Source organism: Macaca mulatta, chromosome X, assembly GCF_049350105.2.
Source record: "Macaca mulatta isolate MMU2019108-1 chromosome X, T2T-MMU8v2.0, whole genome shotgun sequence".
NCBI classification, from domain to species: Eukaryota; Metazoa; Chordata; class Mammalia; order Primates; family Cercopithecidae; genus Macaca; species Macaca mulatta.
Window position 1 is genome coordinate 119,910,705 of NC_133426.1, and position 288,358 is coordinate 120,199,062.

Here is a 288,358-nt window from a genome sequence, read left to right on the forward strand (position 1 = left end):
TTTGATTTTCATTTCTCTAATGATGAGTGATGTTGAGATTTTTTTCATATGTTTGCTGGCCACATAAATGTCTTCTTCTGAGAAGTGTCTGTTCATGATTTTTGCCCACTTTTTAATGGGGTCATTTGATTTTTTCTTGTAAAATTGTTTAAGTTCCTTATAATTTCTGGATATTAGGCCTTCATCAGATGGGTAGATTGCAAAATTTTTCTCCTGTTTTGTAGATTGTCTGTTAACTGTGATGATAGTTTATTTTGCTGTACAGAAGCTCTTTAGTTTAATTAGATCCAATTTCTCAATTTTTGCTTTTGTTGCAATTGCTTTTGATGTTTTTGTCATGAAATCTTGCCCATGCCTATGTCCTGAATGGTACTGCCTAGATTTTCTTCTAGGATGTTTTCTTCTAGGGTGTTTACAGTTTTGGGTTTTACATTTAAGTCTTTAAACCATCTTTAGTTAATTTTTGTATAAGGTGTAATGAAGGGATCCAGTTTCATATTTCTTGGAGGCTTTTTACTATGTTTTCTCTAACCTTGTCTTCTCACTTTATTTCATTAATTTGATCTTCAATCACTGACACCCTTTCTTCCACTTGATCCAATTGGCTACTGAAGCTTGCGCATGTGTTACGTAGTTCTCGTACCATGGTTTTCAGCTTCATCAGGCCATTTAATGTTTTCTCTGCACCATTTGTTCTAGTTAGCCATTTGTCTAATCTTTTTTCAAGGTTTTCAGCTTCTTTTCGATGGGTTCAAACATCCTCCATTAGCTCAGAGAAGTTTGTTATTACCAACTTTCTGAAGCCTACTTCTGTGAACTCATCAAAGCCATTCTCCATCCATCTTTGTTTCATTGCTGGTGAGGAGCTGCGATCTTTTGGTGGAGAAGAGGCACTCTGGTTTTTAGAATTTTCAGCTTTTCTGCTCTGGTTTCTCCCCATCTTTGTGGTTTTATCGACCTTTGGTCTTTGATGTTGGTGACCTACAGGTTTTGGTGTGGATGTCTTTTGTGTTGATGTTGATGCTATCCATTTCTCTTTGTTACTTTTCCTTCTAACAGTCAGGTTCCTCAGGTGCAGGTCTGTTGGAGTTTGCTGGAAGTCCACTCCAGACCCTGTTTGCCTCAGTATCACCAGCAGAGGCTGCAGAACAGCAAATATTGCAGAACAGCAAATATTGCTGCCTGATCCTTCCTCTGGAAGCTTTATCCCAGAGGGGCACCTGTCTGTATAAGGTGTCAGTCGGCCCCTACTGGAAGGTGTCTCCCAGTCAGGCTACACAGGGGTCAGGGACCCACTTGAGGAGGTAATCTGTCCATTCTCAGAGCTCAAATGCCATGCTGGGAGAACTACTGCTCTCTTCAGAGCTTTGAGTCAGGGACTTTTACGTCTGCAGAAGTTTTTGTTGTCTTTTGTTTGACTATGCCCTGCCCACAAAGGTGGAGTCAACAGAAGCAACAGGCCTTGCTGAGCTGTGGTGGGCTCCACCCAGTTCGAGCTTCCCCAGCTGCTTTTTTTACCTACTGAAGCTTCAGCAATGGTGGACACTCCTCGCCCTGCCAGGCTGCTGCCTCACAGGTTGATCTCAGACTGCTACGCTAGCAGTGAGCAAGGCTCTGTGGGCATGGGACCAGCCAAACCAGCTGTGGGATATAATCTCCTGGAGTGCTGTTTGCTAAGACCATTGGAAAAGCACAGTATTTAGGCAGGAGTGTCCTGTTTTTCCAGGTACAGTCTGTCACAGCTTCCCTTGGCTAGGAAAGGGAAATACCCCAATCCCTTGTGCTTCCTGGGTGAGGTGACGCCCTGCGTGCTTTGGCTTGCCCTCTGTGGGCTGCACCCACTGTCCAACCAGTCCCAGTGAGATGAACCAGGTACCTCAGTTAGAAATGCAGAAGTCACCTGTCTTCTGTGTCAATCATGCTGGAAGTTGCAGACCTGAACTCCTCCTAATTGGCCATCTTGACTATTTTCTGGTATTCAGAAGTTTTTAAAAAATCCTTCTAGTTTCTTCTTTCCACAGTTTATGTCTCCTTCTATATGCCTCCTCCTGATTGTTAAGGATAAAAGTAGTTATGTTAGTTAACAAAGTTAGCATCTGTTTTTCTTCTTTCCTTAAAAGTACTTGTCAAATTCCAGAAATTATTCAATTTAGTTCCACTTGTGCCCTCAGCTCACTGATGAATTTTTGCAATTATGATTTCACAGTGTATTTGGATTATTCTCATTGTTAGTATAAAAGTAATGGCTTTTGCAACTTTCTACATTGTAAGTATAAATCTAATATATTTAATAAAATAATTAGACTTGCTTCTCTAAATTGTGACATCTATGGCATCTATTAAAACTCATGTATGGAGCAAACCCAGAGATTACACTAAGGTAGACCTACTTTTGAGACCAGCCCTGTACATTGTAACTTATTTCTTAAATCCTGGATAAAGAAAGTGCAGTGTGCTAAGTGAATTATTCATGATCTTAGCATAGCTCCCAAATTATGATTAAATGAAATGAAAAGTTTATGTTAAACTTCTAATTTTTTAATTTGGTGTCAGAACTTTGCCATTAAAATTAATTTTGGATATGATTCAGCTCATAATTACTCTCAAGAATAAAGTCACAGATACCAGCTGTGTCCTCTAAGGCCAGGATTTTGTGATGTGAGTTGAAGCACTTTTCTCACTAGGTGAAGCATCAAAATGTCAGGGCTTCAATTAGACACCCTTAAAAAGAGAAAAACAATGAAAAAGATTGCTTTTTGTTGGTGGTGGTGCCTCAAAGGACCCTTACAGCTATGAGAAGTGTCTGTGAAACAAATCTGTTAATCTTTTCAATTTAACATTTTAAAATGAGTACACACCTGTCTTTTGGTTTTAGTTCCATTTGATTGTTTGCAAATGTTAGGAAATCACTAGCCCAGATACATTATTGTCCACTGAACATACAGTGCTTATGTCTGCCTCTCTTCTTATGCAGATCTTACTTGTCCCTCAGGATTCAGTTGACCCTAGTACACTTGGATTTCTGTATCACTAGTGTGATACTCAGATATATATCACTGACTCTTTCATGTGGGCATATTTTCGTACTCAAAAATTGTTTCTTTTTTGAAAGTGGAGACCTTGTCTTCTTTTGATCTGGCCCAGCCACACATCTTTCTACACACGTACACATGTGCATATGCATGTACACACACAAAAACACATAACTAAAATACTTAACTTATTATACCTGTCAGAGTCACATATTTAATGTATAAGAATTTACGGGAGTTCATGCATTTATGATGTATTCATTACAGTTATTATAATATGAGATTCTTTAAATCTATCATTTGCATTAACTGGGCATAAACTTAATAGTAAAATATCAAGCTTAGGCTAAACATTTTATCTGTTTTCTCTATAAAGTTTTCAAAGCTACAATTTTTATTGTTTAAATACCATCATATAGATTCTCAGTAAAAATATTTAAAATTGGTTTGTCTTTTATTAACTTGAACATAAAAATAAGTTTCTATGTTGCATTTTTAAGATTTTAAAGAAACAAAGACAAATAAAATATGTGGCTATAGTTTTCTTTTAGTCATTTTCAGAATTAATATTTGCTTTCTCATGTCCTTTATACATTTTCCTTATCTTGACATTACGATTTTATATGGCTTGTGTTTTTCTAGGTTGCTATGGAAATAAAATTTACTCAAATTCATGTTCATTTTTGCATTTGGTTTGATAGAAAAGGGCAGAAAACAGATCTTCTGGATATGTTAGGACAAGACACTGGTTTGTACATTACTTGACAAGAGTGGATTGCTGCTTGCCAGTTCAACTCAACCATTCGTCTAGAGTCATCGGGGCCAGGAACAAGTCCCAGTGCATGGTAGCCCCATGTAGCATTCCCAGCTTCCTCCTCCATCAGTCAAGCTTCTGTGTTCTTCCCTCTGTCCACACTCAGTGCCGTCTTTCTGAAGATCTGTTAGGAGTGCACTAATCATCCTTATCACTCAGTGGCAGCTGTTCCACTTGGCTGCATCTAGTCAGCCAACCTGCGTGGCTGACCTGGGTGGCTCCCCAGCAATCTTTTTCTGTAAAAGTCCAAATAGCTAATATTAAAATATTAATATTCTCAAGACATACAGCCCATGTCTCCACTACTCAAGTCTCCTATTGTGGCATGGAAGCAGCCATAGACAATACATAAACAAATGGATGTGGTTGTGTTCCAATTAAACTTTATTTACAAAAACAAGCTGCAGTGAGATTTGGCCGAGGCTGCAGCCAGCTGACTTCTACCATAAAACCAAAGGCCTGGGAAAAACATGCTCTAAACAGGAAAGGGCAAATTCAGTATATAACCCTGTTTTGCCTTTTTACATAAGCAAATAAGCCCTTCTTTAGTTAGCTCTCTCTTCTTCCTTCACTCCAGTTCTTGCTTCATAGTTTAAAGGCAGTTTTAGAAAGTTCCATGTAGAGTGTTGAACTCTAGTGGGAATTCTACAGTTCTAAAAAAATGGCATATTAGTCAGGGTTCTCTAGAGGGACAGGTCTAATGGGAAAGATGTATATATGAAAGGAAGTTTATTAAGGAGTATTGACTCACACGATCACAATATGAAGTCCCATGATACGCTGTCTGCAAGCTGAGGAACAAGGAAGCCAGTCTGAGTCCCCAAACCTATAGGGGTCAGGTATGGTGGCTCATGCCTGTAATTCCAGCACTTTGGGAGGCCAAGGTGGGCAGATCACTTGAGGTCAGGAGTTCGAGACCAGCCTGACCAACATGGTGAAACCTCGTCTCTGCTAAAAATACAAAAATTAGATGGGCATGGTGGTACATACTTATAATCCCAACTAGTTGGGAGGTTGAGGCAGGAGGATTGCGTGAACTCGGGAGGCAGAGGTTGCAGTGAGATGAGATACTATTGCATGCCAATGTGGGTGACAGAGTGAGACTCTTTCTCAAAAAAAAAAAAAAAAAAAAAAAAGGAAAGCTGACAATGCAACCTTCAGTCTGTGGCTGAAGGCCTTAGAGTCCCTGGCAAATCACTGGCGTAGGTCCAAGAGTACAAAAGCTGAAGAACCTGGAGTCTGATGTTCGAGGGCAGGAAACATCCAGCACAGGAGAAAGATTGTATTAGTCTGTTTTCACGCTGCTGATACATACCTGAGACTGGGCAATTTACGAAAGAAAGACATTTAGTGGATTTACAGTTCCACATGGCTGGGGAGGCCTCACAATTATGGCAGAAGGCAAGGAGGAGCAAGTCACATCTTACATGGATGGCAGCAGGCACAGAGAGAGCTTGTGCAGGGAAACTCTCGTTTTTAAAACCATCAGATCTCATGAGACTCATTCACTATTATGAGAACAGTGTAGGAAATACCCACCCCCATAATTCAATTGCCTCCCACCAGGTTCCTCCTATGACACGTGGGAATTGTGGGAGTTACAATTCAAGATAAGATTTGGGTGGTCACACAGCAAAATTGTATCAAAGATGAAGGCTGGAAGACAACCAGTCTAGTCCTTCCATGTTCCTCTGCCTGCTTTTATCCTAGCCACACAGGCAGCTGATTAGATAGTGCTCACCCAGATTGAGAGTGGGTCTGCCTCTCCCATTCCACTGACTCAAATGTTAATCTCCTTTGGCAACACCCTCATAGACACACCCAGGAACAATACTTTGCATCCTTCAATTCAATCAAGTTGACAATATTAACTGTCACAAATTGTGTCACCTTAAAGTCTTTTCTAGGGTAACCCAATTAAATTAGCAATTAAGGATACACTAAGTGCCTGCTGGAAAAACAAATTTAAGCCTACATAGGTGACTCAGAGTGGCAGTCTATCCAACACCAGCTGAGCTTCAGGGCCCTCATGAGGTTCTACAAGGATGATGGATGCAAAGAGACTTCTGAATGCCATTATTTCAACTTGATCTGTCCTGATTTTCCTACTCCGGGCTCAACTGACCTTGAGATGTGGTATAGCAAGAAAAGCATGAGTATGCATTTCAGCTCTAAAATGTAGTAAATGTATGACTTGGTTACTTATCCTGTAAGGTGTCTGTGCCCCTAGTTCCATCATTTGTAAAGTAGGAATGATCAAAGCCATTTCACAAGATTGTTGTGAGAATTAAATGGTATAAAACATATGAAGTGCATAGAGCTCAGTGTTTGGAAATTGCACATATATAATTTACAATACCACATACATTTTATTATATTTTAACTAGATATAGTATAGCTATATATATTTCCAGGCATATATATATATATATATGTATAACTCTAATATATTAATTAACTCAAAAGTCTGTTTTATTCAATTCTTACTTATCTCTGATTTCTGTGACCATGGCAATGACTTAAAGAACTAAACTCCTGAAATACAGTTGACCCTTGAACAACATGGGTTTGAACTGGGTGGAACCACTTATATGCAAATTTTTAAAATAAAATTTACACCAAGTGTGCCTGTCTCTCTTGCCTCTCCTTCCACCTCCTCCATCTCTTCCATCTCTGCCACTCCTGAGACAGCAAAATTAGCCCCTTCTCTCCTCCTCCACCTCAGCTTATTCAACATGAAGATGACAAAGAGGATGAAGTCGTCTATGATAATCCACTTCCACTTAATGAATAGTCAATATATTTTATCTTCCTTATGATTTTATAAATAATATTTTATTTTATGTAGCTTACTTTACTGGTAGAATATACAGTGTATAATAAATATATAAAATATATGTTAATCAACTGCTTTTATTATTGGGAAGGCTTCTGTGCCCCTTTGCTGGAGTGCAGTGGCCGGATCTCAGCTCACTGCAAGCTCCGCCTCCCGGGTTCAGGCCATTCTCCTGCCTCAGCCTCCCGAGTAGCTGGGACTACAGGCGCCCGCCACCTCGCCCGGCTAGTTTTTTTGTATTTTTTAGTAGAGACGGGGTTTCACTGTGTTAGCCAAGATGGTCTCGATCTCCTGACCTCGTGATCCACCCGTCTCGGCCTCCCAAAGTGCTGGGATTACAGGCTTGAGCCACCGCGCCCGGCCTAGTAATTAAGTTTTTAGGGAACCAAAAGTTATACACAGGTTTTCGACTGTATTGGGGGTGGTACCCAAATCCCTGCATTGTTTAAGGGTCAACTGTATTCACCAAGTTACTAGGTAATGATGTTATTCTATACTCCTGAATCAGTATATCAAGATAAACTAGTTTGTCAGTATGTTTAAAATAAACGTGAAGATTTAGAAAGTGCACTTGGTTTGGAGTTCAGTTTATGCCTGGCCACATGGAAGGTATGTGCCTACATGAATAGCTTCCTTTAAGAACTATGAATTATAAGACTCAAGTGACCTTTCCTGGTCAAGGATACCTCTCAATTATCCCTGAAGTTCACAGCTGGAGAGAAAAAAAGCACCCATGAAATCCTAACAGAGGGAAGATAAGAAAGTTTGTTTTTAACTTTACCTTTTGCCTATGGATATCTTTTTCTTGATGTTCTTACACTGTATCCTTTGCTGCAATAAATCTTAGCCATGAGTATAGCTTTATATCGAACTGTGTGAAGTCCTTCTAGTAAATCACTGACCTCATGGGTGGTCGTGGAACCCTTTGGATGTGAGCTCTACCTATCTGTTTAGTCTATCTAGATATATTACATCTATCTATCAATCAACCAATTAATCATATATCCACTCATCTATACATTTATTTATCTGGTAATACATACTATGGAATGCCTTGTAGCCATCAAAAACAATGAAGTCTATCTATTTATTCATATATATGTATATTTTTCCTTTTTTTCAGCTAAGAAAGCCTATAATGTGGCAATATAGTCACCAGTTTGCTTCCAGGACCTACATTGATTGAAAGTCCAGAGGGTGTTCAGGCAACTATTACTCTGCTTTGCCTAGTGCATTAGAGTGATAATAGTAATGGACTAGGAGCTTGGACACGTGAACTCTAATATTGTGTAAATCATAGATAGAAATTGGGTAAAAGGATCAAATCAACAAGCAAAAGAGATGTAGGTCATGTTCAGATACTGCCCTACACTCCATGAAAGTGCTTTTCAGAAAGGTTAGAGAAGATACAGGTATAATCTCATGTTCAGAAACTTTGAAAGTATGACGCCTCAAAAGGAATAGCAAATTCTGAAAATTATAAATTATGCAAATACAAGAGAAAGAAGGAGAGAAAATAATGGTTGAGTTTAGATTAACAGAACATGAAAGAAACAGATGGCCTGAGGTTGTTGGTGATGACACATAATCAAGGATGTGTTCAATGAATGCATGGCTTTTCCATGAGAATTAAAATCTAGAATAAGCTCAAGTTTAAGGTGACAAAGACAAGAAAAGCAGCTTTTTCACCTATGGTCATAGATGCAAGATGAAAAGGGCAAGGCACTTCATAGGGCATATGATACGATGTTAGCAGTTAATAGAGAAGGGATCTCTGTTATGCCAGCTCTCATTTTCACCTTGATTAAGGCAAATGTTCTTCAAACTTAAAGCACATAGCAGATATCAGAGACAGAGAGTGATTAATTGGTGAGGAAAAACTGATATAAGAGAATATGGAGCTGGAATTGCTGGCAATATTAGCTATGCCAGGGAATATACATTAGGGAAGTGTTGTCAACAGATTATATGTTGCTGTACGGAAAGCAATGACAAGGTGCTCCACTTGTCCTCAGCTGAAGACTGACTTCTCTTCAAGTAATACCTGTGTCACCCTCCTAACTCCAAACCTATATATGGCCATCCTAACTTCCATTTCTTCTGTCTCAGATGGCAAGATATTTTTCTTCTTAGTCTATTGATGATATATTCTTGATTTTCTCAAATGCCTTGTTTTATTTACTTATTCATTCATTCACTGATTCATTTAATAGATGTATTCTTCAGACATTGTTCTAGGTGCTGAGAACACAGTGGCAAATAAGACAAAGATGTGTTTCTCATGGAACTTGCCTTCTAAAGGAGGGAAAAAGACAACAAATTAGAAAACAAATAAATATACAATATAATTTCAGATCTGGGAGGTATCATGAAGGACTAAAATAATATCAAGAACATGATATGGGGCTGATAACCTATTTTAGAAATGCTGGTCTCAAAAGGTCTGTCTGAGGAGATAACATTTGAGCTGAGGCCCAAGGAGGTAATTATGTAAAGGACTGAGAGAATTACAAATGCACTGATGAGGGGTAGAAATGAGGTTGACATCAGAAGAACAGAAAGAAGACCAGTGCATTCAAGTCTAGTGGGCACTTGGAAGAGTGATGTAAGGTGAAGTTGAGAGGTCCATAGACACCATATCAGATAGGGACCTGCAGAATATAGAATATGGATTTTATTGTAATGCTTTAGAAAGGCATTCGAGTTATAATATTTTTAAAATACACTTTTAGTTCCTACATGGAGAATGAATTATGGAAGAGTGCAAAAGTAAAAACAGGTAGAAAAATTAGAAGGTTTTTCCAGTCTAGGTCTGAGATGTAGGTAGCCTGGATGAGAGTGAATTACTATATAAAGTGGTTGGTTTTGGATTTTACTTGGAGATGGAGTGACAGGACTTTTTAATGAATTGCATGTCTTCTAGATTTTTTGACGTGAGCAACTGGAGGGGTGATATTTTATGATATGGGAAAGACAATAGCTTGAGAATGATGTGAAGAAAGAAGAACAGGTTTGGAAGGATAAAGTAAGTGTACAGTCAGATGTCATTCATTTTTTTCTCTCTTTTGTACTTATAGCTTCTCTTCCTCTGCTATCTCCTTTTACTAGTAGCCTGCAAACATGCTTATGTCTTTCTCACCCTAATTCTCCTGATATTACTTTAACTCTACTTATCTCTTGAGGTATTGCCCACTTATTTTCCTTCCTTTCAGCAATAAGTTTCTTGAAAGAGTAATTAACAGTCACTCTTACTAATTTTTCTCTCAACATTTCCTCACCTACCATTTGCAGTCTGAAATGTAATACAAAAATATAAATAATTGACTTGCCTTTTTTTTTCTTTTTTACTATTGTGATTACTATAGAACTCTATATGTAAGCACAAGATGCTGATAAGGCCAAGTTTACAGATGTGCTCCACTTAGTCAGCTTTTTCTTGTGCTACTGCTATAGATAACACTCTAGACTCCAGCCACAGCTGCCTTGGAGACATCTGCGACTTTCCCACAGGAGGCTGAACATAATTGTATGGCTGGAACACCACAGACAAACTTTGTAAAAGACATCTACATGCTCAAAGAATTAAAAGTGACTATCAGCAGGGTTCATTGACTATTTGTGTCCCCCTCTACTCTCAGTAGTTCAGTCCTGTTAAACATTTTGGATGGATTAGCATTGCTTTTGCTCAAGGTCACTCCCTTCTGTTTTTTAAAAAAATATTACATCTCACCCTCCTTTCTACGTACCAAGATAATTCTTAAGGATGACATTACAGTCACTTGCTATTGCTTTGCTCACAGCCGAGATGTGTGTCTCTTCAAATGTAAAACTAAAGTTGATTAGAGATGTTTATCATGGTGCAAGAAATTTCATCAGCTAGAACTAGGAAAGTTAGGTTTTTAAAAAGTTAGAAGCTACACAGGTAAGTCAGTTCATCAAAAGTTGTACAAAAGAAGTAGAAGTAGTAAATTGCTGTGTTAAAATTGCCCATCCATAAGTTTTAAGTGGTTTTCATACCTTTTTTCTATAAACTATCAATGCATCTTTGTTCAGTGGCAATATCACACTTCATGAAGTTTTCCTGAGGCACAATTATTGCTGATTGAAATTTTTAGAGTAATGATTTTTCCTGCATACTGTTAATTATTTCTGTAATATAATTATGCATTTTGATTTAAGGATTTTAATGAATATTTGAAAAAGAGATGTGGCTGGGAGTTCATTTGTTATCTAGTTTCAAGGTCCTGTTCAGGGGAGGCAGAGTCAGAACACATAGTTGAAAAAATATTGGTCTGGGGACAGGACATGTGGGCTTTATAACCTAGGGTTTATTTTTCCTAGGCTTCCTCCATTCAATCTTTCTAGGCATCCATTTTTTCATCCAACAAATGGAGAAAATAGTACCTGTTCTATATTCCTCACGGAATTGAATTTTCAGAGACAGTTACAATTTCAAATATTCGAACTCCTTGACAGGACATTTGTCTCAATTTCTGGCTCACAAAGCCCCGTTACATCAAGTGTATGTTTCATGACGAAGGTCGTAGAGAACTAGGAGCTACAATTCAGCCTAGCTTTTACGTCTCTCATTTTATGTGCAATTATCGTTCTCTTTGTCTTTATGGTTTTTATGCTCAGGATAAGAAGCTAGACGGCAGGAGAATGGAAAGAGCAGCCATTCACATCCCCTAGTAACCTTCATTTTGTCATTCCTTTTGCAGTTTTTTTCTTTTTGAGAAGTATGACAGTTTTCAATTCTTACAGAGACTGAAGGGATGGTAGGAAAATCACAGACTTATGGATCAATTTTAGAGTTGGAAAGACCAATCCCTTGCTTTCAATTGAGTGAAACAACATCCAGATGCAATTCGTTCACAGCCATCTATCCTGTATCTTTTGTAGAGGAGGAAGAGTAAGCAGAAGAAAATAGAGTAGGGGATTATTGAAAGAGAGTTCCAAAGGATAGGAAAAGTGGGCAGCTGGTCAGTGTTAGAGTCACAGGTGCAGTGAGAAAAACGGAAAAGTTGTGTCTCTCACGGATACATAGAGTCTGGAAGCAGAAACCAAGCAAAGAAAGTGGGGTTCCCATGAAAAAGTAAGGGGAACACTGTCAAGGCCTGTTTGGAGAAGCAATAATGCCACTATGACCTACTAATTTAAGAAGAAAGTTCCTATGAAATATAATACAACAGGATTGATTTCTAGGAATGCATTCCTGAAACAAAACCTGACATCACGATAGTGCTTATCCCAGTGAAATTTCAGTGGCTGCAAAACTTTGAAGGCTTCTATAGCTACAGGATAACAAACTGTTAGGTGACAGTGAACTGAAGGAGGACAATAAAAAGTACGAAATGAATGACTTGAGTGAGGGCTGAGAGAACTATATTAAGGGTCATTGAGGACGAGTTTTAACTGGTGCTATACGGAGGTTAAGTAGAAGTTTCTCATTTGAACAAAGATCCTCCTGACTAGGAAAAGTTGTTGGTGGTGATAAAAACACCATATATTGTTTTAATATTCTTCAGGATGCCTAGGGTAGATTTGGACATGGCAGAAGTTCACTAATGATTAGAGTTTTGTTTTTTAACAGCAGCACGATCATTTATCTATTCGACAAACATTGCATTTATTGAATTGTATGTTCGATATCATATAAAAATAAAGATGAAAATGACACAGTTGCTTGCCCTTGACCTTTTCAGATAGAAGCATGCATAAAATTGTAATTCACTTGCAAAAACTTTTATCATTTGAAACAGACAACACCAAAACAAACAAACAAAAAAGATAACTAAGTTTAAAATAATCAGAAAGTTGTCTTTGACACCTTTTTCAGATAATTATCTCAGAAATTTTATATAGTGTACTTTCAAAACCATATTATTTTTTTCATAGCTGTAGAATATACAGCGCTTTATGTTTTTCCTACAAATTTAAAGCTTACTCTTGCTGTTTTGCTGCATGAATCTCTTAGGTACAAATACTTTGCTCTTTGTAATAATGCTTGTTTACCTTGTTGTAAGCAGGAGATCTGCTTGAATGTTTTTTCATTGATTTTGTCTTTCCGCATACCTTCAATTGGTGATGAGAAATGAATTACAATGCTTATGTTGCACCAAAATGGACAGCGTTGGCAATCTGATTTATATACACAAGACTCTTCCCATTGACAAAACAAATAGGGTAATATAACCAGAAGGCTAGAAGGAAAATCAGAATGTTATCAATTCACTCTAGCTATGGTCTATAACTATTCAAAAGATGGATGAATCTCTAACCATTTTAAGGTTATTCAATGACGAATTTCCAATTCCCTTTTGTTATCTGTGCCTAACATTTGCTTCTGACTTCATCAATTATATAGCTAAGTGAAACAGTCAAACTCAAATTTTTTCCTCATATTGCAACAATATGTGTTTATATAAATGTAATAAAATAGACTACTAATAGACAGCAATTTCCCATTGTTAAAGATGGTTTTAGAATTTGCAGCCCTAAAGAGAACCAACTCTCCCCCTAACCAAGCTTGGGTGAATGTACCTTTTACTTTAATAATCATCAATTAGCTTCAGTGGATCATGATGAAATAACAGCTGCTTAGATGAAGATTATTCTGTTGCGCCATGTATTAGGCTCTTGTTGTGTTGCTATAAAGAATTATCTGAGACTGGATAATTTATAAAGAAAAGCAGTGTAATTGGCGCATGGTTCTGCAGACTGTACAGGGAACATGGCACCAGCATCTGCTCAGCTTCTGGGGAGGCCTCAGGGAGATTTTACTCATGGTAGAAGGCAAAGTAAGAGCAGGTATGATGAAAGTGGGAGCAAGAGAGAGCAAGGGGAGAGGTGTTGCACACTTTTAAAAAACTTTTATTTTAAGTTCAAGGGTATGAGTGCAGGTTTATTACATAGGTAAACTTGTGTCGTTAGGGTGTGTTGTACAGATTATTTTATTACCCAGCTATTAAGCTTAGTACTCATTAGTAATTTTTCCTCATTCTCTTCCTCCTCCCATCCTCCATACTCTGAAAGGCCCCAGTGTATGATGTTTCCCTCTGTGTGTCCATGTGTTCTCATAAGTTAGCTCCCCATTATAAGTGAGAACATGTTATATTTGGTTTTCTCTTCCTGCGTTAGTTTGCTAAGGGTAATGCCTTTAGCTCCATCCATGTCTCTGCAAAGAACATGATCTTAATAATTTTTATGGCTGCATAGTACTCCCATGGTGTATATGCACCACATTTTCTTTATCCAGTCTATCACTGATGGGCATTTAGGTTGATTCCATGTCTTTGCTATTGTGAGTAGTGCTGCAATGAATGCATGTGTGCATGTATCTTTATAATGGAATGATTTATATTCCTTTGGATATACACCCAATAGTGGCATTTCTGTGTGGAATGGTATTTCTGCCTCTAGGTCTTTGAGGAATCCCCATGCTGTCTTCCACATGGCTGAAGCAATTTGTACTCCTTTCAACGGTATAAAAGCATCCCTTTTTCTTCACAACCTCACCAGCATCTGCTATTTTTGACTTTTTAATAATAGCCATTCTGACTGGTGTGAGATGGTATCTCATTGTGGTTTTGATTTGCATTTCTCTAATGATGAGTGATGTTGAGCATTTTTAAAATATGTTTGTTGGCCACATGCATGTCTTCTTTTGAAAAGTGTCTGTTCATGTCCTTTGCCCACTTTTTAAAGGGGTTGTTTGTTTTTTTTGTAAATTTGTTTAAGTTCCTTACAGATGTGGGATATTAGACCTTTGTAGGATGCATAGTTTGCAAATATTTTCTGCTGTTATATAGATTGTTTGTTTACTCTTTTCGTAGTTTCTTTTGCTTTGCAGAGCTATTTTGTTTAATTAGATCCCATTTGGAAATTTTTGCTTTTGTTGCAGTTTATTTTGGTGTCTTTGTCATGAAATATTTGCCCTTGCCTATGTCCTGAATGGTATTGCCTAGGTTGTCTTCCAGTGTTTTTATAGTTTTGGGTTTTACATTTAAGTCTTTGATCCATCTTCGGTTAATTTTTGTGTATGGCACAAAGAAGGGGTCCAGTCGCAATCTGCATATGACTAGCCAGTTATCCTAGCACCATTTATTGAATAAGAAATCCTTTCCCCATTGCTTGTTTTTGTCAGGTTTGTGGAAGATCAGATTGTTATAGGTGTGCTGTCTTATTTCTAGGTTCACACACAATTAAACAACCAGATCTCATGAGAATTCACTTACTATTGTGGGGACAGCACTAAGCCATGAAGGATGCACCCCCATGACCCAAACATCTCCCACCAGGCCCCACCTCCAACATTAGAGATTACATTTCAACGTGAGATTTGGGTGGAACAAATATCCAAACCATATCAAGCAACTATGACAAAGACATTATTATCACACCATATAGTTCAGAATTAAGAACATGAAAATCATATCATGATGCAAAATTATGATCAGGAAATGGGTCAAAATACCAGGTTATTGGGAAGAGAAGTTAGAAATCAAGGAATAGTAAGCAGTATGTAGAGTATTAGAGGCACATCCCTAAATTGAAGTTAAGACAGGTAGGAATCCTAAACTGGAAAAAGAGAGAACTAGAGAAGCAAATCACCAACAAAGAAAATAAGGTTTATGAAGGTGCTAGTGTTTATAGTGGTGGTTTTGATGGATGTGGCAGTAAGTCATTTCCTCTATCTTGACCTTGCATGTTAGATTAACCTCAGCATACTCAAGCATCTTTAACTAGCTTTTCTCTCTGCGGAGTTCAGGCAGAGTCAGAGATGGCACAATCTCTGATTTTTGACTTATCAAAGAATGAGGAAGCTTATTCATGGGACACATATGCATTTATTACCAACTCATTGTGGTGAAATATGAGGTCTAGTGCAATTGGGCAATGGTCTCTAAACCTAATCAATGCTAATTCTAAACTATGTCAAACCAAAGGACAATAAGTATTTAAATGAATTAGTCTCTGGCAGTTCCTCTAACTATCCAGATTTTTGGTATTCTGTATTCCGAACATATGAACTGTATCCTGAAGTCTATTATAACAAATACAATTTAGTATAAGACAGTAATGACAATTTAAAGTGTTTTCTATCAGCCATCAGAAAGGTGATATTTAGGCCATTTCTAAATTTATATCAGAAATGTTAAATGGAAAATGCAGTTAATCAGTGGATTAAATACTCAAACCCAAAGGATGCATGACAAATGGATCTTAAGAACACACAATTTTTTGTTAAATATTGACTTTTTCCTTTAAAAAATATTTTGGTGGATTCACTTCCAAACCATGATTAAAATGCTCATGACATTTTTGTTTCTAGTGTTTCTAAAGGTTTAAAACAAATTTCTCCTTTCTTCTTATCACATGAATTTCATTATATACAGAAATAACAGAAAACATATTTGTCTTCTATTGAGGGACAAACCAATGTTTTATGAACATAACATTTGAGATACACATGAACCTTGTTTTTTACAAGTTGTGGAGAAGGTAGGTTAGATTTGAGCAGCTTGACATTATGTGAATTAGAATCAATCCTCTTATTTATTCATCTGCAAAAGTGTCTTATCTAGTGAAACAGTTTAGTGTACTATAAAATGGAACTCTAAGTCAGATCATCTGTGTTTTGTTTTTATATGGCCTGCTTATGAAGTTTGTGACTCTGGATAAGTCATCTAATCATTCAGAGCTTTAGTTTACTCACTCATTAAATGAGAATAATAATAATAAAATATCTGTCAATTTGTGTGCCAAATGGAGATAATAATAATAAGTGAAAGCTTTGTGCAAAATTTAAGTGGTAATATTACTGCTATTTCATTGTTATGTGTCATTCCTCCCTTATTTTTTACTGGTTGTGCTGATAATTATGGCAACTGTTTCTTGGGAGAGGGGAATTAATTACTGGAGACTAGTGCAAGATATCAGTTACTGTAAAATTCACATAACACAAACAAGTGAACCTAATATGGCAAACTGTTAGTTGAACTACCTTGATAGCCTTTTGGATAGAATGGAGATACTGTAGTTAAATGAAAATACAAGTAGGTGGGTCTATAAATGCTTGAATGACTAGTCTTAATAAATCATTGAAGAGTTGATATTAACCTAGTGAGAGAGATTTCTTTTTTCAAAATTGAATTTCAAAAATACCAATATTTTACTTTTGTAATTGGGAAAATGAAACATTTCAGAAATTCTAGATAAAACGTTGAAAATAAATATAGTACAATGTAAGCAATAGTAAATGACAATATGTTATGTTAAAATATAAAGTTTCAAATTTCATATAAATGTTCTAAAGCAAATAAAAAATCATTTTCAATATTTCATTTTCCTCAGTTTTATAACAATTTATCATAAGAAGACAACATAAAATACACTTATGACATTTTAAATTGTGCAATACAGTATTGTTGACCATAGGTACAATGCTGAACAGCGTATATCTAGAACTTATACATCTTGCTTACTTGAAACTTTATGTCTGTGGATTACTAACTCCCTAGTTGCCTCTTCTTTAGCTGCTGGCAGCGATCATTACATTCTTTAATTTTATGAATTTGACCATTTTGGATAAACCATATAAGTGAAATCATGCAGTATATTTCTTTTTGTTGCTGGCTTATTTCACTTAGCATAATGTTCTCAAAGCATATCCATGTTTTTACATATTACACAATTTCCTTCTTTTTAAGGGCAGAAGAGCTTTCAAGTATCTGTATATCTTACATTATCTATTCATCTGTTGATGGACATTTAGGTTGTCTCTACATTTTGGCTATTGTGAATAGTGCTGCAGTGAACACGAGAGTGCTAATGTTTCTTCAACATCTTGATTTCTTTCTGAAAAATTTTTATTTTAAGTTCAGGGGTACATGTGCAGGATGTGCAGGTTTGTTACACAGGTAAATGTGTGTCATGGGAGGTTGTAGTACAGATTATTTCATCACCCAGGTATTAAGCCTAGTGTCCTCTAGTAATTTTTCCTGATCCTCTCTCTCCTCCCACCCTCCATCCTCTGGTAGGTCCAGTATGTGTTGTTTCCCTTTATGAGTCCACGTATTCTTATCAGTTAGCTTCCACTTATAAGTGAGAACATGTGGTATTTGGTTTTCTATTCCTGTGTTGGTTTGCTAAGGATAATGGCCTTCGGCTCCATCTATGTCTTTGCAAGGGACATGATCTCATTCATTTTTATGGCTGCATCGTATTTCACAGTGTATATGTACCACATTTTCTTTATCCAATTATCATTGATGGGCATTTAGGTTGATTCCATGACATTGCTGTTGTGAATAGGGCTGCAATGAACATATGTGTTCATGTGACTTTATATTCCTTTGGGTTTACACCCAATAATGGGATTGCTGGGTCAAATGATATTTCTGTCTCTAGGCCTTTGAGGAATCTCCACACAGTTTTCCACAATGGCTGAAGTAATTTACACTTCTTCCAACAGTGTAAAAGTGTTCGTTTTTCTCCACAGCCTCACCAACATGTGTTATTTTTTGACTTTTTAGTAGTAGCCATTCTGACTGCTGTTGGATAGTATCTTATGGTGGTTTTGATTTGCATTTCTGTAATTATCAGTGATGTTGATCTTTATTTCATATGCTTGTTGGCCTCATGCATGTCGTCTTTTGAGAAGTGCAAGATCTTGATTTCAAATTTTTTGGACAGGTACCCCAAAATGGAGTTGTCAGATCATATAGTAATTGTGTTTTTAATTTTGGGGGGGAGACCTTAACACTGTTTTCCATAGGTGTTGCACAATTTTGCATTTCCAGCAACAACATATCAGGGTTCTAATTTCTTCACATTCTCTCCGTCATTTGCTGTCCTTTTTTTTTTTTTTTTTTTTTTTTCCTTTTCTTTTGTTTTTGATAATAGCCAGCTTATATGTGTAAGGTGTTATCTCATTGTGGTTTTGATTTGCGGGGGATTTCTTTTAAGATTACTCTATTTTTGGTGCTGTCCAATGCAGTTTTTATCAGTCATTTGGGTGAAGATATTAATGAGATGATAATCAAATATGTGGAGAAATAGCTCAAATTCAGAATCTCAAAAGATCATGAGAATCCAGAATGTTGGGCTGAAACTATCAAAATGAAATTTAATGGAGATAAATGTAAAGATCTACAATTTATTTCTCAAACACAACCCTTCAAGTAAAAGTAGCAGTTATAAAAATGTTCTGAGTATTTGAATTGACTATAGACAGTAGTGATGATGTAGTTAAGTGACGCGAATATGAAGAACTCAAGAACATCAGAGTTACTTGAAGCCCAGAACAACATGGGGAAAGTGTCGTAGGGTTACCATTTTGCTTTATAATATTACAAATGGATGTAGTTTAACTTTACTTCTTCCTGCTGGTCTTGCTGTCTCTGTATTTCCATATTAGAGTTGAGTGGGAAACTGGCATAAGAATCAGGAGAAGTGAGGAAACTGCATCTAAGCTCAAGAAAAGAGTGAGAAAACATGGCTACTTTTATTATGTAGGGAATATATGCCATATATTAATAACATTTGTGTTCTTTGATTTGGACCTTAAATTTCATGATTATTAGAATGTGTAGCATTATGTAAACAAATGATGTTCGTTTTTATAATCAAGATTTTGACTTAATCTGTGTTGTATTCACAGTTCTGGTTTGAAGGATTAAAAAAAATGTACTAAAAGTTTACAAAATCTAACATTTTGTATAAAATGTAAATTTAAATAAAAATATTTTTTAAAGTTATTTTTAATTCTAAAATATTAAAGTTAATACAACTAAAAAGCAAAATTAATGCCACCATTTCAACCAAAATTATGTAACATTTAAATGTGTTATATTTAATTTTAGTTTTTAATTTTTAATTTTTGTGGGTACATAGTAGGTGTATATATTTATGGAGTATATGAGATGTTTTGATGCAGGCATGCAATATGAAATAAGCACCTCATGGAGAATGGGGTCCTCATGCTCTGAAGTATTTATTCTTTGTGTTACAAACACTCCAATTACACTTTTAGATATTTTTAAATAAATTATTATTGACTACAGTCGCCTGTTGTGCTATCAAACAGTAGGTCTTACCCATTCTTTCTTACTTTTTTGTTCCCATTAACCACCCTCATCTCTCCCCCAACCCCCCAATACTATTCCAAGCTTCTGGTAGCCATCCTTCTACTCTCTATGACCATGAGTTCATTTGTTTCAAGTTTTTTTTGTTGTTTGTTTGTTTCAATCACTATTATCAAAATGTATCTTTTAAAATTTTTTATTTTTTATTTCAATAGGTTTCTGGGGAAGAGCTGGTGTTTGGTTACATGAATAAATTCTTTAGTAGTGATTTCTGAGATTTTGGTGCACCTATCACCTGAGCAGTGTACACTGTACTCAATGTGTAGTCGTTTATCTCTCACCGTCCCCCCACCCTTTCTCCCAAGTCCTCAAAGTCCAATGTATCATTCTTATCCCTTTATGTCCTCATAGCTTAGCTCCCAAATATGAGTGAGAACATACGATGTTTGATTTTCCAGTCCTGAGTTACTTCACTTAGAATAATGGTATCCAATTCCATCTGGGGTGCTGCAAATGCCTTTATTTTGTTCCTTTTTATGGCTGAGTAGTATTCCATGGTATATATATATTTGAGGTTTTTTTTTTTTCTCTTTTTTTTTTTTTTGTAGACTCTGGATATTAATCCTTTGTCAGATGTATGGATTGTGAAGATTCTCTCACTCTGTGAGTTCTGTTAAGTATGCTGATTATTTTGCTGTGCAGAAGCATTTTAGTTTAAGTTCCATCTATTTATCTTTGTTTTAATTGCATTTGCTTTTGGGTTCTTGGTTATGAAGTCTTTGCCTAAGCCAACGTCTAGAAGGAGTTTTCTGATGTTATCTTCTAGAATTTTTATGGTCTCAGGTCTTAGATTTAAGACTTTGATACAGCTTGAGTTAATTTTTGTGTAAAATGAGAGATGAGAATTCAGTTTCATTCTTCTACATGTGGCTTGCCAATTATCCCAGAACCATTTGTTGAATAGAGTGTCCTTTCCCTACTTTAAGTTTTTGTTTGCTTTGTCGAAGATCAGTTGGCTGTAAGTACTTGGGTTTATTTCTGGGTTCTTTATTCTGTTCCATTGGTCTGTGTGCCTATTTTTATATGAGTCCCATGCTGTTTTGGTGACTATTGCCTTAGAATATAGTTTGTGTCAGAAAATGTGATGCTTCCAGATTTGTTCTTTTTGTTTAGTCTTGCTTTGGCTATGTGGGCTGTTTTTTGGTTCCACTGACCTTCTCCAGTGGAGATAGCAGGGGAGTGAAGTAGACTCTGTGAGGGTCTTTGGTTGTGTTTTTGTTTAGTGGGCTGGTTTTATGTTGGTTTGCCTCCAGCCAAGAGGTAGGCACTTTCAAGGGTTCATCATCTGTGGTCCTATAAGGAGGATGCAAACTTGCCCTAGGGACATCTGGTTAAGTATTCAGGTTTCTCAGGTAGTGGGAAGGGCAATAGAGGTCCCAAGAGAGTATGTCCTTTGGCTGTGCCTACTAGGGAGAGTAGAGAAAGACCACCAGTTAGGGAAGGGCAGGGATGGGCATGTCTGAGCTCAGCCTCTTCTTGGGCAGGGCTTGCTGTAGCTGCTGTGGGTGATGGGGGTGTAATTCCCAGTCCAATGCTGTTATATTCCCAGGAGGATTATGGCGGCCTCTGCTGAGTCATACAGGCTGCCAGAAAAGTGGGGGAGACCTGACAGTCACAGGCCACACTCCGCTCCCATGCAGCTCACAATCCTAAAGGCCAGTCTCACTCCCACCATGCCCCACCCAACAGCACCAAGTCTATTTCCAGGCAGCCAGTGATCAGGGCTGAGAACTTGCCCCAGACCATGAGCCTCCCCACTGAAAAAGCAAGTGACTCACAGGTTTTCTGCATCTCAGGGAGCCTGCAGCAGTGATCCAGTTCCTTCAAAAGGTCTGTGGATTCTCCTGACTTTCCTCATATGTTCCTGTGGTAGTTCTTGGAACTACAGTTTATGATGTGAGTATCCACATGCTACTCTGTCCATCCGAGTGGAAGCTGCTAGCTAGTCCTGCCTCAAAATATATCTTGATTACCTGTTTTGAGTTTTAGGTGCCACAAATAAGTGACAATTTGTGATGTTTGTCTTTCTGTGCCTGGCTTATTTCACTTGGCATAATGATCTCCAGTTCCATCTATGTTTTTGCAAATTACAGGATCCCATTCTCTTTTGTGGATGAATAATACTCCGTTGTGTAGAAATACTACATTTTCCTAACACAGTGAAACCCCATCTCTACTAAAAATACAAAAAATTAGCCAGGCATGGTGGTGGGCGCCTGTAATCCCAGCTACTCTGGAGACTGAGGCAGGAGAATCCCTTAAACCTGGGAGGCAGAGGTTGCAGTGAGCCGAGATTGCACCATTGCACTCCAGCCTGGGTGACAGAGTGAGACTTCGTCAAAAAAAAAAAGAAAGAGAGAGAGAGAGAGAGAGAGGAGAGAGAGAGAGAGGGAGAGAGAGAGAGAGAGAGAGAGAGAGAGAGAGAGAAAGAAAGAAAGAAAGAAAGAAAGAAGAAAAGAAAAGAAATATCACATTTTCCGTATTCATTCACATGTTGGATGGATGCTTAGGTTGATTCCAAATCTTAGCTGTTGTGAACAGTGCTGCAACAATCCTCTCTCTCTGTCTGTCTCTGACTTCCTTTCTTTTTGGTATATATTCAACAGTGGAATTGCTGGATCCTCTGGTAGCTCTATTTTTAGGTTTTTTTTGTTTTGTTTTGTTTTAGAAACCTCCAAACTGTACTTCATAGTGCTTGTACTGGCTTACATTTCCACCAACAGTGAACAAGAGTTCCCTTGCCATCATTTGGTAATGCCTGTCTTTTGGATGTAAGCCATTTTAACTGGGGTGAGATGATATCTCACTGTAGTTTTGATTTGCATTTCTCTGATAGTCAACAATATTGAGCACATTTTCATATGCCTGTTTCCCATTTGTATATTTTCTTTGAGAAATGCCTACTAAAATTTTTTGCCCATTTGTGGTTCAGATTATTAGATTTTATCCTATAGAGTTCTTTGAGCTCCTTATATATTCTGCTTATTAAATCCTTGTCAGATGGGTAGTTTGCAAATATTTTCTCCCATTCTGTGGGTTGTCTCTTGACTTCGTTGATTGTATCCTCTCTGGCTGGGGCTGTTTTAAATGCTCCCTCTCTCAGCGGGCATCAGTTGAGTTTGCCCCGTTTTCATTTTTGCTCCAACAAAACAGCACTGAGTTTAGTGCCTCATGATTACTGTGCTCTTCCTCTCTCAAGGCCCAGAGATGCTCTCCATACCACACTGCTGCTGCTGGCATGGGGTGAGAGGGTGGAAGGGTTGCTGGGGGATGGAGGGTTGGCATCAGTGATTCAAGACTGTTTTTCTTCTATCTCTTAAGTGCCTCTTTCAATGATATGAAGATAAAACCAGGTACTATGAGCACTCACCTGAGTTTTGGTTCTTATGAAGGTATTTTTTCTGTATAGATAGTTCTTAACTTGATGTCTTTGTAAAGGGGATGATTGGTGAAGCTTTCTATTCTGCCATCTTGCCTTGCCTCCAGTCTTTATTTTATTAAGGACTTCAAATGATTGGATCAGGTCCACCCACATTATGGAAGGTAATATGTTTTACTCAAAGTCCACTGATTTGAATGTTAATCCCATATGAAAAACACCTTCACAGAAACATCTAGAATTATGTTTGACCAAATATCTGGGAACCATGATCCAGCAAAGCTGTCATACAAAATTAACCATCACATCTACTTTGTTTTAAAGTTCTGAAGTTCTTCATACTTAAATCTCTGAGTTTGCTACTTAAATAAGAGGCATAAACTACTTGATAGAATTAACTAGAATTAAAAATATAGCATAGAAACATTAATGAAACTCCCTTTAAGACATGCTTTATAACCTCACATTAGAACAGCAATGTTTCAATTCATTCAACAAAATATTTTCAACCATCTAAAACCTGCCAATGCAACATCATGCTGTACACTGAAGATGATATGGAGAGCATAAACAAGCATGGCACCTGCCCTCATGGTATTATAGTTTGGTGAGCTGATGTAAGCAGATATCAACCAAAGGTTCACATAAATAAATGTAAAGTTACAACTGGAATGAATGCTAAGATGTATATAGTACTTTGGAATCTTTTTATGAGACTTCAGTCTGAATGATTCAAAAGCAACATTTGTGCTGAGATATGATGGCTGATGAGACATTAACTAGGCAAAAAGTTTGAGGAAACTAGTGTGTGCTACCACCTGTATTGGGAGGAAACATGGTGAATATGAGTGTCTGAGAGAAGGCTAGTGTAGTTAGAAAGAGAATAAGCGAGACATGGTTCAAATAATGTAGATGTGTTTACGGACAGAACCATCAGAAGTCTTGATGAGCATATTAAGGAATCTTGCCTTAACCCTAAGCATTAAAGGAAAACACTAAAGATTTTTAAGCAAGGGGTAAACATCAGCAGATTTTCTTTCAAACACTCCATTCCGACTGTGGAGAACAGATGGAAGGGAGTGCAAAAAGGATGGAAATTAAACCAATTAATAAGTTATTAATTTTTAGAGCAAAAGAAAATGAAAGCTAAGATTAAGGAGGTGGTCGTAGAGATGGAAAGAAGTAGATGTATTGAAGAGATGTTCAAGTTGATTCAATGATGAACTATAATATGGAGTGAAGGAGACAGAACATTTGAATATGTGGTCTTAAAGCTCAGAGGAGAGGTTTGTTCTGGAAATATGCAATTTTGAGTAATTTTCCTATAAGTGGAAAATATTTCCGCAGTTTTTGCCCTCTTCATTTTCTTAATCAGAAAAACCAAGAAATAGGTGGATTGATTTTTCCAAAGTTATGTAGCTTAAAGTAAACTGCCTACATTGAGACTCTAGGTATTTTAATCCATAGATTGCAATTAAGCGCACACACACACACACACACAAACACATGCACTCCATATGGTTGCACTTTAGGAATCTGGATCATACTGCAGGTGTGAATAAATTTAAAATAATTTTTCACTAGGAATGAATTATAACATTAAGAGTATAATGCTTATTTTTATAAGGTAACATACTAATTCTATACTGAGTATCCTGAGCTGTATAGTAGACAGAAACCTCCTAATGTAAAAACTGTATGGTCTTTTTAAAATGCCACTCAAATAACCATGTGACTGACTTTGGAATTAGAATGTTTAAATGAAAACAAGTCATTTCACATATTCTGACGTAAATTAGTCCCAGGGGAAATCTCTTCAAATGGAATTTTTAAGGTTTCTTTGAACTGACTCCTATAATTTCCCAGAGGAGAAAAAATGAATAGCAAATAATTTACCTATGAAAGAGTTACTTAATTATAACCCCATATGCCCAATATCTTGATTTACATAATTTATTTTGAGATGCAATGCCTGTTCTTTTCCTTAGCCTGAAAATATAATCACATTTTAAATTCCACTCTTTTAATATCCATAAAAGTGTTGGCTATTTGCTGAGTACCAAGTATTGTGTTAGGTATTGTGGATAATTACAACTGCAAAACAAAACAAAAGCTTATGTCATGATTCTTGCACTTAATATATATTCAAACTTATTGAGACTAGACTTTGATTAAAACTTAACAACAATATGTAAGTATATATTCTAAAACTTAATAAATGATATTGACTATCAATTATATTGAAATTCCCAGAAGGGAGATTAACCTCTCTCATCTACTAATTTGGATAGCTTCATGAAGAAAGAGGGACTTGAGCTAGGAAGTAAAAGAGAGAGAATTGGACATTTTTGTCCCATTGTCTCCCTGCCCTTATATTTTGAACAGAACCTAGCTCATCCATAATCCCTGCCATCACGTTTTGCTCTACATGTTTCCTATGCCCCTCACCCTACCAGCTCATGGTTGCCTATCTGACCCATGAAAAATCAATACAATGACTGTTCAGTGACCCATACTGTGGGCTGGTACAAAGAAATCAGCGGGGCCAACCAGATTCCTGGTCTCTAAATTTTCACTTAAGAGTACTGACAGATTGAAATGTTAGCAGAGGAAATCTTGATATATGGGATAGTTAGACAGGCTATGATAACCATTTCCAAGACTGTCTTATAAGGAAGTAGGAAATGTGAGGTGGCAGAAAATTTGAAGAAGCAGAAAAGTCTATTTGGTAGAGAGAAGAAAGAAAAAAAAAGTAAATGCACAGAGTGAGATTTAAAGTAGGAAATCAGAAGTGGAAAGACCATTATGGCCCATGAGAGATAAACAGAGGATAGCCAATTTTCAGAGCTTCCTCAGTTACTAGTGACTTCCAAGTTAAAATTTTAGTTTTAGTACACACATTTTCTTACAATAAATTTCCTCACTACCTTATTGATATTACTTAGACTAGCTGCATTTATTGCACTATAAAGAACCAAATTAAAATAGAAAATTTCTATTCAGATAAGTATAGAAGATGGGTGTGTTTCAAGTAGGAGGGTATAATATAAACTAATGTATGCAGGAATAGGAATATAGTATGTTAGGGGGACTGGTAACATGATAACGTTGGCAAATGTTGAAAGTGTGCATTGAAGGAGTGATAAGATTAGCTATATAGGATGGGCTGAAATTCTAGTACCCTTGCAAAATAAGTTGAATAATTTGGTTGAAATCTTGGATGTTGTGATAGTCAACATCCAAGTGATACAGTAAATGCAGTGCTGGAAGAAGGGCAATTTAAAAGATAAATTAGTTGGAGCAATGGCACTAGGTTGGAAACTACTGCAGGAATTCAGGCATGAGGTAAGGCACGGGCCATAAGTGACAAACATACAGCAGGCATTCCACTATCCCTCATTCCTATGCCCATTCTGTACATTGTTTGTTGATTATGGCACTCTAATCCTTTGAACATGGTTTAACTGTAATGTAAACTTAAGAGTAAAAACAGTTTAATAATGCTGAAAAGAAAATAACATCGTTTTTATTACCTTTCCAAAAATACTATTGTCAATATAAGCCTTATAAAACCTCCAAATTTGCTTTTACTAGAAAATTTTTAGTAATTTTAGTAAATAAGATTTTAATTAAATAATTTTATGGAGAAATGCTTGGCTGAGTTGCTTCAGAATTCTTCCTAAATTTCAAGTTTATGCATTGCATAGTAACTGATTGTGGTAAACAAAGCTCAGACCAATTTTTTAGCATAGGGATGCTGCAAGTGTATTCCTAAGACAAGAGGCCTTAATTTTCTTGGCACTTGTTACTATGTAGTGAGCTTTTCAGAATAAAGTCTGGAGCTATGTGGACACTTTGGAGCTCTGATGAAACATAGATAGCGATAGCTTTACAAAATTCTTCTTTATTACATTCACCAGGATGGGAATATCATGGAATTGTTGCACTCTGTAATATACTGCTCACTGTCTTTTGTCAATAAGAGAATCTTTAATCCAAGCACTCTTTAAAAATGTGCTGTATTTTCCCAAGAAGAGGTATGCAAATGAAATGTCACTAAATCTAAAGCATAATATTTGTCCGCTTATTACTACTTTGTTGCATCCCATTTTTTTTTTTTTGCTTTTTAATTTTTAATTTGTTTGGGTACATAATAGCTGTATATATGGAGTACATCATATGTCTTGATACAGGAATACAATGCATAATAATTACATCAGGGTAAATGGGATATCCATCACCTTAAGCACTTATCATTTCTTTTTGTTACAAACATTCTAAATATACCCTTTTAGTTATATTGAAATGTACAATAAATTATTGATGACTATAATCACCCTGTTGTGCTATCAAATACTACATCTTATTCATTCTATGTAACAATATTTTTGTGCCCATTAACCATCTCCACTTCTTCCTATCCCACTACCCTTCTCAACAGCTGGTAATGATCATTCTACTCTGTATCTCCATGAGTTCAATTGCTTTAATTTGAAGCCCCCACAAATGAGTGAGAACATGCAAAGTTTGTCTCTTTGTGCTTGGCTTATTGCAGTTAACATAATGTCCTCCAGTTCCATTCGTGTTGTTATAAATGCCAGAATTTCATTTTTATGAAGCATTTCATTTTTACTAGCTGAATAGTACTCCATTGTGTGTATGTTCCACATTTTCTTTGTTCATTCATCTGTCGACGGACATTTATGTTGCTTTCAAATCTTGGCAATTGTGAATAATGCTGCAATAAAGAAGGGAGAGCAGATGTCTCCTCAATATACTGATTTCCTTTGTTTTGAGTACACACCTAGCAGTGGGATTGCTGGATTATATGGCAGTTCTATATTTAGTTTATTGTGAAACCTCCACAATGTTCTCCAAGTGGCTGTGTGAATTTGCATTCCCACGAACGGTGTACAAGGATTCCCTTTCTTATTTCCTCACCAGCACTTGTTATTGCTGGTCTTTTGAATGAAAACCATTTTAATTGGGCTGAGATGATATCTCACTATAGTTTTAATTTGTATTTCTTTCATGATCAGTGACGTTGGGCAACTTCTCATATACCTGTTTGCTATTTTTATTTCTATGCTTTTATTTATTCATCTCATTTATATATTTATTTTCATTACTTGTTATTGGTCTGTTCAGGATTTAGATTTCTTCCAGGTTCAATCTCAGTAGATTGTACATGTCTAGGAATTTGCCCATTTCTTCAAGATTTTTCAATTTATTGGCATATAGTTGCTCATAATAGCCCACTAATGATCATTTGAATTTCTGCATTATCAGTTGTAATGTCAACTTTTTCATTTCTGATATTTTTCATTTAGATTTTTTTCTTTGTCAGTCTGGTTAAAGATTTGTCAATTTTGTTCAACTTTTAACAAAACCAACTTTGTGTTGCACTAATCTTTTGTATTGCTTTCTTCATCTCAATTTTGTTTATTTCTGTTCTGATCTTGATTATTTCTATTCTTCTACTAATTTTGGGTTTGGTTTGTTCTTGATTTTCTAGTCCTTTAAGATGCATCATTAGATTATTTAAAGTTTTTCATCTTTTTAGATGTAGGCACTTATAGCTATAAACTTCCCTCTTACCACTGCTTTTGCTGAATCCCATAGGGCTTGCTATGTTTTGTTTCCATTATCATTTATTTCAAGAAAGTTCTCAATTTCTTTCTTCATTTTTTTATGACCCACTAGTTATTCAGAAGCATATTGTTTAATTTCCATGTGTTTCTACTGTTTCCCAAATTCCTCTTGTTATTGATCTGTAGTTTTATTCCATTGTGGTCAGAGAAGATGCTTGATATTATCTCAGTTTTTTGAACATTTTAAGACTTGTTTTGTGACTTAATATATGGTCTATTTTTGAGAATGATCTATGTGCTGAGGAAAAGAATGTGTATTCTTCAGCCATTGGATTAAGTGTTCTGTAAATATATGTTAGGTCCATTTAGTCTATAGTGCAGATCAAGTCTGATGTCTCTTTGTCGATTTTATACCTGAAAGATGTATCCAATGCTGAAAGCGGGGTGTTAAAGTCTCCAGGTATTCTTACTCTGTGGTCTTCTCTTTATTTTTTCTTTTTCTCTTGCCTTCCTTTTCATGAAGATAATTTTCTCTGTTGATATGGTTTAGTTTCTTGTTTTTCAATTTTTGTGTATTCATGGTATGCTTTTTGGTTTTAGGTTACTGTGAGGCTGGCAAATACTCTTATAACCCATTATTTTAAGATGATAACAGTTTAATATTGGTTGTGTAAACAAACAAGCAAGAATAAAACTAATAAAGACTGTATGCCTTAACCTCATACACCTACTTTTAAAGATTTTGTTATTTCTATTTATATCTCATTGAATGTCTATATATTGAAAACTTGGACAGATGTGGTGGCTCACGCCTGTAATCCCAGCACTTTGGGAGGCTGAGGTGGGTTGATCACCTGAGGTCAGGAGTTCAAGACCAGCCTGGCCAGCATGGTGAAACCCCATCTCTATAAAAAATACAAAAATTAGCCGGGCGTGGTGGTGCCTGCCTGTTATCCCAGCTACTTGGGAGGCTGAGGCAGGAGAATCACTTGAACTCAGGAGGCAGAGTTTGCAGTGAGCCGAGATTGCACCACTGCACTCCAGTCCGGGCAACAGAGTGAGACTTCCTCTCAAAAACAAAAACAGAAAAACCTTATTGTAATTTTATTTTGTGATTAGTTCATCATTTAGTCTTTCTACTAAGATAACAGTAGTTTACACACCACAGTTATAGTGTTATAATATTCTGTGTTTTTCTGTGTACTTACTATTACCAGTGTGTTTTGTTTCATTGCACAATTTCTTATTGCTCATTAACATCCTTTTCTTTCTCATTGAATTACTCCCTTTAGCATTTTTTATAGGACAGCTCTGGAGTTGATTAAATCCCTCATCTTTTGTTTGTCTGGGAAAGGCTTTATTTCTCCCTCATGTTTGAAGTATCTTTTCACCGGATATACAATTCTATGGTAAACGTTTTTTTGTTTGTTTTGTTTTGTTTTTGTTTGTTTTTTTCGTTCAGCACATTAAATATGTCATGCTACTCTCTCCTGATCTATAAGGTTTCCACTGAAAAGTCTGCTACCAGACATATTGAAGCTCTATTGTATGTTGTTTCTTTTCTCTTGCTGCTTTTAGAATCCTTTCTTTATTCTTGACCTTTGGGAATTTTCTTATTAAATGTCTTGAATGTCTTGAGGTAGTCTTCTTTGGCTTAAATATGCTTGGTGTTTTATATTTATAACTTTCTTGTATTTGAATCTTAATATCTTTCTCTAGGTTTGGAAAGCTCTTTGTTATTATCCCTTCGAGTAAACTTTCTACCCACATCTCTTTCTCTACCTTCTCTTTAAGGCCAATAACTCATAGACTTGCCCTTTTTAGGCTATTTTCTAGACCCATAGGTGTGCCTCACTATTATTAATTGTTTCTTCTCTTGTCTCCTCTGACTGTATTTTAAAATAGCCTGTATTCAAGCTCATTAATTTCTTCTTCTGCATAATCAATTCTGCCATTAAAAGACTCTGATACATTCTTTTTTTCTTTCTTTTTTATTAGATTTTAGGTTCTAGGGTACACATGCACAACGTGCAGGTTTGTTACATATGTATACATGTGCCATGTTGGTTTGCTGCACCCATTAACTCGTCATTTACATTAGGTATTTCTCCTGAAGCTATCCCTTCTTTACTATGTCAGTTGCATTTTTCAGCTCCAGAATTTCCACTTGATTCTTTTTAATTATTTTAATCTATTTTTTAAATTTATCTGAAAGAATTCAGAATTCTTTCTCTGTGTTATGTTGAATTTTTTTTCTCAATACGGCTATTTTGAATTCTGTGCTTGAAAGGTCACATATCTCTATTTCTCCAAGATTGGTCCCTGGTACCTTATTTAGTTCTTTTGGTGAGGTCATGTTTTCCTGGATGGTGTTGATGCTTGTCAATGTTCTTTATTGTCTGGACATTGAAAAGTTAGGTATCTCTTGTAGTCTTCTCAGTCTGGGTTTTTTGTACCCATTCTTCTTGGGAATGCTTTCCAGATAGTCAAAAAGACCTGAGTGTTGTGATCTAAGCTGTATTTTCTTTAGGGGGCACCCAAGTCCAGTAACACTGTAGTTCTTGCCTACTCACAGAGGTATTCCCTTGATGATCTTGGATAAGATCTCAAAGAATTCTCTAGATTATCAGGCAAAAACTCTTGTTATCTTCCCTTACTTTCTCCCAAAAAATTGAAATATCTTTCCCTCTGTTACGAGCCACGTGGAGCTGGGTATGGTATGGCACAAGCATCCCTATGGCCATCAGCACTCAGACTGTGCTGGGTCAAACCTGATGCCTGCACAGTACTGGGTCTCACCCAAGGCCTGCTGTAACCTCTCCCTGGCTGTGACCTATATTTGTTCCAGGCCCTGTGACTCTACAATCAGTCAGTGGCAAATCCATCCAGGCCTGTGTGTTTCCTTCAGGGCAGCAAGTTACCACAGTTCCGGGTGTGTCCAGAGGTGCTGTCTGGGAGCCAGGGTCTAGAGTCAAAAACGTTAGAAGTGTACTTGGTGTTCTTTTGTACTGTTGCCGATCTGGAACTCAAATAACAAGACACTTTCCTTTCCACTCTTTTCTTTCCTTACCAAAGGCAAATGAGCCTCACCCAATGGCTATAGCCACCACAGCCTCATGAAGAGTACGGCCAGACTACCACTGATGTTCCTTTAAGGCTCAAGGGCTTTTAAGGGAGCTTGTGGTGAATGCTGCCTGGCCAGGGCCTCACCCTTTAAGGCAGTAGGCTCTCCTCTGTCATGGGGCAGCTCCAGAAATGCCATTCAAGGCTCAAGTCCTAGAATCATGGACCCCAAGAGGCTGGTTGGCATTGTACCCTCCTGTGGCGGAACTGTTACCTAAGGTGGAAGATAAGTCCCTTTTTTTTTTTTCCTCCACTTTTTACAAATGGAAGGAGTTTCGCCCCACAGATACCACAACTCGGAGTGTGCTGAGTCTCCCCTGAACCCGGCAAGTCTGAGGGTCTCACCTAAGACCCTCAATGTAGTACTCGTAGTACCTGGGTATCACTGCTTTTCTTTCAGGGCCCAAGGGCTCTTCAGTTAGCAGGTAATGAATGCTGACAGGACTGAATCAGCAGGTTCTCTTTTGGCCCAGGGTGTGTCTAGAAATGTCATAGGTGAAGTAGGTCGCGGAAAGACATGACTCTGACATGTGCCCTATCCTGCTGTGGCTTAAGTGGTATCCAAGAGGCCAGAAACAGTTTTCCCCACTCTTCCCTCTCCTCTCCTCTCCTCTCCTCTCCTCTCCTCAAGTAGTGGAAAATGATCTCTTTCAGAGCCATGAGCTTTGCAGTGTGGGATTAGGGGAGGGATGATGCCAGTACTCTCTTATTCACTGCAGACAATCCCTCCCCCAGGACACTGTCTCTGGGCCAAGTTAGGCACAAGGGCTCACCTAGGATTTTCAGTCCTTGTTGCCTATACTGCCTTTCAAGTATATTTAATGCTCCAGAGCAATTTAGTCCATGGTGGTAGGCTTGCCTGAACTTAATTTTGTATATTTTTTGGTTTGAAGTCACCATGAGGCTTGCAAATACTATCTCATAAACTTTTATTTTATGCTGATAACAACTTACCACTGTTTGCAAAAACAAACAAGCAAGCAAGCAAAGCAAAACTTAAAAAAAGACTGTACCTTAACTTCATCCGCCCTCTTTTTAACTTTTTGTTGTTTCTATTTATGTTTTATTGTCCTAAGTCTTGAAAAGTTGTTGTAGTTATTATTTTTGATTGGTTCATCATTTAGTCTTTCTACTTAAGATAACAGTAGTTTATACACCACAGTGTGCAAACTCTTCCAGTGTTATACTATTCTGTGTACTTACTATTACCAGTGAGTTTTGTACCTTCAGATGATCTCTTATTGCTCACTAATATCCTTTTCTTTCTGACTGAAGAATTCCTTTAGCATTTTTCATAGAATAGGGCTGGTGTTGATGAAATCTCTTAGTTTTTATTTGTCTGCTAAAGGTTTTAATTCTTCATATTTGAAGGATATTTTCACTGGATAAACTGTTCTAGAACAAACATTTTTTCCTACAGAACTTTAAATATGTCTTGTTGCTCTCTCATGGTCTCTAAGGTCTCCACTGAGAAGTCTGCTGCCAGACATATTAAGGATCTGTTGCATGTTAGTTGTTTCTTTACTCTTGCTGCTTTTAGAATCCTTTCTTTATCTGTGACCTTTGGGAGTTTGCTTGTTAAATGTCTAGAGGTAATCTTCTTTGGCTTAAATATGCTTGGTGTTCCATAACCTTCTTGTACTTAAATATTGATATCTTTCTCTAGGTTTGGGAATTGCTCTGTTATTATCCCGTGAGTAATCTTTCTACCCCTATCTCTTTCTCTGCCTCCTCTTTAAGACCAATAACGGTTAGATTCGTCATTTGCTTTCTGTTTGATTTTTAGAAGTTATTTTATCTCTTTGTTAAATTTTCTGATTAGTTTTTGAATTCCTTCTCTGTGTTATCTTGAATTTCTTTGTTTCCTCAAAACAGCTATTTTGAATTATCTGTCTGAAAGGTTACATATATCTGTCACTCCACCCTTGGTCCCTGATGGTTGATGTAGTTCACTTGATGAGGTCTTGTATTCCTGGATGGTCTTGATGCTTGTGGATATTCATCTGTTTCTGAACACTGAAGAGTTAGGAATTTATTGTAGTCTTCACAGTTTGGGCTAGTTGTACTCATCTTTCTTGGGAAGGCTTTTCAAGTATTCAAAAGTAATTGAGTGTTGTGATCTAAGTCTTTGGTCACTGAATCTGTATGTGTATTGCATCTGTGTGGGTATTGGGGAGCTCCTCAGTGTCACTAAAGCTGTAACCCTTGCAGACTTGTAGAGGAAATGCCTTAATGTCTTCACTAAGACCCAAGAGTTTTGCTTGAATTAACAGGGAGATACTCTCGTTCTCTTTCTACACTTTTCCACAAACAAATGGAGTATCACCATGCTGAGCTTCCTGGAGGTGCAGAGGGGTGCCACTAGCACTCTCGTGGCTACCAACACTGAGGATGCACTGGGTCAGACATGAAGCCAGCAGAGAACTCAGTCTTGCTTAAGGCCTGCGACAACCACTGCCTGCCTGGCTACTACCAATGTTCAGTCAAGGCCCAAGGGCTCTTCAGTTGGCAAGTGGTGAATCCAGCAAGGCTTGTGTCATTTTTTTCAGGTTAGTGAGTGCCTCCCCAATTCCAGCCCAGGCTGGTCCAGAAATGTCACCCAGAATCCAGGGCCTACAGATGGGAACCTGCTTGGTGCTCTATCCTACTGTGGCTGAGATGGCACAGCTCACCAACAGTGTATAAACGTTCCTTTTCTCTGCAACCTTGCCAGTATCTGTTACTTTTTGACTTTTAATAATACCAATTCTGACTGGTGTGAGATGGTGTCTCCTTGTAGTTTTGATTTACATTCCTCTAATAATTAGTGATGCTGAACATTTTTCCCTGTTTCTTGACCATATGTATGTCTTCTTTTGAAAACTATCTGTCCTTTACCCACATTTTAATGGGGTTGTTTTTTATTTTCTTGTACGTTTGTTTAAGTTCCTTATAGATTCTGAATATTAGATCTTTGTTGGATGCAGCAAGTAAATATTTTCTACCATCCTATAGATAGTTTGTTTATTCTGCTGATGGTTTATTTTTGTTGTGCAGACGCTCGTTAATTAGATCCCATTTGTCAATTTTTGCTTTTGTTGCAATTGCTTTTGGTGTCTTCTTCATGACATTTTTGCCCATGCCTATGTCTTGAATGGTATTGCCTAGGTTATTTTCCAGGTTTTTTATAGTTTTGGGTTTTATATTTAAGTCCTTAATCCATCTTGAGTTGTTTTTTGTATATGGTGTAAGGAAGGGGTCCCATTTCAGTCTTCTGCATATCCCAGGTATCCCAGCACCATTTATTAAAGAGGGCATCCTTTTCCCATTGCTTGTTTTTGTCAGCTTTGTCAAAGATCAGATGGTTGTAGGTGTGTGGCTTTATTTCTCACATCCCCATTCAGTTCCATTATTCTATGTGTTCTGTTTTTGTACCAGTACCATGCCGTTTTGGTTACTCTAACCCTGTAGTATAGTTTGAAGACAGATAATGTGATGCCTACAGTGCTGTTTTTGTTGCTTAGGAATGCCTTGGCCATTTGGGCTTTTTGTTGTTGTTTCATATGAATTTTAGAATACTTTTTTCTAGTCTGTGAAGAATGTCATTGGTGGTTTGGCAGGAATAACATTAATTCTGTAAGTTGCTTTGGCCATTATGGCCATTTTAAAAATATTGATTCTTCCAGCCTAGAATGTTCTTCCATTGGTTGTGTCATTTCTGATTTATTTGAGCAGTGTTTTGTAAGTCTCACTGTAGAGATCTCTCACCTCCCTGGTTAGCGGTATTCCTAGGTATTTTATTCTTTTTGTGGCAATTATAAATGGGATTGCATTCCTGATTTTGGTTTTATCTTGGATGTTGCTGGTACATAGGAATGCTACTTTTTATACATTAATTTTATTCCCTGAAATTTTACTCAAGTTGTTTATCAGTTCAAGGAGCTTTTGGGCAGAGATGATGGGGTTTTCTAGTTATAGAATCATGTCACTTACAAACAGAGATAGCTTGACTCCTTTCCTCCTGTTTGGATGCTTTTTATTTCTTTTTGTTTCCTAACTGCTCTGGCCAGGACTTTCCACGGTATGCTGAATAGGAGTGGTCAAAGAGGGTATCCTTATCTTGTACCATTTTTCAATTGGAATACTTCTAGCTTTTACTCATTCAATATGATTTTGGCTGTGGGTTTGTCATAGGCAGCTCTTATTATTTTGAGGTATGTTCCTTCAATGCCTAGTTTATTGAGGGTTTTTAGCATGAAGCAATGTTGAATTTTATCGAAAGTCTTTTCTGCATCTATTGAAATAATCATATGGCTTTTGTCTTTAGGACTCCTTACATGCTGAATCACATTTATTGATTTGCATATCTTGAACCAAACCTGCATCCCAGGGATAAGCCTACTTGATCAGGGCAAATTAGTTTTTTGATGTGCTTCTGGATTTGGTTTGCTAGTATTTTGCTGAGAATTTTTACATCAGTGTTCATCAAGGATATTGGCCTGAAATTTTCTTTCTTTGTTGTGTCTCTGTCAGATTTTGGTATTGGGATAATGCTGGCCTCATAGAATGAGTTGGGAAGGATTCCCTCTTTCTCCGTTTTTTGGAATAGTTTCAGTAGGAAAGATACTAGCTCTTCTTCATTCATTTGAATGTGAATGTATTTGGTCCGGGGCTTTTTTGGGTTGATATGCATTTTATTATTGATTCATTTTTGCAGCTCATTATTGCTCTATTCAGGGATTCAATTTTTTTCTGTTTCAGTTATGGGAGGTTGTATGTGTTTAGTAATTCACCCATTTCTTCTAGATTTTCTAGTTTGTGTGCATAGCAGTGTTCATAGTAGTCTCTGATGATGTTTTGTATTTCTGTGGGGTCATTGGTGATGTCCTCTTTGTCATTTCTGATTGTGTTTATTTGGATCATCTTTCTTTTTTTCTTTATTAGTCTAGCTAGTGGTCTATCTTATTCATCTTTTTCAAACAGAAAACTCCTGGATTTGTTTATCTTTTGCATGGTTTTTCTTATCTCAAGCTCCTTCAGTTTAGCTCTGATTTTGGTTGTTTATTGTCTTCTACTAGATTTGGGGTTGGTTTGTTCTTGCTTCTGTAGTTCTTCTAGTTGCGATGTTGGGTTATTAATTTGAGATCTTTCCGAATTTTTGTATGTGGATTTAGTACTGTAAATTTCCCTCTTAACGCTGCCTAAACTCTGTCCATAACATTCTGAAATGTTGTATCTTCGTTCTCTTTACTTTCAAAGAACTACTTGATTTCTGCCTTAATTTCATTATTTACTCAAAAGTCATTCAGAAACAGATTATTTGATTTCCATGTAATTGTATGGTTTTGACTGATTTTCTTACTATTAATTTCTATTATTGCTATGCTGTGGTCCAAGAGCATGATCGGTATGGTTTCAGTTGGTTTTTTTTTTTTTTTTCTTTTTTTTTGCATTTTCTAAAGGTTATTTTATGTCAAATTATGCGGTTGATTTTAGAGTGTGTGCCATGTGCAAATGAGAAGAATGCATATTCTGTGTTTTTGTGTAGAGAGTTCTGTAGATATCTATTATGTCTATTTGGTGAAGTATTGAGTTCAGGTTCAGGTCCTGAATATATTTGTTTAATTCTCTGCCCTGATGATCTGTCTAATATTGTCAGTGGGATGTTGAAGTCTCCCACTATTATTGTGTGAAAATCTAAGTGTCTTCATAGGTCTCTAAGAACTTGCTTTAATGAACCTTGGTACTCCTTTCTTGGGTGCACAAATATTTAGGATAGCTAGATCTTCTTGTTCAATCAAACCCTTTACTACTATGTAATACCCTTCTTTGTCTTTTCTGATCTTTGTTGGTTGAAAATATGTTTTGTCTGAAATTAGGATTGCAATCCCTGCTTTTTTTCCTGTTTTCTACTTGCTTGATAGATTTTTTCTTCATCCATTTATTTTGAACCTATAAATGCCATTGCATGTGAGAAGGATGTGTCTCATGAAAATGGCATACCACTGGGTCTTGCTTCTTTCTCCAGCTTGTCACTCTACGCCTTATAGTTGGGGCAATTAGCCCATTTACATTCGAGGTTAATATTGATATGCGTGGATTTGATGTTGTCATTATGTTCTTAGCTGGTTATTATGCAGACTTGTTTCTGTAGTTACTTTATAGTGTCAACGGTCTATGTACTTAAGTTTTGTTTGTTCTTTTTTCTTGGTTTTTGTCTGATTTTTGTTTCAGAGAACCAGTCTTTGAGCTCTGGTATTCTTTTCTCAGTTTGGTCTAGTCTGCTATTAATACTTGTGGTTGCTTTATGCAATTCTTGTAGTGTGGTTTTCAGCTCTAACAGATCAGTTTGGTTCTGTTTTATTTTGGAGATTTCATCTATCAGCTCTGGTATTATTTTACTGTGGTTCTTAGATTCCTTGGATTGGATTTGATGTTCTCCTGAATCTCTATGATCATCATTCCTATTCCTATTCCATATTCTATGTCCATCATTTCACTTATTTTAGCCTGGTTAGGAACCCTTGCTGGGAAACTGCTGCATTCATTTCAGTGAAAGAAGATACTCTGGCGTTTTTAGTTGCCAGCATTCTTGCACTGGTTCTTTCTTATCTGTGGATTTGTATTTCTTTAATTGCAGTGTAAATTGAGTGTAGACAGTAGACTTATTTTCTGGATGTTTTCACAGAACCAAAGCTTTGTGCAGGGTCTTTATATGTAGTTGAATTCTTGTCCTTGGTTTTTCAGGGGGGCATGCTAGCAAAAATATTTTTGGTGTTGAAGTTTTGGGCTGTAATCCAGTAGGTGACACTTAAGGGTAATGTCCAGTAGGTGGTCTCTTGCTCAGTCATGTGGCTGACTGTATACAGAAATCCTCTGTATTTCCTCACAATTGCAGCTATGCTACCTCTGAGTGCCCTGAAAGTGTTGGCTCCTCTTTCTGCAGATTGCTGGTTGCAGATCTTGCCTTGGCACTCACGGGCAATCTCAGGCTTTATGTTTCTTCCCAGTTTGGAGGCAGTAGAGAATGAGACCTTAGCAGTAGTTTTGGCAGACAGTCTTTCAGTTGTTCCTTGGGGTTCCACCCTAGAGATAGGCAAAGCTGCTCTTAATCAGCGTTATTAGCTCAGGATGGGGCCGCTGTGCTCTGGGCCCAAAATGGAGGGGCCCTGCCTGGTGACAAATGGGGTGCAGGGTGAGTGGGACACTGGGGAGATGGATTGGCCTACTCTCCTTAGGATGACTGCAGCTTGCTGGAGGTGTGGATAAAGCACTCATGGTTTTTGCTCATTCTCCAATCTGAGAGCAGCAAGGGTAGTACCATTGCGGTGGCAGTGGCAGAGGGGCTTTTGGTTGCCTCTGCGAGCTCCACCTTTGAGAAACATGGAGCCACTGCTACTGGGAATGTTCGGTCAGTGGGTGGGACAGCTGTACTAGTGGCCTGAGCTGGGGACTCCCCTAGTTGGGGAGTGGGGGTTCAAAGGTTCACAGTGAAGAGAGACTTGGCTCACCTCTGTATGGTGGCTGTGGTGTGCTATAAGCCTAGGTGAAGCCCTCAAGATCTTTGTTTCTTCCCCAGACCAGGGCAGCAGGGGTAAACCACTACTGTGGCAGTGGCAGAAGGGCTGTTGGTTCCCTCTGGGAGCCCCTCCCCAGGTAAACTCAGAGACACTACCAGTGGGTGTGCTCAGCCATTGGTGGGGCGGCTGATCTGCAGTCCTGAGCTAGGGGCCCTCCCTGGTGAAGAGTGGGGATTGGGAACTCACAGGGAAGACAGACTGGACTCTTTTCCATATGGTGGCTGCCATGTCCTGGAGGTGCCAGTAGCGAGTAGGTCCTTTGCTCCTTCCCTATTCTGTGGGCAGTTAGGACAGTACCACTGCAGCTGCAATGGAGAAAGGGTTGTGGGTTGACTCTGGGATTTCCTCAGATAAATGCAGCGCTGCCACCGACTGAAGTGTTCAGGTTGGGACAGGGTAGTTGTGCTGGAGTCAGGAGGCGTTACCCAGTGAGGAAAAATGTAAATGGGGACCGATTTAAAAAACAGTCTGGCAGCTTTTCTGTGGGGTGACTGCACTGTGCTGAGGTTCTGCACCAGTTCCTAGTCGAGGTACTTTCCAGAGCTTTAAGGCAACAATGGCAAGGGCTGAGAGACAGCAAAGATGGCGGCCCACCCCTACTTCTAAGAGCTCCATCCCAGGGAAGTACAGGGCTGCTGCGGGACCAAGAGCCCTGGCAGGGGATGGCTGCAGTCCCAGGCCAGTAGGTCTTATCTTGCCAGATGCAGTGGAAGCAAGGCCTGCAGACTATCAATGCTCAGCCTCCTGGATTTGGTTCCTTTCCTAGGGACATGTGAGGGAGCTTAACCACTCTCTTTGCCAGAGCTGCAGCCAGTAATGCTGGGATCCCCAGGGATCCAAGGCTTCTGGGACTCTGTGTGTGCTTGAGCAACGGCTCTTCTCAGACTACATGTAGCTCTTCACATTTGTCTGAAACCCCAGTGGGGTAGGCTTACAAGGGGATTTCCTGAGCCCAGGGTTGCAAAGATCCATAGAAGAAGTGTGGATTCCCAAGGTCTCTCACTCACTCACTGTTTCCCTGTGGTGAGGAAGCCTCCCCTGGCTTCATGCCACTCCCACGTGAGTGGTTGTCCTCTCTTGCCCCTCCCTGTTCTCCATGGGCCATATTTTCTCTTTGATGAATCCCTGCATGATGTTTCAGTTGAAGATGTAGTATTTATTCACCACTTTTTCTTTTCTCTGTGAGAGTGGCATATACTAGCTGCTTCTAGTCAGTCATCTTGACACTTTTCTTCATGTTTATTCAGTGTCCAAACATTCTTTAGTCAGCACGTGTTGAATTCTGCCAGGACTGGGTCTTTTCCTTCAAGGCAGTGGATTCCTGTGTCTGGAAATGTTGTCTGGGGGCCAGGGCATCAGGACTCTGCATGGTGCTCTGTTCTACTGTGACTGAGTTTGTATCCAAGTTGCAAGACAAATTCCTCTTTTTTTTTTTTTTTTTTGAGATGGAGTCTCACTCTGCTGCCCAGACTGGCAGACTGTAGTGCAGTGACTTGATCTCAGCTCACTACAACCTCCACCTCTCAGGTTCAAGTGATTCTCCTGCCTCTGCCTCCCGAGTAGCTGGGACTACAGGTGTGCACCACCACGCCCAGCTAATTTTTGTATTTTTAGTAGAGACAAGTTTTCACCATGTTGGCCAGGCTGGTCTCGAACTCTTGACCTCAAGTGATCCACCAGCCTCAGCCTCCCAAAGTGCTGGGATTACAGGCGTTAGCCACCGTGCCCGGTCAACAAAGTCCTCTTTACTCTTGTTTCTCCACTCCTCAAGCAGAAAGAAGGAGTCTGTCCTGGAGCTGTGAGCTGGGCTGCCTGGGTTTGGGGGAGGGATGATGCAGGCACTCCCTTGGCCACTCCCACTGGTACCTCACTATGTCACATATGCAACAAGTCCACTGGCTCTAAGCCCAGCACAGCACCAGGACCTCCCTAGGAATTGCAGTCTTTGTGGCCTAGACTACCTTTTGAGTTATTTTTGGACCCCAAAGCACTTTAGCCTGTGGTGGTGGGACTAGCCAGACCTCGGGTTCTACCTGCTCTAATGGACAATTCCCCTCTGGCTAAAGCAAGTTTAAATGTTCCCCCGTAGGTGCTGGTTGAATTCTGCCCAGTGTTGCTTTCTGCTATGACAGGACAGCACAGAGTTCCAATGCAAAATTCCATAATCACTGTGCTTTTCTTCCCTCTAGCACACAGATTTTCTCTCTGCACCACCTGGCAGCTGCTGGGGGATGGGGAAGGAGTGGTACAGGCAAATCAGACTGTCTTTCCTACCCTCTTTAGTGTCTCTTTCCTTGATGTGATGTTAAAACCAAGTATTGTAATTACTCACTTGATTTTTGGTTATTTTAAAGACACTTTCTTGTGTAGACAGTTGCTCAATTTGATGTTCCTATGGGGAGGAAGATCACTGGTGGTTTCTATTAAAACAAGTTTTTCTGCCTCCTCCCCATATCCCATAAGTTTTAGTATGTTATGTTTTTAGTTTTGTGTGTCTCAAGATATTTTCTCATTTCTCTTGTAATTTCTTCTTTGACCCATTGGTTATATAATAGTATGTTGTTTAATTTCCACATTTTTGTGAGTTTCCAGTTTTTCAATGGCTGTTGATTTCTAGTTTAATTCTCTTGTGGTTAGAAAAGATACTTGGTAGGATTTCAATCTTTTAAAATTTGTTAAGACTTCATTTGTAACCTAGCATGTGATCTCTAGAGAATGTTCTGTGTGCTCTAGAGAAGAATGTATGTTTCTCTCCTGCTGGAAAGAGAGTTCTGTATATGTCTGTCAGGTACCATTGGTCTATAGAGTTGTTCGAGTCCTGTGTTTCCTTATTGATCTTCTATCCACGTTTCTATCCATTTTTGAAAGTGATGTATTAAAGTCTCCTATTTCTGTTACTGTTCATTTCTTCCTTCAATTCTGCCAAAGTTTTCTAGATCCTATTTATTCTATCAAACTGTATTTTTGTACCCATTAACCATCCCTACTTTATCCCCCCATCCACTACCCTTTCCAGTCTCTGATAACCATCATTTTATGCTCCTATTTTTATGAATTCAATTGTTTTAGATCCTTCATGTAAGTGAGAACCTGTGGTATTTGTCTTTCTGACCCTGGCTTATTTCACTTTACATAATGTTGTCCAGTTTGATTCACATAGCTGCAAATGACAAGATCTCATTATTTTTAATATGAATAATTTCTGAATTTTATTCCATTGTGAATAATATTCCATTGTGTATATGTACCACATTTTTTTTACCCATTAATCTGTTGATGGACACTTAGGTGGATTCGAAATCTTGGTTATTGTGTATAGTGCTGCAATAAACATGGAGCACAGATATCTCTTTGTTATACTGATTTCCTTTCTTTTGGGTACAGTAGTAGATGCTAAAACCAAGCACCAGTAAGATCGCTGGGTCATATGGTAGTTCTATTTTTAGTTCTCTGATAAATCTCCATACTGTTTTCCACAGAGGTTGTACTAATATGCATTCCCACTGACATTGTACGAGTGTTTTCTTTTCTCTACACCCTCCCCAGCATTTGTTTTTGTTATTTTTGTCTTTCTGATAATAGCCACGCAAACGGGGATGAGATAATGTCTCATAGTAGTTTTAACTTGCAGTTCTTGATGATTAGTGATGTTGAGCATTTTTTTATATGTATCTGTTTGTCATTTGTATTTCTTCTTTTGAGAAATGTCCATTTAGGTCTCCATTTCTTAATTGGATTTTGTGCGGTTTTTTAGCTATTAAGTTGTTTGAGCTCCTTATAAATTCTAGTTATTAATTTTTTGTTAGATCACTAGTTCACCAACATTTTCTCCCATCCTATGAGTTGTCTCTTCATTTTGTTGATTGTTTCCTTTGCTCCGCAGGTTTTTATCTTGATGTAATCCCATTTGTTCATTTTTGCTTTGGTTGCCTGTGCTTTTGTCATCCTACTCCAGAAACATTTGCTTAGACCAATGGAAAAATCAGTATTGTTAACATGTTCACACTACCCAAAGCAATATACAGATCCAATCCAATCCCTATCAAAATATCAATGATATGCTTCACAGAAATATTAAAAAATTACTAAAATTTCCATGGAACCAAAGCTATCCTGAGCAAAAATAACACATCTGGAGGAATCACATTACCTGACTTCAAATAATACTACAAAGTTATAAGCAAAATTGCATGATACTGGCAGAAAAATAGATGCTAGACCAATGGAACAGTGTAGAGTACCCAGAAATAAATTGATATATCCACAGTGAACTCATTTTTTCATGAAGGCATCAAGAGCAGACACAGTGGAAGAGACAGTCTCTTCGGTAAATGATGTAGGGAAAAGTGGATATCCATATGCAGAAGAATGAAACTAGACCCCTATCTCTTACCATATACAAAAATCAAATCAAAATGAATCAAAGACTTAAAATATAAGACCTGAGATATGAACATACTAGAAGAAAACATTGGAGAAACACTGTATGCTTTGTCTTTTAAATTCTATTCCAAAATTAAAAGTGCTATATCATGATTACGGTATTCTATTGAGATCACCATGGAATTTTTTTCAAAAAAGTATCTCTGAGAAAGGGTTACTATACAATCTTTAGTTCAGATTAAAGGTGTTTCTTCATTTTGCCAAAGCCATCACATGAAAAGTAAACATTTCAAACCATTATCAACTGGTTTTCTTCTAATTACTAAAACTCCTCTGTTAGGCCATTTCAGACTTACCTATACCTTTTAAATGAGAACAGGTAACTAAGATGTTCCCTCTCTGCTATTTACTCTACTCTTCTCATTACCTCTACCATCAAGCTTTTTTCTCCACATATCTTTTATAGCCCTTTCACTACTGTGTATCTCCTACAACACGTATCTCTCTATGCTTCCTCAGTAGCTTCCAACGTAGCTGAAGGTAGCTGAAGAGAAAAAGAAAAACATAGTGAAGTTAAAGTCTCTTTAGCCAGGCTTCCCAAGGCCCAATTTATTGTCCACCTCATTACTGCAACCAAGGCCTAGTTCTGCTGCTCACTCCAGGCTAATGTGGGTGTCATAGTGTTCAGAAGGATCAAAGGCACTGAAAACACTTGCTCTCTAAAACTTGGTTAACTTCACTCAGATCTCTATATGCTTCCAAGTTTCCCTTTATGTCCAACTTGGAAAACTTAAGAAAGACTTAAAAATTTCTGAATGCTTACTATATGCCAAGTTCTTTTTTCAAATATTGCACATGCAACATGGTACTTAATTTGTATGAAAACTTATAAGTTAAGTGTTTTTAGTGTTCCTTTTTTGATTAAAAAATTGAAATTAGGAGAGGGTGTGCTTTGCCAAAGGACACACTACTCCTATGGAACACAGTCAAAATTAGTAAAAAGAAGATTATCTATGGACCAAGGAACCAAAAATTCATTAGACATGAAGCAAGGAATGTGATTAATCTGATTCTGTTTATGTAAGGTTGAAAAATGCCTGACGTCGGCCATTTCTTCAAGGACTCCTGTTTGTTTTTAAGTATAGTATTAGAAACAAATATGTGGGCAATAGGTGTAATCATTGCTACTGGGGTGCTGTTGCTTCCAAGTCATCTCAGCTGACAAGAAATGCAAGTGTATATGCTAATCCCTGTGTATACACATATTTACAAGTATTTCTATTTGTAACTATCTGTATCTATATTAAGCCCAACACACATTCGTGTTGCTATCTCCTACTATAAAGCCTCCTACCCTTGCTTATTGTAAACTCCCACCCTAACAGTGAGAAACATGGTTCCAACCAACTGCCATCCATTTACTTAATTTTTCAATTCTAGTACATATGTAGAGTAGTATTGATATAGTTAACTTATGCCTCCATGAGGGAAAAATATCAACTAAAGCTTATTGCTTATGAATACTTTCTTTTACTTTTAATTTTATAGTCTCTATTCAAAGATTTTAGGTCTACACCTTTGTCCTTTACCCCCTTTAGTAAGATTGTTTCACACACTTATAATACAGTTAGATTGATTCGTCACATTCTTCATTCCATGCCAGAATTCCTTTTCTCCTAGATAATGTTTTAAAATTTAGATACTTTATGTTTTACTCCTTGTTTTATATAAGTCTATGGGCTTTGATAAATGCATACTGTCATGTATTCACCATTACATTTCCATACAGAATAGCTTCATCATCATAAAAACAAAACCAGTGCTTCATCTATTTTGTCCTTCCTTTCTCTTCTTGAACCACTGGCAACCTCTGACATTTTTACCATCACTATAGTTTTTCTTGTTTTAGAATGTCATGCCATTGTTATCATAAAGTATACAGCCTTTTCAGACTGACTTGTTTCACTTAGTAATATGCATTTAAAATTTAGTCATGCCATTTCATGACTTAATATTTTATTTCTTTTATTGCTGAATAATATTTCATTATGTCAACATACCACAATTTGTTTATCCTTTGCTCTACTGAAGGACATCTTGGCTGCTTTCAATTTTTGTTAATTAGCAATAACGGTGCTATAAACATTTGCAGGTAGATTTTGTGTTGACCTAACTTTTCACATCGGTTAGATAAATACATAGGACTGGAGCATGGAAAAAGGAAAGTGAGCCTCAAGCAACTTGTCATACCAGAAAGTAAGGAAGTGCTCAGAAAATGAAACAAACCCCACAATAGTGGATGATATGTCAAAGGGACACAGGAACTGAAAGTGCGCTAAATGGCAAAAGCTGGAATAATTTGAGTAATAAAATAAATAAATTAGCACTGTATTATAACCCAAAGTAAAAAATAAATATTCGTGAGTCCATGTTACCATAAAGAAATGACTGGATAAATAAATAATTAAATGAAGAAGAGGAATCAAATTTTTGTGCAGAGAAATTTAAAATAATTTATGTAGATACTACTTCCTCAATGAGGAGGAGCATGACTCTATGCTCCTTGAGTGGGACATGAACATACTCATTTCTTTCCAAAGAGTACAGTATGGAAAGAGGAAAAAAGAATCACTGCACAGTAAAGAAACCTGACAATTGCTACCTCGGCCAGGTCAACATCAACAGTGACAGTGATGTTTATATCACGTACCCTTGATATGATGTGATAAAAAAGGCACTTTACCTCTGTGTTTTTCTTCCCATTCCCACAATTCCAGACTAATTATTTAAAAATTATCATATGTATTCCAATTAAGGGACATTCTACAAAATACCCAACTGGTAATTCTCAAAACTGTCTAGGTCATCAAAACAGCAAAATTTGAGAAACAATTATAACCAGAGGAGCCCACAGAGCTATGATGACTAAATGTAATGCCTTAGCATGGATGGGATTCTGAAACAGAAAAAGGACATGGGATAGAAACCAAGAAAATCCAAATAAAATATGAACTTTAGTTAATAATAATTTGTCAGCATTGTTTCCTTAATTGTAACAAATGTACCATACTAATGTAAGATGCTAATAAGGGAAACTAGGTGTGGGGTACACAGGAATTATCTATAATATGTTTACAATTGTTCTGTAAATCTAAAGCTGTTCTAGAGTTTCATTTGTTTGTTTTTTAGATGCCTCAGTTTGGAGGCACCATATACTGATCCTTGAAAGGAAGTGGTCAAGTCTCTCAGAAGGAGAGAAGACAGTGACTGGATAGTTGACCTGGCATTTCTATTATTGGGAGGCACTGACCCTATCTAATGTTGGATTTCTGGGTTTCCAGTATGCTGTTTTCCTTTTACTCTCCTGTTCTCAATCAATATTTTAGCCCACTCTCCCCAGAAAAAGGCTTTTGGTGACTTGGAATTTAATAAGTTTCATTCCTCCTGCCTGAATTATAGATTTAACTGTAAAAGGGATACTATCTTATTTTATTACCAGTACCCTCAAAGCATAACCCTAGTTTGTGGAAAGGTCTGATCTTTATGTGGTTTGAGTAGTAGAATAGAACCACCAATTTGTTTCTGGTATTGCTAAATGAACTAGACTTACACTTTTGTTGTTGTTATACTACATATAATTGCTGTTTTGTTGCATTAAAAACTCAAATATTTGTAATTTTATCTGGTTTGACCAAATAATAATGCCAAGAATAAAAAAGAATAAACATTTATTTGAGCATCGTGTTAAGGGTTTCCATGGATTATATGATTCAATACTAATAGTAATCCTATAAGATAGGTACTATTAATGTCTCTGTTTCATAGATTAGTCAAATAAGACACAAATTAGCTACCCAATGTCAGATATATTGAAGGAACACAGGATTCAGATTCACTTCTGATGTCCAAACTAGCTTTCTCTTCACAATAGCATACTAAAGGGTGAAAGCCATCTATATCTGTTACATATACATCTAAAAGTCTGTTACATTAAGGGGCTATCTGTTGGCAATAGGTATACTAGGCTTTTTAAAAAAAATTTACTGGCTCTGGACTAGCCTATATGGGTATAGGAAATTATTGGTGTTGAAAGCCATGCTTTTTCTTTATGGGCATTATCTGGGTGGAGACATGAACTATAGTTTTGTAAAAGCTCTTCATAGTGATATATGAGGCACCTATTTCTCTAATGGTAGAGGGGTAAAGAAAAGGGTGTTAGGCTAACAATTTCTTGCAACGTTTTATCTGGCCCATTGGCTTGAAGTTACATGAGAAGAATAGGTGAACATACTTTTAAGGGTGTTGAAAAAGCCTGAACTCCAAACTCCTATATGCAACTGACTGCGTGGCTTCTTCATTAGAATGTTGAATAAGCATCTCAAACTTAACATGGCCAAATATAATTCCATTTCCTCACTCCCTTTCCCACCTCCTGCAAAATTGCCATCTCTTTCTCAATCTTCCCCAAGAAACTGAATGGAATTAAATTTTCTCAAGTTAATTTACTTACTCAATTTAATATTCCTACTCAATTAAAAAATCTTGATTTCTCTTTCTGGCTTATTCCTTATATCTAATCCAAGAACAAATTTTATCAGCTCTATTTTGAAAATACTCTTCCAATACAACTACGTCTTACCAATTCCACAACTATCTATCCTACTTCTAGGCCTCAATAATCTCTCATCTGTATTTTCTTCTTACTGCTTTACTTGCTTTCACTGTTGTCCTCTTACAGCCTATTCCTCAGACAAAATGTAAAATAGTTTTCACTTTTTAGTGTGAATTAAATCATTACACTTCTTTGCTTAAAGTCTTCTAATGGTTTTCATTACAGTATAAAATCTAATCACTGTCTCCTGGTTTACAGGTCACTGTTAGATGTGTCTTCATCTTTATCAATCCCTTCCATATTCACTTAGTCCCCAGAGAGTGATCTTGTTGCTGGTCCTCAAACAGAGCGAGCCTGCCCTTCCTCAAAATATTTTCTTTTGTGTTCCCCTAGATCGTCATTTATCTGAATTCCTTTGCTTGTTTTAGCTCAAATGTTACTTCCTCAGGGAGGTTGCCCTTATTTGATGTCTTTCATCTCTCTCCTGCAATAGCTCTTTATGGCAGCATTCTGTTTCATTTTCTTCACAGAATTTGTTACTATCTAAAATTACAGTATTTATTTATAATGCTCCTAATGAGACTAGGAGTTAGCAACAGTTGGTACAAAATACCTCCGAACTTCCCCTGAGAGCAAAATAGCATAATAAAAAAATCTACATGATTTGAAATGAGACAGACAACTTTAAATCCCAGTTTTGTTGCCATCTGTCTGTGTGACTTTGGGCCAGTTGGTTAATTTTCTGGCTTTTGGTTTTCTCATCTATAAAACAGAAATAAAAATGAGACATCAAAAGGTTAGTGTGAAGATTAAAGAAGATGAGGCTAGTGCCTCAGTGTAGTGAATGGTGTGTAGTAGATGCTCAACTTTTTTCCCCCAAGGTTCTGGTATCTTTCATCTAAAAATATCTGCTCTTTTCTCATCTTCTGGCCTAATCTCACTTCCTCATGCTCAGATCAAAAGCCACTGGAAAATTTTCTGGTGGTAGTGATATCTCTTGAAATGCCCTCCAGATTCCTGTCTATAAAATGAAGGCAATATTAGTTCTTACTTAATAGGGTGGTTTTGAAAATTAAATACAGTGATACATATTGAACTCATAAAATAGTGCCACCAGGAATTATTAGTGCCATAAGAAGTATTAGTGCAAGAGGAAGCCCTCAGCAAGTTTTAACTTTACCATTAAACACATTCCTTTCCCAAGTGGGGATAGAGAGAAACTATGAGTTTTCTACATCACATGGTGGTTTCTTCAAAGGGTCTCATATAGTGATTTTCAGACTTTAGTGCACAAAATTGATATGGGGGAGATTTGTGAATTGTGGACTCCATGGCCTCACCTCTAGGCTATCTGATTCCTTAAGTATAAGATATGGTCTATTTACAAAGCACTTGAGTTTATTCTCCAAAAATCACACTTAGAAAAAGTGATAAAAATGGACATACCTGATTTTAGTCGACATTAATAATTTACAAAATTTTAAGTGTTTTGTCACCAGTAAAGGATGAGAGAGGTATTTTAGATCTTTTTTATGTTCCATGAGGTCATAGAATGTCTTTATTTTCTCCTCCGTGAATCTGAAACAGCCAGTGCTACTACCATCATGTATCACCAGTAAAGGAATAGCTACTGATGTAGAATTAAAAGGCAAAAAGGACATGTGAAAATAGGTAGTTATAAACTTTCCAGGATCAAACTGAGGCCTTTATATGAAAGAATTTTAGCAATATGAGTGATGTCATGGATTTTCTGTGTATTGTGTGTATATATATATATATATATGATGTTTTCTTGGCAAATAAAAAGCAACAGTGACTCCTAATGCATCATATACATTTTGAGTCTAATAATTGCTTTTAAGGTATCTCATTCAAACATTTGAAGGTAATAGGAGATGCTGGTTGAAAAGTTAAGCATTAGTCATATTGGTAAAAGGACAATGGTATTCTAAGTTGCCCTTTTGATTTCTGTGGCTTTAAAATTTATTCATTCCACATTTTCCCTCTCAAACAGACCTGACAGATGAAAATACCACTTTCAGCTTTGTTGTATTTATTCTCACCACAGGCTCCCAAGCAGCCTATCTTATGGGCTCCCTGGTGGTCTGCCTTATTGACAAATATTGTCTATTTGAAAGCTGGCTTCCATGTTTGCTTAACTTGATTTTGTTTCTGCTATTGTTGGGGAAGTTAATGTTAAGTTAAGCGCTAAGAAATAATAGCTGCTCTCTTGAATAGTCTTGTCCTCTAACAGCTCTCATCACCAAGAACATGTTAAGTAGATAGCTCTATCATGATTTATAGCTATCTATTGTCTATCTAACACCTATCTATCTGTCATCTATCTATCATCTGTCATCTATATACATTTTGTGTATCTATATACACAAAAGTGTGAAGTATTTTGTCAACCTTCTGTTCATCCGCTAGGAAAAAAAATGAATAAGTGAATGGAAAAAGGAAGGAACTTACCATATATTTTCGTGTATATAGTGGTTACAATTATGAATTTTCTCAAGTCTGGTAGACCCAGATTTAAATCTTGGCTCTAAACACTGTATGACTTTGGGCAATTGTACAAATTATTTTAGGCCCAGTTTCCCTCCGTCTGTTAAAACGGACAATAATAAAACCTTGTATAAGCGACTTGGAGGGAGCGTGGGGCGAAGCTGGCTGCGGGGACCTGGTGACAGCATGAGAGCTCCAGATCCACTGCAAAAACCAACCACCAATCCCAAGAGGACCCACAGACCCTCTGAAGAAAGCGGACTGCCCCTGTAGGACCCAGGAGACACCCCGAATACTGTGAGTGCCCCAACTGCGGAAGTAGGAAAGGGAGACCTTACTCTCCCTCACATACACTCTAGGGAATCCGGCATGCAGACTTCACAGGTGGGGGAAGAACTAAAGCCCTTTTCTTTGGCATTTGGGAGGCAGGTAGCCTCTGGCAAGTTTTCAAGCCCCTCTCAGCCTCCTCCTGGAAACAGACTTGGGGCTGTTGCAGGGGGCATGATGGGAGTGAGACTAGCCCTTCGATTTGCGCGGGTGTGGCCTGTGACTGCCGGATTTCCCCCACTTCCCTGACAACCTGCATAACTCAGCAGAAGCAGCCATAATCCTCCTAGGTACACAACTCCAGTGACCTGGTAATCTCACCCCCATCCCCCATAGTAGCTGCAGCAAGACCCGCCCAAGGAGAGTCTGAGCTCAGACATGATGAGTGCACCAAAATCTCACAAATCACCACTAAAGAACTTATGTAACCAAACACCACCTGTTCCCCAATAACCTACTGAATTAAAAAAAAAAAAATAAAGTCAAGCACCTGATCAAATATAGGGCTTATTATATTTTTCTCTGTTAACTCACATATTTCAAAATGTGAAGGGAGTGTCCATTTTTCTCTGTTAATTCACATATTTCAAAATGTGAGGGGAGTGTACAAAGGGTGATGGAGATAAATTCTGACTTCAGGAGCTCTTTCTGTAGTAGAATGATTTGAATAAAATCTCTAAAGGAAATGTGTGAGCAAAAGAAACCATGAGGCATTATGGGTAAAAGAGATTCTGAGTAAAAACACAAAGTTAGGAGAGCGAGTGGTATGTTTGGGTAACAGCTGCTTGTGTTGGGTGGCTGAGATTGATGGGGGAGATCAGTATTAGATAAAACTGAGGGTGTTTACTGGGATTATTTTATAGAATAATAAGAAATATCAATTTTATATCATAAACGGTGAAGATCTTGTTAAGGGTTCCTGAGGAGAGATGGGATATGAGAAAGTTGGTACTTTAGAAGGTAATTGTGATGATACGTAGGGTGGGATTGATGACAGAAAGTAAGATAGGAGTCTAATGCAATAGTCTAAGTGTGAGATGGCATAGACTTGAACTTAAACCATGAGAGAAGAAAAAACAAGGTTAAGAAAATTTACATAGAAGAGGTGTGTGGAGAAATCGATCCAGTGCTAAGAGTGTGGGCATATCAAGCAGTCGTGATCCGACTGGTAGGAATAAAACAAGAAGAATGGATAATGACGAGAAGACAAAGACAGACAGTCTTGAAAATAAAAGTGGCAGGCAATGTTAACAGGAGGACCAAGGAAGTACTACGAAACGTGGGGATCTGGAGTTCCAAAATGACTTTTGCAAGAGTTTCAAGAAGAGCTAGGGGCAATCAAAGTGAAATTCTACAGACATCCGTAAAAATGATTTGAAAACTGATTTATATATCCCACTTCTTTTGCTAGTGAAGACTTCACGCTTACGCAGATTCTTGTCAAACTGTTACAGAGAAATAATTGCAATCTAAATTACCTGCTTTCAAAAAGCATTTTAATTAGATATGATAAGACATTGATTGTGTTTTAATTAAACAATATGTGATTTGAGGGAAGCATTGTTGAGGTACATTCAGTTTAGAAGAGTTAAATATTATTGCTTTTTAATTATGTCAAAATTACTGAAGCAGTGAATCAAAGTAGACAAAAAGCCCTGAGGAAAGTGTGAAGTGCTGAAGGGCGTACTATCAACACTTGCAGTAACATCAACACTAGCTAGAGGACTCTGTTGATTCTATTTCTGGGCAGAGCAACTGACAACAGTGTGTATAGCAGATGTATTGTATCTCCAGTGTTAAGTCAAAAGCTTTAACGGGCCCCAGTCTTCTTCCAACTCAGTCCTATATTGCTTTTACATCACTCTCTTACTCAGATGGCAGGACGATAAGGCAGTAGGCAGTCTTGCCCCTAAGCACACTCAATTTCTGTATTGCCGCCATCTGCTGAGCATTTAGCCACAGGTCTGAAAACACTCAAAAAAAGGGAGCTGACCGGGCGCGGTGGCTCACACCTGTAATCCCAGCACTTTAGGAGGCCAAGGCAGATGGATCACTTGAGGTCAGGAGTTCAAGACCAGCCTGGCCAACATGGTAAAACCCATCTCTACTAAAAATACAAAAAATTAGCCAGGTGTGGTGGTGCACACCTGTAGTTCCAGCTACTGGGGAGGCTGAGGCAGGAGAATTGCTGGAACCCAGAAGGCGGAGGCTGCAGTGAGCTGAGATCGTACCATTGCACTCCAGCCTGGGCAACAAGAGCGAAACTTGGTCTCAAAAAACAAACAAAAAACTGGGGGATGGGAAACTGTTAAGTACTTGGAGGACTGGATGTATTTTCCGACTGTTCCTAGGACTCTGCATATTCAGGGAAATTGAGCTCTTGAGAATGATAATAAGACAAGAGGAATCTCAGGCTGTTGTTTAAGCACATGCTACCTGCTTAGTAATTAGTATAACTATTTCTTATAGAGAGTATTTGTGAATAAATTTTCTTATTATTCCTAGTATTATTTTCCTATTATTTCCTAACACTTTCCATCCCACTGGAAGAAAAAAAAGGGGGGCTATATATAGTTCTTTATCTGATCCTGCTGCAGACCTTAGAAAATGCTTTTGAGCTTTGGGGTGAAGGCTAAGGTACAGTTGTGATCCAATAACACGGTAGAGATAATTGATCCTTACCAAGATTTTTAACTCACAACTTTGCTATTAGCACCAGCTGAGCTCACACAATAATTGACAAATTCATTTCAGAATGGTAGTGAGGCATAAAATAATTTTGTCTGCAGTCTATCCTTGATCTATCAAGAAAGTCAATGCCAACTTCTAGTTAAACATGGTAGAATGAACATGCATTAATCTCTGCTCCCTTCCAAAACCCACTAATATGATAAAATGACATAAATCCACAGGGAAATAGAGAACAGCAGAACAGACGAGATGCTAACACAATTTTGGAAGCTGGAAAGTAGATAAACAAATGGCAAGCCATGGCAGAAAGGAGAAATGTGAAACCTAAGCTTGAGAGGGCAGGACAGAGATTGTGGTGGAAGATAAAGTTAAGAAGTCAAAAAAGAAAGCTAATAGGTACTTTAGAGTTTAGGAAAGAGGTAGAAACTGAGGTACCTTGTAGCTCTGTAAGGCAAATGTTAACAGGATCATGTTGAAGGTCTGTTTAAGAAGGACAACTGCCAAATCCTCTCCCAGACCATGTAGTTTCATCCACACCCACACATACCTCTGGACAGAAAGCTAGAGGTTTATTCTCCAAGAAGTTTAAGTAGCAGTACCTGGACTTAGAGAAACCAGACACAGCTGAGGGTAGTGGTCCGATACTGAAAACAGAAGGATTAAGAGGGAATCAACATACTACACAATGACATCTCCAGACCTTTCTGTAATTTAACTCTGGGAAAACTAGCAGTCTAGTTTAAAGTTCTCATGCAGAAATTAGAAAGAGTCCTCTTTAGAGAAATTTTCCAGGCTGATAACAAAGGTCTACAGAGAGTAACAATTTAGAGATCCCAATGAAACAGCTGTGTACTTATTAAATCAGTGTACAGTGAAGTACATCATTTGATAGGCCCTGCTCAAACACATGAAACTATTAATAAACATTTTTTGTCTCAATCTTAAATTAAAAATGAATAATCAAGGGATGACATTTGAGGAAAAGCTCCAACATGAAAAGCAGAAATCAAAACAGAAAAGTAACTAAGAAATAGAGTGACACATGCAACAGAAAAAGAAAAAAAAAAAACAAGCCTTAGTATTTTCATAAAATAATTTAAAAAGGCTATTGAATAGCAGTATATCATAATGATTAAAAAGATAAGGATATAGGCTTTTGAGTTAAACTCCCTAAGTTTGAATCCCAGCTCTAACATTTAGCTAGTTCCATGACCAGGGACATGTTACATAAACTCCCTTTTTCTCAGTTTCTTCACACGTAGAGTGAATATAATAAAAGCACCTCATACGATTATTGTAAGGATATAATAAATTAATTCGTGTGAAGAAGTGTTTACATGAGTTCGTGGTACATAAAAACTTCTCAATAATTATTCTTAGTTGTTAGGAGTAACAAAATGTGGATTCCATCTGATTCCTCTCTTTGGAAGATTGTGATTTCATTAGAGAGGTAGTAATTATTAAACTGCATTCGAGAAACAAGAAGCAGATTCTAGCAACATAGAAAAAGAGATTTCAAGAAAGACAGGCTGAGTGTGGTGGCTCATGCCTGTAATCCCAGCACTTTGGGAGGCCAAGGCACATGGATCACTTGAGGCCAGGAGTTCAAGACCGGCCTGGCCAACATGGCAAAATCCCATCTTTACTAAAAAGACAAAGTAGCCATGCATGGTGGTGCACACCTGTAATTCCAGGTACTTGGGAGGCTTTGAGGCACTAGAGTCACTTGAAACTGGGAAGCAGAGGTTGCGCTGAGTTGAGATGGCACCACTGCACTCCAGCCTGGGCTACAGAGTGAGAAAAGAAAAGAAAAAGGAAAAAGAAAAGAAAAGAAAAGAGAGAAAGCAAGCAAGCTAGCTCTTGGATGTTAACCAAAGCATGGTGTAAATGTTTACAAAGTAGTTGGAAAATAAAGTTTAATAACAACATTTTGATTTTGCATTAATTTCCAACCTAAAAGTCTACACTCACATTGTTAAATACATGCATTAGAATGAGGATATTTTCAGATATTTGATGTCTTAAGAATTTACCTCTCATGTATCCCTTTCTAGGAAACTCTAGATGATGTACTCCATTAAAATTAGTTGGGAAACCAAGTTAGAAAAGAATATGGGATCCAGGAAACACTGGATTCAACAGAACAGAAAAGAGAACGGAATTCCCTTGATGTTGTGAGGGAAGCTTTGGGATGAGCACTTCATAGCAAGTCCAGACATCTACAGTTCAGAACACAGCAGGAGGGCAGAGAGCTCCCAAAAGAATGACAACCAGAATAAAGAAAGGAAGGAAGGAAGGAACAGTATGACTATTTGACATGGCTGAGAGGATTTTCATGTCTCTGATAGAGCACTTAGCACTAAGTTGGTGAGTTATATTGATGATAAAGGGAATGGAATGGAAAACTAAAATCATGTTTAATTCCAGGTAAAATAAAAAATTGTGAAAAAAGGAGGTAGTCATGGCACCTGCATCCCTTGGCAGTGAATAGTAGTTATATAGTCCTAACGATGTAAGTAATGAATACTAATTTAACCTGAATTGATTATATAAAGCTATGGTGTGGATGGGGCAAGGGGAATATGTGTGTGTGTGTGTGTGTGTGTGTGTGTGTGTGTGTGTGTGTGTGTGTGTGTTGTGTATAAGACAGTATGTAAAAGTGATGAGTTTTTATCTTCCACAGCAGGAAGATAGATCATGGAAAATATACAAAACTAGAAATTTAGGAAAAAACACTATAAGCATGTTATTAATATTTACAATCACAGAGGTAAAAACAAAAAGAAACAGCTCAAATAGATGAATATTTCCTATGGAGAGAAATCTAGGATGTGGTGGAGAGGGGGCAGGGGACCTGTTTCCTGTTATAAGCCTTACGGAATGATTGGATTTTTAAGCAATGCAAATATACTAATTTAATTAAAAGCGCAGTTTTTTAAAAAGCAAAAACAAGATACAGAACAAAATGAATGCCACATTTCTATTGTTTCTCTGATAGAGGCATAGAAAATAAATATTGGTTTATATTTTGCATCTTTGAATGTTTTTCTTCCCTATACTGCATGGAACTTTTCTTTGTGTGAAGGTGACTTTGAAATTAGTGGGAAATTCTTACTTAAATGTACTGCACGGGGGTGTTGCCCGACCTTCACAATCTGACTCATGAATGGAAAGCAATCAGATGTCAAATGTGCATGCTGTTTCTTCAGAAAACGAGCACTTTTTGAAGTTGCTGTGGTAAGTAATGGACCATTAGCCAGAAGTTTCATTTATAGAACATCTTAATGTTCAACTGGTCATGTTAGCAAATGCCTCTTGATCATGTTGATGGTGCCATTATATTTTTGTTATTGACATTAAGGACCCATCATAAACTTATCTTCTGGCATAAAGGAAGCCTGCTCCCTCCAAGGAAAACTATTTTCTATGTCATTGTTTGGAAAAATTATAGTTGTTTATACCTAAATTCAAACCTATTTCCTAGGGAATTTATTCATTTATTATTGAGTGTGTGCTTCTACTTCCAAAACTTTACTGTTAATAAGGTTTTGAAGAATTGCTCTTATATATAAAATACAAATTTTCTTTAAGATTATTTGAATTACTTATTTATGCCTGACATTTGTTTAGCCACTGTGTCCAATTGTATTTAGACTCAGAAAAATATTTTTTTGTTATTTATATGAAAATTATTAAATACACTCAGAGAAATATAGACTAAATCAGAAATAGGATGAGTGTTATGAAATATGTATAACCAGTGACCGTCTCATAACTGCAAAAACTATATAGATTTTTAAACTGCATTTTTTGTTTTTAATTTGCAATAGATGTGAAAATCAAACTTTTCAAATTTTGGTGCATTGCTTTTAATTATTTATTGAAAAATATTTATTTGGCTGCAATGTGTGGTACTCACAGTAGTAAAATGGTGGAGATGTGATAAAAAAATGAGAACTGTAGGATCCCTTTTTCATTAAGCTTACATTCAAGTCAGGGAGAAAGAAAAAAGAGTAAGATGACAACATAAATAAAAGAATTGCAAATTGCATTCGCTGCAGTGAAGGAGACAAACAAGGAGCTAAGCTAAAAGAATAAGGAAAGAATACTTTTAGACAAAGTTTTAGGAAAGGTCTTTTTGAGGAAGTGACATTTAAACTTCGACCTAAAAATTGAGGGGTTGGCCATGTGAAGATGTGTGTAGTGGTAGTGGAAAGATAATTTCTGACAGAGGAAGTAAAACCTATGAAGAACCTCAGGTGGGAAAAGTGCTTGGTGCTTTACAAGAAGAGAGTCGAGCCCTCATCTTTTATAAGAGAAAGTTGATAGATAACACCTAAAAGTCAATAATCAATTAACAGTACTACAAGCGTGTTTATGTCTAAATATGTGGCTAAATACTAGAGCAAGTGTCACAAAAGTGGTTGGAATAGAGTGATCAAGGGAAGGACAGGAAATTAGATGGGAAAGTTGGCAGGGGTCACTTACTGCAGGGAATTCTAAGCCCTAGTAAAGAGCTTGACTTCTACTCTAAATACGATGGGAAGCCACTGCTAGATTAAATCAAGGGAGTGACATGAATTGATTTACATTTTAAGAAGATCATTTTTGTTTCTGTGAGAAGAATGGATTGGGGAAAAAACAAGACTGGAAACAGGGAGACAGGTAGGGACATTGTCTGTGACACAGAAATGATAGTGACTTGGATGAGAGCAGTGTCAATGCAGATGGAGAGAAACTGATGGCTCAAGATATGATGGTAGAATAACAGGTTTTCTTAATTGATTTGATGTAGAGGTGGGAGACAAGGTAGATTTGATGATAACTCTTAGGTTTCTAGTTTGGAGGAGGAATATGATGCCATTTACATAGATGAAGAGGACTAGGATAATAGGGAACAATCAAGACATTTATATAAAGGATGTTAAGGTTTTGATGTCTGTGAACCATCCAAGTTGAAATGTCAAGGAGACATTTTATTTTAAAAGACTAAGGCTGTTTCTGATGCTCTATTTCTGGGGAACAATGAACACACTTAACTTTTTAAATTTAGCTCCATACAAGGGTAAATGAAGTACACATACCAGTTGCTAACCTTTCAATACTTATTATTCAACCATCTATGTTAGGCACTGTAAGAATTGACTATTTACTTGTCTATCACATCTATCTATCAATGTATGTAGGTATCTATCTATGTATCTATATCTATGTATGTATGTATCTATCTATGTATCTATTTATCTATCTCTATCTACTGTCTATTCTATCATCTATCTCTAACTATCTTATGTCTCTCTATCTAGTTATCATTGAATATAGTTGTATATCCACCTGCTACTAAAATTAATTTGAAATGGCTTATGTTAAAAGACACAAATACAATAGAATTGTTAAACTAACTCATCAGGGTTCCATGGAGAAGTGGGGAAGAAGTTGACAGGGTAACAATTAAGTATGATCCCTGTAATGATTGTATTTTCGGAACTGAAAATCGTTACTTGACACATAATTTGACAAAGGCATTTCTTCTCCATAAATTTGCAAATGTATTTATAGAATAAGTTTTGCAAAGGTGGAAAAAAGTATATGTGTATGTATATGTGTATGTATGCATATATCTATATATATATGAGTCAACAACTTGTTTTGAAAAACAAACCTACACGAAGTCAAGATTTCATATATTGTCTGTGAATTAAGTTTCATACTTTTTGACCAAATAGGAAAAAAAGAATAGTGCTTTATAAGATGGCTCTACCTAATATTTATCTCCCTTTTCCTAGCTCATCAAGGTGACAAGTGGTATACCAACAAAACTTTCACTTACCTGAGGGAGAACTTGATGTCCTTGAGTTCACACATTTCTTTATTCAATCATATATTTAGTCAACATTAATTGATCACTTATTATGTGCCCACTACTTGGCTAGAAAATGGAAATATAGCCATAAATTTATAGTTAAATTCTGTAAAGTTAACTTCAAGGACTTTACAGTTTAGTAAAAATGTAATAAGTATAACGGTTGACATTTATTGAGCTCATAATTTGCACTAAGTACTTTCCTATATTGTATCATTTTACCTACATAACAGCCCCATTAGACAGTAAGTTTATTTTTTAAATACCAGGAAATAAAGGCACAAGAAGGCCTGGTTCAAGGTCAGATGGTCAGTGATGGAGCTGGAATTCAAATCCAGGCAATGGATTCCCAGAGCTATGGTCTTCATTACTGTGTTCTTCCTCTTGGATCACTAACCTGAGCTTGTGATATCTAGCTGCTCAGGAAAATGCCTGATAGGACCCAAAGAGCCTGAAGAAGGAGAAGGATGTTGACTAGATTTTGTTAAGAAACTCTTTAAACTATATTGTTTCCCATCCTTTCGTTCTCTCCCATGTCCCAAGATCTCATCCCAAACTGAAAACTTGTACACACACATGCATATATACACACAAATCTACCAGTTTCAGGAAATAGAGTCTTATTGACAAAATTGCGCAACAGAGCAAACACTTGGGACTTGGGTTGTAAATGCTTGTGGTCTCTTAAGAACAAAACCCAGAACACATTTATGTTGAAGTGATTTCAAAAACTAAAATAATTATTATGTTCCTACAACATAAATCTTGGGTTATCACAGATTGGAAAAATAGTCTATAATTAGTTGGAGTGTTCTTTTGTCTGGACAATTAGGAAGGTAACAGGAAAGCCTCACATCTTACTCCAAATCACTTTTCCCACCTTTTATCAAGTTGCCTGAAATTACATTTTTAGTAATCATTCCTTTGGAAAAAGTATTGCCATTTCCAAACATTAAGCAAGTACTTTGTCAGCATTTTGGAGTGTGTGAAGCTGTTGGATGACTATCATTTCAGAGAACAAGAATCAGAGGGAATGACTGCTGTCGTAGTAGCAGATGTAGAGTAGTAAGTTATCTTCAGAGCTTGCATATTTTGCCTACTTTCAAATGTCTCCTAGGACTGATTTATGCAAAACATACAAGGGTCATCAAAAAATAGCCTAAAGTTCTCTCATAAATGTATGTACAAGATTAACCATTGCAGCTTTATTTGTAATAATAGAAAAAGATGAAACCAATTCATATCCTCTTCATAAAGGGATTGTTACATAAATTATGGCACATGTACACAGCAGCTGAAAAAAATGAGGAATATATATTCTATATAATATATAGAAAGAGAAATATATATATTCTATATACTGGTACTGAAAGATCTCTAACATACCTTGTTATGTGAAAAAGGCAAGAGTCAGTACAGCCTTTATAATATTCCATCTTTTTTTATAAGAAAGTGGTAAAATGAGACTATATATTCCTCCTTTCTCATATCTGCATAAAGAAATACTGCAGTGATAAATCATCAATGGATAGGGGCAGCAGCAGGAAACGAGTGAACTAGGGTAGGGGTGGGAGACAAACTTCTCCAATTTATTTTGAACCACATGAAAGAACCACCCATTCAAACTATAAAAATATCAAAACATCAATTTCCTCATGAAAATTCTACCTAAGGAACGCTTTTACACTGTTGGTGGGAGTGTAAATTAGTTCAACCATGGTGGAAGACAGTGTGGTGATTCCTCAAGGATCTAGAGCAGGAAATACCATTTGACCCAGCAATCCCATTACTGGGTGTATATCCAAAGGATTATAAACCATTCTACTATAAAGACACATGCACATCTATATTTATTGCTGCATTATTTACAATAGCAAAGACTTTGAACCAACCCAAATGTCCATCAATGATAGACTGGATAAAGAAAATGTGGCACATATACACCATGGAATACTATGCAGCCATAAAAAGGAATGAGTTCATGTCCTTTGCAGGGGCATGGATGAAGCTGGAAACCATCATTCTCAGCAAACTAACACAGGAACAGAAAACCAAACACTGCATGTTCTCACTCATAAGTGGGAGTTGAACAATGAGAACACATGGACACAGGGGGAGCCTTAGGACAAATACCTAATGCATGCGGGGCTTTAAACCTAGTTGACAGGTGGATAGGTGCAGCATACCACCATGGCACATGTATACCTATGTAGCAAAACCATACGTTCTGCACATGTATCCCAGAACTTAAAGTAAAATAAAAAAAGAGAAAATTCTACCTAAGAAAAAATATATATATTTTAGATAAGGCAATGCAGTTTGGGGGTAAGAGTACTGAACTTTGTATCAGAATATCTGTGAAGAGATGAATTAATTTTGAGAGAAGTTACTAAGAGGCACTGTCATGTAGTAATGTTTAGCATGGGCTGTGGAGATGGACTGCCTGGGATGAAATTCTGGCTATCCAATTCTTAACCAGGGATTAAACGAGATGATGTATGGAAAGAATCACCTGGCTTAGATTAATTGCTCATTATAAAATATAAGATGTCCTTCTGTTTTAAAAAGCATAATGGGGATATTTTAGACCTTATGGTAGAGCATAAGAATAATAATTCTGGAAAGAGTTGACTTAAGACCAGGCAATATAATTTGGATTTCAAGAAGTGAGTCCCAAACATGGGACTAATGCTGAGGTCAGAAGCTACTTGTACCTGGCCTACAATCATCTTCTACCTGAGTTCCTACTATAATTCCAGTTGAATGTTTTTTACTACAACCGTACAGGTTGCCAAATTATCTGCAAACCAACAGGGAAAACCATTTCCATAGGCTCATGTCTGTCTAACAAGTATAGTCCTACCTTGTTGCAGCCAGAATAAATCTGATGTCCCATGGTGACTGGAGTCTCCGTAGCCTGTGCTGACAACAACTAATGGGATGAGTGTGCATTTTTGATGCTGAGCAAACATATGAGGGGTGCATGGAAGCTCTCTGTACGATTTTTGCAAAACATTTGTAAATCAAAAATTATTTCAGAATAAAAATTTAAAAATATATGTAGCTTCACAAAATCGGGTTACACAAATGCTACAAAAACATAATAAAACATGCTCAAGCTCATGAATAAGCATGGAAACGTATATGGAAACAAAACTGCTTATAAGAAATTTACTGGCATTTTTGAGATGGATACCATAGACACAATATTTCTAACCAACAAAATTACACTGAGACTTTGGTCTCACCCTGGTATTCTAAAGGGAGAAATGATAAAGCTGGGATATCAGTTTCTTGCTTCTCAGACTGAAGAAATCAGGACTTGCCTCTCTCTTTTTCTTTTTTTAATTTTTTCTTTTCTTTCTTTTTTTTTTTTTGCAAAAAGCACGTCTCCTTCAGTCCGACTAGAATGATTTTTGTCTGAAAGTGCTTTTGTTAATTTGACATACTTTAAAATTTTATTTTGCTTTATTTTCCAAAAAGGCAGTAACAATGTAATTGAGATCAGTTAATCAGTGGTAAGAAAGATAATTGCTATAGTTTTCCAATAATAGTCTCCCTATTGTAAGTAAAGTGTTATTTCAACTGTACCAGAACTAATCTAAATATTGCCATTTACATCAGTAGATATGGACAAAACCATGATTTAAACAAATGGAAATCACTGGTATGGAAAAGAAAACTTATTAAAGTAAAATAATATCTACCAATCGTATGAACTTTTCCAAGTACTCTCAAAGAGTTTCTTTCAGAAGGTATTTTCAAGTTAACAACAGTCGTAACAACAAAATAAAGCCATATTTGGCAGTAATGTGCCTGGGTTTAAGCTTAACATAAATGTAAACCTTGAAAAGCTTTACCTCTCTGGACTCCAAGATATCATCGTATGTAAAGGAACCTATTATTTCTTTGGAGGGAAAAAAGAGTTTGGATGAGGAGGCTATAGTGAGAAGGACCCACTAGTTCATGTTGTCCGCTTGATGTTAATCTCCTTTCTCTCAGGGATTCTCAACCAAGGTCTTCCCCACTCACCTCTCTGTATTTCCCTTGCCCTTTAGGTAGCACCCCAGATACCTCACAGGTGTTAGGTTGATAAGTGGCACTTATGACATGGCCTGATACATTTTATAATAAAAATTCCCTCTTTGGTGGCACTTTTAAGTGCTAGTTAGGATTCAAAGCCAATCAGTTGACTGATGACTCATTAGAAATGTATAGCCTCTCTAATTAGCACATAAATACTTTCCGTCCATAATACTGTCACTTATCTGATTACTCTTTCATTACCAACCTCTGGCTGGTGAAGCTCCTAGTCTTCTGGAAGTCTTAAAAGGTGAATTATGTATTAATATTAATATATTTCTACCTTTAATGTTTGGTGGTGGTCATAGCCTTATCACAGCCATCCAGTAACTTCCTGTGTGAGGAATCACAGGGGAGGAGGTGCTTTGGGGAAGTCTCTTTAGGGTCCATAAAACAAGAACCTTCTTGTTTACTTCCTAAGTTGAATAGCTCTCCTTTACCCTAGAGAGGTAATGGTAATTAGTGGACTCTGGAGCAGACTGCCCCTGCCAGCCTGCTGGCCATCAAATCCTGGATTTACCAATTAGCAGCATTTTATTAATGCTCTTGTGTTTTTTACTTATCTATTAAATAAGGATGCTGATATTAGAGTTTTGTGATGATTAAATGAGTTAATATGTGTTCAGGACTTAGAACAATGTCTGGCAGATAGCTAATACTATACAAGTGCTGGTTGTCACTGTCATTGCAATTATCATCTACATTTAGGGCTTCCTTTTTAAACGATATTTGAGGAAAGAATTTCTTTGTTAGAAAATCCTTAGATTAAGTGATGGCTCAAGGCTCTTCTTGAACTAACATTCTAATATGCCTTAACTTACTTTAGGTCACATTTTTCTTACATGGTGAGCTGGTAATTATATTAAGATGATGTGATTTGATGTGAGCAGCTTTCAGGCACAAGAGTGGTAATACGAAAGGATTAGTACTAAAGGTTTGTTGCCTTTTAATTAAATTATATAAACCAAATCAAAAATGGAATTGCCCCAATAGTGCATTTTAAACTACTTTCAGTTGAAGAGCATATCCTGCTTTAACTGCTCCTTCTCCATGACTGATTTTAGTCCAATGCAATGAAAGTTAGCTAAAGGATATCTGTAGCCTCCCAGATTAAGTTTGTTTGATCCTTATTTAAATTTGTTACTTCAAAACACCCTTCATCATATTGAAGGCAAAGTGATACCAGAGCTAAAACGTTAATGACAAACCTAATTAACTTGGCTAGGTAGCGTCCTGCTGTCAATTTTACTAGGGCAAATAACTTACAGAGCATCAGATAATGAAAATGCTGATTTGGACAGCAACATACACTTAGCCAGAGGAGCATCAAGAAATGTCATAAAATTGATGCCTCAGAAATCCCCTCGAAAAGTCATCTATGTCAGCCTCCTACTTCCCAGCTCTCTGAATGCCACTGTTGAGCATGACCTCTACCCCCAATGTGCTTTCTGTAATTTTAATGCTAGAGATACAATTATAAAGAGTAAAACAAAACAATCTATGTTTTAAAAAGTAAGTCTGTGGATACAAATGTAAATCTGTGTGTGTGTGTGTGTGTGTGCATTTGGACAAAAGCGGAGGATAAGCTTAGAGAAAGTACTGGCTGTGTCTTACTCAAAATCAATTTAGTAGATGATATGATATAACCAGACATTCAACTTTGTAAGGGTTTCATTGAGAATGATTCCCTCTGATCTTTATTGGATTATTTACAAGCTGTACATGCTAGAAAGGCAAAGACATTTAGGTTGACGGCTTACCAACAAAGCCCTCATAAGTTGCCCTTATGTGAATGTAAAATGGTCATGGTCTGTATGGAAATTAAAATATTCAAATAATACCTTCTAACTGTTGAAATGAAAATATATCTTCATACTCATATAATATTTTATGTGTGGGAAATCATTACACACAGTGGTACATATTCAAGAAACCCGTAGATGTTAATATGTATCAAGTTGTTGCTGCTTACTTTACTTATTGAATCATTTAACCAATATTTATTGAATGCCTACCATGTGCCAGGCACTATGGTAGTGCTACAGATATAGTGGTGAATAAAACAGTTATAATTCTTATTCTTGTAGAGATTACATTGTGGTGTAAGAAAGTAGCAAGAAATAAGGTGTAAGAAAGCAGCAACAAAGTGCATATATAGATCAGTGTGCAGGTGCTGTACCAGTAATAGAAACACCTACTTTAGATACGGGGTCATGGTAGGTCATCCTGAAGAAGTGTGCTGAAACCAGATGAAGAATGGGTTGACAATGTTTCAGGCAGAGACACAGTGTGTGCAGGGGCCTTAAGGGTGCAAAGGGTTTGGCATATCCAGAGAATGAAGACAAGTGTGGCTGATGCCAAATAAGTGATGGAATAGAAGCCTGGGATGAGGCTGGACTGCAGACAAAGGCTAGATCACTCAGAGGCTTGCAAATCCACATTAAAAAGTCTGGATTTTATTCAAAATGAATTAGAAGCAAGTAGAGTTTTAGAAAGAGTTACATAATGTAATTTTATATTCAGGGTCACTCGTTACTCTATGTATAATAGAATAGATAGTCCAGAGAGGAAGTAGGGAGACCAATTTGTAGGCTTTTGCTGCATTCCAAGTGGTGACAGTGTCAGTGGGAATGAAGAAGCAAGTTGAAGACATATTTTGGAAGTGGAATAAACTGCATTTGGTAGTGGAATGAGTGTGGGGTGGGCAGGAGGAGAAAGAGGGAGGTGTCCCTGTCTTGAGCAACTGGGCAGCTGGTGGTATTATTTACTGTGATGTGGAACATTTGCATAAGGATTGTGTTTAGGAGAAATGTTAAAGAATTTGCTTAGGACATGTTAAGTTTAAGATGCCTGTGAGACATCCAACCCACTTGAAATTCCTCCTTTCTGGACGAGACTTGACTACTAAAGCAATTATTCAAGCTAGGCCATAGTTGCAGTTCTATAACAAAAATCCCTTACCCAGAAGACGTGTTTTTCACAGTCATCTTTGCAAATGGCAGTTTTATTAGTAATAGAAAAACTACACTTAACATCACATGCTTGTTGTAAACATAAAGGGCTAAGTACTCCAAACACTTACTATGTATATACTATTAGGCAGCTTAGAAACATTAGGCTGCAATTGAGCTTCAAACTGTATGGGGCTGGCAGTGCAATGTGATCCCAATCTAACAAATGATAAAGATGAATTTCAAAGAAAGAAGTAGTTTTCCTACGTTTATACATCTACTATGTGACAGTGACATGTTTGAAATGGATAAAAGTATTAGAGTGTTATTATATACAGTCTGTCTGCCTTACTTATTTTTTAGTTTTTTATTGTGAAAGAATATATATAATATAAAATTCTAATTTTAACAATTATTAACGATTCGACTCAGTGCCATCAGACGCATTAACAATGATGTAAAACCATCACCACTATCCATTTTCAGAACTTTGTCATCATCCCAAACAAAAATTCCATACCCATTAAGCAATAACTCCCATTCTCTCTTCTCCCTGTCCCAGGTAACCTCTAATCTACTTTCTGTCTTTATGAGTTTGCCTAATTTAGATATTTTATATTAATGAATTTATATAATTTCATATTAATGGATTTATTCTTCTGTGTCTTCTGACTTATTTCACCTAGCATAATGTTTTCAAACTTTATCCATGTTGTAGCATGTATTAGAACCATTCTTTTATATGGCTGAGTAATATTTTATTATTTTTATATACCACATGTTGTTTATCCATTTGTTTGTTGATAGATGGGTTGTTTGTGCCTTTTAGCTATTGTGAATAGTGCTGCTGTGGACGTTGATGTACAAGTATCTGTTTGAGTCCATCCTTTCAATTCTTTTGGGTATGTTCCTAGGAGTGCCATTGCTGGATCACACGGTAATTCTATATTTAACTTTTTGAGGAATCATCAAAGTGTTTTCCACAGCGGCTGTGCCATTTTGCATTCCAACCAGCAATGGACAAGGGTTACAATTTTTCGACATCCTCACCAACACTTGTTATTTTAGATTTTTTAAATAAAGCCATTCTCATGGCTGTGAAATCGTATCTCATTATGGTTTTGATTTGCATTTCTGTAATGACTAATGGTGCTGAGCATTTTGTCATACGCTCCTTGTCTATTTGTATGTCTTCTTTGGAGAAATATCTGTTCAATGTCTTCATTTTCATTGGAGAAATGCCTGCCCAATTTTGAATTGAATTATTTTTGTTGATTTGTAGGTGTTTGTTATATATATTCTGGATATTAACCTCTTGTTATGTATATACCTGCAGATATTTTCCCTAGGTCTTTACCTGTTTTTGAAAGGGGAATCCGTGCTTTTATAGCCATTGGGCCTTTACTGTATGTATCCAAGAAATGGATGGAGAAGAGAATTGAAGAATATAACTTATTTATTGGAAAAGCCAAACTGTATAAATTATAAACCTTAAACAATTGTATTATTTCTCCCTGTTGAAGTTATGAGGTGACCTGAATTTTCCCCATCTGAATTTTGAATTTATTAAAATATTTACAAATACAAATAAGATACAAATAAACACATCATATCTATAATTAGTAAAGCTGATATTAGATATTGTGGCTTGTATGTGTGGGTAAGAAGCCTTTCTTTTATAATACTCCAACATTAGAAAAATGTATCCTCCCAGCCACAGGAAGCATTGGAAAACCTTAGACTACCCCATATGGGGGATGTGACCATGCTTAAAGCTCATTGCATAAAGGAGTTGACCAGGATATGTACTTCATACTGGGTGCAGGATCCCAAGTGGAAAAGGAGAGGCAGAGGTTGAGTGTACATGTCTGGTTCCTTATTCCAAATTCACCAGTCACATAAGTCACAACTCCTATCCCCAAGAGTAGACTGAATGATGTACAATCATTATGTGTCAACTAGAAAAAATAAAACAATAAAAGAGAGGTAAATAAGAGTATCCGATTGGGGTTGCAAAATTCAGTTACATTCTGCATAAAAGAGAGACCCAAATCACAGTTTAACTTTGGGAAATGGAGATATTAGAAGAGGTATATAAAACTGTCATTACTTACACTTGACATGATTACCTACATTAAAAAACTGAAAAAAAAAACCTACAGAATTAATAGAATGAATAGACAGTTTGACAAGTTTGTTGGATATAAAATTCATAAAGTACATTTATATTCACTACAATATATAAAAAGATACCATGATTAGTAGGATAAAGTATTTTAATATATTTTAATATTACAAAAGTTTCTGAATTACATGAAAGGGCAAAGGCCAAGGAGAGTCAAAGACACTGCTAAAGAAAGAGGTCATGTTGCAATGCCTCGCCTTACCAGATGTCAATAATTATTATGAAACTATACTAATTAAGACAGTGTGGTATTTGTGGTATTTGCACAGGGATAGATAACCTGACTATAGGAACCAAATAGAGTGCCCAGAAAAAAAGTCATGCATATGTTGTAGTAAATGGTATTATTCCTCCCTCAAATTCCTTCTTTTGCTATAAGATTATATATTTCCATTCGTGGCCATATCACTTGCTGTGCCTCCCTGGGAAAGGAGTGAACTCCTCCCTACCCCTCCCATACCCTGCCATTGATGTTGGGCTTCGCCTACCTTGCTTTGGCCAATAAAATGCTAGCAGAGGTGACATATACCACACCTGACAGAAACTTTAATCATGGTGAGTATATAACTATAATGACAGAAATCTCATTGCAAGGTTTGACAATTCTTTTCCTTCTGCCAAAAAAATGTCATATGCCAAATAAGGACTGCTCTTTCCGTTTTAATCCTGAAATAAAGAAAAAAGAACTGTAGATGGAACCCAGTGCTGACATGCTGTCAGTATATAATGTGAGCAAGAAATAAGCTGCATAAGCCACCATGATTTGGGGATTGTTTGTTATTGCAACATAATTTAGTGAGAACTTAATATGTGACAGAATCAGCATTCCAGTTCAATGGGGAAAAGGATGAACTTTGCAATAGAAAAATATGATATTATATTCCCATATCACCTTGTATATAAAAATAGATACTAGGTGTATGAAAAACTTAAGGCTAATATTACAAAAACTTTTAAGTGACAATCTAAGGGAAAAGAAGTAGATGTAATAGAGAAAAGGTAGATGGACTACATCAAGATTAAAGGTTTCTATTCAGCAAACAAGACAAAAACTGTGAAGATATGTGCAACACATATCACTCAGAAGGGACTAATATACAGGTCATAAGAAAAAGCAATCCACTTGAAAAATGAGCAGAAGTCTTCAATAGTCATTGCACAGAAGAGGAAACCCAAGTGGCCAATAAACATACAAAATGATGTTCAGCCTCATTAAATTAAAATCACAATGAGATACCATTTTACGTTCCTCATTTGGCAAAAATCTAAAAGTGTGAAAGCTATTTCATTCCTGGCTGTTTTCTCTGCAGGGGTTGGTACTTGGGTCATGCGCAAATATGTCCTATGACCTGTTTTGGTAAGGTCCCACACACTAAGAATGATTTTTAAATTTTTAAAGCATTGTAGGAAAAGAGAGAATATGTGACTGACATCGTATGTGGTCTAAAAGGCCTGAATTATTTATTGTTAGACCCTTTAAAGGAAAAGTTTGCCAACCCCTGAGAGAAACTCTAGTGTGTGTGTGTGTGTGTGTGTGTCTGTGTGCATATGTATATATATACACACACAGAGAAAGAGAGAGATTTATAAAAATATTCCTACAAGCACTATTTGTTAATGCCCTCAATCTGGAAACAATACAAATGTTTATCCATAGTAGAACATACAAATTGTTGCATATTCATATAAGTAGCTATATTCAGCAATGAAAATGAATGTACTGCGTTGCTCACCAACATGAGTGAATCTCCTAGTACTAATGTTGAGTGAGTCACAAAAGAAAATTACACAAGAATATATACAATATAAGTTCACTTATCTAACATTAAAAATACAAAGGATTAAATAATATATTATTTTAGGATTCAAATATAACTAAACAAGTTAAAACACAAAATTCAGGACTGGGGCTACTTACATGAGGAGAGAGGAGGGATGGATAAGGCTTCTTTTGATAGAATTTAAAGCACAAAGCATTAACTGAAACAAGTGATATCACCTTATAATAATAGGAAAAAGTCACCAAAAAGATATAACTGGCATAAGCTTTTATGCACTGAAAAAACATAGCTTCAAACACATACATAGTATTAACAGATTTAAAGTAGAAATTGGTAAAATTGTATTACGGTGAAAGATTTTCACACATATCTATGTGAAATCAGTAAATCGAGCAGACAAAAAACTAGTATTTAGAAAACTAAAAAAAAGACAATTAGCAAGCTTAATTAACATATATATACATTCCTTTAGAGAAGAAATGCATAATATGATACATTTTGTGAGGTTGATTTTCAAGTTTGCATATAAAATTTACAAAAATATATTATGTTTCAGATCCTGCAGAAAATCTAAACAAATTTTTAAAGAGCCAATATCATGCAGGCAGCTTTCTCTGAATGCATTTCAGTTAAAAGATAGAATATATATATATATGTGTGTGTGTATATATATATGATTAAGAACCACGTGCTTGGAGATTAAAAATATGAATTACTAAATAACTTTAGGAATAAGAAACAAATCAGAGAGGAAATCATACATATTTAATAGTAGATAATAAAAATAAAAATTCCAGCATGATATGCATAGGAAAATACCATTTATGTAAATTAAAAATATAAAACATTAGCACATATTTTAGAGATGAATACATATGTAGCCAATATATGAAAACAAATTAGAATTGTATTTATCATCCTTAGTATTGAAATGGGGGAAAGGAAAGTAATGGGATTTGAGAGATACACCCAAGAGACTGTAATTCTGTGTTTTTTAAGATACAAAAGACGTGAAAGACTTAAGATTTATTTAAGCTGGGTAGTGATTAAACATTCTATTATTATCTCTACCCTTCTGCATGTTTGAAATATTTCATGATAAAAAGAAACATAAAAATAAAATAAGAGAAGGAAGATGCACTGTGCATAAAATAGTACATATCATTTTTGTTTCTAGTGGGATAAGAGATAATAAATGTAATTTTTAGAACTTTTTGTCTCTGGGAACAAGAGATTGCCTTTGAAAACAAAAAGGACTTTAAACTGATACATGCTGTAAAGAGATAGCAAATGTGATACGTTTTATGTTTTCTTGAAGTGTTTGTTGCTTTTTATCTGGTGGATGTTTTATAATCCCTCTCTGGTGAACTAGGTTGGACAATCTACCTGGATATAGCTGAATATAGCAAATATAATGGAGATACCTATTTGGCTTAGTTTGTGGATAGCTTTGGGTTAAGCCTGGTTACACTAAAATCCTGGTCAGAGTGAGTCCTACTGGAAAGCGGGCAGTAAGCTGTGGACACCGAGAGAAAGCTCTATGTGGGTTTACTTTCTTATGCCTCCTCTTAGTATGCTTTTAGAGGGATGGTGCCAAGGACAGGGCACTTGACTTGCTTCTACGTCATTCCTGAGCCAAAGATCAAAAGGGGTTTGTTTAGCTTCTGCTGGTTCAGCCCAACTCAGTGGATAGGTGGATCACTATGTGGTACTGGATAAGGTCTTAGTTAATCATAAAAAGTGTGAATTTTCTTGGTTTCTTGGTACTTTGTAGCTTGTGAATATACTGTGGCAATAGACAGCTAGTTGAGAATTCAGGGATGTGGGATATGATCAGACATCTGTTTCATCTCAAAGCATGATGGAGGGAATCCACTATCCCTTTCTGGTTGAATTGTCTCTCCTGTCTTGGCTAGGGATCTACTTACCTTTTCAGAATGTCCTGCACTCTCACAGTTCCATTTCATTCTCTCCCTCTGATTCTTCATCTTCTAATCCCTCACTAAATATTTATGTCCTCTAGGGTTTTTCAGCCCTCCCCTCCCCTCCCCTCTCCCCCCTTCCCTCCTGTCCCCTCTCCCCCCTTCCCTCCTGTCCCCTCTCCCCCCTTCCCTCCTGTCCCCTCTCCCCCCTTCCCTCCTGTCCCCTCTCCCCCCTTCCCTCCTGTCCCCTCTGCCCACTCCCCTCCCCTCCCAACCCCTCCCCTCCTCCTCTCTCTGTACATTTTCTGTGGGTGGTTTCACTTCCCTTCTGCTTTGACGCCTAAATGCTCTATCTTTAGGCATAGCTGCAGACCTGCATTCCCAGCAGGGTGTTGCACAAATTGTCCCAAACTCAATTAATTACTGCTGCAAACCTGACTTCATACTTTTTAAATTTATATTCATTTTCCTGGTGAAAGACACAGCTATCTATTAAGTAAATCAGGTTAGTAACCGAGGAGTTATAGTTGCTTGATTCCTTTCCCTTACTCAATATGAAGTCATTCTCTGGGTTTTGTTGTTATTTCTTCAGATTCTTTCGTGTTGCTTATTTTCCATCTCTACTCCTTCTTCCCTAGTTCAGATTCCTAGCCTTTCCTACCAGCTTTCTAACTGGTCTCTACATCTCCACTGTTTTCTATAACAAATCCATTCCTTACATTTATGCCAAAGTAATCATTCTGAAGCATGTCTTAACACATAATTCATTTGATTAAACATTTTTAGGGCCTCTTTATTGTCTACAATATAAACTCTTTCTTCCTTTGCCTGACATTGAAGACTGTCATCACGTGACCCTGGCCCACCCTTGATTCCTGACATTTAATTTACTCCTGTTTCCTTATCATGCAAACTCTGTTTCAGCTCTACTACACTAATTGCTGTTCTCTGAATCTGTAGTATACTTAGATGCCCCTTGGCATTTGCTCATGCTATTTCATCTGCCTGAAATTCCCTTGTGATTCCACCCATTATACAATTTTGCCTTATGAAAACCTACTCGTCCTTCAAGATTCTGCTCCAATGTTACTTTTTCTATGACACGGATCTGTTCTTGATCAACATGCTTGTAATTAATTGTTTATGGCATTTTTGGGTTTTGGAATTGGATTTGCTTTCTTTTGGATGCACTGCCATGCTTAGCCCAACCTCCACAAAACTTGGTTTTATTTGAGTAAGATACTAATGTATCTTATTTCTAATTGCATCTTTTAGCTAGGAAAAATGTCTTTCTGGTTTTTTGAAATGCACTTTTAGCACTCAAAAAAGTGTACACAAGATATTATATATCATTATTCTCATTTAATGAAGAAGTGAATTTGTGCTAAGTAAATATGTGTAAGCAGACTCTGTAGCCTACTCTTAAAGTAGCTAAATAGCTCTCATTTTGTTAATTAAGAGCACTATCTGAATTCCAAACCAATTTTTAAAGCTGATCACTAAAATGTAGAAGTACATTAAGTATCCAAAAATTGAATCTAAAATATAGCACAATAAAGACTGAAAACGTTAATCTTAAGCCCCATGTAAACAAAATAAACTTTTCTTTTGCCTTTAATCAGTATTAGCTGAACAGAACTTCAAACTGTAATGACTGAAGGAACATCACCGTGCCCTGGTAAGGCAGAAAAGAAGCAAAAAAAAAAAAAAAAAAAAAAAAAAAAAAAAGAAAGAAAGAAAAAGGAGCAACCAAAGAGAGTGCTTCAAAAATGGGAAACACAGATGAAAAATCTGAGAGAAGATTCAGAGACTCTTGCTCTACCTAATTCTCTGGATTCAATAACATTGAGCAGTCTGGTCCATATCTTGGTTACCCTGGAACTTCATTAAGCCCCTCTAGGTGCTTGATGAAATTTCATCTTTTCTTTTCCTCTTAGTTTATATGTTCTGTCTGAAGCCTCTGGAATTTAAGAGATTCAGATAGTCTAGTAAATAGCTTTCAAATTTTGGAGCTATTGCCAATAGTTAGAGCATCTATACATTTCTGTACCAACACAAAAGACAGGTGTCTCCTTGGATTTTGTGTAGAACATCATAGCAATAACAGTGCAGTAATTTCCTAATATAGAATTTATTTTTAGAGATGGTGCTGTTTAACGAAATCTAAGCAGATGGAAAAGAAAGTTACTCTATGCTACAAAGTTTCAATAGGCTGACTTTATCCTCTTTTGTTTGGAATATGCATTTCTATTAAAATGTTAACTTTCCTGAGTTCATTAATTTATACTAAAGAGATTTCCCATAATTTCCAGTTTGTACTTTGTTTGGCAGGACTTGGATTTTGTTAGGTAATATTCAGGCAATAATGTTTCAATATGCTATATTCTCACAAGAAAATAATCTAATTTTCACACACGCATAGAATCTTAATCAAAATTTGTGAGAACAGGTCAAATAAATTTCTGGTGATATAAAGGGTGTGTTTTAATATGATTTTCATGAGGCAATGTTAAATGAGAAAAATAAAGCAAAAAGAATGTTTTAAAAATTTTATAGTCAGATCACTCAGAAATGGAGAATTCTGTAAATTTTCTGAAAGTAGAGTACTCAATATTCTTTTACTTTAGTAATTGCCAAAAATATTGGAGATAACACATTCTCCATTTATCCCAACATGAATATTCTGCTCCAGCTATTATCCCCTAAACATATATTAGTGATTTTCATCTTTGAATGTTTTTTTCATTGTGTTATTAATTCACCTTGCCTTACATATCTAGTTGCCTGAATTTTCCCATACTCAAAGCTTTCTTATCCTCATTGGTCCACATCAACTTATTCATAAAACTTTTGTCATGACCTGTTTCTCAAATACTAGATACCATTTTTACCTGGTTATGGGACACCTAATTATGACGTAGCTTCAAGAAAGGACTGGCACTGCTCAAATAATGAGACTACTTTCATTATAATGAGATGAAATGATGGAGTCTATGAATTGATCTACTCTCATTGTTTTCTGGAGTAAATTCACCTTCCCTGACCTTCACTAAACTTAGTCAGAGTTTTGGATCTCGGTATCGGTGCACTAGCATAGAAATCTGGGTCTACTAAAAGTTCCCATCTCTAGCTCACTACAGTAATTTAGCAAGTCACAGCTCCTCACCTGTATGTTTCTCCTTGTCTCTGCCAAAAAAATGGTGTAGTTGAGGCCATGACCCCTCTTTTTAAAAGAAAATTATTTCTTAAATTTTTGTGGGTACCTAATAGGTGTATGTATTCATAGGGTACATGAGATGTTCTGATACAGGCATGCAATGTGAAATAAGCGTATTGTGAAGAATGGGGTATCCATTCCCTCAAGCATTTAACCCTTTGAGTCACAAAGAATTCAATTACACTCTTTACCTATGCTACTAGCTGAGTCTCCCAACTAGTCTATTTGCTTCCAAAGTTTCCCTCATCCAATCGGCCCTTCATACTTTAGTCACAGTTATTGCTCTAAAATACACTTGATCATACCACAATTCTGCCCCTCTTAAAAGCCCTCTGTGGCTTCCTGTGGTCCTTAGAATAAAGCCTAGAGCTCTTTTGTTAAGAACATGTAAGTTTATGAACTATTGGTTATTCTATTTTTTTTTAAAAAGGATATGTATTTATTTTTTATTTATTTTTTTTTTAATTTATTTATTATTATACTTTAAGTTGTAGGGTACATGTGCATAACGTGCAGGTTTGTTACATATGTATACTTGTGCCATGTTGCTGTGCTGCACCCATCAACTCGTCATTTACATCAGGTATAACTCCCAATGCAATCCCTCCCCCCTCCCCCCTCCCCATGATAGGCCCCGGTGTGTGATGTTCCCCTTCCTGAGTCCGAGTGATCTCATTGTTCAGTTCCCACCTATGAGTGAGAACATGCGGTGTTTGGTTTTCTGTTCTTGTGATAGTTTGCTAAGAATGATGGATTCCAGCTGCATCCAAGTCCCTACAAAGGACTCAAACTCATCCTTTTTTATGGCTGCATAGTATTCCATGGTGTATATGTCCCACATTTTCTTAATCCAATCTGTCACTGATGGACATTTGGGTGGATTCCAAGTCTTTGCTATTGTGAATAGTGCCGCAATAAACATATGTGTGCATGTGTCTTTATAGCAGCATAATTTATAATCCTTTGGGTATATACCCAGTAATGGGATGGCTGGGTCATATGGTACATCTAGTTCTAGATCCTTGAGGAATCGCCATACTGTTTTCCATAATGGTTGAACTAGTTTACAATCCCACCAACAGTGTAAAAGTGTTCCTATTTCTCCACATCCTCTCCAGCACCTGTTGTTTCCTGACTTTTTAATGATTGCCATTCTAACTGGTGTGAGATGGTATCTCATTGTGGTTTTGATTTGCATTTCTCTGATGGCCAGTGATGATGAGCATTTTTTCATGTGTCTGTTGGCTGTATGAATGTCTTCTTTTGAGAAATGTCTGTTCATATCTTTTGCCCACTTTTTGATGGGGTTGTTTGTTTTTTTCTTGTAAATTTGTTTGAGTTCTTTGTAGGTTCTGGATATTAGCCCTTTGTCAGATGAGTAGATTGCAAAAATTTTCTCCCATTCTGTAGGTTGCCTGTTCACTCTGATGGTAGTTTCTTTTGCTGTGCAGAAGCTCTTTAGTTTAATGAGATCCCATTTGTCAATTTTGGCTTTTGCTGCCGTTGCTTTTGGTGTTTTAGACATGAAGTCTTTGCCCATGCCTCTGTCCTGACTGGTACTACCTAGGTTTTCCTCTAGGATTTTTATGGTATTAGGTCTAACATTTAAGTCTCTAATCCATCTTGAATTAATTTTCGTATAAGGAGTAAGGAAAGGATCCAGTTTCAGCTTTCTACTTATGGCTAGCCAATTTTCCCAGCACCATTTATTAAATAGGGAATCCTTTCCCCATTTCTTGTTTCTCTCAGGTTTGTCAAAGATCAAATGGCTGTAGATGTGTGGTATTATTTCTGAGGACTCTGTTCTGTTCCATTGGTCTATATCTCTGTTTTGGTACCAGTACCATGCTGTTTTGGTTACTGTAGCCTTATAGTATAGTTTGAAGTCAGGTAGCGTGATGCCTCCAGCTTTGTTCTTTTGACTTAGGATTGTCTTGGAGATGCGGGCTCTTTTTTGGTTCCATATGAACTTTAAAGCAGTTTTTTCCAATTCTGTGAAGAAACTCATTGGTAGCTTGATGGGGATGGCATTGAATCTATAAATTACCTTGGGCAGTATGGCCATTTTCACGATATTGATTCTTCCTATCCATGAGCATGGTATGTTCTTCCATTTGTTTGTGTCCTCTTTTATTTCACTGAGCAGTGGTTTGTAGTTCTCCTTGAAGAGGTCCTTTACATCCCTAGTAAGTTGGATTCCTAGGTATTTGATTCTCTTTGAAGCAATTGTGAATGGAAGTTCATTCCTGATTTGGCTCTCTGTTTGTCTGTTACTGGTGTATAAGAATGCTTGTGATTTTTGCACATTAATTTTGTATCCTGAGACTTTGCTGAAGTTGCTTATCAGCTTAAGGAGATTTTGGGCTGAGACAATGGGGTTTTCTAAATATACAATCATGTCATCTGCAAACAGGGACAATTTGACTTCTTCTTTTCCTAACTGAATACCCTTGATTTCTTTCTCTTGCCTGATTGCCCTAGCCAGAACTTCCAACACTATGTTGAATAGGAGTGGTGAGAGAGGGCATCCCTGTCTTGTGCCAGTTTTCAAAGGGAATTTTTCCAGTTTTTGCCCATTCAGTATGATATTGGCTGTGGGTTTGTCATAAATAGCTCTTATTATTTTGAGGTACGTTCCATCAATACCGAATTTATTGAGTGTTTTTAGCATGAAGGGCTGTTGAATTTTGTCAAAAGCCTTTTCTGCATCAATTGAGATAATCATGTGGTTCTTGTCTTTGGTTCTGTTTATATGCTGGATTATGTTTATTGATTTGCAAATGTTGAACCAGCCTTGCATCCCAGGGATGAAGCCCACTTGATCATGGTGGATAAGCTTTTTGATGTGTTGCTGAATCCGGTTTGCCAGTATTTTATTGAGGATTTTTGCATCGATGTTCATCAGGGATATTGGTCTAAAATTCTCTTTTTTTGTTGTGTCTCTGCCAGGCTTTGGTATCAGGATGATATTGGCCTCATAAAATGAGTTAGGGAGGATTCCCTCTTTTTCTATTGATTGGAATAGTTTCAGAAGGAATGGTACCAACTCCTCCTTGTACCTCTGGTAGAATTCAGCTGTGAATCCATCTGGTCCTGGACTTTTTTTGGTTGGTAGGCTATTAATTGTTGCCTCAATTTCAGAGCCTGCTATTGGTCTATTCAGGGATTCAACTTCTTCCTGGTTTAGTCTTGGAAGAGTGTAAGTGTCCAGGAAATTATCCATTTCTTCTAGATTTTCCAGTTTATTTGCGTAGAGGTGTTTATAGTATTCTCTGATGGTAGTTTGTATTTCTGTGGGGTTGGTGGTGATAACCCCTTTATCATTTTTAATTGCGTCGATTTGATTCTTCTCTCTTTTCTTCTTTATTAGTCTTGCTAGTGGTCTGTCAATTTTGTTGATCTTTTCAAAAAACCAACTCCTGGATTCATTGATTTTTTGGAGGGTTTTTTGTGTCTCTATCTCCTTCAGTTCTGCTCTGATCTTGGTTATTTCTTGCCTTCTGCTAGCTTTCGAATGTGTTTGCTCTTGCTTCTCTAGTTCTTTTAATTGCGATGTTAGAGTGTCAATTTTAGATCTTTCCTGCTTTCTCTTGTGGGCATTTAGTGCTATAAATTTCCCTCTACACACTGCTTTAAACGTGTCCCAGAGATTCTGGTATGTTGTATCTTTGTTCTCATTGGTTTCAAAGAACATCTTTATTTCTGCCTTCATTTCGTTATGTACCCAGTAGTCATTCAGGAGCAGGTTGTTCAGTTTCCATGTAGTTGAGCGGTTTTGATTGAGTTTCTTAGTCCTGAGTTCTAGTTTGATTGCACTGTGGTCTGAGAGACAGTTTGTTATAATTTCTGTTCTTATACATTTACTGAGGAGTGCTTTACTTCCAATTACGTGGTCAATTTTGGAGTAAGTATGATGTGGTGCTGAGAAGAATGTATATTCTGTTGATTTGGGGTGGAGAGTTCTATAGATGTCTATTAGGTCTGCTTGCTGCAGAGATGAGTTCAATTCCTGGATATCCTTGTTAACTTTCTGTCTCGTTGATCTGTCTAATGTTGACAGTGGAGTGTTGAAGTCTCCCATTATTATTGTATGGGAGTCTAAGTCTCTTTGTAAGTCTCTAAGGACTTGCTTTATGAATCTGGGTGCTTCTGTATTGGGTGCATATATATTTAGGATAGTTAGCTCTTCCTGTTGAATTGATCCCTTTACCATTATGTAATGGCCTTCTTTGTCTCTTTTGATCTTTGATGGTTTAAAGTCTGTTTTATCAGAGACTAGTATTGCAACCCCTGCTTTTTTTTGTTCTCCATTTGCTTGGTAAATCTTCCTCCATCCCTTTATTTTGAGCCTATGTATGTCTCTGCGTGTGAGATGTGTCTCCTGAATACAGCAGACTGATGGGTCTTGACTCTTTATCCAGTTTGCCAGTCTATGTCTTTTAATTGGAGCATTTAGTCCATTTACATTTAAGGTTAAGATTGTTATGTGTGAACTTGATCCTGCCATTATGATATTAAGTGGTTATTTTGCTCGTTAGTTGATGCAGTTTCTTCCTAGCCTCGATGGTCTTTACATTTTGGCATGTTTTTGCAATGGCTGGTACCGGTTGTTCCTTTCCATGTTGAGTGCTTCCTTCAGGGTCTCTTGTAAGGCAGGCCTAGTGGTGACAAAATCTCTAAGCATTTGCTTATCTGTAAAGGATTTTATTTCTCCTTCACTTATGAAACTTAGTTTGGCTGGATATGAAATTCTGGGTTGAAAATTCTTTTCTTTAAGAATGTTGAATATTGGCCCCCATTCTCTTCTGGCTTGGAGAGTTTCTGCCGAGAGATCTGCTGTTAGTCTGATGGGCTTCCCTGTGTGGGTAACCCGACCTTTCTCTCTGGCTGCCCTTAAGATTTTTTCCTTCATTTCAACTTTGGTGAATCTGGCAATTATGTGTCTTGGAGTTGCTCTTCTCGAGGAGTATCTTTGTGGCGTTCTCTGTATTTCCTGGATTTGAATGTTGGCCTGCCCTACTAGGTTGGGGAAGTTCTCCTGGATGATATCCTGAAGAGTGTTTTCCAACTTGGTTCCATTTTCCCCCTCACTTTCAGGCACCCCAATCAGACATAGATTTGGTCTTTTTACATAATCCCATACTTCTTGCAGGCTTTGTTCATTTCTTTTTCTTCTTTGTTCTTTTGGTTTCTCTTCTCGCTTCATTTCATTCATTTGATCCTCAATCGCTGATACTCTTTCTTCCAGTTGATCGAGTCGTTTACTGAAGCTTGTGCATTTGTCACGTATTTCTCGTGTCATGGTTTTCATCTCTTTCATTTCGTTTATGACCTTCTCTGCATTAATTACTCTAGCCATCAATTCTTCCACTTTTTTTTCAAGATTTTTAGTTTCTTTGCGCTGGGTACGTAATTCCTCCTTTAGCTCTGAGAAATTTGATGGACTGAAGCCTTCTTCTCTCATCTCGTCAAAGTCATTCTCCGTCCAGCTTTGATCGGTTGCTGGCGATGAGCTGCGCTCCTTTGCCGGGGGAGATGCGCTCTTATTTTTTGAATTTCCAGCTTTTCTGCCCTGCTTTTTCCCCATCTTTGTGGTTTTATCTGCCTCTGGTCTTTGATGATGGTGATGTACTGATGGGGTTTTGGTGTAGGTGTCCTTCCTGTTTGATAGTTTTCCTTCTAACAGTCAGGACCCTCAGCTGTAGGTCTGTTGGAGATTGCTTGAGGTCCACTCCAGACCCTGTTTGCCTGGGTATCAGCAGCAGAGGCTGCAGAAGATAGAATATTTCTGAACAGCGAGTGTACCTGTCTGATTCTTGCTTTGGAAGCTTCCTCTCAGGGGTGTACTCCTCCCTGTGAGGTGTGGGGTGTCAGACTGCCCCTAGTGGGGGATGTCTCCCAGTTAGGCTACTCAGGGGTCAGGGACCCACTTGAGCAGGGAGTCTGTCCCTTCTCAGATCTCAACCTCCGTGTTGGGAGATCCACTGCTCTCTTCAAAGCTGTCAGACAGAGTCGTTTGCGTCTGCAGAGGTGTCTGCTGTGTTTGTTTAGTTTACTGTGCCCTGTCCCCAGAGGTGGAGACTACAGAGACAGGCAGGTTTCCTTGAGCTGCTGTGAGTTCCACCCAGTTCGAGCTTCCCAGCAGCTTTGTTTACCTACTTAAGCCTCAGCAATGGCGGGCGCCCCTCCCCCAGCCTCGCTGTTGCCTTGCCGGTAGATCACAGACTGCTGCGCTAGCAAGGAGGGAGGCTCCGTGGGTGTGGGACCCTCCCGGCCAGGTGTGGGATATGATCTCCTGGTGTGCCTGTTTGCTTAAAGTGCAGTATTGGGGTGGGAGTTACCCGATTTTCCAGGTGTTGTGTGTCTCAGTTCCCCTGGCTAGGAAAAGGGACTCCCTTCCCCCTTGCGCTTCCCAGGTGAGGCAATGCCTCGCCCTGCTTCAGCTCTCGCTGGTCGGGCTGCAGCAGCTGACCAGCACTGATCGTCCGGCACTCCCCAGTGAGATGAACCCAGTACCTCAGTTGAAAATGCAGAAATCACCGGTCTTTTGTGTGGCTCGCGCTGGGAGTTGGAGACTGGAGCTGCTCCTATTCGGCCATTTTGCTCCGAGAAGCTTGGTTATTCTAAATCATCTTATGGACAGCCAGCTTTCTGGTTGGTTTCCATCATAACGCTTTAAAAGGCCAAACTTCTGTCATGGCACTCATCTGGTTAATTTTGGAGCTTTTTTGTAATTTGTAAAAAAAATTGTAATTTTTTTTTAATCTGACTCAATTCTTCAGAATGCAAGTTTCACTGGGGTGGGGTTCTCTCTGCCGTGTTCTCTGTTGTATTCTCCACGCCTAAATCACTATCTTTAAGCTCCCATAGAATGCATATGTGAATTTATGTATATATGAATGTATACCTACTCTTCCAGCCTCCTCTTTTTTTTTTTAATTATTATTATTATACTTTAAGTTCTAGGGTACATGTGCATAACATGCAAGTTTGTTACATATGTATACTTGTGCCATGTTGGCGTGCTGCACCCATCAACTCGTCAGCACCCATCAACTTAACCACTTCCCCTGAATACTTCCTTTGCTCCAGTCATAGGGAGAAAACTTACACTTCTCTGAAGAGTCATGATGTTTCCAATTCTCTGCTTAAATAAATGCAGTTCCTTTACTTTGATTGTCTTTTCTCCCTCCCCTCTATTTTTTCACAGTGACTCCTAATTGTCATTCATAACAGCTTCTCCTGAACCCTAGTTTTATATACTCTCTCACAATACTCTATGCTTATTTTGATTACATTGTGTTTTTCTTTTTTTCACATTTAATCGTGTTTATTTTCTTGTCTTTTTGCCTTACTAGACTGAGCAACTTGAGAGCAGGGATCATGTCTTACATGTTTTTGTCTTGTTGTTGCTTTGAGAGACATGGTAAGTTCCCAATAAGTATGTGTTGTAGGAAGAGATAGTCTTTCATGGTCTTATATGGTGCTTCATCCCATACTAGCTTCTTGGTATTGATCAGCTAAATTATTGAATTCAGTACTTCTTTTACAGCATTTTCCTGAATTGTGATCTCACCTCATATTATTAATGTGCTCCCCAATCCAATCTCCATCTGGTATATGTCCAGGTGGATGGTCTCCAACTGGCTAGTTGGAGGAAGTTTTTCTCTTTTTCTGTTCTTAGTCCCTAAAAAAGAAGTTACAAATACAATTTTTTCACAGAATCTTGGCAAGTAGCATAACTGAGTACAGCAGGCATTAAAATACAATAGGGATTGGAGAGGATTGTGGTGAAGGAGAGAGTATAGAGCTAATTGATTTAGATGAGGCAGTTCTGCTTAGTTATACTTGATTTTTGTCATGCAGAAATGTGGGGGCCAGGGTGTCTACTTACTCCACTTTTAAAAAAAGAAAAATGCAAATCTGGATATTTAGTAGAATGTCCTGATGTTTTTGGCCTTTGTGTAGGATAAACAAAGCACATCTGCATGTTAAATGCAACCCAAGGGTTTGTCTGTTTGCAACTTCTTTAATTTAACCCTTTCAAAGCTCTGTAAATCCACAGTGGCCAAACCAATTCACATCATATCTATAATTGAGCCCTTGTGTGCTAGACTTATTTGGTCAGCATTCTGGGACTCCCACAGTCTACAATGATGTCATCCATTTCTGAAATCCTGTGACAGTGGTATGTGTTGGAGATGTGGTTGGGTGTAATATAACATTGAAGGACCATGGACTTTGAAGACAGACGGACATATATTTGAAGCCCTTCTCTGCAGGTTATTTAGTTATGTGATTTTTTAAGAATCACTTAAAGTCTCTGAATCTCAGTTACTGATTCATAAAATGAAAATGAGTAGACCATTATCATGGTTGTAGTAAGGCTTTTTGTGACAATGGGTATAAAATGCCTCGCGCAAATTGTGCTGCCTTGTTTTGTTGTTCACCAATCCTGATGGGCTCAAAATTATTTCCCCCCGAGATACTTATAATAGATTGTTCTGTACTCTGTGCATTCTGTATTTTCAAAAGATAGTAAGTCTCACAGAAAACAGTGAACACATACTTCTTTTTCTGTTCCCAAAGGTCATTTTTAAATTTCGTCAAATCAATATTTTTTTTTAATTTAAAGGAAATCCAATGAGGAATCTTACTATATCAAAGGATAAATGGGGAGCTACTCTGGTTTAAGCAGAGGTAGGGATGGCAGGCAAGCCATGCATAGTCAATCTTACTTCATAAGATACTGCCACAGGCCATTTGCTATGGCTCATGCCTCTAATTCCAGCACTTTGTGAGGCCAAGGTGGGTGGATCACCTGAGACCAGGAGTTTGAGACTAGCCTGGCCAACATTGCAAAACCCAGTCTCTACTAAAATAAATAGATAAGTATTGCCAAAGGCTCCCAAGGTCACTAAGTGGAATGTTAGCTTTCTATAGATCAGGGTTTGAGAAACCATGGGCTAGGGAATAATACTTTACATTCAGGGCCTCAATAGAAGTCTATAATTTGACTCATCTATTGACAAAGTGAAGTTTCTCCAGAATTAGAGTATTGCGTCTCCAGTAGCAGCTCTAAACTTCTGCCGTATATGTACCCATATTTCTTAAGTGCAGTCATGCTGATGAAGGCTAAAGACATTTTGCTTCACAAAGCTATGTCTTTGAATAGCTGTGCACTGATGACTCACTGATGATATTTTAGTATTGTTTTGGTTAATTGTTAAATTTTAAAAGGAATATGCCCATGCCAAAATTGTATTCTGTACAGAAGTCAAATTAGTTTTGAAGCAAGAGATTGGTCATAACTGAAGTATTGAAAAATTATATCTTCCCATTTGAATGCTGTAATACCCATCAGGTGAAATAACTGCTGTAACACAATTATTGCTTCAGTGGGCTGAGTCTCTGAAAACCTTTAAAGAATATTTTAATGCACCATGTCAAGACTAGGGAAGCTTCATTCACGTGGTGACAGCTCTTCCTTGTCTGCTGTGTATAAATTACTTGCTATGTAAGAGAAAATACTTAAGGCAAGTTCACTAAATCTGGCCGGAAAGGGCAAAGATTTTTTTGTGTAACAGCTCAAAAGCACAGGCAACCAAAACAAAAATAGACAAATGTGATTACATCAAGCTTAGAAGCTCTACACAGCAAAGGAAACAATCAACAAAGTGAAAAGACAAGCTGCAGAATGGGAGAAAATATTTGCAAGCTGTCCGATTAGTAACCAGAATACATAAGGAGCTTAAACAACTCAATAGCAATAAAGCAAATAATCCAGTTAAAAATGGGCAAATGATTTGAATAGACATTTCTCAAAATAAGATATACAAATGGCCAACAGGTATATGAAAAAATGCTCAACATCACTAATCATTAGATTAATTCAAATTGAAATCACAATGAGATACCATCTCATACCAGTTAAAATGGCTGCTGAGGAAAAACAACAACAACAACAACAACAACAAAACAGGAAATAATGGATGCTGGCAAGGATGTGGAGAAAGGAGAACTCTCAGACATGGTTGGTGGACATTTAAATTAGTACAGCCACAATAGAAAACTGTATGGAGGTTCCTCAAGAAAACAAAAATAGAACTACCATATGATCCAGCAATTCCACTACTGGGTATACATCCAAAAGAAAGAAAAATCAACCTTTCAAAGAGATACTTGCACTTCCATGTTTATTGTAGCACTATTCACAATTGCCAAAGTATGGAATCAATCTAAATGTCCATCAATGAATAAATGAATTAAGAGAATGTGGTATATATACACAATGAAATATTATTCAGCTATAAAAGGAATGAAATTATGTCATTTTCAGCAGCATGGATGGAACTGGAGGTCATTATGTTAGGTGAAGTAAGCCAAGCACAGAAGGATAATTTTTGCATGTTCTTACTAATATGTGGAAGTTAACATATTGGATCTCATAAAGATAGAGAATAGCTTGTTGTTATTAGAGGACAGGGAGGATAGCAGGGAGGAGAGAGAAAGGGAGGTTGATTAATGGGTACAAATAACTGTTTGATAGAAAAAAATAACACCTAGCATTTGCTGGATCAATAGGGTGATTATAGTTTACAATAATCTATATTTTAAAATAGGTAAAAGAGAATAATTTGAATGTTTCTAGCATGAAGAAAAGACAAATATTTAAGGTGGTGGTATCCTAAGTATACTGCTTTGATCTTTACAAATTATATGAATGTATTAAATTATCACCTGTACCCCCCAAATACATGGTACATAATAGATATGTATATCTATTATGTATCATTAAAAAATAAAACAAAAATAATTGGCCAGCAAAAAGGAAGGCCTTCTAATAAAGGAAGGAGGTAGCTGCCAGTGATGTTTCAGATCCTGGAAAGACTTCCTTTCCCCCCAAACACAACCCCAAACCATTTGTTGAAGCCTCGAGTCCCTTTAACAAGGGAAAAAGCTTCTCAATTTTTAGAGAGGATATTTCTCATCTCCTGTAGAAGGAATTATAGAAATAGAAATTCAACTGCATCCCAAGACGCAGTGTAATATGGTTGCCAAGTACGTGGTTTCTGGAGACAGACACTATGGGTTTGAAACCCTGCTCTGCAGCTAAACTAGTTGTGTGGCCCTAGGCAAGTCACTTTGCCCAGTTTTCTCTTCTGTAAAATGGCGATGATAGTGTTACAGTTGGACCTCCATACCGGTGGGTCCTGGATCTGTGGATTGAACTAACAGTGGATTAAAAATACAGTCATGCACCACATAGTCAATCAATGATGGACCATATATATGGCAGTGATCCCATAAGATTATATTACTGTATTTTATTGTACCTTTTCTATGTTTAGATATATAAATACTTACCATTGTGTTACAATTGCCTACAATATTCAGTATAGTAACATGCTGTACAGGTTTGTAGCCTAGAAGTTTTAGGCTATACCACATAGCCTAGGTGTGTAGTAGGCCATACCATCTAGATTTGTGTAAGTACACTCTAGGATGTTTATACAATGATGAAATCACCTAATGTTGCATTTCTTATAACATATCTCTTTTGTTAAGAAGCACATGACTGTACTAAAAAAAAAAAAGTCAATACTAAAAAATAATACAGATAAAATACAGTATAACAACTATTTACATAGCATTTACTTTGTATTATATGTCATCTAGAGATGTTTTAAAGTATACAAGAGGCTGTGCATAGGTTATATGCAAATACTATGCCATTTTATATCAGCGACTTCAGCTTTCGCAGATTTTGATATACATCAAGGATCCTGGAACCAATCCCTAAGCAGACCAAGGGATGACTGCACTTATCTCAAATGGTAGATGAGGATTCATGTGTGATTGCTTAGGTAAATATTATCTAATTTGCCCATATTTTTGAATACTTACTTTTGAATACTTGCCAAAAACTGTGTTGAGAATTTTGTGTGCATTTCCATGTTTAATTCTCACTACAGTTCTGCGTGATGGCTACTATTAGTATCTCCTTTTGACAGATGAAGGAATTGAGGCACAGAAATGGTTATGAACTGTCTCTAGTAAGTGGGGAAGGCAAAATACAAAATCACATCTGTCTCCATGGCCCATGTCAGTGGCCACTATATTGTACTCTCCCTCATCATATTTCATCTGGAAATGGCTTAGCATTACTGAAGGAGATGCTACTTTTTCCAAAGCCCTGCATTATATGTTTATTTATTCACTTTTCATTATGAAAAACTCAAAATTCTGGGTAAGCTTTATCAGAGTATTTCAGAATAACAAGGGTATAATCCTCCTGCTTCAAGTAACTTCTGCCTATCTGTGGTGATGAGGCTCAGGTGCACATAAAAATTAGGGAGTAAACAAAAAAGACTTACAACATGAGATAACCAGTAATTTCCACTTTTTATTTTATTAAGCAGCAAGACATTAAAAAAATTATCTAGACATAGTTGCAACTTATATGTCTTTTCTCCTGATCCCCTCTTCCTCAAGCCTAAGGTTGCAATATAGAGAAAATAAATTGTTAGTTACTTGTCCACAGTAACGTTTGAGTCAAGAAACACTGGTAAGAGTTGGACAGCATATGTATGAATGCCTGTTCAACAAGGAGATTAGACTCAATCAGCAATAAGATTTTACTGGATGTACTTCAATTTTCATTTTTAGAAAGTCTGCTTTTCACGTCATATCTCCATGAGAGACAATGTAACATAGGGAAGCCTAAATTTAAACTGGCTGGATCCAAATTCTGGTCCTGCACTTGGTATCTGTATAACCCCAGACAAGTTATTTACACCGTCTGTACCTCAGTTTCTTAAGTTGTAAAACAGGGATGATAAAAAGTATTTGTGCCACAATATAATTGTGAGGATTAAAAAAACTAAAGCAATTAAGCTAGTGTCAAGACCATAGCAACTTCTTGAATAACATTAATTACCTATGATGGTGGTAATGACAATGACAATGGCAATTGCGTTCATGAAAGACTTCATTTGCAAAAGCTTTCATGGCTGTGATTATTAATTATAAGTGTCAATTTAGAGGACGTATTTAGATAAAATTCATATTTACATTGGTGTCCTATTCAACATCCTATTGGAAGTTCTGGCCGAAGCAATCTGGCAAGTGAAAGAAATAAAAGGTATCCAAATAGGAAAAGAGAAAGTGAAACTATCCCTGTTTGCAGATGACATGATTGTATATCTAGAAATTCCCATAGTCTTGTCCCAAAAGCTCTTTGATCTGATAGACAACTTCAGCAAAGTTTCGGAATACAAAATCAAGGTAAAAAAAATCAATAGCATTCCTATACACTAACAGCATCCAAACTGAGAGCCAACTCAGGAACACAATTCCATTCACAATTGCCACAAAAAGAATAAAATACTTAGGAATATAGCTAACCAGGGAGGTTAAAGATCTCTACAACCTCTACAATGAGAATTACAAAACACCGCTCAAAGAAATCAGAGATGATACAAACAAATGGAAGAACATTCCATGCTCTTGGAAAAGAAGAATAAATATTGTTAAAATGGCCATACTATCCTAAGCAATTTACAGATTCAATGTTATTCCTGTCAGACTACGAATGGCATCTTCACAGAACTAGAAAAAACTATTCTAAAGTTCTTATGAAACCAGAAAAGAACTCGAATAGCCAGGGCAATTTTAAGTAAACAGAACAAAGCTGGTGGAATCACATTGCTGGACTTTAAACTGTACTAAAAGGCTACAGTAACCCAAACAGCATGGTACTGTACAAAAACAAACACATAGAACAATGAAACAGAATAGACAGCCCAGAAGTAAAGCCACACACCTGCAACCATCTGATCTTTGACAGAGTCGACAAAAACAAGCAATAGGGAAAGGACTCCCTATTCAATACATGATGGGATAACTGGCTAGCTATCTGCAGAAGACTGAAACTGGACCGCTTTCTTACACCATGTACAAAAATCAACTAAAGATGTATTAAAGACTTAAATGTAAAACCTAAAACTATAAAAACTCTGAAATATAACCTAGGAAATACCATTTTGGACATAGGAACTGGCAAAGATTTCATGCCAAAATTCCAAAAGTAATTGCAACAAAGGCAAAAATGGACGAACTGGACCTAATTAAACCAAAGAGCTCCTGCACAGCTTCTGCACACTATTTTAACAGAGTAAACAGACAACCTATGGAATTGAAGAAAATATTTGCAAACTACACATCTGACAAAGATCTAATATCTAGAATCTACCAGGAACTTAGACATATAAGCAAAAAACAATCCCATCAAAAAGTGGACAAAAGACGTGAACAGAAACTTTTCAAAAGAAGACATACATGCAGCCAAGGAGCATATGAAAAAATGCTCAGTATCACTGATCATTAGAGAAATGCAAATCAAAACCACAATGAGATACCATCTCACACCAGTCAGAATGGCTACTATGAAGAAATCAAAAAATAATAGATGCTGGTAAAGTTGTGGAGAAAATGGAACACTTACACATTGCTGCTGGGAGTGTAAATTAGTTCAACCAGTGTGGAAAGCAGTGTGGTGATTCCTCAAATAACTAAAAACGGAATTTCCCTTCAACCCAGAAATCTCACTACCTGGATTTATATTCCCAAAAGAATATAAATCATTCTACCCTAAAGACACATGAACATGTATGTTAATTGCAGCACTGTTCACAATAGCAAAGATACGGAATCAACCTGAATCTCCATCAATACTAAATTGGATAAAGAAAATGTGGCACATATACATCATGGAATACCATGTAGCCAAAAAAAGAATTAGATCATGTTCTTTGCAGGGACATGGATGAAGCTGGAGGCCATTATCCTTAGCAAACTAATGCAGAAACAGAAAAGCAAATACTGCATGTTCTCACCTATAAGTGGGACCTAAATAATGAGAACACATGAACAGAGAGAGGGAGAACAGACACTGGGGCCTACCCATCTGTACACCAAATCCCCGAGTCATGAGTTTACCAATATAACAAACCTGCACCTACACCCCTAAACCTAAAATAAAAGTTAAAATATTTTAAAACACTGTGCAGATTTTGACTGTCCAGCTTCCATAATCACATGAGCCAATTCCTTGTAATAAAGCTCTTCATGTATATATACACATCCTATTGATTCTGTTTCTCTGGAAAACCCTGACTAATACAATGGCTAATATAAATGTTAAAGCCACCGGACTACATTTTTCCTAAGCAATCTTCCTATGTTTGCTACTCTACGAATATAATTAATTTTATTATAAATCCTGGATGCATATAAAGGGATACAATTTATGCTTACTATAGGTTAGCTTAAGGCAGATTTCTTGAGAAAAGAGGATTGTGAAGGAAATAGTGCATAGAAATTGGAGGAAAGGAGGAAAAAATGTTCTCCAGGTAAGAGAAAACATGGAATTATGCATGGGAAAAAATATGTGAAATGCATATATTTGTATGATGTGTAATTGTAGAATTGGTCGGACTGAAGTCAATAACCTTGTTAAATTTTTTATATCTGTTATCTATCTACCTATCTATCTTGTTGATCCTCTCTATTCATAGGTTCTGCGTGTGTGGATTTAACCAATCATGTATCAAAATTTTTTTTCAATTGCGTTTGTACTGAACATGTATAGGCTTTTTTTGGCCATTATTCCCTAAACAGTACACTATAACAATCTGCTTATATAGGACTTCCAGTGCATTAGGTATTATAAGTAATCTAGAGATTATTTAAACTATACAGAAGGATGTGCAAATACTACATCATTTATATCGGGGGCATTTGCAGATTTTTGGCATCCATGAGAGGTCCTGAAGTTAATCCCACACATACAGAGGAACTATGGTATATATATATGCACATGTATATTTAGATAGAACAGGTTCTTAGAAGAATTGTAGGGTCAAAGTTACGCAATTTAAAATTTTTATAGATGTTGCCAAGTTGCCATCTCAATAAGCTATACAAATATATAGTCATCAATTGTATATGAAAGAACCCATAATATTCTATTAAATAACAATATAATATTATACACCTTTTTCAATGGTGCCAAACATGGGGTAAAATCTTATTTTTATTTTAATGTATATTTGTTGTATTATTTGTGAGATTTAACATCTTATGCTTATTGATCCTTTGTTATAATTCTTTGAATTTCCTGTTCATATTTTTTTACCAAATTTTATATCTTATTGATTTGTAGTAATTTTGTTTTGAATGATGATCCTTTGCTTATTATTTATGCAACAGATCTGTTCTCCAAACTTATTTTTTCTTTACTTTTATTGTGTAAAATATTTTAATTTTATGCAGAAAAAAATCTGCCAACCTTCACTTGTGAATCTTTGTTTTTGTGCCTTTTCCTCTTCTAAGATTTTTTTTTTCTAAAAATGCAGTTTTGTAATTATATATTTAACTCTTTTATCTATCTGGAGTTTTTTTGCATATGGGATAAAATAAAGACCTACATTATCTTTTTCTAAGTGGATATCTAATTGTACCATATTTATGTGTTGAATACTCTGTTCTCATGCCAGTAAGACAATATATTAAATACCATGTAGCTTTAAAGGGTTTTGAAGTTTAGTATGACAAGTTTTGCCTCATTATTCTTGGTTTAACAAATGTTATTGACTATTTGGAAGGATTTTTCTCTTCCATATGAATTTATAGTTATCTTATCATGCTGGTATTTCAAGAGTAAATTCATAGGTTAGTTGTTCCCCAAGTTTGTTTGCCATATAGGCAGTGCAAAAAAGTGGTATTAGATATGTGTAACTAAATGCACTTCCAACAGTTACCTGCAACAGCCAGATAGATCGGTATTTTTTCTTTGGATTGACCAAATATTTGAATAAACTAATAGGCTGTCTTATGCACAGTGGTAGAGGGGCCACATCAAGTAATATCAGGCATGCTGTCTGCAACCTAATACCTATCCTGTCCAGTATGGTAGCTACTAGTCACATGTGGCTAGTAAGCAGCTGAAATGAGTCTAGTGTGATTGAAAAACTGAATTTTTAAATGTCATTTTATTTTAATTCATTAAAATTTAGATTTAACAACTGAAGCAGTACAAAATGTTTTCTATTAAACACAACTTTATTATTTTGGTAGGACAACATTTTATTTTGCCTTTGATTCACATACAAGAAAGATACTATTCTTGCATTAGTTTTTATGTCATATTCATGTGTCGTTTTTAGTGTTACACATAATTACATCATCAATCTAGTTAGTATCAAGACATTGTTTCAGTTAAATGATTTATTCTAAGCACTGACATAAAATAGTAATATGTTTATTTTCACATTTTATACAGACAGTATGTTTTAGAGTCATACTATATAAATCATAATTGGTTATTAAATTTAAACACTTACTTTAAAAATACAATATAGTTAAATTATTGTTCTAGTTTAAAAAAAGGCGTGAGAAGATTTGAAATTTAAAATGAAGCATACTGTAGGTACAGAGTTGAGTGGAGATGCGGAAGCTAAAAGCACAACCAGAGCAATAAAAAAAAAAAAAAAGACTGGAAGAAGATATGTTAAAAATTTCTCAATGAATGGTAATTGCAGGTTGCTGTGACAGAGCAAAATGAAAGAGGAAAAAAAAACTATTTGCAGTTTAAAACATAACAAAACAGAAAATATTCAGTCACATTTTTCGGCAAAAACATAATGAATTTGATGTTCCTTCTCAATGGTCAAGTGCAATCAGTAAAATGTGTACCTTGAAATAAGATGCCCCAAAGTATATATAAATAATTTTTATTAGGTTGGTGCAAAAGTAATTGTGTTTTTTTGCAAGTGAAAGTAATGGCAAAAACCGCAATTACTTTTGCACCAACGTAATAATAGGGCCTGAGCTTGTGATTTTAGCCAGCTATAAAGCTACTTGAATTTTTGCAAAGAAAGAAAACCATATTTAGGTAGAGAAGTGATAAGGTAAATTATTATTTCAACATTATGTATTTTGTTAGAAATTCATCAGGAAATGAATTTAAAAAGATACATATTTTTAAAAAGTTAAGATATTTAATTGAGAGATCAAACCAATTCCTATAGAACACAAGACACTTCTAACTGTATTATAGCTCACAATTTCAAAAATGAACTGAATGATGTCAGGAAGATGGTGGAATTGGTACACACTGATTCAACAACAAAACATGAGAAAATTCTCTTTGTGGGAAATTCAGTAACCAGATGACAGGCTACTATACCCTGGGCAAGAGTGAAACCAGCCACATCAAAGCCAGAAGGGAAATTTGATATATTCACTATACCTACCCCCACCCATCACAATGCCATACAATCAGGAGAAAACCTGTTAACTCCCATCTTCTCCCTAAGTAGGAAAAGAGTTGGACTACGTGTTCAATACCCCAACTTCTCTGAGGACTTTCTAGAAAACTGACTTCTGTCTTGCCTGTTTTGGAACGGTGATGGAACCTGATATACTCTAGCTGCCTGGGAACCAGTGAAATCAGAGATGGTGATTTAGGCTATTAGTCATTATGGCCCTTCCCCCCAGTTCAGCACAAAGAAAGTGGACAAAAACTCCAAGATCTTAGCTTCTCTCAAGGAAGGGAAGGAGTTGAACTGTCCATCCAATGCCCCAACCTCTCTGGTGGTTGCACAAAGAACTGGCTTCTGTTCTGCTTGTCTTGGAGCACTGACAGAACCTGGCATACACTTGATTCCTGGAGGCCACTGAGAACAAATAAAGTGTTTCGATTTTTAGCTTCCACAAATAAGTGAGAGCATATGAGGTTTGTCTTTCTGCGCCTGGCTTATTTCACTTAACATAATGACATCCAGTTCCATCCATGTTGTTGCAAATGACAGGATCCCATTCTTTTTTATGGCTGAATGGTACTCCACTGTGTATATGTACCTCATTTTGTTTATCCATTCATCCATTGATGGGTGCTTACGTTGCTTCCAGATCTTGCCTATTGTGAATAGTGCTGCAATAAACATGAGAGTGCAGATATCTCTTCAATATTCTGATTTCCTTTCTTTGAGGTATATACCTAAAAGTGGGATTGCTGGATCATATGGTAACTCTATTTTTAGTATTTTTTAGGAACCAGAAAAGTGACTCACCACATGCAAAGAAACCTCCATAAAACTATCAGTGGATTTTTCAAGAAAAACCATGCAAGACAGAAGTGAACAGGATCACATGTATATTCAACGTGCTGAATGTGTTTCTGGTGAGGGCTCAGAAAGAAAGAAAGAATCACAACATTCTCAACTTCTAGCATACACTTCAAAGCTCTTCTAGACTCTTACCTTTACCCAGTTCTTAAACCACTTACACATTTTTAGTTTTTTGCTTTTTTTTTTTTTTTTTTTTTTTACAGTAGCACCCACTTCTTGGCACCAGTTTCTTTCTTAGTCAGCTCTGACTATTATAACAGCTTACCATAAACAGAGTGAGGCGAACAACATTTATTTCTCATAGTTTTGAAGGTTGAAAGTCCAAGATCAGAGTGCCAGCATGGATGGATTCTGGTGAAGATCTTATTCTAGGTTGCAGGCAGCTGACTTCTCCTTGTATCTTCACATGGCAGAAATAGAGTGACAGGTATCTGGGGTCTCATTTTTAAGGGTACTAATCCCATTCATGAAGTCTCCACTCTTATGATGTTCCAAAGGCCCCACCTCCTATCATCATGTTGGGATTAGGATTTCAGCATATCAATTTTGAGGGTACAAAAATATTTAGACCACAACATGTATGAAAATATAAAACCTACTGGAAATATAAATTTATAGACAAATAATGTACTACTATAACAGTGTCTGGTAAATTATTTTTAATTCTAGTATAAAAGTTAAAGAATATTAAAAATAGCAACAAATAAAACATGTTACTGGATACACAATATAAAAAGTTGTAAATAGTGATATCAATAACATAAAATGAGGAGGAAGTAGTAAAGAAAAAAAATTTGGTATGCAATTGAAGTTAAACAATAAACTTAAAATATACTACTATAAGAAATTTTATGTAAGTCCCGTGATAAGCACGAACAAAATACCTATAAAGACACACACACAAACACAGAGAAAGAAAAAGGAATCAATATAAATACAAAAAAATCAATAAAACACGAAGAAAAGCAGCAAGAGAGGAAAAGAGGGACAAAATTTCAGGACAAAGAATAATAAATAAAATGGCAATAGTAAGTCTTATGAATAATTACATTATATAAAAATGGGTTGAACTGGCAAATTAAAAGGTAAAGAGTGGCTAAATCAATAAAAAGAAAAACAAGGTCTAAGTATATACTGTCTATGGAGATTCACTTTATATTTAAGGACACACATAGGGTGACGTTGAAAGGATGGAAAAAACAGTATTTCATGCAAATGGTAAACAATGAGAGCAGTGGTGGCTAGATTTATGTCAGACAAAATAGACTTAAGTCAAAAACTTCCACAAGAGAAGAAGAAGGACATTATATAAGGATAAAACGGATAAATGGATAAAAAGGGTAATTCACCAGGAAGATATATAAATTACAATTAGATATGAGCCCAACACCAGAGCATCTAAATATATAACACCTTGTCATGGGTGAGGGGAAGAATAGATAGCAATACCACAGTAGTAGGACATTTCAATATTCCATTTCCAATAATGAACAGAACACTGAGACAGAAAATCAATAAGGAAATAGTGGGATTGAAAAGTACTGTGTCTCAAATGAACTGAACAGATATATACAGAACATTCTTTCAAACAGCAGCAGAATATACATTTTTCTCAATGGAACAGTCCTATGAATAGATAACATGTTATGGCACAAATCAAGTCTTAACAAATTTAAGATGATTAAAATCATACCAAGTATGTTCTATGACCACAGTGGAATGAAACTAGAAATCAATAGCAGAAGGAAAACTGGAAAAATTACAACTCTGTGAAAATTAAAGAACATGATCCTGAATAATCTAGGGGCCAAAGAAGAAATCAAAATTGAAATTAGAAAATATCTTTAGAAAAATGCAAAGTAATACATAACATACCAAAAACTATGAGATACAGCAAAAGCAGTACTAAGAGGGAATTTTATAGTGATAAATGCTTATATTAAAAAATAAGAAAGATTTTTAAGCAACTGAATTTTACATTCAAGGAACTAGAAAAAAGAATAAACTAAGCCCAAAATTAGCAGAAGGAAGAAAATTATAAGGATTAGAGAAAAAATAATTAAAGTAGAGAATAGAAAAATAATAGAAACAATGAGCATAACTAAGAGTTGGATTTTTGAAAAGATAAACAGAGTTGAAAAAAATTTAGCTAGACTAAATTTAAAAAGGGAAAACACTCAAATAAGTATAAACAGGAATTAAAGAGGAGATATTTTAACTGCTACAACAGAAATAAAAAGGATCATAAGTGACTACTATGAGCAACTCTATAGCTCCATATTAGATAATCTAGAAGAAATGGATAAATTTCTAGAAACATACAGCCTACCAGACTGAATCATGAGGAAATAAAATATCTGAACAGATCAAAAAAAAAAAAAAAAAAGTAGATTTAATCAGTAATCATAAATCTCCCAAGAAGAAAAGTCCAGGAACAGATGGCTTCACTGGGGAATTCTACCAAGCATTTAAAGATGATTTAAAGATGAAGTAACACTACTCTTTCTCAAACTCCTTCAAAAAATTGAAGAGGAAGGAAGACACAAAGACACTACAAGGAAAAAAAAAAAAAAAAACCACGTACAGGCCAATATCACTGATAAATATTGATGTTAAAATTCTGAACAAAATACTAACAAACCAAATCCAAGAGTACATTAAAACAACATCCACTGGTGCCTATCAGAGAGTGGAAGGTGGGAGGAGGGAGAGGATCAGGAAAAATAACTAATGGATACTAAACTTAATATCTGGGTGATGAAATCATCTGTACAACAAACCCATGATACATGTTTAACAAAGCTGCCCATCCTGAACGTGTATTCCTGAACTTAAAAGTTTCCAGTCACTTTTTTTTTAAAAAGTATTATACACTCTGATCAAGGGGGGTTTATCCCTGGGTGGCAAGAACGGTTCAACATTAAAATCAGTTAATGAGACATACCACATCAACAGAATGAAGGATAAAAATCACATGATCATTTCAATAGATACAGAAAAACATTTGCAAAAATGCAACACACTTTCATGATAAAAACTCTCAACAAACTAGGAATAGAAGGGAATTTCCTCACCATAGCCATTCATGAAAATCCTACAGCTAGCATCATACTCAATAGTAACAGAGAGAAAGATTTACCTTTAAGATCAGGAACAAGGCAAGGATGCCCGTGCTTGCTACCTCTACTCACCACAGTACTGGAAGTCCTAGCCAGAGCAATTAGGTAAGAAAAAGAAATAAAAAACATGTTAACTAGAAAAGAAGAAAAATTATTTGTTTGCATATGAAGCGATCTTACATGTAGAAAGCCCTAAAGACTCCAAAGAAAGAAAAAAGAGACAGAACTAATAAACTGATTCAGCTAAGTTGCAGGATACAAAATCAACATGTAAAAATCAGTTGCATTGTGTTTGCATACATTATTTATGCATAATGTTTCTAAAGAGTAACAACGAAGAATCTGGAAAGGAAATTAAGAAAAGTTAATTTGCATTAGTATCAAAAATAATAAAATACTTAAAAGAAGATGAAAGACATACAATCAAAACTATTAAACACTGATAAAAAAATTAAAACACAAATAAATGGAAAGATATCCTGTGTTCATGGATAGGAAGAGTTGATATTGTTAAAATGTCCATAGTATCCGAAGCTATCTACAAGTTCAATGCAATTTCTATCAAAATTTTGATAGCATTTTTTTTATAGAAATAGAAAAAAGCAAATCTAAAATTCATATGGAACCACAGATGACTCTCAGAAGAAAACAGAAGAGCTTCATGACATTGGTCTCAGGAATGATTTCTTTGATATGGCACCCAAAGTGCAGGTAACAAAAGCAAAATAAACAAGGTAAACTACATTGAACTAAAAAACTTCTGCAGAGTGAAGGAAACAACAGAGTGAAAAGGCAACTTACAAAATGGGAGAAAATATTTGCTAACCATACACCAGATAAATGGTTAATATTCAAAATATAGAAAGATCTTCTGCAACTCAACATGAAAAAAAAATTTAAAAATAGGCAGAGAGCTTGAATAAACATTTATTCAAAGAATACATACATATGCCCAAGTCCTATGAAAAGATGTGCAAAATTGCTAATCATCAGGGAAATACAAATCAAAACCACAATGAGATATTATCTCACATCTGTTAAGATGGCTATTATAAAAACAAGCAAATAAACAAAAGATAGCGCATGCTGTTGGGGATGTGCAGAAAAGGGAACCCTTGTACAACCATAGGTACAAATATAAAATTATTCAACAACTATGAAAGAAACATATGGAAGGTCCTCAAAAAATTAAAAATAGACCTCCCATATGATCTAGCAATCCCACTTCTGGGAATATATATTCCAAAGAATTGAAATCTGGATTTTGAAGAGATAATTACAATTTATGTTCACTGCAGTATTACATTAGCAAAGATGCAGAAACAACCTAAATGTCCATTGATGATGAACAGATAATAAAAATGAGGTATATACATAAAATATGAGAGTATGGCAAAAAAGTCATATAAAAATTGAATTAAAAGATAAAAATAAGAAGTATAAGCTTTATTATCCAACATAAGCTCCATCAAGTTTAACACACTTTTGTAATAATGATACCAGACATTTAGTCCATCCCTAAAGAACTTAGGGTCCTCGGAATTTAACCATACTATGCAGTCTTTTTTACATTATTAATTAAAGAAAAATGTGTGCCATTTAAATACTTTTTAAGATTAGGGAAACCAAAAAAAGTCAGAACAGCCAAATCAGGACTGCAAAATGGAGGATTAATCATTTCCCATCCAAACACTTGCAAAATTTCCCTTGTTTGATGACAAGAATGAGCAAAAGCATTGTGATGGTGGAGAAGGACTCTCTGGTGGAGCTTGCTTGGGTGTTTTTCTGCTAAACACTCTTACATTAAGCAGATGCCATCATTCATTGGTCCTCCAGAAAGTGAACAAGCAAATTGCCTTAAGCATCCCAAAAAGCTATTACCATGACCTTTGCTCTTGACTGGTCTGCTTTTGCTTTGACTGGATCACTTTCACCTCTTGGTAGACATTGCTTTAATTATGATTTGTCTTCAGGGTCATACTAGTAAAGCCATGTTTCATCTCTCGTTCCAAATCTTTGAAGAAATGCTTCAGGGTCTTAATCCCACTTGTGTAAAATTTCCATTGAAAGCTCTGCTCTTGTCTGCAGCTGATGTGGGTGCAATGGTTTTGGTATTTACTGAGTGGAAAGTTTGTTCAACTTTTAATTTTTCAGTCAGAATTGTGTAAGCTAAAGCAAGTGAGATGTCTATGATGTTGGCTATTGTTTCTTCTGTTAATTGTTGGTCCTCTTCAAGTAGGAAAGGAACAAGCCTTTTTTTTCCCCTTGCAAATAGATGTGGATGGTCTGCCGCTGTGGGCTTTATCTTCATTGTCTCGTCCTTTTTTAACATGCATTATCTATTTGCAAACTGCTAATTTACTTGAAGCATTGCCCCATAAACTTTTTGTAAACATAAATGAATTCACCATTTCCCACCCAAGCTTCAACATAAATTTCATGTTTGCACTTGCTTTAATTTTAGCAGAATTTATGTCGCTCTCAGAGGGGCTCTTTGCAAACTGATGTCTTATGCTACTTAGTGCCTCCAGCTAGATCCTGTTTAGATGTGTTGTAACAAGTTAATATGAATTTATTTCGGTGTAAAAATGTTTCTAAATCCATGCATCTTTTTTCCATAAAATGTATTTTCCATGAACTTTTTTGAAGATCCCTCAGAATCTTATTCAGCATTAAAAAGGGAGGGAAATTTTACCATTTGCAACAACATGGATGAACCTTGAGAATATTATGCTAAGCAAAATTCACCAATTATAGATGGACAAATCCTGTATGATTCCACTAATATGAAGTATCAAAAATTGCTGAACTCATAGAAGTAGAGAATGAATGGTGGTCGCCAGGGCTGAGGAGACGGGGTAATCGAGAGTTGCTATTTAGCAGGTACAAGTTTCAGTTAGGCAAGATGAGTAAGTTCTGGAAACGTACTGTAAAACATTGTGCCTATAATTAAAAATTTTTAAGAATTACACACTTAAAAGTCTGTTAAAAGGATAGATCTCATGTTAAATATCTTACAACAATCAAAATAAAAGATTCATTTTTACTAACACTTTTGAGAAATTACAAGTATTTTTCTTTAATTGTATATGTTGTTCTATACCTATTAAAATATCTTTAAAAATGAAGGTAAAATGAAGACATTTTTAGGCACAAATCTGAAAGAATTAATCAGCAGCAGATCTGGACAATAACAAATGTTAATTGAAATTTTTTTTGGTAGAAGGAAGATAGTAACAAATGGATATATAAATCCACACATCTCCCAGCATAGTAAGGATTAAATGAGATAAAACATGTAAGCTACATGGACATTGCTTGGCACATTGGCAGTCCTTAATGAATATTATCCATACTTATAACATCAATTATTATTATTTAAGGGAATACAAACTAACCAGAGAGAAAGGCCAAGGAATAAAACTGGTCATGTAAGGAGGTGAAGTGCTCCTAGTAAAAATCTCATGGATAGTGCAGATGGAAACTTATGAAGAAAGATAGTGGCAATAATCCAGTTGTCTTTCTGTTTGGTCCTAAGTCTGAGGAGGGACAATAGTGGGGAATTAGACATGATCCTAAAAAATGATTTGGTTATCTATAACAATGAAAAAGAGGCCCAGTTCATATAGTGAAAAAATAGACATATTGCAACTGGCACAGTGAAGCACAGAATTCTTTATATTTGTTATATAGCATATGAAGCCGATCGTATTTCACTATATATTCAAATAGAAGGAAAGCATTTTAAGGAGAAGAACACTTCAAAATTATGGGACTTCAAAAGATATAGTAAGTGTTATATTAACACTGGTTATTAAATGTTCCAAGTATATGTCCAAAATAAAATCATAGGCTGATTGTTTAATATTTCAGTATTTTAATACAAAGCATTTCAAACATACAAAAATATCAAAAGACTTGTAGAGTGAACACTCATGTTTCCACCACTCAGAATCTATAATTTATATTTTACTATCAGGTTTTATCACACATCTTTCCTTCTATTTATCCTTCTGTATACCCATACTTAATCTTATAATTTGAATCCTTTCAAGGTATGTGGCAGACATTGGTCCATTCTCCCCTGAACACTTCAGTCTGCATATATTTAATTAGATTTCAATGCTTTACTTTTTGTTATTTTTTTTTTTTCCTTTTTAAGGTGAAGTGCTATTCTATAGCATGCACTGGCAAATGCATACAACTATGTATTAAAATTTTTTTCTGGATATAGAGCATTACTATAATCCCTCAAATTTTTCTCTTGCACTTTTCCATTCTAACCATGCCCTGAACCCTACAAGAGGCAGTATTGTACTGATTTTTTTTTTGTTGTTCACTCTATATTGAATTTACCTTACTTCGGTTATCACTTAAATTATACATTTCAATTTTTTTCTATGGCTTCTTTCATTTAGCATAATGTTTTTGGAAATTAACTCTATTTTTGCACACATTCATTTTTTTGTCCCTTTTCATTGCTGAGTAGTATTTCTTTGTGCAGATATACCATACTCTGCTTATTCACTCTCATGTTGACAGCAACATGACTTACAATTGCGAATTGTTTAGGGAGCACTCTATAAAGTATTTTTCACCTCCATATTTTTTTTGTTTCCATCATATAGAAAAATTGGCCATGCAATGGTCAATTTAGATTTGCTGTTTTCTCACCATGATAGGGAAGGAAGTATGGGAGTTTTTGAGTTGCCAGTTAAAATATGTAGGATAGCCAACCTCCACAATGGCTTATCTAGTCAAAAAATATGTTCTTTCAAGTTTTTCTTTCAGCAGAAAAATGTTTGTGTTGTGGGAAAATGTCTCTGTACAATTTGAATAGTATTATTCTATTATTGAATTTATCATTACAAATGAAGTTTTTCTAGCTTAGTTGAACAAAAAATAGGACACCACTAAAACAGAATGAAGGAGAAAGAGCATATTTGAATATAAAGATAATGTATCAGAAGTTAAGGGGTGTTATGTTTGAAATGTCTGTGGAATCTAAAAGTAAGTCCTAAACATAAGTATGATATAGATTGATACTATTGCGCTTAGATCATTGGTGACATTAAGACATTGTTTTTTTGTAGAGTTTGGGGGTTCAGGAATTGTGGACCACTTTCTGAAGACATTTACGGTGATGAAACAAGGAGAGAAATAGTAGTAGCTTGAGGGATACCTTCGGTTAAAAGAGAATTTTACAAAAATAAAATGGGGTCCTCGATCATGATTGTAGACTAAGGAGAAGGATCCCTTGGGGGCTACAAGGAATTTAATCACGAGAACAATGTGAATATTTAGCCTCTGAAAGAAAGATGGGCTTCTTTTTTTTTTTTTTTTTTTTGAAAAAGGAAAGAATGTGGCCATTTGCTTTTCACCTTATGTTTGTGTGAGATGGTGATATTTGTTGTTGTTTATCAACCATTGACAATTACCCTTCACTTTTGCTATTTTATGTAGACAAACCAGCCCTCTATGTGTCCCATCAAATTAACTAAACTAGAAAAAAAAATCAACACACAAAATACACAGACAAATACAGAAGATGGAAGAGAAGGAGTAGAGTTAAAAGTATATTTGTGAGGCTTCCTTTATTTTACTGGTTCTAGAGCACTTATATTAAACAAAACTATATGCTAATATGCTAGGTGCTAAGGATATATTGATGAATCAAATATGGTACCACATAATAACTATTGTTATATGAGTGCACAGGAAGATTTTTGGGATTGTATTAATCATGGTTCTGCAGAAAAACAGAACTAGTAGATCTATCTATCTATCTATGCTAATAATCAGAGGAGCCAATATCTTATAATAAATACCTTTATATATATGCTATTTTTAAATAAAGATAGTTATGCTAAAGTATTTATATAGTATATCTTAATACAGGTACTATACATATGAAAATAGTTATAACTATATATAAAGTTAGTATATATATATAAAGATAGTATATATAAAGTTCATAAACTATCTTTATATATGTATACTAACTTTATATAGTTTATAAACTTTATATGTACTATCTTTATATATATATATATATGAAGATAGCCGTAACTTTATATATATAATATAAAGATAATTATTATAAGGTATTGGCTCATCTGATTATGGAGCCTGAAATGTCCCCCAATCTGCAATGTGTTGTCTGCAAGCTGGAGACCCAGGAAACCAGTGGTGTAATTTGAAGGCCTGAGAGCTGGACTGCCAATGGTATAGATTCCAGTCCAGGTCTAAAGGCCTGAGAATCAGGAGTGCTGAGGGCAGGAAAGCAATGTTGCACCTGCAGTCATCAGGCAGAGTTAATTTAACCTTCCTCTGCCTTTTTGTTCGATTCTGGACCTCAATAGATTGGATGAAGCCTACCCACACTGGGAAGGGCATTCTGCTTAACTCTGTCCACCAATTCAAATGCTGATCTCTCCCAGAAATATCCCCACAGCCACACCCCAAAATAATCTTTAATCAGCTATCTAGGCATTCCATGGCCCAGTCAAGTTGACACATAAAATTAACCATTACAAGAAGCACAGCTAATAAATACTGAATTATATGGGGCAGGTCAGTAAGGGCTTTATAAGGGAGGTGAAGTGCATCTCTGTGTTTTTGTTTGTTCGTTTGTTTTTGTTGTTGTTGTTGTTTTGAGTCAGGTACGCCCTGGCTTCCAATGAAGCAGCAAGATTTTGCTAAACTGAAAACACATAATTGCTTCCTGATCTCCACAAAGCTCATTATAAAAGTTTTCCATCTCTAATTGTTTATTGCTTTAAATGTACTTAATTTTTCCTCCTTTGACACAAGAAGTTAACATACAATTTTCCCTAAGGTGTAAGAGATTGATAGTAACTACTGAGCTATTATTACAGACATTGTTCTTTAAAACATTCTCTCAAATAATGAAATTTAGGAGGTTTATGTCCTGTTACTCTTAATTTTTATCAGTTCTCTAACGTTTGCGTCTTTCATTTCTATACTGATGCACATCAGTTTAGTGTCATTGCAATGGAATCATTGAAAGAAGCCTCTTAGATTAAAGTGGACAATATGTTTAAGGTTGTCATTGGCTTCATAATAAATAATGTCTGTCTTAAAACGAGAAAATTATTATGCCCTAGCTGTTGCTAACATAGTCAGATTTTAGTCATTTAAATAGCATGAATGTGCTTTGGGGGAATTATTGATGCCTCACTACATTGTGCAACATGTTATAGCCCATTGAAGGTTATAACATGTTCTTGAATTGAACAAGCTATTTATTATGTTTATTCAATCAAAAATATTCCAATTCTAGAGGATCAATGCAACATAAAGGCTTCTGGAAATTTTGTGTTTTTAACTTTTATTTTAAGTTTGGGGCGTAAAAGTGCATGTTTGTTACATAGGTAAATTTGTGACATGGGGTTTGTGGCATGGATTATTTTATCACACAGGTATTAAGCCTAATACCCATTAGTTATTTTTCCTGATCCTGTCCCTCCTCCCCCCTCCACCCTCCACCCTCTGAAAGGTCCCAGTGAGTGTTGTTCCCCTCTATGTGTCTATGTGTTCTCATCAGTTCGCTCCCACTTATAAGTGAGAACATGCATTATTTGGTTTTCTGTTCCTGTGTTAGTTTGCTAAGGATAATGACCTATGGAGAAAAAGGCACACTTATACACTGTTGGTGGTCTTGTAAATTAGTTCAGTCATTATGGGAGGCAGTGTGGCAATTCCTCAAAGACCTAAAGATGGAAATTATTGAATCACAGTTTGAGGATCAACTGGAAAAATGTCAAGAGGAGAAAATAGGAAGGAAAAGGCAATAAAGATAGATAGTAATGGGGATGATACTGTTCTTTTAAAAATGTAAATCCCTATTCTTTTGATTTTGTTTTCAGTTTTGGGGAGAGGTCATGTAACCTGACATAGAACACCTAGGCTAAGACAGAAGAGACCATATTGTCAAGAAAACTCTTGATACTTTCATGAAATGCAAAAATTTACTTTTGGAAGTAGCTTGTTAGACATTTCCTTTTAACTTCTTTACGATATTTCAGCAATTTGCAAAGGTCAAAATATGTTGCTCTCTCCTGACCTCATATTTATACTCATCATCAACCATTATGATAAATATATAAGAAAAATGTCTTCCTTGTTGTTAAAGCCTCAAAGTCTCAAACTGTTTTCTGATTACATCAATGCTTTTGAAAAAAATAGCCACCGGTTGTTCATTATGGTGTTGAATTCCATGTGAATCTGCTAACTTGGGCATACCTAATTGAAAGAAGGCCTGAGGCTATCTAGCATTATATTAGTGGCCCAGGAAAGAAAACTCTGTCCATTAAGGATACCTTATATTGGACAGTGACCAACTGACATAAACAGAGCCTTTCTTGCAAAGAGTTTGAATGTGAACCATATGGTCAAATACAGTAGAAGCAAAAATAGTAAACAGGGATAGGTGCTGTGTTCCAAAATCATTCAAGTGCTAAAGATTTTCTTGGATGACAATGATTGTGGAATTCTGAACAATGCTTCAAGCCTCCATGATGCTATTAGATTGTTAAGACTATTTCCTGTGCTTCCCTATGTCTTTATGTAGCCTTACAGTAAACCTTCATCACCTAACTTTATACATCAATACCTTTCTTATTTATGACATAAAAATTCTGAATGAAGACATTCTTTCTTTTCTTCTGTCATGTCCAGTGATTCTCGTTTTCAGAGCTAACCCATTATAATGCATCTATTTATTTTTCGGATTAGGAGTGTTCTAATGTCACAATCTATTTGATAATCTTATTGGATCATGGAGAGAGAGGCTGCAGTTCTGGTCCCAATGTCCCATTCCCTGGGTTAACTATGGTGCATCCCTCTGTTTCATTCTTAGGTCTACCTGGGAGACCTAAGAATTGTTTGGGCAGGGAGATTTATTACATGTAAGTGATTTTGCTGGTTGTATGTTTTCAAATTTTATTCAGTGACTCTGAATTTATGATCATATGCTTATTCCTTGAATTGAGAAAAGACTGATTTTTCCTTCTCCGTTCCTCAGAAGGAAAGTCCATTGGTTTTCAACGAAGCCTGAGATTAACAGAAAATTCTTGTTCAAAAATTCACATTGCCTTTTCAGATCACAAGTGTCTAAGACAAAGAATATATAAGAATTTGATTTTCTGCTAAGAAGGCATAGATGTGTTTAAAAAAAAAAGAATTCGACTTTCAATAACTCAATTAAAAGGATATATATAAAACCTTAACTAATCAAAATGATGGAGGAAAGTGGCTATAAAAATATTTATTTGCTGGGTGCGGTGGCTCATGCCGAGGCCAAGTCAGGTAGATCTCTTGAACTCAGGATGTTCGAAACAAGCCTGAGTAACATGGTGAAACCCCATTCCTAAAAAAAATACACAAATTAGCTGGGGATGGTGGCATGTGCCTGTAGTCCCAGCTACTTAGGGAGCTGACATGAAAGGATCACTGGAGCAGGGGATGTTGAGGTTTCAGTAAGCCGAGATCAGGCCACTGCACTCCAGCCTGGGTGACAGAGCCAGACCCTATCTCACATAAATAAATAAACCCACCAGCAAAAACTGTTTACTTTTTTTGCCCCAACATATGATATTCCTTAATTTTCCCTTAGTCTACAAGCTTTTTAGAAAATCTCCTGAAATGCATGAAATCAAGTTTGTTTCTTAATTTAAAGTTTCTAAAAGTTGATATTTAAGAGTGGCACATATTTTGGGGGTACATGTTTTATTTTGATACACGTATACAATGTGTAATGATCAAGTCAGGGTAATTGAAATATCCATTACCTCAAATATTTATCTTTATTTTTTGTTGGGAACATGACAATACTTCTCTTCTAGTTATTTAAAAATATACAATAAATTATTGTTAGCTATAATTTTCCTACTGTACTATCAAATACTAGAATGTATTCCTTCTATCTAACTGTATTTTTGTACCCATTAACCAACTTCTCTTCATCCCTCTTTTTTCTTCCCTTTACAGCCTGTGTGGTAATTATCATTCTACTCTATACCTCCATGAGATCCAATTTTTTTTTTTTAGTTCTACCTATGAGTTAGCACATGCAATATTTCTCTTTCTCTGCCTGGCTGATTTCCCTTAATATAATGACCTCCAGTTCCATCCTCATTGCTGCAAATGACATAATTTCATTATTTTTATGGCCAAATAGCATTCCATGGTGTGTGTGTGTGTGTGTGTATAGATATATGTGTGTGTGTTTGTGTGTGTGTATATATGTGTATATATGTATATATATATGTATATGTATGTGTATATATATTTGTGTATATATATGTATATTGCATTATCTTTATCCATTTATTCATTGATGGGCACTTAGGTTGATTACATATTTTGGCTATTGTGAGCAGTGCTGCAATAAACATGGGAGTGCAGATATCTCATTTATATACCTATGTCCTTTCTTTTGGATATATACTCAATAGTGGAATTGCTGGATCACATAGTAGTACTATTTTTAGTTCTTGGAGGAACCTTTATATTGTTTTTCATAATCGTTGTACTAATTTACATTCCCACCAACAGTGCATAAGAGTTCCCCTTTCTCCACATCCTTGCCAGCACTTGTTACTTTCTGTCTTTTTGATAATAGCTATTTTAGCTGGGGTGATTGATATTTCAACGTTGCTTTGATATGCATTGCCCTAATGATTAATGATGATGAGCATTTTTTCATGTACTTCTTGGCCATTTGTATATCTTCTTTTGAAAAATAACCGTTTGGTTTTTTTGCCCATTTTCTAATTGGCTTACTTGAGGGTTTTTATTTTGCTATTGAGTTGTTTGAGTTCCTTATATATTACAGTTATTAATCTCTTACCAAATGGATAGTTTGCAAAATTTTTCTCACATTCTATAGGTTGTTTCTCTACTTTGTTGATTGTTTCATGTGCTGTGCAGAAGCTTTTTAGCTTGATGTAATCCCATTTGTCTATTTTTGCCTTTATTGCATTTAGACTGCATTTCAGTTAGATAATATGTTGAAAGTACAGACTTTTGAGGTCTTGGCCAAAAAATTTTTGCCCAGACCCACGTTATGTAACATTTCCTAGGTGTTTTCTTCTAATAGTTTTATAATTTTAGGCCTTACATTTAAGTCTTTAATCCACTTTGAGTTGACTTTTATATATGGTAAAAGATGGGGATCTAGCTTCATTCTTATATATATGAATATCCAATTTTCCCAGCATCATGTATTAAAGGGACTCTTCTTTCCTCATTGTATGTTCTTGGCACCTTCGTAAAAAACGAGTTGGCTGTAACTGATTAGATTTATTTCAGGGTTCCCTATTCTGTTCCACAGGTCTGAAATCATTTTTCCTGGGATCAATATTATTTATTTGATCCTGAGGATACTGTACCATTCTGATAGTCTATGGTTATTGACTAGGACAGAAAACTAGAAAAGTGGTAGGTGTAGGATATGCCTAATACATAGTCTTAAAAATGTGCTTTTTGTAAATGATCAATGCAATTTTGAATATGAAACTGTCTTTTGATCTATGACATCTGCCTAAATGTGGAGCCAGGAAAACAAAAGCTGATCAGTAAGTTTAACAGTTGTGGTGCTGAACATCTTTTTCAAAATAATTACATGATTTCTCTCGCTTTCCACTTCACAAACATCTCAACATTACCATTGCAACATAACATTCTGTTTGACCAGAAAGGGGGAAATCTTAACTGTCAGAAAGAAAATAGAAATTAATTATGTACATAGGTCCCTGTTCAATTTATTCTGCCATAGATTAAAAGAAAAAAATCCATTAGAATAAAATACTAAACCCAAATACAAACTATGACACATTCTGCCACCTATTTTATATCCACTTAATGCTCTCTATTCCTGGTTGATGGAGAAATTTGGTGTTCTAATGAAGTAAGGGTTGTTTATGAATACAATTAAATCATGGAGGAGACATGAATGTGCATTCTATTTTTTATATATATATATATATATACACACACACACACACACACACACACACACACACACACACACATATCATGCTGGATGGCTTTACCATAATGTTACAGCTACCGAGAATTAATTCCAAGAGAAATAAAAGTTCTACAGCGCTCACTAGTGTCTGAACTTAAGCTTCTCCATTCATGTTGCTACCACATCTGCTTCCTGACTTCACAGAGAATCATGACATTGAGCCACTCAGCTGAGTGGAGATGTCCTGGAAGGACTTTAAAAAGTTGATATCCCTAAGGTGTATTATATTGAGTGCTTTGTGACTCAGATATGACATTAAGGAAATCTCATTGTTTTTGTTCCCTCATCTGTAAAATGAGGAGAGAATTGGCTGGCCTGAAAAACATTTTAGGGAAATTAATTCATTAACTAAGGTGACGGAAAAAAGAAGAATTACACAGAAGTTAAATTTAGCACCGAAAATGGTACATTAACAGTGGTCCATAACCAGGTCTACTGATATGAGTTACATGCAGAAAGAAGTGTTATAAGGTTTGATTATTTTCTCAATCACCAGAACATAGTATGATTCTTGCTGACATGTTAGACTGCATTTCAGTCAGATATCATATTGAAAGAGAGGTAGAAGAGAGAGGGAGACATATTGCTTTCTTTATATCAGCTAAGTAGATTGACTCTGCAAGCTTTCAGATGAGAAGATTCAGTGAAATAACGTATAGCAAGTGCCAAGCATAGAGCCTGACACAGAGTAATTGCTTAATAACTGCAAATTCCTTTTCTGGATCACAAAAGCAGTATCTTTTCTTCTCTGACAGCACCATTCTAAAAGGATCATACTCACCCAGACTGGCATATCCCCATTTATCACACCACCTCCACAAGCACGCTGCATCTCTTAATGTATTAGTAAGCTAATTTTACTTGTCTTCTTCCACGTCTACCTTTTACAGATGAAGAAACTGCAGCACAGAGAGGTTAAGTAATCTGTCCAAGGTCACACGAGCCAGTTAGGGTGTTCACTGCAGTCATCAACTCTGTGCCAGGTAGTGTGCTGGGATCTGAGGATAAAATGGTAAGTAAAATTGATACAGCTTTTGCCTTTATGAAACTTTACAATCTGGTAGTGGAGAGAAAGAGGAATCAATCATCAAACACACAAAGAAATGTAAAGTCAAGTCTCTGGTAGGTGCTATGAAGAAAAGGTACATGTGCTATGAGAACATATAAGAAAATATATAACTGGCATGGTCTGAGGGGTCAGACAGGGCTTATCTGAGGAAATTATATTTGAGATAATAAAAAGTGCTAAAGAGTTAACTTAAAATAAGGGTGAAGGTGCCACAGAGGAGTGATTTAGTCAGCAGAATATGGAAAAAATCTTTATTGTAGGGATGTTAGCCTAGAAAATCCACACATACATACACACAAGGTTAGTGTGATTGGAGCACAGAAACTGCAGGGGAGCTCAGTGAAAAGATGATATTACAGGTGTGGGCATGAAGGAGCCTAAGCTGTGCCTACAGGCTATGTTAAGAATATTTATTTTTGTGCTAGAGCAATGAGAGGTAAATGAAAGATGTTAAGTATGGCAGAGGCTGGGAAAGGGTAGAGGCATGACATTACATAATTTCTGTTTTAAAAGGCCAATCTTGTGGAAGTATAGAGAATAGATAGGAAGGGAGTGGAGTGGAGATCAGGAAGTAAACTTAGAGGCCATGGCACTAGTCTAGACAAGAGGTGGTGTTGGCTCAGACAAAGGTCATGGCAGTGGAGATGCTGAGAAGTAAATTGTCTTAAGACATGCAAAGGGGGTAAAATAAATAGAACATGATGACTGATGGAATATAGAAGTGAATAAAGGAGATGAGTGAACTTTGGCAGCCAATGAAAAAAGTAATTCCTTGACAAAATGGTTTGCATTGATGCTATAAACTTGGCTGGCATAAAAATGAGATTTGTGAATTTCTTTTTCCCTTAGCTCCAACCCTTTCTTTGCCACCTTCCTGCTATATGTAAGGTGATGCAATCAGCCTCTAGCTTCCAGCTATTGAATTCAAGGTTCTTGGCCAGAGTGTAGCTCTGTACTTGTTTAGAAATGAATGCCTCAGGATGAGAAGTTAGGTTAAACAAGCTTCTTGGCATAAAACCTGAAGATAACAGATGGAACACTGCACCCTACCCCAATATAGGGTTCCAGAATCTTAGACCAAAGTGGTCTGAAAAGGAAATGAATCTCTATTCAGAGCCTACTAAAGATAAAAGATGCCAACACCTATGAAAGCAGTTAGACAACTCCAAATGTTGCCCAGATAAAAGCTTTTAAAATTTATCCATTTTTGCTTGATTAAGGCAAGAGCTCTCTGCCACTGTTTTAGAGGGATTGTTTTTTATCAAGATGATGCGAACATGGAAGAAAACAGAATTCACTTGAAATACAATGAATGGTATATTTATGGGATGAATCATGTTTATTGATTTGTGTCTGTTTAACTAACCTTGCATCCTGGGGATGAAGCCTACTTTATAGTGGTAGTTTAGCTTTTTGATGTGCGGCTGGGTTTGGGTTGCAAGTATTTTCTTGAGGATTTTTTCATCAATGCTCATCAGGGATATTGGCCTGAAGATTTTTTTTTTCTGGTTGTGTCTCTGCCAGGTTTTGTTATAGGGATGATGCTGGACTCTTAGAACGAGTTATTTTGGAATAGTTTCAGTAGGAATTATAACAGCTCTTCTTTGTACATTTGATAGAATTGCGCTGTGAATCCATCTTGTCCTGGACTTTTCTTTTTGGTTGGTAGGCTATTCATTACTGATTCAATTTTGAAGCTCATTATTGGTCTGTTCAGGGCATCCATTTCTTCCTGGTTCAGTCTTAGGAGGGTATATGTGTCCTGGATTTATTGATTGTTTGCATGTTTTTTTGTGTGTGTCTCAATTTCCTTCAATTCAGCTCTGATTTTGGTTATTTCTTGTCTTCTGCTAGCTTTGGGGTTCATTTGTTCTTGTTTCTGTAGTGCTTTCAGTTGTGATGTTAGGTTGTTAATTTGAGATCTAACTTTTTGATGTAGATATTTAGTGCTATGAATTTCCCTCTTAACATTCCCTTAGCTGTGTCCCATAAATTCTGGTATGTTGTATGTTTGTTCTCATTACTTTCAAAGCACTTCTTGATTTTTGTCTTAATTTCACTGTTTTCCCAAAAGTCATGTAGGAATATGTTTAATTTCCAGGTAATTACATGGTTTTGAGTGATTTTCTTAGTCTTGACTTTTATTTTCTGTCTTTCTTCTATGATATTGTGGTTTGAGTGTGTGTTTGGTATGATTTTGGTTATTTTGTATTTGTTGAGGATTGTTGTATGCCCAATTATGTGGCTGATTTTAGAGTATGTGCCCTGTGGACATGAAAAGATTTATATTCTGCTGTTTTTGGATGGAGAGTTCTTGTAGAGGTCTATGAAATTCATTTGTTCCAATGTTGAGTTTGGGGCATGAATATCATGTTAATTTTCTGCATTGATAATCTGTCTAATACTGTCAGTGGAGTGTTGAAGTCTCCCACCATTTTTGTGTGGGAGTCTATGTATCTTTTGTGGGTCTCTAAGAACTTGCTTTGTGAATCTGGGTGCTCCCGTGTTGGGTGCATATGTGTTTAGGATAGTTGGGTCTTTCTGTTGAACCAAACCATTTACCATTATGTAATACTCTTTTTTGTCTGGTTTGATTTTTGTTGGTTTGGAGTCTGTTTTGTCTGAAATTAGGATTACAATGCCACCTTTTTTCTGTTTTTCATTTGCTTGGTAGATTTTCCTCCATCCCTTTATTTTGAGCCTATGGGCGTCTTTACGTGCAAGATGGGACTCTTGAAGACAGCGTACTATTGGGTCTTACTTCTTTATCCAGCTTGCCATTGTGTGCCTTTTAAGTGGGGCATTTAACCCATTTACATTCAAGGTTAGTGTGGATATGTGTGGATTTCATCCTGTCATTGTCTTGATAGCTGGGTATTATGCTGGTTTATTTGTGTAGTTGCCTAATAGTGTCCGTGATCTGCATATTTAAGCATATTTTTGTGTTAGCTAGTAGTGATCTTTCTTTTCTATATCTAGTGTTCTTTTCAATATCTCTTGTAAGGCAGGTCTGGTGGTAACAAAGTCCCTCAACATTTGTTTATCTGGAAAGGATCTTATTTCTCTTTACCTTAAGAAGCTTAGTTTGGCTGGATATGAAATCCTTGGTTGAAGGTTTTTTTCTTTAAGAATGTTGAATATAGGTCTCCAATCCCTCTGGCTTGCAGGGTTTCACCTGAGAGGTCCAATGTTAACCTGATGGAGTTCTCGTTGCATGTGACCTGCCCTTTCTCTGTACCTACCTTAACATTCTTTCTTTCATTTCTACCTTAGAAGATCTGACCATTATGTGTTTTGGGGATGATCTTCTTGTGTAGAATCTTGCAGGAATTCTCTGTATTTCCTACATTTGACTGTTGGTCTCTCTAGCAAGGTTGGGGAAGTTTTCATGGACAATATCCTGAAATACGTTTTCCAAGTTGTTTGCTTTCTGCCCATCCCTTTCAAGGATAATGATTCATAGATTTGGCCTTTTCACATAATCCCATGCTTCTTGGAGGTTTCTCTTTTTAAATTATTTTTCTTTGTTTTTTGTCTGACTGTCTTATTTCAGAGAGCCAGTCTTCAAGTTCTGACATGTTTTCCTCAGTAGTCTGGCCAGTCTGTTGTTAACACTGGTGATTCTATTGTGAAATTCTTGTATTGTGTTATTCAGCTCTGTTAGATCCATTGGCTTCTCCTTATACTATCTATTTTGTTCTTCAGCTCCTGTATCATTTTACTGTGGTTGCTAGTTTCCTTGGATTGGGTGTTTTTATTCTCCTTAATCTCAATGAGCTTCACTCCTGTTCCTATTCTGAATTCTATTTCTGTCAGTTCAACCAGCTCTGCGTGGTGAAAACTTCTTTTTGGAGAATTGGTGTGGTAGTTTGGAGAATATATGACACTTTGGCCATTTGAGTTACTGGAGTTCTTGTGTTAGTTCTTTCTTATCTCTGTGTGTGGGTGTTCTTTTAACTGCAGTGGAGATTGTGTAGAGTCAATAGACTTCTTTTCTGGATGTTTTCACCAGGTTGAGGCTTTGTGCAGGGTCTTAATTTGAAGCTGACTCCTTGTCTTTGGTTTCAGAGGGGGGTATGTTAGTGAGGTATTTTTGGTGTTGAAGCTTTGAGGTGTGATCCAATAGGTGGCACTTAGGCATATTGGTCAGTTGGTAGACTCTTGCTTGGTTGTGTGGCTCCCCTATGCTTTCTTACAGTTGCAGCTGTGTTCCCTCTCAATGTTCTGAAAACATGAGTTCTCCCCGTTGAGTGCTGGGTGTGGGTCGTGACTTGGCACTCCTGGGTTGCCCACAGCAGTTATCAGGTGATCTCTGTGTTTATGTTTCTTCCTCAATCTGGAGGCAGCAGGGGAAAGGATCTTAGTAGTGGTTGTGGCCAAGGGTCTTTTACTTGTCTTCTGGGGGCTCCAACCTGAAGAGATTCAGATCAGCAATTGCTCAGTGCAAACAGCCTAGGATGGTGGGTCTGTGCTGTAGACCCAAATTGGGGGTTCCCTGTCTGGTGATGAGCAGGGGGTCATGGGTTGGACCCATGGCAGATGAAGCAGCCTCCTGTTTTTGGGTTGACTGCAGCTTGTTGGAGGTGTAGATAAGGCACTTAGAGTCTTTGCTCCTTTGTTAGTCCGAGGGTATCAAAAGCAGTTCCACTGCAGATGTAGTGGCAGAAATTCCTTCAGTTGCCCCTGGGGCCTCTGTCCAGGGAGTTGCAGAGCTGCTACTAGCTCAATAGCTCTGGTGAGGGGTGGTTGGAGACCCACACCTGGAGGACCTGCCCAGTGAGGAGACATGGGAATAGGCACCCACATAACAGTCTGGCCAGTTTTCCATAGGGCTGCTGCAGTATGCTAGGGGTCTGCTCCAGTCCCCAGTCACTTATAATTTTTCTGTTCCTGTAGGTATCAACAATGAAGGCTGCAAGACAGCAAAGAGGGGCCTGCCTCTCTCTCTGGGCGCTCTGTCTCAGGGAGGTTTTAAATCTCTATTAGCCAGAAAACACTGGTGGGGGTGGCTGGACACCCTAGCAAGGAAGTCCCACCCTGTGAGAAGGAATGGGATCTTAGACCTATTTTCAAAAGCAATCTGGCCACATTTTCCTACAGCTGCTGTGCTTTGTTCGGGGACTGCTTCTGCCCCCAGTCAGCCTGAACTCTCCAAAGCCTGAAGTTCGGAATGGCTATGTTGCACAAACAGAAAAGAGGGCAGCCCACTCCTCCTCTGGGAGCTGCATCCCAGGTAGGTTCCAAATCTCCGTCGGCCAGAAAACATTGGTGGGGGTTGCTGGAGACCCTGGTTGGGACGTTCTACTCACTAAATAGGAACAAGATCAGGGATCTGTTTTAAAAAGCAGCCTGGCCATGTTTTTGTAGAGCAGCTGTGCTGTGCTGGGGAACCACTTCTGCCCACAGTTGGCTTGGACTCTCCAAAGCCCGAAGGCTGGAACAGCTAAGTTGGCCAAATAGCAAAGATGGCAGCCTGCCTCTCCCTCTGGGAGCTCCTTCTTAGGGAGGTGCAATGCTGCTACCAGTAGCTGGCTGGAATTCTAAACCAGTGGGTCTTATCTTGTGAGGTGTCGTTAAAATGGGGCCTGCAGAAAGTCAATATTCAGGCCCCTGGATTCATCCACTTTCTTAGTGGTGTGCGTGGGTTCTAACCTCTCGCTTTGCCAGAGTTGCAGCTACTTTTGCTGGGAAGCCTAGAAAGTCTGAGTATCCAAGGCTCGCAAGTCTCCACGTGTGACTGAGTGGATGCTCTGCCAAGACTCCACATAGCTGTGTGTGTTAGACTGAAGGCCCTGGTGGAGTGGGCTCATAAGGGGATCTCCTGATGTGAGGGTTGCAAAGATCCATGGGAAAAGTATGGGTTCCGGGGGTCATATATTCACTCACTGCTTTCCTAAGTGTGGGAGATACCCCTGGCTCTATGTTGCTCCTGGGTGGGCCATCATCCTGCCTTACTTTTCTTCATTCTCCGTGGGTATAATTGTTTCCTTGGTTAGCTCTAATGTAAGTACCTGGATGTTTTAGTTAAAGATGCTGTATTTACTCACCCCTTCTGTGCTCACTAGCTGCTTCTAGTTTGCCATCTTTTTATTATGTATTTCTTTATTCAGGTTTTCCTCTAGCAAAGTTGGGATAACTGAAATTTCCTTCTGTTTTACAGGTGCATTAATCCCAAAGTAATGCTAAGCTATTGGTGAATTATTTTGTCTTTTGCGAGTGTTCATTAATTCTTCCAGCATTTCAATGGCCCTATTGATGGTAATGAAAGTGAACATTTTTCTCATTTGCAAACCATGAAGTAATGGTCAAAAAAGAAATTGCCTATGGGATTTTCCAGCTTTCCAAATAGATTTTAATAACAGCTTTTAAGATTTCCTTACTAGTGACTTGGGTTGAGGATAATGTGGTGGGTGGAAGAAATAGCCAGATGGCACACCCTCTTCTAGCCACCTTTCCTATGGCATATTGTTTCTCCCTCTCTCTATTTTTTTTATATTTTCGAATTGTGGTGTTCTTGCTCTACTTTTTAACATTTTATCAAAATGTTAAATGTAAAGAATATGTGTTAGATTTATGATCATATGGATATTTACCATGTAGATAAACATAAAGAAAAGTTCTAATCATGTAACTTTAAACAGAAATCTATGACTGTATTTATTTATTTATTTTCTGATCAGGAAAAGTTGCCTTGATAATGAATGTACTATTCCCTTCCAACCAATCTGAATGGCTTTGGTGTTTAACTTATTTAGAATAGACTGTCTTTTGTGTACATGTGGCTTAATTTTATCTACAAAGCTAGCAAATTTTATCAACTCAAAATCCATTTTTATTAGTTCTTAAAATTCTACTCTACCTATAAAAATGACTAACACACAAATTACTCTCTGTAATAGCTTATTCTACAATTATTTTAATATAGAACATGTACATTGCTATACTCTGTTTTGCACTTCTTTTGTTCTCATCTACCCATTTAGGAAAAGGAACTTGGGTCCATCTTACTGAGTCACTAGGACTAGGCTGATTATATCTTAGAAATAAACAAAGATTAGGAGCTCAAAGAAAATCATTAAACCAAATGAATAATTATGATTTTGAAATCAGATTACTAAATTGGGTTCAAGTAGATGTAGATCAGGGTCAGAGATAAAGCATCCATCCATTTCTTGATCACTTATTATGTATTACATACTATACAAAGCACTGGGGATACAAAGATAAATAGCACCTAACCTCAAGTAGTTCACAGTTCGATCAGGAAGTTTGGTTGTCAAGGCAAAGTCATAAAGGTTGGAGATCAGATAAGCTGTGTTTTAATATATTTTAATTAGGTACATCCTATGTGCTCAGCACATAGTGTATGTGCTAAGGGCTGTAATGATGTTTGTGTTGAATGAATCTATGTATATAATGCACTGGATTCACTAGTTATTTGGATATTTTCAAAACCTGGCCAGAGAGAGAAGTGAGGGGTTAGATACACCAAACTCCCCTGGACATTGCTGGCCTCTGTTAGATGAGCATGGCTTCAATTAAGCTACATGTACACAAAAGTCAACTGGACAAGTTGAACTTAGAAAGGTTGTCATTTACAGTGTGACTTTCTCACCAGGCATGGCGGTTCACACCTGTAATCCTAGCACATTGGGAGGCCGAGGCAGGTGGATCACCTGAAGTCAAGAGTTTCAGACCAGCCTGGCCAACATGGCAAAACCCCATCTCTACTAAAATATATATATATATATAAATAAGCCAGGCCTGGTGGTAGATGCCTATAATCCCAGCTACTCTGGAAGCTGAGGCAGGAGAATTGCTTGAACCCAGTGAGGGGTAAGTGGGGGAGCATAGGTTGCAGTGAGCCCAGATGGCGCCACTTCACTCCAGTCTGGATGAAAGAGTGAAATTCCATCTCAAAATAAATAAATAAGTAAAGTATGATATTCTCTATTAAGTGATCTCTATATCCCATAAATATAGGAGTTTACCAAAAAATTCACTAAATCCATGTTAAAAATCCATTTTACTGAAACATGTCTCCCTTTATATTAGCTGGTCGTTCAGGTTTTGCGAACCCCTGTGTTTCCATGTGAGTAGTACAACATTCATTTGTTGTATAATGTAATTGAGCACTCACACTCATTTTCAAATAGAAACTGGATGATTTTTTAAGAGAAATCTGTGTTCATGTCCCATAAAACCCAAATGCAGCTTCTCTGTAGTCTCAGTAAATTAGCATGTAAACAATGTTGTTAAACTGTAATTCATGCGTTTTATAATCTACCAGATATACTGCTTTTTTGTTGAAATTATTATTTTCATTTTGCAAATGTAGGGGTATTTTTGGTCTTACAACTGAGCAGCTGTAAAAGGCTCTTTGTTTTAAGAACACACTGCCACACTTTATTTTTTTTTGTTGTTCCCAGGAAAATCATACACATAGATTGTATTGAAGACACTAGCAGGCTGTGTGAGATGACTTTTGTCCAGGTTCTGAATTCAGAATTCAGATGATCGTCAATCACTTGAAAACTGTCACCACAGCCCAGTAAATGAGGGAAGGAAAGTTCTTCACTATATGACTTGAAAATATTGAGTTCAACTGTTCATAAAAAATGTAAAAGTTTCGGTTTTACAGATATCAAAATCAAAATTCCAGTGTTCTTTTCTAAATTAGATACAATTTGCATTGTTCTTTCATAAACTTTCAAGTACTCAAAATATTTTTCCCTGAGATGCAGCTATCTTGTTTTTCTAAATGCAAGATGCCTTTAGAAATCCATGATTGAGCTTAATGAGAAATTTGTCTGGTGAATCAGCCACAAAAAACAGCTGCAGAAATCCATATAGTATGGGGCTGATGGAGAGAATTAAAACATATTTTTAAAGCTGAAAAACAATTATATAAAGTAACTAAAGGCATTTAAAGTCTATAATGTACGCTATGATGAAAAACACTTGTCTCTAGTTGGTATTAGAAGATATCTAGGAATGGTAATTAGGTCAAGACACAGACAGGGCACCACTAATTAGAGTGCAGTTTTATATAAATAATCAAATCTAAGGTATCTTTCTAATGCTTTATTGATGGAGCCATTTGATAGGATCTCAACAGAAGAATGGGAGGAACTGTGATTGTTTTTGCTACTGAAACTTGTGGCTTTAATACAATAGGAACAATAAAAATTTCTGAAGAGCTCTTTTCATTATCATGGTTGACAGAGATCCTGCCTCAGGCAATTGGCCTTGATGTCTTTTTCTTTGCCAGGTATAAATATATTTGTGGTATGCTTCTTGAATGATTATCTTGAATACTAGTTCAAAAATGTCCTGCCAAACCTCCATTTCTGAGGTCTCAGTATTAGCTAATGTGTGATATAAGGACACAGGAAGTCAGTGGGGTTAAATAATCATAGTGTGGCCAAAGTATACTGCTAGGCTTTCTGGGTGGTTTATTGATTTTCTTCTGGGAAAACCAGAGATGACTTGGTGGTCAAGCCAGTGTCTACATAAGGGCAGAGTCATGAGAACAGATTCAGGAACTTAGACACAGAGAAAAGTCAGATCACTGTGGGCTGCCATACCTGTTCTTGGCAACAACCTCAACACTACTTCTTCTGTGAGGCAAGACTAAGGGTCCAAAGACAGTGATGTAATTTTATTTATCACTTGTGTGCTTAGTTCATTCACAAGTGCAGTACTAAGTGCCATATAATAATGATCGTGCATAGACTGAGTTTCTGTCTTCTGGTTGCATTCAACTGCATCTAGAAAGTATTTCCTATTGGCTCAAGTCCTAGCTCTTCCATGTAGCCTTCTATAAATACTTCAGTCTCTTAATCAAATTACTGTAATTCCCACAAATTATACCACTCACTGCTTTTTTTCTTTTCTTGGATATTCACTCTTGTGTAGTTCTCTGTCTCACAAGAATATATTTGTCTAATGAGACTGTTAACTTCTTGAAAGTAGGGATCTTATAGTTATTTTGTACCTTTAGCTTTCATAGTGCACAAAATAACAATGACCTGATTTAGATCCACTGTTCCAAGCACGTAGCACATTCAGTATTTGTCCCAAATTTTCATTTTCAATGAAATGTCATCATTAACGATTGTATGAAAATTAGTAATGATGGGTTTGGTACCTCCACTTTGTATCTCCAGCTTCTACCATGGCTTCATCAAGTAGTGTGCGAGGTACATGTACGATATGCAGAGTTCTCACTTTTTTTTTTTTTTTTTTAAAGACAGGATCTCGCTCTCTCCCCCAGGCTAGAGTGCAGTGGCACCATCACTGCTCACTGCCACCTCGATCCTCCAGGCTCAAGTGATCCTCTTACCTCAGCCTCCTGAGTAGTTAGGACTATAGGCACACGCCACCATGCCTGGCTAAATTTAAAAAAAAAGAATTGTACAAACAAGGTCTTTCTATGTTGCCCAGGCTGGTTGCGAACTCCTGACCTCAAGCCATCCTCCCACCTCAGCATCCAAAAAATGCTGGGATTACAGGCATGAGCCACCATTCCCAGCCAGAGTTCTCACTTTAATGTCTAGTTACATTGGCAAGATGGCCCAGGTAAAGACTAGCTTTGTTCATTCCAACCCTTTCCATATCCACCATGGCTGATGCCTCCCTTTCAAAAACAACATGCAAAGGCCCTCACTGGAAAAGCAAAATGTGCTCAGAAAGGAGCAGCTATGGACAGATAAATTGTTCCAATCTTCAATGGTGATGAGAGAATAATTCACTGTTTCTTTCTCTATTAGTCATTTTAGGTACCTGGGAGTTGCTCTACGGCCAGGATCCCAAACTCAAAAGATGGATGGAGCCATCACATTGCCAGTCAGTGAGATTCATAGAAATAATAGCTTAGATATATGTGAAATATTTACAGGAAATAAAAGCTAAACAGTCCTGCTATGGAGAATATAGAAAGGAGTCTGGTTATCTTTCCTACAATGGGTTTGTTAATTCCTGTATACTGAAAGCCTACAAATGATACAAAAGGGAAATGCTGGGTAGAGGAGGGCATGGTCCCTTTAAATGATATGGAAGGGGGGAAGGGAAGTGCTTGGTGGAGGAGGGCGTGGTCCCTGGTTAGGGCTCCACCTCCCTGGGCCTGTGCCCATGCACCTGAGGACAGGCATTTTTGTTTTCCTGTCCAAATGTTGCATTTCCCAAGACCTCCCGTGGCCTGCCATGGCCCCATCCTGTGCCTATAAAAACCTCCAGACCCTAGCAGGCATACACACAAGCTGCTGGACCTGGAAAGGAGAAGATTGGCGGAAGATACAGGCGGCTGGACATCCAGAGGAGCACATCAGTGGAGGAACACACAGTGGCCAGACGTGGAGAAGAGCACATTAGCCGGCCCTGACAGGCCAGCAGGCCACCTACAGGCAGAACAACGTGGAATCTGGCTGTGGCAGTCGGAGGAGAGCCCAGGCCACTGAGTGGCCCGACTCCAGGGGAAAACCATCCCCCTTCCGGCTCCCCCAACTGCTAAGAGCTCCCTCCACTCAATAAAACCTTGCACTCATTCTCCAAGCCCAGATGTGATCTGATTCTTCCAATACACCAAGGCAAGAACGTCGGGATACAGAAAGCCTTCTGTCATTGTGATAAGGAAGGGAGTCTAATTGAGCTGACTAACACAAGCCACCTGTGGACGGCTAAACTAAAAGAGCATCCTGTAACACATGCCCACTGGGGCTTCAGGAGCTGTAAACACTCACACCAAGACATTGTGGTGGAGTTGGAGCCCCACAGCCTGCCCATCTGTATGCTTGCCTAGAGGTTTGAGCAGCGAGCATCGGGGCACTGAAGAAGCGAGCCACAACCCCATCTCACACCCTGCAAGGAGTACGGAGTACTAGAAAACTTTTCCCATTTCACAAATATGTATACAATTTATCATTTGCAACAGTTGTTATACACGGAAGAGGTATAAATTCTGCCCATTTTAGCAGCAGCCTTATGCATTCCAGAGGTATGTGGTATATGCTCTATTAACACCGAGGAAGGAAAGAATAATTGCACCAGGAATGGCAGGGTATTTCAATTTGAAAAAGACTTCACAGAGAGGATGCTGTTGATCCAATTCTTGAAGGACAAATACTAGTTTAAGAAGTGGACTAGAGGGGTAGATACATGTAGACATGAAATAAAATGATGTGTTATGAGAATTGAGTTATTTCATAATCTTGCAGCATGGGATGTTTGTAGAAAACTTCAGGAGATGAGGCTTGAAAGGTCAAGCAGTGATTAAACAGCAGAGACCTGCGTACGTCAACTTCAGGAGTTTGGCTCCATTGAAATACTTCGTGCAAGGGAATAATATGATCATATTTTAGATAGATCTCTGGCAACAGTATAGAAAACATATTCAAATGAGAGTCTGAAGTTATAGATGGCAATGAAAGGTTTGTACAATTCCAAGTAATGTTGAAGGCCTGAATTAGAATTGTAACAATAGGTACGAAGAGGAGTGAATAAATCTGAGAGACAGTTAGGAAGTGAAATCTACCAAAATAGATGATCTACTCATTTTAGGGTAAAGCAAGGAGAAAAATAAAAAATGACACTGGAGTTGATAGCCTGAATAACAGGGCAGGTGGTAAAGTTTTCAAGTGAAACACAGAGCTCAAGCAAGGGAGCAGTTTAGGAGCGAGATGGAGAAATTTTGTGAAATTTTTTTCCTGGACTTTTGAGATTTAGGTGTCAGTGGGCCATCTAGCAGAGCTGTGTTGTCATTGAAAATGTCAGTTCAGTGTACTAGAAGATACCCTGGGAGGTGACAGAATAAGAAGAAATGTGTACTACGTATGGATTCCTGAGGACTACTAACATTTAAGGGCATGGTGGAAGAGAAAATGTTATTATCATATTCTGAGAAGGAAAAAAATATATAATTCCTTCTTGTCTCGCCTGATCTGCTGAAGTATAGGTGTTTCAGTGAGCGATAGTCTGGTTAGTGACCAGATAGTCCCTACATTTAGACAAAATTTAGCTATTTCTAGTACACACAATCTTCAATTAAGGCTTTTAATGGAAATTTCAAACTAAAAGAGAATTGAGATTAATTTGAGCAAGCCATGAATAAATTATAAACATATTTACTAAGTAGATGTGAGTTTATCATTTCAACTATTATACTCATAAAGGTGTTTTCTTAAATCACTATGGGAATTAGTTCTTTGGGTGAGGTTGACTAGATAAGGATCATAGATCTACTCTGGTCTCATCTTCTGTCTTCACTTCCCTTTTCTTTATATACACATTTGTGTGTGTGTGTTTCAGTGGCTTTTAAATTCCACTTGCAATTTAATTAATATCACCTTCTGTTATTAGCATTATTACATAATGACATCTTGTTGGCCTTTATGTAAAGCTTAATAAAGATAATTTTATTTTTTTTGACACTCTTGCACTGCCATATATTTTTCTATCTCTTCTTTTTTAGAGAGATGGAGTTTTCCTCTGTCTCCCAGGCTGGAGTGCAATGACATGACCATAGCTCACTGTAGCCTTGAACTCCTGGGCTGAAGCAGTCCTTCTGCCTCAGCCTCCCATGAAGCTAGGATTACAGGCATGTACCAATATGCCTGGCTATTGAAAAAAAAATTATAAATACTGGTTCTCACTTTGTTGCCCAGGCTGGAGTGCAGTGGTGGATCATAGCTCACTGTAACCTTGAATCCCTGGACTGGTGTGATCCTCCTGCTTCAACCTCTCAGGTAGTTGGGGCTACAGGCACATACCACTATACCTGGCCACTGATATATATTTCTGTGTACTTTTCCCTTCCAGCAGAACACAGGTATTGCTCTGCAGTAAAATCATGTTGTTTTTCATTTACCACAGCCATCTGCCACTTTTCTTTGGTCTGCAATTGCTAGTACCTCATCTCTTGTGCTGTTCTTGCTATACTCTGAGCTTACCCTATCCCTCCGTGTTTGGTCACCCTCAATTTATGCTGCCAGTATCCTTACGAAATGCTACTGAGCAGTTCTACTCTCGGTGGTTTTTTCTTGAATAATTCTGCATTGCTTGTTTAGACAAAGAACTGGCTTCTTTGTAGATAACCATAGAATGACCACTTTTCAAGTGAAAAATTCACATGCATACGTATAAACATGCTACACATATGCACACACACATACATACACATAACAATTTATGGCACTTTATGATATCCTCACATACCCAACCTGCAAAAATTTCATCTTGGTGCTTTGTAAGAGTTATCTTTATACTGCCTCTTACATGTGAGTTGAATGGGCATTTTTGGTGTGATACTGAGTATACAAATAAACTAAGGAAGGTTTAAAATTAGGACTATAAATCAAAATGCTTATACTTTTAAATATGTAGTAGAATAAATCTCATTTCACGAATCAGAATCATCAATGACATCTCATGCACTTAGAAATATGAACAAAGGAATGCTTTTAGAACAGGTACCAGAAGTCTTAAAATTAGAAATATGAAAGAAGCATAAAAATGTAAATTTCCCTTTACTTTGTCAACATAGTGTGTCTGCTTTGCAAGAATTAATCATTCCTGTAATCCTATTTCAGTGCCCTGATATCCATGTGTCATTGAGTCTGAAAGGCTTTCATTTAGAAGGACATATAAATTTTGGTACGTAATGTTATGTGTATAAAGTTGTGATCTATATCTCTATATAATGCCAAACAACTGGTCACTTTATTGGGAAATCAATCAATATGACTCTTTGAGTGTAGGTAAAAAATAGCATTAATAACAATGGCTTACATATTTTATATGTAGCACTTCATTCTCTTTAAAGCCTTTTCAAAAATAATATTCGATTTGCTTCCAATCAATCCTATGAAGGGGCAGGATAGGTAATAGTATTATCAATTCAAAGATAAGAAAACAATTATGTCCATAGGTAACTTAACTGGATTTACACCAAGTTCAAAGTCAATGTTTTCTGACTTGTAACCTGATGGTTATTATTTCAGATCCAGAGCCATAAACTGGAGCATGGAAGAATTCTGTTATATAACATTATTTTATAAATGAATTACATAAAGATATATGTAAAGCTCAGAATTTTAACTAATAAAATTGCAGAATTAGGAAGCAAAGAGGGGTAGAATCTAAGAGGCTGATGTTTTCCAGGGAAAAAAATGAAAAGTTTTATACTGAAATCGTGAAACTAAACAAAATACAACTTTACCAGTATAGAACTTAAAAAAAAAAAAAAAGCTAAAATACATGCACCCTTCTCCCCACCAAAAAAACAAAAAACAGAAAAACAAAAAAACCTTCCAATCACATTTACTAGTTTTAATCAAATGTAAGTTCCATATGAGTCAAAAGAAAAATTAAGGTGATCGGAAAACCTAATGTGATACAAAACTTCATCTGCAGAATTAAAAAACCTTAGGATGGGCAACATTGTGTATTCATTCCATTCTGTCCTGATGGACATATATGGAAAATTCTTCATTTCTGGGCTCTATTCTTGAAGAGAAGGCACACCAATATGTGTTCAGACAAAAAGCAACGAGGATCTGAAATATTCATAGTATATTAAAGTAGTTGAAGTAACTAGAAAGTTCTTTACATATTTACAGATATGTAATGTGCAAGATGAATTAAAATTGTTCTGTTTTTCCCAGATAATATAATTAGGTTCAACGACAGAAAAACTAAAATAGAAATCGATTTCAGCTCAACAAAGGAAACATTTTCAAAAAATTAAAGGTCTTCACAAATAGAATGAGTTGCATGTTGGAGTGTTCATGCAGAGGTAGAGTAACCACTAGGCAGGAATACACAAGGGATATCAAACTATTTGTGGATTGGACTAGGAAAACTGGTTCCTTCAATCCGCAAAACGTCATTCTCTCAGAGAATCTAAAGTATTTTACTTATTATTCTTAGAATGTGTCAAATTTTGTATCAAAGCAACCTCCAGTATAGGGCCCATTCATAAAAATCTATGCCAGCTCCTTGAGGTCAGCTCCCTTAGGTCATTAAATATTTTGTTAGACAGCCTATGGTGTGGAAAACTGTAAGTAATCCACGAAAAATTTGGAGGTCTGTTTTCTAAGATTTGTGACAGTGGAGCACCATTTCGCCCCACAAATCTGTATGAGACATTTCTCCCTGTGTTGAGTGTAATGAACCCACTTTCTATCCTGACTAGGAGGCTGGGAGAATCGAGCTAATGGAGTAAATTTTTGTGTTGTGTTGTTTTTCAATTTTAATAATACATTTTTCTCCAGGGCTGTGATTCATCATCAACACAAAAAACCAACAAGGAAGTCTTTGAATAGAGCTAGATAATGATATTTAATTTTCACTTGCTTCGTTACATATTCATAACTTTAAAACAATGGCTGAGAAAATAAAGATTTTTTATTTTAATGGTTTTTTAAAAACTCATTGGAGCAAGCCACTATATGATTATTATAGAGCACTTCCAGTGCTTTCAAAATATATTTCATTGTAATAATCTATTTACTTCTACTAGATTTAAATCAATGTCGATGAATCTTTCTACAGATTGCTTCATGATTAAAGATACTATGAGGATCAGTAATGATAATCTTTTACACTTCATTTCTGTTCATTCAAAGAAATGATCTCATGCCAGAAAATGAAGTCATTGGCTCTGTGTTTTGGGCTAAAAAATGAATAGCCTGATTATACCGTTAGTAGTATATATGCAATTTACATCAGACTGAATATTTTATATAACATTTCAAAGCATTGAATATAGCCTTTAAAATTGTTTATTTGATTTTACTAGCTTTTAATACTCACTTCCTTCATCAATATTTACTTATATGTAAAATAACACATAAGATACTAGGAAACTTCTAAAAGCCAGAGAAATACTGACAATTTCCATGCATACAAATTAGCTTAACAAAATTGGCTGAATTCCAAAAATCTAATGAAAACAATTTATTAATGTCAACTCACTAGTTATAAAAATTCTCTCTACCACTATACATATTCCTAAACATATAAAAGAAATGCAAATTTATATAAATGTATATGCATATGCATGTGATATATATATAACACAAAAATCCCTAAATCTGTTTCTTCAATTTTATTGCTTATACTGTATGTAGACCATTGTGTGTCAGCTGTAGCTCAACTCCACGTACCATCTCATTCTGAAATTTAGGCTAAGGGAGATTACCCTGTGAGATATGCTATTCTTGTAGCAGATTGCAAATTGTACAAGTCTTGATGCTTTTTTGTTCTAAAATGAACAGATACGATTTTTGTAACCTAACAATGAAAACAAATGGTTTTTTTAAGAGAAGGCTAATTTTTTTTTTTCCCAAGAGAATATGGCTAGAATGGAATGATGTAAAGATACTGTAATCTTAATGTGTGACAATCTAGGATTCAAATACAAGTAGGATTTGGAATGGAATCATTTACAAAAGGTGATAAAAGTGCCAAAATTAATCAGGAACCCTTTGGATATTTTAGTGAATATGGCACACTGACTAGCCCCCAGGATTATTTCAGTCTCTTTTGCAAGAGTATCAATATAGTGAGGAGAGGTTTCCATAGCTTGTCCAATTCTCCCATGTTACAGATTGTCCAATTCTCCCATGTTAAAAAAAAAAAACTAATAATACCTTGACTTTATATGCTATTTTTAATAGATTTTCCATTCAAGTGTAGTGTACAAGAAGAAAATTATACAAATTCTAAGTGTACAGCTTGTTAGATTATCACCAAATGAGCACACTTGTATAACCAATACCTTGTATAACCAATACTCAGATGAAAAAATAGAACATCACAAACATCTCAAAAGCTCCTTTTCTGCTGCCTATCAAGAATTAAACATTTTCTTCTTCCCCAGAGGAAACCACAATCCATACTTTGTTGTCATAAATTAATTTTATCTGTTTTTGAACTGTATAGAAATGAAATCATATAGTAAGTAGTAACTTTCATCTGGATTCCATAGCTCAACATTATGGTTGTGAGATTCACTCATGTTGTTTCATGTAGTGGTGATTTGTCTATTTACATTGCTGTATAGTATTCTATTATATGGATATGCCATAATTTATCTGTTCTGCTATTGACAGATAGTGGATTGTTTCCAATTTTGGCTATCATGAATAACGCTATTATGATCATAGGCTATTATGAATAACGTTATCATGAATAACGCTATTATGAATAATGTTATGAATAATGCTATTATGAATAACATGAATAACGCTATTATGATCAACGCTATTATGATCATATCATGAAGATAATGAAGATTAAGCTTCAGGTCTCCTCACTTGTACACACCTCCTTAAGGGCTAGTGTTGCTACAATGTGAACAATATTCTGTATAGAAAGGAGAAATCATAATCTATGAAACTTGTCTATGAGAGCAGTTCTTTTTGGGGCTACATAGGTGTATATATTTAGAGGGTACATGAACTATTTTAATATAGAAATGCAATGTGTAATAGTCATATTATGGAAAGTGGTCTATCCAACACCACAAACATTTTATGCTTTATGTTACAAACAATTCAGTTGTACTCTTCTGGTTATTTAAAAATGTACAATCAAATTATTATTGACTGTAGTCACCCTGTTGTGGTGTCAAATACTGTCTTATTCATTCCATCTTTATTTTATTTTATTTTTATTTTACTTTAAGTTCCAGGGTACATGTGCAGAATGTGCAGGTCTGTTGCATAGGTATATGTGTGCCATGGTGGTTTGCTGCACCTATTGTCCCATCCTCTAGGTTCCCTCACCATGCGCCTCACTTGTGAACAGGCCCTGGTGTGTGTTGTTCCCCTCCCTTTGTCCATGTGTTCTCACTGTTCAACTCCCACTTATAACTGAGAACATACAGTGCTTGGTTTTCTGTTCCTGTGTTAGTTTGCTGAGGATGATGGCTTCCATCTTCATCCATGTCCCTGCAAAGGACATGATCTCATTCCTTTTTATGGTTGCATAGTATTCCATGGTGCATGATGTGCCACATTTTCTTTATCCAGTCTATCATTGATGGGCATTTGGGTTGGTTCCATGTTTTGCTATTGTAAGTAGTGCTGCAATAAGCATACATGTGCATGTGTCTTTATAGTAGAATAATTTATATTCCTTTGGGTAAATACCCAATAAAGGGTCAAATGGTATTTCTGGTTCTAGATCCTTGAGGGGTTACCATGCTGTCTTCCACAGTGGTTGAAATAACTTACAATCCCACCAACAGTGTAAAAGCATTTCTATTTATCCACAGCCTCACCAGCATCTGTTGTTTCTTGACTTTTTAATAATCACTATTCTGACTGTCATGCCATGGTATCTCACTGTGGTTTTGATTTGCATTTCTCTGATGATCAGTGATGTTGTGCTTTATTTCATATGTTTGTTGTCCACATAAATGTCTTCTTTTGAGAAGTGTCTGTTCATATCCTTTGCCCACTTTTTAATGGAGTTGTTTATTTTTTTCTTGTAAATTTAAGTTCCTTGTAGATTCCAGATATTATACCTTTGTCAGATGGGTAGATTGCAAAAATTTTCTCCATTCTGTAGGTTGTCTGTTCACTCTGACGATAGTTTCTTTTGCTGTGCAGAAGCTCTTTAGTTTAATTAGATCTCATTTGTCAATTTTGGCTTTTGTTGCAATTGCTTTTGGCATTTTCATCATGAAGTCTTTGCCTAGGACTATGTCTTAAATGGTATTGCCTAGGTTTTCTTCTAGGGTTTTTATGGTTTGGGGTTTTACATTTAAGTCTTTAATTCATCTTGAGTTAATTTTTGTATAAGGTGTAAGAAAGGGGTCCAGTTTCCATTTTCTGCATATAGCTAGCCAGTTTTCCCAGCACCATTTATTGAAAAGGAAATCCTATCCTTATTGCTTGTTTTTGTCAGGTTTGTCAGAGATCAGATGGTTGTAGATGTGTGGTGTTATTTGTGAGGTCTCTGTTCTGTTTCATTGGTCTATATGTCTGTTTTTTTACCAGTACCATGCTGTTTTGTTTACTGGAGCCTTGTAGTATAGTTTGATGTCAGGTAGTCTGATGCCTGCAGCTTTGTTCTTTTGGCTTAGGATTGTCTTGGCAATGCAGGCTCTTTTTTGGTTCCATATGAACTTTAAAGTAGTTTTTTCCAATTCTGTAATGAAAGTCATTGGTAGCTCGATGGGGATGGCATTGAATCTATAAATTACTTTGGGCAGTATGGCCATTTTTACAATATTGATTCTTCCTATCCATGAGCATGGAATGTTTTTCCATTTGTTTGTCTCTTCTCTTATTTCCTTTAGCAGTGGTTTGTAGTTCTCTTTGAAGAGGTACTTTCCATCCCTTGTTAGCTGTATTCCTAGGTATTTTATTCTCTTTGTAGCAATTGTGAATGCGAGTTAATTCATGATTTGGCTCTCTGCTTGTCTATTGTTGGTGTATAGGAATGCTTGTGATTTTTACACATTGATTTTGTATCTTGAGATGTTGCTGAAGTTGCTTATCAGCTTAATGAGTTTTTGGGCTGAGATGGTGGGGTTTTCTAAATATACAGTCATATCATCTGCAAATGGAAACAATTTAACTTCCTCTCTTCTTATTTAAAGTCACTTTATGTCTTTTTCTTGCCCGATTGCCATGGTCAGAACTTCTAATACTACGTTGAATAGGAGTGGTGAGAGAGGTCATCCTTGCCTTATACCAGTTTTCAAAGGGAACGCTTCCAGCTTTTCCCCATTCAATATGATATGGGCTGTGGGTTTGCTATAAATAGCTCTTACATAACTCTCCACCCCAAATCAACAGAATGTACATTCTTCTCAGTGCAACATGGTATTTATTCTAAAATTGACTGCATAATTGGAAGAAAACACTCCTCAGCAAATGCAAAAGAACTGAAATCATAACAACAGTCTCACAGACCACAGTGCAATCAAATTAGAACTCAAGATTAAGAAACTCAGTCAAAAACCACAAAATTACATGGAAATTTGAACAAACTGCTCCTGAACGACTCTTAGGTAAATAATGAAATTAAGGCAGAAATCAAGAATTTCTTTGAAACCAATGAGAACAAAGAGACAATGTACCACAATCTCTAGGACACAGCTAAAGCAGTGTTAAGAGGCAAATTTATAGCACCAAATGTCCACATATAAAGTCAGAAAGATCTCAGATTGACACCCTAACATCAAAATTAAAAGAGCTAGAGAAGCAAGTGCAACAAATTCAAAAACTAGCAGAAGACAAGAAATAACTAAGATCAGAGCAGAATTGAAGGTGATAGAGACAGAAAAAACCCTAATAGATATAAATATTTCTATTAGGTCCATTTGGTCTACAGTGAAGATTAAGTCTGATCTTTGTTGATTTTCTGTGTGGAAGATGTGTCCAATGCTGAACGTGGGGTGTTGAAATCTCCAGCTATTACTGTATCCGGATCTACCTCTCACTATAGCTCTAATAATATTTGCTTCATATATCTTCGTGCTCCAGTATTGGGTGCATATTTATTTACAGTTGCTATATCCTCTTGCTTATGTGACCCTTTTATCATTATATAATGACCTTCTTTGTCTCTTCTTAAAGTTTTTGTCTTGAAATCTATTTTGTCTGATACAGAAATAGCTACTCTTGCTCTTTTTTTGGTTTTCATTGGCATGGAATATCTTTTCCCATCCCTATATTTACAGTCTATGTGTATCTTTATAAGTAAAATGTGTTTCTTGTGGGCAACAGGTCATTGATTCTTGCTTTTTTATCCATTCAGCTACTCTACATCCTTTTATTGGAGAGTTTTCTCCATGTACATGTATTGTTATTAGAAAAAGTAAGAACATACTTATGCCATTTTATATTTGTTTTTCTTGTTGTTTTCTGGTCTTCTCTTCCATCTTTTCTTGTTTCTTGTCTTCCTTTTAGTAAAGGTGATTTTTATCTGGTGGTATTGTTAATTTCTTGCTTTTTATTTTTATGTATTTGTTGTATGATTTTTGATTTGAGGTTACCATGAGGCTTACAAATACTATTTCATATCCCATTATTTTAAACTGATGACAATTTAACACTCATTGTATAACCACACAAACAAGCAAAAAGAAAACTTACAAAACACTTTATGTTGGTCACCCTGCTTTTTAACTTTTTGTTGTTTCTCCTTATGTCTTACTATACTAATTATGTCTTGAAAAGTTGTTGTAGTTTTTATTTTTGATGGCTTCGTTCTTTGGTTTAACTACTTAAGATGAAAGTAGTTTATACACCACACTTACAAAGTGATAATGTTCTGTGTTTTTCTCTTTGCTATTACCAGTGAATTTTCTACCTTAAGTGGATTTTTTATTGCTCATTATGCACATTAACATGTTCTTCTTTCAGACTGAAGAATTCCCTTTAGCATTTCTTGTAGGACAGGCCTCATGTTCATAAAATCCCTCAGATTTTGTTTGTCTGGGAAGACGTGTTTCTCCTTCATGCTTGAAGGACATTTTTTTTCTGGATGTACTATTCTGGCATGAACATTTTTTTCCTTCAGCACTTGAAATACACCATGCCACTCTCTCCTGGCCCATAAGATTTCCACTGAAAAGTCGGTTGCTGGATGTATTGGAACTCCATTGTATGTTATTTGTTTCTTTTCTCTTGCTGCTTTTAAGATCCTTTTCTTATCTGTGACCTCCGAGAGTTTGTTTATTAAATGCCTTGAAGTAGTCTTCTTTGGGTTAAATCTGTTTGGTGTTTTATAACCTTCTTGTACTTGAATATTGATATCTTTCTCTAGGTTTGGAATTCCTCTGTTATTACTCCTTTGGATAAACTTTCTAATTCTCTTTCTCTCTACCTCCTCTTTGAGGCCAAAAATTCTTAAATTGCCCTTTTGAGGCTATTTCTAGATCTTGTAGGTGTGCTCCCTTACTTTTTCTCCTCTGACTGTGCAATTTCAGAAAGCTTTTTTTGAAGCTCACTAATTCTTTCTTTTACTTAATCAATTCTGCTATTAGTGAACTATGACGCATTCTTCAGTATGCCTATTGCATTTTTCAGCTCCTGAATTTCTGCTTGATTCCTTTCAATTATTTCATTCTCCTTGTTAAATTTATCTAAGGGAATTCTGAATACGTTCCCTGTGTTTTCTTGAATTTCTTTTAGTTTCCTCAACACAGCTATTTTGAATTCTGTGACTGAAAGGTCACATATCTCTCTTTCTCCAAGATTGGTCCCTGGTACCTTATTTAGTTCATTTGGTAGTGTCATGCTTTCCTGAATGATTTTGATACTTTTAGATGTGTTTCAGTATCTGGGTATTGAATAGTTAGATGTTTATTTCAGTCTTTGCAGTGTGGGCTTATTTGTGCCTATCCTTTCTGGGAAGGCTTTCCAGGTATTCAAAGTTTGAATTTGGGCCCCAAACTCAATAAGACTTTGGTTATTGCATGCTCATAGAGGTACTTCCACGTTGGTCTTGAATAAGATCTAGAAGAATTCTCTGGATTACCAGGAAGAGACTCTTGTTCTTCTCCCTTATCATCTCCCAAACAAATGGAGTCTCTGTCTCTGCCCTTAGCCATCTGCAACTGGGAACACAAACACCTCTGTGATCACATAAATACCACTGAAACTGCACTGATTTAGACCTGAAGCCAACACAGCACTGGGTCTTGTCCAAGGCCCATTTATTACCTGGCTACTACTTATGTTCACTCATGGTCCTAGGGCTTTACAATCAGCAGGTGGTGAAGCCAGCCAGTTTGAGTCCCTCTGTTAGAGGTGGTGACTTTTCCCAGGTGCTGGGTGTGTCCAGAGATGCTGTCTCAGAGCCAGGGATTGGAGTAAAAAAATATTAGAAGTTTACTCTATGTCCTATTCTACTGTGACTAAGGTGGCGCTCAACAGTAAGACAAAGTCTTTCCCACACTTCCCTCCCCTTTCCACAGGTAGATAAGCCTTTTCCTGTGGCCACCACAACCAGTGGCCCATAGGGAGTTCTGCCAGGACACAGCTGATGTTCTCTTAAGGCCCGAGGGCTCTTCAATCAGCTTTTGCTGCCAGGCCTGAGACTCACCTTTCAGGTCAGGGGCCTCCCCTCTGGCCTAAGGCAGGTTCATAGATTCTGACCAAGAGTGTACACATGGACTCAGGGACTCCAAGAACCTGCTTGGTGCTCTACTCCACCGTTGCCAAGGTGGTACCTAAAGTGCAAGACAAAGTCCCCTTTACTTTTCCCCCTGCTTTTCTGAAACAGAAGGAGTCTTTCACCATAGCCAACACAGCTGGGAATATGCTGGGTCACACCTGAAGCAAGCACATTTCAGAACCCAAGGCCCATGGCATATTACCTGCATATAACTATTGGTTATTTAGCACCCAAGAATTCTTTAGTCAGCACTGATACATGCTGTCAGGACTGGGTATTTCCCTTTTGGGCAGCAGGTTCCCTTTTGGCCAAGGCTGTGTCTAGAAATGTCATCCATGAGCTATGGCCTCAAATGGGAGCCTCATTACTCCGCCCAGTGCCCTATCCTACTGTGGCTGAGCTGGTATCACAGATGTAAGACAAAGTCCTCTTTGCTCTCCTCTCTTCAAGCAGAAGGTTAAGAGTCACTTTTGTTGCTTCCAGTTGCACTGACTAGGGTTGGAGGAGAGGTGATGCAAGCATTCCCTTAGCAATGCCAACTGATGTCTCCCTAGGTCATGTGCCATCCTAGTCCACTGGTACTAAGCACAGCCCAGCACTAGGTATTGCTTAGGAATTGCAATCCCTGTGCCTTAGACTGCCTTTCAAGTTTAACTAGTACCCTGGAACACTTTGGCCTGTCATGGCAAAGCCTGCTGACAAACTCAAGGTCCAAACACTGGGATAGGCAATTCCCCTCTGTCTAGCTGTGGTGCAAATGCTCCTCCATGAATGGGCACTGGCTGAGCCTATCACAGCTTTTCTCTCTACTGCAACAGGACAGCACTGAGTTCATTGGAAAGTCTTACAGTTGCTGTGCTCTCCATCTCCCAAGCATACCCATTTCTCTGGTGCTCTTCCTCTCCCAAGCATACAGATTTTTCTGCACCATGTGGGTGCTGCCAGGGGAAGGGGAGAGGTGGCACAATCACTCCCTTAGCCACCACAGCTGATGTCTTAGTAGGTCACATGCCCCACTAGTCCACTGGATCTGAGCCCAACTTGGCATTAGGACTTGCCTAAGACTTGCTGTCTGTGTGGCCTAGACTGCCCATCTAGTTCACTTAGTGCCCCAGAGCACTTTAGCCCTTGGTGATGAGGCTTACTGAAACTCAGGCTCTGACTACCACGGTAGGCAATTCCCCTCTGGCTAGGGCCAAAGTGCCTCAGTGGGCAGGCATCATCTGGATATAGTCCAATTCCGCTCTCTGCTGTGATAGGGCAGCACTAAGTTCAATGTAAAATCTCCCTATCAGTGCACTTTCCCTACTGTGCATGGTGCACAGATTCTCTGCACCATGCACCTACTTCAGGGGAATGGGGGAGGGGAGGTATCAGCAATTGAAGACTGTCTCTCCTACCCACTTACAGTGCCACTTTCAGTGATATAAAGTCAACACCAGGTCATGTGATTGCTCACCTAATTTTTTAGTTCTTGTGATGGTGCTTTTTGTGTGTAGTTAGTTGTTAACTTTTACTGTTCCAACAGGGGGACTGAATAGGGTAGGCTTCCATTCAGCCATCTTGTTCTGCCCCAGAAAAACATTTCTGGTCAAATGCCTAAAGAAGTTGCAGAAGAAACAGGCCTGAATCCCAAAGCCTCCTGCAATTTTGGTGATTTTAAAAAATTATCCTGGTTACATACTTATTATTTCTGTATCTAATCTTACATTCAAAATTTTGTGTTTGTTTCTTAATCAGAGCCCACCACCCCCAAATTATATAAGCTTCCCATTCCATGTAACATGTATTCACCTCTGAGTATGGGAATTTTTGTACATGTTTTTAATATGTATTCTGTAGAGAACACACTTAGGAGTGTTGTAGCTGGATTATATGGTATACTTATTTCAGCTTTAGTAGATACTACCAAATAGAGTTCCAAATTGGTTGCACTCCTTTACAACCTCATGGGCCATGTTTGAGAGTTCTTTTTGCTTACATGCTGGCCGATAATTGGTATTTTGGTGAGCTTCAGTGTTATCACATCATGGTTTTAATTTCTATCTCCTTGATAAAGGAGTTGGTTGAGCACTTTTTCAATGTGCTTATTACCCATTTGGATATAATCCTTTGTGAAATGTCTGTGCATGTCTTTTCATTGAGTTGTCCTTTTCTTATTGATTATTAGGGGTTCTTATATACTCTGGTTACAAGATCTGAATTGATTACAAACATATTTTTCTACTTGGTGCCTTACCTTTTTACATTTTTAATAGGCCCTTTAATTCATACAATTGTCTAATTTTAATGTAGTCTGACTTATCAATCTTTCCTTAATGTACTTCTTGTACATTAAGTACTCTAAATAGTACTTCTTGTATTCCATTGAAGAAATCTTTGTCTGCCTCAAAGTTATGAGGATATTCTCTTATGTAATCATCAATAAGTTTTATTGCTGTATCCTTAACATTTAGATCTATAATCGAGATAAGTTTTTTTTGTAAATGGCATAAATTAGAGGTCAAGTTACAAATTTTTTTTCCTAGGGGCCTTGCACATTTCTTGCTAGATTTATCACAAGGTATTTAATATTTTTAGTGACAATTGTATATTTTATAAATTGTATTTTCTAAATATTTATAGAATACAATTCATTTCTGCATACTGACTTTAATAGCAGCAACCTTGCTATATTCATTATTTATTCTAGGAATATTTCTGAGATTTCTTTTAATTTTCTACATTAAGGATAATTGGTATATGAATAAAAATACATTTCTTTTTTCCCAATATTTATAATTTTATTTATTTTTATATTGTCATAGTGACTAGGAACTCCAGTATAATGGTGCACAAAAGAGATAAGATGAGAATCATTGTCTTGATTCCAATCTCAGCATTAAATCTTTCAGTGTTTTACCATTGTCATGACTCAAATGTCATCTTGTCTAAGAGTACTTCCCTAATCATACTGGTCACTCTCCTACCTCACTCTGTTAAATTCTTATTCATAGAAACTTTCATTCTTTGAAATTATTTTCTAAATTGTTTATGTGTTTATTGTCAGGTCTCACTAGAAAGTAAGCTCTGTTAAAATAGTGCATTTAGTGATATAGCCCTAGAATTTTTAATAGTGAGTGGAGAAAAGCAGATGCTAAATAAACATTTATTGAATAAATAAATGTTTTTTTTCAATTTTTCTGTACAATGAATGTACAGAATTGGACTGTACATTGTAATGCTCATGACATTCCTGCGAGGTAAAAAAGTAGGACAGGTGATGGCCTAATTATCCCCATCTTCTCATTTTATGAACAAAGAAACTGAGGTTGGAATGAATAAGTGATTTGCTCAAAGTCAAGCAGCTTGTAAGTGATGGAGTTTTAGCAGAATCAAATCCTTTGGATTTTCCTTGTTTGTTCATTTGTTTGTTTTTCTAATCCCTGTAGCAGCTGAACACAAAAGGAAGGCTTAGCCTTGCAGATAGGAAGAAAGGAGCAGCAAGATGAAGACAGTGATTTTAAAGGAGGCAAATTGAGGGAATTATTTATTTATTTATTTATTTGTATTATTGTTTTTTTTTTTTTTTTTTTTTTTTTTTTTTTTTTTTTTTTTTTTGAGACGGAGTCTCGCTCTGTCACCCAGGACTGGAGTTGCAGTGGTGCGATCTCCACTCGGCTCACTGCGAGCTCTGAAACTGAGGGAATTCTTATCAAGGAGGAAGAGAATTTATGTGAGGAGCCTAGAAAGCAAAATCATGGGAATAATTTTGAAAAAATGAGAAATGTGAACAATAGGACAAGGCCCAGCTATAAAAACTAAAGCTGGGGAGGAGTTGTAATTTGAGTAGCTTAAATATATGTTGTTAAAAATGGAGAAATGACTACTCAATGAGGGAGGAACCATCTATGATTTGGAGCATAGAGAGAATGATGGTCTTGCCATCGGAAGACAACTTCATGCATTTGGGCATGAAGTGAGGTGGTAGTAGTTCTAGAAACAGAAGTTAAGTAAAGAAATAATGCTAAAGATGAATAAGAATTTGGGGACTGATAGAATATCCAGAGGGAATGAATACCAGTTCTGAGCCTGGGGGTCCAAGAATAATAAATTGTTTATTCTTTGAAGGCAGGGAAGTCAAAAGTAGCTACTGAAAGGTGAAAGTTCCCTTATCCCCCTCACAGGACGTGTGACACAGGTGTGCCTCACTGTTCTAGTGCGAGCATGCAGATGGGCAGGTGCAGAGGTGGTGGGAAGTGCTTTTGGACTCTAGTCCCAAGGCAGGGTCTAGGGGTGGGTGTCTATAGCTCCTGAAGCCCAAGTGGGCGTGTGTTACAGTGTGCTGTTTCAGCTTTGTCATCTGCAAGCAGCTTGTGTTAATCAGCTCAATAGACCCTCTGCCTTATCGCAAGGGCAGGGGGCCAGTGTGACAGCCTGAGTTCTTGCCCAGTGTACTGGAATAATCAGGTCGCACGAGAGCTGGAAGGAATGCAAGGTTTTATTGAGTGGTGAAGGTGGTTCTCAAGTGAGATGGATGGGGAGCCAAAAGTAGGGGATGGAAGGTGGTCGTTTCCTTTTCCTTTTCCTTTTCCGACCAGTCCTGCCTGAACTCCCCTTGGTATTCCTCTTCGCTCTTTCTCTGCCATGCTGCCCTGCCACTCTCTGCTACTCTCTGCAACTCTTTTCCTCTGCTCCTTTCATTGTGATGTTCAGCTGCTTGTGTCTGTGCCTGCTAAAGTCTTGGGTTTACATGGAGGCCAGATGGAGGGGCGTGGTGGGCCAAAAGGCAACTTTTGGGTGCGAAAACAGAAATGCCTGTCCTCATTTAGGGCCAAGGGTACAGGCCCAAGTGTGGAGCCTTCACCAGGGACCCCACACTTCTCTAACCAACATTTCCCTGCCCACCTCCTGTATCACTACTATATAAATGCATTTATTCTTTATTATACTTCTGGGAAGAATAGTGTGCTGAATACTAAGTGCAATCATTAGAAAATATTCTTAATTTTATACCACATACCATACAAACACCAAGTTGAAGAGCATTAGGTATGGATATACTTTTTGGACCATTACATCAGACTAATTTTGTGTCTTCACTTTGTTTAGAAGGAAGTGTTAGAGTTATTAATTTCAGTTCCATTAACTCAACTTGATTCCTAGCACAGTGAATTTCAAACAGAAAACAAGATAGCAATTCATACTTTATATTCACTAATGAACTTAAATTCACCTAATTAAAAGATAACAAAATATTTGACAATGAGAAATTATCTTTCAAGCAAAGACTTTATCTCTTTTTCTGACAATAGTTAATAGCAAACAGACTCATGCACACACAAATCCTGATAAAATTATATATATTTTAGAGCAATATAATAAGCCTTCAGAAAAAATTATTTGCATTTCTATAATTTAAAATGCCTTATTGTGAATTTTTTCCAAAGTAGTCTGCAAATGGAGGAGTTTATATATTTGATATTTGTATTAATAAATAAAAGAATGGTGACTACACATTGTGTCTTGGGGCTTATTTATACTTAACTGCTGGGTCTTACTATTTATAGCATTCACTACAGGAAGGAGAAGTGACATATTCTGGGAAAAGGAGGAAAGTAACCAATATATTCAGTCAAAAATGCTTAAACCCATCAGGGATGTCGCATTTTGTTAAAACCAAAATGCAGGCAGGATTTTAAAATTTGCAAGAAACTGAGCTAGAGCTAACAAGTGAGCAGCTATAGAAGAAAAGTGAGTCTTTTCTATATGCCAAGGCAGCTGAGCAAACTAAGTGGGAGGTGACTGTATATTTGGCACTGGATAGAACAAAAAACTGGCTGAAAGCATTATTGGCATGTGACACGGGAGTTGCAGATAAAATCTGAAGCAAGTGAGGTGTCTCTTCTTTCATCTTTATATTAGGGTCTAATCAACATACAGAATTGGAAATTTCACAAAATGGACACATCTGAGTAATCAGTACCCAGATCAACACACTGAACATTACCAGGACTACAGAAGCCCTCTTCATAATCCCTTCTCATCACAACCCCCGTGCCCCTACAAATGGTAAACTCCACACTGACTTTTAAAATCTCACAGGTTTTTGTACTTTATTTACTTGGAATTATATATCATGAACTATTTTTCTAGATTTTTTCACTCAAATTGTTGTATATGAGATTCATACAGATTGTTATATATAGTTTTAGGTAGTTCATTCACATTGCTGTATAGCATTCATCAACTCTCCATATAGCATTCATTGCATGACTATACAACATTCTACTACTGATGGGCATTTAGGCTGTTTACAGGTTATTATGAGTAGAGTAACTATGAACATTTTAGTACATGTCTTTTGGTGAATATATGTGCTTTTTCCGTTGGGTGTATACCAGGAAGTGTAATTGCTACTTGGAGTATGCAACATCATTCAACTTTAGGAGTTACTGACAAAGAGTTTCCTAAAGTGGTTTTATCAGTTTTACTACTGCCAGTAGTATGAGCATCCTAATTCCACATTCTGATACTTGGTGTTAACATTCTTTGTCAAGTTTATGATTCTGGTGAATACTTATTGATAGTTCATTGACTAATGTAGTTGAGTTTCCTTTTATATGTTTATCATTAACTTGCATGTCTTCTTTGGTAAATTGCCAATTCTAGTCTTTCTTCTCTTGGCTTCTCTGTCTTTTTTGTTATTGATATCTTACAAATATTTTGGATGGTAGTCTTTTATTGGGTATAAGTATTGTGAATATTTCCCTTACTCTAAGAATTCTTTTTTACTCCTTTAAGGGTGGTTTTTTAAATAGGACACCACACGTCTACAACCATCTAATCTTTGACAAACCTGACAAAAATTAGCAATGGGAAAAAGATTCCCTATTTAATAAATGGTGTTGGGAAAACTGGCTAGCCATATGTAGAAAACTGAAACCGGATCCCTTCCTTACACCTTATATAAAAATTAACCCAAGATGGATTAAAAACTTAAATGTAAGACCTAAAACCATAAAAACCTTAGAAGAAAACCTAGGCAGTACCATTCAGGACATAGGCATGAGCAAAGACTTCATGACTAAAACACCCAAAGCAATGGCAACAAAAATCAAAATTGATAAATGGGATCTAATTAAACTAAAGAGCTTCTGCACAGCAAAAGAAACTATCATCGGAGTGAACAGGCAACCTACAGAATGGAAGATAATTTTTGCAATCTATCCATCTGACACAGGGCTAATATCCAGAATCTACCAAAAAAAAAAAAAAAAAAAAAACTAAATAAATTTACAAGAAAAAAGCAAACAACCCCATCAAAAAGTGGGCAAAGGATATGAACAGATACTTCTCAAAAGAAGACATTTATGCGGCCAACAAACATGAAAAAAAGCTCATCATCACTGGTCATTAGAGAATTTCAAATCAAAACCACAATGAGATACCATCTCATGCCAGTTAGAATGGCGATTATTAAAAAGTCAAGAAACAATAGATGCTGGAGAGGATGTGGAGAAATAGGAATGCTTTTACACTGTTGGTGGAAGTGTAAATTAGTTCAACCATTGTGGAAGACAGTGTGGTGATTCCTCAAGGATTTAGAAACAGAAACACCATTTGACCCAGCAATCCCATTACTGAGTATATACCCAAAGGATTATAAGTCATTCTACTATAAAGACACATGCACACGTATGCTTACTGCAGCACTATTCACAATAGCAAAGACTTGGAACCAACCCAAATGCTCATCAGTGATAAACTCAATAAAGAAAATGTGGCATATAGATACCATGGAATACTATGCAGCCATAAAAAAGGAATGAGTTCATGTCCTTTGCATGAACTTATTGAAAAGTTCTTCATTTGCTCACTGTGCTGTAGTGTAATTTTTGCATAAATCAGATGACTATAGGTGTGGAACTGTTGCTGGACTCTATTTTCCTTTTTTCTTTTTGAGATGGAGTTTCGCTCTTGTTGCCCAGGTTGGAGTGCAATGGCGCGATCTCGGCTCATTGCAACCTCCGCCTCCTAGATTCAAGAGATTCTCCTGCCTCAGCCTCCTGGTAGCTGGGATTCCTCCCTGGCTAATTTTTTTTTGTATTTTTAGTAGAGAGGGGGTTTCTCCATGTTGGTCAGGCTGGTCTCAAACCCTCAACCTCAGGTGATCCACCCGCCTCGGCCTCCCAAAGTGCTGGGATTACAGGCATGAGTCACCATGCCTGGACTCTATTTTCCTCAATTGGTTAGCTTATATATTCTTTTGCCAATATCACATTATCTTATAGCTTTATAATTGACCTTGATATCTGAAAATGTAAGTCCTCCAACTTTGCTCTGTTTTTTTGTTTATGATCATCAACAGAGACTACAGGAGTGATCTTTACCTGTCAGACACATCATAACGTGTCTTCTCCAAACTATTACTATTGTACATTCAAATGCTGTGATGATTTTGACTAAAAATGCTCAAATTTGAAGGTTGGCTTTGAGCTATCAACTTCAAATAAAATTTAACTTCTTTTTAATGCAGAGTAGAATGTACAGAATACTATTAGAAGAAATGAAAAATATCAGGCAACACCAAACAAATATACCTGTCAAGCTTACTAAAAATATTTTGGGGAAAAAAAGTCTATTCTCCTTGAATGGTAATAGTTGGGCCAAAGGAGGAGGCTAGGGGTCCAGTATCCAAGACTAATACACTCAGATTCTATATGGTGTTCTTCCATTGGTTCAATCTTCTCCAATTCTTTTGCAGAAAGTGAGCAGTTTTTCTTAAGTGTGGACAATGGAGTACTTGCATCAGAAACATATACTGAATTAGAATTGCTGGGTGTGGGCCTTGAGAATATGCATTAAACAGGCCTTTTAATTGATTCTGATGCACATGATACTTTGAAAAATATTCATGTAGAGCAGTGGTTCTCAACCACTGGTAATGTCCCTGAAGGGATATTAGGTATTTTGGTTGTTAAACTGACATAGAAGACATGCTGCCGGCATCATGTTACAATTCACTGTACAGTCTTCTACAACAAAGAATTATCAATTTCAAAATTTCAATAGTGCCACTGTTGAGAAACCCTGATCTAGAGATAATGAGGGAACTAAAGGAACCTGATTGAAACCAGCAAGCATTTTTATACTAGAAGAAATAGCTACACAAAATGACTTAAATCACTGCCCAGCCTCCAAAAACAGCAGAAGCCTTCAGTCATTTTTCAGCATTAACTTTTGCCAAGACATGTCCTGGCTGCTATGACCATTAGTTCCAAGGAACTTTGCTGCCATTAAGCTTCAGCCTTGACTCCTTACAATGTAGATTCTTTAGGACCTGCCTCAGTCATTCAGAGTAACAAGAAAAAAATTCCATTCAAATGTTAACTCCATTGAAGGGAACATTTCAGGCATTTTTCATATTTTCATGATTCCAAGTTATTTTCACAACAACATTGTGAAACAGATAGTATCATATATTTTTAAATGTTAGGACATTTTAGATAAGTGAAATGGAACTCAGAGGAAAGAATTAATTTCCTTTGAATATAGGTTATGACTGAAACTTCTGTCATAAATAGCTCACAGCTCACAGTGTATTTGTAAGTAGTATTTGTATTAGCTTGTTTTCATGCTGGTGATAAAATATACCTGAGACTGGGCAATTTACAAAAGAAAGAGGTTTAATTGGACTTACAGTTCCATGTGGGAACTCATATGGAAGTTCCCACATGAGGAACTTGGGAAGCCTCATAATCATGGCGGAAGGCAAGGAAGAGCAAGTCACATCTTACATGGATGGCAGCAGGCAGAAAGAGAGAGCTTGTGCAGGGAAACTCCCCTTTATAAAACCAACAGATCATATGAGACTTATTCACTATCATGAGAATAGCATGGGAAAGACCTGCCCTCATGATTCAATTACCTCCCACCGGGTCCTTCCCACAACACATGGGAATTCAAGATGAGATTTGTGTGGGGACATAACCAAACCATATCAGTATCATATATAATGTATGGAGTATAATGAAAGTAATTAATATTTATAAGCTTTGCACTTAACACACATCATAATATTTTGTTACATTTTAATGTTATATCATATACATAAAACAAAGGTCAGAGAGGTGAAATTAGTTGTACAAGGACACACAACTAGTAAGTGATGTTCTGTTAGATTCCTAAGTGCTGTAACCACTACACTGCTATATTAACTGATATATGCATGTTAATGTAACTTATAAACCAGGAAGAGATACAAATATTAAATGCTATTCCAAAATTCAAACTGGATGCAATTTAAAGAAATTATGTTCTTGGCATTATAGATAATAGGAAGAGAAAAATATTTTAGTATTCAATATTTTGTTTCTTACAGGCAAAAACTATATAAACATCTGTGGGATTTGCTTTTTGATAATGTAAAGTTTTAAAAGCAATCCACTAGTCTGAAGTTCTGAAATCTATTTGACTGAAAGCTTTCATTGTCATAATTACTTTTATTAGCTAATCAACTTGAATTGTGCAAAATTACTTGAAATAACATTTAAGTAATTTTTCCCAGTTATTTAACTTTATTTCTCAAAATAGAATCAGTAAGGAACAACCTGTCTTTGGAGATTAGAACTGTCAATATCTTCTCCAGGCTTGAACTGTTTAGAGCAACAGCTTTCAAGGGTGGATTACTTGCATTTGACAGTAATTGTTCCTGTTTGAGCTAAATTCTTTGGAGATTTTTGGAAATTGCTTCTCTGATCTATAGGTAAGTCAAAATTTTCTTTTAGCAGTATTTTTGAGACATACAAGTTCTGTGCACAATTTTAAAAGGAAGAAAAATGTCAAATTTTACAAAGGTTTCATGCACTATATTGTAAGAGGATTATCTATTGTAGAGTATGAAAATTATCATTCTTTGCATTTTAACATAGCATTGATTTATGTTGCATACTGAACACAGGACAACAGATTTTCATACTTGCTTTAAAAAGGATTATAATATTCCATATTACAAATACAAATCTTATTTATATACAAACATTTTACTGTATTTTTGCATATATATACAATTTTATTTTAAAGTCTGATTTACCCACTATAAACTTCATACATTGTAAATACTCCATTCAATGATTTTGAAAAAATTTACAAAGTTGCTCAACTAGATCTGTGCCAAGATGGCCAAATAGGAACAGCTACAGCCTCCAGCTCCCAGCGTGTGCAACACAGAAGACGCATTGCCAAGACAATCCTAAGCCAAAAGAACAAAGCTGGAGGCATCACACTACCTGACTTCACACTATACTACAAGGCTACAGTAACCAACAGCATGGTACTGGTACCAAAACAGGGATATAGACCAATGGAACAGAACAGAGTCCTCAGAAATAATACCACACATCTACAACCATCTGATCTTTGACAAACCTGACAAAAACCGGAAATGGGGAAAGGATTCGCTATTTAATAAATGGTGCTGGGAAAACTGGCTAGCCATAAGTAGAAAGCTGAAACTGGATCACTTCCTTACACCTTATACAAAGATTAATTTAAGATGGATTAGAGACTTAAATATTAGACCTAAAACTATAAAAACCCTAGAAGAAAACCTAGGCAATACCATTCAGGGCATAGGTATGGGCAAGGACTTCATGTCTAAAACACCAAAAGCAATGGCAACAAAAGCCAAAATTGACAAATGGGATCTAACTAAACTAAAGAGCTCTACCCAGCAAATGAAACTACCATCAGAGTGAACAGGGAACCTACAGAATGGGAGAAAATTTTTGCAATCTACTCATCTGACAAAGGGCTAATATCCAGAACCTACAAAGAACTCAAACAAATTTACAAGAAATAACAACCCCATCAAAAAGTGGGCAAAGGATACGAACAGACACTTCTCAAAAGAGGACATTTATGCAGCCAACAGACACATGAAAAAATGCTCTTCATCGCTAGCCATCAGAGAAATGCAAATCAAAACCACAATGAGATACCATCTCACACCAGTTAGAATGGCAATCATTAAAAAGTCAGGGAAAAAACGGGTGCTGGAGAGGATGTGGAGAAATAGGAACACTTTTACACTGTTGGTGGGACTGTAAACTACTTCAACCATTGTGGAAGACAGTGTGGCGATTCCTCAAGGATCTAGAACTAGAAATATCATTTGACCCAGCCATCCCATTACTGGGGATATACGCAAAGGATTATAAATCATGCTGCTATAAAGACACATGCACACATGTTTATTGCGGCACTATTCACAATAGCAAAGACTTGGAACCAACCCAAATGTCCATCAATGACAGACTGGATGAAGAAAATGTGGCACATATATACCATTGAATACTATGCAGCCATAAAAAAGGATGAGTTCATGTCCTTTGTAGGGACATGTATGCAGCTGGAAACCATCATTCTCAGCAAACTATTGGAAGAACAAAAAGCCAAACACCGCATGTTCTCACTCATAGGTGGGAATTGAACAATGAGATCACTTGGACACAGGAAGGGAAACATCACACACTGGGGCCTGTTGTGGGGAGGTGGGAGAGGGGAGGGGGAGAGATAGCATTAGGAGATATACCTAATGTAATTGATGAGTTAATGGGTGCAGCACACCAACATGGCACATGTATACATATGTACCAAACCTGCATGTTGTGCACATGTACCCTAGAACTTGAAGTATATATATATATTTTTAAAAAGTTGCTCAGCTCTCACTACAATTCATTTTAAAATACGTCTACCACCCCACTTAATAGTCAATTCCCTCTGCCACTACCAGAAAACTACCACTGATCTTGTTCCTGCCTCTATATTTATTCTCTCTGGACATTTCATACAAATAAAATCATGTAACATGTGCTTTTTGTGTCTGAATTATTGCACTTACATGTTTTTAAGGTTCATTCGTGTTGTAGCATGTATCAGTACTTTGTCACTTTTTATTGATAGATAATATTCCACTGTACAGACATAGAACAATTTATTCATCCTCAGTTGATGGACACTTAGATTTTTCCCCATGTTTTGGCTATAAATAATGATGCTATGAAAATTCATGTATAAGTCTTGATACAGATACATATTTTCATTCCTTTTGGGTAAATACCTAAAAGAAATAGAAGTGGTATATACTCAAAGTATTATAAATCATTCTACTATAAAAACACATGTACATGTATGTTTACTACAGCAGTATTTATAATAGGAAAGACTTCGAACCAACCTAAATGCCCATCAATGATAGACTGGATAAAAAAAAAAATGTGGCACATATACACCATGGAATACTATGCACCCTTTAAAAAGAATGAGTTTGTGTCCTTTGTAGGGACATGGATGAAGCTGAAAACCATTATTCTCAGCAAACTTAACACAGGAATAGAAAACCAAACACCACATGTTCTCAGTCATAAGTGGGAGTTGAACAAAGAGAACACATGGACACAGGGAGGGGAACATCACATACCAGGGCCTGTCAGGGGGTTGGGGACGAGGGGAGGAGAGCATAACAATAAATACCTAATACATGCAGCGCTTAAAAGCTAGATGACAGGTTGATGGGTGCAGCAAACCACCTTGGCCCATGTATACCTACCTAACAAATGTGCACATTCTACATATGTATCCCAGAACTTAAAGTATAATTTTTAAAAATGCAAAAAAAAAAAAAAAAAGAAAGAAATGGAAGTGGAAGTAGAATGCCTAGGTCATATGGTAAATCAATGTTTAATATTTTTGAGGAACTGTCAGACTGTTTTTCAAGACACAGGCATCGTTTTACATTTCTCCAGTGATATGTGAGGGTTCTGGTTCCTCCACATTCTTACCAACACTTGTTATCATCAGTCTTTTAAAATTATAGTCATCCTTATGGGCGTTAAGTGGTATCTTATTGGTAGTTGGATTGCATTTCCCTAATGGCTAATGATGTTGGTTATCTTTTCATGTGCCACTTGTCTATAAACACATCAGTTTTGGAGAAATGGCTATTCAGGTAAGTTTTCCATTTTTTGAATTGAGTTGTTTGAATTCTTATTATTGAATTGTAAGAGATTTTTTATATATTCTTGATACATGTCCCTTATTAGAAATATGATTTGCAAATATTTTCTAACCTCAGGTTGTGTGTAAAATGGGGAAATGGGTGACCTATGCTCTGTGGGCTTGACCTGCCATTTTGTCATTAGCCATTTTGGATCCCTATGTCCACATCTGAAAAGGAAGTGCTCAAAATTCATGCTACATGGTGGTATCCTATGGGTACCTGTGGCAAAAAGTTAAATATAGCACATATCTGGAGGCAGCCATTTTACTAAAATAATTCAGGCAGATAACATTCTGTCTATCAAAATAATATGTTGGTTTTACAAATTAGCATTGATCCTCACACCTTTTCCCTAAAAATTTTTTGCATTTATTTGTGTATGTGCATGTGTCTATCTAAATGTGCTTTTAATGTGCTTTTAAACATGCTTTGGTTGAACAGTTTATGAATCATCGGAAGTTTTTAATAACATTTGATGTTCTATGACATATAATAGGGATATGACAAATATCTCCTACTCTTTCACCCTCAAATATCTCTAACTTCTAAGCAAGCTCTGATGGAAGCCCTTATATTCTGCCCTCTATGATGTATAAATTATGTGTAAATATTGAACTGTACCACAGGAGATCATTTTTAAGTTAACCCAGAAATAAACTTGTGTTAATGTGAAAATTTTACATAAACAATGTCTCCCTAATTTATCTCTTTCATAAATTTAATTTGTATCTTCTTATGCTTTCTTAAAGCAGGATAAACTGTCTTACTTTTTTTGTTTTTAATGTTCTTGAAATCATGGAAACATTGTGGTTAGAGAAACTCAGAATCAGAAAGTCTGTATTATTCAAAGTCACTCAGTTAGTTAATAACTAATTCATGATAAAGAAAGTCCATATAGCTGGTTACTATTGATTGCTATTATTCTTTTACATTATTGACAACTGAAGGCAGAGATAACATTACATTAGTATGAATAAGCCTGCTTGAAATTTATTTCCTATAAATGACATTTGAATTTGATTTTATATAAAACATAGTACCCTAGATAAATCCTGAATTTTTATTTCCTTTCTATAGAAACCTTTGGTAATTCATGGGGCATTTACAGTCTGAATATTATAAATGACAGTAGATCGGAATGTTTACCTTGAATACCTGAATTGGCATGTCTTCTTTCAAAATCTAGTCCATTTTTTATTTCTTTGCCAAATATATATGGTGTATGCTTTTGGAAAAATTTATGAGTGAGAATAAAAGGTAAGAGCATATAAAGAAATATAAATGAAACTATAAATAAATATGTTTTTTCTCCATTTAATTATTATTAGCAGAACATTATGGTTTGAGTTTTTTCACATTTGCAGATTATTTATAAATAAACTTCAATATGACTTTTTAAAAATATGCATATAATTTTTAAATCCAGTATAATAAAATGGCTGAAATTGAAAAATAAATCTAACCATATATAAAACTTATAGAACACTTTACTTATAGCTAAACACATAAAATAATGCACTTTTCAATTCCATGAACAATTAATTCCTTCAAAAAATTCCATCATTTGTAAGATAATATGGGAATATTGCTTTAAAATTCTTTGAAATTGAAAAATTAAACACGGTGTTCAAACGCCATACCTATCATTAAAGGGACGATGGATTTTATGAAATGCTTTTTCTGCATCTATTAAGATGGTCAAATGGTTTTTGTTTTTAAGTTTGTTTATGTGATGAATCAAATTTATTGACTTGTATATGTTGAACCATCCCCGCATCCCTGGAATGAAACCCATTTGATCATGGTGACATTTTTTGGATGTGCTGATGTATTCAGTTTGCAAGTATTTTGTTGAGGTTTTTTGCATCTATATTCATCAAGGATAGTGGTCTGTAGTTTTCTTAGGGTGATACTGGCTTTGTAGAATGAGTTAGAGACGATTCCCTCCTTCTCAATCTTTTGGAATAGTTTCAGTAAAATTGGTGCTAATTCTCCTTTGAATGTTTGATAGAATTCAGCTGTGAAACCGACTGACCTGTGCTTTTTTTGGTTGGCAGTTTTTGTGTTACTAATCCAATCTCACGGCTTGTTTTTGGTCTGTTCAGGATTTCTACTTTTTCCTCATTCAAGCTGTTGTGGGGGTGGTTGCATTTTTCCAAAAACTTATCCAATTCTTCTAGATTTCTAGTTTGTGTTCATAGAGGTGTTCATAGTAGTCTCAAAAGATCTTTTGTATTTCTGTGGTGTCAGTTGTAATGGCTCCATTTCCATCTCTAATTGAGATTAATTGAATTGTCTCTCTTCTTTTCTTGACTAGCAAGTGGTTTATGAATTTTGCTTATCTTTTCAAAAAAATCTTCAACAAACTAGGCATAAAATGAACATACCTCAAAATTTAAAAAGTCATATGCAACAAACCCACAGCCAACATCATACTGAATGGGAAAAAGTTGAAAGTACTCCCCCTAAGAACTAGAACAAGACACGGATGTCTACTTTCATCACTTCTACTCAACATAGAGCTGGAATTCCTAGCCAGAGCAATCAGGCAAAAGAAAGAAAGAAAGAGCATCCAAATCAGAAAGAGAAAGTCAAACTATCTCTTTTTGCCAATAATATAATCTTACACCTAGAAAACACTAACAACTCCTCCAAAAGACTCTTAGATCTGGCAAATGAATTCAGCAAAGTCTCAGGTTACAAAATCAATATACACAAATTAGTAGCACTGCTATACACCACAATGACCAGGCTGAGAATCAAATTAAGAACTCAGTCACTTTTATAATAGCTACAAAATAACATACCTACGAACATACTGAACCTATAAAGTGAAAAGTCTCTACAAGGAGAACTACAAAGCACTGCTGAATGAAGCCATAGATGACATGAACAAATGGAAATACATCCCATGTGCATGGATTGGAATAATCAATATTGTGAAAATGACCATACTCCCCAAAGCAATCTACAGATTCAATGCAATTTCAATCCAAATACTAACATCATGTTTTACAGAATTAAAAAGAAAATAATCTTAAAATACACATGGAATTCAAAAAGAGCCTGAATAGCTGAAGCAATTCTAAGGAAAAATAATAAATTTGGAGGCATCATATTACCCCACTTCCAATTATACTACAAGGCTATAGTTACCCAAACCACATGGAACTGCTATAAAAGTAGATACATAGACCAATGGAAAAGAATACAGAGCCCAGAAATAAAGCCAAATACTTACAACCAGCTGATTTTTGACAAAGCATACAAAAACAAATTGGAGAAAGGATGCCCTATTTAATAAATGGTGCTGGGAAAATTGGATAGCCTCATGTAGAAGAATAAAACTGAATCACAATCTTTCACCACATAGAAAAATTAACTCAAGATGGATTAAAGACTTAAATCTAAGACCTAAAACCATACAGATTGTAGAAGAAAACATAGAAACAACTCTTCTACACATTGGCCTAAGAAAAGAATTTATGACAAAGACACCAAAAGCAATTGCAACAAAAACAAAAATAAATACATAGGACCTAATTAAACTAAAAAGCTTCTGCACAGCAAAAGACATAATCCAGAGTAAACAGGCAACCTACAAATGGGAGAAAATATTTGCAAATTATACATCTAAAAAAGGACTAATTTCTAGAATCTACAAGGAACTGAAAAAAATCAGCAAGAAAAAAACAAATAATTCATTAAAAAGTGGGAAAAGGACATGAATAGACATTTCTCAAAAGAAGATATACAAATGGCCAACACACATATTTAAAAATGCTTAACATCACTAATCATCAGGGAAATGCAAATTAAAACCACAATGAGTTATGCCAGCCAGAATGGCCATTATTAAAAAGTCAAAAACCAATACATGTTATTGTAGATGTGGTAAAAATGTAATGCTTATACACTGCTGGTGGACATGTAAATTAGTAGAACCTCTATGGAAAACAGTATGGAGATGTCGCAAAGAACTAAATTGCAGCACAATTGACAACTGCAAAGATATGAAATCAACTTAAGTGTCCATCAGCCAATGAGTGGATACAGAAAACGTGGCACATATACAGCAGGGAATACTACTCAGCCATAAAAAGGAATGAAATAATGTCTCGCAGCAACTTGGCTGGACCTGGAGGCAATTATTCTAAGTGAAGTAACTTAGGAATGGAAAACTGAATATCACATGTTCTCACTTATAAGTGGGACATAAACACAAAAGCATACGGAGGAGTATAGTGAAAATGGGAGACTCAGAAGAGGAGAGAGTGGAAGGTGGGTGAGGGATGGAAAACTACTTATTGGGTACAATGCACACTGCTTGAGTGATGAGTACACTAAAATCCTAGACTTTGCCACTATACAATTCATCCATGTAACTAAAAACCACCTGTACTCTAAAGGTATTGAAATTTAAAAAAAAAATCAAAAACAAAACAACAGAAAAAAAATGCCATAACTAAAATTTGTAACTGTTTTAACATTCTTATTTTCACCTTAGGTAAAAAGTTTGCCAAAAATAAGGACAGATAAATCTATTGTATTTATTGTTGTTATTTTTTCCAACCAAATAGCATCATGCTGAGGCTGAGATTGGTTCATTTAGTTTAAAAGACAGTGTTTGGAAAAAATCTACTGTATACTTACTAAATCAGTCATAAAAATTTCACAGATGAGTTAATTAGCTGAAGAAAAGGACTGATTTCCCACTTTTTATGAGAATAAATGCTTACATTCCAGCAACTCACAAGTACAGTTGGGAACAGAGCGTATCTCCTATTCAGTGGAGAAAAAGTGTCCAGTGAAGTTTGCTTGTACTTTTTTATAAATTTAAAAGGGTGAGTTTAGGTAATAAAATTAATTAATTAATTTTATTCCCCAAAACATCATCATATAAAAATGAATTTTCTTACACAGAGAATGAGCAGCCTTTGAAAGTTTGTGATCCATGCTGTAGGCAGAAATGCTTAAATGAAAGAGCAATTAAATCATCTTATGGGATAAAAATGCAAGGAAAAATGAAGACGTCTTCTTTTTCTAATGTTACTCTGGAAACTGGTACTTTTTTTGTTTCTTTCATTGTTTTCACAAAAAAACTAGATCAGATAATATTGTAATGATGAAGAGTGTATTTTCTATGTTATATTGCAAGACAAAAACTTCTATATTCATTTTGTACAAAGTAGCTTTATAGTTTGGCTCAAAGATGGCTAAGAATACAAGAGATCATGTAGAATACTGTTATGGCACTTTAATTAATGAACATACAATTACTTCTACATAATACATCGTAGTCCAACTGTGTCTACTCAATAGTAATCATTCAAAACCTGTAAACATGTTTAAATTGATGTTAAGGGTAGTATTTATGATCATAGTGAATTATTTATCTTTGACCAAGTAAACTAATTCTATCTTCCAGCTTTCCAACAGTTATCATAATACAGCACTTATAATTAAATAACTAGAGCCATTTTATAGTTTTCTCTCTCTTGCTGATCTTACTCTGAGGATGACTTGTTGAGCTAATGGAGAAAGGGAGGCTGCAGAGGAGTATTTGGGGAGACTGCTTGGATTAATATTCTAGCTCAATCTTTTTTTAAGTCATGGGCCTTGTGGTGCTTCACCATCTTCATACATCATTTCCTCGGCCCATGAAGTGAGAGTAGCAATAGTATCTTTCTCATTCTTTTGAAAGAATGAAATGAAATAATCTATTTAAAGCACTTACACAGAGCCTAATACCTGGTAGGTACTCAGTAAATGTTAGATGTGATCATTTTCCCAGAATTTCCAAACCTATTTGTATCTTGACTTGAGGAAAGCCAACGAGTGCTTACAGATAACCTATACCAATGGTCTCAAACCTTCATGTGCATCAGAATACGCTGGAAGGCTGTCAACACAGATTGCTGGACTGCACTGCCAGAGTTTCTGATTCATTAGATCTGGGATGGGGCCCAAGAGTTTGCATTCCAAAGAAATTCCCTGGTGATACTGAAACTCAGTTGGATGAAATAATGAATTATGTGTCCAACACAACAATTGCAAGCACATGTCTGATTCGCAGGCCTGTTAATTTAGAAAAAAACACAATATTTGTGCTCTACTAGTGTTTATATTTACATTATCACAAAACATAGCTTTATGTTCAATATTGAAACTTTACTGAGCACTCGACAAAATATTAGATATTTTATTTTCAAAATAAAGACTTCCCTAAAGCTTTACTTGACATTTGTCCATTGGATTAAAAAAAACCCTGAAGATTATTGGAATAATCTGATTTGCTATTTGAAGCAATTGATCATACTACACTGATATAAAACTGGTATACTTTGCTGTTTATGAAGTTTTTCTGCTAATGAAGCCTGTGTAATCACAACTACCAAGCCACTTTTTATACTTGCATAAGAATAGAAAATTAAAGCAATCAGTTTAGAAAAAAAACAATTATTTGATCTAAATAAGTCATGTCTTATAGAATGGTATGTGAATATACCTTCTTCACCAGTGCATATTATATTATTGTCTTTTATAATAATCTATTTTTTAACTTTTAGGTTTCGGGTACATGTGCAGTGTTTTTTATAAATGTAAGTTGAGTGTCATGGGGGTTTGGATGTACAGATTATTTCATCACCCAAATAATAAGCACAGTACCCAATAGGTAGTTCTGCGATCTTCATCCTGCTCCCTCTCTCCACTCTCAATTAGGCCCCAGTGTTTGCTCTTCCCTTCTTTGTGTCCATGGGTACTCATTGTTTAACTCCCACTTATAAGTGAGAACATGTGCTATTTGGTTTTCTGTTTCTGTTAATTCATTTAGGATAATGGCCTCAAGCTCCATTTATGTTGCTGCAAAGGACATAGTTTTGTTCTTTTTTTATGGTTGCATAGTATTCCATGGTGTGTACGTACTACATTTTCTTCATCCAGTCTGTCATTGATGGGCATGCAGGTTGGTTCCATGTCTTTGCTATTGTGAATAGTGCTGCAACGAACATATACGTGTGTATGTCTTTATAATATAATAATTCATATTCCTTTGGGTGTATACCCAGTAATGGGATTACTGGGTTGAATGGTATTTCTGCCTCTACATCTTTCAGGAATCACCAAACTGCCCTCCACAATGGTTGAATGAATGTATACTCCCACCAACAATATAAAAATGATCTTTTTTCTCCACAACCTTGTCAGCATCTGTTATTTTTTGGCTTTTTAATAATTGCCATTCTGACTGATATGAGATGGTATCTCATTGTGGTTTTGAATTTCATTTCTCTAACGATGAGTGATGTTGAGATTTTTTTCATGTTTGCTGGCCACATGAATGTCTTCTTTTGAGATGTGTCTCTTCAGGTTCTTTGCCACTTTTTAATGGAGTTGTTTTTTTCTTGTGTATTTGTTTAAGTTCCTTACAGATTCTGGATATCAGCCATTTGTTAGATGCATAGTTTGGAAAAATTTTCTCCCATTCTCTATGTTGTCTGTTTACTTTGTTGATAGTTTCTTTTACTGTGCAGAAATGCTTAAGTTGGATTAGATCCAATTTGTCAATTTTTGCTTTTGTTGCAATCACTTTTGGCATCTGTGTCATGAAATCTTTGTTCCTCCCTATGTCCAGAATGGTATTGCGTAGGTTGTTGTCTTTGAGGGTTTTTTATACTTTGGGGTTTTACATTTAAGCTTTTAATCCACCTTGAGTTGATTTTTGTGTATGGTGTAAGGAAGAAGTCCAATTTCAATTTTCTGCATATGGCTAGCCAGTTATCCCAGCACCCTTTATTGACGAGTGAGTCCTTTCCCCATTGCTTGTCAACTTTGTCAAAGATCAGATGGCTGTATGTGTGTGGCATTATTTCTGGGCTCTCTATTCTGTTCCATTGGTCTATATTCCTGTTTTTGTACAAGTACCATACTGTTATAGTTGCTGTAGCCTTGTATTATAGTTTGAAGTCAGGAAATGTGATGCCTCCAACTTTGTTCTTTTTGCTTAGGATTGGCTTGGCTACTAGAGCACTTTTTTTGGTTCCATATGAATTTTGAAATAGTTTTTTTCTAGTTCTGTAAAGAATGTCATTGGTAGTTTGATAGGAGTAGCTTTGAATCTGTAAATTGCTTTAGGCAGCATGGCCATTTGAATGATATCAGTTTTTACAATCCATGAGCATGGCATGTTTTTCCATTTGTTTGTGTCATTTCTGATTCCTTTAAACAGTGTTTCCTAATTCTCATTGTAGAGATGTTTGCCTTCCTGGTTAGCTGTATTCCTAGGCATTTTATTCTTTTTGTGACTATTATAAGTAAAATGGCTTTCCTGACTTGGCTCTCAGCTTAGATGTTGTTGATGTATATAAATGCTACCGATTTTTGTATATTGATTTTGTATCCTGAAATTTTGCTGCAGTTGTTTGTCAGATCAAAGAGCTTTTGGGCTGAGACTATGGGGTTTTCTAGCTATAGAACCATGTTATCTTCAAACAGTGGTAGTTTGACTTCCTATTTGAATGCCTTTAATTTCTTTCCCTTGCCTCATTGCTCCAGTCAGGACTTCCAGTACTATGTTGAATAGGAGTGGTGAAAGAGGACATCTTGTCTCGTTCTGGTTGTCAAGGGAAATACCTCCTGCTTTTGCCCATTGAGCATGATGTTGGCTGTGCGTTTGTCATAGATGGCTCTTATTATTTTGAAATGTGTTCCTTTAATTTTTGTTGAGTGTTTTTAACATTCCCAGTTTGTTAAGTGTTTTTAACATTAAGGGATGTTTAATTGTATTGAAAGCCTTTTCTGTATCTATTGCGATAATCTTGTGGGTTTTGTCTCTAGGTCTGTTTGTGTGATGAATCACATTTATTGATTTGTGTATGTATAACCAACCTTGCATCCCAGTGATAAAGCCTACTTGATTGTGAAGGATTAGCTTTTTGATGTGCTGTGGGATTTGGTTTGCAAGTATTTTGTTGGTGATTTTTGCATCTATGTTCATCAAAAATGTTGATCTGAAGTTTTCTTTTCTGGTTTTGTCTCTGCAAGGTTTTGGTATCAAGATGACACTGGCCTCATAGAATGAGTTAGGGAGGAGTTCCTCCTCAATTCTTTGGAGTAGTTTCAGTAGGAATGTTACCAGCTCTTCTTTATACATCTGTTAGAATTCAGCTGTAAAGTCATCTGGTTCTGGGCTTTATCTGGTTAGTAGACTTTTCATTACTGCTTCAATTTTGGAACTTGTTATTGGTCTGTTCTGGGATTCAATTACTTCCTGGTTCAGTCCTGGGAGACTGTATGCTTCCGTGAATTTATTCATTTCTTCTAGGCTTTCATGCTTGTGTGCATATAGGTGTTCATAGTAGACTCTAAGGGCTTTTTGTGTTTCTGTGGGGTAAGTCTTGATGTCCCCTTTGCTTTTCTGATTGTGTTTATTTGAAGTTAGTGGTCTGTCTTATTTATTCTATCACAGAACCAACTACTAGACTCATTGATCTTTGTGTGTGTGTGTGTGGTGTGTGTGTGTGTGTGTTTTCTTTAAATCTCAATTTCCTTCAGTTCAGCTCTGATTTTGGTTATTTCTTGTCTTCTGCTAGCTTTGGGGTTCATTTGCTCTTATTTCTGTAGTTTCTGTAGATGTGGTGTTACAATGTTAATTTAAGATCTTTCTGGTTTTTTGATGTGGGCATTTAGTATTATAAACGTCCCTCTGAACACTGTTTTAACTGTGTCCCTGAGATTCTAATATGTTGTATCTTTATCGTCATTCATTTCAAATAATTTCTTGATTTTTGTCTTAATGTCATTGTTTACCCAAAGGTCATTCAGGAGAAGGTTGTTTAGTTTCCAAGTCATTGTATAGTTTTGAGCGATATTTTAGTATTGATTTCTGTTTTTATTGCATGGGTATGATTTCAGTTTTTCTGAATTTGCTCAGAATTGTTTTATGTCCAATTGTGTGGTCAATTTTAGAGGATGTGCCATGTGCGTAAGAGAAGAGTGTATATTCTCTTGTCTGGGGGAGAAGAGTACATAACTATTAGGGCCATCTGGTCATGTGTTGAGTTCAGCTCCTGAATATCTTTGTTTGTTATTTTCTGTTTCTGTGATTTCTCTAATACTCTCCGTGGGATGTTGAAGTTTCCTACTATTACTGTATGGAAAATCTAAGTCTCTTTATAGTTTCTTAAGATCTTCCTTCATGAATCCTTATGAATCTTCCCTTAGGAATCTTCCTTATGATCTTCCTTTATGCTCCTATGTTGGGTGCATATATATTTAGGGTTTTTAGGTCTTCTTATTGAATTGAACCATTTACCAATATGTAATGCCCATCCTTGTCTTTTTTGATCTTTATTGGTTTAAAATCTGTTTTGTCTAAAATTAGGATAGCAACTCCTGTTTTTTCCTGTTTTCCATTTGCTTGGTAGATTTTTTTTCTCCATCTTTTTACTTTCAGCCTATGGGGTGTCACTGTATGTGAGATAAGTCTCTTGAAGCCAGTGTACCATTGGGTGTTGCTTCTTTATCAAGCTTGCCACTGTGTACCTTTTATTTGGGGCATTTAGCCAATTCACATTCAAGGTTAATACTGGTATGTGTGGATTTGATCTTGTCATTTTGTTGTTAGCTAGATATGCAGACTTGTGTGTGGTTGCTTTATAGTGTCAATGGTCTATGTACTTAAGTGTGTTTTTGTACTGGCCAGTAACAGTCTTTCCTTTTCATATTTAGCTCTCCTTCAGGACCTCTTGTAAGGCAGGTCTGGTGATAACAAATTCCCTCAGTATTTGCTTGTCTAAAAAGGATCTTATTTCTCCTTTGTTGATGAAGTTTACTTTGACTGGACCTTAAATTCTGGGTTGGAAATTCTTTTCTTTAAGAATGCTGAATATAGGCTCCAATCCCTTCTGGCTGGTAGGGTTTCTGGTGAAAGGTCCGCTGTTAGCCTGATGGGGCTCCCTTTGTAGGTGACCTGTCCCTTCTCTCTAGCTGCCTTTAACATTTTTTCTTTCTTTTCAACCTTGGTAAATCTGAAGACTATGTTTCCAGCACCCCCTGCTCATCACCAGACACGGCCTTGGGGATGGTTTTCTTGTGTAGTAACTTGTAGAGGTTCTCGGTACTTCCTGAATTTGAATATTGGGCTCTCCAAAGAGGTTGGGGAAATTTTCATAGATAACATCCTGGAATGTGTCTTCCAAGTTGCTTGCTTGCTCCCTCTCTTTCAGGGATACCACTGAGTCATAGATTTGGTCCCTTTGCATAATCCCATATTTCTCAGAGGCTTTCTTTCTTTTTTTTTTTTTTTTCCTGACTGAGTTAGTTGGGAGAACCCATCTTCTACCTCTGAGATTCCTTCCCAGCTTGGTGTATTCTGCAGTTAATACTTGTGACTGCATTATGACATTCTTGTAGTGTGTTTTTCAGCTCTGTCTGATCAGTTTGGTTCTTTCTTATAATGGCCATTTTATCTATCAGCTGCTGTAGCATTTTATTATACTCCTTAGATTCACTGGATTGGGCTTTGACTTTCTCCTGAAAATTAATGTTCTTCATTCCTATCCCCATTCTAAATTCTATTTGTTATTTCAGACATTTCAGGCTGGTTAACAACCCTTGCTGGGGAACTAGTGTCATGGTTTGGAAGAAAGAAGACATTCTGGCTTTTTGAGCTGCCAGGGTTCTTGCACTGGTTCTTTCTCATCTGTGTGGAATGATTTTCCTTTAATTGTGGTTTAATTTGAATACAGTCAGTTGACTTATTTTCTGGATGTTTTCAGAAAAGACTGAGCCTTAGCTCAGGGCCTTTATTTTTAGCTGAGTTCTTGTCCTTGGTTTCACAGGGTAGGTATATTAGCAAAGTATTTTTGATGTTGAAATTTGGGCTATGATCCAGTAGATGGCACTTAAGTATAATGACCAGTAGGTAGGCTCTTGCTCAGCCACGTAGCTCCTCTGTATTTCCTCACATTTGCACCTGTACTCCCTCCCAGTGTTCAGAAGGTGTGGGCTCCTCTCCCACTTGAGTGCTGACTGCAGATATTGGCTTAACACACCTTGGCTGCACACTGTAGCCCTGGAGAGAGCTCAGGCTTTATGCTCCTTCCCCAGCTTGGAGGCAACAGGGGAAGGGACCTTGGCAGTGGTTATGGCAGAGGGCCTTTCACTTGTCTTTTGAGACTCCACCCCAGAGAAATGCAGAGTCACTTCCAATCAGTGTGATCGACCTTGAGTGGGGTGGCTGTGTTGTGGGCCCAATCCAATAGGCCCTGTCTTGTGATGAGCAGGGGGTGCTGGAAACTCCCGGGGGAGACTGAGTGGTCTCTTCTCCTTAGGGCAGCTGTGGCTTGCTGGAGGTGTGGTTAAAGCACTCAGGGTCTTTGCTTCTTCCTCATTTCAAGGACAGCAAGGGAAGTACCACTGTAGTGGCAGTGGAAGAGGGGTTTTCGGTTGCCTCTGGGAGTTAAATGCAGAGCTGATGGTACCAGGAATGTTCAGCCAGGGGGTGGGATGGCTGCATTGCTGGCCCAAGCTGGGAGATCTTCTTGGTGAAGGGTGGAGGCTTTTCTCTATATGTCAACTGTGGCATGCTGGAAGCAGAAGTGAAGCCCTCAGGCTCTTTATTTCTTCTCCATTTCGAGGGCAGCAGGAGCAGAACCTCTGACATGGCAGTGGCAGAAGGGCTGTCATTTGCCTCTGGGAGCCCCTTTTCAGGGAAGCACAGAGACACTAGCAGTGGGAATGCTCAGCTGGGTGTAGGGCAGCTGTTCTGTGTTCCCAAGACAGGGGCCCTGCCTGGTGAAAAGTGGAAGGTGAGGTCTTACAGGGAAGAAAGACTGGATCCTCTTCATATGGTGACTGTGATGTGCTAGAGGTTCCAGCCCTTTGTTCCTTCCCCATCCTGAGGGCAGTAAGGGCAATATCATTGCAGCTGCAATGGAAGAGGGGCTATGGGCTGTTTCTGGGATTTTCTCCTCAGAGAATCACAGAGCCGCCACTGGCTGAAGTGTTTGGGTAGGGACAGGGCGGTTGTGCTGGAGGCCCAGGTCTAGAGGCACTGCCCAGTGAAGAGTAGCAGAGGTGGAGATCTGTGTGGAGAACAGTCCGGCTACTTGTAAATATGGCTGCAGTGTGGTGCAGCACAAGGAGGGGGTTGGCGGTTGGGGCGGTCCTGTATCACACCCCAGCCAGTACACTCTCTCCTGAGGTCAACAGGAGTCATGGCTTTAGAGCAGCAAAAATGGCATCCTGCCCCTCCCTCTGGGAGCTCTGCCTTGGGGAATTGCAGAGCTGCTACTGCCCTGAGAACCCAGGAGAGGAGTGGCTGGGGTGCCAGGTTGGGAGACACTGCCCAGTGAGGAGTAGTGGGGCTGGGGACTCATGTGGAAAAACTGTCTGGATGCTTTTCCTTGAGATAGCTACACTGCTGAGCATCTGCGTTAGTTCATAATCACTGCACACCCTCCAGATCTTGAGGGTAACAGAAGAGAAGGTTGTGGAATAGCAAAAATGGCAGCCTGCCTCACCCCCTGGGAGTTCCATCCCATGGAACTGTAGAGCTGCTCTCGGCCAGAACTCAGGCTGGGGTAGGGTGGCCTCACTAGCAACCCAGGCCAGTGGGCCTTATCCTGAAAGATGCAGTGGAGGCAAGGCCTGCAGTCCATCACTGCTCAGCCCCTGGATTTGGCCCCTTTCCTGGGTGCATGCTAGGAAGCCCAGCCTCCTGTGTGGCCAGGGCTGCAGCCACTGGTGCCAAGGTGCCAGGGGATCCAGTGCTCCCAGGACTCTGCATGTGCCTGAGCAGCAGCTTTGCCCAAACTCCATGTAGCCCTCTGTGTGGGTCTGGAGGCCTCAGTAGAGGGAGTTCACAAGGGATCTCCTGAGCCCAGAGATGTAAATGTCCATGGCAATAGTGTGGGTCCCTGGGGACTCTGACTCATTCACCATTTCTCCACGTTGGGGGACATCCCCTGGCTCTGTACCATCCTCAGGTGGGCAGTTGTCCTGTATGGCTATTTGTTTTCCATGAGTCACATTATTTCCTTGATAAATCTCAATGTGTCCACCTGGATGTTCCAGTTTAAGAGCTAATATTTACTTGCTGCTCTTTCTCCTCTCCTTGAGAGAGGTGCACATTAGCTGCTTCTAATCAGCCATATTGGCCCTATGATAACAATCTTAAAATAACTACTGACTTCTGTGATAGATGCCGATGTTTCTTCAGCAGATATTTGTCTCCTGGTTAACATGTGGTCAGTTATATCACTACCATTCCACTAACATTTTATGTAAGTTATATGTTCTAATGTTCTTGAGAAACAGAAACTCAGTATTTAATTTGCCATTAAGCATACACTTTCCTTTAATCATTTATGCTGAAAAGACTCATAGAAAAATTACATGTGTTAATAGTAAGAAGATTAATAAGCAGTTGAAATTTTACACCATGGCAAAAAAAAAACATGTAGAAAGAGTGTCAGAACACTCTTCAGTACTCTACAGCAGGACGGCTTAAGATTTTGTAGCCCAGGTGGCAAGGTGTGTCACAAATTTAGAGAAGGCTACTCTTCTGTCTCTTCCTGTCCTAGCACTGCTCTGTCACCTTGAAGATTTGTGGGATTGGGTAAGAATACCCTTAGTATTGATGCTGGCATTCCTGTGTCAGAAATCTATCAGAAATGACACATGTAAAGCTTCATGTAGCAGTTTTATAAATAAAAATAGCAAATAGTTTTTGAGTGTTTACTGTTTCAGGTAAAGTATATACCTTCTTTGACACTGATCTGTTAACTGAAAATAATAAAAACAGTTTCCCTACCTGTGGTTTTACTAAGAATAGTAATAGTAATAATAATAAGCATATATTGAGTATGCATCAGACATTTTAAGTACATTAGTTTATTTAATTTCCTTCATTATTTTCATTGCCCTTTCTTCCTTCAGTTTCTGTTCCAACAACAATAAATTTCCTCTTCCTCTTATAAAAACTTTCCACTGTGTATACACCACAATAAGCAGTTTACCTCCCTTTGTTCTGAAGCAGATGGCATCTTTTCCCTGCACAGCCCCGTTTAAAGATTTGGAACCTGAGGCATAGGAAGATTAAATTACTTGTTTATCTTATGTGGTTAGGGAAGAGTAAGGATTATTTTACCCCAAGAGACAGGCTTCAGAGCCCACATGCTCAATTACTTAGCTAGACTCGTTCTTGACCTTAAGTGTCAATAATTGGAAGTTCCAATCAATGAAAATTGGAGTAAATAGGATAGGAAAATCAGTGGTCACCAAAGCTTCAAGACTAATTTTAAGCCTCCTGTGAGAATAATTTTGTGGGTTTTCAAAAATAATTGGAGGATACTTTGAAGAAATGTTGTTTCCTGATTGAAAAATCCTTTGTAATTTGAATATGAGTGTAAAGGGAATTTCATTGGTTTCTACAGGTTGGAGAGGTCTGGGTTGGGCTGTATGGAAATTAATGGGTTTGGATAAGATGATTCCTAAATTTCCCATGTGAGCTAATTACCATTCTGTTTTTAAGACCTGTTAACATGGCACCACAAACATTGCATTTTAGTATTTCTGTTTGATTGATGGAAATAAAAGAACAGGTGATGTCCTAAAACCTGTATTCTATTTTGTTTCTAGTAGAAAATGACTTTCTAAAAGGGGCTTCATTTTTGATGATCCTCTTTTTGCATTCTGCTTCTCCGGGCTGAGAAGAAGAGAATTCGTCACACAATATCATGTGGTGCATATTTAAACATAAAGCCAGACTGTGGAGAATATGCCATGTGTTCCTGCTAATGTGGGAAATTAGGTTCATCAGGAAAAAAATCAAACTGCTCACTGGGCACTCAGCATACTAACCAGGTTGTAACCTTTTGTTCCAGTTGGTCCAGACTTCTGTGCTGGGAACCAAACAGTAATACTGGGGAAAGTACTGTTAAGCTGCATTACACTCCTAATGATACAGGGTAGAGCTTTGCTAACCTAAGGCAATTTTAGGAGTTTGAGCAGGCTTTAATGCTCTAAGCATTATGGGACAAAGAAAAACTGAATCACAGTGTTTTAATAAGATACTATAATATAGAGAAAATGCACTGTACGCCTATCAAAACCCAGCCCCTCCAAATGTGCTCAAGATCCTTTTTCTTCACTTCTCAAATATTTTGCTTTTCAATGATGCCTTCTCTCTCTGTGGCATTAGCAACCTCTCACTTACTACTGGCTCATTCACATAAGTGCACTGATATGCCCTATAAACGTAACAAAATGAGTACTTTTCTCTTGACCCTACTTCCTCCTTCAGCTGTCATTCTATTTATCTGCTTTCTTTAATGACAAAATGTAATGACAAAATGGTATATGTGGTCTCCATTTTCTCGGAATCAGTTTGCCTTGTTTTTTATTATGAAATATTTTAGGTGCACAGAAACCTATAGGGAGTAGTATAGCATACATAACTATACATCCACTCTGCAGCTTATCAAGGCTTAATATTGGACATTTGCTCCTTTTTAAAAGAGATGAAACCTAAGAGGTAGATTTGAAGTCTGTGTATTACTCTCTGATTCTATTCCATCCTTCATTTAAAAAAAAAAAATCAAACAAAAATCAACGATTACTGTGGTTTAGTATTAGTCTGCTCATGTTTTCCCCCTTATTTTTAGTACACATATATGTAGACATAATGTGTGTGTGGGGATAGGTATGTGTACACACACACACACACACACACACACACAAAATAATTAACCATTGTTGCATGGTAGGAAAAGTCTCTATACCTTATTTCCTTGTTTAAAATCATTTTGACATTCTTGTATTATTATTATTACTGTTATTGCTTTTTCTCTAGTCTTTCAGATAGATTTTAGAATCAGCTTGCAAAGTTTCATCAAAAATCAGTTGGGATTTAGATTGAATATACACTGCAATTACTGATTTACTTGGCAATAATTAGCATCATTAGCAACTGGAGTGTTTCTATTCATGAACATGGCAGATTTCTATACATATTTGCATATCAATTTATGTCGTTTACTGAAGTTTTATAATTTATGCCACAAATATCTTGAATCTTTTAAAAGTATTTATTCCTAAGTATGTTATAGCATTTGTTGCAATAGTCAATTGCTCCTTGTAAAAAACTACATTTTATGATAATATTGGGGCTCAGAATACAATACTCTAAAGTATAGCACCTTGGTATGCTGAAGACTGAACTGAAGGGGATTGGAAGGGCCTCAGAAGCAAGGTCTCTCTAACCTTCTCCTCTCTGATCTTCTGCCCTCCTGTCTCCTGATCCTTTTTTTTCTCCAAAGCTAGTCATAGTTATCAAAATTCCTCATCCCATGGCAGGTCATAGAAACTAGAACTCCTCTTTGCTAAAGCAAGCCCTAAAACCTAGAAGGTTACTCTCTTCTTTCTTCCTTAAAGACTCTAGTTCCAGAGACAGGGTTCTTGCCCCATACCTAGGAGGAACAAATTCTACACAGAGAGGCCAAGAAGAATCTGAACAGAAAAGCCTTGCTGGATCCCTTGGTCCTCTGTCTGTTACCATTAGATCATACCATTTGTCCAGTCACATTTCTGCATGGCTGTCTGTTCTTCATTAAACCTTATTATAAAAATAGACAGTATTCCTTGGGTTTTGGGGTCTTTGATTCTGAAGGCTCCTGCATCACATAAAACTTTGTTAAATAAATTTGTTATGTTTTTCTCTTATTTTCCTGTCTTTTGTTATAGGAATGTTGTCAGTGACTCTTGTGATGGGTAATAGAAAACGCATTATACCTTTTTCACCCCTAAAATTGCTTATTAATGTTATATGGGAATTCATTGATTTTTATTTTTAAATAAACTTTATACTTTGAAAAGTTTTAGTTTTATAGAAAAGTCATAACGATAATATGGAGTTCCCATATATCCCACACACAGTTGCCCCATTGTTGACATGTTACATTAGAATAGTACATGTGTTATAACTTGTGAAACTACATTGATATATTATTATTCACTAAAGTTCATACTTTATTCAAATCTGATTTATTATTACCTAATATCGTTTTTTTTTCCATTTGAGGATCCAATTCAAGATAGCACATTACATTTAGTCATCATGTCTCCTTGGCCTCCACTTAGCTATGACAGCTTCTTATACTTTTCTTATTTTTGATGGCCTTGGTAGCTTTGAGAATTACTGGTCAGGTATTTTGTAGGATGTCGCTGAATTAGGAGATATTATATGAAGTTTTTCTCATGATTAGAATAGTGTTAAGGGTTCTAGAAAGGAAGACCATAAAGATAAAATGCCATTTGCATCAAATAATATCAGGGGTATATAGTATCAACCTGACTTATCACTGATGATGATGATATTGAATACCTGGCTGAGGCAATGTTAGGTTTCTGTACTCTAATATTACATCACCCCTCTCCTCATTTATTTATCTAATTATTTACTTATATCAGTATGAACTCATAGACATTGATTTTATTATTCAGTATATAATGAACACCACTGTATTTTACTATTCAAATTTTTCCAGTTTTAACCATTGGAAGCTTTCTCAGCTGGGTCTTGTGTTCATTTGATATACTCCCATCATTTTGGATTTTTTTTTTTTTATCACTTCCTTACTTTCTGATACTACAAGGTGCTCTAAACTCATATATTTCTTGATCCAGTGCTTCCATGAAAAACAACTTCCACTCATTTTCAAAGTTACCTAAGTCAATAGTTGTTGTGATAAGGGAGGAGACCACCCCCATATTGCCTTATGCCCAATTTCTGCCTCCAAAGAAAGAAAAAGTAAAAACTAAAAGGCAGAAATGAAATCCACAAGCAGACAGCCTGGCGCGACACCCTGGGACTGGTAGTTAAAGATCGACCCCTGACCTAATCAGCTATGTTATGTATAGATTACACACATTGTATAGAAAAGCACTGTGAAAATCCCTATCCTGTTTTGTTCCAATCTAATTACCAGTGCATGCAGCCCCCAGTCACGTACCCCCTGCTTGCTCAATTGATCATGACTCTCTCACGTGCACCCCCTTATAGTTGTGAGCCCTTAAAGGGGACAGGAATTGCTCACTCGGAGAGCTCGGCTCTTGAGACAGGAGTCTTGCGGATACCCCCGGCCGAATAAACCCCTTCCTTCTTTAACTTAGTGTCTGAGGAGTTTTGTCTGCAGCTCATCCTGCTACAGTGAGGTTGTTTAATACATCTGGAACACAATAAGACTGTTTTGTCAAATTCTGCATTCTATCCTGGTATCTCCTAGACCTCATAAATAATTTTCAACATTTGTATACATTAAGGTTGACTCTGTTCTATAAAGCTTAATAAATTTTGATAAATGCATATTGTCATGTGTTGACCATTATAGTATCATGCAGAATAATTTTACTACCTTGAAAAGTTCCTCATGCTCCACCTATACAACTTTCCAACCTTCCCTGAGCTGCCAACCACTGTTGTTTTTACTGTCTCTATAATTTTGCCTTTCCCAGTATGTCATATAATTGGAATTATCCAGTTAATATCCTTTTTCAGCTGGTTCTTTCATGTAGCAATATTCATTTAAGATTCATGTATGTCTTTTTATGGCTTGATGGTTCATCTCTTTTTATTATTATGTAACATTTCATTGTATAAATGTAAAACAGTATGTTTCTCCATTCATCTACTGAAGGACAACTTGCTTGCTTCTAGTTTTGGCGATTATGAATAAATCTGCTATAAACACTGACATTTTTGTGTGAACATGTTTTCAACTCATGTGGGTAGACAAAGAAGCACTATTGCTAGATCATATGGTAAGGGTATGTTTAATTTTATAAGAAAGTGATAAACTGTTTTCTAAAGTGACTACCAATTTCGATTCCCTTCAGCAATGAATGAGAGTTGCTGTTGCTCCATATCTTTGTCAGCATTTGGTGTTATCGATGTGTTGGATTGTAACTGTTCTTTCTTTTTAAATTGATTTTGTGCACAGAAATTCTGTTTAACTCTTTTAATAGTTGTGATAGTTTGCATTCCAATTTTTCTTTATTTCCTATATAAATAATTATATAACTGTATATAGACTGACAGTGGATGATGTTAGTTTTTCTTTTTCCTTTTGGTCCTTATAAGTTTAATTTTTGTTTTATTATTGAACTTTCTAGTACTTCCATTTCAGTGGTGAATAGAAGTAGTGATAGTAAACATCTTTTAAACTAAGGGTGTTTATTTTATTTTATTTTTTATTTTTTTCTTATTATTATACTTTAAGTTCTAGGGTACATTTGCACAATGTGCAGGTTTGTTACATATGTATACATGTGCCATGTTGGTGTGCTGCACCCATTAACTCGTCATTTACATTAGGTATATTGCCTAATGCTATCCCTCCCCCCTCTACCCTCCCCACAATAGGCTCTGGTGTGTGATGTTCCCCTTCCTGTGTCCAAGTGATCTCATTGTTCAATTCCCACCTATGAGTGAGAACATGCGGTATTTGGTTTTCTGTTCTTGCAATAGTTTGCTGAGAATGATGGTTTCCAGCTGCATCCACGTCCCTACAACGGATACAAACTCATTCCTTTTTTATGGCTGCATAGTATTCCATGGTGTATATGTGCCACATTTTCTTCATCCAGTCTGTCATTGATGGACATTTGGGTTGATTCCAAGTCTTTGCTATTGTGAATAGTGCCGCAATAAACATACGTGTGCATGTGTCTTTATAGCAGCATGATTTATAATCCTTTGGGTATATCCCCAGTAATGGAATGGCTGGGTCAAATGGTATTTCTAGTTCTAGATCCTTGAGGAATCGCCACACTGTTTTCCACAATGGTTGAAGTAGTTTACAGTCCCACCAACAGTGTAAAAGTGTTCCTATTTCTCCACATCCTCTCCAGCACCTGTTGTTTCCTGATTTAAGGGTGGCTTTTAATGTTTAACAATTAGATATCACGTTTGTTGTGAGATCCTTATTGATACACTTTATTGGGTTAAAAAGTTTCCTCAATCTGTGGTTTGGTGAGTTATTTTAATAATGAAAAGATGTTTAATCAATTATTTGAATCTATTGGAACTGTCATATAATTTTCTCCTTTAATCTGTTGATGTGGTAATTACAGTTAGTTTGTTTTCTAATGGTAAACTATTCTTGAATGTCCAATAGAAATTCAATTTAACTATAAACCACTTTTTAAATACACTGCTGATCAGCTAATATCATATTTAGAACTATTATTACATCTATGTTTATAAAAGTGCTTGGCCTTAAATGTGCTTTTCTCTTACTACCCTTGTGAGATTTTGATATAAACTATATATCATCCTTACAAAAGTTTATGTGATGCTTTGCTATTTTGTCTATACTTCAAACTTTTGTATAAGATTTATACTTTCTCTTATTTAAATATATAACACACCTATTAATATGTCTGGTAATAGTGGAGAAATATTTCTGGGCAGATTTTTAATTTATTGATTCAATTTCTTTAATGCTTACTTGAATAGTTGGAGTTTGAAAGAAAGCATTAAAACTATTTTTGAAATTTACATTTTCTAAGAAATGTCCTTTCAATCTAAATTTTCAAATTTAGTAACATAAAGGTTTTCATAATTCTCTATTATATGTAATCTGAAATCTATATATGCCTGCTACCTTTTTATGTCTAGTATTATTTGTACACTAAATTTTGACAATGCTTTGTCTATTTTATTATCTTTTCAAAGGACTAGCTTTTAGTTTTATTAATTCTGTGTTTTTTGTTTAATATTTTAAAAGTACCTGCAATATTTATCTTTTTTATGTTTACTTTTACCAACTTTAGTTTACTCTGTTGTCCCTTCTCTAACTTCTCGAGGTAGACACTGTAACAGAGAAAGCTAACTTTCCACCAAATATTTGAACTCTCATAGTGTGGACTTGCTGACATGTCCAACTAAGGACAACATTAACCTGTCACTCATATGCATAGTTTCCACCAATGTAATGTTGGAAGAATTGATGAGTTTAACTTTTGGTCCAAGTAGGTTAATTATCAGATGCAGGGTCCACTGTACACTTTCCTTTTGTGTGCTTTCAATAGCAATTTTTTGACACCAACTGGCTGTTCTACAATTCAATTTAATTTTGACACTCAATAACCAGAGTTAGTGCAGATCACCCATGTTAAGGGGAAGGTCTTTCAACTCTGACGCTAGCTACCCAGAGTTAATATAGATCCCACAGGTTAAGCGGTCCCACAAGACTGTTTCCACTTCAGACTCCACCTGTAAATTCCAGGTTCCCAGGTTACCTGCACTTCTGTCTCACTTGGCTAAAAATTCATTGGGTCACACCACTCCCTTTCATGTTTGATAATTTGCTAGAATGACTCGCAGAACTCAGGAAAGTGCTACGTTTACAATTGTTGGCTTATTATAAAGAATACAAACAAATGACTCGGTGAAGAGGTTGTAGGATGAGATACAGAAGAGTCCAGAACATAGGAGCTTCTGTTTCTGTGGAGTCCTCCCGTTAGGTGTGTGCCCTCCCATTATTACATTGATATGTTCACCAACAAGAAAACTCTTTGTGCCTCATTATTCAGAGTTTTCCTAGTCCCTCTCCCATCCTCAGAGGCTGAGGGTGGAGCTGAAAGTTTCAACCTTTTAATCACATGGTTTTTTCCTCTGGCAGTCAGCGGCCATCCTGATGCCATCCAGTGCTCCCCAGCATGAGTCTGCTCATTAGCATTAACTTAGGTATCAAAAGCAACTTCTATGAATAACAATAGACCCTCTTGTCCTTCAGGAAATTCCAAGGATTTTAGGAGTTCTATGTGAGGAACCTAGGACAAAAATAAAATACATTTTTGGAATACCTTACTTTGTCTACAGGCTGAATGAACATTGAAATTACTATGCTAACATTTCAAGGTGGTGAAACCACAGGGTGGAATTAGCTGAGATCCAGAGTCATCTCCTTGAGGACAGCTGTCTAAATTGATTACATGGTCATATAAGTGAGAAATAAAACCTTATTTTGTCAAGGAACTTTGATGTGAGCACTGTGACAGCACATTATTTTTTCTGCCTTTTTTGTCTAAAAAGAAAAAGTTTGACTAAATTGAAGAATCTAAAGACAGAATTTGGGGTAAACATGTAACCATAATAGGTTCACTGACTGATGCATGTGGCAAGTCAATATGCTGAGACACTGGGTTATAGCATAGAAAAAGATTTAACCACAGGGTCACAGAACAAGGAGATGGGAGGGAACGTCAAATCAATCTCCCCGAGGAGTTTGGGGCTAGGGCTCTTAAAGGTTTTGAAATGGGTGCAAATGTGGATATTGTTGATTGGTCAAGAGTGCGGGTGAAGTCATGGGACAGGGAGATGAAGAAACTATATTTTTTTCCAATTCCTTTCCTTTGTAAGAGTCTTCTAGCTGGTTGGCATTAGCTGTTTCACTGATATTCTGAATCTGAAAAATAATTTAAATTCTTAAACAAAAGCATTGTTATTCTAATGTCAGAAATCCTGTCTATAGGAACAATGTGGATGCATATATTCAGTATCTAGTGAGTTTTGGTTATAAGGAAGTCCTGATTAATGCTTAATTATAACTATATTTCTGTCCAGAATTATTGCTTACCCTTTGAGGATGGCTTCAAATGCAGCAAAAAGAAAGCAAGGAGGGAAACCCAAGAAAATGGAGAGCCACAGAGGAAAATGCCTACAGTTTGCATAAAATAAGCATTATAAATGCATATGTTTCTAAAAACAGCCTCCAAATATACAAGGCACAATTGACAAAATTATTAGCTGGTGTGTGGTGGCATGCACCTGTAGTGCCAGCTACTCAGGAGGCTGAGGCTGGAGGATCTCTTGTATCCAGGAATTTGAGGCTGTGGTGAGCCAATTGTGCCAGTGCACTCTGGCCCAGGCAACAGAGCAAAACCCTATCCCCAGAGAAAAAAATTGACAAAATTAAAGGAGACATAGACAAATCTTCAAACTCTGTTGGATATTTAAAAACCTCTCTTTAGTTGACATAAGTAGTCCAAAGGTGAATAAAGCCATGGAAGAACTAAAAACACTGTAAACTATCTTGACCTAATTAATATTTATACATTACACCCTAAAACTGAAGGACACATTCTTTACAAGTACATATGGCGTGTTCCTCAATATAGACAATATGACTGGCTATTAAACAAGTTGTAATACATTTTTAAGGTTTGAAACCATACAGAATGTAATGTAATTTAACATGATGGAATTACATTAGAAATTTATAACAATATGAAATCCAGAAAATCTCAAATGTTTGAAAATTAACTCACATACCTCTAAGCATTTCATGGGTCAAAGAATTGTTATAATGTTCTTTCCATTTTAATTCAGTTATAAACTTTTCTAATATCTATTATCACATAGTTTTGGGTCCTGGAGATGTTTAGAAGTAGTTTCTAAAAGTTCCAAATAGGCAAGCTTAATTTTTTAGGTATCTTTTTGCCCTTGTGATATGGTTTGGCTGTGTGTCCCCACTCAAGTCTCATCTCCAATTGTAATCACCATAATCCCCATGTGTCGAGGGTGGGACCTGGTGGGAGGTGATTGCAGCATGTGGTCTGTTGCCCCCATGCTATTCTCGTGATAGTGAGTGAGTTCTCACTATCTCATCTGATGGTTTTACAAGCGTCTGGCATTTCCTCTGCTTGCACTTCTCTCTCCTGCTGCCAGGTGAAGAAGGTTCTTGCTTCCACTTCGCCTTCTGCCATGATTGTAAGTTTCCCGAGGCTTTCCCAGCCATGCAGAACTGTGAGTCAATTTAACCTCTTTTCTTTATAAATTACCCAGTTTCAGGCAGTTCTTTATAGCAGTGTGAGAAAGGACCAATACAGTTAATTGGTACAGAGTTAGTGAGGCACTGCTATAAAGATACTTGAAAATGTGGCAGAAACTTTGGAACTGTGTAACAGTTAGAGGTGGAAACAGTTCAGAGATCTCAGAAGAAGAGAGGAAGATGTGGGAAAGTTTGAAACTTCCCAGAAAGTTGTTGAATAGTTTTGACCAAAATGCTGATAGTGATGTGGACAATAAAGTCCAGGCTGAGGTGGTCTCACATGGGGAAGAGGAACATATTTCTAGTTCTAGGTCCTTGAGGAATTGCCACACTGTCTTCCACAATGGTTGAACTAGTTTACAGTCCCACCAACAGTGTAAAAGTATTCCTATTTCTCCACATTCTTCTACATTTCTTTCAATCTTGCTCTCACCTATGTTTCAGGGTGTCTCTTTGGGACAGCATTAAGCTAGACTTTTTTTTAGACCAATCCGCCAATGGGTTAACTGCTGAATTAGGTCCATTTATATGTGACTTGATTACCGATAAATTTTGATTCAGTTCTATATCTTCCTATAGACCTTGTATTTTTTTGCCTCTCTTTCCCTGATCTCTCTTGTATTCATTATGTTCTTCCTCTTTCCTTGTGTTTCCTACTAATTTGGAAGTTATGCATTCTGTTTCTGATAGTGATATCGAGGGCACTCAACTACCTGTAAGTTTCCTCCCCAAAATAAAATATATAACAATAATCTTTCTCTCTTCTTATATGTTATTCTTTAGTACTTTTATCTCTACCTCATTTAATACCTACATATTTGTATCTATTATTTTTCAAATTATTGTTTTATATAAGGAATACTTATTTAGACATGTTTGTGTGTGAAGTTTCTTCCTATATTATATGTCTTCCTTATAAAAAGCTTATACACAGCAAAAGGAATAATCAGCAGAGTAAATGTGCAACACACGGAGTGGGAGAAAGCATTCACAAACTATGCATCCAACAAAGGAATAGTATTCAGGATCTGCAAGGAACTCAAATCAGCAAGAAAAAAAACAATCCCATTAAAAAGTGGGCAAAGGACACTTTCTGCCTTTCTGAAGTATACATTTTAACAATTTTTTTTTTAGTAAGAAATTATTGGTGATAAACCCTTCCAGTCTTTTACTGGGATTGCATTTAATTCTTACACTAGACTGCTAATTTAAATGAGTCTAGAATTATATATTAATATTCATTTACCATCATCAGCCCCATTGCTTTAGTTTATTCAGGTCTCTGTTCAAATTTCACCTTATCAGTGAGACCTTCCCTAACCACTTTATTTAAATAGCATGTTTCCACCACACCCCACAGTGTTTTCGGTCTCCTAAATTGGCCCTTATTACCATCAGCATCTTTTGTATTTCTTAATTCTTTATTGTCTATCTTTTCCCACTAGCATGTAATATTCATGCACAACTGTACTTTGCTTTGTTCACTCCTACATTCCTAAAAACCAAGAATAGTGCTGGGCACATAGTAGGAAGTCTATACACAGTTGTTGAATGAATGACTGAGTTCTACTTGTGCGATTAAGTCTACTATCAGTCCAACTTTCATTCTTTTTCTTTCTGGTTGCTTTTTAAATCTCTGTCTTTGGTGTTTTGCATTTTAGTTATGATTTGCCTCTAACACACAGCTTTCCTATAGCTCTTTACTCTCCTATAACTTTCTTTCTTTCTTTCTTTCTTTCTTTCTTTCTTTCTTTCTTTCTTTCTTTTCTTTCTTTCTTTTTCTTTCTTTCTCTTTCTTTCTTTTCTTTTCTTTCCTTCTTTCTCTCTCCCCTTCCCTCCCTCTTTTTTGTCTTTCTTTCTTTCTTTCTTTCTTTCTTTCTTTCTTTCTTTCTTTCTTTCTTTCTTTTTCTTTCTTTTTCTTCTTTCTTCTTTCTTTTCTTTCCTTCTTTCTCTCTCCCTCCCTCTCTTTTTCTTTCTTCTTTCTTTTCTTTTCTTTCTTTCCTTCTTTCTTTCTCTCTCTCTCCCTCCCTCCCTCTTCCTCTTTCTCTTTCTTTCTTTCTATCTTTCTTTCTTTCTTCTTTCCTTTCCTTCTTTCTCTCTCTCTCCCCCTCTCTCTTTCTTTTTCTTTCTTTTCTTTTCTTTCTTTCCTTCTTTCTTTCTTTCTCTCTCTCCCTCCCTCCCTCTTTCTCTTTCTTTCTTTCTTTCTTTCTTTCCTTTTCTTTCTTTCCTTATTTCTCTCTCCCCTCCCTCCCTCCCTCTTTTTTCTTTTTCTTTCTTTCTTTCTTCTTTCTTTCTTTTCTTTCCTTCTTTCTCTCTCTCCCTCCCTCTCTTTCTTTTTCTTTCTTCTTTCCTTTTCTTTCTTTCTTTCCTTCTTTCTTTCTCTCTCTCTCCCTCCCTCCCTCTTTCTCTCTCTATTTCTTTCTTTCTTTCTTTTTCTTTCTTCTCTCTCTCCCTCTCTATCTCTCTCTCTCTTTCTTTCTTTCTTTTCTTGGACTTTATGACTCCTGAATATGAGCATACCTATCTTATTGAGTTCTGGAAATATCTCACTAATCCTATAAGATGTACACTGGATCTAATAATTCAGTTCTTGGTGTCACTTAATGCCTTTTTAATACATTCTATTAACTTATCTCTATAATGAATTTTGGCAATTACCTAAGAATGGAATGTTTTCCGTTCCCTGAATTCTCTGTGTCTAATCTGTTGCTTGCACAATCTATATTTGTGCTCTAATCATTGTGTACTTTTTCATTTTAGAAAATTTAACTATTTAGTTTTAAGATGTCCCACTTTTACATAGTGGTGTCTTTTTTATTACATTTTTATTTATATTTTCTTAATTCTTTAAAGAATACTTTTTTGTGATTTCTATAATATTGTTCTTGAGAGTCTGATTCTGCTGTTTGTTATGTCATGTGACTCTTCATGATGGATGATTTTCTTATTCATTATATAATTTTTCATTCTAATCTCATATCTAGTAGGCAGTTTTCTGTGATAACCCTTTGTTAAATGAATTGAGAGTGTGATCCCAGAGTGTTTTTGTTTGTGTGTCTTGCAAGTGTCCTATAGTTATCATGGGGCATAGGTTGTACTAATATTCCAACTTAGGAATTCTTGTGTCATCTATATAATATATATTTTGACCTCCAAACCACATGTGTAGGCCCAAAGACCAACAAGCTTCCTTCTTGTTTTCTTCTGATATTGAGTGGATTTTCCCTCTTTCACCCTTTCACTGAGGTTATGACCTTTGATATTTACAATCAGAGCCTCCTAAACTTTTGACATCATGTTGCACTTAGAAAATTAAAACATTTCTAAGGTACACTAAGGTAAGTCCCACTACACTCTGGTTAAGAAACTCTGTTCTCAGTTCATACAGGAGTCTCTGTTCTAATTTATCACTTTATGAATGAACAAAACCTGTTTTTTTGTCATATGATGCCATTAAAACCTTCAAACTCTGGCCGGGTGCAGTGGCTCATGCCTGTAATCCCATCACTTTGAGAGGCTGAGGTGGGTGGATCATGAGGTCGAGAGATCGAGACCATCCTGGCCAACATGGTGAAGCCCTGTCTCTACTAAAAATACAAAAATTATCTGGGTGTGGTGGTGCACACCTGTAGTTCTAACTGCTTGGGGGGCTGAGGTAGGAGAATCACTTGAACCCGGGAGGTGGAGGTTGCAGTGAGCTGAGATCACACCACTGCACTCCAGCCTGGCGACAGAGCAAGACTCCGTCTCAAATAAAACAAAACAAAACAAAAAAATCCCTTCAAACTCTATTGGTATTGTAACCCACATTCCTTCTCCTCCCCACCCTCACCATCCAAGGGTGGCTGTTGTGTTATTTATGTGCTTAGATTTGTGATTGTCAATTCATTTTGTTTTGGCATTTTTGTTGTTGTTCCTTGGTCCTTTCTATTTCCTTTAAGCCCAACCATGTATGTAAAATAAGAATTTATTTGGCATTTCCAAATACTTGCAATGCAAAAGTTTTGGGTTAATCTTATTTAAAATTGATGCTACAATAAAGTAGTCCTTCTTCTTCAACCTGTTCTAATCTTGTCCCATCAATATCACTTCATTACAACTGCTTTTACAAAGCATAACAATTGGTTAGACTAGGTTATGCTGCAGTAACAAACAATTCTGAAATTTTAGGACTTGCCTACAACAAACATGGTTTTTTTGTTTTTTGTTTTTTGTTTTGCACATTACATGTTGGTTGCATGACTGCTGAGATTCTACATCATGTCCTCTTCATTCCAAGAATTAAGGGAAACACCTATCTGGAATATGGTCATTCCGGAGGTAGAAGAAAAGGAGGAGGTATATGCTTCTGCTCACACCTATGACGTGAGAATATTTAATTCCCCATGCCATAGGGAGGAGACATAGAAGGTACTGTAATGAAAAACAGCTAATATTTTGAACAACTTAATATCCCACAGTCTAAAACACTAGATTATAAATGATCTCTGTTGTTAGTTCCCATAGACACACTTTAGACCTCCTTTTTTTCAATTTATCACCATTATTTGACATAGGGCATGACTCCCTATGTCTCAAAGCAGTTTATATACATGGCTTTGCTAAGTACCTACTTTTCTGGTTTTACTCTAGTAATCAAAGTATATGTGATATAACTGGTAGGATCTAACACTTTAAAGATGACCACATTTAAAAATTCTTTTATATTAAACAAAACATAAACTTATCTTCATCATTCTAAAAAAACACATACTCAATCCTGTCTTTTAATGTTTGATCAATGAATTGAAAATAAGCATGCTGTTATGTTAATAATATCATTCTCACTAATGCCTAACTTTTTAAAAATATATTTATTTTAGAGACATTTAGAAATGTATGTATTTGGAGATATTTATTTTAAAATGTATTTATTGATTTACCATGGGAACTGAAACTTTTCAAAGTGCTTAGCCCTATGTTAAAAGTGGTGTGAATCATCTCAATTCATCTCATTTATCCTTTTAATTTAATAACAGGCCTTATATTAACAGCATATTTGAAATCATCACTTAAAATGTTTGTTTGCTTCTGCTTCTCCAGTAAGCATAAGCTCAAGGTGAGATAAACCATTTTATTACTGTAATAAATACAGCTTTGGAAAAGTTGAAAGCACCAGGTTATGTACCTTATTTGACTAGGTATACAACATAGTTCTTTCAAAATGCATTTGTGTAAAATCATGCATCCAGGGTTTACAAGACTTATAAAATAGTATAATTTGGCATAATTTAATCATAATTTAATCACATTAATAGAAGTTGCCTTGGTCCATTTTATACTGTTTTAAAGGAATACTTGAGGCTGGGTAACTAATAAAGAGGTTTATTTAGCCCACAGTTCTGTAGGCTGTACAAGAAGCATGGCACCCATGTCTGCTTGGCTTCTGGTGAGAGCCTTTATGCTGTTCAAAACATGGCAGAAAAGGTCAAAGGAGAAGCAGGCACATGTGAAGAGGACCCAAACCCAGATGTTTCCTGGCTTTATAACAACCCACTCTCGAAAGAACTATTTCATTCCTGTAAGAACCAACCCCGTCTTGTGAGAGCAAAAACTCAGTTACTACCAAGAGAATGGCACCAAACCATTCATGTGGGATTCACCTCCATTACCCTAACACCTCCCACTTATCCCTGCTTCTCAACACCACCACACTGGGTACCAAATTTCAACATTAAATTTGGTGGGGACAAACACACCATATCCAAACCATAGCATAACCTTAATTTTTTTTAATGATGTTTTGCTAAATGAATAATTGATTGCTGAAGATGCTGACATCTCAGAGAACTTCTCTGGAATATCAACAACAAAAGACTGGTTGATATTTTAAGGCTGAAAACATTGCTTCTCAGAAACATATGGGATAGATAGCCTTGAAATCAGATTATCACCATTACCAATTAGAACAAGTTTTATTCTCTTTCTTCTCTGTGTTCCATATCCCCAAAATAAAGGAGTGGGATTAGATGGTCTTCAAAGCCTCTTCCCGAAGCTTCTGCTTTTACTTGCTATAAATGTCTAATGACATTTATCATTACTTTTGGAAAGCTAAGTCATAGTTGGTTATGAATGGAGCCATTGTCTTTCTCAAATGATATGTCCCAGATTTCCTTTCTTTCAGTCACTCCCTGGTGGTGAAACTCCATGGGAACAGTATTATCATTGTGGTCTGAAAATGCTTTTCAATTGCCTAATTTACAACCAGTAACTTGGCTGTGGAGAAGGAAGCACTGTCTTCCTAAAGATACTAGTTTTATACATTTAAAAAACTTAAGACACAATGCATATGAAAGATAGAATAGTATCATCAGATGGGTACTAAAGTGAATACCAGGGAATCTAGTTCTAGTTCTGCCACTGAACTATGTAACTCAATCAAGGCAATAACTGCCATTAAATTGGTGGAGTACATTATTTGAGAAGTCTTTATTTAGTTCTAAAATTTTACATAAAATATGTCACAATTTGCTTTCATCTTTATGTTGGCAAAGTCAAGAAAAAAAGTCAGAAAGGTTAACTTTAATGAAAGGTTTGGACACTTTTAGGCTTCTATGGCACTTACATTTCCAGCCTTCTGGGATTTTTGAGACCCTACATTTCATACATGTTTATTTCACTTAACCCTCTGACACTTTCAAACATTTTATATGTTCACTAGGAAAGACTTTTCATTTCATTTTAGAGTTTTTGGTTAATTTACATTCACTTAGATCTTGTTTTATTTTTGTTTAGACTTTATAATAAACTGTTTAGATTGCTTTTGATTAGTATAATCCATAAATTTTATCTGAATCTGGTAAGCAAGTTTAGACCAGCTGGAAACTGATTAGATTTTAACATTCTGCTTCTCTCACAGCTGCCTGTGACAGGGGCACAGCATTAATTATGATTAGTGATGAGATGAAGGTAGAGAATTGTTAGGAAAATTTCAGACATTGTGAGGATGCCTGATAGAGATATTTCTTGGTGAAGCTTGAAAATAAGAAATGTCAGGAAATGTAGTGATGAACAAATTAAGATATTATATGTCTATATATATTACATACAATAGCACCTTTAAGACCTAGATCATACTAACCACTCACATTGGATGAGAAGTTGCATATTCATATAGCAATACCTCTGCTTGCTGCAACTTCCAGGAAAGCTGTTTTTGAAATTGACTATAAACTTTAGGAAATGATTACTAGTGGATGTCATTATTTTTATTGGCAATGAAGTTGTTAATGTTGTCATGCCTGTCTATATTTAAATTTCAGGAGGTTAAATTTTAGCTGGTATTTGTTGAATTATTATTTTCTTATTTCCAACTATTCCTAAGCTATGCAAAGCTTCTCTATCTTTCAGTATTTGTAATATGCTCATATAAAAAAAGCTACAGAGGTAAAGTATACAATACATTTATGTAAACAAATAGGTTTGGCTGTCTTGCTATAGGGAAATTTGAATGTTCATAAGCATTTCATTTTTTTTTTTCTTTTTTTTTTTTTTTTTGAGACGGAGTCTCTCCCTGTTGCCAGGCTGGAATGCGGTGGTGTGATCTCAGCTCACTGCAACCTCTGCCTCCCAGGTTCAAGCGATTCTCCTGCCTCAGCTTCCTGAGTAGCTGGGACTACAGGTGCCCGCCATCATGCCTGGCTAATTTTTATATTTTTAGGAGAGATGGGTTTCACCATATTGGCCAGGCTGGTCTCGAACTCCTGACCTTGTGATCCGCCTGCCTCAGCATCCGAAAGTGCTGGGATTACAGGGGCGAGCCACCACGCCCAGCCAAATATTTCACTTCTTAATAAAATCAGGAGGCAGTAGTGTATAGTAATGACTAGCTCTGATGTTGAAGTGCTTAGGTTCTAATCTTACTTTCATTATATACTAACTATGTGACTTTCACAAATTGCCAATTTTTTTTCCTGATATCAGTTTTCCATTCTGTAAAATGAACACTCTAATGTAAGATTTAACGATTGGGGTCATTGGAAATAAATGAGTATATGAGGCAAGATGGCAGGCTGGAAGTTTCCACCAATTGTCCCCCCACAGGGAAACCAATACAACAAGTATCAATACAAAAAGGTACCCTCATAAGAACAAAAATCCCACTCTAGAATCTCAGGGTGGGAATTAAGAGCTTGAAAATCATATAGTCCAAATATCCATATGACATTTGAGTCTGTTCTGTGACATAATGGTCAAGTAGATTTGCCTGTACAAATCACTCTAGTGATTGAGAAGTCACTATTGACCCAGTCTATTCAGAGGCTTTAGAATCGTACTAAAGCCAGGTGAACACTCACAGTACCTGGTTTAAACTTCATGTCACTAAAAGTGGCATGGAAGAGGTAGCAAAACAAAGTATTGAACCAAAGATGCCACTCCTCCCCTATATGCGCTGGCAGCAGTAGTGTGGTACAGATGGTGTTTTTGTGTGCTGTGGAGAGGGAGATCACAGCATTTATGAGGCATTGAACTCACTGCTGCCCTAGTATAACAGAAAACAAAACCAGATCAAACTCAGCTGATGCCTGCCCATAGAGGGAGCATTTAAACCAGACCTAGCCAGAGGCAAATCACTGATCCCAGCAGTTCAAACTTGAGTTTTCACAAGCCTTGCCACTGAGGGCTAAAGGGCTCTGGGGTACAAAATCCACTGGAAAGGCAGTGTAGACCACAAGGACTGCAACTCCTAGGTAAGTTCTAGTACTGAACTGGGTCCAGAGACAGTGGACTGGAGGGGAGGGACACATTACCTACTGGGACACTAGCTTGGATGGTGAAGGGAGTGCTCGCATGACCTCTACCCTAACCCCAGGCTTCACAGCTCATAGCCTCCCTAACCCTAGGCTCAAAAAGACTTCCCTTCCCTCTACTTGAGGAGAGGAGAAGAAAGAGTGGGAGGACATTGCCTTGCATCTTGGATACTGCTCAGCCACAGCAAAATAGGGCACCAGTCAGAGTTATGAGGCCCTATTTCCAGGTCCTAGCTCCAAGATAACATTTCCTGACACCCTTAGGCCAGAAGGGAACCCATTGCCTTGAAGAAAGAACCTAGTCCTAGCAATATTCGTCACCTGCTAACTGAAGAGACCTTGGGTCATGAATAACCAGCAGCAATACCCAGGTATTGAGGACCTTGGGTGAGACTCAGCACATTCCCAGCTGTGATGGCTAGGGGGTGACACTCCTTCCATTTGAGAAAACTGGAGGGAAAAGCAAAAAAGGTTTTGTCTTGCATCTTAGGTACCAGCTTGGCCACGGAGGGGTAGAGCACCAAGCAGGCACTTGTGACCCCCAATTCCATGATTTGGACAGCATTTCTGGACCTTCCCTGGGCCAAAGGAAAGCCCACTGCCCTGAAGGGTGGGTCCCAGGCCAGGCAGCATTCACTGCAAAATGACTGAAGAGCCCTTGGGCCTTAAAGGAATATTAGTGATGGTCTGGCAGTACTCTTTATGGACCTCTGGTGGTGGTGGCCATGGGGTGAGGCACCTCTGCCTCTGGAAAATGGAGAGAAGAGTAAGAAGTACTCTGCATTTTTTTTATTTGAGTGCCAGCTCAGCTGCAGTGCAAAAGAACACAAGGTAGACTTCTAAGGATTTTTTACTCTAGTCCATGGCTCTGGACAGCACCTCTGGACATGCCCAGGACCTAGCAGAACTCACCACCCTGAAGGGAAGGACATAGACCTGGCTGCTTTGCCATCTGCTGTTTGTAGAGCCCCAGGATTTGAGCGAACGTAAGCCATAGCTAGGGAATGGTTACAGCAGGCCTTGGGAGACACTCAGTGCTATGCTAGCTTCAGGTCTGACCCAGGGCATTCCTGGTGGTAGTGGCCACAGGGGTGCTCGTGTCACACAACTTTCAGTCCAGGTGGCTCAGAACAGAGAGATAGAGACTCTGTTCATTTGAAAGAACGTGAGAAAAGAGAACAAGAGTTTCTGCCTGGTAATTCAGAGAATTCTTCTGGATCCTATCTAAGACCATCAAGTTGGTACCACTATGAAACTGCAAGAATCACAGGATTACCGAGCTTAGGGTGCTCCCTAAAGCAGATAGCTCTTAGAATTTTTATGCCCCAATTTTTCGAATATCTGGAAAATCTTCCCAAAAAGGATGAGTACCAACAAGCCCAGACTGAAAAGGCTGCAATAAATACCTAACTCTTCAATGCTTAGACACCAAAAAGCATTGACAACCATAAAGACCATCAAGGAAAACATGACCACACCAAATGAAGAAATTAAAGCACCAGAGACTACTCATGGAGAAACAGAGATATGTGACCTCTCAGACAGAGAATTCAAATAACTGGTTGAGAAAGCTCAAAGAAATTCAAGAGAACACAGAAGGAATCCAGAATTCTATCAGATAAATTTAACAAAGAGATTGAAATAACTAAAAAAGAAGGAGAAATTCTAGAGATGAAAACTGCAATTAGCATATTGAAGAAGGCATCAGTGTTCTTTAATAGCAGAATTGATCAAGAAGAAGAAAAAATTAGTGAGGTTAAGGACAGGCTACTTGAAAATGCACAGTCAGAGGAGACAAAAGAAAAAAGAATAAAAAACAGTAAAGCATGCTTACAAGGTCTAGAAGATAGCTTCAAAAGGGCAAATCTAAGAGCTATTGGCCTTAAAGAAGAGGTAGAAAAAAAGATAGGGGTAGAACATTTATTCAAAGGAATAATAACAGAGATTTCTTTAGCAACAACTCATAAGCATAGGCAACCAAGGTAAACATGGACAAATGGGAGCATATCAAGTCAAAAAGCTGCACAGCAAAGGAAACAATCAACAAAATGAAGAGACAACCCACAGAATGGAAGAAAATATTATAAACTTCCCATCTGACAAGGGATTCATACCAGAAAAAAATATAAGGAACTCAGACTCTGTAGGAAAAATATCTAATAATCTGATCAAAAAAGGACAAAAGGCTTGAATAGATATTGCTTCAAAAAATACATACAAGTGACAAAACAGGAATGCGAAAGTTGCTCAACATCAGTGAGGTTGCTCAACATCATCGATTATCCATATGCAAATTAAAACTACAATGAGATATCTACTCACCGTAGTTCAAATGGTTTGTATCCAAAAGACAGGCAATAACAAGTGCTGAAGAGGATGTGGAGAAAAGGGAACTCTTGTACACTGCTAATGGAAATGGAAATTAATACAACCACTATAGAGAAAAGTTTGGAGGTTCCTCAAAAAACTAAAAATTGAACTACCATATGATCCAGCAATCCCACTCTTGGGTGTATACAAAAAGATAGAAAATCAGTATATTGAAGAGATTATCTGCACTCCCATGCTTATTGCAGCACTATTCACAATAGCCAAGATTAGGTAGCAACCTAAGTGTCCATCAATATATGAATGGATAAAGAAAATGTGGTACTTATATACAATGGAGTAGTATTCAGCCATAAAAATAATGAGATCCTGTCATTTGCAACAACATGAATGGATCTTGAGGTCATTATGCTAAATGAAATAAGCTAGACACAGAAAGATATACATCACATGTTCTCACTAATTTGTGGGATCTATAAATCAAAACAATGAAACTCATGGATATAGAGAGTAGAAGGATGGTTGTCAGAAGCTGAGAGGTTTAGTGGGAGTAGGGGGAGGACTGGGGATGGTTAATGGGTAAAAAAAAAAAAAAATAGAAAGAATGAGTTAGAGTAAGTATTTGATAGCCCAGCAGGGTACCATACTCAATAATAACTTAATTTTGCATTTAAAAAGAACTATATTTGGATTGTTTGTAACACTATGGAAAAATTCTTGAGAGAAGGGATACTCCATTTTCCATGAGTTCATTATTACATATTGCATGCCTGTTTCAAAACCTCTCTTGTACCCCATAAACAAATGCACCTACTATTTACCCACAAAAGTTAAAAAAGAAGGCACTATCAAAAATGACTTTTCAGAATCTATCTTATTTAGCTATATGAATGCAGTGTCATTTTCTGAGACTGAGAACCCTTGGAGAGACGGCTTTGAGCGGAAAGCTCATGATTTGGTTTGGGAGATATGTTTATTATGAGATGCCTTGGAGACATCCAAGTAGAAATGTCAAGTAGATAGTTATAGTTAAATGTGTATGTTGGAACCCAAAGCACAGAATGGGGCTGGCAGATTCAAATTTGTGAGTCATCTTTTTCTCTTCAGCGATGTAAGTTAAGTGTGTGGGTGAAATACTCTGGGGAAAGATATAGAGTGAGAAGAGGACCCAAGAGGAAAACTGAAGATTTGACATCTATTCTAACTCCACTCTTGGATTCCTGCTTGCCAAGCAACCTTCAGATTCTGGAGTGATATGACTACAGTGAGAGCACACGTCCTGAGGATATCAGGTATATCAGATGTCCTCGTTCCTGTGCCAGCCCTTTCACAAAGTAGATTCAAAGGTTTTTCTGATAATGATGTAAATTCACATGTACAGGTGCACATGAAGAGAGAGTATGCAGATCTTGTGAATGAGACAGTTACATTTTGTGTTTTAAATGAATAGACTGATATTCTGCCACTGTCTCACTTTCATGCATTTCAGATAGGGTGAGTCAGTCTCTCAGAACCACACAGGAGAGTCTCAGAATCTTTTTCACTTTCTCAGGGTCACACCCATCTTAGCTCTCCCTCCTACTGACACCACTTTTAGCCTTCATACCTGTTAGTTATTTTCATATCCCAACATTCAATCTCCATGAAACCAAAAGCAAGGTCCTGCTATCAAGAGATTCTGGAGAGACTGTGACTTTGAAAATGATGGAAATGATCAGAACTAGGGATTATATGGCATTCTAAGGAATTAATATGGTGATATGGCTTGTCTCTGCGTCTCCACCCCCACCCAAATCTCATCTCAAATTGTGATACCCATAATCCTCAAGTGTCAAGGGTAGAACCTGGCAGGAGGTGATTGAATCCTAGGGGCAGTTTCCCCCATGCTGTTCTCATGATAATGAGTGAGTTTTATAGAGATCTGTTGGTTTTATAAGTGTTTGACAGTTCCTCCTACGCATGCTTTCTTCTCTCTCCTACTGCCACATGAAGAAGGTTCTTGCTTCCCCTTCACCTTCTACCATGATTGTAAGTTTCCTGAGGTCTCTCCAGCCATGTGGAACTGTGAGTCAATTAAATTTTCCTTCATAAATTATCCAGTCTCTGGTAGTATCTTTATAGTAGTGTGAGAATGGACTAATACACACGGTATGAGTTAATAATTGCCTGGCAGTGAAGACACAATTTAAGGTAGAGATTCTGAATTTGTAGAAAACAGGGATGGCAATGTTACATGACTTTCTTCCTCAAAACCAGTCAAACCTTAATGTCTTATGCTTTCTAGATACTCTTTTTTAGTGAAAAGCAGTTCATAAACACTTAACAGTGATTGATGTTTACAGTAGGGAAGCATAAAGAAAAAAAATCTATTATATTTTGGTTCATACTTTTATTATCAAAGCCATTTTGTTTAAAAAGCTTCTTCCTTAATTTTGGTTGCTAGTAAATGAACACATGTTCATGTTCATATGAATTACGTTCATATTTGACACATTTTGCTTTTCAAACCTTTTGTTTTGCTGTCATGTAACCAAATTATGTCTTACAAATAAAAGCATAAATAAAAGCAAAAAATAAATGAGTTAATGTTTTAAAAGAACTTAGATAATATTGTGCTACGATGGGGCTCGGACCACAGCACTCCAAAATGTGGCTGTAGTAGACCAGAATATACCATACCAAAATATACTTCTTTGGTATATTTCAAGCTGGCTATTTTGAGAAACTACAGACACAGGAGTAGCTCTAAATAGCTGCCCTTATGTTAAAAAATTTACATGTATAAAAGATAATTTCATTAGTAAAAGATGTCTTTATCAGGAACAGAGCTGCTCCATACAACTTTTAACACCTGAGAAACACTTATCTACATAACAAAGCAAACTTTATTAACCATATGTTTTCTCCCCTCACCCTACCATAATTTGTCTCTTGCACCTTCCAGAAACCCTAAATCCCTATTCCTTTTTGTAGCTCAGGATGCTATATAAGCTTCAGTCATCCGGTCCTTTTTTGAGTCTCATATTTTTTTGGGACTGTCATGTGTAAGCATGTAATTAAAATGGTTTTACTTCTGTTAATCTGTCTTATGTCAATTTAATTTGTAGCCCAGACAAAGAACCTACGATGGTGGAGGGAAGCTCTTTTCTCCTCCCCTATAGTTACAACAGACTTGAACCCATTGTTACCATTCTTTTTAGAACAAAACATTTTACAAGGCAGTACTACTCTTCTGCTTATTGATACATTATTTAATGCCAAAAAATTCTAGTAAGCAAAATAATTTAGACAGACGGTACAAACAATCACTCCTATAATATTGTTGGGGTTCATAAAATGATACCCCACAGTATGGTTCTTTGACATGCTCAGTACTTTGAATTAAAGAAGCTGCCTCAAAACAAAGGTCTCTCTCTCTCTGACCTTGCCCCCACCACCTCGTGCCCCTCTAGTTTCCCCCAAATCACTGAGAGGGACTTTATCTGAAGTTTCCTTATAGGACTAAAAAATGTTCCTCCAGAAGGAATGCAATTGTTCTTCCAACCCATTCATCTCCCCTACAAACTCCTTATTCTTGCTTTAAAATTACATACATCCCCCATTTCCTTTTTTTCCTATGAAGAGGATATTTAGACTTCAGTCATCTTGCCCTTCTTTGAGTGACTCTAGTGCATTTGCATGTTAATAAATTTGTGTGCTTTTTCTTCTGTTAATCTGTCTATTTTCTTTATGTTTTATAGACTCAGATTGTTGAACTTTAAGGGGGTGGAAGAAAACTTTGTTTCACTGCTACAATATCAAGTAAATACTTCTGTGACTCCAAATAAAACTGCAAGGCTTTACTGCAGCCTTATTATCTTTTTGGATGAAAAGGTTTGACATTAGATTACTTTTTTAAATTGGTAATAGATATCCTCCTTCTGGTTACAGGGTGACAGCAGGCAGATTTGAAAGTTGAGCTCTGAATACAAAAGAGGTGAAGGGAGATCGTGAAGTAATACTCAGAGTAGGAGCAGGTGAGGAAGGCTGAATAAGTATAAAGTGAAATATTTAGGAAAATAACAATTTTGATGTTAAAAATTACTAAGAGGAAATCTGGTCTTGAGTTTTTTCAGTCCTTCAAAAAACAATCCTAATAGTATTCAGATTGTGGGAATTAAAGTTTTGTGGGTATAGACCAAGCTAGTTAATATAAATTTTATTTAAACAACCACAATTTAAAATTATTTTATAATACCTGAGATAAATATGTCTGGTTTATACTGATTGGCAGAGAATCCTTTCACATGTGTGCATGCTCTAAAAGTGCCTAGGTTAAATACGTGTTGTGTAAATAGCAGCTCTGGCACATAGGAGCAAGGATTTCAAATTGTAGCATTAAAGTGACTGTGGAAAAATGTCTCCTCTTGCTTGTTTTTGTTTTTAGTTTGTGGAGCAAATAGATGTAATATTACCCCTTGATAACATTAAACACAATGTTGTGCTATACGATTCCTGAATAGATGTAGATTTCTAATGGCCCCAGAGACAGTAGAGACAGAGTAACCTTATCCTGATTCAATTTACCTTTTCAAATACTGACCATTTTAGAAGTTTAATGTTTGCAGATTTTAAAATCATAAACCCATGTTGCTAGTGTAGTGTTTTCAAGAAAATAAATTTATGTTACTTATATGCACATGAAACCACTAGTTCTTGAAGTATACAAGTATGTATAGAAGTAATAGATTGTGTGCATTTTGGAAAATGGATAGTTGATAACCTTGTAAATGCACTAATTTACTGCATGTATTTTGACAAACTGAATGGTAGTACAGAATTTTCTTGTCATTTATTTTTATGAAACAATTGTTGAAAATGGCTTTCCTCAGAGAACATGTATACTAAATTATATCATTAGTGAAGCCATATCACCATTTTTCTCCCTAGCCCCAACTATTCCCCGGTAGTTGGACACTGGATTATTTGGATTACAACTTTTAGACATACTACCACATTCCATCTGCCACAAGGTGTTATTTGGGGAATGATTATTTCAAGTGTGTACTGTGGGTCTCTTGGCTACATAAATTTTGCACATTAGCAGGTTGACCATAATTTGCCATCAGTTCAGTCAATATATTTTTGTTGGACAATCTCTGTGCTTTAAAAATGTACTGAGTTGCAGATTGTGGAAGAAAAAGTAGGGAAAGAAAAATAAATTTCTGGTTTGGTCTTTGCTCTTAAACATCTTACAACCCGAATATAAATATATGTAATACTCAGTGTGGAAGAAAGAATTCTAAATTGGCCCTCATGAGTTACTCCCCCTGGTGTGACTTCCATGATTATGTAACATGGCATAAGAGATTTTGTAGATTTAATTAAAGTTAATAATCAGCTGACTCTAAAGTAAATATATTATTGAGGTGAGTCAAACACGAGCCGTAACAACACGAGTCCTTTAAAAGCAGAACATTTTCTCTGAATAGTAGCAGAAAGAAAAGTCAGAGATTTAAAGCACATTGGAAATAAAGGCACTACAGCTCACTTGCAGATGGAAAGAGTCACATAGAGAAGACCTGAGAGCAGCCTCTAGTTGCTGATTGACAGCCAGAAAGAAAAGAGGTACTTTAGTCCTACAACCACAAGGATTTAATTAAGGCAACCACTTGAATGAGCTTGGAAGAGGCCCTTAAGCCAAATATGAGAATGCAGCCCCCACTGACACTTAGATTTCTGCCATGTGGAACCCTGAGCTAATAATACTGCCAAAAATAAAGCCAGTGTAGCTACAGTATGGTGGGCAAGGACAGAAAACTGGACAGGACCATGCAGAGACAGGTAGACCATGGTAAATCAAAGAAGGTTGTTTGAGTTTTGTTGTTGTTTTTATTCTTTTTTTAAAGCAAGGGAATGACATCATCAAATTTACATTGCGAAATGGTGACTGAGTTTGCTGATTGGTTGTGAGTGAGGGATGGTGAGTTGAAAAAGAGAAATTACTTTGGAGCTATTGCAGCAGACCAGGCAAGTGTTGATAGTGGCTTAGACCAGGGTGATGATAATATTAGACACCCATGGAAATGGTAAGATAATAAATGTGTATTGTTTTAAGCAGCTAAGTAGTAAAATATGCCTAGTCAGAAAAATGTAAATAATGACATGTGAGATATAGTATTGTTTTAAGGTTTTGAGAGATAGACTTTATATAGGAAGTTGCATTTGAAGTGGGCCTGCAAGAATTTGGACTTGATTTTAACAGGTAGGCATATGGGGAAATAATACCAGGCCAGTAGTTCTCAAATTTGGCAGCATATTAGATTACAGGTGTGTTTTAGAGATACTCTGGAAGAGTTTTTAATCTAATTGGCCTGGGTACTACCTAGACACTGAGATTTTAAAAAATTTCTCTCTAATTATTTTCATTGCATAGTAGGGTTGAGAATCATTGTTTCAGGCAGAAGGAACAGCATGAACAAAGGCATGGAATAGAATGAGTTTATTGAAGAATGAGTAATTCCATCTGGTGAAAACAGAGCAAATATGAGAAACTAGCAGATATAAGATTGTAAAGCAGGGGTTTCATATTAGCCTCATACAGGCACATTGCTGCTCTAGGCATATTTTTGACGAGAAAAGTCATTTTTTTTCTTTAATTATTACTCATTTGAGTTTTTTGTTCATTTAATTTGAATACGCTCAGGCAAGCCCTCACTGTCCAGTTTGTCACAGGTCTTACCACTCACTGTTTTATATACGGCATGGCCTAATTCATGAGGTGAAAGAAATGTTTGGTTACTGTTCACATAAAGTCCCTGGGAACAAGCTTGAAAGGCTTCAAGCAGCAGTTGGTATATCATATTCAATCAGGTTCAAGAGTAAATATTTGTTAAAACCCTATATGCGCCAGACACTGTGCTAGACTCTGAAAAAAATCAACGGCAAAATGATTTTTGATTTCATTTCATCTTGTCCTGATGAAGCCTAGAGTCTAAAACGTTATATAATTATTTACATATATATACACACATACACACACACACACACATATATATATACATACATATAATTAACAGATAAAGGTATGATTATAAAGTGAGATTTTAAAAATATATGATAAAAACCACAGGGTGATATGGGAGAAAATAATGGAGGAAATCTGATGTACGGAGATAAAAGAAATATCTCTGTAAAGAAATGACATTTGAGATCTTATGAAAGAGTGAGCCACGTGCAGAGTGGGGGAAGAAGTGTTGCAAGGAGAAGGAGAGAAAGGAGCTTGTACAATGACTCTGAGTCAAAGAAGGCCTTGCCTTTGAAAAGGCTAACACTGATGTGGAACAGTGGACAAGGAGGAGAGTGGTGAGAGAGAAAACTGGGCAGGATCATGCAGGGAACATATTTATAAAAAATTGCATTCAGATTACATTGGTAAGCCAAATAAGGTTGTTTGTTTATTTATTTGTTTTTAAAAAACAGGGTAGTGGCTGGACGCAGTGGCTCACGCCTGTAATCCCAGCACTTTGGGAGGCCGAGGCGGGCAGATGACCTGAGGTTAGGAGGTCGAGATCAGCCTGGCCAACATGGTGAAACCCCATCTCTACTAAAAATACAAAAATTAGCCAGGCGTGGTGGCATGTGCCTGTAATCCCAGCTACCCCGGACGCTGAGGCAGGAGAATCGCTGGAACCTGGGAGGCAGAGGCTGCAGTGAGCCGAGATCATGCCACTGCACTCCAACCTGGGCGACAGAGCAAGACTCCGTCTCAAAAAATAAAAAAAAAAAATTAAAGATAAAAACAGGATAGTTACACGATCAAATTTGCAATGTAAAATTGTAATTGTGGTTGCTGGGTAGAGAATAAATTGAGTATGGGTGATGGGTAGAGAAAGAAAAATTAGTTCAGAAACTATTTCAATAGTTCAGGCAGGAGATAACAATGACATACACCAGGGTGCTAATATTAAAGATAGTGAAATTTGCACAAGTTTCAGATATACTTTCATAGTGGATTGGATAGGAATTGAAAACAGATTGAGTGAGAGAAATGAGGGAGAGAAAAGATTCAAGGATGATTCCCAGGACAATGGCTTAAACTGGTAGGAAGACATTTATTGCAATGGGAAAGCATGGAGGAAGCCTAACATTCTTGGGGAATGGATAATAAATTTAGCTTTCAACATATTAAGGTTGAGGTTGTTGTCAATATTCAAGTGGTGTTATCAAGCAAAGGATTTGATTAATGGATCTGGGGGTCAGAAGACATTTTTGTAGTTGACAACAAATTTTCTTTCTTTTATCATATCACTTGTCCAAGTTTCCCCCAACAACCTCTTCCTTAGTGTTCTGCATTCTCACTTCTTCCCCATAATGTTTAACTCTGAACTGCTGTCTTCTGGAAACTTCTTTAGCCTCAATATTGAAGCTGTTTCTCCTCTTGTCTCTCTTTTTGTTTTTTCTTTATTCTTTTAGTTAAAGTAGTTTTCATTCTAAAAATAAAATGTTTTAAAACACTGTGAAAGCACATAGAATAAAAAGTACAAGTCACCTTTATATACCTCTCAAATTCTTCTAACCTTGTCAGAAGGCATATACTTCCAGAATTTTTTATGTATTTATAAACATATAGACTAACAAGTATAATAGAATTTTTAATTAAGACTTTTTAATCTCAGTTTGGCTGAGACTCTAAAGCAGACAATAGATGCCATGTATCTCTACATTCTGAAGTGTGGCGCCATACCATTTATGCAAGACTAGCAAAATGATCTCTTCACTTACTTTAAGATTTTATAGCTGGTGTGGTGTCTCAGGCCTGTAGCTACAGCACTTTGGGAGGCCAAGGTGGGAGGATGGCTTGAGCCCAGGAGTTCAAGACCAGCCTGGACAACACAGCAAGACCCTATTTCCACAAAGGAATTAAAAATCAGCCATGGGATGGTGTGCACCTGTGATCCCAGCTACCTGAAAGGCTCAGGTGAGATAATTGTTTGAGCATGGGAGGTTGAGGCTACAGTGAACTGTGATCATACCACTGTACTCCAGCCTAGATAAACAGAGCAAGACTCTGTCTCAGAGAGAGAGAAACAAACAAACAAAAAAGGCTACATAAAACAAGATTAAGAATTAATTAGTTAAAGGAGTTGGTTGAGAGGATTTTTTTAAAGAGTTGCAGTGCTGAGGCATTTTTCTCTTCAAGTGAAAGAGAGCTTCTTCAAGAGATCCACTCAGAGAAGTTCTCTTCTATAATTCCGGGAATACAGGAACTTGCACTTGATGCACTACTAAGAATTCTAAGGCAAGTGACTGGTAAAAGTGGCCTTCCCTCAGAAGAGCAAATTACCAAGGATATGATGGCAGTGAACTGCATTTTTTTTTTTTTTTTTTTTTTTTTTTGGTGGTTGAAATTTTTACCAGATGTGAACTCTGAAAGAGACTTTACTCAAGTGGTCAAATTATGCACTATATTACAAACCTCAGTAATGAGGTTACCACATAGAGAAAGGTTTGTAATATAATGTTGGAAGTCACAGATTGAGAGGGATTACTGAGTCAAAAACAATCCAGACAAAGAAGGCAGGCACCCATCGCCTACATCAGCAAACAGCAGTGAGAGGTGGGGATCACCAAAAATCCTACACATGTACACATGTGAAAGCATACCGGTTAGTATTCAACTCAACAGGGGCACCAATGCTAGGTTATAACTGTATGAATTCAGTAAGAATTTCTCAGCTCCCAGAGGGTCTGAGCCTGCAGAGGAAGCAGATGAAAAGGTAAGCACAGAGGAAAACAGAGTAAGCTAAACTTGTGATATGGTTTAGCTGTGTCCTCGCCCAAATCTCATCTTGAATTGTAGCTCCCACAATTCCCATGTGTTGTGTGAGGTGCCCAGTGGGAGGTAATTGAAATATGGGGATAGGTCTTTCCCATGCTGTTCTCATGATAGTAAGTCTCAAGAGATCTGATGGTTTTATAAAGGGGAGAAGCCACTAGTCTCATTCAAGTTGATAGCCAAACTCAATTTTATATGACTGTGGAAGTAAAGTCCTCATTTCCTTCCTGTTGTCTGAAAGTCATTCTCAGCTTCTGGAGATCCCTGGAATTACCTGGCTCCTTGTCCCCTTTAATGCCAGTAAAATTATGTTGTGACCCTCTCCTGCTTGAAACCTCTCTGACTCTGTGTCTCAACTCTTCCAGTGCATCTCTTCTCCAGAATCTTGCTTTCATCTCTGCTTAAAAGGGATCCTTTGATTACATTGGGCCCACCTGGACAATTATAATACTCTCTCTGTCTTAAGGTCAATTGATTAGCAACCTACATCCATTTGTAAAGCCCCTTCATAGAAGTAGAGTGGTATTTAATTGAATAACCAAGGGAAAGGAATGTTGTGGGAGTATCGTAAGAATTCTATCTATCCCAACAGCCTAAGACAGACAGAACAGAGCACAAGGAAAGGAAATGTATATTAAATGGGAGTAGTGGCTTTAAGTACTGAAAAATGAAATTATTCATTGAAGAAATAGACAAGCTCTAACATTTGAGAGCTATTTCATTGCAAATCAACAAAGACAAATAAGGTGGGCATTTTCTTAACTTCTGCCCTGGCCTTCTCCTCAGAGAAGTTACTTGCCTTCATAGTTTCAAAAATTATCTCTATGTGAATTACCTATGTACTAGATACCTTTTTGTGTGTGTGTTGAAGTATCCAAGTGTAAACAACACGTGAAAGTTAAAATGTTTGGGGCCTTATAATTTAGATAGCTAAAAAAAATCTTGTAACTTTTTTTGTCTCCTGAGACTTGCCAGTCTAAACTAGACTTTATAGGGAAGTTTTATGTTAATGTAAAAAGCACTAGACGTGAGTTGCATACTCACTTTGTTAAAAATCACTGTATGGTTTGGAAAAGTCATTTAAATTCTCTATATAATGAGAGTAATACTTTATTTTCATATTTCATGGCAATATTTAAACTTTCAAATGATATTGTATATGGAAGGACTTTGAAAAATATATAAATCTTTTCAAATAAAAAATATTTTTACCTCAACCAACCATAACTTACCAGTTGCAAAATATTTTAACTAAAATCATCATTAATGCAGAAAAGTCCAAACAAATTGCATTATTGTTTTATGTACATGAAAATGCATTTTTGAAATTGAGTGAGAGCTATTGATGATATCTTTTGCATTTGTGGTAACTATTAAATTTGCTTTGGGTAATTTTTATTTGATTTTAGGAACCTATTTCTTTATAATGCATCTTTGCAACATCATATGCATTTGAAATTTGAGCAAAAAATCTTTTTTCTAGTTACATATCCAGTAGTAATTCAAGAAATTTTTGAATTATGCAAAATTCATCTTGGTCAATTTTCCAATATTTTCAGGTCGGAAAACTACACATCTTTATCCAATAAAACAGGAAATGTTAACCATACACATCTGATTCATTCATCTTTAGAGTATCAAATCAATAGGCTGTGTAAGTTTAAAAAAAAAAAAAGTAATGTGCTTTATTGCCCAAAAAGTCTCCTAAATTCTTTTTACAAAAATAACAGAGCACAAGTCATGAATAAAACCTTTTTTAAATCACTAGTAGATAATCTAAGGGAGCAGGATGGCTAAATACAACCCTCCAAAGATTGTCCCCCATATAGGAACACCAAATTGAACAACTATCTGTACAAAAAAAAGCACCTACATAAGAACCAAAACTCAGGTGAGCAATCACAGTACCTGGTCTTAACATCATATGAAGGAAAGAGGCACTCCAGAGGGTAGGAAAGACAGTCTTGATTTGCCAACAACACCCCTCCCTCACCCCTCAGCAGCAGCACCTGCCACGTGGCATCGAGACAGAATCTGTGTCCTAGGGAGAGGGAGAGTTTAGTGGTTGTGGGACTTTACATTGGAACACAATACTGCCCTATCACAGTGGAAAGCAGTACATGACAGAATTCAGCCAGTGCCCTCAGAGGGAGCGTTTAGACCAGCCTTAGCCAGAAAGGAATTGCCCATCCCAGCAGTCAGAACCTGAGTTTCAGCTAGTCCCATCACCATGGACTAAAGTGCTCTGGGGTCTCAAAAACTTGAAAGACAGGTAAGCCACAGGACTGCCACTTCTGGGCAAGTCCTGGTTCTGTGCTAGGCTTAGAAAAACAGACATGGAGTGCACATAACCTAGTGAAACACCAGCTGGGGCAGCCAGGGTAGTGCTTGTGTCACCCTTCTTCTAACTCCTAACTCCAGGCAGTGCAGCTTACAGCTCTGGGAGAGATTCCTTCTTTCTGCTTGAGGAGAGAAAAGAATGAAGAGTACTTTATCTTGCAACTTGGACATCAGCTCAGCTACAGTAGAATAGGGCACCAGGCAGAGTCCTGAGGTCCCCATTCCAGGTCTTAGCTCCCAAATGACATTTTTTTAGACATAGCCTGGGTTGGAAAGGAACTCATTGCCTTGAAGAGAAGGATTCAGTCCTGGCCATATTCATCACTTGCTGACCAAAGAGCCCTTGGGCCTTGAATAAATATCACTTATAGCCAGGGAGTACTGCTGTGGACCTTGGGTATGACCCAATGCTGTGTTGGCTTCAGGTGTGACCCAGCAGATTCCTAGCTATGGTGGCCACAGGGAGAGCATCCTTCTGCTTGAGAAAAGGAGAGCAAAGAGTAAAGGGGGTTTTGTGCTGCAGCTTGGGTACCAGTTTGGCCATAGTGGGGTAGAGCAACAAGTGGCTCTCTGGGGTTCCCAATTCCAGGCCTTGGCCCATGGACAGCATCTCTGGATCCTTCCTGAGAGAGAGGAGAACCCACTGCCTTGAAGGGAGAGACCCAGTTCTGGCAGCATTCACTAAAAGTTGACTGAACAGCACTTGGGCCTTGAGTGAATATCTGCAGCAGCCTGTCCGTACTCGCTGTGGGGCCTGAGGCAATGATAGCCATGGGAAGAGAAGAGACTCATTCAGCTTGAGGAAAGGAGAGAGAAGAGTGGGAAGGACTCTGTCTTGAAGCTTGGATGCCAGTTCAGCTGCTGTAGAATAGAACACCAAGTAGATTCCTAAGGTTCCTGGTCCTGGCTCTTGGATGGCATTTCTGAACCTGCCCTGGGCCAGGGTAGGAGCTTGCTACCCTGAAGGAAAGGACAAAAGCCTTCCTGGATTCACCACCTGCTAACTAAAGTGCCCTTGGGCCTTGAATAAACATTAGTGGTAGCCAGGTAGTGGCTGCACACAGGCCTTGGGCAAGATCCAGTGCTGTGCTGGATTCAGGTCTGACCCAGCACTGTCTCAGTCGTGGTAGCCACAGGGGTGCTTGTGTCATCCTTCCCCCACATCCAGGCTGCTCAGCACAGAAAGATTCCATTTGTTTGGGAAAATGTAAGGAGAGATGACAAGAGTCTGGGCCTGGCAATTCAGGGAGTTCCCAAGAACACCAAGGCATTACCCATCTGAGTCTTCAAGAATCATAGCATTACTGGACTTGGGGTTCCCCCTAATGCAGATACAATTGCAGTGACCAAAGACTTAGATCACAAAATTCAATTCCCTTATGAAAACTAAGTTTCATAAGTGAAGGAGAAATAAAATCCTTTACAGACAAGCAAATGCTGAGAGATTTTGTCATCACCAGGCCTGTCCTACAAGAGCTTCTGAAGGAAGCACTAAACATGGAAAGGAATGACTAGTACCAGCCACTGCAAAAACATGCCAAAATGTAAAGACCATCGATGCTAGGAAGAAATGGCATCAAATAACGAGCATCATAACCAGCTAACATCATAATGACAGGATCAAGTTCACACATAACAATATTAACCTTAAATGTAAATGGGCTAATTGCTCCAATTAAAAGACACAGGCTGGAAAATTGGATAAAGAATCACGACCCATCAATTTGCTGCATCCAGGAGACCCATCTCACTTGCAGAGACACACATAGGCTCAAAATAAAGGGATGGAGGAAGATCTACCAAGCAAATGGACAACAAAAAAAGGAAGGGGTTGCAATCCTAGTCTCTGATAAAACAGACTTTCAACCAACAAAGATCAAAAGAGACAATTACTATATAATTGTAAAGGGATCAATTCAACAAGAAGAGCTAACTCTCCTAAATATATATGCACCCAATACAGGAGCACCTGGATTCATAAAGCAAGTCCTTAGAGATTTACAAAGAGACTTAGACTCCCATACAATAATAATGGGAGACTTCAACACCCCACTGTCAACATTAGACAGATCAGTGAGACAGAAAGTTAACAAGGATATCCAGGAATTGAACTCATCTCTGCACCAAGTGGACCTAATAGACATCTACAGAACTCTCCACCCCAAATCAACAGAATATACATTCTTCTCAGCACACCACACTTATTCCAAAATTGATCACATAGTTGGAAGTAAAGCACTCTTGAGCAAATGTAAAAGAACAGAAATTATAACAAACTGTCTCTCAGACCACAGTGCAATCAAACTAGAACTCAGGATTAAGAAACTCAATCAAAATCACTCAACTACATGGAAACAGAACAACTTGCTCCTGAATGAATACTGGGTACATAATGAAATAAAGGCAGAAATAAAGATGTTCTTTGAAACCAATGAGAACAAAGATAAAACATACCAGAATCTCTGGGACACATTTAAAGCACTGTGTAGAGGGAAATTTATAGCACTAAATGCCCATAAGAGAAAGTAGGAAAGATCTAAAATTGACACCCTAACATCACAATTAAAAGAACTAGAGAAGCAAGAACAAACACATTCAAAAGCTAGCAGAAGGCAAGAAATAACTAAGATCACAGCAGAACTGAAGGAGATAGAGACACAAAAATTCCTCCAAAAAATCAATGAATCCAGGAGCTGGTTTTTTGAAAACATCAACAAAATTGATAGACTGCTAGCAAGACTAATAAAGAAGAAAAGAGAGAAGAATCAAATAGACGCAATAAAAAATGATAAAGGGGATATCACCACCGACCCCACAGAAATACAAATTACCATCAGAGAATACTATAAATGCCTCTATGCAAATAAACTAGAAAACCTAGAAGAAATGGATAAATTCCTGGACACATACACTCTCCCAAGACTAAACCAGGAAGAAGTTGAATCCCTGAATAGACCAATAGCGGGCTCTGAAATTGAGGCAATAATTAATAGCCTACTAACCAAAAAAAGTCCAGGACCAGAAGGATTCACAGCTGAATTCTACCAGGGTACAAGGAGGAGCTGGTATCATTCCTTCTGAAACTATTCCAATCAATAGAAAAAGAGGGAATCCTCCCTAACTCATTTTATGAGACCAACATCATCCTGATACCAAAGCCTGGCAGAGACACAACAAAAAAAAGAGAATTTTAGACCAATATCCCTGATGAACATCGATGCAAAAATCCTCAATTAAATACTGGCAAACCGAATCCAGCAGCACATCAAAAAGCTTATCCACCATGATCAAGTGGGCTTCATCCCTGGGATGCAAGGCTGATTCAACATACACCAATCAATAAATGTAATCCAGCATATAAACAGAACCAAAGACAAAAACCACATGATTATCTCCATAGATGCAGAAAAGGCCTTTGACAAAATTCAACAGCCCTTCATGATAAAAACGCTCAATAAATTCGGTATTGATGGAATGTATCTCAAAATAATAAGAGCTATTTATGACAAACCCACCGCCAATATCATAATGAATCGGCAAAAACTGGAAGCATTCCCCTTAAAAACTGGCACAAGACAGGGATGCCCTCTCTCACCACTCCTATTCAACATAGTGTTGGAAGTTCTGGCTAGGGCAATCAGGCAAGAGAAAGAAATCAAGGGTATTCAGTTACGAAAAGAAGAAGTCAAATTGTCCCTGTTTGCAGATGACATGATTGTCTGTTTAGAAAACCCCATCATCTCAGCCCAAAATCTCCTCAAGCAGATAAGTAACTTCAGCAAAGTCTCAGGATACAAAATCAAAATGCAAAAATTACAAGCATTCTTATACACCAATAACAGACAGAGAGCCAAATCATGAATGAACTTCCATTCACAATTGCTTCAAAGAGAATAAAATACCTAGGAATCCAGCTTACAAGGGATGTGAAGGACCTCTTCAAGGAGAACTACAAACCACTGCTCAATGAAATAAAAGAGGACACAAACAAATGGAAGAACATTCCATGCTCATGGATAGGAAGAATCAATATCATGAAAATGGCCCATACTGCCCAAGGTAATTTATAGATTCAATGCCATCCCCATCAAGCTACCAATGACTTTCTTCACAAAATTGGAAAAAACTGCTTTAAAGTTCATATGGAACCAAAAAAGAGCCCGCATCTCCAAGACAATCCTAAGTCAAAAGAACAAAGCTGGAGGCATCACACTACCTGACTTCAAACTATACTACAAGGCTGCAGTAACCAAAACAGCATGGTACTGGTACCAAAACAGAGATGTAGACCAATGGAACAGAACAGAGCCCTCAGAAATAATACCACACATCTACAACCACCTGATCTTTGACAAACCTGACTAAAACAAGAAATGGGGAAAGGATTCCCTATTTAATAAATGGTGCTGGGAAAACTGGCTAGCCATATGTAGAAAGTTGAAACTGGATCCCTTCCTTACTCCTTATACAAAAATTAATTTAAGATGGATTAAAGACTTAAATGTTAGACATAAAACCATAAAAACCCTGGAAGAAAACCTAGGCAATACCATTCAGGGCATAGGTATGGGCAAGGACTTCATGTCTAAAACACCAAAAGCAATGGCAACAAAAGCCAAAATTGACAAATGGGATCTAACTAAACTAAAGAGCTCTGCCCAGCAAATGAAACTACCATCAGAGTGAATAGGGAAGCTTCAGAATGGGAGAAAATTTTTGCAATCTACTCATCTGACAAAGGGCTAATAACCAGAACCTACAAAGAACTCAAACAAATTTACAAGAAATAACAACCCCATCAAAAAGTGGGCAAAGGATACGAACAGACACTTCTCAAAAGAAGACATTTATGCAGCCAACAGACACATGAAAAAATGTTCTTCATCGCTAGCCATCAGAGAAATGCAAATCAAAACCACAATGAGATACCATCTCACACCAGTTAGAATGACAATCATTAAAAAGTCAGGAAACAACAGGTGCTGGAGAGGATGTGGAGAAATAGGAACACTTTTACACTGTTGGTGGGACTGTAAACTAGTTCAACCATTGTGGAAGACAGTGTGGCGATTCCTCAAGGATCTAGAACTAGAAATATCATTTGACCCAGCCATCCCATTACTGGGGATATACGCAAAGGATTATAAATCATGCTGCTATAAAGACACATGCACACATATGTTTATTGCTATTCACAATAGCAAAGACTTGGAACCAACCCAAATGTCCATCAATGACAGACTGGATTAAGAAAATGTGGCACATATACACCATGGAATACTATACAGCCATGAAAAAGGATGAGTTCATGTCCTTTGTAGGGACATGGACGCAGCTGGAAACCACCATTCTCAGCAAACTATCACAAGAACAGAAAACCAAACACCACATGTTCTCACTCATAGGTGGGAATTGAACAATGAGATCACTTGAACACAGGAAGGGAAACATCACACACTGGGGCCTGTTGTAGTGTGGGGGGCAGGGGGAGGGATAGCATTAGGAGCTATACCTAATGTAAATGATGAGTTAATGGGTGCAGCACACCAACATGGCACATGTATACATATGTAACAAACCTGCACGTTGTGCACATGTACCCTAGAACTTAAAGTATATTTAAAAAAAAAATCAGTAGCATTTCTATATACCAACCGTGAACAATTTGAAAAAGAAGTAAAAAAACTAATCTCATTTACAATACCTACAAAGAAAATTAAATGCATAAGAATTATCCACAGGAGTCAAAAATCTCTATAATAAAAATTGTAAAATACTGATGAAAGAAATTGAAGAGTACACCAAAAAATTAAAAATATTCCATGCTCATGAAATGGAAGAATTAATATTGTTAAAATGTCCATATTATACAAAGCAATCTACAGATTCAATGCAATCCCTATGAAAATACCAATGACATCCTTCACAGAAATAGAAAAAACAATCCTAAAATTTATGTGAAACCAAAAAAGACCCAGAATAGCTAAAGCTATCCTAAGCAAAAAGAAAAAAACAGGAGGAATCACATTACCTAACTTCAGAGCTATAGTAACCAAAACAGCATGATACTGGCATAAAGAGAGACACATACATCATTGGAACAGAATAGAGAACTCAGAAGCAAATCCACACACCTACAGTGTAGACACCTACATTTTGACAAAGGTGCCAAGAATATACACTGGGGAAGGAACAGTCTCTTCAATAAATGGTGTTGGGAAAACTGAATATCCTTTGCAAAGGAATGAAACTAGACCCTTTTCTCTAATCATATTCAAAAATCAAATCAAAATGGGTTAAATACTTAAATCTAAAACCCCAAACTATGAAACTACCACATAAAAACATTAGAGAAAATCTCCAGGATATTAGAGTTGGTAAAAATTTCTTAAGCAACACCCCACAAGCACAGAAAACCAAAGCAAACAAGGACAAATGGGATTACATCAAGTTAAAAAGCTTCTACAAAGCAAAGGATACAATCAACAAAGGGAAGAGACAATTCACAGAATAGGAGAAAATATTTGAAAACTATCCCTCTGACAAGGGATTAACAACTAGAATATATAAGGAGCTCAAACAATTCTGTAGGAAAAACATTTAATAATCTGATCAAAAAGTGGGCAAAAGATTTGAATAGACATTGCTTAAAAGAGGACATACAAATGGTAAAAAGGCATATGAAAAGTTACTCAACATCATTGATCACAAGAAACATGCAAATAAAACTACAATGAGATATCATCTCACCCCAGTTAAAAATGGCTTATATCCAAAAGACAGGCAGCAACAAATGCTGGGTGAGGATGTAAATAAAAATGAACCCTCTTATACTATTGTTGGGAATTTAAATGAGTACAACCACTATGGAGAACAGTTTGGAGGCTCCTCAAAAAAACTGAAATTAGAGCTAATATATAGAATCCAGCAATCCCACTCCTAGGTATATGCTGAAAAGAAAGGAAATCAGGATATTTAGATATCTTCACTCCCATGTTTATTGTAGCACTATTCACAATAGCCAAGAATTGTGAGCAACATAAGCATTCATCAACAGATGAATGGATGAAGAAAATGTGGTACATATACACTATAGAGCAATATTTAACCACACAAAAGAATGAAATCCCTTCATTTGCAACAATGTGGATGGAACTGGAGGATATTATGTTAAGTGAAATAAGCCAGGCACAGAAAGACAAACTTCACATGTTCTCTCTCATTTGTTGGAGCAAAAAATTAAAACAATTGAACTCATGGAGATAGAGAGTAGAATGATGGTTACCGGAGGCTGGGAAAGGTAGCAGGGGTGGGAGAAGTGGAGATGGTTAATGCACTTAAAAATGTAGCTAGAGAGAATGAATAAGAGCTACCATTTGATATCACAACAGGATGATTACAGTCAACACTAATTCATTGTACAATTTTTAATAACTAAAAGGGTATAATTAGATTGTAACACATAGAAGTGATAAATGCTTGAGGTGGTGGATATTCCATTTACCCTGATGTGATTATTATGCATTTTATGCCTGTATCAAAATATCTCATGTGCCCCATAAATATATACACCTACAAAATATATGTATACACATAAATTAAAAAATTTAAAAACCACTAGTAAACCCCTACGAACAATAATTTCAGTTCTCTTGTCATCTTTACATATTATTTTTAGAACATGTTTATGTACATGCATGGTTTTTAACAGATACATTGAAAAATTTTTTTGTAGTAGGCTAAATAGTGGTCCCCAATGATGTTCAGTTCATGATCACTGGAATCTGCATTTTTGCAGGTAATTAAGTTAAGGACTTAGATGAGAAAATTATTCTAAAGTATCTGAAAGGACCTTAAGTGTAATCATAAGTGTCCTTATAAGAAGGAAGCAGAAGGAGACCTGATGATTGATGGAAGAAGAAAAGGCATTATAACCACTGAGAAAGAGATTGGAGTGATGTTACCACAAGCCAAGAAATGCCGGCAGCTACCAGAATTTGAAAGAAGCAAGTAATTAATTTTCCCTAGAGCCTCTGGAGATTGCAGCCCTGCCAACACATGACTTTAAACCAATGAAAATGATTTCTGATTTCTAGGCTCCAGAACAGTAAGAGAATAAATTTGTGTTGTTTTAAACCACCTAGTTTGTCACAACTTGTATAGCAGCAATAGGAAAGAATAAAAATTCATATACTACTGAATGGATTTATTTATAGTGTATATGGTGTTTAGCATATTTGTAGAATTGTGCGTTCATCACCACAACCAATATATACACATATAATTTTTAGAGCAGTTTTAGGTACACAGCAAAATTGAGTGAAGGTACAGAGATTTCCCATATATTCCATGCACTTACATACAAACAGCCTCCCACCCTATCAACATTCTATACTATAATAGTACATTCATTACCATTGATGAACCTACATTGACATATCATTATCACTCAAAGTGTGTACTTTTTGTGGTTACATATTCTATGAATTTGGACAAATTTATAATGACATATTCACCGTTATAGTATCAGACAGAGTATTTTCCCTGCCCTAAAATTCCTCTGTGCTCAGTCTATTCACCCCTTCCTCTGCACTAATCCCTGGAAACCACTGATCCTTTTACTGTTTCCATAGTTTTGCCCTTTTCAGGATGTCCTACAGTTGAAAATCATACATAGGGCATGTATCCTTTTCAGATTGACTACTTTCATTAGCAATATGCATATAAGGCTTCTCTATATCTTTTTATTGCTTAATAGCTCATTCCTTTTTAGCACTGAATAATATTCCATTGTCTGAATCCACTTAAAAAAGAAAGGACATCTTCTTTGCCTTGAAGTTTGGGCAACTATGAGTAAAGCTACAGTCAATGTCTATGCATAGGTTTTGTGAGGATATAAGGTTTCAGTTCCTTTGAGTAGACGCCAAAGAGCACAACTGCTAGAACAAATGTTAAGAGTATGTTTAGTTTTGTAAGAAACTGTCAAACTGTCTTGTCAAGTTGTACCATTTTGCATTCCCACCAACAATGAAAGAGATTTCCTGTTGCTCCACAAGCCCACCAGCATTTGGTGTTGTCAGTATTCTGGATTTTGGCTATTCTAATAGTTGTAGTGGTATCTTGTTAATTTGTAGTTCTCTAATAACATGTGAGCATCTTTTAATATGCTTATTTGCCTTCTGTATACCTTCTTTGATGGGGTGTCTGCTCATGTATTTGCCCATTTTTTAATCAGGTTGTTCATTTTCTTATTGTTGAGATTTAAGATATTTTTGTATATTTTGAATAATTGTCCTTTACCTGTTAGGTCTTTTTCATATAATATCTACCAATCTGTGGCTTGTCTTCTTATTCTTTGGCAGTGTCATTCACAGAGCAAAAGTTTTTAATTTAATGAAGTCGAGTTTATCAATTTTTTCTAGTTTCACAATTTTATAAATTGTGACTTTGGGTTTACATCTAAAAAGTCATTGTCATACCCAAGGTCATTTAGGTTTTCTCTATCTTCTAGGAATTCTGTAGTATTATGTTTTACATTTAGGACAATGATCTATTTTGAGTTAATTTTTTGTGAAGGGTATAAAGTCTGTATCTAGATTCACTTTTTTGTATGTGGGCTTCAAGTTTAAAAATCGCAATCCCACTTCTTGGATATATCTTAAGAAAATTGAGTTAATATATCAAAGAGCTATCTGTACTCCCATGTTCATTGTAGCATTATTCACAATAGCCAAGATATAGAAACAAAATATGCCCATCGATGAATAAATGGGTAAAGACGATGTGAGATATGTGTGTGTGTGTGTGTGTGTGTGTATATATATATACGTGTATATATATGTGTGTGTGTATGTATGTATGTATATATGTATATGTTATAGTAACTCCTCCAGGCTGCAGAAAAATGACACTAGATGGAAATATGGACATACATAAAGGATTAAACCATAATAGAAATGATAACTACATGAAAAACCACATGATTTTTTTACTGTTTATTACATTATTGACTATTTAAACAAACACAATAAAAATGAACCATGGAGCATCACTTGCAGAATAGTGGTGTGGGAATCTCTGAGCCATTCCCCTTGGAGCTCAATGTAATGGAAACTACTATAGGCAGGTGTTAGTAAGAAGATCAAGCTCCCTCCCTTCTTTCCAGTCTAGCATGATGATTTATCCCCAGGAAAAAGTAGGATACTGACATTTCTCATCCTCCCAGATCCATATAGCTGAAGCTCTATTTCAGGAAAGAATAGGCGAGAGATATAGGGCTCCCTTCCTCCCCCCAACCCTCACTCATAGGATGGAAACTCTATCCTATTGGCAGCACACTAAGAATACTGGACTTCAGTTACTTATGCCAAAGTAATATATATACATATATATATATACACACACACATATATATACATACATACCTATACACACACACACATAATTACCTCCTTTTAAATGGGTAAAGGCAATGTGTGTGTGTGTGTGTGTGTGTATATATATATATACTATTATCTCCTTTTTACAGGAAAGACAACAGGATTTAAGCAAGTTAAGAGACTTGCTTAAAGCAACAAATCTAGTAAGACGCAGAGCTCATATGCAAACTCGAGTGATTTGCACTCACAAACTATGCTTTCAATCAACATGCCGTGCTGATACACGCAACAACTTGAATAGATCTCCACAAAATTATATTGAGTGAAAATTAAGTCAATCTCAAAAGTTTATAAACTGAATGATTCCATTCATATAACACTCTTGAAATCACAAAATTATCAACACAGAGAACAGATTAGTTGATGCTTAAGAATGGGGGTTAGGGAGAGGTGAGTGTGATTATAAAATGAAAACATGGAATCATTGTGGTTATGAAACTGATCTTTCTCTTGACTTTGGTCGTGGAAACATTAACCAACATATGTGATAAAATTGTATAGAAATACACACACACACGCGTATAAGTGAAACAGGATATCTGCATATGGCTGATGGATTATATAAATGAAAATATTCTGGTTGTGATATTATACTATAGATTTCCAAGCTATTACTGTGGAAAGGACATAAAGAATACATGGAATTTTTCTGTAAAATTTCATAAAACTACATGTGAAACTGCAATTATCTATATAATAATTTAATTGGAAAATGTAAATAAAGAAAAGGATGATCTAAAAACACCTGAATCAAACTTATAGAGAAAAAAAGAACCATGTCTGAGAGCAAAAGTATATGGCAGATAATACATAGCAAAATAAAAGATTAGTAAGTTGAAGACATACTAATAGAAACTATCCCCCAAAACTTCCAAAGATAAAGAGTATATAAACGAATAAAATAATATGTGATTACAAACTCATGGATTCAAAACTTCAAGGGACAGAAAATACATCTGATTGGATTCACTCAAAGAGGAATAAAAAGATTTGAAAAAATAATGACCAAAATTTTGAGGAATGGATAAAAACTATAAACCTACAGATCCAAGCAGCTTAATGCCTCTCAAGGAGAAGAGTCATGAAAAAAACCAAGGCATAAAGCTACATTATAATCAAATTGTTTAAACCAGTGAATGATGAGAAAATCTTAAAAGCACCACAAGAGAAAAACACACAGTATGTGCAGACGAACAAAGATAATACCAAAATCAGATTTAGTTTCAGAAAATATTCAAGTGAGAAGACATAGAAACAACATCGTAAAGGTCCTAAATGGAAAAACTGCCAACTAAGTAACCTATACGTGGCAAAAATATTATTCAAACATGAAGGGAAATAAATACTTTTCAGAAATGTGAAAGGTTAAAAATGTATAACAAACAAACCTGCACTATAAGAAATGTTATAGTAACTCCTCCAGGCTGCAGAAAAATGACACTAGATGGAAATATGGACATACATAAAGGATTAAACCATAATAGAAATGATAACTACATGAAAAACCACATGATTTTTTTACTGTTTATTACATTATTATTTAAACAAACACAATAAAAATGAACCATGGAGCGTCACTTGCAGAATAGTGGTGTGGGAATCTCTGAGCCATTCCCCTTGGAGCTCAGTGTAATGGAAACTCTACTCTAGGCAGGTGTTAGTAAGAAGATCAAGCTCCCTCCTTTCTTTCCAGTCTAGCATGATGATTTATCCCCAGGAAAAGTAGGATACTGACATTTCTCATCCTCCCAGACCCATATAGCTGAAGCTTTCTATTTCAGGAAAGAATAGACGAGAGATATGCGGCTCCCTTCCTCCCCCCAACCCTCACTCATAGGATGGAAACTCTATCCTATTGGCAACACTCTAAGAATACTGGACTTCAGTTACTTCTGCCAAAGATTGCTCATAGAACAAAGATTTTATTCAGGGAGAGGCTATATGAAAAGACCAAAGGCTACTAGCCCCACATATTTCCCTACTTGTAGAGTGAAAGAATAACTTCCAGAGAAGTTGATCACTGTCCCTGACTCTGGCTTTGAACATTGGCACAGAGATTTTGCCCAGGGAAAAAGTTAGGGCTTAAGAGCAGACACCTCCATGGATATTTCTAAGGAGACTGATTTTATTTGAAACAGAGCATGAGGAATTCAAGCCTACATTTCAGCAAAACAGATGTTCATGGTAGGCAATTAAGAAGACTTCTGCAGCTCCATGATAGACACAATTGAAATGGTAGTCTAGCTAGTAATGTATGAAACAGAACCAGTGCAACGGTCATCTAAAAAGTGCTCTTGTGTGTTTGGATCAAGCCACAAAAACTGATGTCAAAGACTACCCCTGCAAAGAGACCTGATTTTATTTGGATCAGACTGTGAAGCCATGAATGACCCAGGGAATTGGTTTGAAAATAATAAAGCAATCAGCCAGCAATCAGTGGAGGCTAATACCTGAGTGTAATATAAATAGAGGTGGACCAGCCAGAAGATTAACAGGTAATTCAGGGAAACAGTAAAACAGAGACCAGTTAAAACCAAGACTCTGTTCATACCCTAGACCTATGTTCAGATGAGTGAAAACAGAAGTTATACACTGAGGGAGAAATAGACTTCATTGACATTATCTATCTAGGTTACTAAACAAATAAACAAGAAACAAGTGAAAGCAAAAACTACAACAACAACAAAATAACAGCAAGCCTCATGTTGGTGGGGGAAGCAGCAACGAAAGATGGAGAATCAGATCCAGGGTTGCTAAAACATATTATCTAAATGTCCAGTTTTCAACAACCACAACAACAAATGAGCTGTCAAAAGAAACAGGTTAGTATGACCTACATACACTGGAGAAAAATAAAAGCAGGTAATAGAACACGCCTTTGGCCGGGCGCGGTGGCTCAAGCCTGTAATCCCAGCACTTTGGGAGGCCGAGACGGGCGGATCACGAGGTCAGGAGATCAAGACCATCCTGGCTAACACAGTGAAACCCCGTCTCTACTAAAAATACAAAAAATTAGCCGGGCGTGGTGGCAGGCGCCTGTAGTCCCAGCTACTCGGAGGCTGAGGCGGGAGAATGGCGTGACCCGGGAGGCGGAGCTTGCAGTGAGCCGAGATCGCGCCACTGCATTCCAGCCTGGGAGACACAGCGAGACTCCGTCTCAAAAAAAAAAAAAAAAAAAAAAAAAAAAAAAAAAAAAAAGAACACGCCTTTAAGGAACTCAGATGATGAACTTTGCAGTCAAAGGTTCCAAGTCTGCTATTTATAAATATGTTCCAAAAACTAAATGAGGTCGTGCTTTAAAAATTAAGGTAAGGCAGGGGCGGAGCAAGATGGCCGAATAGGAACAGCTCCAGTCTCCAACTCCCAGCGCGAGCGACACAGAAGACCGGTGATTTCTGCATTTTCAACTGAGGTACTGGGTTCATCTCACTGGGGAGTGCCGGACGATCGGTGCTGGTCAGCTGCTGCAGCCCGACCAGTGAGAGCTGAAGCAGGGCGAGGCATTGCCTCACCTGGGAAGCGCAAGGGGGAAGGGAATCCCTTTTCCTAGCCAGGGGAACTGAGACACACAACACCTGGAAAATCGGGTAACTCCCACCCCAATACTGCGCCTTAAGCAAACAGGCACACCAGGAGATCACATCCCACTCCTGGCCGGGAGGGTCCCACACCCACGGAGCCTCCCTCATTGCTAGCACAGCAGTCTGTGATCTACCGGCAAGGCAGCAACGAGGCTGGGGGAGGGGCACCCGCCATTGCTGAGGCTTAAGTAGGTAAACAAAGCTGCTGGGAAGCTCGAACTGGGTGGAGCTCACAGCAGCTCAAGGAAACCTACCTGTCTCTGTAGACTCCACCTCTGGGGACAGGGCACAGTAAAGTATAACAAACACAGCAGAAAACTCTGCAGACGCAAACGACTCTGTCTGACAGCTTTGAAGAGAGCAGTGGATCTCCCAACAAGGAGGCTGAGATCTGAGAAGGGACAGACTCCCTGCTCAAGTGGGTCCCTGACCCCTGAGCAGCCTAACTGGGAGACATCCCCCACTAGGGGCAGTCTGACATCCCACACCTCACAGGGTGGAGTACACCCCTGAGAGGAAGCTTCCAAAGCAAGAATCAGACAGGTACACTCGCTGTTCAGAAATATTCTATCTTCTGCAGCCTCTGCTGCTGATACCCAGGCAAACAGGGTCTGGAGTGGACCTCAAGCAATCTCCAACAGACCTACAGCTGAGGGTCCTGACTGTTAGAAGGAAAACTATCAAACAGGAAGGACACCTACACCAAAACCCCATCAGTACATCACCATCATCAAAGACCAGAGGCAGATAAAACCACAAAGATGGGGAAAAAGCAGGGCAGAAAAGCTGGAAATTCAAAAAATAAGAGCGCATCTCCCCCGGCAAAGGAGCGCAGCTCATCGCCAGCAACTGATAAAAGCTGGACGGAGAATGACTTTGACGAGATGAGAGAAGAAGTCTTCAGTCCATCAAATTTCTCAGAGCTAAAGGAGGAATTACGTACCCAGCGCAAAGAAACTAAAAATCTTGAAAAAAAAGTGGAAGAATTGATGGCTAGAGTAATTAATGCAGAGAAGGTCATAAACGAAATGAAAGAGATGAAAACCATGACACGAGAAATACGTGACAAATGCACAAGCTTCAGAAACCGACTCGATCAACTGGAAGAAAGAGTATCAGCGATTGAGGATCAAATGAATGAAATGAAGCGAGAAGAGAAACCAAAAGAAAAAAGAAGAAAAAGAAATGAACAAAGCCTGCAAGAAGTATAAGATTATGTAAAAACACCAAATCTACGTCTGATTGGGGTGCCTGAAAGTGAGGGGGAAGATGGAACCAAGTTGGAAAACACTCTTCAGGATATCATCCAGGAGAACTTCCCCAACCTAGTAGGGCAGGCCAACATTCAAATCCAGGAAATACAGAGAACGCCACAAAGATACTCCTCGAGAAGAGCAACTCCAAGACACATAATTGCCAGATTCACCAAAGTTGAAATGAAGGAAAAAATCTTAAGGGCAGCCAGAGAGAAAGGTCGGGTTACCCACAAAGGGAAGCCCATCAGACTAACAGCAGATCTCTCGGCAGAAACTCTACAAGCCAGAAGAGAGTGGGGGCCAATATTCAACATTCTTAAAGAAAAGAATTTTAAACCCAGAATTTCATATCCAGCCAAACTAAGTTTCATAAGTGAAGGAGAAATAAAATCCTTTACAGATAAGCAAATGCTTAGAGATTTTGTCACCACTAGGCCTGCCTTACAAGAGACCCTGAAGGAAGCACTAAACATGGAAAGGAACAACCGGTACCAGCCATTGCAAAAACATGCCAAAATGTAAAGACCATCGAGGCTAGGAAGAAACTGCATCAACTAACGAGCAAAATAACCAGTTAATATCATAATGGCAGGATCAAGTTCACACATAACAATCTTAACCTTAAATGTAAATGGACTAAATGCTCCAATTAAAAGACACAGACTGGCAAACTGGATAAAGAGTCAAGACCCATCAGTCTGCTGTATTCAGGAGACCCATCTCACACGCAGAGACATACATAGGCTCAAAATAAAGGGATGGAGGAAGATTTACCAAGCAAATGGAGAACAAAAAAAAGCGGAGGTTGCAATACTAGTCTCTGATAAAACAGACTTTAAACCATCAAAGTTCAAAAGAGACAAAGAAGGCCATTACATAATGGTAAAGGGATCAATTCAACAGGAAGAGCTAACTATCCTAAATATATATGCACCCAATACAGGAGCACCCAGATTCATAAAGCAAGTCCTTAGAGACTTACAAAGAGACTTAGACTCCCATACAATAATAATGGGAGACTTCAACACTCCACTGTCAACATTAGACAGATCAACGAGACAGAAAGTTAACAAGGATATCCAGGAATTGAACTCATCTCTGCAGCAAGCAGACCTAATAGACATCTATAGAACTCTCCACCCCAAATCAACAGAATATACATTCTTCTCAGCACCACATCGTACTTACTCCAAAATCGACCACGTAATTGGAAGTAAATCACTCCTCAGCAAATGTACAAGAACAGAAATTATAACAAACTGTCTCTCAGACCACAGTGCAATCAAACTAGAACTCAGGACTAAGAAACTCAATCAAAACCGCTCAACTACATGGAAACTGAACAACCTGCTCCTAAATGACTACTGGGTACATAACGAAATGAAGGCAGAAATAAAGATGTTCTTTGAAACCAATGAGAACAAAGATACAACATACCAGAATCTCTGGGACACATTTAAAGCAGTGTGTAGAGGGAAATTTATAGCACTAAATGCCCACAAGAGAAAGCTGGAAAGATCTAAAATTGACACTCTAACATCGCAATTAAAAGAACTAGAGAAGCAAGAGCAAACACATTCGAAAGCTAGCAGAAGGCAAGAAATAACTAAAATCAGAGCAGAACTGAAGGAGATAGAAACACAAAAAACCCTCCAAAAAATCAATGAATCCAGGAGTTGGTTTTTTGAAAAGATCAACAAAATTGACAGACCACTAGCAAGACTAATAAAGAAAAAAAGAGAGAAGAATCAAATCGACGCAATTAAAAATGATAAAGGGGATATCACCACTGACCCCACAGAAATACAAAGTACCATCAGAGAATACTATAAACACCTCTACGCAAATCAACTGGAAAATCTAGAAGAAATGGATAATTTCCTGGACACTTACACTCTTCCAAGACTAAACCAGGAAGAAGTTGAATCCCTGAATAGACCAATAGCAGGCTCTGAAATTGAGGCAATAATTAATAGCCTACCAACCAAAAAAAGTCCAGGACCAGATGGATTCACAGCTGAATTCTACCAGAGGTACAAGGAGGAGTTGGTACCATTCCTTCTGAAACTATTCCAATCAATAGAAAAAGAGGGAATCCTCCCTAACTCATTTTATGAGGCCAACATCATCCTGATACCAAAGCCTGGCAGAGACACAACAAAAAAAGAGAATTTTAGACCAATATCCCTGATGAACATCAATGCAAAAATCCTCAATAAAGTACTGGCAAACCGGATTCAGCAACACATCAAAAAGCTTATCCACCATGATCAAGTGGGCTTCATCCCTGGGATGCAAGGCTGGTTCAACATTCGCAAATCAATAAACATAATCCAGCATATAAACAGAACCAAAGACAAGAACCACATGATTATCTCAATAGATGCAGAAAAGGCTTTTGACAAAATTCAACAGCCCTTCATGCTAAAAACGCTCAATAAATTCGGTATTGATGGAACGTACCTCAAAATAATAAGAGCTATTTATGACAAACCCACAGCCAATATCATACTGAATGGCCAAAAACTGGAAAAATTCCCTTTGAAAACTGGCACAAGACAGGGATGCCCTCTCTCACCACTCCTATTCAACATAGTGTTGGAAGTTCTGGCTAGGGCAATCAGGCAAGAGAAAGAAATCAAGGGTATTCAGTTAGGAAAAGAAGAAGTCAAATTGTCCCTGTTTGCAGATGACATGATTGTATATTTAGAAAACCCCATTGTCTCAGCCCAAAATCTCCTTAAGCTGATAAGCAACTTCAGCAAAGTCTCAGGATACAAAATTAATGTGCAAAAATCACAAGCATTCTTATACACCAGTAACAGACAAACAGAGAGCCAAATCAGGAATGAACTTCCATTCACAATTGCTTCAAAGAGAATCAAATACCTAGGAATCCAACTTACAAGGGATGTAAAGGACCTCTTCAAGGAGAACTACAAACCACTGCTCAGTGAAATCAAAGAGGACACAAACAAATGGAAGAACATACCATGCTCATGGATAGGAAGAATCAATATCGTGAAAATGGCCATACTGCCCAAGGTAATTTATAGATTCAATGCCATCCCCATCAAGCTACCAATGACTTTCTTCACAAAATTGGAAAAAACTACTTTAAAGTTCATATGGAACCAAAAAAGAGCCCACATCTCCAAGACAATCCTAAGTCAAAAGAAAAAAGCTGGAGGCATCACGCTACCTGACTTCAAACTATACTACAAGGCTACAGTAACCAAAACAGCATGGTACTGGTACCAAAACAGAGATATAGACCAATGGAACAGAACAGAGTCCTCAGAAATAATACCACACATCTACAGCCATCTGATCTTTGACAAACCTGAGAGAAACAAGAAATGGGGAAAGGATTCCCTATTTAATAAATGGTGCTGGGAAAATTGGCTAGCCATAAGTAGAAAGCTGAAACTGGATCCTTTCCTTACTCCTTATATGAAAATTAATTCAAGATGGATTAGAGACTTAAATGTTAGACCTAATACCATAAAAACCCTAGAGGAAAACCTAGGTAGTACCATTCAGGACATAAGCATGGGCAAAGACTTCATGTCTAAAACACCAAAAGCAACAGCAGCAAAAGCCAAAATTGACAAATGGGATCTCATTAAACTAAAGAGCTTCTGCACAGCAAAAGAAACTACCATCAGAGTGAACAGGCAACCTACAGAATGGGAGAAAATTGTTGCAATCTACTCATCTGACAAAGGGCTAATATCCAGAACCTACAAAGAACTCAAACAAATTTACAAGAAAAAAACAAACAACCCCATCAAAAAGTGGGCAAAGGATATGAACAGACATTTCTCAAAAGAAGACATTCATACAGCCAACAGACACATGAAAAAATGCTCATCATCACTGGCCATCAGAGAAATGCAAATCAAAACCACAATGAGATACCATCTCACACCAGTTAGAATGGCGATCATTAAAAAGTCAGGAAACAACAGGTGCTGGAGAGGATGTGGAGAAATAGGAACACTTTTACACTGTTGGTGGGATTGTAAACTAGTTCAACCATTATGGAAAACAGTATGGCGATTCCTCAAGGATCTAGAACTACATGTACCATATGACCCAGCCATCCCATTACTGGGTATATACCCAAAGGATTATAAATTATGCTGCTATAAAGACACATGCACACGTATGTTTATTGCGGCACTATTCACAATAGCAAAGACTTGGAATCAACCCAAATGTCCATCAGTGACAGATTGGATTAAGAAAATGTGGCACATATACACCATGGAATACTATGCAGCGATAAAAAAGGATGAGTTTGTGTCCTTTGTAGGGACATGGATGCAACTGGAAACCATCATTCTTAGCAAACTATCACAAGAACAGAAAACCAAACACCACATGTTCTCACTCATAGGTGGGAACTGAACAATGAGATCACTTGGACTCAGGAAGGGGAACATCACACACCGGGGCCTATCATGGGGAGGGGGGAGGGGGGAGTGGGGAGGGATTGCATTGGGAGTTATACCTGATGTAAATGACGAGTTGATGGGTGCAGCACACCAACAAGGCACAAGTATACATATGTAACAAACCTGCACGTTATGTACATGTACCCTACAACTTAAAGTATAATAATAATAAATAAATTAAAATAAATAAATAAATAAATAAATATATTAAAAAAAAAATTAAGGTAAGGCATTATGACAATGCTTTATTGACTAGAAAACTCCAATATAAAGATACCAATTACTGAAACAAGCCTAATGGACATTCTGGAGTTGAACACCTGGAGCTGAAAAGTACAATAACTGAGATGAACAGTTCACCACATGGACTCAACAGAAGATTTGAGTTGTCAGAAGAAAAAAATAGTAAACTTAAGGGTAGCTCAGTAGAGATTATGCAATATGAGGAACAAAGAGGAAAAAAAGAAAAAATGAACAGACTCTGAGAAATGCCAGACACTATTAAGGGCACCAACGTATGCATAATGAGAGTGTCTACAAGGGAGAAGAAGAGAAAGTAGCAGAAAGTATTCAAAGAAATAATTGATAAAAGTTTCCCAAATTTGATGGAAAACAATCTACACATTCAAAGAGTGCAATAAAGCCAAGAAGGACCAATGGAAAGACATCTACATCAAGAGCTAACGTAGTCAAAATGTTAAAGAAAAGCACAAAGGAATCAAGAGAAAAATTATTTACCATGTACAAGGGAATCATAATAAGATTAACAGCTGACTTCTCATTAACAAAACAAGTGAAGCCAGGGGCAGTGTGATGGTATATTAAAAGTGAAGAAATTTTAAAAAGTCAAACAAAAACATGGCTAACAAAACTACTTTTCAAAAATGACAGCAAATTAAAGACATTCCCAGGTAACAAAATATAAAAGAATTTTATGAAAGCCGACCTACCTGACTGGAAATATTCTAGGAAGTTCTTTAAGCTGAGACTAACTGAAACAAGACAAAAATTAGAACCCACACACACAAAAAGACAAAGACTACCAATAACGTTAATTATAAGGTAAATATGAAAGAGATTGATTACATATTTCTTCTCCTTTTATCTCTTAACATTTTAAAATAATTGCATACAACAATATGTGCATAATTGCATTTTGGGCTTATATATAGAAATATATTTGACGATGGCACAAAGAGAGAAACAGAAAATTCAAAAGGAACAGTTTGTGTATCTCACTATCAAATTTATAATTATTACTATAACAACTAGGTAGAATACCAAAAAAATAGGTAAGACTTGCACAACGCTGCATAGCAACTAGACTTAAAAACATCTATAGAACATTCCACCCAACAAGAGCAGGATGCTCATTCTTCTCAAGTGCACATGAAACATTCTCCAGACAAGACCATATGCTATGTAATAAATAAAGCACCTCAATGAATTTAAAAGAATTGAAATAACACAAAGTATGTGTCTGATCACAGTATAATGAAATTAGAAATAGTAAGAGAAAATTTTTAAACTATAAATATGAGGAACTTAAACAGCACACCCCTAAATAACCAATGCATCAAAGAAAAAATAACAAGGAAAATTAGAAAATATTTTGCGATGAATGAAAAAACATCAAAACTCTGGGATATTGCTAAAGCCATATTTATAGGGAAATTTATAGCAATAAATGCCTATATTAAAGAAAAAAGAACCATCTCAAATCAATAACCTCACCTTCCACATTCAGAAACTAAAAAATGAGGAACAAACAAAACCTAAAGCAAGCAGAAAAACAGACTAATAAAGAACAGCTAAGAAATAAATCAAATAAAGAATAGAACAACAATAGAAAAAAATCAACAAAACTAAAGGTTGTTTCCTTGTAAATATCAATGAAATGACAAAGGTTGAGGTAAATTCATTCAGAAAAGATGAGAGAAGACTCAAATTACTAAAATCAGGAATTTAAAAAAGGACATGACTACTGACTATTGCCCTCAAAAAATATAAAATATAAAAAATACTAAGCCAGCAAGTTAGATGAAATGGACAAAATCCATAGAAAGAAACAAACTGTCAAACTGACTTAAGAAGAAATAGAAAATCTGAATAGACTAATAACGGAAAAAAAGAGAGATTGAATTAGTAATTTTAAAACTTTTCACTAGTAAAATCCTATGCCTATATGGCTTTACTGGTGTATACTATTTTTTAAAATTAATAATTATTAACAAACCCTTCCAAAAATAGAGAAGGGCAAACATTGCAATTCATTTTATGAATCCAGTATTATTCATTAACCAAAACCAGACAAAGACACGAAAACAATGGACGAATATCCCTTATGAATATAGACACAGTATTCCTCAACAAAAGACTAGCAAACCAAATTGGGCAGCATTACAAGAGTTATACTCAATGACTAAGTGGGATTTATTCTAGGAATACAAGGATGGTTCCACATATGAACATCAGTCAATGATTGATTAATATTAACCATAAAAATAAAGTACAAAAATCTCATGATCATCTTAACAGACGCATAAAAAGGCATTTCACAAATACAACACTGCTTCATAATAAAAATCTCTCAATAAAGTAGGACTAGAAGGGAACTTCCTCAAACTGATAAAGTGCATCTAGAAAAACCTACAACTAATACCATACCTACTGGTGAATAACTGACATTTTTCCCCTAAGATCAGAAAGAAGATGAGATTTGCACTTGATATTTATTTCCAATATTGTTGTGGATATTCTAGTGAGTGCCATTAAACAAGAAAATGAAATGAAAGAGAGAAAAAAAAAGAAGTAAAGCTATCTCTATTTGCAGATCATATATTCTTGTATGTTAAAAATCCTAATTAATCATAATCCTAATTATTAATACTAATAAATGAGTTCAGAAAGATAAAATAATATGGCATTAATATACAAAAATCAAATTTATTTCTATACACAAGAAATGAAAATTCAAAAATGAAATTAAGAAAACAATTTACAATAGCATCGAAAAGAACAAAATACTTATGAATTAAGTTAGCAAAATAAGTGCAAAATAAGCATTCTGCAAATTATAAGACATTGTTGAAAGAAACTAAAGAAGACATAAAAAAATGGAAACACATCTAGTGGTTATGAATTAGAAGTCTTAACATTGTTAAAATGCATTATTTCCTAAATTGGTTTACAATGCTAGTGCCACCTCTTTCAAACTCCTAGTTGCCTTTTTTTTCCCCCTAAATTGACAATGCAACTGAACCAGAATAATAATAATAATAAAAGTTTTTCGAGTACTAAATTGGAGGATACTTCCTGATTTCAAAACTTACTACAAAGCCAAAATAACAAAGACGGTGTGTTACTGGCATAAGAATCTGCATGTAGATTAATGGAATAGTATATGAGTGTAGAAATAAACTCATATTTATGGCTAATTTCTTTTCAACAAGAATGCCAAGACAATTCAATGGAAGAATGAATAAGGTTTTCAACAGATGCTATTGGACAATTGGATATCCAAATGCAAAATAATGAAGTTGGCACCACCGTAAACATCTTTCGCAAAGGGTAACTCAAAACGGTTAATGTATCCAAATGTATGACCTAAAATTATAAAACTCTTAGAAGTAGAGTAGTACATCTTCTTAGCCTTGTTTATGCAAAGGCTTCCTAGATACAAAAACAAAAGCACAAGTGACAAAAGAAAAAAACAGATTTTTATACTTCTTTAAAATTAAAATATTTTGTGTTGCTAACAATAACATCAAGAAAGTTTAAAATGATCCAGAAATGGGAGAAAATATTTGCAAAACATATATATGATATGGGACTTATATCCAGAAAAAAAATAAAGAGCTCTTACTAATCAACAAGTAAAAGAAAAAGAAAACAGGCCAGGTGCAGTGGCTCACGTCTGTAATCCCAACACTTTGGGAGGCCAAGGAGGGCAGATAACGAGGTCAGGAAATCGAGACCACCCTGGCCAACATGGTGAAACCCCATCTCTACTAAAAAAAAAAATACACAAAAAAAATTAGCTGGGTGTGGTGGCATGCACCTGTAGTCCCAGCTACTTGGGAGGCTGAGGCTTGAGAATTGCTTGAACCCAGGAGGAGGAGGTTGCAGTGGGTGAAAATTGCTCCACTGCACTCCAGCCTGGTGACAGAGAGAGACTCCCTCTCAAAAAAATCAAACAACAAACAACAACAACAACAACAACAAACAATGTTATAAATGGGCGAAGGGTCTGAATAAATATTTTTTCAATTTAAGGTATACTAATGGTCAATAAACACATTAAAAAATATTCAATATCCATAGGCATTAGGAAAATGCAAGCCAAACTCACAATGAAATACCACTCACACTCACTAGGATGGCTAGAATTTTCTTTTTAAATAGACAATAACAAGTTTTGTATACTATGTGGAGAAATTGAAACCCTCATGCACTGCTAGTGGGAATGCAAATGTTGTACTCCCTTTAAAAGCAGTATTCCCAATCCTGAAAATGTTAAACACAGAATTATCATATTCAACTTGTAGATACATACCACAGAGAAATAAAAATAAAAATATATGTTCACATAGTAAGTTGTAGACAAATGTTCAAAGCAGCTTTATCACAATAGCCAAAAAGTGCAAACAAAAATGTTCATCAATAGATGAATAGATAAACAAAATGTGGAATATCCACACTGCAAAATAGTATGAAATATTGGTTTTTGTTACTGGTTTCTGACATAGAGCTCTTAAATCTGTTGAAATTTTCTGGATTATAATAGCATGTTTTGTTCCAATGAGATGACTCTTGGTGCACTTCAGGATAGGGGCTGGTCACTAGAATGACCAAGCCATGATTAGAAATTGGTAACTTTCAGCTTCTTCCTCCATTCTCTGAGATGGGGAGAGGATCTGGTGATTGAGTTAATAATCCATCATGCCTTTTTGATGAAACCTCCATAAAAAGGGTTTGGAGAGCTTCTAGGTTGGTGAACACATCCAAGTGCTGGGAGGGGGCTCCTCCCATCTCCACAGTGACAGAAGCTCCTGTGCGTGGGACCCTTCCAGACCTTGCTCTGGGTACCTCTTCATCTGGCTGTTCATCTGTATCCTTTATCATATCTTTTATGATAAACTGATAAATATGTTTCCCTGAATTCTGTGAGCTATCATAGTGATATATCCAACCTGAAGAGACAGCCCTGAGAACACCTGATTTGTAGTCAAGTTGGACAGAAGTGTGAATAATTTGGGGACCCACTACTTGCAATTGGCATCTGAAGTTAGAGGACAGTCTTGGGGGACTGAGCCCTTAACCTGTGGGGTCTGTGCTAATTCCAGGTAATTAGCGTCATAAATGAATTGTAACATACCCACTTGGTGTTCACAGAGTTGAAAAATTTGGTGGTGTGAGAAAAAAAATCTCCACATATTTGGTGTCAGTAGTGTTGAGTGCAGTAGAAAAAGAAAAAAAAAAAAAAGTTTTTCTTTTTCATTTGGTGTCAGAGAAGTAGAATTTGTTAATTGCCCTGGCTTATGGAAAGAAGTGCTTTGGGAAGAGAAAGGATGAAAAGGTGGGAGTTGAGAAAGCTTCGATCCCTGGATTGCTACTTAGTCACCCATGGTATGAAACTACAGCTGCACTGCCATTAGATACCAAAGGTAAATGTTACCAGTGGAATTTAGAAATTGTGGTATACCAAGCTCCTAAGGAGCTGGTTCATTGGATACAAAAGAAAATACAAAATGAGAAGTCTGCTAAATATATGATCCCTTGGTTATAGATATCTGTAATAAGCAAAAGGGAAAAAACGTGCTAGGTTAGACCTTGATGCTAGATTAAGCTCATTTTGATCAGGTTGGAGATTTAGTCACAAGCCTCAAAGCCACGCTCAAAGGTAAAAATCATGCCAGGAAAACAAAGTGTATCTTTGAAGCTCTGGTCACCAAGAAGCTAGTGAATATTGGGAGAGGACAAAAACCAAGAAACTACTGAAGCTAGGGGGTATAGTGTGAAGGAGTTGCCTCATTTTATAGACTGGTATCCTCAGCTCCCTGAAGAGTCTTTACTAAAACTGGGTTGTGAGAGTGACTAATTTGGGGGCAATATCTTTGGCTTTGTATGCTGCAGAATAGAAAAGCAAGTCTGGTATAATACAGGATCTGTAGCTCACTGTGAAAAAACAACCACAGATGGCTGTACATGATGAATAAAATGGTCATTGATGGTGTTAAAACAAAGGTTTTAATATGAACCACCAAAGGATGGGCAGGCCAAAGGGATCTCCTAGTGATCCCTCAACATGAAAGGGTTCCAAATAAGTTCGCTCTATTTAGCCTAGTTTCAAGAAATGTTTAAAAGTCAGAGAGCACAGATTACAGTAAGAAACCTGATCAGCCATTGCTTGGGCAGTGGTTAGGCAGATTAACCATGATAAGAATAGCAAAAGAGTCAGGGTCTCTTGGCTTAATCCCATGCTGGGGACCCAAAGCCATTGCGTAAGAGTGAGTAAAATGATCATAGGATGAAGATGTTCATAGGACAACTTAACACTAGGAATCCCATGCACTACAGTACCAGTGGTGAAGCACTGATGCAGGCTACAATTTTTATTTTTATTTTATCTCAATAATTGTTGGGAACAGGTGGTTTTGGGTTACATGGATAAGTTCTTTAGTGGTTATTTCTGAGATTTTGATGCACCCATCACCTGAGCAGTATAGGCTGTCCCCAAATGTGTAGTGTTTTATCACTTACCCCACTCTCACCCTTCCTGCTAGAGTACCTAGAGTTCATTATATTATCCTTATGTCTTTGCATCCTCATAGCTTAGCTCCCACTTATAAGTGAGAATATACAATGTTTGGTTTTCCAATTCTGAGTTACTCCACTTAGAATAATGGTCTCCAACTCCATTTAGATTGCTGCAAATATCATTATTTCATTCTTATTTATGGCTAAGTAGTATTCCATGATGTATATATACCACATTCTCTTTATCCATTCATTGATGGATGGGCATTTAGATTGGTTTCATGTTTTTGCAATTGTGAGTTGTGCTGCTATAAACATGTATGTGCAAGTGTCTTTTTAATATAATGACTTCTTTTCCTTTGGGTAGATACCCAGTAGTGAGGTTGCTGGATGGAACGGTAGTTCTACTTTTAGTTATTTAAAGAGTCTCCATATTTTTTCCCATAGTGGTTGTACTAGTTTACATTTCCAGCAGTGGTGTAAAAGTGTCCCCTTTTCACCACATTCATGCCAACATCTATTTTTTAAAATTTTTTAATTATGGTCATTCCTGTAGGAGTAAAGTGATACCTCATTATGGTTTTAATTTGCCTTTCCCTGATCATTAGTGATGTCAAATATTTTTTCATGTTTGTTGGCCATTTGTATATATTCTTTTGAAAATTGTCTATTTATGTCTTTTGTCCACTTTTTGATGGGATTTTTTTTTTTTCTTGCTGATTTGTTTGAGTTCCTTGTAGATTCTGGATATTAGTCCTTTGTTGGATGCATAGTTTGCAAATAGTTTCTCCCTCTCTGCGGGTTTTTTATTTACTCTGCTGATTATTTATTTTGCTGTGAAGAAGCTTTTTAGTTTAACTAGGTCCCATTTATTTATTTTTGATTTTGTTGCATTTGCTTTTGGGTTCTTGGTCATGAACTCTTGGCCTGAGAAAATGTCTGGAAGAGTTTTTCTGATGTTATCTTCTAGAATTGTTGTGGTTTCAGGTCTTCAATTTAAGTCTTTGATCCATCTTGAGTTGACTTTTGTATAAGGTAAGAGATGAACATATAGTTTCATTCTTTTACGTGTGGGTTGTCAATTATCCCGGCATCATTTGTTGAATAGGATGTTCTTTCCTCCACTCTACATTTTTGTACACTTTTTTGGCTGTAAGTATTTGGCTTTATTCCTGTGTTTTCTATTCTGTTCCATTGGTTTATATGTCTATTTTTATGCCAGTACCATGCTATTTTGGTAACTATAGCCTTGTAGTATAGTTTGAAGTTGGGTAATGTGATGCCTCCAGATTTTTTCTTTTTGCTTAGTCTTGCTTTGGCTATGCGGGCTCTTATTTGGTTCCATATGAATTTTAGGATTGTTTTTTCTAGTTCTGTGAAGCATGATGATGGGGTTTTGATGAGAATTGTGTTAAATTTATAGATTGCTTTTGGCGGTATGGTCATTTTCACAATATTGATTCTAGCCATCCATGAGCACAGGATGTGTTTTCATTTGTTTGTTTCATCTATGATTTGTTTGGGCAGTGTTTTATAGTTTTCCTGGTGGAGATCTTTCACCTCCTTGGTGAAGTATATTCCTAAGTATTTTATTTGTTGGTGCAGGCTACAATTAAGTTGAGTGAATATAAAAATGTAAGGGGGTGATAGGATTATGAAAGTTGGAATGCATAAATAGGCTTTATGTAAAGAGGTGTATGTTGTTTGCCTAAATGTTTTATAATAATGGATATTGTGCCTGGCTTGAAACATTTCCCCTACCTAGTGTTGTAAAATCAAAACCTTCTAATGAAGTACTAATGAGGGCTACAGTTAAGAATGTAAGAGTTGATAAAATGAATGTGAAAGCTTGTAGAATAATTGGTATGTTTTAATTGGCTTTACATGAAGCAGTTCCATCTATTTTACCTAATTGCATTATGAGGATGGACTTGGGAGTGTTTCCCCTACATAGTATTGCAAAACAGAAGATATGTAAATCTTCCCTTGAGGCAATGTTAATTAGATCTACTAAATGGGAACCTGTAAGATTGCCAAGCCCACACAGTGTAGAATAGAAGCTGGAGTGCTGGTAGGGACAAATTCACTGTGTGACAGCCCCATGTGAAATGTAGGCTGAGGCTTAAGGCAAACGCCTGAGAGTACCTCCCAACATTGACTACTGGGTCTTTGGGCTAAAAAAGTTCCACTAGATGGGTAATTCTTAGCTTTCTATTGGATGTTAATTGAAACTGCCACTATGACTAAAGGACATAAAATAATCTTTAAATCTGAAATCCTCATGGTGTCTTGGGTGATGTCACTCTAATAAGAATGATAGTGCCCAGAAGAGGTCCTTAAGAAAATTGAAATGTTTTATACAGGATTATGCTACCTAAGGAATGTGAGAGGAGATATTCAAGAGCAGAGAGCCTCTTTTCCCCTAGGACTGATTCTTGAACTGTGTGAGGAACTACTAGATTGTATCATCATTTACACAGTGCCCTATAAACAACTCTCAATTGATCAACAAACAGCTGCTTGGTTTGTGGAGAGCAATATTAAGGTGATCAGACAAAAATCCTGTTTAGAAGGCCACTGTAATCAAAGAAAGTAAAAAATAATTAGGTCGGTGGGCTGAATTACATGCTGTTTTTCTAGCAGTGATAAAAGAATTGAAAAGTGGTAAAAAGCCCCTTTGTTTGGGTTTTTACTAATTCACAGGCAGTGTCCAACAGCGTGGCCATATGGTCAGGCATAAGGATAATGCAAATCTGGCTAATTTACTAAAAAGATACCCACAAGGGACACAGATCTATGGATACCTGAAGGACGCATTAAAGTAGAACATGTCAACACCCGTCAGAACTCCTTTCCATGTTCAGAAGGTGATTAGAATCAACAAGCAGATTTCCTAAGTAATTGCTTAACATGGCCACCTAGGTCCATGAAAGTAGTGGACACAGGATACTACAGCAATGCAGAAGTGGACTGAATCTAGGCATGTTCCTCTTGCACCTTCTGAGGCACAAAGTACCAACAAGAACTATTCTGTCTCCCTGCAGCGCAGAGACAGAAACTGCTGATGGCTATGTGGCAGATTCTCTTGAGGGAAGGCCCTGAACATAACTGTCAAATGATATGAATGCTGGTAGCCCTGGGGGACTACACATGAGACTTGACAGGAATAGACACTGGGTGGTTGGCTTTGTCCCATTGACTTGGAACCCAGAAATAACCAAGTCATGGCAAGTCGTAGTGATGCCTGCCCTTAATAATATGAGTAAGGGTAGATTTTGTTGGGAATGCAAAGTGAATACCTCTGTCATTTTTACTGATTTGTTCTGTAATTAAACTAAATTATACCACGATCATATTGCAATTGGGAGATTGAGTTAAAGCATCCTTATAATGTAATACCTGAGGAAGAACTAGACTTAACTAGTCATAAGCGTATTTCTGTGCTAAATAGTTCTGCACAAGCTTATCATAAGGTGCAAATAGTAGTAGATGAAGGGGAAGAAAGAATAATCAAATTAATGCAAGAATATAGAAATGTATATAATGGATTTATAGAACAAAATGAATTTATAGAACAACAAATTGGTTGGTTGTTTTAATCTATTTCTATTCCACATGGCTTCTTTAAATGTTAGGCATATTCATATCAGTACTATTGCTATATATGTTCTATAACTGTTAAACCAAATGTAAATGCTATGACAGATATGATTGTTTTACTGTAAGGGGTCCATGTTCAGAAACTAGGGAGCGAACTGTGAAATTTTACATATCTATAGATAGATAGATAAATAGGTAGGTAGGCAGATAGATAGATAGATAGATAGATAGATAGAGATCTATTTCTGCCCTCAGATCTCTTAAACTGTTCTAATTTCCTAAGCAATAAAGGTAATAGGAGCATCTTTTATTCTAATGAGGCAACTTTTTATGGGCTCCTGGATGGAAGCTGGTCACCAGAAAGATCAAGTCATTATTAGATGCTTGAAACTTTCAACTCCACTGCTCATCTTCCTGGGAGGGGAGAGGTGCTGGTGACTGAGTTAATAATTGATCATGTCTACATGATAAAGCCATAAAAATCCCCAAAGTATGGGGTTTGGAGAGCTTCTAGGTTGGCAAACACATCCGCACCCTGGGAGGGCGGCTCATTCCACTTCCACAGGGACATGCATTTATCATCTCACCTCACAATTTGATTTCTAGATATTTGCCCAGCTAAATAAAAAGGTATATGCTCACAAAGACTTGTTGACAAATATTTATAGAAATATTATCTATGATAGCTAAAAGCTAGACTTAATTCAAATGTACATCAGTGGGTGAATGGCTAAATTACTATAACCATAAAATAGCGTATGACTCATACACTTAAAAAAACAAGATATTAATACACATGAAAGCCTGTATGAATATAAAACATTATGCTGAATAAAAAAGCTATATATAAGACACATTTATGTTGTAATTTTACTTATAAGAAATTCAAAAGCAGGCAAAACTAATATATAGTGATGAAAGGCAGGTAAGTGTCTGTATTTGGCTGAGGGTGTTGGGGAGGAGTGTGAGTGATACTTTTGGTGATAGAAATGTTTTGTGTTTTGTGATGGTGATTACATGGGTGTTATTTGTTGAAATTCCTTGAACTGTATACTTAAAATAGGCATATTTACTTTTTGTATATTATTCCTTAATAACTTTTATTTAAAAAGTTAAAAAAAACCATTATGATAGACAAAGCTATAAATAAATGAAAATGAAAACAAAACAAAAGCCAGATGTGGTACTTAGCCATGGAGACTAATGATAATTTTATACATCATAAACTATGACAGTTACTATGTATAAAAACTGCTATTAGCAGGTATCATCAATAAGACTGTAAAACAGGAAGACTGCTTTACCCCGGGGCTTTAGAGAAGACTTTGTCAGGAAGTGACATTTGTGACAAGATATGAATTATGAGCAGAGATTAACTATGTAAAGGGGGAATGATGATGTACAGGGGAAGAATGTTCCCAACTGCAAGAAGAGCATGCGCTATGTCCTGGTGGGAAGTAAAGTCAGCTCAGACTCAGGGCACAAAAAAACTGGCTGGAATTTGATTGAGATAAAGATGAAGATGTATCCAATAACATACCCCATCTTTCATGATGTGATTATTGTACATTGCATGCCTGTATCAAAACATCTCATGTACCCCATAAACATATATAACTACTATGTACTCACAAAAATTAAATTTAAATAAATAAACATTATCTAAATTAGATATGGGTGAGATTCAAGGTGCAATTCATCCTGAAGCAAATTGCTTTCCAGCTGTGGACCAAATCAAACATGTTATATGCTTCCAAAATACGATGATGGGACAGGCATAGGATAGACATTTCTATTCCAGAACAGAGAAATCAGAACAAAGAAAGGGATAACAGGTCCCAAGTAAGTCTGAAATCTGACATGGTAAACAACATTAAATCTTACAGATTGAGAGAATAATTTCCCTTAACTCTGTGCCCCACATTCCAGACACACTGGGGTGATGGTTTTCCCCAAGACTCTGGGAGGCTCCACGCCCATGACTCCATTAGACATTGCCCTAGTGGGGACCCTGAAGTGGTCCCACTCTTGTGGCAGCCCTTTGCCAGGATCATACACCAAAGGCTCCAGGCTGGACCATCCTTTAAAATCTAGGTCGAGGTAGCCACACGTCCACAGCTATGCACTCCGCACACTGGCAGTGACAGTAGTGCATGGACACTGTCAAGGTTTCGCACCTGCACCCTCCAAAGGGGCAGCCACCATGATCTGCACTGTACCTGGGGCCACTGGAGCCACACCTGGGGCAGCTAAGGAGCACTGCGCCAGAATACTCTCAGGCCCTTGCACACTTGGTCTGTGATGAGAGGGCAGCCATGATCTCCAAAATGTCCAGGGTCATTCTTTCATTATTTTGATGAATAACACCTGGCTTCCACTGAGTTGGCCAATTCATATTAATGTCCTTATCAAACAGTCATTTGGCTACACCATTGTCCTCTTCCAAATAGCATTTTCTATTTTTTCCAATATGGATAGGCCAAGAATTTTCCAAATTTTTAAGTTCAGCTTCCCTCCTGATTAACAATCCTTTCTTTAAGTAATTTCTTTCTTCTTATGTCACACCTTCAACACTTAGCTTGGAAGTTTGTTTAGCCAAATATTCAATTTCATTGCTCACAAGTTCTACCATCCACAAAACACTAGGACCTTTTTGTCACTTCATAACAAGGATCACCTTTCCTTCAGTTTCCAATAACATGTTCCTCATTTCCATCTGAAACATTATCAGAATTTCCTTTATCATCCATACTCCTACCAACATTCTGATCAGAATTACTCAGGTATTCTCTAAGACTAAGGCTTTCTCTACAGCTTTCCCCCTTTCCATCTGAGCCCTCACCAAAATGACACTTACCAATCTATTTTTGGCAATGTGGGCTTTATCAAGTATGCTTTAAATTCTTCCAGCTTCTATCTAATATTCAGTTTCAAAGCCACTTCCACATTTTTAGATATTTGTTATAGCACCCTTACTTCTCAGTACCAATTTTCTGTCTCCATCCAGTTGAGCTGCTATAACAAAATACCATAAATTGAGTAGCTTATGAACAACAGAAATTTATTTCTCACAGTTCTGAAAGCTGGGCAGTCCAAGATCAAGGTGCTGGCAAATTCGGTGTTTGGTGGGGGCCCTCTTCTTTATTCATAGATGGTTCCTTCTAGTTGTGTCCTCACATGGTAGAAGGGGCAGACTAAGTCTCTGGGGGCTTTTTCATAAGGGCACTGATCCCATTCATGAAGGCTCCACCCTCATGACCTAATTACTTCCCAAAGGCCTCTACCCATTACTCAGTTTCAAAATGACTTTTACATTTTTAGATATAATCCTCATACGATCACATTGGTCATCAAGTTTCAATATATGAACTCTGAGAAGACACATTCATACCCTACCAGTGTCCCCGAGACAACTAAATGGAGTTGTTAGGGTGCAGATATAAATTTGAAATTTGAACCGATTGTATTTCTCATCTTTGCCCTTTTTTTCTAGTCCCTTTTCTATCTTTAAATGATTTTTCTCTTTGTTTGAAAACTCAGGGCACAATTGTTGTCTACCTAAAGTTAGATGATGAGCACAGTATATTATGTAAATTATAGAGCATTTTACAGAGTCAGTGCAGTGCTATGGGACTGATGTCAGTATGAAGGACATTGAGGTCGGAAATCAGCCTGCGCTATAGATGTGTCTAAAAGCAATATATCTATTTGTAAAAGTTGAGGTGAAGCTTATTAGTAAGCTCAATAATTTATAGTCAACAAATATCTTCTGAGCAACTACCAAGTGCAAGCATATTCTAGATACTGCAAGACATATAAATAGTATGTTGTCTAATAATGGGTTTAAGAATGAAAAATAAAAAAGAACCAAAGACATCATGTCCTCTTGGAAATTAACCAAGTATAGTGTCAAGGTGACATTTAATTTCACATAGTATTAGACTCAAAAACAGTAGTAGAATTATTTCTGCTGTCTACCAAATGCCTCCTCACTCCAATTCAGGAACTATAACACTGAGATATACCCAGGATACCTAGGATATATCCAGAAGCCATTTCTGAAAGCACAACAGTCTCACTGTTTAATCTTGAAAAATTGAGCACATTTTGCATTCTGTTTCTCAATGTATTTATACTTGTTTATATGTGAAATATTTCCAATTACTTAAAATAAATAAAAATGATACTTCAGAAAGATGTGATGCTTGTCCTGTGGGATCATCTATTCTCTAACTTAATCCAACATACTGTAAACTATGTATAATCTAGTTTGAAACATATGATACCATAGGTAAACCTCAGTTTAAGAAACAGACATGCTAACAAAAAATTGACTATAATTTTAAAAAAAAATTACAGCATGCTGTTTCCAATTTATTTTTCATTATAGATTTTGAGATCTCTTTCTTTAGAATAATTATATGTATAATCGTGACATGTATGTTTACCAGCCAAACACTGGAACAGAGAACAATGAGCATTTTCATTAGATAGACCACTGTTTATATTTATGTTGTGATAGCTACTTAAGAAAGTTCTGTTGCTTTGACTAGAACTATGAACACATAAAAATATTTGCTAATCTGACTCCTGAGTATGATTTAAAACTACTGGCAAAAATTAAAATGCATATTTGAAATACAAGCATATTTTTATTATCATACATGATTGTAAGAGCAAGGTACTATTTCTTTGCCAGTGACATGAAATAGTGAACTCTGACAGCTAAATCAATAACCCCCACACATACTTATATGTGAATACCTATCTGGTAGATTGTCAGCATGTTGTACGTATCTGATTGAACAATAAGGAGGCTCCCCAAACCCCTATCAAAATAACCTGGAAGCATTTCTAACAATTTGAAATGTAAAAAAAATTATTTTTTGGCCTGGCACAGTGGCTCACGCCTGTAATCCCAGCACTTTGGGAAGTCAAAGCGTGTGGATCACTTGAGGTCAGAAGTTCGAGACCAACCTGGCCAAATGGTGAAACACCGTCTCTACCACAAAGAAAGAAAAAACGTTAGCCGGGCATGGTGGTACATGCCTGTAGTCCCAGCTACTCGGGAGGCTGAAGCAGGAGAATCACTTGAACATGGGAGGCAGAAGCTGGTGTGAGCAGAGATCACGCAGCTGTACTCCAGCCTGGGCAACAGAGCAAGATTCCCATCTCAAAAAAACAAAAAAAAACAAAAAAACAGACTTTATTTTTTAATTTTTAGTTTTTGTGGGTATACAGTAGGTGTATATATTTGTATATATTTAAGAAGTGCCTGAAATGTTTTGATACAGAAATGCAATGTGAGATAAGCACATCATGGAGAATGGGGTATCCATCCCCTCAAGCATTAATCCTTTGTGTTACAAACAATCCAGTTAAACTCTTTTACTTATTTTCAAGCGTATAATTAAGTTACAATTGACTATAGATACCCAGTTGTAGTATCAAATAGTAAATCTAATTCATACTTCTCAATTATTATTTGTACACATTAACCATCTCCCCCACCAACTCCAGCCTCCCCTAACCTTCTCAGCCTCTGGTAACAATCCTTCTACCCTCTATCCCCATAAATTCAATTGTTTTGAGTTTTAGATCCCACAAATAAGTGAGAACATGTGATGTTAGCCTTTCTGTACCTGGCTTATTTCATTTAACATAATGATCTTCAGTTCCATCCATGTTGTTGCAAATGACAGGATCTCATTTTTTTAAGGCTGAATAGAACTCCGTTGTGTATAAGTACCACATGCTCTATATTCATTCATCTGCTGATGGACACTTAGGTGGCTTCCAAATTTTAGCTATTGTGAACAGTGCTGCAACAAACATAAAAGTACAGACATCTCTTCAAAATTCTGATTTCCTTTCTTTTGGGTATATACCCAGCAGTGGGATTGCTGAATCAAATGGTAGCTCTCTTTTTAATTTTTTGAGGAACCTCCAAACAGTTCTCTATAGTGGTGGGAGTAATTTGCAACCCCACCAACAGTGTACAGGGGTTCATTTTTCTTCACATCCTTGCCAGCATGTGTTATTGTCCGTCTTTTGGATAAAAGTCATTTTAACTGGAATGAGATGATATCTCATTATAGTTTTGATTTGTAATTCTCTGATGATCAAAGTGAGCACCTTTCATTATGCCTGTTTGCCATTTGTACCTCTCTTTTTTTACAGAATTGTCTATTTTTCCCATAGAGCTGTTTAAGCTACTTATATATTCTAGTTATTAATCCCTTGTCATATAGGTATTTTGCAAATATTTTCTCCCATTCTGTGGATTGTCTCTTCACTTTGTTGATTGCAGCCTTTGCAGTGCAGAGCAATACCCTGTAAGTACAGGTGACCAAAGTGAACTTGGAAAAATGGGATCACATCAAGTTAAAAAGCTTCTGCACAGCAAAAGCTGCAATCAACAAAGTGAAGAAACAATCTTATTGTACTATGTCTTGAAAAGTGGTTGTTTTTATTATTTTTGATTGGTTCATTGTTTAGATAGTTGTTAACTTGGTGTCCTTGCCAGGAGACAATTGGTAGAGACCTCTAGTCCACCATCTTGCTCCACCTCCTCTCCCGAGATCCAGAATTTAAAACTTGAATATGGTTATAACATAGGCAACAGAAAAATAATCAACTTTATTATATATTGTTTTGAAAAAGACAGCAAGAGCAGCAGTGTTGACAGCAGTAAAAGCAGCACCCATCCCCTACCACTTGGGTAGAGATCGTACTCTCCTCACCTGTGCAGTTCCCATTGATAGAGCAGTAGCAAAAGTGAGTCTCTCCATTCCAGTCGAGGAACCAAGATAATGGGAAAAATGTTGCTATCACATTCTAAACATAAACCAAAGTTTTAAACCAGAGGTATACTTAAACAAATGATTCAAAACCAAAGCAAATAAGCACACATGAGACCCAAACCAAGAAGCCTTTTGTGACTTTAACTAAGGTCTTCAAAGAGGGAACAAAAGCTGCAACCTTTCCAAACTCCAGACTACTTCCAATGACAGCTTAAAGAAAGGAGTATCTTGCTAGCTGCAAATGGGGTACAACTCACAGCTCTGTTTAGCTATATTTCCTATGGTCCCAACTTCTTAGGTGGCCATCTACCTCCTTAGGTGTGTGCCCCTACCTAAAAAATGAAAAGAGACAAACAGTAGGTAAGACAGGAAATCAAAAGCTGTTCATGGGAACAGAAAGATACAAACAAATGGGTGCCCCAAAAGGTCAGGAGTCATACTAATGTAAATTAAAAGCAAGTATTTCAAACTATTTTTTAGAAACGTTTCTTTTTCCTCTTGACTTAAAGGATTTCCATTTCCAGAGGACTGGCTCCCTGACCTGTAATCAAAACTGGATCATGGCAATGAAAGTGTGAATGCTGGCCAGTACACTATAGGATGAAGTGCCCTTTGGCAAAATTTACAGGGAATCCAAAGCAGGCAGTTTGCACATTCAAAGGATTTTAACTTTTAAATCTGATTTCTGCTTTTTAAATCTTACCTAGGAAGTTACTAAGGCTATATTTCTGTTGTATCTTTTCATAGGTACTAAAAAGATCACTGTTTAAGATAACAGCTCTCTAAAACTTTGTTTTTATATATAGACCATTTATTTGTCTGTGAGCTAAAGCTATGAGGACTGGCTGCTGGGCTTCCATGAAGCCTTGCACACAACTTGCTGTGAGCTTCTGTCTTTTGTTTTAAGCCTCTCGATCCTGGAGTCTGGACAGTTGGCCATGATGATGTCTGGGGTCATATGTGTCTGCAGTACCTGGGCCACCAGCTACAAGGAGAGCTTAGCCCAATATGGCTCCATCCTTCCTGGCCCAGCTCTGCTTCCTGGCCATGCTGTGAGGGGTTGGATCCTCTAGGCATCATCTTCACAGCTCTATCCTCTGTCCTTGGCTCTGTACCTGGTGTGTAAATCCAAAACCCAGATAGGCCTTGCCGTTCTTAGCTTCTCTGGGTGCCATGTGGGAACTCTGGACAAATGTGTTTGTGAAGAGAAAGGGGAGGGTACTTGTGCCCAGTATTGCAAAGACCTTGGTTAAGACAAGATTGGTTGATGCAAGGTTAGCCAATTTTTGCTTTTTCAGTAGAAAAAATAACTTAAGTGGCTAGCTTTGTTTTCCATAAACAATTCAGATATAATTGTTAAGAATGAGTAAATTAGGTACATGTAAATTAAATAAATGTTTATAAATAAAACTTGGTTTCAAAAATCTATTCAGTAGTTTAAAACTATAAAGGTATGTTATGCTCAATTAAGTAATAGATAATCATGATATAACTGAGTCATTTTAAGTAAAAATACTGAAATATTAATTATTAAACATAAGTTTAAGTTTAAGCATATGTACTTTGACATTTTGTTTTTATATGGCACAGAAAATTTAAATATATCTGGATCTTCCGGAAAACACTTTAAAAATTGAGAAAAACATCTTCCTAGAAATTATAAAATGATTTTCATCCCTGAATACTGATATAAAACAATTCAAAAGCACATGCTTCTTAGATTTTCACTAGAAATTAAGGTTACTAAGACTTATAATTATAATTAATATATGTAATTAAAACTACTAAATATAAGAAACTAATAAATATACTAAATATAAAACCACCAAATATACATAGTATATAATGAAAATAAGATGTTATAAGGTATGAGGATCTGTTTTTTGTTGAGAAAAAATGATTTTTGTCTAGGTGGAAGTTATTTAAAGGTTGTTTCTGAAGAAAAGTTAATGAGTAAAGGAATGAATGTTATAGATAAAAATAAATGGATATTAAAAGTTGAAAAAATATGGAAAAAATGTAAGAGATTCAAGAAGGTTTATAGTAATCTTATCTTGTGTGGTGAAAGCTGACTGAGGTAGAATGGATTTGTTTATAAGGTTTTATTAAAATTAGCTTTAGTATTAATAGTATCCTGGTACAAAACTAAAATGTAGTGTTCTTTTTTATAAAATTTTTTCACGTAATACTGATAAAAGATAATAAATATTTTTGCTCATCTTTAGAGTAAACTACGAAAAAAAAAAGAGGAGAGACAGAAACATTCTGTGTGCCTCATGCTGTCTTTTTTGGTCTTTCGGTCATTTCTGAAACTGAGTCTCCTCTCTATCAGTGAGTAAAGGTTTTTGTTTTCTGAAATCTTTTAATTATCATTTTGGTTCAACAAATGACTATTATTACACAGGGACCGTGATTCTATTTTTGATCAAGTGTTTTGAACCTTTATTTTTGATAAACTTTCCAAATCAAATACAAAATTAAGTCTTTTTGACCTCAGACTAACTTTGGAATGTTTTAGAGGGTTCCAAAACATTTTAAATCTTTTTCAAATTGTATTTGTAAAAATATGTTATTATACGTTCCAAATTTTATATGTTTTTTGAAATTCTGGTATATCTTTGTATATGTTATCAGCAAAAATTATGATTATTATGTTAAATTGTTGTAGGCCACATAAAATAACCAGATTTCCCTGTAAATTGTGTCTTTAAGTATGACTATTTTAAGTCTTGTCCTCAGTTAATTGCCTTATTTTGGTATTCTTTATAAAAGCATTTTACAGTCAACTGAAGCCCCAAATTTGCTTCTTCGTCAATGAAGTTTATGGAAAGGACCCTGACAAGTACTCTTAGAAACAAGTGTCTTGATATTAGCCCTTTGCCAGATGGGTAGATTGCAAATTTTCTCCCATCCTGTGGGTTGCCTGTTCACTCTGATGATAGTTTCTTCTGCTGTGCAGAAGCTCTTTAGTTTAATTAGATCCCATTGGTCAATTTTGGCTTTTGTTGGAATTGCTTTTGGTGTTTTAGTCATGAAGTCTTTGCCCATGCCTATGTCTGGAATGGTATTTCCTAAGTTTTCTTCTAGGGTTTTTATGATTTTGGGTTTTACATTTAAGTCTTTAATCCATCTTGGGTTAATTTTTGTATACGGTATAAGAAAGGTGTCCAGTTTCTGTTTTCTGCATATGACTAGCCAGTTTTCCTAGCCCCATTTATTAACTAGGGAATCCTTTCCCCATTGTTTGTTTTTGTCAGGTTTGTGGAAGATCAGATGGTTGCAGATGTGTGGTGTTATTTCTGAGGTCTCTGTTCTGTTCCATTGTTCTATATATCGTTTTGGTAACAGTACCATGCTGTTTTGGTTACTGTAGGCTTGTCTACAAGGAACTGAAACAAATTTACAAGAAAAAACAACCCATCAAAAAGTGGGTGAAGGATATGAATAGATACTTTTCAAAGGAAGACATTTATGCAGCCAACAAACATATGAAAAAAAAAATCATCATGACTGGTCATTAGAGAAACGCAAATTAACACCACAATGAGATACCATCTCACACCAGTTAAAATGGCAATTATTAAAATCTCAGGAAACAACAGATGCTGGGGAGGCTGTAGAGAAATAGGAATGCTTTTACACTGTTGGTGGGAGTGGAAATTAGTTCAACCATTGTGCAAGACAGTGTGATGATTCATCAAGGATCTAGAACCAGAAATACCATTTGACCCAGCAATCCCATTACTAGGTATATACCCAAAGGATTATAAATCATTCTACTATAAAGGCACATGCACACCTATGCTTATTGCAGCTCTATTTACAATAGCAAGGACTTTGAACCAACCCAAATGCCCATCAATCATAGACTGGATAAAGAAAATGTGGCACATACACACCATGGAATACGATGCAGCCAAAAAAAAGAATGAATTCATGTCCTTTGTAGGATGGAGGAAGTTAGAAGCCATCATTCTCAGCAAACTAAAACAGGAACAGAAAGCCAAACACTGCATGTTCTCACTCGTAAGTGGGAGTTGAACAATGAGAATACATGGACACAGGGAGGGGAACATCACATACCAGGGCCTATCGGGAGGTAGGGGGCAAAGGAGGGAGAGCATTAGGACAAATACCTAATGTATGAAGGGATTAAAACCTAGATGATGGGTTGATGGGTGCAGCAAACCACCATGGCACATGTATACCTATGTAACAAACCTGTACGTCTTGTACATGTATCCCAGAACTTAAAGTAAAAATTTTTTTTAAAAAGAAGTTTAATAAAAACAAAAAGTATTTTTTTTTTATCACTTTAAGACCATATCATTGTACTGGGTAAATATTTCAGAAGTCTAAGAGAAATAGGAGACTGATAAAATTGCTAACCGAACATCAATCAAAACAAGAATTAATTTCATGGGTCTAAACTGATGGGCCAAAATGATGACATTTTTGTTTGAATTATTGCTGATTCTTTTTATGTTTTGTTTCCCAGAGTTAAGAAAGCTTTCTTTCTTTCTCTTAGCTTTACAGTAATTTGATAAAGTATACGTTTGTGAACAAAACAAAACATTTACCTTTCTCCTTACCTGGTCCCCCTAGAACTTGAAAACTATTCATGAGTATTCTTATTTCATGGCAAAATATTTATTTGCATAAGTTAAATAAAAATTTGTTTTCTTTTGCAACAGGACACAATTGGAGACTCTGATTATTTTACCAAGACATTGACTGAAATGTTATGTTTTCAGATATACCTAAATTGCTTTGAAGGAATGAGGTTGACTTTATAAAGCCAATATACTTGGAAAAAGACTGGCCTGGTAGCTTGTGTACGCAGTTTCCTTACAAGGCTCCTGGCCTTGGGTAAGTAATAACTGTCATATTCTGGCAGTCCCAGGAACCTCAGGGTATTTGAGGGACCTCAAAAAGAGAGGAATTCACCAAATCCATACATGTATTACAGACACAGTCTGATGATGAGTTCTTGGCTTGGCTCCTAAACTTTTGATAGGCTTTTAAAAGTCTAATCTGATATTTCTTGTGAAAAGTTCCAGCAAATCCAATTGCAAAAGAAACGATATGAGATAAATTACTCTTCTTACTGTACTTTATGCAAATAGTCAGCTCAAGTTTATTAGTCCAAATATATTTAACAAATAAATTAGTCTTGTTGCAAATATATTTGGTAGAAATGGGGGACTGGAGAGAGAAAAATGATATTTCTGAACAAAATCTATAGTACACTCATTATTAGATTCCAGCTCATTGGTTTTTGATATTGTAACCAATCAACAGGTTCACCTTGCCTGCCGCCTAGACAGAGCTGATTTATCAAGACAGGGAATTGCAGTGAAGAAAGAATAATTTACCCAGAGCCAGCTGTGTGGGAGACAGGAGTTTTATTATTACTCAAATTAGTCACCCTGAGCATTTGGGGATCTTTTGAAAGATAATTTGCTGGGTAGGGGTTTGGGAAGTGGGGAATCCTGATTGATCAGGTTGGAGATGGAATCAAAGGGGGTCAAAGTAGGTTTTTCTTGGTGTCTTTTGTTCCTAGGTGGGATCAAAAAACTGGCTGAGCCAATTACAGGTCTGGGTATTGTCAGCTGGTGAATCAAGTCTGCAACATATCTCAATCACTGACCTTAGGTTTTACAATAGTGATGTTATTCCCAGGAGCAATTTGAGGAGGTTCAGATTCTTGCAGCAAGAGGTGCATGGCATCTAAACCATAATTTTTAATCTTGTAGCTCATTCGTTAGTCCTACAAAGACATACTGGTCCTCAGGCAAGAAGGGGCTCTTTTTGGGAAAGAGCTATTATCAATTTTGTTTCAATGTCAAACTATAAACTAAATTCCTTCCCAAGGTAAGTTCGGCCTACACTCAGGAATGAATGAGGGCAGCTTAAATATTGGAAGCAAGATGGAGTTGGTCAGGTCTGATCTCTTTCACTGTCATAATTTCCTCAGTTAGAATTTTTGCAAAGGCAATTTCAATCTTTTATTATTTACCAGCAATTTGAACTGGATCTGAATTTTTTGTGGTTTCCTCCAATATCTGGCTGTGAGTTGCCAAATTAACATTTTCTTTTTTTTTTCTCCAATCCTTCTGCATCACTAAAATTAAAAGTATATTTTCCTTGAAGCCTTATAAACTGATCAATAGACTCCAGAGAAATCACAATGATGGCATGTGTATGTATAACTTTTATGCTTGAAAAATCTGTCAGATTACCACTGTCTTCCCTGCTACAAGTGAAGATGCTTCAAACTCATTTCAGAAATCTTCTAAACTCACTGCCCTCTAGACTCAAGAAAAACTAGCTTACAGACTACTACAGACATTAATCTTTGTTTTTCTTCTGTTTCCATAGAAATGCCTCTTATTAAAGATCTGTTTGCTGCATCATATATACAGGCTGAGTTTTCTCAGTCTAATTGCAATGCCATCTCCTGAAATGAAACACAAGTGTTTAACTGAACTAATCTATTCCCAGGACTAAGAAACTGATTTAAAACGATATGAAACAGTGTACTAAAATTTGTTCCTTTTTGCTTGTTCTTCCCTTTGCCAATCTCTTATCTCGTAACTTCTAGACCCAACTTTTCTATAGCTACCAATTCTACTTTAATATGTACAACTTTCTGAAAATGAAGATTCAAATGGGGAAATGAAAGAAACAAATATTTCACCCTAAAACATACTTTTGTAGCATATTTTAAGATGACTAATGAGAGGGGCTACACATACAAAAGAATAGCTGAAAACCTGCATTTTGTGGAGGAGATTTGCATCTGTAGAGGAAATCTACATTAGTAAAGTGAAGTAAACAACAGATGCAAACATCCTTTCTCTGAGCACCTACCTACTCACCACCTTGGATATAGAAAAGATTATCTAACAGGAAAAGGAGACCGAAGATCTGTCAGAGAAACTTGTACCACAGGCTACCATCTTTTCTTTTTGAGAGATGCTACCTGTGAGGTTTTATCTGCATAACAAGATGACCTTTGCTCTATACCTTTCCTCCTCTCTCCCTTTCATGCCCTTTAGGCATCTGATCCCTCCTTTGAGCCCCATACTCTGAGAATGACTCCTGTGCCCACATGAATGTTAAATTGGTATCTGTTTTTTTTTTTTTTTCCTGTTTGTCTATTATTAGTTTGTTTTATAAACTCAAATTATTGAAACTTCAGAAAAGATTGAGAAGAAAACTATTTTTGTCTCTACAAAGTCAACTGATTTTCTTTCTGGAAGCATTCATCTAAGTACAATTCTAGCATTATGAGGTTGAAGATATTCTGATATTTTATAAGACTTAACAACAATAATATTTCACATTGAATTAATGTTCTCTTAAAGTTTTAAGAATTGACTACTCAGCACGTGGTGAATAACTTTTAGTTTTAATGTTCTTTGATGATGGAAGCAGTCTCAGAATTCAAAAGTTGCTCACACTCCATTTAACATTACAGTTAAATGGAATTACAATCAGCTTGAATAAAGCCCTATTGGAGAGAAGTTTTTAAATGAAGCAGTCATCATTCAACGCTATTGATTACATTCTCCTTGGGGATTGGCTCCAGCTCCCATTTGTGGTTTCTCTTTTTAACACTTTGTAAAGCATTCTGCAAAATGAAATACACAAGTAATAGAGGGCTTATTTTCTGGAATGTGTTAGCAGTTGTCACATTTTAGATTTATAAGCCACAACAGCATTCATTTTTCATATTACACTTTTTAAATGGGCTCATTTCTTTGCAATTTTATGCCAGAGTTAAAATGTCAGCTACACATCAATTCCAAAAATTCAAATGGAATTTGGTGGGAGTCACAGGAATTCTAAAGATATTGGTTCTGCTCAAGTCATTCTTCCAAAATATATTCTTCCTTTACCTCCACTGAAAAACCATCCTCTAAGAGAATGGGGATTTTTGCAATTTTAGCCTGCCTGAAATTAATTTATTATTTAACCCTCATAGTTGATTCTCTCAAATCCTTGTCTTCTATTCTTACCTTCTTTTGATGTTTCTTCACACTATAGGGCATGTTAGTCACTTCCCAAGGCATAGTTTCTAGCAATGTATTAAAACACATATACATACAGAGTTAGAAAACTGCCTCTTGTGTTCTCTTCCTACAACCATAACCTCTCCCCTTTGACTCTGCTGGACAATTCTGTTGAGGACCTTTCAAGTTGACAAAATAAATATTGAAAGTTTGAGAAAGAGAGGGTGCACATTAGTTGCCACAAAATTTACATGTGTCATTGAGAATGATCTTTCTTCCTAGCTGGCAGCTCTTCTGAGTGTGTTGGTAAATAGAGTCATTTGTTGCTTAATGATGGAGATATGCATTGAGAAATGCATTGTTAGGTGATTTCATCATTGTACAAACATACACAAGCCTAGATGGTGTAGCATACTACACACCTAGAATAAATGGTATAGACTATGACTCCTAAGCTTACCAATGTACAGAATGTTACTGTACTGAAAATTATAGGCAATTATATCATGATAGTAACTATTTTTGTATCTAAACATATTTAAACATAGAAAAGATACAGCAAAAATAAAGCATTATTATCTTATGGGACCACCATTATATGTGGTCCCTTGTTGACTGAAACACTGTTATATGGCACATGACTATATTTGTATGTGTATCCATACACTAATTCTTCACACACTGGATGTACACTCTATTCAGAGCACAAAGTTAGGAAGTTAGATGCTAAGGACATATAACAGAAATAATATTTTCAAGATGGAATCTTCTTTTTAATACCTATTTGGTACAGGCAAGAATTACTATAAGTGTAAATACACAGAATAACCTCAGATGGTAAGTAATAAAGAAAACTGATGGCATTTCATTAGACCTTAAAGGATGAGTAGATGTCAAATAGATGGAAAAGATGGTATTTCAAAGATAAATAATTGTATGAGCAAACATGCAGGGAGAGGTGGAAGCACTATCGGAAGTAAATACATATGTCTGATTACATTATGGGGTTCACTTTAAGGAATAGGAACAAATAGAACTGGAAAGATAGAATGGAAACTGTACATGTTTAAATACAAAGATGAGTCAGCCCTCACTGAGACAGGCTGTACCTTGAGTCTTTCATCTCCTGAACGAATGAGAAATGGAATTGATCTTGTAGCTTGAAATTCAGTATTTCTTGTGTCTAGGAAAACTTGAACCGCACTTGCCCACTTAGTAAGTTTTTAAAGTCTTTATATTTAGGATACTGTCATGTTTTTCTGATTTAATCTACAATAGCTCTTATTGTAATTAAAGTTCTGCTGTGAGGCATTGTGTACTTGGTTGATTTCTTCCTTCTAGGGACTGCATCTAGGATTCTTTTTTTATTTAGGATTTATGTTTACTTTTGGTTTAGTATATTTATTTTTTAATTTTTTGTGGATACATAGTGGCGGTATATATTTATGGGGTACACGAGGTGTTTTGAGACAGGCATGCAATGTGAAATAAGCACATCATGAAGAATGAAGTTTCTATCCCATTAAGCATTTATCCTTTGAGTTACAAACAATCCAATTACACACTTTAAATTATTATAAATTGCACAATTAAGTTATTGTCAACTATAGTCAACCTTTTGTGCTATCAAATAGGTTTTATTCATTCTTTCTAACTTTAATTTTTTGTACTTATTTACCATCTCCATCTCCAGCCCAGCCCACTCTACCCTTCCCAGCCTCTAGTAACCATCGTTGTACTCTCTATTTCCATGAGTTCAATTGTTTTGATTTTTAGATCCCACAAATTATTGAGAACATGCAATATTTGTCTTACTGTGCCTGGCTTACTTCAGTTAACATAATGATCTCCAGTTCCATCCATGTTGTTGCAAATGACAGGATCTCATTGTTTTTTATGGCTGAATAGTACTCTATTGTATATTACGTACTACATTTTGTTCATTCATTCATCTGTTGACGGATATTTAGGTTGCTTCCAAATGTTAGCTACTGTAAACAGTGCTGCAGCTATAGGAGTGCAGATATCTCTTTGATATACTGATTTCCTTTCTTTTGAGTATGTAACCAGCAGTGGGATTACTGGATCATATGGTAGCTCAAATTTTAGTATTTTGAAGAACCTCCAAACTGTTCTGCATAGTGGTTGTACTAATTCACATTCCCACCAGCACTATGCAAGGGTTCGCTTTTCTCCACATTCTCATTTTGGATATAAGGCATTTTAACTGGGGTGAGATGATATGTCATTGTAGTATTGATTTGCATTTCTCTGATGATCTGTGCTGTTGAGCACCTTCTCATACGCCTGTTTTCCATTTGTATGTCTTGTATTGAGAAACGTCTACTCAATCTTCTGCCCATTTTTAGATAGGATTATTAGATTTTTTGCCATTGAATTATTTGAGCTCCTTATATATTCGGGTTATCAATCCCTTGTCAGATGGACAGTTTGCAAATATTTTCTCCCATTCTGTAGGTTGTCTCTTCATTTTGTTGATTGTAGCCTTTGCTGTGCAGAAGCTTTTTAACTTGTGATCCCATTTGTCCACATTTGCTTTGGTTGCTTTTGCTTCTGGGGTATTGCTTGAAGACATTTTGGTCCAGACAAAATGGGGATTTTCCTCAATGTTATCTTGTAGTATTTCCATAGTCTAAGGTCTTAGATTTAAGTCTTCAACCCATTGTGATTTGATTTTTGTATATGGCAAGAGATAGGGGTCTAGTTTCATTCTTCTGCATATGGATATCAAGTTTTCCTAGCACCATTTATTGAAGAGAATGCCCCTTCCCCAGTGTATATTTTTCACACCTTTGTCAAAAAGGAAGTCACTGTTGAAGTGTTGATTTGTTTCTGGGTTCTCTATTCTGTTCCCTTGGTCCATGTGTCTGTTTTTATGTCAATACCATGCTGTTTTGTTTACTATAGCTCTGTAGTAAAATTTGAAGTCAGGTAAGATGATTCCTCCTTTTTTTTTTTTTTTTTTTTTTTTTTTTTTTTTTTTTTTTTTGCTTAGGATAGCTTTGGCTATTCTGGGCCTTTTGTGGTTCCATATAAGTTTTAGGTTTTTTTTTTTTTTTTTTTTTTTCTATTTCTGTGAAGAATGTCATTGGTATTTTGATAGGGATTGCATTGAATATGTAGATTGCTTTGGGCAATATGTCCATTTTCACAATATTGATTTTTCCAATTTGTGAGCATACAATATTTTTCTATTTTTCAGTCTCCTCTTCAATTTCTTTCATAGTTTTTTATTATAAAGTTTTATAGTTTTCATTATAGAGATCTTTCACTTCTTTGGTTAATTCCCCAGTATTTAATTTTCTTTTTAGGTATGGTAAATGGGATTATTTTCTTGATTTCTTTTTCAGATTGTTCACTGTTGGCCTGTAGAAATGTCACTGATTTTGCATATTTATTTGGTATCCTGCAACTTTACTGGATTTATTTACAGGTTCTAATCATTTTCTTTCTTTTTTTTTCAGAGTCCTTAGGTTTTTCCAAATATAATATCATATTATCTGCAAAAAATGATAATTTGATTTCTTCCATCCCAATTTGGATGTCCTTTATAGCTTTCTCTTGTCTGATTGCTCTAGTTAGGACTTCCGGTACTATTTTGACTAACAGAGGTGAAAATGGGCATCCTTGTTGTCTTCCAGATCTTGGAGGGAAAGGCTTCAGTTTTTCCCCATTCAGTATATCAGGTCTGGGTCTGTCATATATGGCTATAATTATGTTGAGGTATGTTCATTCTACCCCCAGTTTTTTAAAGGCTTTTGTCATAATGGCATGTTGAATTGTATCAAATGCTTTTCTAGCATTAATTGACATAATAATACAATTTTTCTCCCTCATTCTGTTGACATGATGTATCACATTGATTGACTTGCCTATGTTGCACCATCATTGAATCCCATGGATAAATCCCACTTGGTCATGATGAATAATCTTTCTAATGTACTGTTGAATTTAGTTTGCTAGTATTCTGTTAAGGATTTCTGCATCAATATTCATCAGAGATATTGGCGTGTAGTTTTCTTTTTTGATGTGTTTTTGTCTGGTTTTGGTAGAAGGGTCATACTGGCCTCATATAATGCATTTGAAAGTATTCCTACCACTATTTTTCAGAATATTTTGAGTGGGCGTTACTGGGAAATTTAAGTCTCCCAGTAAAGAAAAGCCTGGAACCTGAAGGTTTCACCCCTGAATTCTACCAAAAATTTAAAGAGAAACCTCTCTCTTGCCATATACAAGGACTTATGGCTTATTACGGCTTTGACCTCATTACTGTTGTTGTTCAGGTTTTGGATTTCTTCGTGGTTCAATCTTGGTAGGTTTTATTTATCTAATAATTTGTCAATTTCTTCTAGATTTTTCAATTTATTGGCATGTAGTTGTTCATAGTAGCCACTAATGATCCTTTGAATTTCTGTAGCATCAGTTATAATGTCTTCTTTTTCTTGTCTGATTTTATTTATTTGGACCTTCTTTCTTTTTTTCTTAGTCTGGCTAAAGGTTTGTCAATTTTGTTTAACTTTTCCAAAAACCAACTTCTTGTTTCATTGATCTTTTATAATTTTTTAAAATTTCAATTGTATTCATTTGTACTCGAATCTTTATCATTTCTTTTCTTCTACTAAATTTGAGGCCTGGTTTGCTCTTGCTTTTTTAGTTCTTTAAGACACATTGTATTGCTTATTCTAAGTTTTTCCTCATGTTTGATGCAGCTACTTATAACTATAAACTGCCATCTCAGTAGTGTTTTTGCTGTATCCCATATGTTTTGGTATGTTGTGTTTCTATTATCATTTCTTTCAAAGAATTTTTCAATTTCCTTCTTAATTTCTTCTTTGACCTACTGGTCATTCGGGAGCATCTGGTTTAATTTTCATGTATTTTTATGGTTTCCAAAATTCCTCTTGTTATTAATTTCTAGTTTTATTTCATTGTAGTCAGAGAAGATTCTTGATATTACCTCAAATTTTTAAATGATTTAAGACTTGTTTTGTGACTTAACATATGTTTTATCTATGGGAATAATCCATATGCTGGTGATAAAAATGTATATTCTCCATCCATTGAATGAAATATTCTGTAAATATCTATTAGATCCATTTGATCTATAGTGCAGATGAAGTCTGATGTTTCTTTGTTGATTTTGTCTGGAGGATCTCTCCAATGCTGAAAGTAGGATGTTGAAGTCTCCAGCTATTATTGCACTGGAACATATCTCTCTGTTAACTTCTAATAATATTTTCTTTATATATTTGGGTGCTCCAGTGTTGGGTGCATACATATTTAAAATTCTTATGTCCTTTTGCCTAATTTACCCCTTTGTCATTATATAGTGACCTTCTTTGTCTCTTTTGATTTTTGTCTTGAAATCCATTTTGTCTCATATACATATAGCAACTTCTGCTCTCTTTGCTTTCCATTGGCATGGGATATCTTTTCCCTTCCCTTTATTTTTATCCTATGTGTGTCTTTATAGGTGAAATGTATTTCTTGTAGTCATCAGATCAATGAGTCTTGTTTTTCTCATCCATTCAACCAGTCTATGTCTTCTGTTTTACAGTTTAGTTTATTCACATTCAATGTTATTATTGATAAATAAGGACTTACTCCTGCCATTTTGTTATTTGTTTTGCGATTGTTTCGTGGTCTTCTCTTCCTTTTTCCTTTCATTCCTGTCTTCCTCTACTAAAGATGATTTTCTCTGGTGATATGATTGAGTTTCTTGACTTCTTTGTGTGTGTATCTATTGTATGTTTTTTGGTTTGTGTTTACCATGAGGCTTACAGATACTGTCCTATTATCGATTATTTTAAGCTGATAAGAAGTTACACTATTTGCTGCAGTGCAAAAAATAAACAAGCAAAACAAACATAAGCAAGAAGAAAACCAATAAAAACTTAACTTTGTCACTCAGCTTTTTAACTTTCTATTGTTTCTATTTATATCTTATTGTGCTATGTCTTGAAAAGTTGTTGTCATTGTTAGTTTTGATTGGTACATTATTTAGTCTTTCTACTTAAGATAAGAGTAGCTTACACACCACAGTTGCAGTGCTATAATATTCTGTGTATTTCTTTGTACTTTCTATTACCAGTTGATTTTGTACCTTCAGGTGATTATTTATTGCTCATTAATGTCCTTTTCTTTCTGACTGAATTACTCTCTTTAGCATTTCTTATGGGACAGCTCTGGTGTTGATGAAATCCCTCCACTTTTTTTGTCTTTTGTTTGTCTTGGAATGTCTTTATTTCTCTTTCATGTGTGAAGGATATTTTCACCGGATATACTGTTCTAGGGTGAAAGTTATTTATTTATTAATTTTCCTTTAGTATTTTAAATATACCAGGCCACTCTCTCCTGGCCTGTAAGGTTTCCACTGAAAAGTCTGCTGCTAGATGTATTGGAGCTGCTTGGGCCTCACAAGGGAGGGAGAGAGCTAGGGCCTCAACAATGTCCTCAGGAACCTGATGGGTACCCTATCCTGCTGTGGCTGAGCTGGTATCCTAGGTGCAAGACAAAGTTCTCCCCATTCCTCCTTCTTCTCTCCTCAAGCAGAAGGAAGGGGTATGTTATGCAGCTGAGAGCTGTGCAGCCTGGAATTAGTAGAGGGGTGATGACAGCACTCCCTTGGCTGTTCCAGCTGGTGTCTTAGTATGTCACACCCTGCCGCTGCCACCCCTCCACTCCCACCCCCAGTCCACTGTGCCTGGGCCTAATTCAGCAATTCAGCACTAGGACTTGCCTAAGAGTTGCAGTTTTTGTGGCCTAGACTGCCTTTCACATTTACCTGGAGACAGAGAGCACTGTAGCCCTTGGTGGCAAGGTTTGTCGGAACTCAAGTTCACACTGCTGGAATCAGAGATTCCCCTCTGGCTGGGGCTGGTTTAAATGCTCCCTCCATGATCAGGCATCAGCTGAGTTTGTTCTGGTTTTCCTTTCTTTTTTTTTTTTTTTTTTTTTTTTTTTTTTTTTTTTTTGAGACTGAGTCTGGCTCTGTCGCCCAGGCTGGAGTGCAGTGGCCGGATCTCAGCTCACTGCAAGCTCCGCCTCCCGGGTTTACGCCATTCTCCTGCCTCAGCCTCCGGAGTAGCTGGGACCACAGGCGCCCGCCACCTCGCCTGGCTAGTTTTTTGTATTTTTTAGTAGAGACGGGGTTTCACCGTGTTAGCCAGGATGGTCTCGATCTCCTGACCTTGTGATCCGCCCGTCTCGGCCTCCCAAAGTGCTGGGATTACAGGCTTGAGCCACCGCGCCCGGCCTCTGGTTTTCCTTTCTACTTTAACAGGACATGACTGAGTTCAGGGCTTCACAATTGTGTTGTCTTTCCCCCAGTGCCCAAAGACCCTCTCTCTGCACCACCATGCCTTTGCTGCAGGGAGTCAGGGAGGGGTGGCATCAGTGATTCAGGACTATTTTTAAAATCAGGTACTATGAGTGCTCACTTGATTTTTGGTTCTTATGAAGGTATTCTTTCCATGTAGATAGTTGTTAACTTGGTGTCCTTGCTGATGGGGGCGGGGTAGAGGGGCAGTGTGGGGACTATCAGCAGCTTTCTACTCCTTTCTCCACTGATCTACATCCAGACTTATCCTTAAAGCTTCCCATTTTTTTTTTCCTAAATAGAGTCCTGTCTCATGGCTAATCCACCCACATCTATTTTGGATTCCAGTCCTTCCCACTCTTTCAGGTACCTCCTCATTCGATACATTTTGATATTCACTAAGTTCCAATTCTCCCTTTCTATTCTGCTTTTTTTCATTAATTGCATATATACATTTTCAAGCTGCTCCCTTTAAAAAAAATCAAAATTCTCTCTCAATTCTAATACTCTATTTATTATTTTTCCTCGGAATGCTAGTTTCTAAAAAGTGTAGTGCACTTCATACATCTATTTTACATCTTCCATTATTTTTTCAATCATTTAAATTTGGAATATATTATCCCTTTAATTCAACAGAAACTGCTCTTGCCAAGGTTGCTAGTGGTTCCTTTATTGCTAAATCTCATGGACATTTTTCTCTATAATATTTGACATTGATAACTCTACTTCCTCCTTGAAATACTCTTCTCTCTTGACTTACTTGAAGCCAGACTTCCCACCCTTCTGAGTATTTCACTTTTTATTTATTTCCTCTGTGGGATTTTTTTTCTCCCTTATATACATCTTATAGGTTAGCTTTCCCATATGCCATGTCTGGAGCCAAATTTTCTTCTCTTATGCTACCCACTTTTTTTGGGGGGGGGGGTAGTCTCATACACCATCGTGGCATCACCTAACCCAATAAGTGGATGACTCCCATATATTTACTTTCAGTGTCAAAATTTCACCCAATCTCCAGAATTTATATCCAATTGCCTATCAGACACATCTACATGGCTGTACTACAAGTGTATTGAACTCAGTATCTTCCAGCTTTTCCTCCAAATCCTTTCTTCTCCCTGTGTTCCTTTTCTTGTTACTTACTACCATTCACCCATTTGTCAAAGACAGATATCTAATTCTTCTCTTTCAAGCACACCTCCTATCCAATTAGTCACTGTTCTTGTCCATTGTGCATTGCTATAAAAGAATACCTGAGGCTGGGTAGTTTATAGAGAAAAGAGTTTTATTTGGCTCACAGTTCTGCAGGCTATATAAGAAGCATGGTGCCAGCATCTGCTTCTGGTGAGGGCTTCAGGTAGCTTCCACTCACAGAAGGAAAAGGGGGAACAAACAAGTAGAGATCATATGGCAAGAAGTGAGAGAGGGGAGGGTGGTGTCAGGCTCTTTTCAGCAACCAACTCTGGGAGGGAGAGGTGGCTCTCATAGGAATTAATAGAGTGAGAACTCACTCATTACTGTGAGGACAGTACCAAGACATTCGTGAGGGATCTATCCCCATGACCCAAACACCTTCCTTTAGGTCCCTCTTCCACTAATGGGGATATAATTTCAACATGAGATTTGGAGGGGAAAAATATCCAAACTATGTCAGTCACCAAGTCCTGTTTCTTCTCCTAACTTAATACAGTTCCTTCTTCTTTAACTACTGCTACTATCTTGGTTCAGTCCTGCATCATTCCTAGGTTATGATTACATTATTCACTAAATGTTTACTGAGTGCCTACCATGTGCCAAGTACTGTTCTAAGTGCTGGTGATACAATAATGAGCAAAACAGAACAATCCCTATTCCCATGAAACTTACTTTCTACTGGCAGGTCAATAAACAAATGAATAAATAATATAATTAATTTCAAACAATGACAAGTGTTATTTTTAAAAAAGATAAGAGAACCAGGGTCAAGTGTGCATGTGTGTTGTGTGTTTTAAACAGGGAAGACCAGGAATGGCCTTTATAAAGAAATGTTATTTGAATAGAAATCTGAGTGATGAGAGGTCAGCCAAATAAATGGAGGAAGAACATTCTAGAAAAAAATAGCGTATGTAGCTTAGAGAGAGAAATGAGCTTAATGACTTCATAAATAGCAAAAAGATCACCATGACAGAAGCTTAATTGTGAATAATGGAAGGAGATGAAGTAAGAAAGGAGATCAGATCATGTAGGTCCTTTAAGGTTATGTTATTGAGATTAGATTTCTAGTAAAGATTTAATGGAAATACAAATGAAGGAAGGATTCGGATTTACATTTTAGCTTCTGTGTAGAAAATAGACTATAAATGAGCAGATATAGACATGAGATCAAGTAAAAAAATTAATAAAGTATGTGAGAGATTTTTAGAATGATAGCTACTGAAATGGTAAGAAGTGGTTAGATATCAGATATATCTCAGAGTTAGAGCTAATAGGACTTGCTAATGTAAGAGATAAGAAAAAGAAAGGAGACAAGGATGTTTCTTAAAAACTGACCTTTCTTTTTCTGGTTTTGGCCTCCTTTAAATCCATTCTCTAAAATAGTACCACTGTTATTTTTCTAAAAGAATATTTTGATAATGACACTTTCTACCGCAGTTGTTATCAACCGGAGTTAATTTTGCCCTTCAGGACAAGTTTGGCAATGTCTGAAGAGATCTTTGGTTGTTGCAACTTGTGGGGAGAGGGCTTTCTACTGGCATCTAGTGGGTAGAGGCTAGGAATGCTTCTAAACATTCTACAAAGCACAGAACAGCTACCACAAAAAGAAATTATTTGGCCTCAAATGTCTATAGCAAAAAAGTTGAAAAATCCTGTTCAACTTAATTTAAATGTCACCTTCTCTGGGAAACCTTTTCCAGTTTAACAATATAGCAATAATAGTTAACATTAGCTAAGACTTGTTATCCCTCTAGTTTTAAGAGGCATGCATGCATTTGTGAATTGGGAATTATCCTCATTTCACAGATAAGGAAACTGAGGCTAAAGTGATGAATAATTTGCCTAAAGATATAATGTTAGAGAAGTAACAAAGCTGAGATTTGACCCCAGATGTATTTGACTAAAGGGTTCTTAATAACTATACAATACTGCCATTCCACTCTGAAGGTTGAAGTAGAGGTGCTCCTCCATGGTAAATGGTTTAATTTTAGAGCTAATTACATTGTCTTTTTTTTTTTAATTTATTTATTATTATTATACTTTAAGTTGTAGGGTACATGTGCATAACGTGCAGGTTTGTTACATATGTATACTTGTGCCATGTTGGTGTGCTGCACCCATCAACTCGTCATTTACATCAGGTATAACTCCCAATGCGATCCCTCCCCCCTCCCCCCTCCCCATGATAGGCCCCGGTGTGTGATGTTCCCCTTCCCGAGTCCAAGTGATCTCATTGTTCAGTTCCCACCTATGAGTGAGAACATGCGGTGCTTGGTTTTCTGTTCTTTAACTGTTTATTTGGCTGTCCCTGCACTAAACAGTGAGCTCCTTGAAGGCAGTCAATGTGCCCTTTGTCTATGTATCTATAGCATCTAAAGAAGTGTCTGGCACACTATAAACCCTTAGTAAATGTTTACTGAATGAATGCTTACATTGTAGAGATGTGTGCACAGGTTACTATTTCTCCAGAGTAGCTATTTGGACTTCATTAGATTCACAAATTTATTTAACAAGTTTTACAGATAGGGATTAGTCTCTAAGGGAGATAGCAAAGGGCAAAATTTACATTTGTAGTCATTGTATTGAGATTTTGTTGGTGGTAGAGTGGTGGGAGTTGAGGATGAGATGAGCAATTATGTATTTTATAAGCTTTAAAGTGTGATTTCAGAATGCTGATAGCTCCTTTTTGATAGAGAAATTTAGAAGCATTCTATATCCTGACTAATTCTCTAAAAAAGATCTGAGTTTCTGTCTCTAGCCCAACACTCACTTAATAAGAAAATATATGAAGGGGCAAATAAGATTAATTCAGTTCATGTTTTCAGAAGAATGCTGGTGACCTTGCAAAGATAGACACAGATTTAGAAAAACAGATATTGTTGGTAGAAAACTACCATACTAACTACAAATACACAAAAATAATTTTCTGGATTTATTTTAAAACTAAAATTGTTGAATATCACATAGCCATGCTGATGTAATAAGCCTATTTTGCTAATCTTTGCCTAACTCTGCTCTGGCATGTCCAAGAGATTCTTGATTTTAAGAAAAAAAAAAAAAAAAAAAAGGCGTAAGGCTAGTTTAACTCTCTTCCTGGGTCACTCTCTGGATCCAGAGCCTGGTACAGGTTGCAGCCTGGCTTGGCTACCTACCCAATTTTGAGAATTTAGATGATCAGGTCTTGTTAAATAATGCTGTGGATCCACACAGTAAATAATCAGTATTCTTTCTACCTAATAGAATCCTTCTGAATAACTAGTAATAATTAATGATAACTAGGGATTTATTAGGTAAGACAGCAGTGCTGACAGAGGAGGAGGGCAGATCTAGGACACTTAGAAGTATGTTACCAAGTGGCAGGCAATTATCATCACAATCATAGAGTTACAAAATTCCAGTCAATAAAGAAGAAGATAAAGCTAATGTTGGGTAGATCAAAAAAAAAAAAAAAAAGAAGAAGTTGGCAGAGAACAAGGTTTTAAGATTCAGTGCACACAGGAAGACATTGTTCCTAGGGTAATTGGCAAAAAATGAAAATGGGGACCTAGGAATTGGAGGAAAAGACATGGGTTTTAGAATAAGTCAAGAGAACCGGTGTTGAAACTGGTTAAGAGTGTTACCAATAGCTAGATTGATTTGATCTTGAATTCTTGAAAAATAATGGTCTAAAACACCTTCTATTCATCTGGACCAGGAATAGGATTGGTTTGAAAACCTCAGAAAGAAAGGGTTTAATTTTCCAGAGCTATAAAATGTAAGGGAATTCAGTGAAAGAAAGCTCACCATATCATTTTATATCCCCCTCCCTGGGGTTGAAAAACAGGGTGGATGACTTTTCCCTTTTTTCCATTGGATGACTCACTTTGGGGGTGGAGAGAAACAAGAAGGTCTGGTGGCCTCCAGGCAGAAAGACTTTCCTTAGCCCAGCGCTCTGTCTTCTGGTTGATGTCACTTAATGCATTTTTTTCTCTATGTGGAGATTCAGAGTTTTGTTCATTACACAAATACCACTATGCTTTTCTTCTCTAAGATAACTTCTGATATGTCAAGCTCATCACATGTCTTCATTGAATGATGGTTGGTATTTCTGAGGTTGTCTTTCTCTACATATAGGTACCAATATCCTATATTTATTGACTGAGTCTACAGGATGCTGGTCAGCATCACTAGCCTCCCTTCCTGGAACACCATTTGTGGCTATCTTCCAGCACCTTTCCAGGACAGCCAGTAGAAATGCTATCATTAACCCTCTCATGGCAACTAGGAAATCATGCATTTTTTTTTTTCAGGGTATGACTCATTTCAATTCACTCAGTACTCCTTGACTTGGCCCAGACAATTAAATCTTAAGTCAAAGTAGAAGGTAGATCTATTGAACAACCCCTAGACTCCCATACCCTCAAAAGTAGGTTTCCTGTCATGTGAGAGGGTGGAGTACATTATTACATCTTTGTAAATATCATATCAAATTATTTTGGGGATTTGATAACAGCCCCCAAAATATCTCTACCAAGACATACGACTTAGGAGGCTGGGCGCGATGGCTCATGCCTATAATCCCAGCACTTTGGTAGACCAAGCTATCTAAGGTAGCTGGCTGAGGTAGGATAATCACTTGAACGGAGGAGGCGGAGGTTGCAGTGAGCCGAGATCACGTCACTGCACTCCAGCCTGGGTGACAGAGTGAGACTCCCTCTTAAAAAAAAAAAAAAAAAAAAAAAAAAAAAAAAAAAAAAGACATGTCACTTAGGTATCTCTGAAAAATATTTCTGACTTACAGGAATAAGTCACTTTAAAACATCAGATATTTATTAAAGTGACTTTGATTTAGTGACGTAGCTCCAATAATTAGTCAGAAGAGTTTCCCACATACAATAGCCACAGCTTTGTATAGTGATCACTGATACTAAGAACGGCAACTTTGAGGCCCTTTATAAGTTTCAGTCTTAAATAAAATATTAATAAGCATGCTAAGTCACAGAAGGAGATTCAGTGAGTTCAACATGTGTATGGAATTCTCTTGATTAGAGAGATACAAAATGTTGTTAGGATGGTAGAAGAAGGAGCAATTATTCCCAATGGAAATTAGAGTTGGGGCAGTTGTGAAGACTTTATGGAAGAGATGATAAGTGAGTTAGGCTTTAAAGAGTGAGTTATATTTTCATGGGTGGAGGAAGCAGAAAGAACATTTGAGATTGAAGAACCAGCATGAGTAAAGTTACTGGAGGAGTACAATTTCATGGTGAATAATTTGATTTGGCTAGAGTATAAAAATGCATGAAGGGAAATAGTATTTAAAGGTAGACAGATTGGGGGCATATATATATACAAAGGGAAAACTTATTCTTGGCTCTCTGAAGGTTTGCTGAAAAATCAACTGACAAAAGGCAGATTAGTAGGAGAAAAGGCATATACATTCATTTGATCATAGTTCTTTGTGACAGAGGAGACTTCAGAAGGAAGACCCAAGATACAGGGAAGATTGTCTATTTTTATGCTTAGGTTCAACAAAGTATGAACACCCAAGTAGAAATATGCTTGGACAAAAAGGTCATGATCTAATGCTAATAGGTTGAGTGGGGAGACCCGCCAAGTCCTCTTGTCTAGATTCTTCTAGGCCTCTCTGAGCACACATGCCTTCCTTCGGGATGTGGGGCAGGACCCTCTCTGGAATGAAGCTCTTACGGTCAAACAAGGTAGGTCAGACCATTTCTTTATGGCCAGGTTTTACACAGAAAGGTGGAGGTGGAAACAAAAAAAGCAACATTTTATGGTTGGCTTTGGGGAAAAACAGCTCTGGTTTCTATGACCTACCTTGGGGAAGAGGGATTCTAGTTCATATCTCTAGCCTTGCGGGAGAATGGGACTGAGACAGGAGGGCAGGAGAAAGTCAGAGAGAAACTTGCTTCTGGGGCCTTCATTTTGGTGTATCATTTTCTGAGCCCCAATAGCCAGATCACAGAAAGCCTGCAATGCCCATGGAAAAGCACAAAACTATGCCCAGAATGATTCAGATTTTTTAAAAATTGAAATTGCCTTGATTTTCTATTACTGAGCACATCTTGCTCTGAAGTACCCATACCAGCTGATAATGGACTTGTCAGTTAAAGGTAATCCACACTCTTCTAATTTATACAACAATCTATTTTAAGTAAATATCCAGTCAATTCTAGGTGAAATCTGCCTGTCAGAGTATATTTGCCTTTTCAAAGGGTATTCTTTCTTCTCTCCCTTCTCAGGATGATATCTGAATGGATAGGCAAGTGTATATCTCCTTGTAGCATGGGAAAAGCCTCAGTTCCACATGCTGTCCTCTGGGTCTTCTTTGGTCTCTGCCAAAATGTTCCTAATCTTGATTGGTCACTAGTAAGCCTTTGGTGGTGTCTGCTGAAGTATTACTTGCCAATGCCACAATTTATGAAGTCTCTATATTATATAGCCTCCTCATCCAGACCCCAAGCCTCTAGCTCTTTCAGAAGTTCTGCCACCCTTCTCTAAGGTGTGCGGAGATTTCTGGATTTCTTGTATATTATGTTACTGGCTGTGGGAAACTTCCAGCATTTTCCTTTTTCTAATTATGCTGTGTCTCCACTTCTTCTCTACTGGGACCGTCTATGTGGATGCAATGTGGTCTCCTTCCAGCATTCCAAATGCGAACCATTCTGATTTTATCTTCCTCCAAAGCCAATTTGGGATGTCTCACATGCCTTTATCCTTCCTGTGGCTGGTCCTGGGCATGAGTACACCATGCATTTTCTCAGAAAATCAGACAACAGCTTAACCTTAGTCTCATAACCTATGAGTAACTCTATTATCTGCTTCTTATTCAAATTTTTATTTCCCCTTCAGTCCCAGGAAAGCTGTTTTTTGTCCTCTCTGTTTTATGACTTGTGGCAAAACATGAAATTCATAATTCTATGCTTTGCTCTTAATATTTAAAGATAAACATTTGGAATTCAGAAACACACAGAGGCACACACACATACACATATACACATAACTCTTTTTCAGAAAAACTTGACTTCCCACTGGATTTTTCACTGTGGACTTCAAACATACAAACAAAACGATTTAACCTAAACATCAATGGCCCTATTGTTCCATGCCATATCTGCTCAACCCATAAAGTTATGACACCTACTGATTCAAGAAGTGAAAAAAATAAACTAGTAGGCCGGGCGCGGTGGCTCAAGCCTGTAATCCCAGCACTTTGGGAGGCCGAGGCGGGTGGATCACGAGGTCAGGAGATCGAGACTATCCTGGCTAACATGGTGAAACCCCGTCTCTACTAAAAATACAAAAAAACTAGCCGGGCGTGGTGGCGGGCGCCTGTAGTCTCAGCTACTTGGGAGGCTGAGGCGGGAGAATGGCGTGAACCCGGGAGGCGGAGCTTGCAGTGAGCCGAGATCACGCCACTGCACTCCAGCCTGGGAGACACAGCGAGACTCCGTCTCAAAAAAAAAAAAGAAAAAGAAAAAAAAAGAAAAAAATAAACTAGTAATAGCAGAAGTTGAAATAATTTGATGTCATATATCTAAAAATATTATTATTATTATTATTATTTTACCAAAGTGCAAGGACCCAAAGGTATCTCTGGGGAGAGAGTTCAAGGTGGCTTGGAGGCAATATCAGGAGAATGTTGTAACAGTCCGGATGAGAGATGCCAATGCAGACATGAAAAGGAAGTGATGGAGTTGAAAAAACTTCAGATATAGAATCACTAGGATCCGGTGACTAATTGAAATGGAGTGTGTGAGAGAGAAATTAAACATTAATGGGGTTTTTACTAGAAAGAGTGTTACAGATGGCAACTTTGCACCTCTATTAACACAACTCTTCACCTCGAGCAAGAACTTCAAAATAGATACGAGTTATTTTAGTGGTAGAACTAATAAGACTTGATGGCTGAGAAAGGAGTTGAAGTTGATTCTGAGGCTATTTTACTTGAATAACTAGGTTAATGCTATTGCTATTATCTGAGTTAGGAAATAGTTGAGAAGCAGGTGAAAGAGTGGAGAAAAAAGATGCTGGATTGGACATACGGTTTTTTTAGCTAGTGGAAACACCATGTTGGAAAAAGAAGCAATCACTTGAAAATTTACGTTGTGGAATTTGGTAGTAAGCTTGAGGCTAGAAATACATACTTGGGAGTCATCAATATTAGGGTTATATTGAATTGATAGAAGTAGATAATGTAATGAAAGAGAATGTGAGCAAAGCAGAACAGAGAACCAAGCAATAACAGAAGTTTGAAAGATGCTTAAATTTAAGGAATGCATGACATGCAAAAAGATCCACCTGTATTAGTCCATTCTCAAACTGCTATAAAGAACTACCTGAGACTGGGTGATTTATGAAGAAAAGAAGTTTAATTGACTCACAGTTCCACAGGGTTAACAGGAAGTATGACTGGGAGGTCTCAGGAAACTTACAATCATGGCAGAAGGCGAAGGAAAAGCAAAGACCCTCTTCACATGGTTGCAGGAGAGAGAGAGAGTGAGGAGGTAAGTGCCACACACTTTTAAGCCATCAGATCTCATGAGAACTCATTCACTATCATGAGAACAACATGGGGAAAATCTGCCCCCATGATCCAATCACTTCCCACCCAGCCCCTCCTCCAATTTGACATAAGATTTGGGTAGGGACACAAAACCAAACCATATTACCATCTAAGGAGTCTGAGAAAAAGAAAATCAAAACGGATGGAAATCAGAAGATAAGAGTGCCAAAAGCCTAAATAGGAGAGAGATACAAAGAGAATCCACAGAAGGCTATTAATAATTGCTATCAATGATCTTTGAGAGAGTTGTTTTATTGTAGTGATGTCAAGATATCAGTGGAAGTTCTGAAGGGTAGCTAGTGAGAAAGAGATACTCTGGAAAGAAGAGATAGGCAGAGGCTGCAGTGAGCCGACATCGTGTCACTGCACTCCAGCCTGGCATCAGAGCGAGACTCCGTCTCAAAAAAAAGAAAAAAAAAAATAGAGATACTGTTTTTTTTTTTTTCAGACGAGCACAAAAGTTTAGGATCAGGAAGATATGAAGAAATTTTCAACCATGAAAGAGTCATAACATCTCAAGCCTTAGCTATAATAATACACTTTTAAAGTTTTCTAGATAATCAAAGAGTTGAGGTTTTCATTTCATTATTGTAAAAGGGGACATATATGACATGGAGTACTCGATATCTCTATTTAGGAAATTTATAGATACATTCTTGTTGGGAAATGCAGTCACGTGCATGCAGTCTTTTGAGCTCTGCACAGTGGCATAAGCATGTGTCTTGGGCCTGGATCATTTCCTTGCAAAGAGATAAAGAGCCTTCACAGTTTGTGTTGGGCATATCTTTTTGTTTGGGAATATTTTTCCCTATTCTGGACTTGATTGGCACTTCTTTGCTCTGATTAAGCATGCACATCATATGGCAGCTGAACAACTCTACTGCTGTATCTGTTCCCAGTTGGGAGGCAATGGGGTCCTTCACCTGTAGCACAGGAAGAACCCATTCAAACCCTCTCGCTGCATTGGCTGTGGGGTGAGTTCTCCTGGTCATGGGGGACCCAAACTCTCTATTGAGGTTGATCTTGCTCTGTCTCTTCTCTATGTGAATCTCCTGGTCATGGGGGACCCAAACTCTCTATTGAAGTTGATCTTGCTCTGTCTCTTCTCTATGTGAATATAGTGTTATTCCATCTGGTGCCTGAGTGAGCTGTATCTTTCTTGGCAACCCTAATACCTGCAAATTATTCAGTGAGTTGATATCCTCAAACTGCTGCTCCTGGTAGTAGACAACAAATGTTAATTGCTCAACAACTTCAGCCTGGCCAGTCTTTTAAAAATAAAGCAAAAGACCAGGCTTTTGCTCTATATGACACTGATGCCCTGAGAGCCAGACTCATTTGGGAGCCTTGCTGCAGTTTGCTAGGTCCAGGTTCTCAATCGAAATTGCATTTTCCAAAATCAATTTCTTTTATGGCTTACTTCAGTGATATGTGACATCTCCGAAATAATAAAAATGAATCTTTCCTTTTGAAAAGGATAATGTTTGGCTTGCACCAAACCTTAGGGTGTAAGGTACTGAAGTGCAATGATGAAGTTCTAAATCACATTGATTGAGCTTTACTTATGGTGAAAAATTATTTTTGTAGTCACTGAGTGATTGTATGTGTGGTGAGAGGAGGGCAAAGAGAGGGTGAGGAAGTACTACTATAATCAATAGTTACGTGTACCAAAAAAAATTTTCTAGACTTTCTGGATTTTGTTTGATAAAACTACAAATAGCTATCACTTCTAGACTGCTCACGACATGCTATAAACTGGGCTATATAGATTTGCATATTGTCTTAGTCCATTCAGGCTGCTATAACAAAATACCATAAATTGGTTGGCTTACAAACTATCAAACATTTATTTCTCACAGTTTTGGAGGCTGGGAAGTCCAAGAGCAAGGAGCTAGCCAGTTTGTCTGCTGAGGGCCTGTTTTCTGGTCCATAGATGACACTTTATCACTATGTCTTCACATGGTGGAAGAAGCTAGCTTTTCTCTTTACATATGTGTCCCCTTTACAATAATGAACTGAAAACTTCAAATATTTGATTATCTAGAAAGCTTTAAAAGTGTATCAATGTCCTTATAAAAGAGATCTGGGATCCCTTCCATTCATGAGGACTCCACCCTCATTACCTAATAACTTCCCAAACACCCCACTTCATAATACCAACAACTTAGAGGTTAGAATTTCAACATATAAATTTTGGGAAAACACAAACATTCAGACCATAGCATGTATATTAACTCATTGATTCCTCAAATAACACTGTAGGATAAGTATTATCCTTCTGAGATTTGCAGTGGTTAGGTAATTTACTTAAGGCCATAGGCTGGTAAAGGGTAATCAAATTTTGAATACAAATCTATGTGGCTTTGAAGTTTATGCTCTTAATCAATATTGTATCTCATTTTTTCTAAAACCTTGTTAATCATCCTGATCACCTGGAGAGTCTTAGAAATAAAGATTCCCACATAAACCAAGTTTCAGAACAAGTGTTGTATACTAAGCAGGGAAGAAAGATGAATCACATACAACAACAGCACTAGACCACTACCACCCCCAACCACCCCACTCTACCATAAAATAGCAACACCAAATAAATAAATTAATACAATTCTGTGGGTAAGGATGGAAGTAAAGTGAAAAGTACAGTGATAACATTCTTGGACCTTGTGTTTTTAGTTGAATCCTAGCCAGGTTTCCATTGTAAAAGATTCCCTCTTCTACCCTATGTTGTTAGGAAAATAAAAGGTAATCCTTCTGCTACATACACATGTACTTCAGGAGCAAGCTCAAAAACAATTAGACAACAATGACCAATATTTTAATTAGGTTTAGACGTCCTAGTCAATAAGATATAAGAAAGGATTTGAACGTGTCTATGTGAAGACAGACTTTGGATGGTATTAGAGTGGTTAGTGTAATATGGCTTCCACAAATTCCTATAGCTTCAGCAAGTTAGTCTTATTCATTCTCTTAGGATAATATTTTTTCTTCTTGCTAAATTCTCCTTGAAATTATTCTATGAAATATATACTACAATTTTCTATTCAAAAGTTAGTAATACTATCCTACCTCTGTTGAAAACCGATATTCATTCTAGGCCAGTGCACTGCAAGCTGCCATCCCTTTTTGTCCTCAGTGTTTTCTGAAAACTATTCTACTTAGAAATCTTTCCTCTAAACTGTGGTTCCTCAAAAGATGTCTTTTCTGCATGGAACAATTTTAGCCATTACTAAATTGAAATTGCAGAAAATGAGAGTTAAAACCTTGGTTTGGTTTTTTTGTGGCTAGAGATAAAGGTCAATAGGACTTGACAAGGCACCTGTCAGTGGACTAATTTCTTCTCATTCTTTCAAGGATCTGGATTATCACAAGCATTTTTTTGTTTGATGAATCATCTAGAAACTGTTACAATGTCACCTAACACTTTTTAAGAAAGTCTTTATTAAAAGTTTTTCTCACCCATAGAGAAACATAGCATGTCTCAGTCTATAATAGATAAGAGAAGGAAGTATTTTTAGACAAGATACTTAGAAAAACATTTTTTGTTGTCCCTAATATTATACCATAGAGTCATTCATTCAATATGTATTTATTGAATTACTACTATGTACCTAACACTGTAGTAGGGAGACTAGAGGTAAGGCTTTTAAATTACCCAACACCTACTTGCAATCCTTGCCATATTCTGCAATGGCATTTCCATTTTGTTGCTTTTGGAATTATTTTACCTGAGCCCGTATTCGCCAATAATTCTGAGAGTCTGTTTTCACCTTGGATCAAGCCTGAACCCAATTGCAGAGTACCTGGCAGGGAGAGTAAAGAATAAGCTTAAACCTGGCCTTTATGCAGGCCATAGTTGGCATAGACTTCCAAAGATGGAAGGTGACTATGAGGAATCTTGCTGCCATACAAGATAAGAGAGAAGAAAGGACATCAGGACTTCGCTTAATCTGTTTCCAAGGAAAATGCTGCATTTTTGTGCTGCTATACATACCTTCACAATTTTCTGTATCTCTTTCCTGAAAAATAAGAGGATTTATGTTTTGAGATTTTTAAATATATTTTTTATTTTTTATTGTGTATGTATATATTTATGGGGTACATGAGATGTTTTGATACAGGCATGCAATGTCAAATAATCACATCATGAAGTATGGGGTATTCATCCCCTTGAACATTTATTCTTTGAGTTACAACAATCCAATTATACTCTTCGAATTATTTTAAACTGTACAATGGAGCTATTATTGACTACAGTTACACTGTTGTGTTATCAAATAGTAGGTGTCATTCATTCTTTCTGTTTTTTCTGTACCCATTAACCATCCCCATCTCCCTCACCCCAGTCCCCTACTAACCTTCCCAGCCTCTGGTAACCATCCTTCTACTCTCTATATCCATAAATTACATGGTTTTGATTCTTAGATCACACAGATAAGTGGAAACATGCCATGTTTGTCTTTCTGTGCAGGACTTATTTCACTCATCATAATGATCTCCAGTTCCATCCATTTTGTTGCAAATGACAGGATCTCATTATGTTTTATGGCTAAATAATACTTCATTGTGTATATATACCACATTTTCTTTTTCCATTCTTCTGTTGATGGACACTTAGGTCACTTCCAAACCTTAGCAATTTTAACCAATACTCCAACAAATGTAAGAGTGCAGACATCTTCTCAATATACTGATTTCCTTTCTTTTGAGTATATACCCAGTAGTGAGATTGCTGGATCATATGGTAGCTCAACTTTTAGTTTTTTAAGGAACCTCCAAACTGTTCTCCATAGTTGTTGTACTAATTTACATTCCTACCAACAGTGTATGCAGGTTCTCTTTTTTCCACATCCTCACCAGCACTTGTTATTGCCTGTTTTTTGGATATAGGGCATTTAAACTGAGGTGAGATAGTATCTTATTGTTTTCATTTGCATTTCTGTGATGATCAATAATGTTGAACATCTTCTCATATGGCTGTTTGTCATTTGTATGTCTTCTTTTGAGAAATGTCTATTCAAATCTTTTGCCCATTTTTAAAATTGGATTATTAGATTTTTTTTCCTTTAGAGTTTTTTTGAGCTCCTTATATATTCTGATTATTAATCCCTTGTCAGACTGGTAGTTAGCAAATATTTTCTCCCATTCTGTGGGTTGTCTCTTCACTTTGTTGATTGTATCATATGCTGTGCACAAGCTTTTGAACTTGATGTGATCCCATTTTTCCAACTTCACTTGGGTTACCTGTACTTATAGAGTATTGCTCAAGAATTTTTTACCCAGACCAATATCCTAGAGTTTTTCCCCAATGTTTTCTTGTAGTATTTTCATAATTTGAAGTCTTAGATTTAAGTAATTAATCACTTTGATTTGATTTTTCTATATGGCAAGAGATAGGGATCTAGTTTCATTTTTCCACATATGAATATCCAGTTTTCCCAGCACAATTTATTGAAGAGATTGTCTCTTTCCCAGTGTATGTTTTTGGCACCTTTTCCAAAAATGAGTTCACTGTAGGGGTGGATTTATTTCTGAGTTCTCTATTCTGTTCCATTGTTCTGTGTGTCTGTTTTTATGGCAATACCATAGTGTTTTGGTTATGATAGCTCTGCAGTATAATTTGAGGTCAGGTAATATGATTCCTCCAGTTTTTTTCTTTTTGCTAGGGGTAGCTTTGGCTGTTCTGGGCCTTTTGTGGTTCCATATACATTTTAAGATTAAAAAAAATTCTGCAAAGAATGTTATTGGTTTTGCATTGAATTTATAGATTGCTTGGATACTTTAGCAATATTGATTTTTCTTTTTTTTTTTTTTTTTTGAGATGGAGTCTCGCTCTGTCGCCCAGGCTGGAGTGCAGTGGCCGGATCTCAGCTCACTGCAAGCTCCGCCGCCCGGGTTCACGCCATTCTCCTGCCTCAGCCTCCCGAGTAGCTGGGACTACAGGCGCCCACCACATCTCCCGGCTAGTTTTTTGTATTTTTTAGTAGAGACGGGGTTTCACCGTGTTAGCCAGGATGGTCTCGATCTCCTGACCTCGTGATCCACCCGTCTCGGCCTCCCAAAGTGCTGGGATTACCAGCTTGAGCCACCGCGCCCGGCCTTCAATATTGATTTTTCTAATCCATGAACATGTAATATTTTTTCGTCTTTTGGTGTCCTCTTCAATTTCTCTCATCAGTATTTCATAGTTTTCATTATAGAGATTTTTCACATCTTTGGTTAATTCCTAGGTATTTAATTTTATGTGACTATTTTAAATGGAATTACTTTTTAAATATCTTCTTCACATTGTTCACTGTTGGCATATAAAAATGTGACTGATTTTTTATGTTGATTTATATCCTCCAACTTTACTGAATTTATTAGTTCTAATAGTTTTCTTATGCAGTGTTTAGGTTTTCCCAATATAAGATCATATTATGTGCAAACAAGTATAATTTGACCTCTTTCTTTTCAATTTGGATACCCTTTATATGTTTCTCTTGTCTGATTGTTCTAGCTAGAATGTCCAGTACTATGTGGAATGACAGTGGTGAAGATGGGCATCCTTGTCATGTTTCAGATCTTAGAAGAAAGGCTTTCAGGTTTTCCCCATGCAGTATGATACTAGTGGTGGGTCTATCATAAATGGCTTGTATTGTATTGAGGTATGTTTTTCCTATCCCCAGTTTTTTGAGGGTGAAATTACATTTTGACAGAACAGTGTTATATTGTTTCCGTACAAAATTGGAGATAAATATTATTTATTCATTTAATTTTTCATTTTGGGGAGCTAGATGCTTTGTTTGACAGCAATAGCCTTTTTGGGTTGAATTACGGTTCATTAGCAGATTATGTGTAAACTAAGTAAGAATAAATTGGGACATGTAAACCAGCATCTTAGCAGACACATTGTTTTATGTCTGCATGGATCACTGTGAACAACAACAAAGAAAAAACTAAAATTGAGGCAATGGTGGAAGAAAGACTCCCAAAGTAATAGCTGAATATGGATGGTGGTTAAAATCATGGGAGTTCGTGAGACTGTCTTTGTAAAATGTCTAGAGTAAAGGAGAAAAGCAGAGTGAGTCTAACGAAACACTGGAGGAAACTAACACTTTGTTGATGAACAGAGGAAAAGATTCGAAAGATATTTAAAAGGTGCAATCATGATAAGCATAAGAAGAAACAAAATATTGTGATGCTATGGATATCAAGGGATGCATTTCAAAACAGAGGCAAAATTGCATGCCTGTATCAAAATATGTCATGTATCCCATAAATATATACACCTACTGTGTATCCACAAAAACTAAAAAATTAAAATTAAAAAAGCAAAATGAATACCTACATCAAAAAGAAAAAAACACAAAATCGAGGAAAAAATTAACAGGACTAAAGGCTGTCGAGAAGTCAGTTAAAAGATGATTCAAAAGGACAATTTAGCTTGATCAATTGATAAATCTAAGGAAAAATGGTAGAAATATATGTCTTATTGAAATGGTATCAGCAGTCACAAAGAGGAGACAAAATGCGTTTAACAGGAGGAAAGAACATTTGTAAAATTAAGGATTAGAGTTGGTACAGGGTTTTGAAAATGGCAAATATTTGGAAAACTGTTGTGGGCTCTGGGAATAAAGCAATGAAGTCCCTAGCCTCTTGAAGCTGACGTTACTGTTTTGGGGGCAGGTGTGGAGGACAAGTTTTTTTTTTAATTGTCAGGCAGTAAATAGTTTTATAAAGAAAAATCAAGGTAAGGGGATAGGGGGAATGGAATACTATTTTCTAAGGAGTGGACATGGAATATTTTTCTAATAAAGTTGTATTTTAGCAAAAGTTTTGAAAGAGATGAGGGATAATCTGTGGAGGTGGTGGTTGGGGGTAGGGGAGGAAATCATTTCAGGCACAGATTAGAGCAAGATTTCTAAGAGATATATGTGCTTGTCATGTTTGAAGAAAAGAAAGGAATCAGTGTGGCTGAAGCAGAGTGCATGAGAGCAAAGAAGTAACTTGTGGTCAAATTGCAAAATGCTTTATCAACTACTCTGAATGAGGCACGAAGTCATTGGTGACGTTTGAACTAGAGGAGTCCTGTGATCTGGTTTGTTTTTTAAAGGATCATTTTGACTGATATGTAGAAAACAGATGACAAGAAAAAGGCTGGAATTCAGAAGATCTTATCCGAAGTACTTGAAGTCATTAATACAAGAAATAATGGTGGCTTGTAACACAATGGTACTAGTAAAGGCAATGAGATATAAGTGGATTTTGAATATATTTGAAGCAAGCATTGTTAGGATATGATTAACAATTTGATGTGGTATATGAGAGAGAGAGAAGTCAAGAATGACTACTAGAAATGTCAGTCTGAGCAATTAGGAAAATGGAATTGCCATCTATTGAGACCAGGCAGCATGTGATAAGAGCAGACTGACAAAAGGTGGGAATCAAATTCAGTTTGAGATAGGAAATATTGAGTTGGCAAATGAATATATACATCTTGATTTTGAGTCAAGATAATATGTATCTTGATATTTAGAGAGGTCAGGCTGGAAATACACATTTTAAGGTTATCAACCTACAAGGTTTATTTATAATAGTGGAATACGATGAGTCCTCTTGAGTAGTGATTTTGACTAGAAAAGAGAAGAATAGAAAAAAATTGAGCCTTAAAAATTGAAGTCTAGAAGGGGAAAAAATATCATCAAAGGAGAATAGGAAAGTATGGCCAACAAAGAAGGAGGGGTCTCAAGAGTGGATACCGAGAAAAGTGTTTTGAGAAGAGAGTGATAAACAAGGTAATGCTGCTAACTAGTCAAGTAAAATGAGGGTTCAGAACTGATCATTGAAATTGGAGACTTGGCTGTCACTGGAGTTGTTCAGGGACAAGTAAATTGGATTAGATGCAATGTACAGTACCTGCCTGCAATTGGAAACCACACAGTTGAATTCTTTTTCCTCCAGTATCCCTTAGTTACACGTGTGTAAGTGTGGAGAAGGCAAATTGTACTTTTTAAATTTCAACTTTCATTTTAGATATAGGAGATAAATGTGCAGGTTCGTTACATAGATATATTGCACCCAGGTAGTGAGCACAGTACCCCAATAGGTAGTTTTTCAACCCATGACTCATTCCCTCCCTCCCTCTTCTAGTAGGCTACAATGTGTATTGTTCCCATCTTTACATCTATGCATGCTCAAAGTTTAGGTTCCACTTGTAAATGAGCACATGTGGTAATTGGTTTTGTGTTCCTTCATTAGTTTGGTTAGGATTGTGGCCTCCAGCTCCATCCATGTTGCTGTAAAGGACATGATTTTATTATTTTTTATAGCTGCATAGTATTCCTTGGTATATATGTACCATATTTTCTTTATCCAATCTATCATTGCTGGGTACCTAGGTTTATTCCACATCTTTGCTATTTTGAATAGGGTGGCAGTGAACATAAAAGTGCATGTGTCTTTTTGGTATACTGATCTATTTTTCCTTTGGGCATATACCCAGAAATGGGATTGCTGGGTTGAATAGTAGCTCTGTTTTAAGTTCTTTGAGAAATCTCCAAACTGCTTTCCACCATGGCTGAACTAGTTTATGTTCTCACCAACAATGTTTAAGCATTCTCTTTTCTTGGCAGCCTTTTTTTTTTTTTTTTTTTTTTTTTGACTTTTTAAATAACAGTCATTCTGACTGGTGTGAGATGGTATTTCATTTTGGTTTATGTAGCCTTATTTCTGAGTTTTCTGTTCATACCATTGCTCTATGTGTCTGTTTTTGTACCAGTATCATGCTGTTTGGGTTACTATAGCCTTTTAGTGTAGTTTGAAGTCTGGTAGCATGATGGAGAAGGCGAATTTTAAGATTTGTCTGGCCGGGCGCGGTGGCTCAAGCCTGTAATCCCAGCACTTTGGGAGGCCGAGACGGGTGGATCACGAGGTCAGGAGATCGAGACCATCCTGGCTAACACGGTGAAACCCCATCTCTACTAAAAAATACAAAAAACTAGCCGGGCGAGGGGGCGGGCACCTGTAGTCCCAGCTACTCAGGAGGCTGAGGCAGGAGAATGGCGTAAACCCGGGAGGTGGAGCTTGCAGTGAGCTGAGATCCGGCCACTGCACCCCAGCCTGGGCGACAGAGCAAGACTCCGTCTCAAAAAAAAAAAAAAAAAAAAAAAAGATTTGTCTGGAATTCGTGGTTTTGTGGGGAAGAAGTATAACAAAGCAAGAGAATTGAGGAAGCTGATGAGATACTAATTTATTAATTAATTTAATGCAATTGACAAACATGGTCTAGTTTGTACAGGAGTGAGGTCAAGAATGTTAATAGATTTGCATAAAATAGAGAGTTAAGATGCTTGCGATATCAATAAATTCAAAGAGTAAGTCCTATGGGAATGGGATTGCTGGAAGAATAAGTAATTGTGGTTAGAAAGTGAGATAATGAAGTTAAAATAATTTCCAAAGGTGGAGTAGTTGAAAGTGAAGATAAAGTCTAGCAAATGGTAATGGATGTGGGTATCTAAACCAAAATATAGGTCAGGGTCTCCAGGATTGAAGAGTGGGAAATAAACTATATTGCTAAGATTTGAAATGAAACATCCCAAATGACTGTTACAATCACCCATAATTGTAACAACATTTGAGAAGCAAAGGATGATTATGCACTGAGTATCAAAGTCTCCAGTGAATGTCAGGGTTGTATCTGGGATCTTGGAAGTCTAATTGATCCTTACACAATGTCTAAAATAATTTTTCTCCTTTGTGCCCTATAACTTCAGAAAAGTTACATCATAATTTTGTATAATATCAATATGTGGCTATCATTATTTGAAAAGCGAGCTTTTTTCAATGCATAAACTCATATCTTTTAGGTCTTCAAAAGAACTGAAATACCTTTCTCAATAGTATATTCCATATTGCTTCTTCTTTCTTGTATTCTTCTGTTTTGGTGGAGTGTGTCCTTGATGATTTCCTGAGATACGATAAAAAGGAAGTCAATCTTTTAAGAACGTGCATGTTTGAAACAAATTTCATTCTACATTAATACTTGAATGATGTATTTTCTGGGAATAGAATTATGAACGGGGAATCATCTTCCACTTGTGATGGCATTGCTCCAAAATCTTTTAGTTCCCACTGTGGTAGTTGAGTAGTCCAGGGCAATTCTGACTTCTACTCCTTTGCATGTGACATTTATGGAAGTTTTTAAGATCCTACCTATATCCACAGTATGCTAAAATTCAGTGAAGATGTGTCCTGATCTGGGCTTTTTTTTTTTTTTCCCCCATTCTTTTAGTTGGAGAGTAGGGGAAGAGCTATATGGTAAGTCCTTTTAATCACCAACTGTGTCTTTCAGTTATGGGAAACACTTTTGGAGTAATTGTTTGATACTTTTCTTCTCTTCCTATTTTCTGTGTTTTCTTTCTTCAATTTGTCAGACTTCTTGGATTCATCTTGTATGTTTTCTACCATTTTACCTTTTTTTTTTTTCTTTTCGCTAAGGAGGGAGTGTAGTGGTTAGATAAGCATTTCCTCTGGAGCTAGAGGTCCTGGGTTCTAATGTGAGCTCCACCATTTACTAGGTTTTGACTTTGGACAAGTCACTTGTCTTCTCTGTTATTCAGTGTCCCTATATAGAAATTGAATAGTGTCTATCTTAAGGTTTGTTGCTAAGAGAAAATGAATTAATGCGTGCAGAGTGCTCAGAACAGTGCCTAACACATAAGAGCTATATATATTTTTTTATTATATTGTAATTATAGCTTTGATGTTCTACCTTCTGTACAAGTCCTCGACTTTGCTTTTAACTTCTTTTGATGATTTTTCTAGAAGTTTTGATATTATTTAATTTTCAAGATTTTTTCTTGAACAGCATGGTGACAGTAGTTAGTAATACTGTATTGTATACTTGAAATTTACTGAGAGAATAAATCTTTTTTTTTTTTTTTTTTTTTGCAAGAGGGATGACCAAGCCAGATTTATTGTTCTGGGTTAAACCTGTGGAGGCAGGACCTGGGAAGGGGCACGGGGACAGATGAAGTTGGTGACTGTATCTTCCTGGTCATTGCTGGGTTCTCAGCACCCTTGGCCCCCGCTGGAGTTCTAGGTGAAGCCCAGTGCTGGGGGACTGGATCCTCTTCCTGACAGTATAGAGTGTGGGATCACTTGTAAGATCCCATATGGAGGTAGGGGGTTGGGTGTTGGCCTGCGCTGGGGCCAGCGTCCTCAGGAAGGTGTCTGGTTGGAGGAGATGGCGGCAACCACCCCATTCTTCTTGACCGGGGCCTTCAGCAGTGCCAGTTTCTTGGGCAGGCTGCTGCTGGCTTTCATCACCACGTCATGTTTGATCTTCTTCCGGATCCCGACTTCTAGGTTCTTCTAGAGCTTTTGCTGCTGCACAAGGCGCGCCTTCTTGGGAGAGATAACACTACCGCCTTTTCTCGGGCCTGATTCTTTTCAGAGGCCGCCGCTGCCTTTGCTCTTTGAGGGCTTGTGCGCCTGGAACTGGCGCTGCCCCTGCGCCATGATCCGGCACGCCAAGAGAATAAATCTTAAATGTTCTCACCACATACACATACAAAGATATGTGAGGTGGTGAATGTGTTAATTGGTTTGATTGTAGCCATCATGAGACAATGTATACATATATAAAAATATCACATTATACATTGTAAATATTTATAATTTTTGTCAATTATACCTCAGTAAAGGTGGACAAAAAGAGACTTTTCTCTTTTTATATGGCAATCTATCATGATCCTATATATTTTCTTTCTCTAAGGTGCTAGAGTTTTTCTTAAATCTTTCTTATACTTTCTCACATTGTCTCTGTTTCTGTTTCCTTTTTCTATTTGTTCATTTCCGCCTATGTTTCACATTGAAAGTTTTCATCAAATATCGGACATCCTTGGCTTTCTACTCACATTTAAGAGTGAAGAAAGAATTGTCCATTTATATTTAAGAGTAAAACTAAAAAGCTATTTGAAAAGTCTTTGTTATTTTCTTAGTTAACTGGTGATATTCACGGTAAAGTCATTGTATAGAGACACAGATACCCGGAAGGGGGACTGCCAATTTGTTGTGTATAACGTTTTTCCCCTTTGAGGAGGCACTGATTCTTCAAAAATACATTATCTCAGCTCTTGCCTGGTTACTTGTATTTGAGAAGAGTTTAGGCATTTCAATTCTTCCTATGAAATAATTCACTTAATCCCCTTGTTTTTGTTTGTTTCTTTCTTCCACCCACCACTGTGCTTGAAATTTCAATCTGGAGGCTTTCTTAAATCTTTCCAAAGAATAGACATGTGATCACCTACTAGAGTGAAGAGCACCTGGGATTCTAGTATCTCCTTATATAGTCTTTAAATAATTCCTCTGTTTTCTGCCCTATAAATTTTTTTCATCATCTTTTGAGATACTTGGTGTTTTGAACTCTTGAGCCTTTCCAATTTCCATGGGCTGCAATAATTTGCTTCTTACCAGCATTTCCTTCTGTAAGCATTTCGATCTTGATTTAATTAGCTTTGTTCAGTCAACATGCTTCCATCTGTTTTCTATCTTTCAAATTTATGCTAATATTTCTCATCAATTTTTGTCTCTTCTTGGGGTTCCTTTGTCCTCATGGGTTTATGCCTTTTCATTCATCATAGTATTTGAGGGCACAGGTTCTAAAGCTGAACTCTTTGGGTTGGAATCCTTGCTGTGCCATATTACCAGCTGAGAGAGCACAGGCCATTTACTTAAGTTGTCTGCATTTCTATTTTTTTCTTTTCATTTATTTTCTTGTTGAAAAATAAAAATAAAAGAGCACCTGTGTCATAGAAGTTAGTACATGTAAAGTACTTAGAACAGTGTTTGACACAAAGTTATTTGTGTCATCAACTATTATTATCACTATTAACATGATATTATTATTTGGAAGTTTCAGATAGGAGTAGAGATAAACATGTGAATTTAATTATTTATGTTTAACCATTAGTTTATTTTTTAAATGTATATGGGACAAATGAAGACTCTATTATTAATTGTCCTGGAGAACTTAGAAGAAGAGGATAGAGTAATTGTGGTCAGCTTTTTTACATGATATTACTTAAGAGCCTGAAATGAATAAATTCTAAATATTTAGGTACATGAGTCATTGCATTTCTCTACTTTTCTGAATTCATTATCAGCTTCATCTTAATGCTGGTTTTTGTAATAGTCACAAGATGGATACAGCAGTTACATATATCTCATGCAGATATGACAATGTCCAGATGCAGAAAAGGTGCAATGTTATCTATATCTTCTTCTGAAGAATGAACAAATCTTTCTCAGAAGCCCCCAACAGATCTTCATTCATGTCTCATTGGCTACAATCCATTAATTACCCTTAAATCAACCACTGGCAATAAAAATAGAACCACAAAAATTGACCTAGATTGATTAAGGTTTATGTCTGGGACTGAGACTAGAATCCTAAGCCCTTGGGTCATATGGGGCAGGAGTGCACACATGAAATAAATTGTGTTGTTGTAAGAAAAAAACCAGGCATGGTGGCTCATGCCTGCAATTCCAGCACTTTGGGAGGCCGAGGCGGGCAGATTACTTGAGGTCAGGAGTTCGAGACCAGCCTGGTCAACATGGTGAAACCCTGTCTCTACTAAAAATACAAAAATTAGCCGGGCATGGTGGTGCGTGCCTGTAATCCCAACTAATCAGGTGGCTGAGGCAAGAGAATCACTTGAACCCTGGCAGCAGAGGCTGCAGTGAGCCGAGATTACGCTATCGCACTCCAGCCTGGGCAATAGAGTATGACTGTCTCGGGCGGGGGGGGCGGGGGCGTGAAAAAAAAGGAAGGGGAAGTAGATATTTAGTAGGCAAACAAGTGATGCTGAGAAAGGGATTATCCAGGTTGTTCCAGAAAGTCATAAATATTGAGTATACTTCAATAAAGTTAAGACCTATAATTTTAATGAGCATGTTGGGAAAGCAAAAGTTGATTTCCCTAATAAGTCTTTGCCTAGTAAGTATTCTGTAATGCCTAATACTAGGCTTATTGGGATTCAAATCAAATTGCTATTGTAACTTAAAGCTTGCTTACCACAGTGTTGCAAATAGCCAGCTTCGTTGTTCAGATAAAAACAGATAAACTTTCCCAAGATAACTACTTCCTTCCTTTTTAGACATTATGCATAAGATAGATGAAAACCGTGTAAAATAAATATAAATGTATACTGCATTCAGAAGTGAATGTCAGTGCAGTTTCCTGACTCTTATCTATGCCCAAAGAGTATCTGAGAAAAGTGAATGAATTGCTTACCTGACTTCCTGTCTTCCTGAGTCTTCAAAGAATGAATTATAATTCCCCAGTTTGCCTTGCACATTTTAGTGAGCTAATTACAATACTTTTACAGTTCAGCCTCCTTAAAAATCAAACTGGAAGTTGTGATAAACCTACTGGCAATTAAGAGACAACAAGATGGATTATCTCCAGAAGCTCATGGGACTTCTTGAAGTTTGGAGAGTCACATCTATTTCTGCTACACTTTGGTATATTTTTGTTGTTGTTGTTGATGATGGAAGCTTTTCTTGGCCCTGTTGAGTTGCAGATATGCAAATGAGCTTTATCCAAGCATGCTTACTTTCTGGGATGAAAAGTTTCCAGGCAGATACACAGCAAGAAGTCGTGGTACATTCATTATCAGAGCCTGAAAAACGAATGCTAGGTCTTATAAGTAAACTTCCAATTTTGGAGAGAGAGAGTGGAAGCTTGTGATATTTTTCAGTGTGCTTTGGATTGGAAAAGAGGTGAAACATTTTTCTACTTTGGAATGCACTGATAAGAATAAAAATAATGCCCCAAATAAGTCCAATAAAGCCTGCAGTAGTCTTTCTTTCAGTTTCCTATTTCTTCTTCGTTCAGTTTCCTACAAAAAATTCATATAATTCTGCATTAGGAGCACATATGTAGAAAGTTATAAAATGAAGAGACATTTTGCTTTGGCACAGATACTTTAGTGACATTAAAGATTAAAGTTTTTTTAATAACAGTTTTTTTTTTTTTTTTTTTTTTTTGGAGACAGAGTTTCGCTCTCGTTGCCAAGGCTGGAGTGCAATGGCGCGATCTTGGCTCACTGCCACCTCCTGCTTCCCGGGTTCAAACGATTCTCCCGCCTCAGTCTCCCGAGTAGCTGGGATTACAGGGATGTGCCACCACGCCCGGCTAATTTTATATTTTTAGTAGAGTCGGGGTTTCTCCATGTTGGTCAGGCTGATCTCGAACTCCCGACCTCAGGTGATCTGCCCGCCTCGGCCTCCCAAAGTGCTGGGATTACAGGCATGAGCCACCACGCCCGGCCTCTAACAGTTTTGTTAATCCACATGTAGACTCAGTTCTGAGATGATCACGCATAGCTGAATCAACCATTTTAGATGGATTTGGGGTTAGGAGTCAGAAACGATTGCTAATTGAGCCATCAGCAGAACAACACAGCTATTTCCATAACTAAAAGAAGTGAATCAACCATGTATATTTGTTCATACAGACATGACATTTACTGACACTGTGTTAAACCCCCAATCCATCCAGAAAATAGTTACTTTATTTTATCTTATAAACACTGCACATGAATCCATTAATGTAAAGTTCCTTTGGACTTATCCAACTACTTACAGGAAATTATAGTTCTCCATCATTTGTTGAAATTTATCACTTGAGATTATAATAGATTTATTTGATTAGCTGTAATGTCTAGAATATGCTATCTGGTACAAGAAAGTAAGCCTATGCTGATTTTTAAAAATTTAGTTCTATCCACTGGATAGCTGCATGCTTGGATACAATGACTTACACTTAACACTTATAATTTTTTTTTTTTTTTGAGACGGAGTTTCACTCTGTTGCCTAGGCTGGAGTGCAGTGGTGCAATCTCGGCTCACTGCAACCTCCGCCTCCAGGGTTCAACTGATTCTCCTGCCTCAACCACCTGAGTAGCTGGGTTTACAGGCATGAAACACCATACCTGGCTAATTTTTGTATTTTTAGTAGAGACGGGGTTTCACCATATTGGTCACGTTGGTCTCGAACTCCTGACCTCGTGATCCACCCGCCTTGGCCTCCCAAAATGCTGGGATTACAGGCGTGAGCCACCGCACCCGGCCTGCATTTATAATAATGTTTATCATACAGTACATTTGACATGCAACAGCAAATAACATTTACAAAGTTACCGTTGTATGCCTAGTACAGGGTTAAATGTGATGATGCAAGATAGGTAAGAGTTAAAACACACAGTTTGTACCCCTAATTCTGATTAAGCTTCTTTGAGAGAAGTATAGTGTCTGGAATGAAATATTTTTATTCTACTGTGTGATGGTGAGCCTATGCTATGGTCTAAATGTGTCCTCATGCCTCCCAATTCATATGTTGAAACCTAGTCTCTAATATGGTGGTATTAAGAGGAGGACTCTTTAGGAGGGGATGAGGTCATGAGGGCTCTACCCTCATGAATAGCATTAATGCCCTTATAAAAGAGGCCCCACGGAGCTTCTTCACCCCTTCCACCATGTAAAGATACATCAACAAGGCACCATCTATGAAGCTGAGCGAGCTCTCATTAGACACCAAATCTGCTGATACCTTGATCTTGGACTTTCCAGTTTCCAGAACTGTGAAAAATAAATTTCTGTTGTTTATAAATTACCCAGTCTAAGGTATTTTGCTATAGCAACCCAAATGAACTAAGGCAGCCTATACCTTGAATAATATATTTATTTCTGGTTGTCACATTCAGAAAAGCCATCGAGAGGGCAGAACTGTGTATGTAGAATAAAAAGGACCTAAAGGGGTAAGAACTGTCATAGGCATATGTGAAAGAAGGATTGTACTTGTTTTGTGTGATAGAGAATATAACTAGGACCAAGGAGTGGATGGGGATTATGTGAAGAAAGAATTCATTATATTTTAAGAACTTTTTTTCTTATTGCTTCTCTGTTGAGGAAAATTGAGTTTATCACACTCCTCAGTTGATGTCACACTGATTATCATTGCCGCTTGCAAGGACCACACATATTTGATTGTTTTTTTCTATTTCAATTTCTCATAACCCCAGGCAATGATTCTAATCCTTTACTGTTTGTCTACTTGTAAAATATGTTTTGTTGTTTTGTACTTGCATATTTTTAGTTTACATAAGTGGTATTTTGATATAGATGTCATTCTATTTATTTCTTTTCACTCCACATGTTTTCTAAGTTCTGTTTAGTTTGTTGCATGTGTATCTATTTTGTCATTTGTAAATGCTACATAATCTCCATAATGTACATCTACCACACTTTACCAATTAAATTGACTGACGACTCAATTATCTATCATTTCTGACTCCTAACCCCAAATCCAATGATGAGTAGCCTGAGTGATCCAACTTCCTGCCACCATAAACGTTGCAATGAATAGCCTTACATGTCCCATTTTATACTTTTGTAAGCCTGTGTATTCTGGGTCACACAGTGTATACATAAATAGCTCCATGTTGCTCTATAGAATGACTTCTTCCACCAACAGTGTATGAGGGATTCTAGAGCCTAGGGCTTCACAAACTTTTCCTGTGTAGAACCAGATTGTAAATATGTTAGGCTTTTCAGGCCACTCGGGATTGTCTTTGCTACTCCTCTTCTTCCTCCTCCTCCTCCTTCTTCGTCCACTTCTTCATGAATCACCCGTCAAAAATGTTAAAACCATTCCTATCTTATGAGCTGTACAAAAATGGGCCAAGAACCTCATTAAACTCTTGGGCTATCCAGATCTAGCCCTGCATTTCTGCCAACATGTGGCAGATGATTCATTTCTCTAATTTTGGCCAGTGTAGTGAATATAAAGTGAGTGCTTACTATTTTAACTTTCACTTCTCTGATTGTTAATTAACTAGATCATCTTTTAAATTATTTGCTAACCTTTGGGTTTTCTCATCAGTAAACTTCCTATTGAAATAATTTACTCAGAAACTCGCTATCTGTTGTGGTGGCTCATTCACTCTGTTTGTAGCTCAGACTTTTAGAAAACTCTCGAAAAACATCAAAATTAAGTATTTCTGTTCAATAGAAGACACCATGGATAATGTTAGTGAGCAGATAACTGATTAGAAAAAGAGGCTCAAAGTGCCTAAAACTGGCAATGAGTTAGTATCCAATGTATAAGAAACCACGAAAAATCAACAGATAGTGAGTTTCTGAGCACTGAAGTGTTCCTTGAAAGGCTGAATGGTCATTTGGCATGAAGGTTATATTGTAGTGTTTCAAACATTAAGTGGGTGTGTGGAAAAGACTATTATGGTCTCTTTCAACTCTTAGATCATTTGATACACATGAAGCAGTTTGAGAGCAACATTTGGAAATCACAGGATTTGGGTAGTAAAAGAGATATTAGTGATTCATTTAATCCAGATTTCCCATTTTCCATGGTAAGAAACAGAGGCCAGAACAGGGGAGGTACTTGCTCAAATTTCCCACAGCTAGTAAGTGGCAGAGGCTGGACCAGAATTTCTCACTTCACAGTCCACTGCGCTTTCCATTACCTCAAGATGAATTTGAAATTTAATGGTTCAACAGTAAACACTCTAGGTGGTTCCAGTAGTGGGAGGATATCACTAAGGTAGCAAATGTATGCAGAAAGGGGCATCTACAAGTTCTCCTAGGATTGACTGATTCATGGTAAATGCTAATGCTACTTTTATGATTATACATAATCTGTGTTGTTGCCATATATGGAAACAATTACAAAGTCATTATCCACATTTTCCCTCACCCAAATTGTTATGAAGCCTGCAGCATTTCCAAGCACCCCAGGCACAAATTATATTGTCTTTTTTCTCTAATGTCAGATACTAAAGACTACTGTGCCTTTTCAGCTGAGCTAGGACTGTGTAACAAACTAAAACATTACAGAATCCTTAACAGCATACATTTCAGAGAGCCACTAGCTGCCAATACTTGATATGTGCAAATCAGAAATTCAGTCCCCTCCCACAGTGCTTGGCAACAAAGACTTTCAAGATCTGTACACCATTATCCACTCCAGTGGGAAAACTTATGAAAGAACATGGAGTTGTTTAAAGCTGGTGCTGCCCTAGGTAAAATCAGCTTATTTTAGACCCACCCTGGCAATGCTAAAAAAAAAAAAAAAAAATAGTTTCTCTAAACAAGTGTTTTTTTTTTCCTACCGTAAGTCTCAGACTTTTAGTGTTTTACACCTTGTTAGATCACAAAGTAAGATTGTGAGATCCTTTCCGTGAGGCTGTATCAACAATATCAAACAACTCTTACACGGTACTGATACTTATATATGAATTTCTAACATTAGAGATTTTTGTATTGGTGGAGGGTGAAGGACAAGGGGTCAACAGGCTGGGAAAATGTCTTTGCAATATCATAAGACAGCCATGCTTTGAGTGGGCTTTATCGGCACATGTAAATGACAGGAGTTCAGTTAAGATACTCCTGGTTTTGTTTTTGTTTTTGTTTTTGTTTTTCCCCTCAGTAGGAATAATCCTTGAATTAGCCCGTTTGCTTTTCTGAGCAGCACAGTGGGAGATTTCATAGTTTTCTCCCAGGCCTTTTCCAAACTTGACAGCTAAGTGGAAGAGTACAAAGGCCACTTTCACAACCTTTGCTCAGCTGCAATTCTTCTCTCTCGCCTACCCGTTTCCGCAATGTGTCTAATTGTCCTGTACAAGAGTGTCTATTTGATGTATCTTGAGTACTCTGACTGTCCTGACAAGTGTTGGCAAAGTTCAGAGTGACTGGAAGCAATTCTTTATACCACACGTGTCCTCATTTTTCAGTGTTGTCTACTTTTGACGTGGACTGGCTGCTATGCTGAAGCTATTTCTATTTCCTTTCTCTAGGAATACTGAATACTGCTCTTGGATTGAATAGTTTTCCCACTCACCCCTTCCCCTAGCACTACACCTGCTTCCATTATACTCTTTCTTTTTGCTGTGTAGCTTAAATATACAATTTAAACACCCTGCTTATTTTTCCACAAGTCAAAACATATTCCCTGCTTGAATCAAGAAGAAAAGGAAAAGGAAAAGGAAAGGAAGAAGAAGGAAGTCTGTCTTTATTGGACCTTCCGTGGGCAACAAATGGCTTATGTGAGAGTTCTAGCTAGGGAGAAATGGAGTTCAATGATTGAACAATGCTAACTCAGTTCCTTTTCCATTCTAAAGGCTGAAAGAGTAGATGGAGAACCAGCAGTCCCCGCCGTAGTATGGTGAAGCACACTCCCTTTTCGATGTACAAGCAAATGAACCCTTCAGGGTGTCTCAAACCACTCCCACTGCTGCTCATGATTGGCCTAAAGCACCTAATTCTACTCTCCTTGAGGAAAGAGGATACCAACTTGCCACTGTCCCCATACTCTCTTTTAGGTTTTCAACTCCTTACTCTAGCTCATCACAAGTATGGGTGAAGCCTAGATAAATATGGATATGATGACTAGGGATACAGTAAACAAGTGCTTCAAGAAAGGCAGAATAGGGTACCAAAATATAATATAATTGCCTGCTGGTACTATAATGAATTGAGGTAATATATTAATTGAGTAATAAAATCTTAATTATACCAAACATGACTCCTGCAGGTTATAATGCAGGGTTCTTTCCTTCTATGCCCTTAAGAGAAAATTAGGGATGAGAGATGAGAGGTGACACTTTTTTTTAAGATTCAGTGTGTGTGATGTCTAGACATCCTGAATAAAATAGAGGTAACTCGTCATCTGTGATGAGATATTAAATTTGTATAATAAACTGTCAAATGTATGGTCTCTCTCAATTATCCCTAGTAAGAATGCTATTGTTTTCATAATTCATTATTTTTTTTCTTTTTTTGAGATGAAGTTTGGCTCTTGTTGCACAGGCTGGAGTGCAATGGCATGATCTCAGCTTACCACAACCTCCACCTCCCAGGTTCAAGCGATTCTCCTGCCTCAGCCTCCTGAGTAGCTGGGATTACAGGCATGCGCCACCACGCCTGGCAAATTTTTGTATTTTTAGTAGAGATGGGGTTTCTTCATGTTGGTCAGACTGGTCTCAAACTCCCAACCTCAGGTGATCTGCCTGCCTTGACCTCCCAAAGTGCTGGGATCACAGGTGTGAGCCACCATGCCCAGCCGATAATTCATGATTTTCTTATCAGTTTCCAACACAGTCAAAAATCGTGTGTCTCACTACTGGACTTCTTCTGACTATGAGAACTACTGAGTACCTGGCTGCTCATATCGACATTGTTTTGAGCATGCATTCATGAGTATGAGAGTAGGTCATTCCATGTCATAAAAGCTAAGTGTATCAGGTGCAGTATTAATTGACTATCAGGTATATTGACCCAACTCTCATTATTAGGAGTTTTTCATCACCTATGGGCCTTTTTGTCCCCCCAAAACATATTTATTTTTGGTTGTGAGGACAATAAACAGGTAAATGGCATGAAGAGTCATTGTTGTTTCTTCTCATGAAAACATTAAATAGAATCATGAACTACCAGAAAAAGTTTATCAAACCTTGCTCTACTGCCTTTCTCTATGAAGATAATGCAACCCCTAGATCAGGACTTGTCAGTGGTGAAAACTGGAGTTGCCAATTATCCATTGGAAATTTCATGGTAAAAAGCATAAAAATGATTTTCTTTCCTTTTATGAAATTCAAATAAAGCCTTTAAAATGTATTCTCTCTCTTTCTATTTCAGTGAGCTAATACTCTGCTTGAGATTCATTAAGTCAAAGGCTGACATTTCCTCTGACCACAGACTTGACTTCACTCTGCAGATATTATCCTGCAATTCAGCATACATTGCTATCTGCTCATCGTGGAGGAAAAGCAAATTGCAGATATTTTACTCTGCCAAATCATTATGTGCTTAGGATATTCAAGGTTAGAAAAAGCTAAGTGACATGTACGTTTAGATACTTGGCATTGTAATTACAATGTAGTGCAAATCAACAAGTATTTATTGGGTACTTATGTGTCTAGCATTGTAATCATGGCTTTTCTTTACACAACACTTGACATAGCTGGATGGATATAAGAGATTTTCTGGGCAGAATTTCTTCTGAAATATTCCCTCCACTGGCCCATTATTTTACTATTGGAGCCTTTTTTTGGATCTAAAAAAATGCTGGTTTTCAGATTCTCTGAGTGTAATCAAGATACCCTGGATATGGCAATTAGAGCAAGCATTGTAGTTGTCATTGGTAGGAAACAAGAGTCAGAATTGGACTTGCGATGAATATCAGGAGTGAGAGAAAGTTGTAGTTTGAGAGAGAAGATGTACATTAAATGAGAAGGGAGAGAAGGTGGAGGTCATCTCTGACTAACCTTCTCTACTTCTTAGTTTTGCTAATGATCTGTCTTTCATGTGGAACAGGGAAGTTCTACATACATAAATTAGTATGATGTTCTGTTAAGGAGTGTAAATTTCCAAAAAGAAGCAGAGCCAGTTATGTCCAAGTTGAAGCAAAAAAGTACATTTCACTGTTAAAGACTTGTTTGATTATCCAAGCCAATGCTTTTTTTCTTTAAAAACGGATAATGTTGAAAAGTTCAGAATGTAGTAAATTCTTGAGATGTCACTTTGGGTAACATGTGCCAAATAATTCAGAGGTACAACGAACAAAAATACCTATATCACAATGATTGGATGTTCTCAACTAGTTTGTCCCTTTTGCTTCTCTCTCCTTGTGGCAAGTCTTTGAATAAGCTGGGACACTGAAATTGCATGCAGATTTTAAAGACACTGATGTATAATTCAATAGCAACTCATATTGTTTTTAAACATCAAGATTTCACTACCGATTTTCTTCAGAGAGATTTCATTTCCACATTTGTCATTCACAGAGAAGACACAAGGCGACCTCTTTTGAGGTGATTTTCATGAGTAAATGATAGAAAATATGAAGGAAAAATATTATTTATTGTGTTTTATTTGTAATACCCTATGTATCTGCCTGCACTGTAACAGTTGAGGACAGAAGAAAGAAAGTTTGATGAGAAAGATGTAAAATATCGAGCTGATTTTTCATCATAGTATTTAGTCAGAATCTTGGGAATTAGGAGGAAAGGTAGAGAAGGCCAGCAAGACAGCATGTTCGTGAGTGTTAAGGTGGGCTCAGAGTGAACCAGGTATTCAAGTATTTTATAATACCATGCCACCACCATCTCGGATGATGTTATACAGATAGTGAGAGATTCATTACTATCTCTGAGTTGGAAAGTAGACCAGCAATCCTGTAGTATAAGGTTTCATTTCAAATCATTCAAAGTGGTTTGAACTTATACACTGGCTGATTTTAAAAGGTGGGTTAGGATCATAACTTGCTTATTTGTTTTAAAGAAAACTATGTCATCTGCTTGCATAATGATTTTTCACTTAATGCTTTATTCAATCTTTCTATATAATTGAGCCTAATTGTTCTCTAATACTGAAAGGACTCAGCTTTATATGCAGCAATCACTATTTTTGATATTCCTATGAAGGTGCTTTTGAATAATAATGAATACACCTTTTAGATCTGTTGTCAGTGTCTTATATTCCAGGACTGCTATTTATACTTATTTGTATTCTTGGTTTATAACATGTAGTACTCAGGAGAATAAACCCTTGGGAACGCTATGCAATAAGGATTCTAAGAGACATTTATGTCCTATTTATTTTTATAGTTTCTGTAAGGAAGTGCTTATTGGGCAGAAACAACCAGGATAGCTTACAAATATGAATGCCTGGAAAGATCCCCAGGGTCTTCATTATTTACGTTGTTTGAAAACCACATTCTAATTTTTGATAGGTTAAGGCTAGTGTTCTTAGACTGATGTTCTCAAGGTTTTGTTGCCTCTACCTTAAGAGTTAAAACATTCAAAAGAATTAATAACATGTATTGAGCAATTATTGCACCAGAGATACAAAGGATGGGTAGACTTTTAGTAATTAGAAAGCAAGAAGAAGTTTTTGAATTTGGAATAAACAGTACAAATAAGACAGACAGAGTGCAGATTATGTTGTACATCAGTGTTTGGTTGAAATGGAGGAAGACTTCCATGCAGGATGAAAAATGGAGAATGGCTAGAAAGGTTAGAGTTAGATTGTAAAAAAGCCTTAATATTAAACTAAGCAATTTGTTTTACCTTATAGGTAGTGGGGAGCCATGGAGTACCATCAGTAATTCACTTATTTTCAGAGTAGAAGCATTTCGGCATTCTATTATCTACCACGTAATATAGAATGCAGACATTTATTTGGAAATGCAATAGTCATTTAACTCTTAGCATGACAACTCATGATATACAGTATTACATTTTCCCTATATGAAATAGTATATGAAGAATAAAATTGATTTTTACTTGGAGATGGTGGTGAATGTTGATCTTGATCTTTAGGCAGTGATACTGATCATTATCATTACCTTTATTAAATTCCAACAAAGTGCAAAGGGAAGTGTAAAACATACAACTTAGCAAGGGAGTCCTTCTCATGGTTGAATAATTGGAGATATTTCAAGGTGAATTATCAAACTGTTAACCTCTTTGGATTTTTCTTTTGGTCAGAATCATTAAAGGGACTGGTATTTGGGTGAGATTTGAACTCTTTGAGGTCAGAAACTATGACATACTTACACTACTATTGCCAATATCCAGCACATAATCATATGCCTGGCACATATTTAAGAGACCAAAAGGAAATTATTGAGTGAATGAGTGAATGAATGATATTCTGGACTTCTGTGATTTTTCCTAATGTGATTTCACCCCCCTTTCACTTCAGTCACCTGTTGGCTCTTGTGCATTGTTATCACTAAAATTCATCCACTCTTAAAACATGGTAATTAATGCAACACATGATCATGAATGGATCTTAGACAAGAAGGAGCCATTAGGAGGAAAGTCTTAGCTAGGTGTGGTGGCACACAGCTGTAGTCTCAGGTACTGGGGATGCTGAGGTGGGAGGATTGCTTGAGCCCAGAAAGTCAAGGCTGTAGTGAACCGTGATGGTGATATTGGAATAATATCTTTAGATAATAGAATTATATCAATGTTAATTTTGTGACATTGATCATTGTTCTTTGATTATCTTAGATGTTAACAGAATTTTTGCAGAATCTGGATAAAGGTTACACAATAATTATTTTTTAATTTTTGCAATACTTGTGAAAGCCTGAAATTATTTCAAAATAAAAATTTTAAAAATTGAAGGAAAAAATTTTTAACTTTTTCACCCTCAAGATTATATTATTATTACATTGTAGTACTCATTTCATCCCCCCGAGTTTCACTCGTACATATACCCTCATCATGATATTTTTTGTTAGTCTTTTCTTAAATGTATAATTCATATATAATGATTGCACATATTTATGGGTACAATGTGATATTTCAACTCATATATAAATATATAATTATCAAATCATGGTAATTGCCATTTACATTACTGTAAACATTTATAGTTTATTTATAGTGATAACAAATTATTCTCTTCTAGCTATCTTGAAATATACATTATATTGTTATTTGCTGTAGTCACCCTACCGTGTAATAGAATACCAGAATTTATTTTTCCTCTTCTTGAGGTTCAGAAAACAACATCCCATAATGAAAGCCTCCGTGGGAGCATCAGAATCAAAAGTTTTTCTCTGACCTTCTCCTGCCCGCCTCAGTTCTATTCTCCTCCCCACCCTAAAACCCCAGAAGTAGGCATAGAAACTAGAATCCCTCTTCTTAAAGGTGAGTCGTATAAACCAGAACCCCTTTTCTCCAAAGTCAGACATAAAATCTAAAAATATTTGATGTAAAAACTGGTTATAAAGAAATCATCTGACCTGCCTTGTTTGACTGTAGGTCATAAGGCCCTAATTCCAGAGAGGGCCCTGCCCTACGCCCAGAAGGAAGGAATACAGGCTCAGAGAGACCAAGAAGGGTCTAGACAGAGAGGCCTTGCTGGGTTTCCCTACTCAGTCTATCAGCATTAGATCATACCCCTTTCTTCAATCATACTTCTAGACCATTGTCCATACTTTATTAACATCAGTTTTATAAAAGTTAACCGTTTCCCCTCTATCTTTGAGGTCATCATTCTGAAGCCTCCTGTGTGTGCATACATGTTAAATAATTTGTATGTCTTTGTACCTATTAATCAATCTGCCCCATGTCAGTGATTTTTTTCAGCAAACCTTGGCCTCTACACTTTCTTTTTTTCTTTTCTTTTTTTTTTTTTTGAGTTGGAGTTTTGCTCTTATGCTCAGGCTGGAGTACAATGGCACCATCTTGGCTTACTACAAACTCCACCTCCCGGGTTCAAGTGATTCTCCTGCCTCAGTCTCCCGAGTAGCTGGGATTACAGGCGCCTGCCACCATGCCTGGTTAATTTTGTATTTTTAGTAGAGAAGGGGTTTCTCTATGTTGGTCAGGCTGATCTCGAACTCCCGATCTCAGGTGATCCACCCGCCTCAGGCTCCCAACAGGCGTGAGTCACCGCACCTGGTTGGCCTCTACACTTTTTAACTGTAACTTTGTACACGTCCCTGCTCCCATCCCCAGCTTCTGCTAATCATTATTACACTATTGCTATGAAATCAACTTTTTAAAATTCTGCATATGAGTGAGATCATGTAGTGTTCGTCTTTCTGTGTCTGGCTTATTCTACTTAGCATAATGTCCTCCAGGCTCATCCGTGTTGTTGCAAGTAACAGGATTTCATTCTGTTTGTTTATTTGTTCGTTCGTTCGTTTGTTTGTTTTAGAAGGAGCCTCACTCTGTCACCCAGGCTGGAGTGTAATGGAGCTATCTCAGCTCACTGCAACCTCTACCTCCCAGGTTCAAGCGATTCTCCTGTCTCAGCTTCCCAAGTAGCTAGGATTACAGGCATCCACCACCACGCCCAGCTAATTTTTTGTATTTTCAGTAGAGACAAGGTTTCACCATGTTGGCCAGGCTAGTTTCTAACTCCTAACCTCAGGTGATCTGCACGCCTCGGCCTCCCAAAGTGCTAGGATTACAGGTGTGAGCCACCGTGCCCGGCCTATTTTAGTCTGTTTTATGGCTGAATAATATTTCATTGCATATATGTACATTTTCTTTATCCATTCATTTGGAGATAGTCATTTGGGTTGACTCCATATCTTGTGTATTATGAATAGTGTTACAGTAATTATGGGAGTGCAGATATCTCTTTGATATACGGATTTAATTTCCCTTGGATATATACCCAGCAATGAATGGGATTGCTGGATCATATGGTAATTATATTTTTAACTTTTTGAGGAACCTCCATACTGTTTTTCACAGTGGCTGTACGAATTTACATTTCCACCAACAGTGTCGGTTTTCTTTTGTCCCTATCCTCCCAACACTTATTATCTTTCTTTCTTTTTTTTTTTTTATAATGGTCATTTTGACTGGGGTAAAATGAAACCATTGTGGCTTCAATTTGCATATCTGTGATGATTAGTGGTGTTGAACATTTTTTCATATATCTGTTGGCCATTTGTATGTCTTCTTTTGAAAAATGTCAGACTTCTGCTTCTGAGTCAAAGCCATGGTGGTGACAAATTCAAGCCCTGAGCACCTGTTGTATTCTTTGATGTCAGCATTGGCAGTCAGGTAGTTGGCCACATGTAG

General features: G+C 36.9%; 2 pseudogenes; one reads left to right on the plus strand and one right to left on the minus strand.

Moving 5' to 3' along the window:
* Window positions 1-271,897: 271,897 nt before the first annotated feature.
* Window positions 271,898-272,255, minus strand: LOC707801 (leydig cell tumor 10 kDa protein homolog pseudogene; annotated as a pseudogene).
* Window positions 272,256-288,275: 16,020 nt separating this feature from the next.
* Window positions 288,276-288,358, plus strand: part of LOC707430 (peptidyl-prolyl cis-trans isomerase H pseudogene) — a 584-nt pseudogene continuing 501 nt past the window's right edge.